The sequence below is a fragment of the Hirundo rustica genome, chromosome 13 (assembly GCF_015227805.2).
Source record: "Hirundo rustica isolate bHirRus1 chromosome 13, bHirRus1.pri.v3, whole genome shotgun sequence".
NCBI classification, from domain to species: Eukaryota; Metazoa; Chordata; class Aves; order Passeriformes; family Hirundinidae; genus Hirundo; species Hirundo rustica.
Genome location: NC_053462.1, coordinates 7,536,253 through 7,824,610, shown reverse-complemented (window position 1 = coordinate 7,824,610; position 288,358 = coordinate 7,536,253). Strand labels below are relative to the sequence as shown.

Sequence of the window (288,358 nt, the reverse complement as noted above, 5' to 3'; positions counted from 1 at the left end):
GATGCATTGCCTTGCCCCCATGGAGAAAACAGACTTCAATACATGCAAGTTTGTAAGCAGTATTTATAAAAGGACTGAAAATAAAAGGACTGACAATAAAAGGACTGAAAATACAGTCTTACACTCTAGATCTCCAAACTCAGATAGGTAGAGCCTATTCGAAAAAGTAATGTTTAGAAAGGAAACAAAAATTAATATTATCAGAGAACAACATTTGACAGCAAATGTGTTCTGAGAGATCCAAAGCACATTTAGTGCTTAGAAGGTTAAAGACTCAGCTGTAGCGCTAGTTGATGAAAAAGTAGGATTAAGGCTTTAGTATGAGTCTTGACATGATCATGTTGTCTGCCTGCTGTCTTAAGCTTTGAAAAACAGCTGGGATCATCTTCTTATAAGCTCCAACTCAAAGATGTTTAAGCAGTTCCAAATCCAATTAAACAGAGGTAAATATAAGGAAGGGCCCTACTGAGCCAAATCATCTTATTTTTTTAAATGAAAACCAGCATAATTGCAGGTTACACAACTCCTTAATCTCACTTTAAACCTAACAGACTGCTGCTTTACAGTGCACATGGCAAGTCCAGTTAACCCAAGCATTCTGTATTGGTGTGCTTAATTTTTGATCATTATCCTTTATTATGTTACTTGTAATCCTAAAAGCCTATGATTGTGTCCAGATATTTGGCAAGGATTGTACCTGGACATACAGGGATTCCTCTTCTAAGAGTAATGGATTAATTGGATAGCACTGTATGACTAGGAGATGGTTTGCAGTGAAACTGCTATGCAGTTTTTAATTTGTGAACTCCACTTCCTTCTCCTTCTGCACCCATTTTTTAAAAAAATTGCCTTTTTGGACATTAGCAGTGTTGCTGGAGCCTCTCTATTCTCACCCCTAACGACAACGCATTAGAAATAACACTGCCCTTTAGAGTGGGCTGCTAAAATCCTCTCCATAAAAATTAATGGAAGATATGGAAATTGTATTTTTCACAGGGAATTGCATATTCAGTTTAAAAGTGGCTATCTTATGAACATGACCCAATCAGACTACGATTACTTAAAGGATTAGAACATTCGACCCTTTATTTTCCATTGAGTCAGAAGATTTTTGAGGTGATCATATTGTACCAAGGTATGTATTTTTTTACATTAATACATCTAATACCCTAAAAGCAAAAAACACACATAGGTAATCCTTCTACTTTGTCCTATAAATATGTACAAGGACATTCTCCAAGGATGAAAAGGCAAAATCTCATCAGGGACTACTTCAAATACAAGCTCCTCGTGTTGGTAAGAGCAAGAAGGAAATTTAAATGATCAGGAGCAGACTGTTTGCAGTAGTTGTCTTACATTATGCATGATCCACGGCTGCACAGGATTTAATTAATGATTTCCAGTTACATGGCTAAGATTTGTAGTGAATTGGTGTTCACGGCAGCAAACTAACATCCCACACCACAGTTTTGTATTTTTTCCCAAATACCAGTTACTAGGGTTGCTGTCCCCTTTGTTATTTTGTAGCTAAAAATCAGTTTTGTATATATGGACAATAGTTCTGGGCTTTCCTACAGAAGCATAAGCTTTGACTAACTTCAAGGCAGTTATTCTCCTGATGCAACTTAGAAAAAAATTTGGACTTTGCTATTCTCTAAATTAATAAGCAATATCCATGGCTATGTGTACATATCAGAAAGGTTCTTGTTGAACTATCAGATGATACATAATTATATTGGTAATGAATGTTACCACAAAACAGACGTAGGTTTGGGAAATAGGCTGTATCTCCAGAAAACGAATATGGCACTCCTTCAAATAAATAGCTAAGCAAGAACCTCTGAAGTACTTAATGGGTAAAAGATGACTGCTGCCAAATACTGCACCTTCACCTACACTCAGCCCTATTCTTCAGACCATCAGCAAAACCTACCTGTAAGGGAACAAAAGAGCCTCGAGCCCCCCCTTTGAGACAGGTAATAAAGAGGCAAGACAGACACCACAGGCACTTCCAAGAAGCTGGACACAGACTGACAACTGTTTCTGTGCTCCAGAGACTGTGTGAGACCACATGCGTGAAAAACTAAAAAGCATGGGTCCAAAAAGTGCAGCTGATCTGTCTTGCCAGGTAAGACATTGTACAAGATCATGTTCTTACCGAAGTTAGGGACCATGGTGGGATAAAGAGCAAGGAGTAACACAAGTGTGAGCTTTTCCATGATTTCTTTGATGCATTCAAGTGTCATCAGAGTATGTTGCGAGGCAGACATTATCTAGATGGGGAAGTGGCAGGATATTTTAAAATGTCAAATTCACTGCACTTTGCTTAAATAAGATTGGTCAAATGTAACAGGAGGATGCTTCTCAATGCTGCCAAACTTTAAAGTCTGTAATCAGTTTTGGTATTGCTCACTTTCAGTGTAGGACTCAAGACTCCAGAGGCTTAAGGTTAAAAACCAAAAAACCACAAACCCCGCCCACCCCCCCCCCCAAAAAAAAAAAAAAAAGTTTTCTTCAGGTTCTTTTTTACTTTTTTTTTTTAAGTGTTAGACTTTTTGGATGTTGAGCCTTTATTCCTCAGGAAGATTAATTTGCATATAGCAATAATTGCATACTATCACTTTGCCATATGAACTGGGACTTTTGGGAAAGAAACACACAAGACACCGTAAGATTTACCATAAAATTACGAGGGTTGGTGAAACCTTACATTAGTATTCGTATTACCATAGTATCCAAATCACTGATCAGAATTTGATTTTTCAATAATGTCTGATCATTAATTTCTTGTTAGTTTTGAAAACAAACATTTCAATTGCTTTTTGCATTATGCCTCATCAAAAATATCTGGAATGTATTTATTTAGTTATTCTGAAACTTAAGTTTACTAGAGTGTTGTTTATTTGTGCACATCTATATTCCAATTCACACAGAGAAAAGGTAGGTATACACTGACTATTGGGAAATTACCCAGTCCTCCACAAAAAATTCCATATGGAAGTGGCCTACCAGTCTTCTGCGGATACTTCAAATTGTATTGCTGGAACTCTTCTCTTCTACTGGTTGATTTGTTTCTGTTCCTATTTCATTTCAACTGCCAACTTGTCTGCACATTCAGAGGTGAATCTAAGGACAGTCATATATATTCTTGCTCATGCAAAAGGATAAAAACAAATTTAGTGTTTCAGGATACAAAACTGCCAGTTCAGGAGATCACTGAAGGTTGCACTCCAGCTTGTAAGATGAGTGAAGTGGAAATGCCAAAAGGGCTCCTGCACAAAAAAAGGTACAGCAGGACCTTGACTGCAGATTTCAAAAGCACTGTGCACTGGCTGTAGCATAATTAACGGAAAACACAGCAATCTTGTAAGAGAAATCACAGAATGCTCACTCCCTTCTTCACCTCTGTGTTGACTAGGTGCACTTTTATAAAAAGCACTAGAGCTGCTCTTAATTTAGCACAGTGTAAGTTTGGCCAAGGTGACCAAGATGAAGCAAGCAGCGTAGAAATTCTAATGGATATGTGAAAAGGATAAGAACACATACTGTAAAAGTAGGATGACTTTCCAAAACTACATTCAGAAGAATAGAAGACAAGTTCACTTATAACTGGCACTCAGGCATCTGCTTAATCTTTTCCAAAATAACCCAAGTAAATTCCAAGCTTCAAAACAGAGCTTCAGACTTCTTATTCCAGTGATTTGAGACTGCATAGCTGTAGCACCACAGCGTAACAGCTTTCAACTGTTAATTAAATGCACAGAGCTCACTGAAGCTCACAGGCACCCCAGTCTTTGCACATCCTTCATAACTAATGACAAATGCAGGTGAATCCCCAGCCATAAACTGCTCCTATAACCCAAAGCTTTTTCCAGAGGAGAATAGTCTAGCTCTGGCATGAGAGCTCCACATTTTTACATTGCTACAGAATTGTGGCAGTATGCAAAAAATTACCTACAGTGCATGTGGCCTGTTGGACTACAAGAGCGTGCAAACAGACTACAGCTGTGTAAGGAATTGGTACACAGGGGTATTAACTTACTTAGAGACAATATTTTTCTAGAAAATATGAAAGGCTAAAGAACAGATTCAAATACTACTTACAATGGGAAATAATAAATTCAGTATTAAAAACTTGGGATCACAGCTGTATTTACCATTTATCATTATAAAAAAACCATTTCCCCTATCTACCCAACACTTTCATAGCTGCATACACAGCTGCTACTTCAGGTTCCATTCCCAGGGAATTACAGATTCAGAGCTAAAGTAAAGTGAAAATGTGGTTTAGAAGAACAAATTACTTGATTTATTTTAGCTCATGAAGGCAGCTACAGAGTGCAAATGAATAGGCAGGGCTCACTTTCCTTCTTGGCTTATTTTTTATTCTAACAATTTTACCTTCTAAAGAGATTTTTTAATTGGTTTCTTTGAGACTGCACCCGCTTTTGGATACATATTAATTTTCTTTATTTTGGCTTCTCGGGGAGCTTCACTTAACCCTCAATGAAAAATAGCAGAGGGGTTCTCCTTTATCTTTGTTCACCTGAACTTGTAAAGACAGGTCAATCTCTGCCCAGTTAAATGTTTGTTAAAAGAGGAAGATGAACTTTTTTTTTCATTAATCTGCTAAATACTATTTTCTCTGTGTTTTTCTGCTCACTATTATGTCTGCAAGTATTATTGTTGAGTTGCTTTTCACTTTTAACTAGCAGTGTTACTTTCTTTCATCCAGCAATTGGATGGAATTCTTCACATTTCTTGAACCTAAATTTTTGAACCTTTGAAGCATTTTTATGTCACTATGAAATCTAAATGTGGTCCCTTCTGTACACATATCTCCTGCAAATTATCTTTCATGGACATCCAGCATTCATAATAGGCATAAGGAAGAATGATAAATGCCTTTTTTTACTTTCTAAAGTACACTAAGATATGTGCTAGAGCAAATGTTAAGACAGTGTTCCTCAAACAAATTACTGTGAATATTTATTGCACCATGGGGTTTTTTTTGTTTTAGTTTTTTGTTTGTTTGTTTGCAAGATAAAGGCCAGAGTAGGACCTGGGGTTAACTCGCACATGGCAGCACACGGCCATGTCTTTCGAAGATTCAGAGGGAATACTGAGAACTCTCCACACAACTCATCTGTACTATAAATAGGTTACCTGTTTGGGAGCACAGTGTGTAGGTAGAAGCAAACAAGTATGATATATAAAATTACAGAATACCTGCAAGGTACAGACATTACTTGTGAACAACAGAAACTCTGCACTTCAAACACTCAGAGCTAAATCCTGCATCTCATTAATACAAAATGGCTTTAATTTTCAGTTTAAAACAACCCAACCACAAAAACCTCTTAATGTGCCATCAAGACTGTAATGAGTACAAGACTGCTCTTAGCTAAGGATTTTGTTAAATGGACTACTGCACCATGTTACAACTCTCCCCACAACAAGCAGACTTTCAGCTTACCATAGTTAGAAGAAAACGCTTCATTCCAACCAGATGTTATGCATACCTTGACATCTTACTAGTATACGTATTTTTTCTCTCCTGCTAGAAATACCAAAAGAGAAGAGCTGATAACCTTACTGAATGTTAATTAGTGACAGAGCTGCCTTTACAAAGGTGATTGACTACAGGTATTTGAAACACTAGAAATACAGTATTTACAATTTGAGTATCTACATGAATACAGATGTCAAGGGTTTTTTAATATAATTTTATTACTACTTGTTCATAGCAATTTTCTTCATGTATGTACACAGCATTGGTCATATTTAAGATAGGTACAAATTGTGTTACCTAAAGAATTTATTTTACAGCAGCATTTAAGAAACCATAAATTTATGACAGTATTACTAGAGGAAATCCATTTCCATGAAAGCTGTATATTTGCAATACATTGTTGAAGTGTATATTGCATTAATACTTCACTGTGCTTCTGAACGTTAATATAGGTTATTTGTTTATTACTACGTCAAGGTTATTCATCATATGCAGTGTCAGAAAGCACAAGCTGACATCTCATATTGTCTGCTTCAAGGGCAAGACCAATGTGACCTTTGGCTCCTTCTTTTAAAAAGGATGAAATCATTCCAGAGGGATAATGCTGAACTGCACAGCTCCCTTTAAGAATCAATCTGCCATTTATGGTTTCCAATTTTCCATACTGTAGTATGGCTTGTTAAGATCTCATGGCTAAATTTCTCTTCAAATTTAGTATTCTCAAATTCCCCAAACGTGTTTCTTACTGCAACGTCATTTATGCTTCCTATTTTAATCATCACAGAATTAAAATTTCAGATCATCAGTTCTTTTTAATTTTTCCAGGGTACTTCTAGATTCTGTTTGGACTAAAATTATGCTGGCCAATGACTTCCTAGATCTAGATCAAATTTTTAATCAAAAAAATATTTTGGATTCAATGTTTTTTCATCCCAGATTGTGTTATAATCTCCAAGAAAAAGGCCTTCATATTTATTGACTTTTCTTGCTTTACCATGCTTCTAAGTTCCCCCATATTCAACTGATACAGGTGTGCAACTGAAGGTAGAAGATACAGTTACCTGTGAAAACACATCCAAAACAGAAACAGTTAATAGGTAACTGTGCAAAAAGTATGGGAGTGATAAAAATGAGAGGTCATCTGTTAACTAAGGATCTCTGCCTTCAGCTGCCTCTGTATCACACAAGGGGAAAGCAGATGCACAATCAAATCGTGAGCTAGATGTGAAGCTACGTGTGTTATTTCACAAGGATAACAAGGCACCTCCATGATCTTGAAGCAGACATGTTTGTACAGGCAACTCTTCCAACTTTATCAACCTCAGAGTAAGTACATTTTTGGAGAGAGAGGGATGAGATTCACGTGTACTGGTAATTTTATTATCTGTGCGTGATACTGATTTCACTATAAAATTTGACCAAGGAGAAGGCAGTATTCTTTGACCTAGCTGATAAAAGGTCAGAAAGCAATTTTGAATAATAAATGAGACCTGCTGACCTCATGACCCAAGTCTGGCAGGGTCAGCAGCAGCCCTCTCACCAGATGCTGATGGCAGATATACAAACACAGACAGCTCAACTAATGAGCTTCCCGGATAAAGGTTTTAGATCCAGTGACATTTAAGTGCTATGCAGTATATAAAATAAACTTACAAATAATCTGTGCCATAAAAAATTAAAGTGATATTTACAGTGAGGTGCAATATGACATACTTTGTAATCTTCACTACAATGATTATTTTAGTGCTTCTCCTAGGTGGCCATTAACCAGAAAATATAACACCTGACTAACATTTCCTCTAAGGTCTTTTCACGCTTATATGGTTCCCATTCAGTGGATGTACTCTGAAAAGACAGACTTTGATAGTGCATTTTCTTGGCACCTCATTTAATAAAAGTCAACAAAAATTACTTTTAAGACAAGACTGAATTTATTTTATATAAATTCAAGCCAACATACTTTTTCCAAGTGAGTAAAAGACAAGCTTAGGCTATGCAAGACCAAGAACTATTTTCTTCTCATTGCTTCATGAACATATCCACCCAGAAATTACTTACACAGTACATGGCTCATGAAGAAGAGAAGGAATTGCGCTAGAATTCGTTTTTTCACCTACCTTTTATTTCACTCTGCAAATGTCTTACTCCAATGCAGACATCAGAAACCCTGAGTTTCAACTTCACCCCGGGTGCTGGGTCTGAGTTCCATCTATCATCTCATCCCTCAGGTATATTACTGCTGCTTGTTTTAATTTGTAGGAATATAACTATTTATTTTCTGCATGAATTAGCAGTGTAAGGCCAAATTTCTAAATATAATTTTTGAGATCTGATTTGTAAGGAAAGATAATTGATTCGGTTCTCTTCATCTGCAAATAATGCACCATGAATACCATTAACTACAGGAACCACAAAAACTAACTTCTGTCTTTGTAAAGTCACTATTATTAATTCTATGGAAGATGTCTCTAAGTCACTTACTGAAGTCTAGAGACTACATTAAAAATGCTACAGAAAAGTTATTGTGCTCTATTCAATTCTGTGCTCCTTTTCACAACTAGTTTTAACTTACCCAACAACTGGCATTTAAGAACTCAGGAAAATTCAAATATTTGCTGGAGACAGAAGAAAAAATACTGTCTCATTTCACTGACGGGGAATCTGAGACACTAGGTTACATAAAGAATATTTTCTTTTAAACTTTCTAAAGTTTCAGTCTTTCAATTTAATTGCATTCCTGCATGTTCTTGAATTGTGGAAAAGGATAAAGAATAATCAGTTGATTTAATTTTGTCAAACCATATGTATACTTCTACAATATTATTTCCCATTTATCTCCTCTTTAAGCTAACCAGCTTTTAAAATTACATTTATATTGTTAATTTTTCTTGCCTATCTCTAAGGTGTCCTCTATTTAGGCCATAGCTTTTCAGAGTCAGTAAAAAAGAACATGACCTCTCCAAAAAGCCTCCCAATCAATGTACATAATAAATTTGTAGTATTTGCAGTGTTATTTACATTCTTCTTATATCTCCACAGTACATCAGCTCTTCAGACTGCTACTGTACAACTTTTGACTGAAATGTTACCCCTGACATTTATAGATGGAATTTACCTACCCAGTGGTGACTGGCATACCACTAGGGAGAGAGCATCTGTATCCTTCTGATCCAGGGGCTGCCAGGAGCCATTTAGATCTTTTTAATCAGTGCTGATTAAGGCAAGTCAGATGACTACCCTCAAATTTATCACTGCCTCCAAAGACCTTGTAGCCGCCAGTAGCTTGGGTTGTCTTGGCCACTCGCCTTCCTTCTGCACTTGTAGGACTTTGCAAGGGGAATTACACACTGTCTCTACATAATCTATCCCCATTTTTCACTGAGTCAAGTGTGTGCCCAGAATACAATTTTGGGACTTCAGTACTGTGTGTAGATATCAATTAAACTCATTGTTAGTGAACTCAGCTTCTAAATCTTAGTGCATTCATTTAGGGAACCACTAACAGTAACCAGAACCAGCTCCTGCACTCCCAGCTTGCATGCCAATTGAAATAGAATTTGATTATAAATAGATTAAATTCTAAAAGTTGGTCAAAAATCTGCCTGTAGCTTTATCTCATGTATTTAAAAAAGCAATAGCTTCCACTATCAAGAAAGATTTTCTCACTGCATCCAGTGCATCAGTAAAACGGACTCTCTTGATGCTTTGATTCCTGTGTTGCCACTTAGACAATTACGTGTATTGTTGTAAGTCTGCTAGATTTCCTTAAAAACATTACATTCAATCTGCCTTAAAATGGCCTTGCCATTTTATAGCTGTGAGAGTACAAGAAATTTTGGCAATCATGAGTTGTTCACAGTAGCTTCATACCCATTTTCCCCCAACACGACCCCACAAAGCTGTGCACCAGCAGAAGCTTCTGCCTAGCAGATTAAATTTTCAACATAAATCAGCTGGACTTATGTTAATTATTTACTGGTGAGACAGCATGAAGCAGGACAGCGCAATCTGGAATCAGATTCAGGGTTTGGAGATACATCTCTTAATGAACACCTGAAAATGCTCTGATTGAAGAGAGACAGGACTCATGAGATCCACCCAGTAGGATCACCTATGAGCAGAAATTCCATTTAGCTTTGCTCAGCAGGAGAAAACAAATGCAAATGACAGAGCGGATCTCACCATACGCTTGCAAGGATATATCCATGGAAAGGAGAATCAGAAAAATTACTGTACCCAGCTGGTACTGTAACAAAAAGAAACAAATCTCCTACAGAAAATCCTCCTAGATAGGTACTACACACTAAAATTGTTAAACAAATCTAGCTGTGTTTTGATGTATCCTCTGCCCCTGCACCATTGTAGTGACAGCTAATGCATCGTGGGCGGCTCTTTTCCACTGTTTGTCCTGTTTTTTCACACAATACAACACCACCGTCCCATTTCATTTTTTATTCTGCACATTTATGCTGTGGCTAAATCCACTAAAGGATCCATTTTACCTCTGTACTCTAAATGAAGAATGTGTAAATTAGTACTGTTCACTAAAAATCAACATTCTTTTCGGAGTGTACAATATTTATTCTTCTTAACCTGGAATAGCGTATTCCCAAAAGCAATTAACACACCTTATGCTCTTTTCTTTCTTCCTCCTAAAATCACTACAATTAGAAATACAAGAAATTAGATCTTCATCTTGATATGTTTTGTCCAAATACAGACCAAAAATCAAAGCAACAGTTGCCAGCTTTCTAGTAAAATTATGCTTGATAAGAGCCACGTTCATATATTCCAGTTTCTGCTACCAATGGCTTTTATTTTCTTTTAAGTAAATACATGTGCCACTTTTCCTGGAAAAGACTGTGTTATTCTGATTCTGAATGTGTACTACAGTTTTGCAACTTGAATGAACTAATCAGCTGTGAGTTTTCTAAGTAGACCTTGCACATTATCACAGTAATAAACATACTGAAATATATATATATATATATTTTTTTAAATTTCAAAGAAATGGTTTCTCTGCCTATAAGCTCCAAGATGTCTAACAGCCCAAAACATAAAGCTTTTTACTTGCACTCTTGTTTAGGACCTTAATTACTATGACAGATTTTACAAGTGTTTTGTCATAAGTCATCGTATTTTCTCAATCCTTAAAAAACTGCACTTAATTTCAGTCTTCTCTTTTGAATTTCACTTAGGACTGGCTCCCAAATCAGAGGCAAGGAAACACTGGTCTTCATACACACCTCTCTAAGAGTATTTGAGATTCTTCTTGTTCGTAGAGATTCCCTTCACTTTTATTCTTTATACTAGGCAGCTTATTCACTTTGTAAAAATCTAGGTTTTTTGTACGTAGGGCAGCTTTCAAATGTTACCATTGCCATCAGATAATAGAAAAAAAAAAAAGATAATCAGAGCCTCTGGAATAATAATGGGTAAAAAAAAATGTTTTGGATGAAAACAATTAGTTACAAGCACTACGAGTTGAAATTCAGTTCAGCGTTAAAGAGACAGTTTAGAAGCACATGGTACATTTATCACAGCTCCACAGACAAGTTATTGAGCTGTCTGTGAAAAACAGAGCCAAACAGGAAAGCTTTCAGCAGAAAGCAGTGGTTGAGGTCCTTGATTGATAGAGTTAGATGATGCAAAGCTGTCTGATGGCCTTTCTGCAAAATAAAGTGAAGGAACTCAAGGTCTTTCATGACGATCTCTGACCACAGATGAACAGCTACTTTATTACAGTGCAGATTGAGGTTGCACCTTAGTCCATATTCTGCCACTTTTGGATGCACACGGTTAACTTTACCAACAATCCACTGTGTTTAACATAAGTGTCTGCCATCTTTATACGATTTTAAAAGGGCAGCAGATTGCAGTAGTTAAAAGCTTAACCTCTTTTCTGTTTAACTGCGGTGACTGAAAAAATATAATCAGTTTTATCACATGGTTCTTATTGCAGTGATAGGGCTGATTGTTCAGGGAGAAGTGCCTCATTTAAAAGATACAGCAAAATACCTGCTATGTGTAGGAGCCAAAATCTACTTGGGCTGCCTCCCTCATACACAAACTAATTTACTTTGTCCAAAAAGTAAATCCTATATTCCTAATGACTTGGGGGTGGTTCCATTCTTCACTGATGTGATGCTACAGAATACACCTGTAAAATACATCTTTGCAAAGCCTGAGGATGATTATAGCACATTTACTGTTAGCAGAAATTGAATATTTATCTCCTAGTTAAAGATATTTAACAAACATTATTTTTTTAATGGAAAGATACTGCACTACCTGACCAACATAAAGTACTTGTAGCCACCTAAGTAATCCTGACTTGGGAGGCACAATTGAGGCAAGAGCAGTGACTTCTCTTCACAGCACCAGTTGGGGATATTTTGTCTGGGGTTCTCACAGCTGCATGTGATTCACACTGGCTGAGGCTGTACTGCATCTTTCATTTGAAAGTCCAACTTGGAGCCAAATACTATGATCCAGTCCCCTCTACACTTCTACACATTGACACACTTCTGATTTTAGAAAAACAAAAAATTCCACAAAGAATTTTTCAGGGTACTTGACTTCGACTCGGCCATATTTTAGCAAAGTTCCTATTAGCATAACTGGCTAATGGAATTGCTAAAGCAACTCTCCAGAAGTTACTTTCATTCACTCTCTTGAACCATCCTTTGAAGAAAAATATATTTTCAGGTATTTAAAGCACTTTTTCCTTAATTATAGGTCTCTCCCTCATCTACAAGGGCAAAGAAAGTAGTGCCCTGGACTAAACCATGGCTGTAGGCTTCTTCCAAATGAACTATTCCAGTCTACTGCATTTTATATTTGAAATGCTTCAATTCATCTTCACATTCATTTGTAGGTTTCACTCTAGGTTACTCTCTCAGCTCTAGTGCTCCACTGTGAGTGTCTTTAGAGCAGAACAAGTAACAGTAAAGCAGTAAACATCTCTCCCCAGGAAGTGTCTCAGTAACCAACCAAAGTGTCATTGACTGCAAAAACCTCAGTTTTAAGAAGGACAGGTTCATGTATTCAGACACTGTCTACAGGAATTTTTCCATTTTCTAACATTTTCTGTTCTGCAGTGATGAGTCTTGCTAATACCAACACATCTACTCTCCACGTCTTTGACAGCCTTGGTTATAAGTCAGTGTTAATCACTATCCCCAAACTCTTTTCCTCAGAATAGCTTTTTTTCTTTCCATTACCTTAGTGTAATATTTACTTTAGAGGCTGCTGCCTAAATTGTCTGGTTATGGAATTCAGTGTGCCATCTATCAAAGGACTGACAAGAGGAAGCCTGCCCTGAAATTCTGACTTTTGAATTCACTGCCTAGCTCCTTTTTCATGGTTGAAACAGCACACAGATACTATGACCGATGTACCCAGCTTTCAACTCCGTTATTTTACCATTTTTACAATAACATACACCAGTAGTAGTTTTAAACTGTAGCATTTTAAACACCTGACTTGATATTATTTGGTTGGATCTATTCTGGCACAAATGCAGCAAGTCTTGCACAACTTCTATGCAAAGTAAGATTTAGAGTATTTTCTAGGCTTTTCCTTCTGTATCATATAAAAGACTCCTCAGCACATTACCACTTCATAAAAAGGAAGAGGCTCTCAATTTCCTGGGTTTGATACTGGTCGAACAGAGTTGAAGAAAATAAAAATAACACTGAGTGCTGTCAGTAGAGACAGGCACTGGGAAATAAAAAAAGATTTCAGCCTTAAACTTAGAACTGATATAATGTGTTTCTAAACACAAAACTGCAAACAGATTCTAAAGCATTTATTGTTATTTCAAAGCAGTCTTTCTCTCTGATTAACATTAGGAACACTATGTTTTGGCATACTAGAGGCTGAACTATGAAAAGGATTGCTTTATTATACCTTGGTTGCGTAAGTTCAATCTTGAAATAAAAAAAAAAAAAAACACTTTAAGAACAAAACACCATGTCTGGTTCATATAAATAAAGGTGTTTTAAAAACATGTATTGACTTTCCCACGTTATTAAGCTTTTTAGATGAATCCAGTTGTTAAATGGTTGTTCTAGTAACTGGCCTGTCATCTGGAAATGTTCTTAGATTGTTTTTTTGACACAATGTCCCTGCAGAAAGTTGGGCAGTGTGACACAGAGAGCACAGGTTTGCCTATCACACTGATTACTTGATGTAATAGTAAGCAAGCTTAAGTGAACTGTGTGTCTTCAATCTTTCCAATCACTTAGGGATGGGCACCAGAGGATACCATCCATCATCCATGGCCTGAAACATATGGTGCATCAGCAATCTTAGGCTGACCTAAATGATAGTAAAAGCTGCTATGCTGTTCACAATAAGGAATTGTTGTCCACTGAATTACAGGATTGTGATTAGATTGCTAACATGGCCAACTTGATGTATAAGTGAAGTGTCCAGGAAAGATATTCCCTAGGATCCTTTGAAGATTAATTTATACCCTTGAAATGTGCACCAATCACAGAATGAAAAAAATATGTCAAGGTATTTTTCTTGTGAACAAAAAAAGCATTGCAGTGGTAACAGCTATTAATTTATTTTTGGCAGTTTTAGCCAACAGAATTCAATAAACAAGGTTCCTAAAGGTTTTTGTTTTGTTGCAAGGTTTTTTCTGCTTCACTCCTAAAAGCACTGAGTTCTACAACAATATCTTTTAAAATGCAGACAGTTCCCCCTGACATTCTGTTTTAAAATCTCAAAGATTTGTAAGTATTAACAGAGGCAGCAAGACTAAAAATTCTTCATTTTGTATTATTGTATTACTATGTAATGGACATAAACATATCCTGCAATCTTATCTATTTTTAAGATAAAAAACATACACATCTGACCACTGATCCCAAAATTATCAATTTTGCCTCTCCATAAATTAGATTATGCTTGTCATGTTACCCATTCATCAATTTAGGAAAAATCAACCACATCACAGAGCTAAGGCTTCAACTGCAATATCAACTTTGGTGTGACTCAGGGCAGGGGGCAGCAAGGAAAGGGGGAGTTATTATTCCAGAGTAGCTCAATCCCTCCAATCCTCTTTAGGTAGTAAAACACAAATAGTGAAAAGCACATTTGAGGAAGCACAGGCAAAGCATGAAAAAGAAAAATATCTTAAAATAATCTGCATTAGGACATAACCAAAAACCAGCATACATTTGTGTTGACCACGCAAGACCATTCAAAAACCAGCTTACTCCAGGCTGAGGGAAATTACTCCCTCATAAGACATGGAACTTTAAGGAAAGTGTTTTGCAAATACGGCTTCTATATGCAATTATCATGAGAAGACTGGAAACAACGGTCTTCTATGCCCTATCTGCCACTCTATTTTTCTTTTGTGACTTGCTTAGATTTTCCTGGAACATGTGAGGCAGATGTGCCTACTGTGTGTGTTAGCTCAGACCTTCTGCTGGTGCTTTTAGCTGCTTCATTTCTAGTGCGCTTGTCACCAGCCTAAGTCCTTAACCACATACAAGCCCTATTTTAAAAACATTTCTAACCATGCAACTAAACCATTAAATTTCATTATATAAAACCATAGGTTTAAACTCATGGAATTTTGTTGTTTTTTTTCTTTAACTCTTCCCCAATATAATCTGCTGACAGAAAGGTAATTCATATAATAAACTATGTATCACATCTTGACCCAGATAACAATCTATCAAATTCACTAGTGAAAAGGGCTCCTATTGGACCTTTTGAGGGACATACTAATTAAATATTAAATTCTTTCCTGTGCATTCAGAATGGCCTTGATCTGCTAAAAATATCTGAGACACACCTAGTAGAATGATCTGCCTAAGCTATCAAAATGCTACTTTTCACTGAAAACACAAGCCAGGACCAGTGTCTGCTTAACTTATATTAAAAACAGATTGTCTTTTCAGTCAAGACAAAAACTTATGCTTATTTCCAGCATTAAACTTGACAGTTTGGTGAGATGCAAAACCCTGACAGCACTTCATGTCCAAAAGAAACAAAAAAATTAGCATTAGCACATTATTAGTACATTAAATTGAGCTTTTATGTTTTAGTTATGTCAGATAGGTTTTGCTTTTCTCTTTCTACACTTTTGAAGCAAAAAGGAAAGGAAAAAGGAAATGCAAAACCTATTCAGATAAAAGGGTGGTACAGAGAAAAGAATACACAGACAAGCTACTAATTATTCTACAGGAAATACTTCCTGGATTCAGGTTCCTACTTCACCCTCTTCACTAGGCTATCTGAGCATCTCCTAGTAGTGCAGTAGGTGATGTGACTAACATCCATCATATGAGAGCAACACAGGCACCTGGTCTTTAGGGAATTAGTGATACATATCTTAAGTGTGATATAAGTTGGATTTTTCCAAGAGTAGGGAGATAAAATTCTTCTGCTGAAACACTTGGAATTTGACAAAAAATTTCCTCAGATACACCAGAAAAGTTTCTGTATTCTTTAACATTTGAATAGTTACTAGCAATGCAATTGAAACACTAAAACACGATGCTGAAGCAAGATAGGATACTTGGTGGACATAACTTTGCTTCTTAAAATAAAGCATATAGTGTAACATTAAATATGAACCAGTCTTGAGGGAATCCTGAACAACTTAAATTTCAGAATCTGGGAGTCATTGTGTGCTGACTGGTTCTGTGCACCATGCAAATATGAAATACTATTTCTATTAACAATGCTCGTTTGCTTTGAAACAACACTGGGTTTACTTTTATATAACAGACATAGAATTCTGTACACAAGACATGAAATACAAATAGATACGTTAAGCCTTCTAAAAATGTGTACAGGGACAGAAGGGTGCCCAGAGATGAACACATTGTCCATCCTGAAATTTAAGAGTTCTGCTAAGATACATTCTAATGGTGACGGATATATATGTACCTTCAACCGGTTCAATATTTTCTTGATAAGTTTGGTAGGCAAGAAAAGCTTCTTTTGAGCTATTTCCATTTTTTGTTTGCTGAGACAGATGCCCCAATCTCATTATTAGAGACAAGCACTGCTCAGTTGTGCTAATCTGCTGTGTGTTGGCTAGGACTCTCTACTTCCATACTAATAATGACTTGCATAAATAAAGCAGTTTTACTTTTCAGCGTGTTTTTCACAAAACACATAATGAAAAATTTCCATCTTACTGAAACTATTAGGAGCAGCTTGAAGTAATTTCTCTCTTTCTGCAAGGTTCTTTTAAACAAGCAAAACTATTACAACATTTAACTCATCTTACTGCCAGATATTAGTAATACTGTTGGTTCAATATTTGCATGATCCTAATTTTACAATTTCCTTCCAAATAAGGTAGGCAAGTCTGTTATTCTGGAATTCAAGGACAGAAACATTTCAAATATATATAGTTATAGACAAGGTACAGGAACTCATTCTGTATTTACTAAAAGTTAAAAATAAAAAGATGTAAAATTCTAAGGTACCTCACTTCATATATCATTAAGAAGAATCCCTTCAGTATATCATATTCCAATTACATGACAGAAAACCAATCAAAGCATAGAAAAAGTTTTAACTGCACACTGCAGATTGTTCTGCCTTCCCTACAGCTCAGTATGAGCCATAGGTAACTGCAGTCAAAATGTCTCAGCAAGATTTTATTCCCCATGATAAGGAAAATTCAGGCAACAGAGCCTGAAGAAAATATTGCCAAATTCTTACAGGCATTTTTCAAGAACGGCAGTAATATAATCATATAACTTGGAGAAGAGTACTTCTGCCTGGGGATCATCCCTTTATCCATGCTGCTCTGAACCACTCCTTTCTCAGAAAGGCATCCAGCTTTACAGTCTTTCTAGGGGAGAACTTAAATAAGTCTTTCCTGCCCTTTGTGTACCCATAGTATTGTACATGAATGTCAAGCAGCAAAGAAATTAATAAAAATAGTATTAGGAGTTGGGAGATTACAAAACATCAATACAGCACATTAAAACTCTAGAAGGTGTCTTATAAATATGAACAAGGTAATTCTGATACTGTGTTACCTACGGGTGTTAGCACAGAGCTCAGTTTCAGTATTAATTATGGACCATACGCAGCAGTACTTTTTCCCCCATCTGAGCCTGCCTCTCATAACAGACCCCTCTAAAAAATCTCAAGCTTTGCAAGAACCATTTGCACAAAAAATTCTAGGGGAAGTGCTGGAATTTAAGTACTCTATTTTTGCTATTTTGTTCACAAGATTTTACAGAAGCTGGGTGAGCAAAAAAAGACAGAGACACAGGGAAACATCACTAAGGCCTATGTGTTCCTTAACAGTGTAGCCAACAAAGAGGACAGAAGTCTTAGCAGTTGTAGATTATTACCAAGTTAAAATAGTAGAAGGACAAACTTCAAAATATAATTTAACCAAGGTAAAAACCATAAGACTCTCTTCTGTCTTTGTGAATAAAATTAACACTATGTTATACAGACACAAATTTATTAAAAAGAAGAGAATGACACACAAGAAATTAAAACATTACTTTGTAAATTATACACTTATTTCTTATGGTATGTTCACATGTCTTCAGTTCTAAGGGTTTATTTGACCCATGGCTCTGTGTACTAAATCAGTCCTAAGAAATCCAGGGCTCCTGGAACTAAACTGTAAGGATTAAAGTTTATATACTATTAGCAAGTCTGAACATTTGTTCAACTAAGAGCAACAATATAGGCAAGGAGACATTCAGACTAAGGAAACAAGATGTGATAAGGAGTGGCTCCTTAACAAAAACCCCAAAACTACACAAACCCAAAATCCAACTAAAGAACAAAAACAAACCGAAAGCAACCAGTAGAAGATAGTCTTAGAGAAGACCAAGTAAGTAGCAGGGAATATTTTCAGTTTCTTCACTCATTATTTTGAAGCCCCAGTTCAGAACCAGTTGTGAAATCTTTCTAAGTTTAGTGTTGTACTTTGCCTCAGCAAATGAGATTCTAAATAAACAGAAGAGACTGAAAATGAACCAATGATAATTTTTTGCCTGTATTAACAGCTCCTCTCCTCCCAAAGTATTTACCTTTAAAGATTTAAATAGAGCATTAGAGAGTCTTTGCATTCAGTAAACACTGAAAGAAGCACACAGAAACCAAAACTGACTAAAGTTTATTATGCATTTGAATTTAGAATATATGTGAGCCTCATGCCTCCTTGACCAGTGAATCCTAGCTTTCCTAATGTTTTGTAGGAGTCTGAGATGGCGCCTTTAGAATTTGATTTTGTGTAAAAATACTCACCAAATCTGATTTCTGCTACATTAAGGAGCCCTCTGGTAAAATATGATGCATGGAATGAAATAAGCTGTAGTTCTAGAATGAGTCTTTAAGCTTACTTCCTTTAGTACTTGACCACTAATATTAAAGACTACTGGATCAAACTACAGTTTTAATTGGATATGTAGGACATGATACAGTAGTATAGTTAAACTGCAAGTTAGATGCTAAAATATAGCATTGATTTGTATTCTTTTACTGGAAATATTTGTAATATGAAACTAAGATACAATAAACTCATTTTTAATGCATATTCTGTACAGAGGAAAGCTACTGCTGTCACCAGGTTATGCTCAAAGTCCATTCATCAAATAAATGTTAGATTAATTGGTTTGCTGTTTCTCAGTCTAAAATGAGATTACAGATTAATCTGATTCTCATTAATAGTGATGAAATGTTGATTATACAATTCTTACACTCCTTATTGCTTGCTAAAGCACACACACAAAACTGGCCCACCTCATAATTTTTTTAAATAGCCTGATGTCTAATAATTTAATGAATTGTTCCATATAGGAACTTGCCCAAGAGCACAAAATATCAGTTCCACCTAAAAACTTTGTTTTATTGGATGAAATGTTCATTCTAACAAGATGACCAGACTGGATAGAGAAAAGAGATTTCATTTTGGAAATAATTTTTAACATTCTTATTTCTTGGTAGATAGAGAAAGTCAAAGAAAGGAATGTAAACAAATAAAACAGGCTGGAAGAAATCCATGAGCTTTCATTTTCTGGTTCTTTCATTTTCTGGTTTCTAGGATTCCAATGTATTTTGCCTGGAAATCTTTTTGCAGATTGTGTTTGATTACTGGATTCGTGCTGGATATGGAACCCAGCCCCAGCAGGCAAGCAGTTCAGATTGACCATGTTACATACATCACCAGCCCAAACCCAACCTTGAAACACAGTAAGGGTGATGTAAGGCCACTAGGACAGATGTACATTTATCCGAAAGCAAAGTGTCAGACCAGAAACGGATTCCTCGGATTCTGTTGGAGTTTTCTGGGCATTTAGTATCTCACCAGAACACAAATGATATATGAATATGTTTATAGCAAAAAAGTGTCAATGCATTTACACCCCTAAAAGTTACTTCCCCAGCAGTCAGACAACAGAAATTTTCATTAAAATCTTGTGTAACCTTTGTTGGTATCAGTGATCCAAATTGGCTAATGCTCCAAGTCAGGATCATCTTATATAATCTTTGATTAAATACAGTCAGAATGTATATCTGGACTAATAAAAAAAGGCAAAAGTTGTAACAAGATGACAATGTGAAAGTATGTATCAGAGACAGAACAACCCTTCTCTTCGGCTGCACTTCCTCGACAAAACCGTCAGACTTAGCAAGCAGGCAAAGAGTTTCATTTGCTATATAGAAAGACACACATGGAATTACTTCCTCAGAGCTGACATTAAAAAAGTCATCTGCAACTGGACAGATTTCTGAAACCCTGACAATGGAAGTGTTTATAGCCCTGTGCTGCAGGTCACTATTCCTCTCTAGAGAACAGGAGCAGTTAGATCCCGCCTTTCATTGATTTACCATTACTGAACGGATTCCTCATTTTAACAAAACATATTGTTATATTCTAGATAAGTCTTCGACAATTCTTTACGCTAACCTATGGAATTCAATTGCCACCATTAATTTCACTCTGGTATTTATCAGCAGAAGCTTTTTTCCTGCAAGAAGCAATTTATTTAATTGAATAGTTTAAAGGGCTCCAAAACCACATACAAAAGATGAGGTTATAGCTAATAGCTTTCAAATATACTTAAAAGCTTGAATCATTAGCAATTGCTTAAATTAGGAATTTTTAAGAGCAAGACAGAATTTATTACAAACTAGTCTTAGTGTTGTGATTATTCACATTTCATTTTTTCACAAATACAGGAGGCAGTTAAAATATTATGCTATATTTAGGAATAAAGCCTGCATTTTGCTGTCCTTCCACTTTTCCAGTTTCTGGCATTCCTGGAATATCACATGCATCATTTCCTCAATTTATTATCTGAGTATTAAGTTCTTACATACATTTATCCCCACAATTTTCTGAAAAGGTAAATAAATCCAGTTCCTCACATTTTAGAAAAACAGAGGCATGCAGTTCCAGAACTGGAATGCTGTAATGCTGTTCCAGATAAGAAATTTTTTGCTCCCTATGCATTAGAAGAAACAGGCATCAAAGGATGGTACATGGGAAACTGCTTCAGTGCAGTAGCTATTGGAAGATTGCAGTCCTACACACGAAATGCACCTGGAGGTGAGAAAATCTCATTTTTAGCTCTTAACCATGCAATTATTTAGATATTTCCATGAAAAAAGAAAAAATTTCTGTAGATGGCTCATTGCTGAATGCCCTAAGAATAAGCAATGAGTTACCACTGAGAAAGACTCAGGTTCAGATCTACTCCAGAAGGGAATATCCAATTTCTCTGTGTCCAACCAGTAGGCTAGGGAATGACAGTGGTATTATCCCCACACCTCCTCTGATCAAAGAAGTTCTGCACGTGACTGGGTATGGATTAGGAATGTATACCATAAGATCAAACACTACAAATGAAAAATGAATTTCAGCATAGTTCCTCTTAGCTTTATGCTAAGTGGATATAAAAGTGGATAAACAAATTTTGAAGACCTGAAAATCACTGCCGCTGACTCACATGAGAGTGGAAAACAAGACCATACTGACAACCTGTTAAATGGTACTATTAACCTGAGATTATTGGTGTGTAGAAAAAGGCAAGAAGTCCAATATACTTCTTCAGAATTATGATGAATGTCAAAAAAATTAGAGAAAACCTAATTTTTCTACTACTACTACAAAGCTACTTTGAAGAACTGAAGAAAATCCTACAGAAATCAATAGTAAGATTGCTATCAATATGCTTGGAACAGGTCCAAAATTATTATCTCTGACATTAACATAAAGAAATTGCAGCTGTTTGCATTTATATTTCCTTTTAGCAACAACGGAAGAATGTACTAGGACAGAACAGAGTTAACCCTTTCTCTGGCATACTTGACACGCACAGTTTGGGGTTTTTAAAAATTCCTTATCTTGGTTTCTAGAAAAATATGAGTTTGGTGACTTGGGTTTTTCTTTTGGTTTTGTTATGGTTTTCATTTATTTAGGGTTTTTTATTTAAATAAGAAATTCTGTCTGTATGGAACCACAGAAAAATATGGCATTTTAAGCTACCCATCAAATGAAGCTGTTGTCTACATCTGATCACCCTTAACCATGAAGTAAGGATTCAGGGGCTTCAAAGGAGTAAAGGACCTTTCTGACAAAAATACCCCAACAAAACAACATTATATAATATACTATAAACTTTAAAGATTAAAACTGAATGGCAAATTCTAAAAGTTTGTCCTTTAAAAAAACCCCCAAACTTCTATTCACTTCAGTGGAAATTTGTTGAGTAGATTAAACATCTCTAGATCTAATCTATTAATTCCAATTAAAGAAAAATGCAATACAATGCAATGATGATGGCAGCCAAGGTTCAGATTCTTTTACTTTAGATCAGAGGGCACAAAGCCAGTCATGAACTATAACTTAAAGACTTGAAACATTATTTGACCTTTACCTTGATATTGCACAAGATGCCAACTACCATACAACCCATAAATACAGAGTATTTAATAAAATATGACATATGTATCAGAAGAATTACTAAATCCAGATAATTACTTGTCTTAATAATTACTCTGATTGTGGATTTATTTCTGCATGGGGTTTTGATAATTTCTTCATATCATTATAAGACAAATAGTTACACTCTTTCATACACTAGAAATCACAAAAAGACTTGTCCAATTCCCTATGAACTCATCAAGTTTTACCACACATATGACAAAACCATACAAGTCAAAACAAGAATACTTCTGCTATTTACATACTGTGATAAATAATGCAACAAACATGACTGGAAATGAGAAGAAAAAGAAATCTAATATAATATTAAATAAAATGAAAAATCTGTTTTCCAATCATTCTGTATGTTTTCTGCCTCTTTCAGATGACATTAAATTCTGAATATGTAAAAAAATCCACTCTTCTTTACGGCATGTATTTATGTGGTTCAGATCACAGAGTATGAAATAGTCATAGCCAGTAGAAATGCTTACGCATGTTCTCCTAGCAAAGCAATTTTCTAGTTGTTTTTTTAACAACCATCAAATAATTAGGTTAAGAACAAAATGACAATAAAAACTATCTGTCTACATAAAAACAAATCTCCCTTTCAAAGAGTGGAAGTGGGTCCCCTGAATTCACAACTTGTTTAAGACTTAATCAGAATGAAACATCAATTGACTACTAGAATCATACCAGCACTTTTTATCCAACAGAAGTGGCTTTTTTCATCTAGCATAGAAAGTTTTGAAATAAACCCAAAGATCTAAACACATCTGGAGTTTGGAGACATCAGCATTTGCAACTTTCAGTTAGTTCCATTTTAGCTGTAAATATCTGTCAAAATACTTCATGGAAATACACGCTGAAAATTCAGGAAATTGGAAATTAAGTCCATACATGAACTTTACAGCTGGGGCTGCTTTAGTTACAAAGCACCTTGAGCCAAACCACAAACAAAATGACTCGAAAGTCTTCAATGTAAGCAAAGTATAAACCCATTTATGACAATCATTGAAAGTGCTTTGCATTTCAAAATTATAGAGACACCTCTTTGTATTGTGGCCCAAAGCAAGTATCACTGATCATTTTTAGTATGCTGGAATGAGGATATTGGTAACAAATTTTCATGTCAGACACACACACACTCAATGAGATAATAAATTAGTTTCCCAAGTGAAGGCTCACTAATAAGATTGGACCTAAAATTTAGGTCACTTAATTTTAAGACTCAGCTAATGGGCTAAAAAAAAAAAAAAAAAAAAAGAGCATAACTTCATAACATAAATTCACATTCCATCTTTTTTACCATAAACATTAGCACCATTGTAAAGTTGCAAAGAATAAGCTTCTAGTAAAATTAAATGATCTAATTGTAAAATGCAATTGATATCTCCTTGCAGGGAGGTTATTTCTAAAAGAAAAATAAAATATTCTGTATTACATTATGAAGTTATAAAATTTAAGCAATTAATTTTTAGTGCTGTGTAAGGTCTGATGTCACTGGAAAGATAAATCTGTAAAACTTCTTTCCAATATGATTTATTGATTCTATTTCAAATACAGTGCTTCTTTTATTTGCAAATACAAGACCTATTATATAATCAAAGAAACTTTACCTTTTCTTCTTTAGTATTCAGAGGTGATAAAAGAGATTGAAAGTCCTTTAGCTCCCTGAGAATCATATGAGAAAACTCCTAGCCTGCTAAGGCTAGAAATAGGCCATTTGGCCTGCCTCACACAGAAATAAAGTATTGCGAACTCATACTCCCAGCTTGTTCTGATCACAAGTGGAAGTTCTTTTAAAATAATACACCAACAAATTTTCCATTTACAAGGTAAAGAAAATTTTCTGAGAGGGACTTTTTACAAGGTCATCTAACAATAGAACAACAGGTAATGTATCTAAACTGAAAGAGGATAGATTTAACTTCCGTATAAGGAAGAAATTCTTTACTGTAAAGATGGTGAGGCAGTGGAGCAGGTTGCCTGAAGCTGTGGATGGCCCATCCCTGAGACCGTTCAAGGCCAGACTGGACAAAGCCTTAAGCAACCTGGTCAAGTGGAAGGTGTTCCTGTCCATGGCATGTGGTTGGAACTAGATGATTTTTAAGGTCCTTTCCAACCCAAACCACTCTATTATTTTTAAGGTATTGCAAATCCCTTTCCTCAGCCTTTGACAGTGTCCAAAACTTACCATTTCCATTCTCTACTATGGCCAATGGCTCTCTGCAACTTGTCGTCTTTCTCAAGGGATTAATAGTCCTTTGAACTTCTGCCAGCAGCACTGCTTGCATTGCCTCAATGATCTGTCATAAATGCAAATTATTATTGGATGATATCAGTACTTCAATTATTTATCTAAGTATTTGACAATTTTAACCAACTAGCACAAAATCTGGAAACTGCCCTGGTGAATGTCATTAGAAAGTCGACACTTATTAATAAGTCTTTCAGACAGTGATAATCATGTGTCCCTACATACACACTGAGAAAAAAACGGTTAACTAGATAGCAATAAAATACTGTAAGTTGTCTGTCAGGACTGCTTCCCAATAAACACTCATTTTCTCTAATGTCAAATCCAGAATCAGTCACCTATCCTTGATTTCAAGGATAAACAATTACTAACAAAATATGCTAGTAAAGCACAAACTGATAACAGCTAATAAGTATCTTCATTTTTTCCTGATGTGTGCAAAAGTTCTGGACAGACTGAATAACGATCTTCTTGTCTTGGGGTGACTTGCTTTTGACTTTTTTAGAGTTTCTGGCATAATCTCTCTGATAAAATTAAAGAACGCTTTGTTATTAATGCTCTGTTCCTCTAGCTCAAACATAACACCCACATATTTTTTTGTCTAGCACAGAGAGAAATACCATTCCTCAAACTCCTCTTATGCAAAAGGAGCATCTAGTGGAGTTGTGAGCAGCCTGTAAATGGCACTTGCAGCTGCTGCTACACCTCATGTGGGCATTAGAACAACGCAGTGTGGAGGCTGTATGACAGAGTTAATACTTTCCTTCTCTTTAGCAAAAAGGTGCCATAAGAACTATGGACATCTAAATATGTAAAGACACTTACAAAACACACGCAGACCTTAGACAAAAGACCCCAAACCTTTGTAACTCTTAGTCTTAGTCTAAATTTCAGCACGGTGTACCTTCTCTGCATTTGGTATTTCCTTCAGAAAAGGAATACAATGTTTCCCATTTGGGAAGGAATTCATTCTCAAGTACAAGAAATTTCCTGAAAAACAGGGTGAACCTAAGGTTTCAACTTCAATATGAATTTAAATTGAATACAAAAATTTCAGTTTCATATGAACTGAAGTTGATATGCAGGATCGTTCAAGCTGCCTGGAAGAGAGATAATTTCAACTCACTAATCAAGGACCTCTCCTCCAAAATATCTCAAACTGCTCTTGTAAATTCAAATCATTAAGTGGAACAAAGGCTGTGGGTGTCCTTTGTGTCAAAATCCTTTATTGTCAACAAATATACCATAGTCAGGCCCATAATGTAAAAGTTCACTACAAATGAACCTAGCCCTATGTGATTCAACATTGCACAAACCTTCATCTTGTTATAATAGAACTTTATTTTACAGGGGACACCAAAGGCAGTTTCCAGTTCCTCACATCTGTACCGCCCTGAGCTTTGGGGATTACAGATCCTGACTTTGCAGCAGTCTCTTACAATATATCTACAATAATTAAGAAAGAGAAGAAAACACGGGCATGTTTTCATTGTCCTGGGGAAATTTTTGACAAAACAATTCTTACAGAGGTACACAAAAGAAATCTTCTAAGAACCTGCCACTAATCTGGATCAGACGCTCTTTACTTGTATCACTGCTGTGCATGCCAGGCAGCATTTGTAATAACTTCCTCTAAAATCTTAAAGAAAAAAACTGTAATGAATGGCACAACACAGCATTATTGTAGAAGCACCCGTAGATGTTTCTGCATGTTACTTGACTGTGTCTGTGTTGTATCTACATTTCCACAGTGCTTGGTGTGGTTGCACATTGAGCTTTGTCTTCTCATGGAATCTTACTCCAAAATGTATATACCTCATCTCTCCTTATCACCAAGTTCAACAATCTGCAGTAGTTTTTTCCTGTTTCTAACACATAACAAATCTACATGAGCACTTTTCATTTTCCCTGATCATTTCTACTTAATCTTTAGTGTCCTTCTGGATATAAATTAGCTATTTTATTGGCTACATATTTTTTCTTGTTTTTCCTCTATAATTGTAATTGCTGTTGAAAATACAATGTGGTTTTCAGTTGGGATTATCAAATGTGACAAATTATGCTGCTTCTTTGACTAAGGAAGTATAAATAGCATATGTCAACCTATAAATACTGATATTAAAAGTGAAAGGTAATTGTTTGACTCTGAAGAAGCAATAATACAGAATAATTCAAAAAGACAAGTGAACAAAAGTTGAGGTAAGTTGTACTGTTAGATCTATAGGAAGTTATCCTGGCTTTCCTTTCTACACTTTATCAATTACTTCCAAGGATTACTATTCACTTTCTAATGAGTGGGTTTAAGGAGAGAAGTCAATAAATATCACCCCTGGCTATTGCTCAGGCCGTAAGCTCTACAGGTTTGAGCCTTGCAGAAGCTGCCTCCCAGGTGCCTCCATAAGAGTGTCACTTCACAGGGCAAAAAATACACATCAAAACATCAACTTGAATGATCCAGTCTGCTCTGCTCTAATTCTGCACAGTAATTGTCAGGACGATTGTCTAAATACTTCTACAGAACTATGTATTTTTCTACACATATCCATCTGGAAAGATGAACACACAAGTAATTTCTGTGTGAGATGGGAGTGTGTCAAAGAATGGCTATTAAAAATGGATATTTTATCTGAAAGAACAGCAAAACAGATGAAGACAACCTTTCAAATCATCTGGGGAAAAGAAAACACTAAAAAAATATTTTAAAAACACACACATTTTTATATTTTGATTCAGAAAATGACCTCCCTACAGCCTTCAACAAGTCAGCAAACCCTTGATAAAACGTCTGCAGCATGTTTTTTCAGCAGGCTTTTTCAGTTTCTTTGTTTGCACAGAATCTGTTGCAGTGCTATAAAGGAGATGAGAAACCAATAATTGGTAACTCCTTTGGGTCATGTCTAAGAGTCAGTATCCTTCATGGAAGATCACAATAGAAAAACTTTTTAAAAACAGCCTAAATAGTGATGTTTTTGGTAAATGTACATGAGTGCTTAATCAGGCTGCTCACGATTAATAAATTGGCCATTAAACTGTGATTGCATAAATAAAGTTTTTACAGAACCATCCTACTGTCAACAAAAACTATAATTTTGTTTAAACTATTGGCCACTAAATATCATACCTACTGCAAATGCCTTATTTTTTTTAAATCTTTAAAGTTTTATGGCACTTTGGTGGCAAGCAATCCAAACTCTGTTCTGCTAAATGGTTTAACAAAGCTTAGTGCAGCTACAATGCTGTAAATGAACAATGCTAACATTTGAGAAGCACTGAGAGAATGATATTTGCAGTATTTGATAATTTCAGTGTCTAAATTTAAAGGCTTTTCAGGTGAAAAAGTGTGAGGCAGCTTATTCCATACCTTACCTTCCAGCACTCTAGCCTCCTGTGCTAGATGATACCAGTATCATTGTATATAGTGATCAGTTGCTAAATACACTCAAAAATATAAATATATAGATCTCACATAATGAGTTATGCTAAAAACACAACTTCCATAAATATATGAACTACTCCCTAAAGAGTTTCAGTGGCTGACCAGGCCAGCAAGAGATTATACACATTGCACTTGACAATTGCAGTTATTGAGGTTTCAAAAGAAAAGGAAAAAACTCTTACTATAAGAGAAAGGGGAGAGAAAAAGAATTCATAAATAATATGTAAGATGTGCAGACAGCAGAAATATAATAAATAACTGGGAAGCTCAAGATGAAATGCTGGAATCAATTGAATGTGAATATTTGCAGAAACCATTTTTGTCTAAAAGAACAGGGGACTATCACTACAGCACCCTTGCAAATCTCAGCTCTGGAAAATATTCTTTGCATTTGAAGTAGCAAAGAGTTTGCATTCAATTTCAAAAGTAATATCAAAAACTAGATTTGTAACAGGTATTTCCCCTTTCTGGAATAAAATTCATTGTGGTCAGAGTGCAGCACCTTGAGTTTTGTATCCCTGAATATTAACTCACTCAAACACAACTTTATTTAAATGCATATTTCTGAAATGAAAAATGGCCTCTAGATTTCACTGCTGCCTGTCAACTCTCAAGAAGTTAGTTATCTCTAAAGACTTCATATTCTTCACTAATAATAGGGATGAGCATCACCTGAACAGAAGAATTCATAATTACCTGACTTGCAAGTTGTTTTTAAAGACTGTTGTAATAATTAAAGACTCAGGATTTTTTGCCCATCATTAAAGCATTTTAAGTTTCTTCTATAATAATACATTAATATAGGATACTGCCCTTGTTTTGGACTTTTGTTTTCCTGAAGCCAAAAATGGCATTTTTGATGTAAGTTACATGTGGTTGGTTGAGAAGAAATAACTCATTTCTTACATAAATGCTATCAACAAGAGCACTTAGATGAAAGATTAGTAGGGGAGTTATTTTGTCACATCAAACATTTACTTTAGGGCTAAATAGTTTCATGAGTGGCATACTTCATACTGTAATACTAAACTGCTTTCCACAGACCTGAAGGGCACGACTTATTTAATAGTTTCCCCATAAATTGTAACTATTAGGTCACATTACTGATTCCAAATACTAAATTACAGCAAATGGCACTCAAGGATTACATTGCTACAACTGACACAGGCCATTTCCTACCTTTACAGATTGGTCATTCCAACGACAAATGAGTTTCAGCAATGAAATGTTCCCAAAGTCTGGGGAATGATATCTACTCTTACCTGAAAAATGCATATACAGTTTATGAACTGACAGTATATAGAGAAGCACACAAACAGAAAAATATTTTAACATTTTAAATTTTGCATTTCAGCACCATACCTGAAAAGATCTGAAAACATGTAATTTCTGAGAACACGCTCTCAGCTGATACAACAGGCACAAAGCATCCAAACAATCTACTGTTTTTACATTTATTCTTATCCTAAATTAAATTAGTGTTGGGGTATTATTTCTTTTATTTATTTTTTTTTTCCTTGGTTTGGTTTTTTTAAAACAGAGAAGTGATATCCCATGGAGTACTCTTTCACCACAATTTTCTAATTGTATTAAGAATACTTTCTCTTTTGGACTGCTTAACTGTGCATCCCCTGTTCTGCTGCCCAGTGTGTCCTTGACACTAAAGAACAGGTTGTTCCCAGAATCTCAAGATCTGCAAGTCTCAGATTTTAATCTGTAATATGACAACTGTATGAACCAAGAGATACAACATGAGTTAGATTACCTTGGAATTTTTAGGTCACTCAGTAAATCTATTTCTATGTTCATGGATGTTTTAGTCACTATTTCCATGCCTTTCCCCTACTTACTTTCTATTGTCTATTGTCTATTGTCACTTGATTTTATGTCTATCGTCACTTGATTTCATGTTCCATTTCTTTTTTCCAATGGCCATTTCTGCTGTCATTTCAAATTCTACTGTTGTGGTGTATATTAGACTCAGAGAAGGTAACTAATTTTTGATGAGGATATTAAGGTTTATCTACACAGCACAGCATCAAGATTTGATGTAAAAGAATTTGTGTTTTCAGTCAGGACATGGCTTAGTCTGTAAGAGGGACACTATATTTGTCAGGTAATGTGTACTGACAAATGTCCACATTCTGTTTAGGTTTTTATTTAAATGTTCTTTGGTTAGTTACATACCACTACTAGCAAACAAACCAAGGCTGGCTTGCAAAGCCAAAATTGACGAGCGATGGCCTGTGGGACATTAACAGGAACAGATTACTTTATCCTGCCCTGAGCCAGAAGTCTAAAGGCATTATTGAACAGTCAAGATGGCTCTTGCATTACTAAGGCAACAGTTTGCTTGGAGGGCTGTATATATTATTGGGTGGGCACGTAATGGTGATGAGGGAGATGGGGGAAGGGGTCGAGGGCAGTGTTTGTCTTATTACATTTCTGGTTTTCTGATTGCTGGAAAGTGTCTTTAGAAACTCAGCTAAATGTCTTGTCATAACAGGAAAAATATCATTGATTCCAGTTAACACTTTGTTTACACATTTTACGTGATATTCACAGAAGAAACAGAGTAATTCAGTTTCTCTGTTTGCAGATTGGAGAGCAAAAAGGAATATCTTGTATCATTACTGAAATTAAATTCTATATTTTAGTAACAAAAAGCATGCAAAACCAGAACACTTAAAAGTTAATACTGACAATTCACATACTTACTGCTTGGTAAGTCTCCATAAAAACTGGGGCATGAAAGTGTTATCGCTTCTACATTTCGCCACTTGTCATGTACAGATTCTGGTTTCTGTGGGCTAAAAATATGAAACAAAATAATAAACAAAAGCTGAACACATATGAGAAATCTTATGTATTAAGGTAGAATTAGGGGTTTTTTTACAGTAGGTACTCTGATATCAACTACTATCAACCCCAATTATGTTTCTCTTCAGAAGTCACATGCATTCTTTTGCCTGCAATTGGATATTGAAACATTCACAAGTATAAAACACCATCCAAATGCAAAAACTTAAGACTAATAAACTTTGAGTCAAATATGAATCTTTATTTTGCAATAAGGATGTTTCCTTATTTATATGTAAAGAACTGAATTAAAACACCATTTCCACAAAAGAACCTGTGAATCTGTCTGGGTTTTTTTCTAATACACAGGACAAAAGTTCAAGGGAAATGAAAAGCCTTTATGTTTCCTTTTTTATTCCACAGTGGTAAATAATTTAGAGTATCATTACAATACTTGGGAATTCAGTGGATGGCTACAATTTAGGAGACTAGTGTGTACATATTCTTGCTCTTTCTGAGTCACTAACTCAGCAACCTAACCCTTGAAAACAAAGGGTATGGATGGCAGAGAAAGCAGAAAAAAACACTCCAAACCCTTGCACAATTTAAAACTATTTATTTTAAATAAATCACTATAGTGACCTGCAAAAACTACACTTATGTGTCATTTTAAAAATAATATATCTGCCTTTCAAACTCACTACAATGAACAGTGAGTCATAACATTTCAAAAAATTTTTCAATATCCAACAACTCTGAAAGCTTGCAGCTGGAGAGCTTTAAGTAAGAGACACAAATGTCAAAAAGCAGGCGAAAACAAATTCTTTTGAGATCTTTTCTTCCCAGTTTCTTTCTGTTTCTGTCCCACTTTTATGATCTGACACATTTTGCTGCAGGTTCCTTTATTTTCACAGGCTGCGTCAAGTTGCAAAAACCCAGCAGCTAGACAAACACCAGAATCCTTGCAAGCTGTGAGAGCTGTCCTACTAACTACTTCTGCAAATACTGTGGTGAATTAGTACTCAACATGCAGGTTTCTTTTCCCTTGAGCATGCTGCAGTTTTGGTTAAAGCAAGTGTACAAAGAGTTTTGGCTGCATACTGTACTTTTTGAAGAAAAACTCGCCAAAATAATATTTGTTAAGGATGGTAGGGTTTATGTCTTTGTGTATTCTAGAGAAAAAATATAGCATTGTTTTGAAAAAAAAAAAAAAAAAAACAAAAAACCAACCCCCCCCCCCCAAAAAACATACAAACAAACAACACCCTCCCCCCCATTTTTTTCCTTGCAGCAACTTTAATACTCATAATTTTACAGGACATATGTCCCAATGCCAGGATATGCATGTCTAGCAAAAAATGTTTGATTCTAGTATGCTAATTAATTTCAATTACACAATGTCTTTCCAAAAGAGTGCTGCACAAGGCAAGCATAGAGTACTTTTTTGCATGGAAAGGAATTCATGTTCAAGCTGGAATCCTGAAACTAGTATTCATATAAGAGCTTGTACTGAATGTGGACCAATAGGCAACATGATTAGCAGCATAAGTAACTGAGAAATGTGCATTTGTCCTGTGGAATGGTGCACATATCTTGAGAGATGCTGAGTGCCTGGAGCTTTGTGGGAGACAGATATTTCCTACAAAATCAATACTTTCTGTCCCCGCTTCTTGCCTTGGGGCCATAGCATCACCAACACTGAAGTTAATTGTCCCTAAAAAACTAAATACAGACCAACACAGTTTTCTGAACAACAAAAAATCTGTGGACAATATCCATTGCCTGATTAGCATGCTCTATTTGGCTTATTCAAATAATGTTGAGCATGTTATCTTTCCTTTAATGCTGAAAAAGCATTTAGTCAAAAAATTTGCTTTGAGTAAAATGCTATTTGGGATGATTCTCACAACATAAGGGCTGATGAGGCATTCATTCTCAGTAGCTGCCATCATTACTGGGGGCATTGTACCTCAGATAGTATAACTAGGGCAGACTATTCTTGTCTCTTATGTTTTATTCATCTGTGAAGTCAAGGGTTCCATGGCAAAGGAAGTATATTGCTTATAGGGAGTGGAAGTTTAAACAGCACAAATGTGCTTAATGCACATCTCACTATGTGCCTAAAGAGACTCATTATTCTACTTAGTCTGAACTGCAAGGAGAAGAGTGATCTCTAGACAAACTGTGTGTGAAGCTGGATAATTTAAGTTCTTGCTCTTATGAAAAAATTGTATAAATTCTCATCTGCTAAACAGAAAAATGTAAAGACAATTATATTTTGATCCCCTTTTCTTCAAAGAATGTCAAAAAGCTCTAGGGAAAGAACATAAGCCCCATTAAAGAAGTACGTATTTAAGAAGAGTTTGTTTCATTTTTCAATCACTAAAAAGGAAGAGAAGACTCAGGATATTCTTAGTTGGAAGGGACCCACAAGGACCATTAAGCCCAATTCTTAAGTGGATGGCCCATACAAGGATTGAACCCACAACCTCAGTGATACTAGCACAATGCTCTAACCAACTGAGCTAATCTCAGGGTCATACAGAAGGAATGCAGAAGCTAAAAGTATTGAGATATACTTGATGAATATTCTTTTCCCAAAAAGTATGTGACTGGCTGTGTGTAACCTAAGAAGCTCTTCAGAGGTAATGTTTGGAGCAGGAATAATAGTGATTTAATAATTTACACTTAGAGATTACACTGCTGTGACTTCTTCTTTGAAATCAAGGTACTGGCTTGGTGTTTTATTTTAAGGCATGCTTCATTTTTATGTGTTTTTGGGATAGAAAAGTATAACCAAGTGAATTAGTGTGACTAGAAGAAATTGAGTATGGACATAGAGACATTAGAAAATATAATCCACTCATAATGAATAAATTCTTACCTTTCAATTTCACTGGTAACTGCTGAAGGTGTGTTAATTATCCCGTTGATTAAAGCTATTCTGCTGAACAAGAAAAATACTGTTTCCAAGTGTCCATAATCATCATTCTCAGGTCCATCCTTCTTTCCAGATTGTCCATCAGTTGCAGCAAGGTATTTATTTGATAAATCAAGGACTCTTTTTGAAAACAAATTGAAAACTTCATGCTCTCCTAGCACTCCACAATCAGTACACTTCCATCCTGGCAACATCAGTGAGAGGTGGCTTTCATTTGAAACAAGTCCAAAAGAAACAGGACACTGAAGCCTCAAGATATCCAAGTTTCTTGCACAGAGACTGTCTATTTCTTTATCTACACCCCATGGTAGGAGGCATGACAAAAGCAGTTTAGCTGTATCAGTGGCAACGTTCACATCGATGTTTCCTGATGGCTGCATTCTGATCTTTCTTGAACTTTTCATTTTTTTCCGTCTTTTCGTGCCACCACTTTCTTCCACAGGCCTAGCTGCGTTATTATCTCTATAAACTTGGTCCGAACAAACAGTCTCTGCCTGCCCATCTACTTGAGGTACAAAGGCAGCCGTTTTATTTCTTTTTAATGTCAGTGCCCTTTTCTCAGTAGTACTTTTAGCTCTTTCTAGAGTGCATTGGTTGTGGAATGATTTTGATGACTTTAATCCATTGAGTTGAGATGAGAGAAGTTCCTCAAGTTTTTCCAGGTCAAATAAGAGAATATGAAAGTTTGCATTGTTCCATTTTGTCTTAGCTGGTAAAATAGTAAAGGGCTGTTGGATGCACCTGGTATCAGTCAACTGAAAGAAAAATATTAAATATCCAAACAAAAATCCAACAGTGCTTTGTAATTTTCAAGATATCAACATAGAATTACTTATGGAATAGACAAAATCTATTAACTCTGTTAAATTCCATTTAATTATATTTATTCCATTTTGATTAAGTAAAAAAGATTTTCTTCCAAATAGGTTAAGATACACAGAGACATCCCTGTATAAATACTATAAAACAGGCTCCTAAATGCCTTCAATTACACAGCCATAATGTAGATTACATGTATCTGCAAAAACCCTAGGCTAGTATTTCTTTGGCTGAGCCTCATTTCAAATTAAAAGGATTATTAGAAAATTTTAATGCATAAAAACTTTGGTTTTTTCAAAATAAAGCTAGAGAAGCAAATCCTACAATGCTGCAAAATTCTTGCAAATCCTGAGCATCTATATACCTTTTTGCAATTTGCTATATGGGATACATATAGGGGATTTGTATGGGATAAAGAGTATGCCTTTTGATATTTCAAAGCATGCAAAGCTATCTAAAAGTTACCTCCTTCTGAGCTAAGTCACATATCAAGGACAATAAGGAACCTAGGTAAACAAATCTCCACGCACACAATTATCTTGGCTAAAAATAATTAAGAGGAAAAGGCTACCACAATGTTTACGACCATCTGACTATCTTGTGCCACCTGCATCTTTCTAGAACTCTCCAGACTTTTCCCCCAACTTTACAGCCCACTCACAGTGACGGCAATTTGTAAAGCATAATTTCAATTCTACATACCAGAATGATAAATACACTTTGCTAATAAATGTTAATGAAATTTTAATAATTTAATAAATTAACAATTGTTAATAAATGACCAAAGAATATAGCTTTTGAAACCAGAAGATTTGAGAAGAACTATAGCTGCTTTCAACTTTAGATTCACATGTTAAACTGTAGAAGTAAGTTAATAATGAAGAACTGTCTGATGAACATAAGGAAATATTCAAATTATTCACACACACACAAAAATACTCTATTTTTGGTTGCAGTTTCATTATTTAAATGATAAATTGTCATTAAGAAGAAAATTTTACATCTTTTCTTTTACCATTGCCCTTGCATAGGGTGAACACTAAGCTGTGACAAACTCCGGTGGAAGGGATAGCTCCAGGCACTTTGAAAACAATCTGATCAGTTCACACAATGACACATCTTATATCATAATCCTGCTGCACCTACTAAAGAAATATCTTCCACCTTCAGGGAAACACCAGAAGTGAGGGAATATAAACTCCTTGTTGACACTTCTGCCCTTTTCTTTAAGCATTTATGACTGGTATGTTTTTATTGTATTGTACAAGGTTATGCTCTCAGCACCACGCTCAGCCTATTTCACCTTTACAAGTAGAAACATCAAGAAGCAACTTTTCATCTCACTAATAATTTTGCAAACCATCAATGTCAACTTCCATATCACAAGTGATACAGAATTTTCCAGATCACTCTTAGCTTTAATTTTCTTTTGATAACTTGAAACATTGCACAAATGCAAAGAACTTTCTCCTGAAAATAGTTAAATGTCAAACCATCAAGTGTTAGTAAACATTGGGTAGCAACCAGCTCTTGCTGGAATACAACATTGTTTACCTCATCTTTCTCATGACCACTTCACCTGACTCCTTTTACATTACAAACCATGATTTTATAGGACTAGCTGTTTTAAAATTGTTAATATTGTAGTACAAATAAAACAAGGAAAGAATTGACTGCATAAACTCTGTGTCATTTCACTATTTGGGTTTGGGCAGTAATATAATTTTTGTTATTTTGGGAATGATATTGCCAACCACATAATGATGGACTCTAAATACATAATCTCATTTAAAGATCTCCATAGGGAGTCATAAGTAAGAGATTATAACTGCTTGTTCAGGTTTTCTTTTTATCCCTTTCCTTTTCCTTTTTTTAAAAAAAATAATACATTGTAGTTAAGCACTAGGATTATTTCAATCTTTCATTACGCTGTTTCCGAATAGATAGGGAGAACCTCCGTGGAATGCAAACACTGGAATTCACAGGCTAGCTTTGACATTAATTGAATTTATTAATATTTAGCCTATTGTTTTCTCTTTCTATACACTTGTATTTGCTTGATTAACATTTAAAAACCTTTAGTGAAATCACCACCCAAACAAAGGAAAACAGAGTGACAATGTCAATCCGCTGAGATATCTGGTGATGCAACCATACATGATGCCAAAATAAACATTCATGGTTTATTGGCAATATGAAAGCTTATTGGCATTGATGCTAAAACTGTCTGCCAGGTTATCTTAGCTCTCTGCCACAGGCCTTTCAATCCAATGAAAGAAGGTGGGCATCCAAAGCTTCAGATATAAAATGCTATTTAGGACAGATGGGCAAGTTATTCTCTGTAATAGAGGATTACAAAGAATGAAAAGATTCCTATAAAATCAACTAGAAACTAGAGAGCTGGAAACTGCATTTGTTGAATATCGAAGAACAGATATTTACATTATATATTGTACCTTTCCTTTTCTAGTTTAATCAGTTCTATTTTTAAAGTTTATTTTTGACATGGACAATTTACTGTTAGCTTTAAAGAAGGAAAAAGTCTGACTACAGACAAAAATTATATCCTGAGACTTGTGAACCTCTTGTGCATCACTGACCCACAGCAGAACAAGCTTTCTAAATCCAGGAAAGAGCAGGATTCAGGGAGGCTTTGAAATGCCAAGCTATATTCCATGCATGGGCAGTATCCCCTAACATGTCTCCAGTTTGCCACTGAAGGTGTTTGAGCCAGGATCAGAGAATAGACTATTTCAGCTGGAAGGATCCTTTAGTCTGACTAGCCTCTCCAAATGCCCCTTAAAGACTCACCAGCTTGGGGCACTGTTCACCTGTCTCAGTTTTCCGGTATGCAACTCATCACTGCTCCACAAGTTACAACCCTGTTCCTCTTCATCTTTTCCCCTCTACTCATTCTTAGTACCCAAGGAAAAAATTTCCTGTGACTATGGGAAGGGGGCAGCATGGGGCTGTGCCTACTGTGGCCCCCAACTGCATCAATCCATGCCATTATCTTTAACAGATTTAAGACAGACATATCACATAAAATTTTCATGGGAAGTACAATTCAAGTGTTATTTTACCTAGATGCCTTCTCATCTCTAAAGGCCTTTTTCCACTGGGATCCAACTTGTTATGGGAATGGTATTTCCACTTAAAATACACACTTCCATTAGCTGGCAGGGATTCCCATACTTTTTTAGCTCCTCACATGTTATATACTTTCTCCACATATCTGCTTCCTTTATCAGAAGTATTCTGTTGAGGGTTTTGTACTAAAAACAGATTTGACAAGAATGATCTTGACATTCATTTTACATAAAGGAAATAAAGTGGCAAAAAAATCACAAAGTAGAAATTTTAGAAGGCAAACAAGACTCAAAATACACTTAGAGGTTGGTTTGATACCACTGAGTAGAAGTAGCTCAGTTCCCACAGCACAAGTAGTATCAGCTCCTATGCAAAACAAATCCTGAGGTAATACATGTCACTTTTCTTCCAGACTTTTGGCCTTCTTTATTCATTGCATTTTCACTTTATCCCAAACAAAACAAGATGGAAGTAGCAGAAAATTGGTCCCAAAGTTCCCAGTGTCTGCAAAACGAAGCATGATGTACAAAGCCTAAGTGAGAGCTATCCTGTAGATAGCTCATATGCTGAATCTAAGGAAGGTTTTTTTAAATTATGTAATATTCAAGGGTTTAATTATGTTCCTTTGAGCTTTCCCCTTTGAAAGAACATATTTTAATTCACTAATACTGAACAAGTTCAATCCCCTCCTTTATCTATTGCTTGCCACCTGCAAAGGCTCAAGAAAATATTAGAAATTGGAAAACTTACTTTAAGAGGAATTTTTAGGTAGATTAGGCAGGGGGCAACTGGGGAGGGGAATGTGTGGAGCTTAACTGAAATAGTGCCAAGGAAAAGGTTCTTTCATTCACAGAAGGTGCACTGCTATTTTACTTTTCTTGAGGTCAGGGATTTTCCATTTCTGATTTGATTGAGAGGTTTTTTTGAAGGTATATACTTTTCTTTTTGACAGCAATTAGGCCATTGGCATACAATCCAACAGCCCTCTGAAATACATCCTAAAAGCGTCTTACCTGATGGACTTTTAAAGAGTAATTGTTTCATTATTAAATATACATACTGTTAATAAATTAATGCAAATTTAATTATTAAAATACCAGCATCCTACTGTTTGTTCAATGAAGATATTCCATGAATATCCACTTGTACCATATATTTTCAAACAAGATTTTTTTTTAACAAAACCCAATATAGAATCATCAAAAGCACCATACTTTATAGGCTCTAGGAAGTTTTTTGACACAATTTTTGAAATATCACAATGATCTTTGATAGTACAATATCAATACACTTAATGAAATTAAAACTGTTTATGTCACCTGTCTTTACTGTAGTCTAACTTCTTATTACACTACAAAGAAAATAGAAACTTTAAAGACATACATATAGTCTTCATTAACTCTGTAACCATCATTAACAGTAAACGTCTTGTTCTTTAAAAAACTGAATTGTGGAGAACCCATTACAGAAATGAAAGAGGAGGGTAGTAGAATTTGTCAAACAAAATTTATTGATGGGTAAGAATTTTCTGTGTCTTGATCAGGCCAGTCACTGGATTGTCAAGAAACGTTCAGAGGTCATAACTTCTCAGAACCACACCTCATCACTAATCTGGCTCTGGGCTCACAAAAAATAAGTACATCTCACATCTGCTTGTAAAAGCTATTTAGGTACTCTTACCCTCCTGTTACATTTGCACTTGGTGGAGATTGAAGAACTGTTAACAGAAGCATGGCCACCACACCTAAAGGTCTTATACATTAAATTGTATTGCTAATGATAGCTCTATTTTATTCGACAAAATGTTTTATCACTGATGGTGGGAAGGAAGGAATATCTGTGTTAGCTTTTGTTGGATTTGGTTTTGCATTTTCCATGTTTTTAACTATCCAATAGGTTAAAAATCATCTTCTTGCAAAGGTATTTTTCTCTTCAACCTTTTTAATGAAAATAGTAGCATAAGAGAAAGCACCTGCAAAACATAAATCTATCTCATGCACAGTTTTGCAAAATAGGAAACTTAACTGTCTTTTGAATTGTCACAGAAAACAAATACATAAACAATATACAAAATGGCTGGCACAGTGTAAATTAAAGCATTAAATTTATTTCTGAATCCTCTGAGCCCCCAGTTGCTAGAGATGGTAGTCGATAGGAGTAAAAAAAAAATTGCCTCCTTGAAATGTGCCTGGTGAACAGCAGCTTGATGATTGGCAGCACAAATAGAAGACAAACGAGAAAGCCTTCAATCTGCAGCTGATGCACAGGAAGAACATGGGGAGCTGAGTTTACAATAGAGAAAACATTACCAAGCTAATGGCACAGGCAATCGTTTGACCACCATGCATCTCTGATAGCAGCAGGGCATCCATTTTCAGTTAAGTGTTAGAGTACCTTTTTGCTTTCTCTGACCACTGCAGGGGTAAAACAACCCCGTGCGTGAAACCCACTGACTGGTAATAAATTACTATATTGGATACTTTTTGTTTTCTTTCAGCAATGACTTTACTGTGTATTCTTGCTATCATTACCAATTAAAGTGGAGCTCACGTTAGCAAGCTGTATCTAACTGTACATCAGTCCCCACGCTCCAATTGCTTTGGCAAGAATCACGGGGTCAAGAGGCTCCTTTGACCTTTATCAGCTACGTTTCTCTGACCACTCACTATTTGAAGCAATCTCGACTGAACAGATGGACACTTTTGCAGACTCTATAAAGCTTAGAATATAAAGATAAATGAAATTGTGTTTGGGGCTTCAAACTGGTTTATGAGCATGAAATATAGTTAGCAAATTCCACAAAGACCTCAGATTTCAAATAGCACTTCTTAAACCTATGCCATGAACCTCTTTATCTACTAGGAAATTTTATTTTTTGGATGTCTTCTACATATAAAAATCAAAAACTTGATGAACATTACAAGTCTACTTAGCATTAAGCCACTTCCAAATTTAGGAAGCCTAATTTACTTGGATCATTAAAAGACAAGCAAGAAGAAAAGCTAGTATAACCTTTTCCTATGACAGCACAGCACACAGCACATGATCAAACATCATTCAGTGGAAGAGTACTGAGACACTTAGAGAGCACAGAATACTCAGGTTTTTATGGCTAGAGTTTTGATGCAATAGTTTAAAAAGCAAGTGTTTTAAGAAATGTAAGATAGAGAAATCTGAAATGAAGATCCAAGTCTTCCCTAAAAGAAACTTTAAATTCTCATGGTCTTGCTTGAAGAACTGTTAATAATTAGATAGAAATATGGTCTTTCCATCCTGTTTGGGTGTAATTTAAAAATAATCTAAGCATTCATGGTGTCATATTTCAGATAAATCCCATCAGCAAACCTGCTTTCTTCAGTTATAACCTTTTTGTAAATACACAGCTATCTTATTTTCTTGCTCCACTGAAAGGATGAACAATCTAGGATATGTGCAAAAATGCGTTTATTTAAAAATAGTAACAAGCACCAGGTATATAATCAAAATAGCACTTAAACATACACCATCTCTAAAAGAGTCTGCCAAGGAAGAAAGGATGCAAATTACTGGCTACACTTTCATCTCCACATAAAAACCATATGCATTTCCTAATCCAATATTAGCTCCTATCAGCAGTCCACATAGCACACCCCTGTCTAACCCTGCCCACCTCCCAGGCTTCAAATTTAGGGAGCATGTGAAGAGTTTCTGTCACTAGGAGTATCCATGGTTTCCACGCACAGAGAGGCCAGGCCTACCTGCCAGAAAGCAACACTGGCCTCGTGCATAAGGTGAGCATCACATATTTATGGTATCATTATCCCAAGGTCATTCATATTCCTTGCCTTCAGACACATCACCTAGTCATGGGACAGAAGATCCTTTGGTGGGGGCATTCAGAACTCTTGTCTTATGAACTTACCCCTTTTATAGCTCAGTACACACATATTAAAGACTATCTGTCCTTTATAAGGAAAAAGCCTGGGAGTCAGTAGTAGTGTCCCAGTTTGCTTTCACATGCAATTTATGCTTGACCTGAGGCTTCATCATTTGGACAATGCAGTCCCAAACAAATGTGCCAATTCATGATGAATTTTCCCATATGAACTAGTATAAATAAACTGTTTTGAACTTGCCTTGAATTACTTTTATTATGGTATTCATTACAACTCTGGTTGTATTACTAAGGATGCCCAAATCCTACTAAGAATCTACCTCCCATGAAGAAAAGATTACAGTATTTTTTGAGTTTGCACCAGTGTTTATCTATCAACTTAACTGCAACATAAGCAGAGTCACCCTCTTTCCTCCCAACATTGTAATCTTTTTTCTTTTGTTAAATCCCAGTGGAAGGCTTTACTATCCTCACAGCACTTTGAACAGTAACTGTAGCATCACTGCTGATGCATCTGTGGCACAATGTAAGTAATTAAGCCAAGGAGTCTTCAGGCTCAAGCTGTGTGATGAATAGTCCAGGCAACTGAATAAACCCTCTTTTTATCATGTATGGAAGGCCACTGTCAGGCAGATTGTAGTCCAGATGGATCTACTGGGCACAAAAATTTCAATTGTTCAGGAAGAATTGCTAACACATCTATTCTATTGCTCAATGTAGAGGTCTAGCATGAAAATTTAATGTTTTGCACATTTTGTTTTCAGGTTAACACTCAACTTACAGTGTTCTATTGGATTTAATTAAAGTGTACACATAAAAGTGATTCTGGAAAAAAATTTTTAAAAGATATCGAAGAATAACAGGCAAGTAAAACTAATATCTGTCACAACTTCTCAACACCAGGAACCAAGTCTATACTTCATTTTTAATAAAAAATATTTGAGGAAATGTATAGACTTTTTTTACAGACAACTTTTGCTTTGCTCTAGAATTCATATTCCTGCCTGTCTGGGCTCACTATCAGAAAGATAATTCTAAATACTTTTGACAAAATCTTGTCTAATAATTTCATCAGAAAGAACATAAAAGCAAACTAAATCCACTCATCTCTAACATCCATTTCTGACATGGACAGTCTTGGCTGTGAAAAGTTTAGATAGAAGGAATAAGATAGTGTTTAAAACTAAGTATTATTTATGCACTCAACATTCAAATACTCTGCCTACATATTATATATTAAGTTATTTTGAATGTAAAAATAAACTTCCTAACTACATCATTAGAAATATTTACATCTCAGTACTGAGTGGTAGTGAAAAATTTTTATTCTCACTCAGAACTTTAGAAAAAAAGATGGAACATCTCTAAAGTTTTCTTGATCATCAATTGGACAAGAAATACTACGGGAATCCAAAGCCACAGACTTCTGGCTCATGATTGAGGAATTATCATATTGAACAATTTACTGGATGAATGAACATCCAGGTATCTGTGAGCTATAATGCTGAACATCAAGAGACTGTCAACAGGACCTTTGCAGGAGCTTGAGAATATTGCTTTGTCCTAAGGAGTGATGTATATAAAAATTAAGTTAGGATTAGATGTCTGAGTGCTGACTCCAACTGAAACAATATATTTTCCCTGGGCTGTTCTAAGTCTATTTCCCATCTTGTATTATAAGAGTCCCATCCAGAAAATTTATCTACATAAAAGTTCTAGATCAATTAATCAGCAAGTGACTTTCTACTAAAGAAAAAGAACACACACACACAAAAAACCCACAAAAAACCAAAACCGCCCAAAACAAACAAACAAAAAAACCCACAAAACAAAACAAAAACCTATGCATTCTAGAAAGTGCCACTCTTGAGACTTTAAGAAAAGGCAATTTGGACTTTCTTCAGATCCTATAGCATTCCAGAGTGTACCAGGATGGCATCTAAGTTTCTGTAAGTTTCTGTGCACATAGATTTCATACTGTTCTTGCCTTGCAAGCTCTTTGATCCTACTGAAGAGGTTTCCAAAAGGACAGGACTTGGAAACAAACATTCTCAGCTGTCTGCTTGGATGATTCATCCTTTCCCGTAAGTATTGCAAGAACCAAACCCAACCACCAGAATAAATTAAGGTTTGAGGACTAATATACAAAAAAATATAGCAAGAGAATGGACATGTAACGACTGTTGTTGCTTTGTTTGGAATCAAACCATAGGTTAGCCAAGGATTTTATTTCTGCTATATAACCAAGTCAAGAATTTCAGTTAGCTATCAGAAGGAAGCAGATAGCAGATAAAAGGTCTTTCTTTTGCAGCACAAGTTTTGTTTGCTGCATTTCCTGTTTCTAAAGTTGTATGCAAGATGATGTGCTTCTGAAAAAGTCATTACTTTTTTTTTAAATAGATGTGTGAGGTAAAAACCTAGGAAAAGATATCACACTGAATTCACTCTGAATCCTTGTTAATATTTTTCTTCACTAAAATATTACTAATTAATCTATAAGAGGCCAGGGAATTAATGTTTAGAATAGAAAATATGATTATCAAAACTGTAAAGATTCCACCATATCACTATCAAATAAATTGCAAAGAATTTAAAGAACACCATTGAACAACATGAAAATATAAAGGCTATAACAAAAATCATTGGGTTTATTTTAGAATTAGGCAGAGCATTTAGAAGGAAAATCAGTTAGGCACATCTACAGAACAAGTCACACCTTATAGACTACAAAATCAGTAAAGATAAAATCCATTATAGAAAAGCTCAAATTGTTCCCAGACCTTAAAGAAACAGTCCTAAGTGGCAAATATGATATCATGAACACCACTTCCATAAGACAGAAACTGTATATTTTTAATTATAAGTGTATATCTCTAAAAAAAAAAAAACAAAATGAAAACTTTGCTAAAGATTCCAAGAGACAGAAGGGAATTGCAGCATGGCAGTAGAGGTATGGGAAAAGACTAGGACTAAGACAACAATAGTTAAGTTAGCTTCAATAAATCATCCTTTACCATGAAACACTTCACAAGGACTGTTGATATTGACCTTAGCTTTATTTTTAGGATACTATGGCAGCCTCTTTAGCTTTATCATCCAGTCCAATTAGTTGTCTAGGAACAGAAAGAAGTTTTAAGTCAGTCACCTTCAGTGTAGTCACAGAGTAGAAAAGAATCAGTGTCAGGAACATTGCAGTAAGTAGTTAAGACTTATTATCAGATTTCTGTCATCCTGTGTTAATTGCTATCCACGTGTGTAAGATCAAAATGTGCTACAATATCACAGTGGCCATTTTTGGGTTTCATTTTACTTTGAGGCAATAAATGCACATAACAAGCCAACAAATTCTTGACTTGGCAAATCAATTCAAAAACTACAGTAACTTCCATCAGAGATGGCATGGTATCAAAGCTATCAATATCCCTCAGGATCATGGTTCTTTTTAACTAGTCCCAATTTAATCTCATAACTCCCAAGTTACTATTTCACTGTAGTTGTGTTGATAACTTGGTCCCTTGATAAAATACTTAACTATAAAATCTCACAGGAAATGTAATACTGAAATGTTTTGCAAATGAATTACAGAGAAAAAAAAAAATCTGTACATATTGAGTCCTTTTTTTCTTCACTCATTTTCCTATTACACTTACTTAGTAATAAACTACTAAATATAGCTACTGAACACTAGTCCCAGAGAAAAAGAAAAGAAATACCCTTGCAGCAGCAATGTGATGTTACCAATTTTAAGGAGAAATATTCTACTATCTTCTATTTTGCTTTGTCCTTAATAATCCACTTCACATAAATCATTAAGATCTGTAATTCCCCATAATAATGCTCTAAATATTACAAAAGAAAAGAAATTAAAGGAATCCACATCTGTGATACCATTGCTTATGGTATCACTCCTGATTTCCTAGTTGCTAAGTATTATTTTGTATTTGTGCTTGTATCTTATTTCCATGTTTCTATCAATTTTTCCATCAGTAAGATTTAACTAGCAGTGATTTTCCAGGTTTCCAATAACAAATTTATTTTCAATTTGCTTTCCTTGCTATACTAAAACAAATGGCTGCTATTGTCCTACAGTCTTCATTTGCCTCTTACTTATTCTGTGCAGCAACAAAGTAGGTATTTCTTTTATTATATATAGCTTCTGGTAATTGTTGCCTTTACATTTTTTTGTTCAGAGCAAAATACGTATACTATTACGTAAGTGAATATCAAGTTCTCAAGGATGCCTATTACAACATATTTTAAGTAATTTCTAAGTTAATTTATCAAAAAATATATATACTTATAAAAGTCCACAGGTAAATGAATGTATTTCTCTCCCTTATCTTTGCTTGTCTTATATACACAGTAAAAAAAACCTTTTTCTGATCTAGATTTTCAGTAGCATAATTTAAGAGTTCAAGCTTCAGCAATCATTGCACAGATTTTATAAGCTGCTTTTCCCTCAAATGTTTTTCCCCAGACCATTCCAATTATTTTACGGCAATCACTACAAATATTAGTGCACAATGAACACAGGTTTATATCCAAAATATTGAAGCAGAAAAGGTAGGAAACTTTCCAACATGTAGGGTTTCTGGAATATCAGGAAAATGATTCCCAGACATATCCAGCTTTTTATGTGCATCAATGAAATTTTCATATGACTCACTGAAGCATTTCAATTTTTTTTAAATCAGTTTTTCACAGAGCTCCAATTCTCAAACAGAACTATGACTTGAAGGCATAATGAGAGCTAGTTCCATATAAATACCATGAGCACAGTCTAGTGTGTATTCTATTGTAATTAAGACCAGAGATTCAATACCTATTGCTACTGGCCAGGTATCATAGCAACCTTGTGTCACTGAATACTGCTGGAAAACTGTTCAGCACTAGCAAGACCATGCTTCAGGAAAATCTACAATGGCACTACAGATTGTCAACATCTGTGGGGGTTGTTACTGGGAGAACAACAAAGAAACCTGCTTTAAAAAAACCCTATACTTAGAAAATTGACAGGGATACTACAGTGGCACTACAAAAAGAAAAATAAAAACACCAAGACGAAGGAAAGAACATTTTTTGTCATTAGTTACACAACTTAATACACCCACATCCTAACATCCATCCCTATAAACAGAGTTGCAATAATGTTGCGTGATCACATTGTTTATGTACATCCACAAAGCACCGTCCTCTCTTTTTAGCTAAACACAAGCGTCATTCACCACCAACACCAATCTGAAAATAAAACAGCCTCACTTTCAAAATAATATTTAAACTTTCACAAATGAACTCTAGATAGTCTTGTATAAATCTGCAAAAAGAAAAAAAAAAAAAGAAAACAGGTTACTATGAACAAGAACCCAATATTGATTTTTCTGCGGTGCAGTAAAGCATCTCCATTCTATTTGGCTGCTGTCAAAGCCACTCTTTAACAGCTGGAGTCAAATTGCACTATTTACAGCAAGAGCCCTTGTCAAGTGGACCATAAGTATTCTAACAATACACTATTCAAATGGCACTTTGCCACACAAATTGCTGACTTGATGAATACTCTATGTCAATGACTAAGGCCAATATAAAAGTTTCATTTTTATGAGAGGTTTTACATTCACATATTAAGTAAAGCTTTCTTGAAGAACTATTAAGCTATATATTTTGGGTCTTTTGACATTAAAAATAATTAAAATCTGTTTAAATATATCAAGGGGAATTGACAACATTAATATGGATCTTGTGTTAACTGCATTTGTCACAGTCATCTGTTATTGGTACTCCCACTGGCACGTGCAGCACAATAAAAGAATTAAAATGGTCAAAACACCATGAAATCAAAACATTCTGCTTTTGTATCTCTGATTTACATGATGGCAAAAGTTTTGAAAGAAAGCCTTTGAAGCTGGCCTACTATGTGAGGATATTTATCTTTTTTAGGATGGAGGAAAGAGACCATTATTCTGAAAACCTTCTTTCATCTTAAATAAAATATGAATGGTAAAACAATGTAATAATGGCAAGAATAAGTACTGAATTCTACTTGCAGTCTTCATTTGGGTCACTTGTACAAAAGGATAACTCACAATTACAATACCAACAGGACAGAATAGCTACTCACTCATTTTTCCTGTCACATAAATCGTTTGAAATGGAGTTCTTTAATATATGCTAAAATTGATTATGGGGGTTTTCAATAGAAAAGTTATTAACAATTTAGTATGTTGTTAAATTTCTAATACACAATTTGCCAAAGCAGGAAACTGGTAATGAAACACTCACTTATATTAAAACCCCCTGATAATCTGAAAGTTTTGTGATAGTTTTACGTGTGTAGTAGTTATATATTTAATTAACAGGGCATGGAATGTGGAAGTCTGATAACCACAGTCCTCTCACTAGTTACATGGGATCTGAATTTCCAGAATATTTCAAGATGCTAAAATACAGTGATGCAAAAGAGTCAACAGAACACTTTTCGAAAAACTTAGCAAAAAAGCTTTCTACACAAAACTTAAGAAAAACAGCAGACTTCATAACAAGCCTTCAAATTCGGCAAAAATAGAACAGTGCTAGAAAAGCTGCAGAGTTCCACACTCCTTTCGTGCAGCCAGCACTGGGCTTCTGCAATAGCATTAAGGGGACGTCCATTATTATGTTTTTCCCAGGTACATTTAGGCTCCAGCATCTCCCACACCGACCTACAGAACCCTCCAATGCAGATGCAAGTGGGAAGAAGCTCTGGATGTACTGGATGACACAGGTTTGATGGACGAAAAGTGCTTTCCCAAGTACAGAACTTAATTTATTATGAATTTCAACAAACCTAACAGGTCTGTAGTGATGAAAAATAACGTGAAACTAAAAAAAAAAAACATTTTGACAGAAAAAGTCTAAGAGACATCAATAGTATTCTTAATAAGTTTGCATTTGGAAAAGATAATTAACAATATTTAAACATAAAAATAGGACATTATTTTGAGAAATCAGAGCAGACATGATGTATATCAGATCAAAGAAAGCACTAGAAATTATTGCATTCACATGGTTTCCTGTTGTGATATTTCTCCCAATTTACGATCATAATTCCCAAAGCATGCTAAACTCCACACTTTAAAGTTTACAAAATATCTTTTCCCATACTTTATAATCAACACATTTCCTTTCCTCCCACCCTGTTAAATCTATGCCATTTTCAATTTAATAGACGTACCTAAAACTACTTACCAAGCAACTACCAAAACTTTTTTTCTTTTGTTCCTATTTAAGAAGGCAAGAAGAAACTATTCCTTTTAACAAACTAACAGGGAGATCAGATTCTGTGTCAATGGCCAACTAGTGCACCATCTGCCCCACAACATGCTCAGCAGGATTACGCGCTAATAAGACTTTTCAGAAAATGGGATCAAAAAGAACTTTAGAAATCAGACTAAGGCTAGTAAAAGGTCAAAGAAAAATATTAAGAATTAAACTACAGTCATTAGAAACTCAACGTTATATGCAAATTTGAAGATACAATGAAGAAAAGACAGTAAAATTCAAGAGTGAGAACTTGAATCAAGCTGTACTTCACCAGTTTTGAAATGCCTGCTACTTCATTTGTTATAATTAATAAAACCAGAATAAAGTCCAGAGACTGTTCTGAAGACTGTTTCTATGTGTGATTGAAGGAAAGCATTTTCCCTTCTCAATACTTGTGGTAAAATACCTTCTATGTACACTGAGGGTTGGGGAATGGCAGAAATTGCTTCCCCTGTTTTTTGCAGAGAACAGAATTCCCAAAACTCATTAATTAAAAAGTCGTAAGCAAGAACAGCATGAAAGCCCTATTCTTAAGATACACTCTTTTCAAGAGGTCAGTGAATATATTACCTCCTGATGCATAAACAGCATTTAAGAAAATAGGTTTGTACCATCTTTTTTCCTACATGAAAAAGGCAATACCTATCTCATTGAATTAGTATTGAGATAGTATTAAATTAGAGACAGTTGTAATAGTTTTAAAAATTATTTTATTTAAAAATATTTACGATATTAATTTTTAAATATCTACAAATAACTTATAAAAGTATAGATATCCAGACCACAAGAAAACAGAGTGACTATCATATTTTCAAACTTGCTTCCCATGATTTCATGTCTGTACTCATTTTCTCAGTTGTAATGGCACATTAACATAAGCATATTACTTCCTTCTATTATTTAGTCAAAACAAAAAGAAAGAGCACCATCTTCTCCATCAGTCACAATTAGTTGGTTTAACAATTTTGGTAGAAAAGCATTTCTAGATGAAGCTGAATACAAATCTCTCCCTGTCCAAATCTTTCCTGAAGATAGTCATACCTATTTGCAGCCCAGTACTTTACAAGAACATTACCATCTTCTTTTTAACCAATAAGGTGCCAAATTTAATCACAATAATAAAAATATAAGGCACTTGCAATCTATTCTGTAACAAAATTATCCCTCAATGATAAGAGGGATCTGTGTTCTCACTAGAAAATCAGTAAGAAAGACCAATAGCATCAGATCATGATGTGCTTGTTCTCAAGACATTCACAACTGAACAAGTGTAAGGTGTATTCAATCGGTCTCAGGGTTCTACTGACAGGTGCAGTCACAAGCTAGAGGCATGAGGAAATAGGACCTAACTACAGGTAGTAAGATCTGAGAAAATCCTTTTGAGATTACCTACTAATGACCTCGTACAAGGCCCTCTGCCCATTTTCCTAATTTGTCAATGAAATGGGGTTGAAGGCATAAAAACTGAGCCAAGCCAGAAGAAGCCCTTATAAATTTAAAACCAAGCCACCATCCCACTTACGTATCAGTGGGTGAAAGGGTAAGGAATTAGAATCACAACTAATTGCTCTGGAGAAATGCTCTGCTGTTGACTCTTACCTTATCTGGAGATTTCTCTGTATGAGCAAGATAAAGGCCCATGCCATGCTTATATGAGCTGAAGTGTTTGTATCCAGAATTCTTGCTTCGTTTTGACTCCTGAGATACAGGAAGTAGAGCATCTGAAACTAAGCATTCTGAATCTTCAAGGGCACTAAGAATTGCTCTTGCTGTTTCACCAGTTTCATGCCGTTCCAGTGTGCCTAGAGAAACACAAGAGACATTGTAACTTTTTCAATGAGCTATACTATCACATATCTATGTAAGTATCATAGTATTAATATAGTACACTACATGTGAGCAAATAAATTCAAAAATATTTACAGATGAGGCAAATAACCCCTCTTTTTAAAATTAAAAAGTTATTCTACACAATTGCTATTAAAAATACTTTTTAATTTAAAAAGATTTAAAAAGCTTAATCTCTAAAGAAATCACTGCAGCAAAGAACTTTGTTTCAGATCACCAGCAGCTCAGTATTTCATACATGTGGAGTGAAATGTAGTTTTTCAAAGGGAGCCAAGAATATTCACAAAAATATCACTGGCCCTAACTGTTCAAAACAGAAATTTGTTTTCTCCTCACAAAGCCCTCCCAGAGCATCTATATCATTAAGTGTAAACAACAACACATTTATGTAATATTTTAGTGCTGTCCTCTAGTGTTCTGGGTTACAAATAGCAAGAAAAAGCTTTTTTTTTTTTCATTCCTTTCCTAAAAATTGTCAGACATAAAGGTTTACACATGAATATGCATGTAGCTTAGTCATCAGGGATATGAATGTGATGTTTCAGAGACTACTTCATTGCTTGTGTAGCACTCTGGAATCTAAATCCTCTAGATGTTATACCCAGTTATATTACTTTAGTAGAAGTTTCATCTAGTAATGATTTTGGTAATACTATTTTAATTATAACTAACATTAAAGATATCAAAACTGAGCTTAAATGTATTTGAAATGAGCTACTATTATATACCACACATCTCCTATAGGAATTAAAAGAAATTGATGAAATAGCATGTTTCCTATAAATATCAGAGATAAAATACATCTGAAGGGTTTTTCAAGTATTAAATATCAGCTGTAACATGAAATGTTTTTCCCTTAAGTTTGAATTCTTTCTACCCTCAAGTAATAAAACATGAATTTTCCCTTTCACTGTTACAAGAAAAAAATGCGTAACATTGAAGTTCTATCAGTAACACCTGCTAAAAATATTGGACTGGGATTGAGGGATCTCATACAATAAGTGTTTGTGTGTATAAAATCTCTTTATCTGAAATTATTTCTCTGAAACTCAGCCATTTCTGTTCACTGCAGTATCACCTCTACTACTCATATCACAAAGTCTTTGATGCCAGAGCAGAAGAAAATTGGGCACCTGATTCTTCGTCCCATATAAAAATCAGCTGAACACCACAGATTACTGTAACATTACACTGAAAGAAGTAAGAATCAGCCGCAATTGTTTTTAATGTGCCATTTTCTTAATTCCTCCCCAGGACTTGCAGCCAGTGCCAGGGACCAGAACAGGACAGCTAAGAAAAGGAAAGTAAGTTGCCCAAAAGGTCTTCATAGTTAGTCTGTCTACAAAGCTTCCAGCACTGAATACATTTCAGTATTTCAGGAACACGAAAATGATGTTTATAGACGCCTACTGTACAGTTCACGCTGGACATGAGCAAGCAATCTTAAAAGTACTACAGCATCTGCCAAGTGAAGAAGTTTGGAAATAATACAGTCACTCAGCTAATATTATTTTGGCTTCTTCATATATTGTAAAGTAGCCTTTCAAGATATAAACATGCCACAGAACCATGTGGCCTATTCAGAGCAAAATAAGAACAAAACTCAAAGAAATCATTTTTAAGTGGAGGGGTCAAAGCTTTCCCTATTACCTTCTGTGGCAAGTTCACTACAGAGTGAATATTTGTATGCATGTATATACATACCTATATCCAACCTTGTTTTCTGTAACACTTTTTCAGTGAAATTCACTGAGTCCTCAAGATTATTGTAATATTCCTGTAAAATTACCAGGTATTATGTTCCTTTTAAGAGAAATTACAGTAAGTTTTTAATAAATCCAAGACTTGGGGGGGAATGGTGCTAAATTTCAAAGACCAGATTATGCATAGTCTTTGGTATTAGAACTTCCAAACACGTCTTTGTAGCTCCAGATGCATACGGGTGTTTCAGCAACAATCATCCCTCGGAGTCATCCCCATTCTGTGGGATAACCCAGTGTATTCTACACAATAGAATATAATTTAGTTAAGGCTATCATACTACAGACTTATGTTATTTTCCATATATCAGAGCTTTTCTCTGGCATGAGCTTCAGAGCCAATTTTTCAACTTCTGATTGAAGATAAAAATCTTAGTTGACAGAAAAAGAAATATACCAGAAGTGGTAAAAGGTAGAGAAAATGTGACAGCAGAATTTAACCTTGGGAGGCAATGGCCTGAATAGAATGTACAGGTACTCTTGATGTACGTGAAAGAAAATTCATGTTCTATATATTTAATGCACATATCTTATTTTAAACATATGACAGATATGCTTCTATATCGTATAAACTTACCAGATGCAAAGTGAGACACCACTAACAGGTTGTTGGGTTGCTGAACACTTCTGTTAACAAACTCTTCTCTAAGTGCATCAGGACAATGCCATTGCAAGCATACAACTTTTTGAGTAATTTGGAGAAGAGAAAATTAGAATCTTATCAACTCAAAAAAAGCCCTTCTGGGTTCACACTAAACAAGCAGCAGGGCTTTGTTTCTCACATAGAGATGTTACAACTGGTTTTTTTTGGTTTTTTTTTTTTTTTTTTTTTAAATTTTATAGCACATTTATAGAGAAAAACATTGAGTAGCAAATGCCCTGGAAAACCAGCTTTTCTTACCAACAGAACATTATGACACCCTAAAATCAATTAGAAAAACTCGTGTTACATCTTTAAATCATTTATATATTGCTCATAACAGCTATCTCAAATTCCTTTCAAGTAGCACCTTCCAGAAGATGCCTATTTTCTTTAAAAAAACCCTTCATTTCTTGCATATATTACCTAATCCTGTTCCCTATTATGAACATCTATACGTACAGGTTTGTGTGTACAGCTGGAGCTGCAATAAAATGGCACAAAGTGCACAGGAAAATGTATGATCCTTAAAGTATTGTAAATTATTTATATTATATGCTTAACTTTACTCTTCTGAAGACCCCAAAACACTCATTTACTGAGCAAATAGTTGGCAGAGACAAAAAAAAGGAGGAGACCTATATTCTGTGATGCCTGAATACATCTGAGAAATAAACAGAGATGATGAGGGGAAAGGATTTAGAAATCTGTATATGTGACGAAGACTTTCTGACCACTGCAAACAGTCAAAATAATACGGGGGGGGTGGCGGGTGGGGGTGTCATTGTCCAGAAACTACTATTTGTTAGGAATTTGCTGTCTCTGATTTTAATGGAAAATAAAGTGTAAGAAAAGACAGAGCTTGTACATAAGAGTACAGGAAAGAGGCCAGAAATAAAATTCACTCTCAAACCTTAAGTAATTAAATACAAATAAGCCCAAAGGATTTTGACTGAGGAGCATAAAGTAACAATGGATGAACAGGAAGAGATAGGGGTGTCCACACAGCAGCCGCACCACTGCTATCACCTCCTACTATACATACAAAATACAGGAAGAGAAAGTCTTTATCTCTCTAAAGCTGTGACCATGGCAACCAAGTCTCAGAAACAGTCAAGAGTGGAGTATTTCACTCTCCTGGGCAGCTCTGGACCAACAGATGAGACTGGCTAGAGACTGCTACAACATCTTATTCTTCCTGTGGACCAAGTACTACAAATTGTGTCTCTTGGTGTTAGAGTGCTGTCCACACAGTTCTCTGGGTTCTGCAAACGGAAGGATGCATTTTTACTGGAGAGGTCATGCATATTTTCCTGCCTCAAGACGAGGCATTCACTGCCATCACATGACCTGTCAGATCATCAGGCTCCAGTGCTTTCTGTTTTCTGTCACAGCTAAAGTATTGAAAATCCTCAACATCGTAGTGCTGCTGTGACCTAGTAACTCAGATGACTCTTACAGCATAACACTGCTCTGTGAATGAAGTTATTTCACAATTGATTTTATTTAAAAACAGCATGTGGTCAAGAACAAATCCTTTTCCTTACTAGTAGTCAAAACAGAAAAATCACCTTTAAGAATCAGTATTATCTGTAGCATTAGCTGGTTTATTTTCTGTTAAGATCTGTTTTTCCATAAAAACCTATTTCACCCGAAAAAAACCCTCCCAACACACTTTATCTTATGATGGTAGAACAAGGCATACAGAAATTTTATGTTCCTTGCTACCAAAACACTTGAATTTTACAATTCTACAGTCTTGCTTCAAGACAATTGTCAAGCATGTTGCTTGAAAAATTTCTCCTTATTCCTAGTGCTACCACTCCAATGTCCATCAGCCCAAAACAGATGGAACAAACATTGCATTAAGAATATATATTTCAACTAACACCAAGATAAAAGAAAATGCCATCTAGCAAATAGAAATGGGATAGATTACACAAAATCCAGCCTACTAAAATAATCTAAAAACATTTTAAAAGGTACTTTACTTAAAGGAAGAGATTAAAAATGGAGATGCCCTGCAATGTGTCTTTGCCGACCCTCCTTACTCATTTCTGCATTTGGATGATTTCTGTCATGTCCAACTCAGTGTGTTATTGACATTCTTCAGAATACACACATTCAGAAGAGCATTAGCAAACTACTGTCAATATCCTTCAGCTGAAAAATACAATGAAGAACACCACAAAGGAAACTACTGAAATCTAAGTTATAATGGTGGTCTATACACATGGGTAAAAAGAGCAATTACCCAATTGCAGCCAGTCCTTACCTCAGGATTTCTGAGGCAGGCACAGGACCGCAAAAGAAAGGATACTGCTCTGTTCTCTCCCTGACACCATCTAAACTAGTCCAAAGAGTAAAGGACAATAATCCTTTGTATGAATTGTTAAGACACAATAAGTGTGCTAAGATGGGCTGAATAGAAGAAGTTACCAGCTCTGAACGTGGAAGATATGGAAGTAGTTTCCATCTACTCTTTTATCACAAACTGAAAGATGAAATGAGAACCTGTCCCCTAGTGTCTGGAATGAAATCACTCCCTGGCATGCACTCTTCTGACTACGCTGGATCACAGCAGTTTTCTGCTACATTTCCTATATATATATATATATATATATATATATATATATATGTGTGTGTGTGTGTGTGTGTGTGTATGTGTGTATATATGCAGGTATGAAATTTTATTTATTAATAATAAGAATGAAGATCACTTACCAACTGGAGAGAACAGATATGTACAGCTAAGTTCTATACATGTTCCACCAAGTATACGTAAACAGACATACGTGTGCGCACGCACATGAATATAAAGGTACGCTCTTGTGTACTGACAAGAGTCAGGTATCCTCAGCTTCTGCAAATTTGGAAAAGATGACACTGCTTTTTTTCTTACCTTGAGACAGACTTTCCCAAGCTCCACTACCTTTTATTATTCTACATCAATAAGTATTTACTGAACGATGACTCAAATTTAGAGAGCTATGAAATATTCCAGTACAAGCTACAGACTGACCCAAGGTTTACACATATAAAATATAAGATGCAATAAAATAGAGGCAAAACATTAGTTAAGTTCTACCGTAAGACTGACAAATTAAACAAAAAAAAAAAGCCCCAAACTGAAATGCTAAGTTCCATAAGGCATATATATTATTTTTTAAATCTTATTTTGAGATTTGCAGATCTTTAGGCTATGCAAAATTCATTAAAAAAAGAAACAAGACGTTAGTGACTGCTATGACTTTGACCCTACATCATGGCCTCCAGCAGATGAAACGCAACCACAGGATTTATCAGATAGGCCACATTCACCCTCTCAGATCTAATTCTGACCAATGACCTGAAGAGAAAGAGAACAATGAAGAGACAGGGAAAATGACAAAGATATTAAAAGAGACTCTAAATCACTAAATTTCACAAGGACAAAAAGGTCACAAAGGCATAATCATTCTTGCCTCTACAATTACCTAGGCAAAAATCTTAGTAAAGTATTAACCACATTTACTTTGATAGAGTTCCTAATGTCATTAAAACTACACAACTTATTTTCTTACAGCCACCTGGTGAAATCTAAGCCTTAACTTTCTAAACAGTTTAATCCCTAATTTCTGTACAGGCTGAATAAAACTATCAGACATACTAAATAAATGTCTACTTAGGGGAAAAAAAAAAGCCAAGCAAACAACCAGAACCCCTCCCCCCCACATTCTTCAACTCATGCGATATCTGCTATTTACTACAGGTTTAGAAGCCTTATTGTTGGCACCAGTTATAAAAATATAGGAGCATATGTAACTACATAAAATTATCTTTAAACAGTGTTTGAAAACCTTCCAGCCTGTTTGACCATCAATATGATCACAGCTTTGATCCATAAGATCACTATCTGCAGAGTAATTTCATTTCCTTCATGGCATGTTTGCTACTGAAACAGCAGAGGTTTTATGCAACATTTAAATTTATCGATGTAGCATTAACACAAGAATTATTTTCAGAGCTTTTCTGAACTCTTCTCTATTTTCATAAAGTTTTCTATGAGCATAGAGACAGATCTGAATAATGTTAGACACTGCACACTTTATTAGGACTGACAAACTCATTAAAAGGCTGGTTTATTTTATTGATACCTGTGTAGCTTTTGAATGCTTGAGGTAAAATTTTCTAAGCTTGACAGCTATCTTAAGGTGGTATGATTTTTTTTCTTTCTCAGCAGAAGTGTCTCAAGCTATATATCATTCTTGTTAAAGTCATGAAACAAGTGTTTCAGAAAAACGTCATGGCTTAAAGTAGACACTCAAAGCTGAACATTCACCTTCTGTGAACTGAACCTCCAAGCTGATGACTTTTTCCCACCATAGTGACAGCATTGCTTGAAACACTGTTACTTTTCCTGCTTGCTCAAGCAAGAGAGTTCCACAGAGACCATTCCACATGGTGACAGAGTCAGTCTCATTACAGTGAAAGGAAATAAGTTGTTCACTTACTTCTACTGAAAACGCCAAGATAAACACATCAGTATCACCTTGATGCTATTTCTACCTGTTTTGCAAATGTAGCAAAGAAAATCTCTGAACTGAAGTAGCAGGCACTTCTATGTACATCTCTGGTATATCAAAACATGGAGGTTTAAAATTACATATCACCCAGAGTGTTCTCAAAATAATTCTATATAAAACACTGTCATTCTTAGGATTTCTGGTTTGTTTAGATACAGACATTACCAAGACAACTGTAAAGCTTCTGCATGTAAAAAGAAAATGGCAGAACTATTGTCACTAAGAATTCAAATATTGTGAAAATAAACACATCAGAATACAAGGAGAAAGTATTTTATTCAAAAATGGATTCAGGTAGAAGACGAATAGGAAAAGCAATACACAAACAGTGCAAATAAAACAAAATATTGTATATTTATTTAGTTATTGTCTATTATTTAGTGATGATTTTCTAGAAAGGATTGTAGCCAGAATAAGTTTTCACTATTCAAGAGATATGACCTCAAAAATACTTTTTAGGCATATGGCTTGCAAGGCAAAAGAAAGTAACAGGAAATAAGTGAATGATTCATTCTACAATTATTATGAACTTCAAGGAATAAATTCACTTTAAACTTGTACTAATTGAAAAACAATTTATCACTGATAAATGAAAATAATTAACTCTGAGCAAGGAAGATTGCTATTTAAAGTCCACCCATTTATTTCTCACTCAATACACATTGGATCTAAAGGTGGCTCAGTAGACACATTGCCATTTGCTGTACATAGCAAGCAAAAATCCTTTGATCCTTTTATTACTATATCATATTATAATATTTACTTTTCTAAAAAAGCAAAGATACCAACCAGTTAGTAAAATGTAAAAGCAATACAGATAACAGTTAATTTCCTTATTGAAGGGGATTTCAAGGGGTGGCTCTTGGAAGAAATATTCTGCACTTTAATTAGAATAAAATTTGTTATTGATTTTCATATTTGTCTTCTAGCACACAAATTTGGAGCATATCCTGTACACATACTATATTAATATTCCAAATGTATGATTAGATCAATATTCATTGTCATGGAAAGATATTCTACTGTAATGGAAAGTTGCTGTATCCATATATTAAAATTTAGGTAAAACACATTACACTACACAGATACTATTTCATGGCCTCCATTGTTTTCTGTATCACTACCCACATGTAGGTGCAATATAAACATTTAAACTTAGAAAAATTTTACTTTGCTCTGTAAATCAAAGAAATAAATGGATATAATTAAATTTATCTTATTCTAGACCAGTAATAAAAGACAATTTTTTGCCTTTTTCCAACCCCCACCTTTTTTAGACTTGTCTTGTAGTCAGTGAGGAAGAGATACAGACTTAAATTACACTTGAAGTCAACTATACTACTGATATTTAACATTTCCGCATAAACTATGCTGAAATCCTATCTATTTAGAATATATGCAGACTATTGTACTCAGAAAACTTCCCAGTGATCATGTAAAATAAGGTCATCTTTGTAAATCCCATGAAAAGAGAGTACAACAAGTTGTACACTAAGCAGCACTGGTTCAGAGTTTAACCTAGGACACAGTTTCTTCTGCTCCATGAAGAGATGATTATGAAAGCCTGTTGAGACAAGAATTTTTAGGTCCTTTGAAATGCTTTCTCTACAACTGTGTCAACCTCTGTCACAAGAAACTGGACAATGAACTGTTATGCACAATGAAACCTTCCATCTGCTTCAGGGTTCACCCTATTAAATGCCAGATAGAAGAACCATTCTGGAGTCAAAGTGGTACTAGGCCTCTGACCTCTTCTAAAGTCACCTGTCAAATTCAACAGAATTATTGCTGACTCTGCAAGAGTGTAAATACTGAAATATTCATAGAAGTTTCTTAATCCACAGCCTGAAATTATTATCATACTGGCAGTTTTCCCAGCCATCCATTACCTTTTGCACAGGAATACAGCTCAGTTTTGGTTTTTTAACTGCAAACAGTGATATGAGTCTGACACAATACTGCACTGACTGTAACTTAGAGGCAAAGTCCAAGTCATGAAGCGAACTGCATAGACAGAAGAAATATAAACATTTCTTGGCTGTAGAAACAATAAAACCTATCTTATGTCCCTTTCCATAACAGAATTCAAGCACAAGGCTACCACTCCGATTTTATCCAATTTAACTGAGCTAGGGAACATGCTCAGAGACAACTGTGCAGGGCAGTATTATGCGTGGCTGCCCATTCACTTGCCAACAGATGATATCCTAGTGAAAGGTGCTGTGTTCCTGCAAAGGTGCCTCAATGATGCTGTGCACATCTGTCACACATCTGGACAATGCTTTGTCTGCCTGAGTGCCACTGAAGTATCTACATAGCTCTTGATCTAGGTCAGGCCAATTTCAAGGATCAACGCCACGACCTCTTGTGTTCTGCTGCAATACAGACGTAATTCAACATTAAAGCAACTACAGTAGATCCTACTAGGCTTTCACAGGTATTGACCTTAGATGGCACCTTTTAGTCAGCAATGCATAACACGAACAACAACAAAAGAGTGGTTAATTGCTACTGTATAACAAGTAAGAGCATCTTTCCCCGTGTATCAGCTACTCCTAAAGAGGTGGTGATTGTGGCACTCATCCTTCTGTAATACTCATAACACAAGACATACTTTTAGCAATCTGTACCCTGTCTGAACACATAATATGCATGAGCAGTGGTATCAATTTTACTTCCTCTTTAATCTTGAAGCAGGCAACGGTTTTATGAGTAAAGGAGGGACAGTTCAAATATACTGATTTTTCCTGTTTTGTCTAAAGCAGTGAAGATAAGTGCGTTGTAATACCCTGTAAAATAAATTGTGATCCCAGTGCTCAGTTAGAACCGTATCAAAACCCAGTTTTACTAACATGCTGTGCATCTCAGTAGCTCTGGACTCCTTGCACCTTCCTCCTCTGAGGACACACAGCTCTGAATTGCCTGGACATGCAAATTTGTAGTGCCTAATACCATTACAACTTCTAATAGTTCTGTTTGTTCAAGCTGAAATAACTACATTTATTACCCATATGAATCAGCATTACACTCTCAAATCACCTGGGAATCTACAGTTTAACCTGAAAACACTCACCTTTAGTTTTGCTGACTACACAGTTGTGAGCTTTGCAATTATCTTCCACTATTAACTGATCAACAATTAAATCAAAATATCCCAGATTATGAATTCTTGGAAGAAACCGTAACTTTGTGCTCCAACTTGGGACAGTTTAGACTGAAAACAGTCTTTTATAAAAGTTTGATTTTTATTTGTAGCTCCCAGGCGTATTCTACTCAATTCACTGCCATGTCAGCTAAACTTCTGCTTATCAGGATCAGACTTAAGCCGTTCTATTTTACTAGTGGCATACCTTGAGGCAGAAGGAAACTTTATTTCTTGTTTATATAAACACTGAAACTCATATAATTCATATAATCAATTTTTTAGTAGTTCTACTGTTTTAGCCTTCTATAAGTTATGCTCCTGTAACACCACAAGACAGACAAAGCTTCAGGAAAGTGAGCAAAACATCAAAACAAATAGGATGATTACTTTGTGTTATTACCTGTTTCAATTTCCCAAATATAAACGGAATTGTCTTCACATCCAACAACTAGCACATTCTCAAGAGGGTCAAATTTTATCTTCTTCACAGGAAACAGATGCTTTCTGGCATGTAAGAGACATTGTCTCTTCTGAAGGTGTAGAATTGCTACTGAATGGTCACTGCACACACAGCACACTATACTCTGGTCTTTTAACTGCAAAACAGAAGACTCCAGTTTCAACACTGACCACATTCATAACCACATCATTTTAATAGGCCTAATAAAAGTATTCCAGTGACTGCTTTCCCAGAACACACTAATTTTAGAAAATTATGTTTTATTTCAGCCAACATCTTCAACTTGTTTTCAGCAGGCTAGCTATACAACTCACTTCCTGATACGAAAACATACCTTCATCTTTGTTTTTTCCATATTTTAAATATAATAAGTTCAAGTCCATTTATTCACAATACTTAGCATATCAAAGCAGTGATTATATAACCAACTATACAGTAGCAGTTGTCCTAGAAGAGAGTAGTAAAAAAATTCCTTTAAACCAACCTGGTGTTCATGGGATACAAAATTAGGCCAGGTCTAGAAGCAAAAGCCAAGGGAAATGTATTTCTAACAAAAAAAACTGAGTTACAAATTAATTTCATACTATATGGATCTGATACTGCAAAACCTTTCCTCCCCGCAGGTAATTTTTGGTGACACACAGAGGAATTCCCCTACAGAAGAATTCAGCTCTTCAAACAAGGCTGAAGCACCAGCCATGGAGATATTAAATCCTGCTCAGTTTTCAGAATAAAGATGAAAAGAAGCCTTACAAATATTAAAAACTTTAAATAATAAAAAATGGTTTTCTATAACGATTTTGACATGTAAGTGAACTCTGAGTCATTCATAAGTACCAAATATGGAAAGGAAACATTTAGGAGGAAAAATGGAAATCCAGCCCCACAAAATACAATGTTCAAAAGTTACATAAAACATTCGGTACAGTAAATTTTCACCTAAATTTAACTTCAGAATTCGATTAATTAGAACACAACTTTAAATAGATACAATTTTTTTGAGACATCATTTATTATGCTTTTACTTACTCTGTAGTGTTCTGGGGATCGCAAGAGCTCTGTCACTGCACCAGACTGCAGATTAAACTGGTGTAGGATGCCTCCAGTAAATATATCCCAGCAGATCACGACAGAATCCTGGCCCCCTGATAACAGCCAGCTTGGGTCAAACCTTACTGATGTGTCATGTGGATAAAGTAAGCAAGTGACTCTGCTACTGTGACCATTCAGAACCTTATAAGGTAGATTATCTGAAACAAGATGGAACATAAATTATTTTTGCTCTTTAAGAATAAGAGTTCCATATTTTACAGCACATTTCCTGAAAGGGCAAATATAACCAACCTTTACATGGGATCAAAGAATTTTGGACCTGTTCCTGAAAGTGAGAACAAAGGTCTGCACTTTGAGCTTCACTACTAAGATGTACCCTGTATGTTCCCCTCAGTGGAACGATCTTTTAAAGAGTAAATAGAAAAGTAAACTGCCAATATAGTGACATGCCACAAATCTCACTTCTAGGGGATATCCAATCCCACAACCATTCCCAGATTCTATTGGAAAGCACCTTGGTAGTACTAAGCTGTGATCCAATGGATCAGCTATGGAAGGAGAAAGATCATCATAATCTTCCATTTTCCTCATTTGACTGCCAGCCCTACTTTTCAAGGAATTTTTACAAGGATCACTGGAAGGGATGCCAGAAATATGAAGTCTTCTGTGCTTCACTGAAATGAATCTGAAAAAATTGCTACAGCTTACCTTTAAAAAAAAGGTTTTCTAAAAGTCTTGCTCTTGCAGTTTTTAAACCTGATGTTACAAAAATCTTCCCATTTTCACATCCACACACAAGCTTATCAAGACCAGGTATGTACACAGAGGAACTGACAACTGCACTTCCAAATCCATCTTCAGATCCACAAAGTTGATCAATAATGCCTTCTGACATGGAACGATGTTTATCAAAATTATCCTGAAGTGTCCAAATGGTTGTAATTGGGATCTCTAGAGGATGGGGCAAGAGAGGATTTTTTTGTTTATGCAAAACAAAATATAAAAAGTCAAACAAAAAATAATACACCTTTTCGTCTCTTGATTACTTCCCTTAACTTATCCTTTCTGCACTGTAGGATTGGAAAGTCAGCAGCTGCTACTCCTCCTAACTACAGGAAATCACCACACAATGAATAAATGAGCAGCACTTTCTAGAGTAAGAAGTTCTCCATGAGAATTTTGGTTTTCATTAAAATTGACCCCAAGACATAATGAAAAAGATGGCAGCAAGGTGCCAAAAGTGCCAAACCTTTTGGAGAACCATCAAACATTGACACAGGAACATCAGGAATGTGCCACAAAGTGATCCGCCCTGAAGCTTCACCAGAAAAAAGAACCTTGTAGAAAGGCTCCTTTCTTTCATTCATGAAGCCCATGACAAAAGGAAGACTCTGTGAAAAAGAACAGTAAATCAATATTCTGAAAGAAAACTGATACAATAATGTAATAATCAATTGTAAACAAGAAGGGGGTTTTTTTCATCAAAAGCTGTAAAAATACAAAACAAACCACAGTTGATTTCTTATCTGCCACTAAATCCTGCTCACACTATGTCTACTCTGCCTGGTATAAACCTCTCAAGAATCACCTCTGCTTTTTAAGTATCCTTGGCTAAACCTACATCCTTAAATGAAAAAGCAGACTGGGAGTTCTCCCCAGGTTTACAGTTTCACCAGCATAAGAACCAAGGTCAGGCTGAAAAAACAATGCAGTGAAATATTGATAATCTTTGCATCAAAAAAAATTCAGTCACCACAGCTTGCATGACTACAAATAATGAAAGGTAAGAATTATGCCTTTACATGGGTAATAGTTTATAACAGCATCATTCAGTCATGAGGTGGTGCATCATTTCAAAAGAGCAATGAAGCTGCTGAAGGATGTGGAACACAATTCTGACAAGGAGCAGCTGGGGGAGCTGGTTGTTTAGAAAAAAAAGCTCAGGGAAAAAGGAGGTAGTTGTAGAGAGTGATAAGCTATGTTGGATATACTTATTTACAATACTGCAGTTTGAGAGTCAGCTCCAAAATAATTAACTGTCATGTAAAATGGTTTGGTTTACAGTCTCAGAGTGGAGATCAAAACAGATCATCACACAGGTGATTTGGTTGTTTCAATCCTGCTTTAAAAAACTATTCAGGCAGTAAGGGAAATATTAAAGCAGAAATATTAATATAGAGCTGGTCATTATTTTTTAAAAAGCATATATTTAGAGGAAAGTATATGTCAGCTTTGTGCCACCACTGTAACCCTATCATTTGCTAAGCCATGTGCTTTGGCTATTTCCTCTCCTTCACCTTTCCTGACCTTCTGGCATCCTTCAGCAGTTATCCTATCTGATTTTTAGATCACAGCATTTGGGGAAAACTGAATGGCTTACGCTCCTTCCCTTTAACTGAAAATCAAATCTGTCAGGCTTCACAATATTATGCAACAAAGATGTTTTTCTAAGGGCCTACAATTGTCAACAGAAAGAAAGAACGCTAGAAAACCTCACACAGGTATATATTTAACAGAATTTCTAATCAGCTACAAATAAAAATGTTTCTGTTGCATATCTTCAGAAACTGCTTAACCACCTGCTTGAGCTGTCACACAAACACTCAAACTAATGCAATTTCAGGCAGGAATTAAATCCACATCTTCCAACAATTACAACTCCATTAACTGCATTAGCAATCAGACTTAGCAAAAAAAGCCAGAACCAAAGCTACACAAAATAATCTATTTGTTCTGGTTCATTTTTTTCCCAAGTAAGAAGGCCTACCACATATCTTTTCTGCTCCCCACTTCCCAGCTTCTTAATCATAACAAATTTTCTACTTTTCAAATCAACTGGGTTTTCTGATTTATTTCTTTGTGCTCACAAAAAGCACTACATAAAAAGTGAGTGAAAATGTAGGTTTTCCAACACAGCTGAGTCCATTTGAGATACCTCTCTACACAGCAACTTCCAGTTTGAAATTGATGTGACATGCTCTGCTGAATATGAATTCTCAAACAAAAGTACAGAGATTACCTACTTTTTCAGCTTCCTCTTTTCTAAACATTAGAGGCTTATTCAAGCCAAGACCACGGTTCTGAAGAAAATCACATGTGTCTCATTTTATGCACTCTGGGTACATCAGTGTGCTCACAGAGCAAGAAAGTTCTGCATGTGATTATACCACTGAAGGCTCAAGCCAGCAGTATTCTGGATAAAATGCCACAGATTCAGAGCCTTCAATTTTGGGTGGATACACAACCTATTTTTATGTATTTACACTGAAGCACGCATACTTCCCTTAATAAAAAAGAACTAAGTAACTTGCTCACGTTTTGCTTATGGGTTGGCTTTTTTGATTTTGGTTTTCTGACACGGTTTTATTTGTTGAGAGATTTTATTATTTATTTTATTTTTATTAATTTGAAAGCAGAAGTTTCTAAAATTATTTTTAGACATCTTTGTTAGAAAAATATTTTTCTTTCTGTCGAAATTAGAGAAAAGATACAACAACCAGTCTATCTATAGTTGAAGACAAAGGCATTTTTCCACTGTGAAAAAAACCCTAAATACAGCCAAAATGAAAGACAAAATACATAAGCATCTTCAAGTTTGTAAGTAACAATCTTAAAGTGAGGTAATAAATATTACTCATTGTTTTTATAGAACAATTAAATCTGTTGATGAATTCATCAATTCTTTTAGATTATTCAGGTAATTGCAAACAGACAATAAATAAACTTTCAAACCCTTATGAATTTACCTTATTTTCCTTCATACCAGTAAAGCTGAGTAAATGAGGATAAACCGTTTCCTTCAGCGCCTTCCCATCAGCAGGGTACATGCTTTTAGAAAGGCCACTGCATAATTAAAAAAGAAATTTTAAACATACAAGATTTAGAAAGTCATTTTTTTAGAAAGCAGAACAGTAACATCCAAGATTCACAAGTTCAATTAAAGGTAACCAAATAAGTAATTACAGGAGACTTTTTGAAATCACAGCACCAGCTGCCCAAGTTCTACATGGCTAATCTTATTCCTATGCCCCCTGCTGTGTCAAACAAAGACTGAGGGCTGTCAAATTCAGGGTAAATCTTTGAGTGCCAAAGTGGTTTTGTTCTGGTTTTTGATCATTTGCAACATGCAGAGATTTTCCATAGTAACCCTCCCAAAGTTCATCTTATACCTGAACTTTTTGTGTGAATTTCCCATCTGAGCCCACCTGTTTAGCAGCTGGTAGATGTAACTGTGGCCATCTTCTGTCCAGATGATAAGTCTGTAAGCTGCCAGCACTTCCCCACCAGCAAAGCACTGACCACTCTTACAGAACTCAGTACAAAGCAAGGAGAAATCACAATAATCGTAGACCTAAGTACAGAAAAACAACAAAATATAAACAAATATTGTTGGCAAATTCATTTTAAGCTAAACTGGGCTTGGGCAGTGGATCAGTAAGTCAAACATAAGTTCAACTCTTTGTGGTCGAACAACTATTTTTCAAGCCTAAAATGTTTTAATAATAACAAACTACTGCAAAGTCAGAGTGAACCCATACAGTTCAAAGTTAAAGAAACTGACAGTTAAAAAAATAAACAACCAAAAAGTAGCAGTAGAGTCTTATAGTCTCATTATAGGAATTAATAGAAAACAATGCACGTTACAGATTTTTCCATGAAAAGCCTATCCATTCTACTCATGAACTTTCTCTAAAGATGCTTTTGTACAGAAATTAAGTATCCCAAGAGACACCTCAAAGATATTCTACAACTATATTATTCAAAGTTGACCCAGGTGTATATGAAATTTTTTCACCAATTCCTGGGAGATGTTGGAATCAGGTATACATGTTAAAATAAAGAATGATTAGTGTAAGAGAAATTTTGTAGCACTGTAAAAGAAAAAATACAGAATTTTTACAATAAGTTTCAGTTTAAATACGTTATGTTTTCTCTAAAACTGTTATTAATTTTTTTAAAAATTTTTAGTTACTTTATTACAGCTACAAGAAAAAGCAATATAGCCTGGGGTCTTTAGTTTTGCTGCTTCTATCAACAAACAAAGGTCCCTGGCTACTGAGGACTTGCCAACTGTGAGAACTTCTGTCATACTTAAACAGGGTTTTTCAATCTTTGTGTCCCTTTCAAATGCACTGTGGAGGGGACTATAATACTCAGTGCTCTAAAACTGTCTAATACTTAAATCCTCCTTCTATCCAGCCAATTTGGTGTTAAACTTTCAAAGCAGAAATACACTCATAAGAAATAAAAGCTTCATCTCTTTCACACAGTTTAAGATAAGCCAAGAAGTGTTGCAGGCATAACTATATCTGACAAATTGTGAACACTTTCTTTAACCTAAGGAGAAAAACAAGCACCTGCATGTAAAAATCACATTAGCTTTTCAAAATTAACAAGATTAAAAAGAAAGTGCAATGTTCAATAACGTACCTGCCAGCACACGGAGGACACAACAAGAAGGAGCCTTTCCGTGTAAGTACAAAATCTTACTGCTTGACAATTTAAACAGTCCAGAGATTTTGATTCCTTCTCATACACACTTTGTTTCTCCTTTACAGCACAGAGAGGGGAAAAAAGCTATAAAATTTGTTTCAGATATCTGAGCTTTTAGGATAGAAACAACCCACTGAAAATAACTTTCTGTTAAAAGACTTTCAAAATTCAAAGCAACATACAATTCTTAATTAACAATAGAAAGACAACAGTATTCACAACTAATATGTAAACAGAAGAATGTAAACATTCAGTGTGGCTCAGACGATCATCTCACTTAAAGAAATTATAATGATTGTGGAGAAGGACCAAAGGCAGGCCATAAATAAAAACTGCTATAATGAGCATCTGCTAAGTATTCTTCAGTCAAAAAATAGCTACAACAAGCTATAAACAGAGTATCAGATTCAGAAAAGCCGATCAGTATTATACTTTCCCACTCATTCTTGTTGCAATCAGGACAGTCTGAGATGCTTGTGTTGCCATAGGTCTTGTTTGATTTTAACACCTTTAAAGTTAGTGTAAAAGCAAATAATCTTCTTAGCTTTGCGCTGCTAAATGTACTGTTAAAAACAATGTAGTATTTTCACTCTTTTTGTGGGAATATCAGATACAATAAAGTCATCAGGCTCAAAATTATTCTATTGGAATTATATTTATTAAATATTGATTATATCACTTAAAACTGATGCTTTCTATATTTTAAGATACCAAGAGTCTTAAAACATCTCAGAGAAGGGGTATGTATGCTTGGAATCATGGCTATAAAACTGAAAGCCATTTTCTTGGAACATCTTGAGGCTTCAGTAAATTCCAAGTAAATCCAACAATATTTACTACAACACTGCTCTTTAGAATTTAGCTGGATTGTTATGAACTCTGCAGCAGTCCCTCCACCAAAAGTGGCCCCAGGCAGTAAAAAGACCACACCATATGTTCCTCTGACATCTGTAATCAGTTGTTAGAGTCCTCAGAATTTTTACAACATGGCAGCGGGGTTTGCGCTAGGAATGTTGTAAAGGTGCACCCATCCTAAAACACCACAGATAAATCAAAAACACCGGGATAGTACCAAACTTGACAGATTGTCCTCAGGGGCCTGATTCTACCCATGGAAAAGCAGGGTTGCCCACACCCTGCAGTTTGCTGAGCCAAGCAGTGAGGGGTTACCAACAGTCAAAGAAGTCTTGATATTTTGCCATTTTTGTCTCACTGTTGAAGTCCCTTTGTGATTCTAGCTTTTAGAATATAATTAAAACACAAAAATTGCATCCCAGTTCTAACACTTGTTCATGGAAGGCAACAGATGCTGATAATACTAACACAAAAAAGAGTAAGTGAGCTTGAAGATAGAAAAATAGGACACTTGACACAGCAAGAGTCTTTTCCAAGTGAAGACAGCATTGTGAAAAGCAGACTGAAGAAAACAAAATCTAAAGGACCATTTTGAAGAGAGTAACAAGGGTGAAGAGTAAGTACAAAGGCCAATATCGAAGAGCTTTAGTTTAAAGGACAGAGTGAAGGGGTTCAAAGGCATTATCAGGATAGCAGGAAAACATTGAAACTTAAGCATTCTGCAATATGAAAAGACAAGAAGCCAGGCCAAAAAGTAGTACAGCTGTCATGGCAAAAGCTGTCCAATGGCCCAATTTTAAATCATGCTATGTGTTTTAGAATTTTGTAACAGAAATAATAAAATCTATTTAATACACATCCAGAAGACTTAAATTTATTCATACTCTGCTTCAATGCAGCCTTGACTTGAGAACAATCATGTTAACACTGACCTGAATGCTATTCAGAGATGAAGATAGGTCCCACACTTTGAGAACTCCAGCTACAGACACTGCAACCAAAGAGTCCTCTGTGAAAAGTCAGTGAGATAGTCAACTTGAAGCCAAGTTCAAACAGCACCTACCTAGTCAGCACTAAAGAAAGGATTCTGCAAGATAGTGCCTAGATGAAATATCAGCTTTACACAAAAAAATAAATGATATACAGAAATACAAAATATGTGAGCAAAATGGGAATAAGTAAACGATTTACAGAAATACAAACCACATAAGCAAACAATGAAAAATGTATTAACAGAAGACACAGAACTGTGATATTGTGCCTTTAATTTCTCTGATATTACAAAACTTATTTATACTTAAATCCAAGAAATTAGCTGCTTACAGCCAGTATAGAAGTTGTTTCTTTTCCTCTAACAAATATATTAAATAAAACAGGGCCAATATTAGGAGCCTTAAAAACACCTCTTGCACTATCAATGAAACATTTCATCTTCTACATAACAGCTCTGTGAAACAATTTGATATTAAATCAAGCAGGATCATACCAACTATACAGAAATATTTTATCACAGTTTAATGTGCCTACATAAACACCTTTAAAACATATACCTTGAATTCTCGCAGAGTGCACAATACACATACAATTTATCCAATCAGAAGACTGAGATGATGATAAAGTGTGAAGAACGCACAAAGTTTTAGCATCAATAATAAGAACATCTTGATATTCTCCACAACAAAGAAGCCAGCCTTCACCTGTCATTCGGAATGAGCAATGGTAATACTGTCCAAATGGAAAGCAGAGAGTCAGCACAGAGAGATACACAAATGGCATGCAGATTTTTCACACTGAACATGTCATAATCAACACTTGTATCATCACTAACAAATCTAAGGCATATGTGAAACCATACACAATATTGCTAGTGATACTAGCAAGTCACACAGCTTAGTAAAAGGTGCTTCAGACTGTCTGTCACCTGTCCTTCCTAAATATTAAGATTTTTGTCATATTTGGGAGAAAGTCAGGTGTTAATTGTTTCTCTGAGAGGCCCCTCTCCAAACATTTAATAAAGCTCCTGTCATCAAGAGTTGTATAAAAAGGATATTCAGGTGAATATGCAGAATATTCATAATCAAATTTTTCATAAAGAATTTCTCATTACTTTCCAGGACGGATGTCTACTCCATAGGATATTCTTCATTCTGACATTAAATGCCCTAGTGTTCAGAAAATTCTCTGTCAGCAATCACAAAGGAAAAAAAAATCCAGACACAAAGCAAAGGAAAAGAGTGCAGAGTGACTGAGAGGATTTCTTTCTTGCTAGGTGTTATGTGCAAGAACACCTGCATTGCATCTCTAGCTGTAAGTGTAAATAATTTCTATAAATGCATAAGCAGCCACCTCAGAGTGGATCTACATTTAATACTAGCCTTAAAATAAAGGGAACAATCAGGCAGTCCAACAAAAATATCAAGCAACCCAAAAAAGCTGCGCCTCATTTATAAATTTTCTGTACAGTTTTGCTTATTTAATAATTGTCATTTTTTTCAATCAACTAACTGAAGTGTAAAAATAAAAGTAGTATAAATAACTGGAACTAGGATAAATAGTACTACAGCTATTATGAGTAAACAGAGGCAGAAATGCTTAGAATTTACAATTACTGTTACCATTAAATTAGGCTTTAAATAGAGGATTTTTATAGTCAGTAATTCCTCTGAGAAAATTCCACACTGGTCAAGATTCACAAATGTTTAAGTGTTGACCCTGGTGTTAAATTTAATTTCAAATGGCAAATATTCAGTTTGCACTACTTGACATCTGCCATTCATAGCTAAATCACCTACACTGAACAAAAGGAACCTACTAGAGCAGATAGGTTAGTAGTTCAATTAAAACCAAACATTAACTATAGCACAAGCTACCTTCCCCCATGGAACAACAAGAAAAAACATTTAACAAAACACACGCACAGAAAAACACAATTTATTATAACTATCTGAAGGCTGCATTTTAAGAATACTTTCCCCTCCTAACAACACCTACTTTTTCCTAAGAAAGTTTTCCTGCTAGATGTTCCTATTTTTCTTTAGCTAACTTGCCCAAGTTATTAAACAAAAATAATTATTAGCCAAAATTAGGTTTAGCTCACTTCTAATAGAGAGGAAGTACCTATTTTCTACAAGTATGTGCTACACCTATTTAAAGGGTAAGAATGAATATTCTGCCTCTGATCTTCACAAAAATACATACAGATTATCAGCTAAGCCAGCTTCACCTACTTCCCTGCAGAACTTGTCTGCAAATTCATCGAATAAAATCTAATTACGCCCTAGAACACAGCAGATCATACTGCACCTCAGATTATAATTTAAGTATTGTTTTGTTTGTGTATACACATCCATTTAAGGAATATATACACTTTAAGCATATGAACAAATAAAAGTGTAGCATAATCCTTAATTAATGTTTTTATACATATACGTAAAAAAAAATAATTATGAAGTTAATCTTCCATGATTTTTGTTGGCAATATATCCAAGCTTTCTCCTCTTCCCTTTACAATTAACAATTGTTTGAATTCCTCATATCAACCAAAGAAATGGCAGGAAAAACATTTTCTGGAAGCTTTAAAAATTTTAGATTCCAAATTGGCTGTGCTTTGGAATTACATGAAGGCCCAGATATCCATCCTTTGGAGCCTTAGTTCTACCCTAGACTCGCTCACTCAAGAAAGACAGCATTTTAGTTAATACAGGAGCCCTGAGCTTCTCATCTGCTAACATATCCAGAAATAAGCCATGTCCCAGAATCAAACCCATAGATGTTTGGCCCCTCAATCTTACTCACGAGTGTATTTCAAACTCTCCCACATTCCAAACTCTAGATACTTATTTGACCTGGATACAGTTGCAACCAGACACATGAAATTATGTGAAGCAATATTCAAAGTCTCTGAAAATGAGGGATTTGTCCTAAAGTTCTGCAATGAATGAAAATGCATTTTTGAAAACGGAGTGAAGTTTTTTGGAGGTCAGGATCTCAGCACTAAAACCATTCAAAAGTTTAAAAATAAGTCTTTCAGCAGACTGCCTCACAGATTACTTTGGCCAGATTACTTGTACTTTTAAAATGTCATGAAAAAGTCAACATCAAACTTGAAGTTTCCATGCAATTTTAACAAGACAAGAGCAAAGATTAAGACCATTTCACTTGGCTACCTGATGCCCAAACAGTAAGTTAATCAATACTGCATTTCAAATATTTGCAGCTTAAAAGTAATCAGTCTGATTTGATTAAGGAATTCAGAGGAACATAAAAGTCTCAATTCTTCTCTTAGAAGAAAAAAAAAAAAACTTAAAAAGAGATAAGAACTACTTAAGTTGTGACAGGGTCTTCTATGTTTAGAGCTATGTAATTAAAACTGTTTCTGAAAAATATCTCATTAATAAAGCAAAACTCTTGTAATGAAGAGAGACCTCATGAAAAGTTGCTATACTTACATGGATCGCTGTATGCCTATAAGGAAGCTTTGTGGTCTCAATGCACTGTCCACTAGCGACATTCCAAATACACATCTCCCTGCCAAAGATAACTTCATATTATTCTCTGTCATTTCCACTCAATCAGCTGGAATAATTTTGTGCCACCAAGTTTTTCTTTAGTGCTGTATTTAAGTGCAGTCTGGTCATTTGTAAAGCTTTTTGTTACAGATTGTTGGGTAAGAAAATGTAGTCATTAGTAGGGGATGACATACAGTATCTGTTTCTTTTTGTTTTAGTAATTACACCCTGCTGCCTTGCAACCGACCTGACTTTAAGACCAACTCTGGTCTACAACAAATTGTAGGTATACTGCCATTACAGCTCGTCAACATGTCACTGTAACTATCTGTCACTCGAACTACATCCTCCTGAAAATGATTCATTTCACTGAACTTAAACCACATGTTTCAAAAAGCATTATGCATCTTCTCCCACATCAGACTTCAGTTCTTGAGAGGAACAACTTTTGTAAAGAAGAAACAGTGCCATCATGAGGCTGTTCCCAAAATCTGCTCTCAATACACTCAACCATCAGTACCTCTGCAACACTACAGCTACACAAGCACATTTAAGGTTGTTTGAGAAAGACTTCAACACATCTTCCTTATCTACACATTATTCAACATGCAGTGGGACTGGATCACAAGAGACAAACTAAATGTTGTAAGTGAGGCTGTATGAGATACAGTATCATAGTTCAGCAACTGAATGTTAAACTTTTGATTAGATTTAGACTTTATTAAAAAAACAAACCTTACTTCCAGAACTGAAACGTTCATTTCATTATTTCTGACATTATATTGTAAGAAATTTTCTGTATCAAGGCTTAAAGAATACATTGGGGAGAGTATTTTATTATAGAAGAAATACTACTTAGTGATTTACATTTTAGCCTACCTACTTTCCCATTTTATGCTAAACTCAAAGTATTATTTCTTAGTATTTTTCAGCAGAGAAATAGCAGAATCTAAGTTGGTAGACCCAAAGTCAGAACTTAAGTGAAAGCTTTACACTGTTAAACATTTCAGAGCAATGATTTTCTGCTTGTTTATATCACAACTTCACTGCTTTAGCCACATCACTGTAATACATATCTACAAACATGCACAAATGAGACCAGTATATGTCAGAACGTAACTTCAGTTTCTGGATGATGTATTCAATTTACTGTGTGTACTAATAAGGGGTGAGCAATATCACACATGCCATACAGCATATACTGTAGGACAGGTTTGTCATCTATAGAACATCAGTGAGAAATTATGAATCATTAGACTCATTTATAGACTTCCATATTAGAAGTACAAGAAACAATGTTCAATACTCATTCTTTTGGGATTAGTCAGTTATAGAAACTCTGAAAATAATCTGAAGTGGAACATGGAAGATTATCATAGAATCATCTTCCATACCATTTCTTCCATCCACACTACAAGGAGATGGAAGCTTGAAAATGGCAGAAGTGAATTATTCACAAGTCAGAAAACACAGCTTAGCAAACCCTCCATCTCCTGAAGACAAGGTTTCCTATTTGTAATTATCTCAACTTCATGTTGCAACCTTACAGGGATCAGTGATGGATGCTTTGCCCTTATGTAACACAGATGAGAAGTCAGCAGTAATTTGGTAAAAGTGAACACTTAAATAGGCCAGAAGACAATTCAATCCTACCTACACACATTCCAAACAAGTCTAATGATCCCTGCAGAGATAAGATCTTTAGGATGTGAATATCTCTGTATGGTGTATCTATAGCAATATTCTCATTTGTGTCTTAACACTTTCCACCCCAGTTCTTTTGGAAATACAGTATCTTTTCTCCCAGTATGATCTGGAAGCAGTACTGCTCTAAGAGACCTTCTCCTAAGAGACCTACTCCTCTAAGAGAACCCTTGAGTAGAACTGTAGAAGGGCAATACAAAACTGGTTGTGTAGATCTCTCACCCTCTCTGCATATACATAACAAACAGTGCTGTTTATGACTACCTGTCCAGTGAGGCAGTCTAATCTTTCAAGAATAAAAAGCCTGGAATCATTTTTTTGCAAGTTATCCCTTTCTTGTATACCCTTGACTGAATGAGAGAGTCAGACAAGGATCCTAGCAGTGGGAAAGGATAAATAAGCTACTCAGTAAGAAACCAGTAGCCTTTAGGTGCTGGAAGGTACAGCTTGAAGGACAATTGACATGTACTCTTCATGGAAAGCCAGTTTAACAGAGCTGTCCTGCTACTGTTAATTAGAAAAGATGAACTCCCAGAAAAGAGGGGATTATAATTAAGCAGCCAGAAAAAAGTGCTTAAGAGAGCCCTTAAGAAAATAAGCAGCTAGCCCTAACTATTTTCAACAGATGACATCCTAAACAGGTCTTCAGACCCCAGCTCAAACAGTTACCAAATACTCTGAATTGTACCCTAGCAGAAATCAGGAAGCAGCTTGACTCAAGTCACAGGCTATGGCGTAACAAACACATAGCAGAAGAGCTGCAAGATCAGGGCCCTCTGAAAGGATGTTCTCCAAAACAGCACATAAGATTTAAAGACAGAAAAGGAGGAGGAGGATATATGCCTTTAATTCTGTGCTTCCATACATACTGACTGAGGAAACAAACCAGATCAGAGTACATTTGCCCCTTTCACTGGTTCAGTTCTCAAGACTGAGCTCAGGAAGAAACAGAAAAACACCATGATGCTCAAATGCTGTTGAACTTGCTGATGCCCTCCAATAGCCCATTAATTTCCCTTTGAATAGGGTCTAGCCAACTCCTCTGAATAATTCTTTTTTTCTGTCTACTAAGTGGATACGTGAACCTGCCAAACCTCTCTGATGTCCACAGGACAATGTATTATTAATATACAATAGTTGGACTATTGTATATTAACAATGTAGTCACTATCCTAAGTAGCTGCTATCATTTTAATACCATAGAAGTAGATGGAAACATTTCTGTAAATGCATAATCTGACCTACACTTGACACATATTTCATGATTTAAGAAATGAATAATTGAATATTCAGTTACATACCCATTTTCAGTAGCACTTACTACATATGGCTGTTTCTCAAACTCTCTTGCTTTTGCCAAACAAGTTACAGAAGCAGTATGGCCAAAGAGAATTTCTTTAGATGAAATCTAGGAGAATAATATAATGATTTATCTTAAGCAATTTCTGTATTAACTAAGGATGTCTAAAACCAAGAGACTATTACTTGTAGATATATATATAATTTTCATGCTTTATATTCTTGCATTCTTCAGTCACGTTTCTAGAATGCAGAAAAATGTGGATGAATTTTTATGCAGTTTTCATAAAGCTATGTTTTTCTATTAATTGCATTCATTTTCTGAAGAATGTATGGAGATCAAATGTTATAAAACAGGCAATGTGCAGAACATCTCTGGCCTTCACCCTACAGCATGCACAAAAAGTGGCACCAAGAAGTGGACACTGATAAACCAAAGCTCTTAAACATGTATTTCATACCAAATGTTTAAATAACCTCCCTGATTATCATCACTGCATGCAAAAGTTTTAATTAGAAAAGGTAGCCTTATAAAAGCATATGCTATCAGGCTGTTTGAATAAGAATGGGACAACAAAATTTAAAAAATAATAGAACCATAGTAATAAATATGAAATAATCAAAGCAACTTGATGCTTCCATCTTGGTAGACAGATTTGGTTTTATAAGTAGATACTTTTTCTTTAACTGACATGTCACACTCAGCAATTGATTTAAGAAAGAAAAAATCCTTCACAAGATAGGAATCATGATAATTGTATATATTTACTTGCTGCCATTACTCAGAGCACACAGTCACAATTTATAATCCACGGGTCATGCTAATCTATGAAAAGTTCTCCAAAGTCTGCAAATAACATGTTGCTCACACAGACATTTCACTTTCTGTTTCATGAGTTTCCTATAACAAATATCACACTATCTTTAAAAATTTATCTGAGTAAGTGCAAGTCTGGATAATCCTATTGCCAATAATAAAAGATAAAACTCCAGTCTGTCTATTTGGCAAACTGTAGCTCAGAGGACACAAACCTGTAAGTCTGATGAAAGATCCCAGAGACAAATCTGTCCTTCTTGGCTTCCTGTAACTATGGTCTGCTGGTCATCTGTGATCATCACAGCAGTAATGCTGTGAGAGGGAGCTGTTCTCCCCCACACAGCCACAGCTGGTACCAATGTCTTCATGGTCAATACCTGAAAACAAACAAGTCATCACGATTAAGTAAGATTAAACATAAGAAAAAAAATAACCTTAAAAAGGGGGGGAATGTAATCAACATCTGGAAAAGGAAGCTATAAAATGTTGCTGTAAGAAGCTGATGCTGCACTGAAACATTTTCTTGCTTTTGCCAACACCACACTAACATTTTCAGGGACCGGTACTATCAGGATACTGAAACCTCAGCAATAAGAGTTGTGTGCCGCCCCGCACAGCCTGGCTTAGCTCTGACAGGCTCACGTTGTTCTCCCTAAATGTGGCTGGTGCAATACACACCACCTCGCCTGTTCCCTCCTACCAGCAGCGCAGTTCATTGGCAGCAGCAGTTGCCAACTGCTGGAGCAGAGATTGCACAGGAATAGGATGTCAATAAAGACTCTGTGGTTTCTAGGAGGGTAAGGCAAAAGAAATATAATAGGGCCAAAGGTGGGAACTGGTGTGGGTCAGGGAGTAAGATGAAAATGAGGCCCAAGATGGCAAAGCATTATGTACCCAACTGTTCTGTGCCATCTCCTAGAGACAAGAACCAAAAAAAGTGGCAGCACAGTTGCAAGCTGAGAAACAGAGAATGAACAGACACCCTCTGTTGTTCAAGACATGAGTCCCTTGTCCAAAAAAAATTATCATCTAATAGATTTTTCCCTACTGCACAAAATTGATTTAACGGAGTTATCCATCTGGCTGAGGGCAGTTTTGACTCCCACCAGCCGGGCAATAGACAGACAGATTGACAACAGCTGAAAGACTGAACATCAAAAATGCTTGTATATGTCAACATGCTATTCTCAAGTGTCAGTGAAGAAGAAATGGATTTTAAGCTGTTTCAGATTCACCATCGTCTAATGTCACTTAAATAAACAAATATTTTAATTGTTCTTTTCAAAAGTATTGTACATCACCTTTCTTTTAATCCAGACAGCAATAACACAATTAAAGACATACTTCAGAACAACCACTTTGCAGCCACTGAGCAAAATTCACCTTTCAGAGGTGTGCCCAATTTGTCCTGGAGAAAGAGGGGACACCAGAACCCTCTGCGCATCCTTGGGAAAGATGTTCAAAATGAAACAAGATGCTACAGTAGTGGAGCTGGGAGAACTCAGTCAAAGAACATGACAATAAAGCTGAACTTCTGTGAGGAGAGACAGAAAGAGGGCAGAACAAAATGCATGACAGCCAACAACCAGCAAGTCAAAGGAAGTAACACAAGTGATGAGAAACGACATGAAGAGCAGTTCCTGTGATAATTTAGAAAAGACAACAGGACAGAAATGGAGCACAGAAGCAGCCTTTTAAGTTATGCTTAAAGAAACTGTAACCCAGCACAACAGCACCAGAAAGCAGGGACACAGACAAGAGGTATCTTCATGACTACTACTAAAAGCCTAAAGTGACACAGAACTAAAGGAATGGTCTTGCTTCCTGACAAGAAAAATGAGATAAAGGGCTCAGCTATGGAGAAAAAAAAAAAAAAAAAAAAAAAAGGCTGAAAAGACTGGTATGGCAGACTATTGAGGTCCTGCCATACAACCTTGACAGAATGCTGAGGGCAGAGGAAGAAGAACCTGAGAAAAAATTGAGGTCATGAGTTCATTAGGCTAAATCCCACTTAGTTTCATTTAAAAGCTCTTTGTGGATATATAAAAATACTGAGACATGTTGTTCCCAGCATTAGAATCTGACTTTTCTGATTTTTTTTTTTTTTTTTTTTTTAATCTCCAGTCATATGAAGTTACTGGTGAACACTGAAATCCTTTTCTCTTGCATTTTATGCCCTGACATAAAAGCTGTTCTGGACAATCTTTAATGACGTGGTTTTAGTTATCAGGTAAGCTAAAAAAGGTTGCCATTTTCTAAGACTTATAAAGGGATGGCTGCCAAAAGAGTTTGATAAGCCAAATCTTGCATCTTTAAAATGCATTTGCTTGCATATCATGTAGTCATTTATACTTGCACCATGGGAGTGTTCAATTAGTGTAAAACACCACAAGGAAGCACAATTCAGGTTTGTACTGCATTGAATATTGGATATTAAGTCATACATTTTATTTTCTTATAAGGTAAGCATAGAACCAAGCTCAATATTCTTAGCCAAAGACCTACTGCTGTGCAAGTGATGAGTAAGAGAGAACTCAAATTAACAGATGCTAAAAAAAAAAGCAATCCGATAGAATTTGGTTATGTGGAGATCTATCTGCAGACGGTTTAGTTACTCTTGAGTAACATGAATAAAAAGCTACTGCTACTGACAAAAGACTGGTTTAATTTAAACTGAAATGTTACAAGAATATTTTCTATGTTTTCCTTTACATTACAACTGAAACCCAAGAGAAGCAAAGCAGAAGGTATATGAATTTTTGTATTAATGCAGTCCTTAACTTTTCTCTCCAGTTGTTTCTTGGTTTTTTGGATTAAGGTATTTTGATGCACAAGCAGTTTGAATGAAACCTTTGCTCCTTAGTGTAGCATGACTTCACTAGAATACAGCATATCCGCATGCACACATTTTGTCTGACAATACTTAGCTTTACCAAATTTTTTAGTGATACTGATAGCACCTAAAGCAAACTTTGTTGAAATAAAAATCAACAGATAGACTGTTTCTTTTAAAAAGGGAAAAGCTGTTTTCACAAAGTCAAATATTACCCAAGGCATATCAGAGCTGCATGTAGCTTATCAGCACGTGTCAAATTCCTCCTGCTCTGCCCACTCAAGCATGTCTGATTTGCAGTATTAACCCATAATTCAACTTGAAATCACATTTCTCAGTACTACTGCCCATTTCTCCCTGCTTACAGCCTAATAAGCTTTTTTGTGCTGCCCTTATAACCATACTGCCAAAGAGTACTCTCTCATTACTAAAAAGCTCTGGTTTTCGTTAAAACCATACCAGCCCATCTCACCATTAACTTGTTCCATCTCTACCATTCTGTCTCTAGTTCCTTTTCACACTGAAACTACACCACAAACCTCTATTAACTTGGAAAATCATCCAAATTTTCACAGCTTCAAAGACTTTGGTTGTACTTCTTCAGTAACTTTGGATCATCTGTGTAGTATTAAAGCTTAATTTGGAAAGCTGAGCACACCACCTCTTATTCTACAGGAGCCATGAGATATTTAAAAGTCTAATCAAAAGCTTCAAGAGGCCAGAAAGCTGAGGTCTGACCTTGAGTGCCCTACTAAGCACATATTTATGCAAGGTCTTTTCCTCATCACTCAGCTTTTTTGACTAGGACTAGTCATGAAATGACAAGAATGAAAAAGGTCAGATTATACCACAAAGAATCAGTGCCACCATAATTTAACATATACTTTCCCCATATATATTAAGTGTATCATGACTTTGACTCCTCTACTGACCCTAAAACAAAATGAAACAACTGTTAGCTTCTCCATTGGGCTCATCTCAGACTTCCACTCACTGCTATATAAGCAATAATTATTGCTTAATCTCAGGCACACATCCCTTCCCACAGCTATGTTCTCTCAAAATAAAAATGTTAACCTTAAAGCCAGTGGCATGGGAACATAAAGGGTTAGAAGGGCAGGGTGGCTGAGGTCTCAGGAGCATGCACACCCATGCACTCACAGTGATCAGAAGTGAGAAAGATTTTTGGGTATTGTTTTGCCCCACTGAAGACTGAGGCACACATTCCCTATTGCTCCTTCTATTTCCAGTGCCACTTCAAAAGCCTAAAGGAAGCTTTACTGTATGACACATCCTCAAGACATTAAACTGTTAGCTACAGTTGTAAGAATGACATTTCTTGATAAAGAAAATACATACTGGGATCTTTCAATTAATTCAGAAATAATACTTCTGCTAAATATACTTATACCAAAGTCCTTAAAATGAGGAGCTAAACTCCCCACAGGGATCTACTCTCAAACAGTTCATCATATAAAATGCTGGTTATGATAAACTTCTTTCTTACCACTATAATTTGTAAAAAGCCTACCAAATGCAAATTTAGTTTATTTATAAAAGAAGAAAGACATCTCACAACAAAATATAACTTTACAAATATCAGTTAACCTGCCAAAACAACATTTTTGAATTTATAGCCATATTTATTTCATGTTTCCTACACATTCCAAGCTGTCAATAGAAAGTCACTTTCTTAAAAGTCCAGTTAAATGTCTGACAATCAATGTAGGCACAAAGCAAAACAAAACCATGCAGAAATTTGCTTGCAGTCCTGAAAATATTAAGATATTATCAAAATTTAGCTGTTGGCATTGGATTCAACAAGTTTTCCCCGTGTACACCCCATTATATTTATCCTTGTAGTAAAGGAAGCCTTAGGAAGTAAAATTTAGGCAGAGCCTAAGTTTTTATACAACCAGTTCCTATGATTTTTGTGTTTCTAATCTCTCTCATTCTCCTGTTTCTGTCTGTTCTTTGGTTTTGTCTGACACATTCTCTTCATTTCTACAGAAGAAATTAAAGTCCTATCAATATTGGTTTTTCTCTTAGTAAAAAGCTAATGTTTTTTCTTAAAAGTAGCTTTGCAGTCTACTGGTCCATTCTATGCTGCTTTCACAACTTACCCTATTTCATGATGTAAATGTTGCACTCTCCCTAAGGATGTTGCATACCATCTCCAGTAACCCACTTCAAGATGTGATGGGACTTTCCTCAAGACCTGTTGGGTGACACCCTACAGATCTGGAGTCACTGCTGAGTGACACCCACACCTCCCTGGGGATGGGGATGTCCTGCTCCTGCAGTCCAAGGGAGCAGGGCACTGGGACCGGCAATCGATACAATCCATTTTAACTAGCAAGAAGCACCTGGTAATACCTTGTTTGTATTTCTTGAACGAGTGACACGAGAAACACTTATTTCATTCCACACAATAATTCACCACAATCAGAAGGAGCACAGTAAGGGCAACACCATCTCCCAGCTGCTGATTACATCAAAGGTTTGCAGCACAAATTCAATTTTATGATGTTAATCTCAACCTGCCACTCAGAAATTTTCTCTGAGGGATATGATTTTTTTTTTCTCTGGATTTCATTTTAAGAATGATTTTCTTCTTCTACAATCAATAAAGATATGTTTTCATCAAAAGACTCTATCTTGGCAGAATTCAATTGGCCATCTCAAAACCTTTTGGTGACACAATATTAATTAAGATAGTTTATGTTGCACCTAAGCTGGAAAATGGGGCACTGAAAACATAGCAACTCAACATTTGTGCTTTTCACATGGTCATAAGGTACAGTAAAACAATCTTCACTTCCCTGAAGTTGCTTTTTTACCTCATCAACTGTTATGTTATATTAAGCTTCCCAGAAAAATATCACAATATGTTTTTTTACTAAGTAGATAAATCAAAAATGTGTCCAAAAATATAAACTTCTTAAACAGTCATTAAAGGCTTCAACAGCATAGTATCTGTTTAAACACATTAGACAACAATTAATGCACGTGAGCTAGCAAACTAGTTTTAAATATCCAGGTAATAAATTAAGTTTAATTAAAAAAAAATATTATGCAAGTGTGTGTGTGGAACATAAAAGACATCTCTTAAAGGAAAAAAAAAAAAAAAGGCACATTTACTATCTGAAATATGGTGTCTGAATGTCCCTTAAGTCATCTCTAGTGGGGTTACTCACATCCAAATGGTGAAATGTTTTGCACTAGCAGACTTTCCATCAAGTTTCAGGACAATCACACATCAATTCTTACAGGAAAGCATGTGTGACAGAAAGGGCCATCAGTCTCTGCAGAATGCAAGCTTTGATTCCTATGAAATTGCATCTTACTCAAAGATTTCACCCTCAGTTTCATACACCTTCAGTCATGCCTGGGCTTATTGAAAATAACAGTTTTCCATGCAAGAAAGTGCTCCAACCTTACACTAGCAAAGGAACAGCTCCTTACAGTTTCTTAATTATAAATTCTTCTTTGAGCAGAAAAACATTTATGCCCTTTAAAGAGTTAATGATGCCAATATACTTCCATATGAATCACAGGACCTACTAAGGTAACATCATCTCCAAGTTAATGGCCTCCAAAACTTGGAAAGTGTGGAGAGTAATAAACTTTGAGTCTGTGTCAAAATATCCCACAGATGTAAGCAAATTTACTTGTAAGTGACAAAAGCTTTAATTGATTTCGATTTTTATGAAGTATCACAAATTCTGTAATGAAGTAGTCATAATTACAAAATTTATCCTCATTTATACTGTTTTAACACAAAAAACAAACAATCTGGTAAAGTCAAGACACGTGAAAGCTAAAACTGAAATTTACAAGCATCTCAAACTGGCAGCCAGGGAATATGAATCAAAGTTTTAAGTCACTAATTTTGTCTTCCTTAAGTGACCTTGAATTCATTTAAGACAAAAAACCCTGTTGATCATAGAAAGGTGATGTTTTTGGTGCAGCTACACTGTACTCTGGGATGTTTAAATAACAAACAAAATTGGAGTCATATGGTGAAAATAAAACAACCAGAACGTTTCACCAGCCCTTGTTTTTTCAATTATCATGTAATAATCATTACTCAGTGGAGTAAGAAATTGCATCATAGGGAAGATTTCTAAATTCTGACAAGCTACTTCTTTTTCAATTTTACTCTTTGGATACTCCCAATTAAAAAAATTTCTCTGCAGTGATCTTTGCTACAGTGCATGCAGCTGTTTAGTGTAAACAGCTCTGAATGACTTGTTATACACACAGTCTAACCAGCTTTAGTAAAAAGTCTGTTTATTATGAAGCAGGATTGAAGTCCAGAACTCACTCAAAGCTTTGCAATCCATGGATTGCAGTGTTCTTTACAGTGAACTTCAAACTCTAGCACTGAAAAGTCTTTAAATGAGAAAGAACTGTTATTGCCACGTAATCAGTCCTACTGACACAAACCTTTTGAGCAGACCTACCTCACCACAACAGCCATTTTTGCAATGAGTAATCCCAAAAAAGATCATTGTTCTGTACCAGGGACATCACTAACATGTTAAAATTTCATTACATATTAAGACAACTCCCACTATTTCTAGCACCAACTAGAAAAGAAATCATGACAGAAATGCCCCAATACTCTAAGTGAGCCCTTTAGCTAGAATTATTTGGGAAAAAACCAAACCAACAAAAAAAAAAAAAAAAAAACCACAAACAACCAACAACAAAAACAAACAAACAAAAAAAACCACACACACAAAAAAAACCACCACCAAAAAAACCCCAAACAACTTGGATGCTAATGCTTTGCATCGACCAATAAGGAATAACGAATCACCAAAATAGCACAAAAGCATTTTCACAGTTCAAGGAGCTAGTATTTTGCACTCTGTATGTTCTCACATTACTAGTTTCCTCCCATAATCCAGTGAACGGATACGTGCCGATGCAATTAATGGAATTCATGTCATTCACTAAATTACCCTGAAAACAAAAGTAACTGACATCTAACATCACAAAACAGAGGTGAAAGTTACAAAGCTTACACTACACGTGCAACAGACCAAAAAAACCTCCCAGAAACGGCTGAAATTTACCAAAGTAAGAAAGAATAAACACTGCACAGGCTAAAAGGGCTTGTCACCCACCAAAACAGCTCCGGGGAACGCACTATTGACAAACCTAACCTGAGGAAGCAGAGCCTTAAGGCCACACAGGGCGTCTCCAGCGGGAAGAGGAGCTATGGGGCTGCAGTCCCGGCCGGGACGAGCGGGGATGAGGAGGGGGGACAGCTGCCCCGGCCGGGACGAGCGGGGATGAGGAGGGGGGACAGCTGCCCCGGCCGCGACGAGCGGGAATCAGGAGGGGGGACAGCTGCCCCGGCCGGGACGAGCGGGGATGAGGAGGCGGGGGGCAGCTGCCCCGGCCGGGACGAGCGGGGATCAGGAGGGGGGGGACAGCTGCCCCGGCCGGGACGAGCGGGAATCAGGAGGGGGGACAGCTGCCCCGGCCGGGACGAGCGGGGATGAGGAGGGGGGGACAGCTGCCCCGGCCGGGAGGAGTGGGGATGAGGAGGCGGGGGCCAGCTGCCGGGCACTGCCCTTACCTCCAGCGGCTCCCAGGCTCCGCGCGCGGGGCAGTGAGGGCGCTGAAGGGACGGGGAGACAGCCGGGACAGGTTTTATCCCGCTCGGCAGCGGCAGCACCCGTCCCGGGCGGCGCGGGCCGGATCCCGCCGGCGCTCCCCAGCGGCACCACCGCCCTCAGCCCGGCGAGCGAAGGAGCTACCGCGGCTGCTCCGGGGGAAGCATGGGCTGGTGGAAAAGTACGTAGGGAAAAGCCTGACTGCAGCGCTCCCCTCACGGGAGCGCACCGTGCCCGCCGCGGCACGGGTAGAGGCGCCCAGCCCGCCCCTCAAAGCTACCCCGTAGGATGATGAAGCACAGAAAACTTCTCATCTTCCCACCGTGCTTAAAGTAGGGTGAAAAGAACATTTCCCCTGGCAGGAGGCGGGTGGGGTGTGGTTTTCCGCAGGTGTGGGAGCAGCAGCAGCTGTGGGAGCTCGAGGCCCCTCACCCGGCGAGCTGCGTGCGCACCTGGTGGCATGAGGGCTGGGCATGCATCGGCGAGGATGCGTCTTGCAAGTTCAGGTGTTTCTGTTTGAAAGCAATTAATAAACTGCACTGAATTAATGCCGTAAAAACCTGAAGCGTCATGTGCGTTCAGTCTTCTTCTTTTTTATTCCAGGTCGGTCCCAGAGAAGCTAAGGTCTGCAGGAGACTCTCGTGAGGATCTGAATGGGCTGTGCAGTGCACAGGTGAGTTCCTCTTAACTACAGAAATACTTAGTCACAGTCACATCCAGGGCTGCAAACGACATCATGAGACTCATTATATTAAAAAAGAAAAATTCTGTTCTCCAAAACAATGTCTTCCTACACTTGTTTGCCTGAAACCCACAGTGAGTTGGAAGGATGTCAAGAGATTTAACTGTATTTTTATTGCCTATGGTTTTCCTGTTTTAATATAATAAATGTAGCAACTAAAGTTTTCAATGTTTTTATTTTAATATTATTGAATTCAGATTTACACCAAGACTATTTCCCCAAGATACTTGCCTTTACTTAAATAGTAATGTTCTCAAATATGCTAATGTGGTTACAGTCTGCATCAACAGGCTATGCTTTATAGGTAAGTGAATGCAATAAATAAAGACAAAAAGCATGTAAATTCTGTAATTTATTGAAACATATTTCTTGCAAACTTTTTTTCCTAGCACTTCTGGAGTTTAGATTTCAAAATATTTTTAATACAATAAAATAAAAAACTTTGAAGATGAGACTTCTTAAATCACTTCACCATTTGAATCATTTTATATAGACAAGCTATAAGTCCTGAAAATAGAGCTATAATGTAAAGGGTAATACTTGATTAAACTGCATCAGGCCAAATATTGAACACTGAAACATGATATATCAGGTGAAAACTCTACAAAGGCACCTCTTTTTCTGGGCTTTCTTATGGAAATTTTAGTAGGAATAATATTGAAAGCAAAATGAGATGATACAAGTCAGCTAACTTTTACTTTAATTTAACCTTAATACTATTTTTCTCAAACGAGGTAAACACTAGCCCTTTAAAGTCAATAGTGGCAACTGGAACCTCAGCTAAAGTTTTTGTAGTCAAAAAATGCTATCAAGAAAGTGAAATGATTGTATGAAACCAAGTAACCTAACAGATAAACTAGATACTGCTTGTGCTTTTTGACACTTCATATATGTCGTGAATTCTGCCTGTGAACCTAAATAAATTATTTTGACAGCTTCTCCTTAATCATTGATACATGGAGGTTTCTATAACAAAAACTGTCACATACGTTTTAGCGCAATTTGACACAAAAGGAAGGTCACACCAAAGACCAATCTTATGCTCAGACAGGGTCACAAAACTGTGTGATTTCTATTTTGTCTTTCAGCATCGTATTTGTTGCCTTGGGAAAAACAACTCACTCCATGAAAGTAGTACACATTTATACCATAGAAATATATTCTGTTCAATCCTAAAATGGTTTGGGTTAGAAGGGACTCCAAAGACCTTCGAGTTTGAAGCCCCTGTCATGGGCAAGGATATCTTCCACTAGACCAGAGCCCCTTTCAATTGGGCCTTGAATCTCTTCAGGAATGCGGCATCCACAGCTTCTCTGGGCAGCCTCTGCCAGTGTTTTGCCACCCTCACAGAAAAGAATTTCTAATGTCCAATCTAAACCTTCCCTTATTCCCCCTTGTCCTGTCACTGCATAAACTTGTCAGAAGTCCCCTGCAGCTTCCTTCCATCTTTAGGTGATCAGTAGAAGACTTTTGCTGAAAATTGTACTGTTCATGTTCCACTGTTCTTTTAAAAATAATTATTTGGTTCTGAAAAAAAATTGTGTGACTTATAGATACCGCAAGATCTTAATGTGACATTGTTGTGAGTTTGGGAACTCTGTTGTGATTTCTTTAAAGAAACTAGAAAGGGAGATTTTGAAGCATGTTTCAAGAACAGGATGAAGGATTTTAGTTATAATGCCAAAAAATGGACTTGTGTTTAGTATGAGGGTGAACCAATTATTGGAATCATTATTGCAACTTTTGCATGTTTTTTCTGAAAGTGTTGATATGATGATTAGGTTCATAGAACTCCAGTTTCTCACTCTTTTTTTCCTGTGAAATACTGCCTTGCTGTGTCCCTTTCTCAATATCCCTGGTTTAGCTGTCTCATTATTTCTTTGAGCAAAGGGAATCACTGAATGGTGCTGTTATGCCATTGAGAAATCCCCTATACACCATAGCAGTAGTAGGAAAAGTAATAAGGTGAGGTTAAAGATTTGTTCCTTTAATTATTTTATGGTGTTCAATATTTTTTCATGTAAACACTTTAATATTTTTTACATAATTAAAAATACGCATACACACTAAGTTAAATATGTCATGGGAAAGACAAGATTCATAGAGGAAGATAAAATTACAGATTAGATATTCTTCTGTATTTCCCTGTTTTGTGGTAGTGGTTCTTGGGAAGAGACTGCATTATGGGAAGACGTGAACAATCTCGTCAAACCTGCCATGGTATCTGCTGGGTTTGCATATGAAAACAAACTATAAGAATTACCTTGGCTCAGCTTTTATGAATAACTTGTGATGTTTACAGAATTTGAAATCCATAGTCAATCAGCGCTGGGGAGGGGCGGTTCAGAGATGAATATGTACACAAAGTGGAGACAGGGAACAGTGTGGGCATGGGAAAAATTTCTTCTGAAGGAAGTCAGACTTCTTTCCCAAAGTGAGTTTTCCGAATCACAGCTGCAGGCATCAGGTACTGGTTGTATTCCTTGGGCATTGCAATCATAGGCTGTAAAAGCAAGCTTGCATTCTAATTGCATTCTAGTTCTTTTCTTAATTTTTGGTCTGCACACCACTTAATCTCATTTTATCCAAACATAATTCTTTGCAACAGAATCCTAAAATGAAGTTTTGCTTTGGAAAGTATTTTTCAGATTCTTTTGTTGAAGAAGTTTTCTTTTGGCTTGATGAACTACTACTGCTTGATTCAGAAATGCAGTGTTTCCCTGCAGACTTGAATGTTCATGTACTCATGAAACACTGTGCAGCCAATTTGCCCATCAGCAGTTTACTTTTCCTATCTCTAATTTAATAAAAAATTACATTTACTTCCACTGTGGAAATCTTTGACAACTATTAATGAAAAACACTTCAAAACTTTGAAAAAATCCTATACAAATGTGAAAAACTGGGCCTGTTTCATATGATCTGAGGTTATATGCTTGTACATTCATACTTTTCACAAAAAATAATGTTTACTCACTATTTTATTGATAATTCAGATGACGTATTAATTTCAGTCTCTGTTTTTATTGTCATCATCACCCAATACTTAACTTCCCTAGTTCTCTTCTCTTAATCTTCTTTAAAAGATTTTTCCTCTTTATCTGAATGGGCAGCAAAGCAATTTAAATAAACTGAAATATTTATCTGGCCTCAATTAGCAATCAAGGCATGTTTCTGAGATGAATAAGAGCAATTAGTGGTTAACAACATTGTTGACAGATGTCACATACTGAAATATGAAACAGCATTAGCTTAGATTGCATTACGGGATAGTTGTCAAGTAGTGAGAATTTATTGTATTATCTTATGTATAATGTGATGAAATATTGATGAAAAAATGTCACATTTCATGTCAATGGAGGTATTGTTTTGCAAAGATAAGGTATGGGTATTTTCACATTGGCTCGACTTGTGGAGAATGTTGTTGATTAAATCAGCAAACCTTTATGAGAAAAAATTTAATTTCACAAATTGCTGTCAGATAAAAGCTCAGATAAGCTTGTACTTGTTACATTGTGTTAATAAAGCCAAGCAGTGTTTGGTAATACGGAATTCAACATCTTAATAGTTTTCTTATTATATTTACAAACTGAAGTTTTTGTTTGAGTTTTCGCCTGAAAATGATAAAACTGTAGGCACTAGATCTGACAAAGGGGTAGTTTTTAAAATATGAGTAGTGTGTACGGGTTTGCTTGTTTATTGCAATTACCAAGAACTATCATACTCAGTTTTAGCCACGAGAGGGAGCAAAGTGCAAACGGGGAGGAAGGTAAAACCCGGATTAGTTCTTTCTGCTCGGCCTGCAAAACGTGATTTATTGTTGAATTGCACTTTAACAGCATTTGGAGCTCGTGGGAGTAACCTCCCTGTTTTGTCCTCCTCGCAAATATTTTTGAGCGCTTTTTCCTTGCTGTAATTCCTCCCTTCACTCTTTTGCCTAGCAAGATTGGCTGTATAAAATGGATTTATTATTCATTCTTTGTGCTTTTCTGAGGAAAAGTGTGGAAAGGGGGGAAAATATAAGGGGATTTTTGTAACAACTATTTCCAATTTTAAAGTTTCTCATAAGGATAATGACCACGCCTTTTCCAGTATTCTTGTTGCTGTAAGATTATATATATTTGTTTCTAAGAGTTCCTTTCTTAATACTTTTGTGGGACATGAGAATCCAAGAGAAAAATATTATCTCTTCTTTTTCTACAGAAACAGGATGGGAAATATTTGTATTTCTTGTGTGTATTTAATGTGGCTCTAGGGTATTAAGTAATTTTTTTAAACAGAAAAGGCATTAAACAGGCTGAAAAAGCTGAGCTATTATAGATACTTTAAAAAATATTCATTTGAACACTTCCTATGTATTTATATAACAGATACAGGAAATAAAGAAACCTCAGATTTTTTTATTTTCACTATGGTTTCATTGCTTCTTTTTAATACAAATATTTCAAAATGAGCTGAAGAGAGGATTATGATCTTAAAAATATGGGTGCAGAGCTGATGTAGATTAAAGGCAGTCATTGAGTGTCCCAGGAATGGAGCAGTTTTAAAAGCATTAGGAAAAGGTCTGTTAAATTTGCAGTGTATGTAACTAGTAGTAGAATCATAAGATTATGTGGGTTAACTGGGTTAGAAAAAAACTGCTAAATATCCAAGTAGTCAAACTCAAACTGTTTGTTTACTTAGGGACCCCTTTTTTTTTTTTTTTTTTTTTTTTTTTTTATATATATATTGAAGAGGAAGGAATTACTGAGCCTTACCTAATTTTTTGGTAGGGGCTTTGTTCTGCCACCTTTTTTTCACATATAGAGCAAAATTTCAGACACTGAGAGAGCTGGTTTGGCACTCCATTAAATCAAAAGTTCAAAGGAATGTATGTGTACAAACATACATGGAACAATGAAAAATGGTATCTATTTGAGATGTATATTTAGAAGAAGATTCAGTGGCCAAAGTAATAAATCTTGTGCACAAAATGGATAAATTTAAAGTTTCTGGGAAAAAATAATTAAGGTACATTTTCTATGGTATTAAAAACAATTTACACGTTTACTCCCTTGATATGAATTTCAAAATGAATGAAAAAAGGGATAAATTATTTTGTTGTTGCCTCAAACTTTTCATGTGTACTATGAAATACAGTTCCATGGTTTTGTAAATTTTTTGTGACCTGAACTGTTTACTATGTTGTGGTTTAATTGATAAGTAAGATTTGGAAACCCACAAAGTTCATTTGGAAATGCAAAGTCATTTCTGCTTTCCAGAGCAAATCAGACATGAGCCACTAGGTGTCCCTAAATGTAAAATAAAAGTAGTCAAGAAGGTAGCTAAGGCTATATAAGGACACATGGAGCAGCAATTTAAGAGACTGAAAAACATTTCCTTTCATAGGGAACAGACAATCAGTTACTGAGCACAAATATTTGATTTGCCCTCTGATAAGCTACGATTCTTTTGAAATTTATTCCTTCTTTATTAATACAAGTACAGTTTAACCTTTGTGTGACAGCAAGCAATATTACATAAATCATACCAATGAGTAGCCATGCTAACAACAAAACAAAAACTTAGAAAATCCTGGCTAACTTAAAATAGATCACAAAAAAGAAAAAAACCCTGTTTTTACAGGATTTATATTTCCTTACATTATTTAAGGTCACTTTTTTCTGAGCTGTCTTGCTGCACAAAGGGGTCAATGCTTTCTGGGCCATGTGGGGTCAGTGGTCCAGATGACTGCATCTTTGAAGAGACAGAGGTCTCAGTGGGGGCAGAACTGTACCCAAATTTAAGGACCATAATCACATACTGTATGGGTGCCCCGGTTAGTGTAGTGGTGCAGTGACTGGTTTGTACATATGCAGTTTCTATTTATGCAAAACATTAAAATTTTTTATTTTTTCAATGCATTTTTGATAAGAAGATCCAAAACCACGGTACAGATGCTAATTTCAACACTACTTGCAAAAGACCTATGTGGTAGTTTTCTGAGTCTTTTTGAAACTGAAGTCAAGGAAGGAGAGATGTGAAGTGACACGTAAAATTTATACACAAAACCTCTAAGGTTAATAAATTAATAATCTATTTATTCCTGAAGTTTAGAACCAAAATAAAAATTATATGGTCTTCTCAATGCCTCTAAGTATTCAATTATGCAAAATTTTAAATTTGAGGCACTTGTTTTTAGTTTGAATGCCCCTTTTCTGTAATGTAGTAACAAACCTGTGAGATAAGGCTATTTTTAGTCTAACAGCCTACTAGCTCCTGTGACTATCACAAATATGGCAGGTGGAATATGAATTTACAAGGTCTTCTATTTTTGTTTGTAGTAAAACTTTAGGATTTCTTATTGCTGTGGCTTGACTTCACTACAGTTTTGGAGATTAATAACAGATACTTCAATAAAATTTATATTCTTGATGTTTAATAACACATAACAGTTTGAAGGTGGGCCCTTCATTTGTTTCCTCTTGGAAAAGGGTCAATGGAGTGCTTTGAACTCATTTATCAAGGTGATACTTGTGAAGCCCAGAATACATCACCAATTATCCCTAACCATAGTTGTACTTATCTTCTGGAGGCAAGGACAAAACTGATCTAATTTGTAGTTCCTATCTTCAATATTGCTCATGGTATTTCAGGGTCAGAAATCAAGTGATTGATTTTCTGCTTATCCTGTCACTTTGATGATGTATCTCTTGATAGCATATTTTGTTACAGAGTTCATTATTTCTATCTTTTATCACTTACGAAGTCTACTGAAAATTATAGTATACACCTGGGAATACAGAATCTATATTTCTGAAAGGTAGAAATGAACTGACTGGGACAAGTGATTTTTTTTTTTTTCTTCTTTTGCTGGTTGAATTCCTGTTCATGGGTTTCAGGTTTCTGTATCGTAAGGATCACTTAATGATAATATAGCTATTTATCGTTGAATTTGATCAGAAGAGTGCATCATTTTTTCCTCATACTAGACAAAAATCTTCTCCCACTAGTTCTCATTTCAAACCAATGACTGACTTCAACGGGAATGTAAGAAAGCACTTCATGACCTACTCTTCTGAGGTGACTGGCATATTTCTTCATGGGCAAGTGTTAAGGAGGTTTTGATGAATGTTGATCAACTGAAAAATTCACTCTCTGAATTAATTTGTAGAAGAGCAAAACTGCTTTCTCCTGAAGGGAAGAATTTCAGGAAAAAAGATAGTTATAATGTTGATGTTAGAACGCCATCGGTTCTTTAAAACCAAACATGGGTCCACATAAAATTAGCCACAAAAAGACAGCTTCATGATGGTCTCAGACAAAAGACCTACACCCTGTATTCATAATAATAATTGAAATTTGGATGTTTTTTCTCACCAGGGTTATTAAAAATATTCTCTTCTATAACTGACATATCTTTAAACAACAATAAGCTGTGTTTTCATTATCCTGTGAAAGCTGGGATGTTGTCTTACACATTTTTTTGCCATTGGTATTCAAATGTGTTCCTTTTCCTTTTACAAAATAGTATATTGGAATCTATGTGTTCATGACCTTAGCTCTTGCATTACAAATATCCTGTAGAGGAGAAACTTCCTGAAGAGAACAATATGTAGTTTTAATGCCAAATAGGTGAATCATCAGAGTGAAATCTCATTGCTTTTGATGAATTCACTGAAAGATGCTGGCAAGCTTTAATTTGCTAATATGTGCTGTATGGATTAATATAAAAGAAGTTTTAAAAAAGGCAGATTCTCAGTAGAAAAAAAGCCCACAAATTGAAAGAATCATATTTTCCTTATATCAGCTGAAAATTTGAATGAAAAACAACTACATAGCTCTCATGGAAGTAGATCACTCAACAGTGTCAAGTATCTGGTGACACATCCTTAATAACAGCCTTGTATCGAATTGTTTTTCTATAGAATAGAGTGAACTGAAACTATAAGTAGTTTTTAAATAGTTAATTAAAAATGCAATGTAAACAGTTAATTTTGCTGCTCCTTTTCTTTTCAAATTTCTTTCTACATTCCTGATTCTGCATATAGGTCTGTGATGCTGGGATCTTTTAACTGAAGTCAACATATAGGACTGAAGTATTATATCAGACATTAAATAATAACTGTAATATTGCAAGGGGAAAACCTTGGGGAAGGCATGGCTGAGTAATAGGGTAAGTACGTGAGGTACCGAAGCATGGATTTTGTCCTGCAGCTTCTACTGTAATGCCCTTCAGCCAAACACCATCTTGACAGCTTGTTCCAGCTCAGTGCTCTTCACTATTCTTTTGTTAAATATAATAAATGCTTTTTCCAAATGAAGGAGCATTTTCACATGCCCTGTTTCCAGTCCACAGTGACCTTCTGCCTATGTTCAGGTATTCTCTTCATATTTCTTACCATAAAATCATAACATCTTTCTGAATTGCTTATGTAAAAAACAATCATGGCATCACAATAAAGTAAATTAACAACAAAGGCCACAGTTGCAGCTGCAATCTAAGGATTCAAGGACAAAAATCAGCATTCCATATGATGGGCCCTGATATCTGAGAATGGAAGAAAGGAAGAAGAGCCAAGTTTGTGCAGCTCCAGATGGATACAGAGCTGCAGATGTGTAAGTTTGATGCATGCTAAGGCTTACTGTGAACTCTACTTACTAAACCTTACTAAGTAGTTATGAGGTTTTCATTCCAAGTAAATATTTTTTTTTCATGTGATCCAGATGCACACTTGGGATCAGTGTGTCTTCCTGTGTGTATCAGACTGGCTTTGTTAACTTCACCAAAACTCCATTGTTTGCATAAGGTGGAAATCTATCTCAAAGACTAGCAGTTGCTGTGGGAGACTTGTTCAGAACAGAACTCAGAAGATATGCAAATATGTTAATCTAAAACACAAGACCAAAGTGTAATAGGTTAAAAACTTCACATTATAGCATAGTAGCATGACCCTGAAACAACGTAAGTACTTCTTGTGACACTTCTGTGCAGGAAAAAAAAAAACCTGCACACATTAGGTATAGGGACTGTAGGCTTTCATGATCTACTGAATTAAATTTACTTCAGTGTCACACTTAACAGTTTGACCTTGTGGACTATCACAGAATAACAAGGAAGGAAACTCAATGTCATCTAGTCCAACATACCTGCTTAAAACAGGGTCAGCAAGAGCAGATTGCTCAGGATTGGGTCCAGCCATGTTTGGGGTATCTCCAAGGGTAAAAAAACCTCCGCATCCTTTCTGGAAAACTTATTCTAGTGTTAAACTGCTCTCACAGTAAAAAAGTTTTCTGTTTCTGTGAATTTCAGTTTGTGCCTCTGGCCTGTTCACCTGTTATTACAACAAAAGAGTCAGTCTTGTTTACACCTCTCATCAGATTTTTATAAACATTGATTAAATCTACCCCATCTCCCCAGGCTAACAGCCCAACTAAACAATCTCAGCTTTCACCTGTATTTTGAGGTGGGCCATCTTCCAGACCCAGTTTCTTCAAACTGCAGACAGGCACTCCTGAACTCCTCTCTGATCCAAGGACACTGCCCTACTTGAATTCAAGACCTCAGCCTTGAGTTATAGAGATGGCTTCACGTGTCAGTTCTGCACCACCACAGCTTCAATTATTGAAATGGAGACTCAAAGATTTACAATGCAAAATATTCTGTGCCTCTGGAAATATATATACTGTTAACCACAATTAGAAACAAACAAACAAAATCTCAATATAATCTGAACAAATAGTCATAAATACCACAGTTTTTGTAATAATTTCAGTGTTGTTGAGTATAATAACTGTAATAATTTTAATATTGTTGTAAAATGTTTTAACATTTAATGAGAATGTTTATTATCTTATGAAGTGCTGCAACAGAATTAGAAATTCATGAAGTATAATAAAATTAAACTTTTTGTGCTATATTTATTTATACTGTTTTATAAAATCACTTATGCTTAGCTATAGCATAAGAATTTTTTTCCGTGGTTCTAGAGTAAAAGAAAAAAGCCTTAAGCTTTCTGTATTCCAAATCAGGTGTATTGCAAGTATCAAAATCAAAGCTTAAGAGCTCCAAAAGTATGTTCTTAATAAGATAGTTGCACTGACTTTGTTACTTCTGGAAAAGATGGCGTTCAGAAATGTGTTTAGACTGGAGACAGCTGCACACAGCAGATAGAAGCTGAGGAAATGAGGGTAAGGAAACAGTTGTAATGTTTCTCCTGTCCTCTTCCATGTCTGTGTGCAAAGAGGGAGAAGCAATTTGTCATCTCTGCTCCATCAGTTGGTTGGCTTCCCTCCATGTGAGCCATGGGAGGAGCGTGCTGCAAAAGTGAAACGCATGCAGTGAGGGAGCAACAGCAGAAGAGTAATTTAATTCAAGCCAAACTATTTCTTTTCCTTTTGTATAAAAAAACACCCTGAATTTCAATGTGTGGTCTTTAAAATATTTTTCTGCTGGAATGGAACTTCTCTCTGTAAAAGGTAGGTTTTTCTTATCGAGCTCTGTCATCCATGTGAGAAGTATTTAGTACGTAGCCATAAGAAGTAACTTCAGAGAGTGGTTATTTCTTGAGGTACTTCCTTCAAGGGAAGTATGTAAATCGTGCCCTCTCATAGTTTAGTTGAATTGCTGCAGTGTTTAGCCTCTGTCTGTAGCTCAACAACATTTAGGCCCCTCAGCGTTTGTGTTGAAAGTGAAAGTTTCCTGGGCATGAGACGTGATGGAATTATTCAGGCTGACAGACATTCTGCAAATATGGTGCCGTTCCATGGAATTCTTAGGGATGTTTAGGGAGAGATGAAAACAAGAAAAAGTAATAGGAAGGTACAGGAGATTAATCAAATGGAAAAAAAAATTGGAAACCAATGTCAATGTCTTGGGAACTTTTACATTGTAAAGTTGTGTACTAATAATTTTGTTTTATTGGCAATTACTAGGTCCTAAGTATAGCAGTATGATGTATACATGAATATATTCATAGAGCAGGTTTAATTATCATAGGACTGTAGTGATATTCAAATTAAGCTGAACTGTGGTACATGTATTGACATGGCAGGGAAATTGAAATAATATTTGATACTGTTTAGAAGTCTAAATTTACTGAACTTTATTAGTCAGACACTTGATAGAAAATTATGACCAGGTTAAATTTTCATACCTATGACTACCTGAATCACAATCCTTTTTGCTTCAGAAAATTTTTCATTAATGGAAGAGATACCATAATGTGAAACTTTAGGTTGTTGAACAAAATCAGGATTTGAAATGTTCACTTTTTATTTGGTAAGGTGTTTATTCAAATATGTCTTTTCTAGCAGGCAGAATAAGTACACTGTAATAAAGGATTTGTTGTAAAATAATAGAAGCTATTTTAGATTATATACAGCCAGTCTTCTGAGACTATTATTGGGAAGAATTTAGAAGTGGCATTATGAGGTGATGAATAATAAGTATAATACTCTTCCTGGACACCTGACCTCTATTCTGCCCTCTGTATTTATTAAGTTCCTGTAAAGTACAAAGAGTTTTCACATTTTCTTTCCCAAAGAATTACAAGCAATCATATTATCTTCCCACAGTGATACTTTTTTAAGATTACTTGTTTTTATTTTGGGGGTTTTTTGTACCACATAAATCCCTTAGATTTTATTTTTCATAAAACATACTGGAAAACATTGTTAATGTATTATCTGAAACTAATAATATGGTTTTGGGTTTGTGTTTTTTGTTTTTTTTTTTTTAAATACAGTGAAGAAAGGAAGGTTGGATAAAACAACTGGTAAGTCTGGTTCCCCCTTCAATTTCTGCTTTACATATTTCTTTCTTAGGCATGGGGTTCTGTATCACACTGAATAATCACTTAAGCATGGCACTGCTTTGACAGGTTGGATCAACAGTACAGTATAAAATAAATGTGTAAAAAATTATGCATCAATTTTATCAAATTATCAACCAAAGTTGTGAGCTAATTTGTAATTTTAAGTTATGAAATGTTATTGTCTCACAAACTAGTGATTTTAAAAATATATTTCCATTAAAGCAAATTTTTACATAATTTGATTACCTAAATGTGTCATTAGTCAATAGGAACTTTTTTTAACTAAGGAGAGTGCAATACTTTAGCTTAGCCAGGGTGGGGAGGAGATTTTGTCTGAATTTTCCCAGTGAAGAAATACAGACAGGAGACACCGATGGACAGTTATAGTGACCAGGTGTATACCCTAAGCAATAAAGATGAGCAAAACCAAGCTGCCCAGGTCTCCACAAGCGTGTCTCCAAGAACAAGGTTTAGCCATGGTGGAAGAGAAGGTCCAAACACAGCCAGAGGCTTCTCATACACAAGTTGACTGTGGATAGACTACCTGTAGAGACAGGTAGTTTGTAATTACTAGTTCTCAGGAGAAGCTGATATATGACTTAATCAGTGCAGCAAAAATGGCCAGTAGATGTCTGGCTAATAGATGTAAACAAATTCAAATTGTTTACATTTACCTGGATTAAAGAAAGGTTGCCTGAATGGACACAGGTAGAACTGCTAGTTCTTCTAACAACAGGCTATGAGATACGTGTGCAAAGTATAGACTGAAAAGTCTTTTCTCCTTCACTGAAATCCTAATGCAATCAGAAAAATGTTATAATTTTGTATTTTGTTAGTACTCAGGAGGTGATAATTTACAGAATATGAGTATCAAAATAATTTGATGAAATATAACTGTAATTTTCCTTTACATGCCGTTGACGTCTTGTTTATGCCATAGGTAATGGCAATAAAGTTTCAGTTGTATTTTCTCTGATAATTGGTCATGTTTCCTTGGGCAGAACAATTCTGTAGGTGGTGAATGACAGCAGTCTTGAAATGCCCACATTTGTCAAAACTCTGTAATTCTCCTTTAGTTTATTTACTGTCTTGTCTAAACTGTTCTGCCCTGTTTTGGGTTGAAAGCTGAAAATACGAGCAGGTGGATATCCTGCCCTTTTTCTTTTCACAAAAATTGCATTATATGCCTCCAGTTTTTGACAGATAAAGTGTTGGAAGCTGCAATAATGGCTTTGTGGAAACAAAACTTCTTATCATTTAGCATATTTGACAGGTCCTTTTCATTGCCAGAGCATTGTAATAATATTCACCCTTGACAGTGTTATTCTTCAAGGAAGTTACATACTCAGTTATTTAAAAGGTAAAGTACATTTTCTTATTTGACAAAACTCATGACATTTAAAGAGGATGACTTAGTCAAAAAGCACTGAAGGGTAAGATCCATATCCAAAGAGCCAAAGAGGCTAAGAAACTACTGGAGAAATAGTTACTTTAAAAAGCAGATGACAGGGTTTCAGGCAACACTATAATGCAGGCAGTTCAAGATATCTTTTATTTTTCATGCTAGAAAAAGAGCTGCAGAAGGATACCAGGTGATTAGGTTTGATCATCTGGAGTTGCACATAGGGACATGAAACTTTCAAATGGGAAATAAATTAGCGTTGAATATGAACCAATACAACAGTGAAACAGACTACCACTAAAATTGTAGGTTTAAGTTTCTACCTTGTAATTTATGGCTTCATTTAAAGTAGATACTTTTTAGTTATGAGGAAGGTTGGTATTACAGTTTAAACTTACATGGGTGCTCTAAATGGCTGAATTAAACATTGTAGGTTGCTATTTTTCAGCCAAGCAATTTAGAATTTTTTTGAAAATTTCTCAAGCTTTGAGTTGCAAGTTCTCCCAACTATAAAAAAAGTTCTGCAACTCTATAAAATATTTTGCAAATTTTTTTGTTTTGTTTTCCTCAGTTAACACAGAATGGTGGTGTGTGAACCATGCCTTTTTGATGCTATTTCTCACAAATAAGTCACCAGAATTCTAAATTCATATTTACTTTGTCACGTTTGTTCAGTATAAAAACAAAGTCATGTTTGAGAGGACTGGTGCACTGAGTTATAGAAAATAAATAGATAACATTGGCCACTGTTGACTTTCTTTATTAAAAAAAACCTTTCCGTTACATGATATCTTTAGTCCTTTGGTTAAATATTATAATCGGTCCTAATCAATAAGATCTACATCCAGGATGTACACAGTAAAATCTTCTCCTTCACACCTTTTGTTAAGTGCAGTGTAATTTGATACAACCTATTCAGTGATCTGTTGTAGACAGTGACAGCTTCCCTCCAGCTCCGAGTGTTTGATTGACCTGTGTTAATACAAACAGTTCGCAAATTCTGTTCTTGGCTACGTCTTGTATCTATATATTTTGACAGTGGGTGTATTAAAAAAAAAGGAGTCTTTTTTTGAGTCGTGTCAATGTTGATCCTTGCCTAGGATGCTGGAGGGTAGTGAAGGATGTGTTACGTGCATACAAACTAAAAAGCCATGTTCGCTGAAATGATAGAATGTGCCTTTGCAGCCTTGGATTCCTGTCAGGCCCTACAGGATGGAGCTTTCCTTCTGTTCTTTTGTTTTCTGTCAGTTGTACTTTCAAGCACTTTGAAATTTTTAATTAGGTCTGATTTTATCGTGCCTTTACAGAGACATTTATAAAAATCTATGAGTTCATTTGGGACTGTATCCAAAACCCATTTTGCTGCTGCATCTATATACAGAACTTGATTCCTGCACAATGACTGAATTACATATTACAAGTCTATGGCCTTGCCTTAGTTGGACATAAAAGCTCATTAGCCAGTCCCCAATATTATCATATCAATTAAAAGAAAAAAAAAAAAAAACCCCACCCTAATTTGTAGAAAAGGAGTGTGTACTGGTTTCTTGTGAGAGCTGCCAGAGAGATTGATAAACGGTAAAAGCTGTGTCTGAAAGCTGATTTTTAAAATACTCACATTTAGGATTATGTTCTCTCCCACCTATCACCTGTCACAGGCAGAGATTTTCCTGTCATAATCCTACTAAAACTAGTAAGTATTTCCTTGTTTACATCTACAGATTTGACCCACACATCTGAGTGGAGGTGTGTATGAAGTATGAGTTAAACCCTTGCTGCCATATGGTTGTGTTTTCATCTTCTGAAAGCAGCTAAAGTGGGGTTTAATGTGCTGCTTGTTTTCCAGACACCTCCAACACATACGTTGTTTTAAAAGTCCAAAATTTAAAAAGCACTACAATATATAGAAGAGGAAGGGAACCCTCCTGGGAACAAGACTTTATGTTGTAAGTAAAAAGGAGTTCTTATCAATTGATTTTGTTGTGTCTTTGCTGTTATTTGTACCACGTAAAACAATTTAGTGCATGCGAGGTCATGTACAGAGTGCAAAAGCGTGTAAAAAGTATGCAGCTCAGAGAAAAGGGGAACACAGCTCAAGTTAATTTTGCAAGCCACGTGGCAGATCAAGGCCAGCAGTCAACAAGGGGAAGAATTTGTCTCGAATTTATTTTCATATTTAAATTTAAATTTATTTTCATATAATATTTTAGGAATACAAGGAATGAGACCATAAAGAACTCAAACTGATCCTCACGCAACTTGATTTTTTGTTCTGAAACTGACATTTTGATTGAAATAACTCTTTCCTTCCTAATTTTACTTTATTATGTATTAAAAATGGAATTTCTAAAGCCTTCTTCAATTTTCCTTCCTGGTTATTTCACATAATACACAATGTTTTTAATCTCCCTTTAGGGTCTTTTTTTCACTGCAGGTTTTTTCTGAAGATAGCGGTTATTAGTATTTATATTTATAATAATGAAGATAGTGGTAATTAATATTCTTCTGGTTTAATGCAGCTGATTTCTTGACAACTGTTGCACACTGCTGTCTTGCTTAGCTGGAGACTGAGTAGCTGAAGAACATTAGGTCACCATATGTACCTTCTTTACATGCCATTTTCTGCATAGATATAATGACATATCGTAGAAGTCATCAAAAATTTTGACTTCTGACCACATCAAACTAATCTTAATATGGGGCTAATTCCTCCCCAGCTTTTTGGTCACCAGGCTTCTCCAATAGACTGTCAGAGACACAGCCTCAATTACCCGAAAAGGAGGATCATATCTGGCTTTGAAAATGTTAAGGAAAGTTATTATCAATTGTTGACCTTTTTAAGCACCATTCTTGTACTGCAGCTTTCACTTGTATAAAAGATAGTCATGTTTCAGTGTAGTGGAATCCTTGCTCTATGATAATGCCCTGTTATGATGATTATTTCAGAACTTTAGTGGTTTAGACATAATAGTCCTATAAACCATTGGGCATGGATTGGATGACAGTGTAAAAATTTCTCAGGAAGCAGATCAATTAAACTTCAGCACTTGCCCTGTCTGTTACCTTTCGGGCAGGAGGCAATTAAAAAATATTTTGAAGTGAGTGTGTGTAACCTAACCTCTAAGTTTTCCTGAGGAATGTCATACTATTATTTAAAACTTTTGATTTGCTCTTGTTTAAATGCTTTTGATCATATTATATGTAAATGAGTGTTCCATGCCATCATTAAAAAAGACCAATTTATTAGGATTATTTTCTTCATTTGCAGTGTACTAATTACCGAAGAATATCAAACCACTTTTGTAGCAATTGCATTTCAAGGTTGCTGTAGCTCCATCTGCTGCCTACTCATCTATACAACCCAGCAAACTTTGAAAAGAGATTATAAACAAGCATTTACAAATGTATTTATCTAGATGTTCATAAGTACACTCTAGTTCATTATCTTAAGGACTCTCACTCCATGTCTGCCTGTAAAAACTGTGCTCCATTACATGCAGATGTTACCAGCTTGCATTTTAAAAGTTGCATATTGCATAACCTTTCAATCTGTAGTTTCACTGTTCAGTTGTCAGTTTAAAGGTTGTGGTCCAAAAATACTAGAAGATAAAACTTTGCCATTGGTCTTTTGTAACATATTTGTAAAGAGAAAAGCTGAATAAAACAAAAATTCAATATATCTATTCAATTGCGTGAAGCAAGTACAGCAGAAAATCAGGCATTGATGCAGGTTGTTTATTGAGAGCAATGTGATGATTTAAGTAGCTGTCTCAGAGGTGGCACCCTTTGCCATTCTCTGATTTCTTTTGTTCTTTTTCTGATTACTTTAAGTACCCCACACAAATAAGTTGAAGACAGGTTTTACTACTTAAAATTAACGGAGATTGCATACAATGAGTCATGGCAGAGACACCAATACCTACTTTATTGTATTGTTCATATTTACAAAACTGGTCTGTAATGGAGAACTTTCCCTTAGGAAATTACTTCTCTCTTAATAGTCATTCAGTGTCATAGGGGAGTGATATGGCCTGGTAAATTTGATTTTAAATTTTTGCAAAATAAGGTTGTGGCACAGGGGTTTTTTTGGTCAAAACCAGCTAGTAATAAAATGCATGTATCCTATGATTACAGCTAAAATAGAGTCCGGATCTGCAACTTTTGAAGTTGGTAGATATTTTCCTGTTGTTTCAGCTGAAATGTCCTCATCATTTTTTAAGGGCAATCCTGAACAATAAGACTTGAAATTTGGCTTGTTCAGTCTAAGATTTGTGCTCGTCTTACTAGTTTGTATTTTACAAGAATACTGAAAAACTCCCACCTCTGTGTCTGCTGTAAGAAGATAATAATAAATTATTATTATAGATTGCTGAGCAGTTAAGATTACATTTTCAGTTTAATGATTTCTGTATTCATTCTTTATAGTGAAATCTGTGCTGATGGAAAGGGCTTCATTATAGAGCTTTGGAAGAAAGGCTTGCTCTGGGATAGCATTTTAGGAGTTTTATGGATTCCCCTTGCCAGTGTGGAATATGCATCAGATGTAAGTTGACTTTCTGTGAAAATATAAAACACTGGGTAAAATCCAATAAATTTCCCATTCTTGGACTCCTCAAATACTGAAACAACATTTGTGATCAATGTATATTCCTAACTCCTTTGCTTCAGTTGTAATATTAAGACATAATGTACATGTCGCTCTCAAAGTGACAACTGATATGCATCAGCTGCATACCCTGGAGAAATGGCTCAGATCCTGGGCCAGGTATAACACAGACAGTGAGTTAGGGATCAGCAGCACTCGGGAGCAATTAGGGAGGCAGGGATGGTTTGGTTTATATGATTAGAATGAAAGAATTTTAGATCAAGTTCTATGGTCTGGCTCTTCATTTTGTGACCTTGGGTAAATCTCTATTAAAAGGGGCAAAATACTGTTGCTCTCTTTCTCATGGGAACTTACCATTGTCTCAAAGAGGGAAACAGAAATGTGTGCTGTGGTGCTAGAGAAGAAATGAACAGTGAGGACATAAGAAAGGATGAGTGGGGAAATGGGGTCAATACAGGAGTTATGGATCCACCATAGTCACTCCGCCACCAGAATGACCATACTTGCTTTCAGTAGGGAGTTCTTATAAAATAAAGAAAAAGGTTTCTGGGAGTGTGGAAATACTGAAGCAAACTAAAATTGCTGCAAAATTTTCTGAATTTGGAAAAGGTAAGAGGTTTCATATTCTAATAATCCACAATTCTCCCAATCATAAATATGCTTCCATATGCATAGTGCATGGAGACTATTTATAAAGAAGCAACTTTGAATTAGAGAAGATTAATTTAATCTTTGCAAATAAAAATTGTTTGTCTTCTTTAATATTTCTAAGACCTAAAAAAGGCAATTGAATATGGGGTAAAGGTAAGAAAATCAGGGAATAACTTCATGCAGTATCTCTCATCAGGCTCTATAACCATTTCTTTACAGGAACTAATAAATATTAACATATATATATATATATTGAATTGACATTTCAATTATTCTTCTGGGAAAATGGAAGCAGAAGAAGAAAGTAATTCCTGCTTAAATTAAAGTTGCTCTGTATCACAGCTGCCAAGTGCCATTTCAAGCCCCAGGGCAAGTTGTTCTGCTCTGCTGCCCAAGCTGTTGCTGAGTTACAACTTGCTGGCGCAGAGGTTGTGGCTTACTTTTAAATACTGAAACTTTAAACAAACAAAGATGCAAGATAAGAGATTGTTTTTTAATTTCTTCAGATCCTCTAAACCTTCATTTATAATTAGTCCACTGTGCAACCTTCCTAGTTATTTGTCTTCCTGGTCTTAACCCTGCAGTTATGTTCTGGGCTTTATAACTCAGAAATAACCTACGAGGAAGTGTTACTTTAGAAGCTCTTTTTGGCTTGGTTATTAACTTAGATGGATTGCTTCAGTCTTGCTAGAGTGTAATTGTTTGGCATGCAGATGTTGTTCAAAGGGGAATTGGAATATCTCAGTTGATAAGAATAATTTTCAATATTCATATTTGTTGTGTCTTAATCGTCTGACAACCTTAATGTCTGTTGATCTATATTGTTGTGCAAATGTTATATCTTGAATTTAATTATTGAGAAAACTTGAACTCCTAACTAGTACATCAACAAAAGCTGGAAAATACTAAAATGATGTTATAAAGGAGCTCCTATTGTCTTAGGGGAAACTTCATTCAGTAAAAAGTGGATAATGCTATAAATCCTGCCCAGGTAATTTCTGTAACTTGTTTTTCCTAGGAAGGCCCAGGTTCCTGGTGGAGATTGCATTCTGAAGTAATAAAAAATGGAAGTGAGATTCAAGGCACAAAAACACCAACTTCTCATGAGATCTTACTAGATATCTACTTTGTATTACCATTTGGTGAGTTACAGATTAAAGTCCAGCATTCCATCCATTCAATTTCTCTTAAATTCTTGTAATTTCACCTAGGTTCCTGAAGTACAACAGCAAATAGCAATTTTTCTATAGAATCCTAAATACCTATTCATCACTGGAGCTTTTTCACAATCAATACTGGTAATTGTTGCTGGTAAGTAAGAACCACTTCCCACAAGGAGCTGGATGAGCAGTTTCAGTAGCTTATTGTGATCCACATGTGGATTGCAGAGCTAAGGTACCTCCTTCAGGGTCAGTACTATAAGGCTGTGTGTTACAGCTCTGCAGCACATCAGCTTTGACCAATGCACAATGTAAGTTTTAATGAAATCCAGACCTTCACAGCATTTTTTACCTTCCTAGCAAATGTTGTCTGCCTTAATTTTTACTGCATATGAAGATGGAAACTATTTCTATTTTAGATATATGAATGTAGTGTATATGAAGGTAGAAATGGAAACTGAACTTCAAATAATATGTCACCACACATTATGTCCAGATATAATACAAAGAGTTTGACTTATCCATCTCTATGATGTGGTCTGTCTCCAAATAAGGTCACAAACATAATTTAGCTTAACAATTTAGCTTAGCATTTTACTCTTTACATAGTCTAATGAACCATGTCTGAAAAGATTATTCCTAAAATTTATGCAAGAATAAAGGGAAAAAAAGTGAAGTGTGAATAAGAAACTATATTAAAAAGAGGAATAGAAGTTAGACCAAGAATATGCTCTTTGTTTTAATTTTTTTATTAAAATGCATTATCTTTGATTAATCTTAGTAAATTTTTTTGGGGTGTATTCTGCATGACTATACTCCTGTTAATACATCAGGTGGAATACATATGTTTTCACAGAGTGCCTATGGACTATTTTAGTTTTTTATAAGCTTTAACATGGCCTACTTTTTTCTTTCTTTCTTTCTTTTTCTTTACTTTTTTTTAACAAAAATTACTTCTTCTTTACTACTTTGCCAAAAAAAAAAAAAATTCAAAATATAACCTCTGCCCTAGTTGCATTCTGGTTTTTGTTTGCTTTGGTTTTTTTATATTTTGAATTAGCAGAATGTTTTAACTATGTCCTTACATCATTCTCATATCTAGAAAATTAGTGTAAATCTGTTATAGGAACTCTAACTGGGTGTTTACAATATGCAAATTCACATTGTTGACGATTTCAGGCTGCTACTTTGAGAGAGTGCTGGTTTTATATGTTGAAGCTTGTATTCTGATTTCAAACAAATATATTTGAAAAAGTTCCCAAGGAAGGCCCTGGGACTGTAGTCGTGGAGCACTGTAAAAATCCTGTAGAGGTCACTCTTACGCCGCAGTTTTCTTCATAGAGGAAAGAATTCAAAAGCATTATGTCTTAGTTATTGAGAAAGCCAGGACTGTCATCTACCAGGGGCTCGACGAGGGCATTTTCATTGCTTATCCTGTTGAATGACTCTTCTCAGCTATGAGCACCTGAGAATCTGTCCTTGACTACTGGAATAGTACAGCCTCTTTATTATGACAAACTACACTGGAAGGGTAACTGCAGTTACTTTTGACAATTCCTGAAAAATGTTCATTTGAGAATGATAGATGATGGGCAGGAATATAAGAGCCCCCCATGCTGCCTTAATAGTATGACTTTGTTTGGACTTGAAATCCTGCATGTAGTAACATGGAAATGTGTTCTCATCAGTAGTTTAGTGCCTTTTCTAGAAGCATTGTCTAATGTCAGTTGTGGTAGCAATAAAGTTGACGTTTCACCATTGCCAGCTAGACTGAGCTCCATTAAAAGGCTGCTAAGTAAAATGAAGACATACTATATTTAAAATTCTGCAAGCAAAGTCACAGTCATAAAATATTGACTTTAGATAAACACTATGGTTGAATTACAAACATTTTTCATGTGTCTAAAAGTCAAGTTATTTAAAGGGTAATCAGAGATTTATGAAATGAGATCATTTTCCTTCAAATTTTTTAGGTCTTTCTTGTAAGGGACAACAGGAGAAAATTTAAAGGACATGTCTTATGCTTTTCCTTCAATTCAGCATTAGAGATAGGTAGCTTGCTCCTTAACATTATTATACCTTACATAAAAAGTATAAGCTAAAGAAATTAAAGATACTTTTACTTAAGTAATTGGTAATAGCTGTTATTTGGAAATTAATTTGTGTGTCTTGGGCGCTAAGATGTCATTTTGCCATGTAGCCTACTGAAAGTCAACAGAACTTATAATTTTTTAATTTGGAAAATAGCATGCAGAACTCAGGTCATAAGCTTGGTTTAAATTCAACTCATTATCACATTTTTCAGATACATTAATTAGCAAATAAAGTAACAAGAACAAAGTAGCAATGATGAGATTTAAACCCTGTTTCTGCATTAGTCACCATACTAATGTACTGATATGCCAAGGGATTTGCAAATGAGAAAATTAATTGTTCTGATGTAACTTTGATCAGCAAAAACCAAGGTCCTGAAAAATCATGACTGACTGATTGTGAAAATTCATGCATCAAGGAATAGAAGTCTAAGTACAGACCACTTTAGTTAGTGTAATAATTCACATATACTTACAATTTTAAAGTTTGCATTAACACATGGGGTAGGAAAACTAAAAGATCCTCTTTTCCAATGTGTTACCTTTATCTTTTGCACGTTTCACAACGGTGTTGCATTCACTTTGAGAAAAAGATATGACATAAATTTCTGACAGCTTATCTGGTGTTGGTAAACACTGTGATGGAAAATAAATCAATGCATCATTCCTAATCTGTAAGCAAAACTTTAAAAACAGAAGAAGGACATGGGGACACGAGTTTTTATGAACGTGGAAGAAAACTTCCTCACAATCAGGGTCAGGTCATGAACCCTTTCCTCTCCCTAAAGCTATTGGATGATTTATAGAGCAAAATGTTCTGCAGGAAATCAGTTTGTACCTCCAGTTGCAGATTTGTCACATTTCTCCTAGAACTTGGAAAAAAAACCCCTCAGTTCTAGGCCAATATCATGTGGAATTAAAGTAGAGCCTGATTCTCTACATAAAGCACACACACAAAAATCCCCACAGACGCAAAATCCACTCAAACAAACAAACAAAAAAACCCAACAAAAACAAAACAAACAAACAAAAAACCAGATCTCAGAATGCTATGCATGGACACAAAAGAAATACATGGCAAGTTGAAGTTGGGCTTCAACTTGGAAAATGGAAAAATTTTAAAAGATCAATTTTCTTCCTAATCCAGCAATAGGTCATATTTTAAACTGTAAAATTAACTTTGTATGACAAGAAGATAACTGATTTAGGCCTCTCAAAGTTTCTAGAGTACCAGTCAGAAGATCATCTTGGAACTCTTACTGCTGTTCTTGTAATAACATTATTTAATCATTACAATGTTTGCAAATGATTTGATAATTCACTATAGATTTAATTGAATTAAGAGAATTAATTATGTGTACTTCCTCTTTTAGAAGTAAAATGGGCTGAAAGATTTCTAGCAGCTTTTTCCTTCTCTACAGATACCCACACAGATTTAGATTGCAGAGGTTGGCCTAGAGAGACACCCCTCCAATGTACAGGACATTCACATCAAGATACAAATGACAGTCAGTCATCCATGGCAAGTGGGCTCAGCATACAAGAAAGCAAACTCAGGTATTTTACCTTGTCACCTCAGATGTGTGATACCATTTGTTGATATTATTATTTTTTTTTAGATGTCTGAATGTCGTCATGATACATACAAAATTACTTTAAGCAAGAATATGACTGAAAATTTCTTAAACTTGTCAAGAAAATGCAGGTATTTATTTGCTTTTCTATGTTCTTTTATGGAAAATACATGTGCACCCGTCCTGTTCTCACCCCTAGGCGTATTTCTACATAGGGTTCAGCTATTCCATAATAACTTCCTGAAAGATTAAGAAAGGAAGGGAAACAACTCCTGACATGATTTGGGTATTGTAACTATTTTACTTCATCTTTAAAGCAGGAAGGACATTTGATTCCATTTTTGAAGCTAATGTATTTGCCTAGAAAGGCTGCCTGTATTTCCAGAAGTTTTACAGAAGAGAATTAATATTTTCTATCTATTTCTTTTGAATGAACAACGATGCAGTGGAAAAAAAAAAAAAAAAAAAGTTGGGGGGACGAGGGGGGAAAGATAATTGCTGTCTTTCTGCTTCTCTGAATGTCGAAAATGGTGATGCATAATGGTGGAAGGGGCAAGGAATAAGGTGGCAACATCCGTATTATTTCTCTGCCATCACTTTTTGCTGAGTGGAGTTGAATGCTCAGGAGGGAGCTTCTAAGAACACCACTCAGCAGTGGTCTCTGAGCAGGCAGAGCTTTTTCTGTGTTAGAATAATCACTTCACTTCTTTTGAAAGGCAAACTGGTGAGAAAAAAGTTCCCTCTACTGTTCATTTTGGCTTTCATAGCAGCTGTCACAGACGGTATTACATTTCATTCACGGTGTCCTTTATCTATAGCAGCGCAGGAAAGACAATGTGAGCAGCTGACACTCCAAAAGGTGTTCTGTCTTGATGAGGGGCAGAACAGACTCTTGGGAAAGGCAGAAAGAATATTTGGTGTGTCAGGCACTTGGCTCCTATTTAAATTGTGTCTAACAGCAGTGGTACTAGAAAATCAGCTCAAACATAAGGGAAAATACAGTAAAAACTACTACATTATTAAGTTATGTATTCTCTGGGGCAATAACATCTTGATGCACTTAGATGACCTTTTCATGTACTCTAAAAAGGCAGGGTCCTGGTGCACCTAACTTCAACACAAAATTAGGAAATAAACATGTCTACAAAAAGCTCAAGGATGCAGTTAGAGATTGCACATGGACAAGGTGCCACAGCATCCCTCGCATGCCTGTCAGCCTTACCCTGTTTACATTTCCTAGTCAGTCCTTGCAGGGTATTTACAGAAAAGTACAAGTGCTTCCTCAGGGTGAGAGCTGTCAGTAATGGCAGCATTCAAGAGCTGTTTCTCTATATTTTTCTGAGCACATGTCCAGTCATTAGCATATCATCTGTGCTGACGTGTCATTTTCAACAGAGATCTGAGCCTCTGAGCAGGTTAAGCTAAACCGAAAGAAGTTAACCCAATCTGACTGTGGAATTCTTTCCTTTACCCCAAATAATTTTATTAAAATTAAAGGAGCTTTTATAGTACTAAATTGAGGGTCAGCACTAAATTATTATTTTTAGATGAAAAGTTATTTTATCTAATAATAGGTATTTTCAAAGATTCCGAGCAGAAATACGATGTTTCAAAACTTAGAGGTATGTATTTATTCCAAATAACTGCATTTGTACTAAAAATTTGAAAAATTAGGGAAGCGGATGAGACTGTTGCTTTTGAATAGCTGTATTGAACACCAAAATTAACTGTCCTGTAAATATTTAAGTATTAATATGTTCCAAATTTCTTCCTTAAGTGTTTTTTAGACTGGTATTTTTTCATCAGTTTTTTGGTTATGCACATAAGTGGTGTTTATGGCTGCTGACTTTTGGTATAGACTGATGACTGATTAAGTGCAACTGAGTAACATTTTCCCATAAAGCAAAAATTCACTAAATCAAAATTTGAAGGATGTAGTAAATTATTAAGTGACCTCTTATTGGAGCAACACAATTTTTTTCTTAGAGGCTTAAAGAAAAAAGAGAAGGGGAAAATACTAGTAAAAAAAAACCCCAAACCCACAAATCATCTGAGTTTTTCTCCAAATAATGTAATTAATGAAAGAATCACTGTGAATTTCTAAAAATCAGCAATCAAGTATTTGTTGTATACTTCGCTCCACTTCTCTGTAGTAGCCGCAAGATAAATCAATTGCATTTTTAATCTTTATGCAAGATTTTAAATCTTTATGCATTTTTAATATCCAGTGCTGAATGCTGCTACTTGCCACTTGCAGGAATAATAATTTCATGGTTAATCATGGTAACCACTGAGGTACCACAGAGTAGCCAGAAATGTGCAGATACCTGCCAATCATAAACTAAAGTGAACAGCATAAAATTGATTTAGGGGCATTTCCGAAACAAGCAAAGTGGAGCAACTATTTCTTTTAAAAAACAACCAACTAACCCCAAAACCTAATGAAGCACAGCAATAGGGACAAGGATCTTTGTTTTTAAAAGAATATTGATTTGTCTGGTGATACTTGTTTTTTTTTCTGTAGACCTGTAAATCAATCATTGAACATGGAGAAAAAAAGATTTTATTACATTAAAAAAACCAACTAAAAATCCATTATTTAAATGGATAATAAACCATGTATGTTTATTTCTTTCTACCTACATAGGCCACATGAGTAGGTGTCATGTATACCTACACAGGAAGAGAAGGAGGGATATGCTGCTCACAAAACTATGCTAGACCTACATAGATTGTAGCAACCAATTTGGGGTTGAGTATCTTGTTCTAAAGTGTTTGGCTTTAACAATGCTTCCTCTTTAATGGTTTGGGTGACTGTAACTTTTCTGCTAAAAGGAGATATGTTACTAAATATTCGACTTCATGACCTGCACCCACTACCAAAGCTGATTTTTATGAAATGTTCATTAAACTGATATTAACTAAAACAGTGATTTGTGACAGTAAAATGCATATTTCTTTTCAAATGGATGAAAATCGAAAAATAAGCTCCAATATCATAGTATTAGAAGTTTCTTGATGCTTGAAACATCATGAGCATTAAATGGCTTCTTAAAAACCTAATTAATCTTTCCTGGTTTTCCATACAGAGAACCAAGCAAACAGTTGCTGAGGTCTAAATTAATTTGAGGTGATCCGTTTACAGCCATTTTTTCCAGTAATCTGTTTCATTATTCATGCCTAGATAACAGAAAAAATAATAGACAAGCATAAAATTATTTCTAAATCATGTAAATTTCCACCTCCACCTCTTGACTACAGGTTATGAATTCCTTAAACTAAAGCCATATTTCCATGTATAGCCATTTGTTTAAACAGATAGTGTTTGAACATATGCGTTTTCTGTTGAGATTATTCAGTGAGAGATTCCTCAAATTAAAATTAAAAAATAAAGGTAAGCATAACTAATCTTCTATAATATGTTACTGCTTCATATTTACTGCCAAAAAGAAATAAGGTCCAAAAGAAGAAAAGAAAGAGGCATTCAACAAAATATGTCTGTCGCATGCAAGGCTTTGGGCTATGAATGTCCCCTGGATACCAGCTTTCAGAACTGGCAGATTATTTTCACAATATAAAAAGAAGTTGACATTATAATTAGTGATGGGTGGTTCTGCATTTAATTATTATTCGTAGGTGGTTCTCTAAACTGAAGGTAGTTTAACTCATGTAACACTTGTGTGTTCCAAAGGCAAGGTAAAAGGACTGTTTACATCAAAACCCATGAACCAAGAGACTTCCCTGAGTCTGAATTATTTTCACACATTAAAGAGCATTCCTCTAAGCTCTTTGGCTTCTTGGATAGCTTTGATCTGCTTGAGTCACTGAAAGCAGTCTGGGTAGGAAGGTATTCAACTTCAGATGATGTCTAGTCTTGTGTAATAAATCAGTCATTTAAAACTGTAAATAAATGTTGTCTTTAATTTATATAAATACAATAAGGCAGATCTTTTCAGTAAGAATCTTATGTAAAATTAAGCCCTTTGTGTACCAGCACAGTGCTGAAAGTTCATTCCACTGTACCCCAGGCTTAATTCTCATCTGTCACTCAAACTCACACGCTCACTGATGATCCTTCCTGCTCTGCTGCTCTTTCCTGTTTCAGTTCCACCCTCTTGCTTTTCTCAAATGTGTTTCCTTCAGATCTTCTGTGGCCTAAAACTATTGCTCTTGATTGCATTATATATAGTACTTTAAAAGAGCACTTTACAAAAAGTGTCTAAATAATTTTAAAAACTGTTACAGTAGTTCTGTAGAGCAGAGGAAGTACAAACAAAATTTAAAATTAGAGACAGAGAATGCTAAGTCTCATACATATAGTGAATTTGAAGTTTAACCAATTTTTATGGGTTTTTTATGTCTCTGCTTATAACAATGAGAACTTTACAATTGTTACCCATTTAACTTGTATATTTTAAATATTTTTGAGTTTAAAAAAATGGAAAATAAGATAAATGAGCAGTGACAATATGGAGAGAAAATATTGTACTTGAAAGAGATTGAGAAAAAGGACCAAGATAACTGAGAAACATTTAGGGAATTGAAGATTGTGTCAGAAAAAAATCCCCAATGGATTACATATGAAATTATTAGGAAGTGTAGTACAGAAGCAAACAGATTTATTTTGCGAGGCAATTTGCAGTTTAAGACAAGTGATGGTGAGCTGATGTGATGTGTTGATGTACATTTTCTTTCCTAAAGTTATCCCAAATAGATTTTGGTGAGTTATTTTTGTTTGACTGGTTTTGAAGTTAAATGCTTTAATTCACATCCTGAAGTTCTCAGTAGGATCTATTTTTATATTTTTAGTAACTATGAGGTATGCAGCTATGAATCCAATCTTTGTGGCTCATCTGGAAGTCAGATTCTTCATACCTAGCTAGGTTTGTACAAATGTGCAGGAATAAGGCTTTAGGTAAGAGAGGATGAGCTGCTGCTCCCCAAGGGGATTGGCGGTGAGGCAGGATAACACAGCAAGCAGGGCAGCCAGTACTCCAGGCAAGCCTGGGAATGGCAGCAAGGGTCAAACAACTGTGCAAAAGCCTGTGCTGATGGAAGAGGTCCAAACTGGCAGCTCCTGGAGCTCAGGGTCAGGGCCAGTGGTGCAGCCTGGGCAGGGCACAGCAGTGAGCACCAGGCAGGTCCAGAACAGCACAGCAGGGTCAGTCTCAGGCCTGGCAATGAGTCCAAGGCTGGGGGTCCTGCTCAGTGAGTACACGGGCAGAGCTGTGTGCTTGAGCCAGTATTCCAACCTAGGAATGAGACAATCTTGGAAAATCTTCCAGTAGAGAGGCATAGCATCTAGCTCTGGCACAAAAGATACAGCCAAGATTTATGTCCTGCTGTATATATGAAATAACCTACAAAACCCAATTAAAAAATAGATTACACATTAAAATAAAATGCAAATATCTTTGTCACATAGCAGAGATTACTCTTAGTTTCTTTCAGTATCTTATCCCCACCAGTCCATACCACATTGCTTCTCCCAGTACTCAGGTGTTACGAGTTTCTTTACCTTCAGTCTTTTCACAATTGTCTGTTTTCTTTGTGGTTATTGAGAGTGTTCTGATGATTGTTTTCCATCCTGATATGAACTGATACTGAGCTTTAATTGGCTCCCTTATTAATATTCATAGTTTTATATTGTTTGTTATGGTGACAACTTTTCGTAATAAATAAGAACTCATTATGACTCTCCCTGAGATTCTGTGTAATGTAACATCATTCATGATAAATTCTTTAGGCTTGAAAGGAACAGGAAAGGCTTTTGAAGTTTGCCTTTACCTAGATTAATTAAGTTCTATGCCTTCTTAGAGGTTTCTGATATCATGTAACTGTATTAAGCCTATTACTGTTATGCAGGTATCTTATCTTGGGTTCGTTCCCAAAAGGTTTACTTGCTATGAAGGTTAACAAATTTTACTTAGACCTTACATAATAGTAAATTTTTAAGGTAACCTTGTTGGCTTCTGGGAACTAGTTTATCTAATTAATACTTAAAGCTGTGTGTAAAAGATTGAAAAGATTCAATCTCTGCAAGTATTCCCTTGAAACTGCTAGAAAATTTGTTCATTTACAGAAAAGCCAAAATAGTTGTCGGGTGTCAGTTCGTCTGCAGAGAAATTCCCTTTTACTGTATCACCTGATATCTAAAAGCTGCAGCCATTTCTGGCAGGGGCATAAGAACTCTATGTAAAAGTGCTACACAACAGGACAAAAGAGAGTTGTCATGGGAAAAGCAGCAAATTTTTATGAAAAGTTTGATTGGGCTCCTACTGCTGTGTCATATTTCATCTGTAAGCTGATACCCTGAAAGATACCATTATATTCAGAAGCAGGGTAAACTTCACTGGAATTAGTTTACTATACTTGCATAGTAATTTATTTTGTTTGTTTATTGTGTGCATACTCAATCAAATACTTTTATAAGACTGATTTTGATGGCTTTTTAATAAAATTGGAAGATTGGGCATTGGTTATGAATAGAGAGATTCTGTAGGAGAAAACTGAGTATAGTTGATTGAAGAAATATGTCTTTCCAGTATGTATTTGGGGGGAAAAAAATACCCACATTTTTATTTTTTGAGTTGGGTATATTAGAAGAAGAAAAAAAATTGTTTTACCAATACAACATTGAAATAAGTGAGAAATTGGAAACTAACAAATAGCTAGTAGCAAGTAGTGGCAAATCCAGGCAAAATCTGGAGAAATTATAAAGTTTCCCTAAGTGTCAGATAGACATTGTTTGATTTCTGGGAACAATCCAAGATGACACTTTGACAGATCCAAGATTGATTAAAAGCTGCAATTTCACTGGACAGCAGAACAATGTCTTGATAATGTCCTGTTCACATCAACATTTGTTTCCTTGTGTCACCTGTCTCCTGCCATAGCCTTCGGTCTTGTCAATCAGCTTCTGTCCTAATTGCATGTTCCTTTTGTTCAGATAAACATCTTTCAGTTTGGAAATCATTAATGTAGCTACTGCAGCACTGAGGAGATAATTTATCTTGTGGGGGTTTCTCAGGTAGCAGCATTACCTTGTAATATCTTTACACACATCAGAAAAACCTGGCAGTTAGTTTGTAAAGTGTTGTTTTACTGTCTTGGCACGCCTTAAAAAATAGAATCTTTCTTCAAAGCTGCTGTTCTATGGTAATGTAGGGGGAAATATGAGCTATTCCCTACTGGCACTGTATTAAGTGTGCAAGGTCAGTATCACAAGCAATAGTTTTGATAGATCTGAATGACAGGTTACAATCCAGTACATATCTCTGAGTGGTAAGAATTGCAATTTTAAAAGTTTAGGTATGGATTACTGTACATCTCTGTTTGCACAGCTTTTAGCACCAGGCCTACAGTTCTGGTGGTTCTTTAGAATAAGGTTTAATGAAATTTAATAAATTCCTCCAGTATAATGAAAACAGGATGCCACCCATTCTTGAAAACCAAACTTTTCAAAAAAGGGTCATATTAATGTTTGAGAATAATAGTTCATCAGATAACAAGAAAATCCCATAATGTTGAATCCAAAATGCCTCTATTTTGAAATCTAAACATTTGAAATGGCCTAAAATACAGAAGTTTAAATGGTTATTGTTTCCTTTTCCCAGTACACATTCTCAGCTACACAGAAGAGTTTGCTATTTCTCTGTGTATGAAAAAAAAAATTTTGGGGGGTCATATTGTAAGTCAGAACACTAAAATAACATTTTAATTTATAACAATTATGAAGTAATTGTTAAAGCAAGCTGGGGCCTTCTGAATCAGTTTTAGTATATACAGCAACACCCCATGAATAAGTCTGATCATAGTATGACTTCAGACCCATCTGAGGAGTCAAAAGACACAAGGGAGAGGAAAGTACTTTCCTTGCAACAAATAGTTAATTGTGCCCAGGAAAAGGGGTGTTGGTCAGGCTGCAGTAATTGATGGCTTATGTTTAGCAGCTGTGCAGACTTGGCTCAGGGGTATTTCTAAAAGCAAGCAGGGACAGACCTCTTTCTTCAGTAAGACAGAAAATCAACATCAATATGAATTATGCCTATGAAAATCTTGGGGACAAAATGGAGGAAAATTTTGAAATGGGAAAAAAATGTGAGTTCTGTTATGAGGATAGATGTGTGGCTTCAGACTTTATTCATTTACTCTATAGGTAAGTCAAAAGATGTAGCTCTTATAAAAGACTTAAGTTCTTAATGATTAGTTAAGTAACCCGTAAAAGAGTGCTGGAGGAAAACCTGGAGTAATGTGGATATGTAAGTATATTTTTGTTTCTGTTCATGCATTGCTAAATTTTTGATTCTGAATGGCTAGAAAACAGATGTAATTGCTGTAGTATGTGTTTTAGGCACTTAAACAAGGTTGTCTCTAAGTAATCAGAAAATGGTATTTCATTACTGTAGTAATGTTGTTCTCAAAATACAAACTGATAAAACTTAGTACCTTCTCCCAAAGAAACTAGTAACTTGTAATTTTAGTTTTAAAAACCAAGTACTCAGAACTATAAACTATTTGAAGTAAAAGTGAGGACCTGTATAAAAGTATGATTGAAGATGATAATATAGCTACTCAAACTTACTGTTTTCGACAATATGAAGGGAAATGGAACAGAAAAATGTGTACTCAGATTTAAATCTAAAATTTTACTGTAGGGATGAGTAACTGGTTGCTGACCTATAGTAAGTTTTGTTCTCTGTTCTGTTAGTGTAAAAACTAAATTTTCAAGAGCAATGTGAACATCTGTAAAAGGGAACCTGTGCAGGGGCATAGAATTAATGCTACCAGAAAAGTATCTTGGAGGAAACTCTGCCTTTTTTTGCCACTAACACAAAAAATAGCTATATGAGGCAGTTGGGTAATGCTAAATTGTATTAATCTATGTAAGGCTTAAAAAAAGTGTCTTAATGTGGTATTGTTAACTGTGGAATGCCTAGATCACTTAATTTTCCTTTGCAATTTGACCACATCATTAATTTCCTTTAAATGCAATTATGGCTAAGGTGGACAAGTACTGCCTACAGTTCTTGGTGTTTTACTAAACTGCTGCTTATTGGACAGTTTTTAATGGTATAATTATGCTTTTATCTATACTGTATAATTGAGGCCTATGAAAAACTTAAAATTGAATTATAGTTTTATAGCCCAATAATCCTTGATGGGATACAAGTTCTGTAGTTCCATATCCCAGACATATTTTTCAATAAGAATAGTGTGTACTTTTACTAAGTGCATGAATTGGCATGAAAAGTAGTGATGTAAAGCACTTTGTTTTCAGCACCTTGTTTCACAAAACATTTCACCTGAAAACTATTTCAATGCAATCAGCTTCAGCTAATGATCAGTGCTGGAACAAGGACAGGCTTTTGTAGCCCAGGTGTATGTAATATTGCTAATGTGGCTTTGGCCTGGTGTGCAAGACCATGGTAGCAACTGCACCAACGGAGATACTCCCAAAGAACTTGTGCTGCAGCAGTCTAAATGAGTAACAAGTGTGTAAATCCTTACAAAAGAGTTTGGGGTACATTACAGACTTACTTCCATTGCATGTGAAATTGTGTGTGTTTAAAAGTTACAGCACTGGAAGTGATACCCTTGAAAGTACCATTCTTGGTATTCTGGAAAAGAGAGAAGCTGTTATTCATCTTCCTTTATTCTTTTCTATCCCCCTCCTGAATTATAAAAGAAAGCAGCCTTATCCCATATTTGTAGACGAATGAGCATTACTGGAATATTCTGTAAAGCACATTTAAAGGAGAAAAAAAACCCAACAAATATTTTTGTGGTAGTGTATATGGTCTTGATTGATATGTCCATCGGAGATTGATTTAAGCACATGTTGTTAGTTTCAGCTTGACTGTTGCCAGTGGGGAGTGGAAATTGCCAAATAAAAAATGTCATAATCAAAAATATTTTTTCCACTTATATTCAAAGCTGATGGAATTGACATTAGTGATGAATACTTAGAAACGAACGCAGATGTTCAGGATTGCCTATTACAAACCAATAAGCATTCAGAAGATGTCATTTTTTTTGTCTGTATGTGGCCACACTGCAACTGCTCTATAATTAACTGCCTTACAATGAAGTCTGTAGAGAGATTAATTTTACAAGAGGCGCCATGAAAATGCAAATCATCACTGCAATGCTAGAGTAATTTTAATGTGTTTGGCCAGCAAAATTAAGCAGGAAAACATCTACTGAATAGAAGTGTCAATGTTACTTTTGTTTTCTATTAAAAATCCTTAGCTTTGGATAAACCAGACTAAAGAACCCTTGTGTTCATCTAGCCTGTGCATTCCTTTGCACATACCTGTCATTGGTTGGTAAATCTCTGCAACAAGATTGGTTATTTTGATCCTTTTGGCTGAGAGATGTGAAAGCTTGCTGAGTTTGATGCATGATGCATCAAAACTTTGACCTGAGCTGCTTGCTGAGCTCACCAGATTTGAATATTGCTATACTTCTCCTCAGGTGTCTCTTGTAGTTCTCATCATCTTGCCCTTGTGGCATGCACAGCATCAGAGACCACAGCTGGCCGTTATGTTGTAAGGGTGGTGAATCAGTATGATTTTCAGACACTCCTAAGGCATTTGTTTTTAAACTTTTTGTTGTTCAATTGCTGGCAATATTACACTCTTCTAATTATTAGATACAATTCCCTTGTTTTCTGGCTTAATGCCTGTGTGAAGTTCCCTAATCTGTTGTTGTTTATGTCGTTTTAAAAAATCATAGTAGTGCATTTGCCTGGCACGTATGTTCATTGTGCACAGTTCAGTTAGCAGAACTGGTCATTCCCAGCAATATCTGGTGGGCTTTGTTACCCAGAATTCCTGTAAAGTTTGTGTCATCAGAAGCTTTGTTCAGTATTGATAAAGTGTTTTCTGCCAGGTTACTAATTAGTTTCACAAGATCTGAATAGAAAATTAACAACCATTTGTCCAAACTGAACCCATCACTGTGTCAGTGGGAAGTGGACAGGTAGACTGAATAGAAAATTAACAACCATTTGTCCAAACTGAACCCATCACTGTGTCAGTGGGAAGTGGACAGGTAGACTGAATAGAAAATTAACAACCATTTGTCCAAACTGAACCCATCACTGTGTCAGTGGGAAGTGGACAGGTAGACTGAATAGAAAATTAACGACCATTTGTCCAAACTGAACCCATCACTGTGTCAGTGGGAAGTGGACAGGTAGAAACTGCTCCTTTCTGTGGCTGTCTGTGCTGTTTCTAAGTGGCACAAGAAGTGTATTCAACTGTCTGATCGGACTGCTCTGCTCAGCAGCCTGAGCACAGATTGGTGACTTCCTAAAAGTATTGCAAACCAGTTAAACCAGGTTTTGTCTCCTTCCGTACATTATGCCTCAAAATAAGAATACTCTTTTCCCTGCTTACTTCTAGTTAAGGCAGAGAAAGCTTTTTCTCTCTATTCCGTCTGAAACAATGCTGACAACCCAATCTTCATCTGACCTTGCAGTTAATTATTACCCAGTATTTCCAGTCTGGTTAACAACTGCAGGATGGGGTGGACCAATTACTAATATCACTTTGTTGATTTACCTAAAAACAAAAAGCAGCTGTGAAGAGGAAAAAGACTGGACCTGCAAACATGCAGCCTGAGAGATGAGGGCAGGGGAAGACAAGCCTCTTCATACTTACTTTGCGTCTTGTGCACTCAGCTGTGCGTATCAGAGGGAACATTTTTCTCCTCAAATAAAAGAGCACTGTTCCAAAAGTCCAAGATAATTAAATACTAATGTGTAGACCAAGGAATGGCACTGAAGTATAATATAAATATGCTGCAAAAACTTTACTTAGTAAACAGGTTTCTACTGTCCTCTGTAAATTATATATGTATATATACATCTATATCTACATATTATATATGTAGAATTTTACAGTATACTTTTTTTTTATTTTGCAACTTAACTGGTATTGTACAAGGCAGTGGCTTTTTAATTATTTAGAATCTTGCAGTAGTAGTGGAGTCTACACTTATTATTTTAACCTGTGATTAACAGTAATGGAATTAGTACTTGTTAGTTTAAGCCAGCATTTTTCACAGGTGTGGTGAAATAGCTGAATAATGAGCCCTAATTATAATTGGCCTGTGAAAGTGTGTAATGTGTGTGTGGGCAATCAAATGTGCAACAGATTGTATTTCAGAGATTGGTTGGAGTACATGTTAGTTTTTGTTTGGTGGTAACGTTTTTTGGGGGGGAGGGAGTATTGTTTTTACGTTATGTGGCTTCTCAAAACTCCTTTAGTGCAGTTGGTAAAGACTTGGTGACTGTGTCTGTCTCACAAGGATATGACTTTACTGAGGAAATTCAAAGGTTTCTTTTTTTCACTGTCTGATGGTTTGGATTTTGTTTTTTTCTGCCTCTCCTCCTGCCATGTGATGTTAAAGACCTTGTAATCCTGATTTATGAGCCACGATGATTGGAAAGTGCATTCCTTTGCTAATTTCATTTATACCTTGATAATATGAGGAAAAGGGATTGTATGTTTTCAAGCCAGCAAACTCTTAGCTTTAACAGAAACTCCTGTAATCCAAAGGTGATATTGTGAGTTTGTGATGGATCTAACTTTGATCCACTCATCCATGCATTTATTGAATGTCTTTAAATTATTTCTTTTCATACTTTTCTGTTCTGAGTGCTTCTTTTTTTCCCCTCCTTTTCTCCAGGAGAAATACGGACCAAGGTAATGGAGGTAATTTTGCAAAAGCAAGATGGACCAGGGCTATTCAGAAGGTAAGAACTACTTTTAAAACTACTGATGTATCACTGTAATTTAAAAAATTTTCACAGTGTCAAGGAGAAATCGAGTCCATGTAAGCAGGACCTGAGGTTGTGACTGCCAAGTTTCTGGTAGTTGAGACAGGTCCTTCCACTGGTTCTTAAATCTGTGTGGTTCCCTCACCTTGGGATATTTTTTTATTCTGAAACAGAAAGAGGGTGAGATTTTGAGACATTTTTTTATCTCAGAGGAGTGATTGCAGTTTGGCTGTCTTACAGCTGTTGCATACTAATCCAGATACCATAACATTAGACATCTTTTTCTAAATCATTTTGATACTGAGGAAGATCAGATTCATTGATATATAATAAAAACTGTTTAAAGAACTTTTTTTCCTAGAAAATGATACCACTGCCTCAACATGGACATTTTTTTTTTTTATGTCATATTTTAGGGAAATTAATATGATCACTTGTAATTGACCATGTAAACAGACCAAGGTTCTGCTTTCTCACTGTTGCTGTTACACTGTGGGAACCACTCCCTCACATCAGTGGTTGGGAATTCAGATGTCATCAGTTTTTGCCCAGTCTTCCAGCATTGACTGTATTGCAAAAATATTGTTGATAACTTCTGAGAAACACAGCAATTATGTCTTTACTGTGTACAGTGACCTATGAGAAACTGAAGAGTCACTGACTTCCTTTTTCATTTGTGCATAGGCCTTTTGGAAATACTGTGTATTCTCAGATAGCATGCTGTTAAATATCACTTCTGTGCTTTTATGGCACAGGCAAACTTGTTTAGTGTAAATATGAGTCAATCCCCATCTAAAAATGCACCTTCATCTGTTCGAGCTGGTTTTTTTCCTGCCTTTTTGGGGACCAAGTTTATTTCTTTTTTACTGTCTTCTCTTGTCTTTGTGATCATTCATAGACTGTGCCTGTGTTAAAAGAGTGGTGGGGGGAATCTGTTTATACTGGGGTATTGTAGGAAGAGTATTTAACCGATTCACGTGATCTCAGTTTCTGCATCTAGTCCTGTCACTGGTTTGATCTTTTCCTTTTTTTCTGCTAAATGGTAGCTTGCTGAAGGAGACAGGTAGGAAGAATCCTGGTCTAATCAAACACAATGGTCAGAGAAGTCAAATAGTCCATTTTTTTTTTCTTGCAGACAGATTGCAATAGCCTTAAGATAAATTCTTCTGTGAAGAGTTTTCCTTCAGTGTGTGCTTAATTGCCTAGCAAGTGGGGTAAATTTTATTTTGGAGTTTGAACCCAGATAACTAATGCCATACAGTCAGCAGCTTAGACATGATGAATCAGCTGAATTTCATTCAGATGTTAAAAAGTATTTGAATAAAGCAATATTAAAATTGTGCTTCTTCCCACTGCTGTTCTTCAAAGTAATCTTGAGGTCAGGAATTAGAAGATGGTAAAATAAGCAAGTTCATATGCATGAACTGGAATCATGGGTTGTGACTGTGCCATGAAGTTGCTTTTTGTAGCAAAGTAGACAAAATATCTTGGTGCACTAAAATAAGAGCAGATTGCTCAGCAGCTAATCTAGCATCAGTATGGGACTGAAAGATGGTGGCAAAGTTATTGTGAGACTTAAAAATTTGAAGATCGGGTAGATGTGAGATGTAAAGATATACCTCATGTGAAATTCTTTTTGAAGAGAAAAATTTCTATAAATATTTTAAAGGGCAATTTAATTCCTATTTCATTACAAATTAATTTGGATAAGGTTTATCTTCTGATCAAGTCCCTGAAATACAGTTGTGTCTTTAGTTCTTTATGCTTCAACCTTGTGGGTTGCCTTGGACTTTTTGCTTTGTCTTTTCTTTCTGAAGATAAACTGGTTTTCAGAAACAGTACATTGGTATTATCTCATCACTGATTTAGCACAATTGATGTGACATTAGTTCCATTTTTTGCCCAGAAACTCTGAAATGCATGAAGGATGAATCTCTGCCAATGCTTAATCAAAATAAACTTTACACTTGCAAGTATTATTGGGGCTATAAAAGGCCATCAATTTAAAAAAAACCTATTCAGCACAGTAATATCAGAAGACTAAACAATCCTGACATATTTTTCAGATGATACAATACTCACAGAGCCTCATAATGGAGGCAAGCAAACAGATAAATTGAGTCGTTTTCCACAGAAAACCATCTCTATATGCTGTAAGATAATACTACCACATGGAGGGAATTGTCTCTATCCATAAGGAGCTGGAAAAAAATAAACCTTTGGTAACCATGAGGGAGATTTTTAGGCATCAAAGCAGGTATAGGTAAGGAATCAATCCCTGGAAGCCTTTAAGAACAGAGGAGTAACAATTTTGTTGGTTTGGGGTTTTTTTTCAACTATTCTTGGAGGTTTAGGGAAGTGGGTTTAGCTTAGAACAGGGGGAGGGGGAATGTAGTTTGCTCAGGGTGATGGCCTTAAAGGATTGCCTCACAGGTGAAACAAACATGAATTCTTACTGTAACAGAAAATATATTTGCTTAGGTTCCAGTAATAATATTTTGAATGTATGCTTTTAATGATAATCTATGGAAATATGAAATTGAATTAGTCTGTTCTGATCAAATATGAGATGACAGCCCAGTGATTCACCAGAGGCATTGTAGCTGATGAATATTTACTCAAACATTGACTAGATAGGAAAAGTGCCAAACTGTTTTGGAGAATGTTTCTTTCTAGATAATAAATTGCCTTGGTGCATATTTGAAATAGTAATAGTTAAACCTTCTTGCAATTATATAAGATCTAAGAGTGCTAAGATAAAAGCTTTAGGGAAACCCTACTCTTCTTTGAGAGGGAAGTGGAATTAAGAATTTGAGGTAAAACCTAGTATCAGCAAATAGTAGCTTTTAAAAAGATAATGCAAAACTAGATAGTCCTCCAATTGTGCTTCTGCTAATTGATTAAAACAAAAATCGAAACCACAATTCTTTTAAAATAATCCCGTCCCAGTGTCTGGTTTTCAGTTTCATGTTCACTGTATTCCAAGAGCAGTAGGGTTTGTATTTATTTGCCTTACTTTTCTAACAGCTTTGAAATGAGTGCTATGAAGTACTGACAATTATGAAAAGATGCACTTGGAGAGTTTTTTTCTTTTAACTCAATGTCAGCCATGAGTACAATCCCCTCTCTCCCTTACCCCTGTTGTGTATGTCACTTTGATTATATCTTTAGCTACTAATTCTTAGTGAAGTAGAGGCTGTTTTGCTGCTGAAATATATTCGAATAAATAAATGTCACCTCTCTGAGACAGATCTGCTTTTTATCAAATACAAGGCACAGTAATTCATTCCTAAGGCTAGCGTTAAGCAGAATGCTGCTCATGAAAATTATCCTTTGTATCATTCCACAACTGTATTTATTGACAATAATGAGTGTTGGAGATAAATAAAACTGTGACATAGTGGCACTGTATTGAATGGTTTTATAATCTGGAGATCAGCAGTGAGAGTGGCACGGATCTGCCTTGGTAAATCTTCCCGACATGCCTTATTCCTAACTTTGCATGATGAGCACAACACATCCACAGATCACTAATTATTCAATAAATTAACTATATTGGTGTGTTCCAAATTTTAAAAAATATTAGGTAGAATTAAATATTCAGTGTGTATTGATGCAATGCTGTTCTTTGTGATTTGTGGTGAATTACATGATGGATGCAGTGGTGATTCTCGGTATGAGAATGCTCACTAATAGAGAAGTTTTCAGCAGCTTAGTTTTGTCAGCTCTATTGATTTACTGTCCTATTCAGAAACAAAACTTGATAAACTAATACTAAAGCAGATATTACACAATGACAGCAGTGGGAATTTAAGGCTGGGAAAGCAGAAATCATTCTTTGTTTAGGATCTGTGGGGCTATGAGATTAATACCAATCTTCTCTTTAAAAGATTTCAATAAACCCAAAGAGCTGTGGGTTTTTTGGTGGTTTTTTTTTGTTTGTTTGTTTGTTGTGTGGTGGTTTTTTTTGTTTTTTTTTTTTTTTTTTTTTTAAAAGCTATCTTTCAGTTGAAAAAAATTAACCATATATTCCAAGTAATGCAAGCATGTCATGAAGTGGAAACAAACAAGTATTTCCTTTTCATAAAATATTAATAATAGATATTTTACACCCTGATTCAACTAGAAACTAATTATTATGTGCAAGTGGCAGTCAGCATTTTGATTGGGTGAAATGATTGTCAGCAAAGAAGCTGTTTTCTTTAGTTTTGTGAATTTATTTCAAAGATTAAATATTTAAACAAAAAGTGACAAATTGACAATTTGAAAACAAAAATGAATTGCACTCTCTTTTAAATTAAATGAGCTCAGCATTAGTGCCCATCTGCCAAGGTGCAGATATTTTTACAATGATTTGAATGTTAATTGGTGCATGAGGAAGCTCAAAATATACCTGAGAAGTTAAAGGAATTTCTGGAATGTCTTTGCTTTATAAATCACATTTTTTAATGTATAGTACCTGAAGAAAATTACTGGTTGGTTATATTGAGGAGTCCTACTTCTCAATACAAATGATTTTGACTATCTTGTGTCTGAACTCTGAGTTTAAATGACGAAGGTAGAAAGGTCAGTATGGGACAATTAGACTAAAAGTCTGAAGATCACTTCATAGCTGCCCTTAAGGCTTTCAAAAAGTGGTGTTTAGGAAGTTTATTTTGACAAAAGGAGGTATACTCATAAAGGCAGAAGTTCAAGATCATGTTACACATCAATTCTGAACAAATAGGTTTTGTTTCTTCCATTTCCTAAAACATCAGGTAAACTTTTTTCTCCTCTGGAATGATGTCCTCTGAAAGTCTCTCAGGGAGAAAATGTTCAAAATTGGATATGCTTGTGAAGAAAATAAAATGGAGATGTCTTTTTACCTGAAAAATGTTACAGTTAACGTACTCAAAGACTTATTTAACTTAGGTCCTCCTATGGTATTGTGAGTTTAGATATTCTATGATTGACTCCCTGCCCTGCCTTAAATCAATGTGAAAGTTGAAAATTGGTTTCTTTAATTAATTGAAGGTGTTAAGCACTATGGACCTTGGGAGAAATCTTTATGAGCTGCTGCATCATTATTTGAGGGTTCTGTTAAGCCAAGTCAGAAAAAGAATTATCACTGCTTTTCTCTTCAAAAAGTGAGATATGATGATTTACTATAGAGGGTAAAAAAATCTAAGCATTTGCTTTTGAGCATTTTTATAGAAAATCAACAAACAGGAATGTAATGTGTTCTCTTCCACGATTAAACATCAGTTCTCTTCTTTGCTTCAGAGTTCAAAAGGGCACCATCAAAACATTTTTTTCTCTTCCTGCTGTTTCAAGTAACCATGTTTTAGCATTTTGCAGGCTGTTTTTGGACTGATGTTAAATTATATATTATTGTTTTCATTGGTAACCTGTGGCTAATTCAATGTGTTATAGACTTATACAGCTCCTGGTGCATATTTGTAATTGAATTATAGAGTGTTTTGTGAACATTTGAGACAATGCTTAAAAAAAATGCTTCAGAAGACTGAAACTCAACAGGGTTCTCATCAGAGAAAGTTTACAAGTGGTAATGGATGTTTTTCATAAACCACGAAAAATAAGCCAGTTAGTATGAATCAGCTGGGCTGTTCCTTATGGGCACCATTCTGTGGAGACAAAAGCTGCCTTTTGGAATGTAGTAATGATAAAGAGGATTGTGAAGGCAAGAAACCATCACATTAGTGAGAGAATTGGGGTTGTTAGTTATAAGGATTGGCAGAAAACCTCTCACAGTGCAAGAAAGGGAAAGAAGCCCTAGGGTGAGGAGAGAGAAATACTCAAATAACCAGCAATCATTTCAGTGGGAAGTCTAGGACAGGAGAGAGCTGAGAGCAGCCAAGAATGGAGCACTGATGAACTCTGAATCCTGGCACAAAGAATGACAGGTCATACACTGAAAAGCTAATGAATTGTATTGATGGGATCTAAGCAGTAGCTAGAGGGAGAAGGCCTCCGGGGAAAAAAAGATCCAGGAGAGTAAATTACCTTGCTTCCAGATTTATTATAAAAGATGTAACTTCACAATTGTTGCAATCACTCATTTTCTCAAATCCTTGCAGCATCTTTAGAGTTCCTGCTTCATCACTATGGATCTTTCTTATGATCTACTCTCTTTGCCTCTTTTCTGATTGGCAGGGTTGAGTGTTTTAATTCACTACCAAATTATTTTTTTCAAGTTTAGTGGTGCGCTCTTTTTCTAAATCTTCCTATGCTGCCTCCACTTTTGACAAATCTTGAGATAGCTCTTAATTAGCACCTTTAATAGCACACTTAAATATATACTTGAGTTTAAGTATATGACTGAGGGTTGTCTTGAATGGAGATGCTGTAACTCTTCCATTCTGCCACTTCAGTTTCAATGAGCTTTACCCAGTTATTGTGGTTTAACCTGAACCAGCAACTAAACCCCACAGAGCTGTTCATGTATTCTCCCACAGTGGGATGAGGCAGAGGACCAGAGGGTACAAGTGAGCAAACTTGAGGCTTGAGATAAAGGCATCCTAAAACCAGTTCTCCACAAGAAGAGTGGCAGCCGAGTCAGATTCTTAATTTAAAAAATATTTCAGCAAGGATTCTACTTTTTTAGATTAAAAAAATCTAAAACAGTTTCTAGAATGAACACATTCCTACAGAATAACAATGAACAAAGTAGTTGTAAGGAAAGATCATGATGAGGAATTAAATTTCAGAAGTAACATATATTGTTCTTAAGTTACCACTTCAAATGCATTACATTTCTTTAGGTGCTTGATAAATCTGAATGGGATGAAAGCTCACTTTTCCATCCTGGGTTTAAAAAAAAATGTTTCTTGATTTGTTCTTTAGTTATTATTGGGCTTATGTCCCTGTATTTGCTTTTCAACTGTGATCCCATCTTATGATCCTGTCTGAAATCGGGGGCAGGTTTTGATTAAATTGCAGCTGGCAAGAAACAATTGTGTTTTTACATTGGTTGCTTGTTCCCTTAATTGCTGTTAAAAAAAAAAAAAAAAATCCTAAATGTGATTTTATTTCACTTAATAGAATTCAAGCTGCATAATTTTATAAAATTAGCAATTGATTTTTAAAAAGTCTGGAAAAGTTTTAATGTGGAATGAGAAGTAGCTTTTGCTGCCCTGACTTCAGAATCTGCAAAGCATTTTTCATACTTCATCTGAAGTAAAAATTAAACCAGCTCACAGCTGCATTATGAAATACAAGAGCAGTTATTTTCTCTTTCCTTCTCTTATCGCAAACTCTGCTTTGTAGAAGGAAACGTTGAGCTTCTAAGTGAAGAAGCACAGCGCAGGGAAAACAAGGCGCTTTGTTGAAGAGCCGCGCGAAGGCCGTGCGCGGGGCGCGGCTGCGCCGGGGGCCGGCAGGGGGCGCGCGGGGAGCGGCGCGCCAGCGGCTGCCGTGGCGCGGCGGCGGTGCCGGCGCTGTCCCGTGCCACTGCCGGCCCTCGGCTTGACTGACTGGACTTGGGAATTGTACTGCCTCTCCTAAGCGGGGACAGCCATCGCCTAAGCAAACTGACGTGATGTGCGGGAGGGGAAGGTAGCTTAGTCATGTGCCAGCTTTTCCAACTTGCAGGTTGAAATCTGTCGTGAGATACAAATTACTTCAAGGTTGTTCTATCAGTTTACTGATATCACTATTTCAATATAAGAATTACACAGTAGAAATAGGCAAGTAACTTCTAAAATAGTTATATGTTATTTAATGTTGGTTTTATTACAGAGAAGTAGTGATGGAAATTACTGAAATATTTTCAGTGGACAGACTTATTTATAAGAATTCAAAGAATAATCTCTGACAGTCATGATAATATAATCCTGGAAACAGGCACAAAGAATAGCTGTTTTCTACATGAAGGCTTATGGCTGCCCATTGGAGTTTGGTCTTTTTGTTTGGGGTGTGGTTTGGGGTTGGTGGTGATAGTGTTTTCTTTGGGTGGGTTTTCATTGTTTTTCTACACTAACCTGCAGGTTTTGGCTGGACTTTTGTAACAAAACTCTGCACAAAATATCTGTGCATATTGTATATGTAAATACATGTATTTTTTCTGTTCCTTCTACGTGTGACAGTTTGTTCTTTAATGCTGTTTGGGAAATAGAGTAAATCAGTGTGAATCCTTAGAGTTCTTCAACATGTCTTCATCAACATGTCTGCATCAACATGTCTGCCTACTGCCAAGTAACAGTTATAATGTGTAGGGCCTGCACATGCAAATTGCTCCTTTGTGTTAGTTTCTCAAAAACTCTTGTGCATGTTTTCTCAAGATGCATAGGAGTTTCATTCCAGTCACAACTTACAACTGTCGGGGCTTTCTGAACTGTGAGGACTTCAGCTACTCTACAGCTGAAGCAGAGAAGCATCTGCTTGTAGACTTACTCTAGAAAGTCACCAACATCTTATCTATGTGAGAAATGTGTGAACAGAGGTACAACATAACTTTGTTATGAATTTGGGTAACTTCACTTGTAAGTCACCATATCTTTGGCTTGGAGAATTTTAACTCCAGGGAAGATAAGCTATAATGGGTTCTGAAGGTCTTTGGATTGATGTTTGCATTTTTATTTCTTTCTGAAATATCAAGTGAATAACGCATCTGGTAGCGTAAAATGTCCTACTTATGATGGATTATCAAATAAGTTGAGTAAGTTCATCTTTCAGCTGCAATATTCAGCATGTGGTTACACAAGAGATGAGTATAAACAGGGTCAACATTTAGGAACTTCCTTGAAGATGGCAACATTAATCCAAGCATTCTGAGTTAATGTTATTGGCAAACACATTTTTTTTATTAAATGGCAAAACCTTATATTTTTCCAAAACAGTTCCAATATTTACTGGTTTTAGTTTCTGTAGTCTTGAGGCCATTTATTTAATCCTACTGAATCTGTTACTTATTTCTTAGTGTTTGACTCCTATGGGTGGGCATGCTTACTAGGTTGTCTGGTTTTTCCTTTTTTCATCCTTACATGAGTAGTCCTGTTGACTTTGGGAGGCTTTATTATTGCATCTTGTGTAGTTAGGACTGTAGCACTGAGTATTGATATCAGTGGAATATTTCCTATTGTGAACTTACTAGAGAGTTTTATTGTATATTTTGCTGGCATGCAATACAGTAGTTTTAAAGAGTAAGTTGGATTCAGTTTAGATAGAATATTAAGTAATGGCTGCAGGCAAATAACTACAATAAGATTTGAATAGTCAAACATTAATTCATCTGGTTCTTAACTATAAATCTAATTAACGGGCTGTTCATAGGTTGCACTTATGCCAGAAAGACATAATAAATATAATGGTCCATGGTTATTTTATAATGATATGCAAAAATCCAAAATATTAATTTACAGCGCTATGTAAGAGATCTGATTCTAGAACTTTTACATTTATAGATTGTACATAAAACAGTGTCCCAGGATGACTGTAATAACAGTAGGGCAAGGATTGCAGAAAGTGAAAGCTACAACCAGTAAGTTTTAAGTATTAGGAGAAATTGTTGAACACTCTTAAGCGTTGCCTCTTACTCAAGGTATCATTTGAAGAAAGTAACTTAATTAAAAGTTTCTCTGTTACAAATGTCAGTTTTTACAGACTATCCAAAGTTTGAGGGTTTAATTTTTATATGGAAAAGATACATACTTTAATATTCACTATGGCATTCCAGTCATGCTGTCTGCTACAATTAAAGAGGATAATTGCATACCCGTGGGTTTATGCCTGTGCGCATGTTTTGTGAAACCTTTACACCTTGGCTGTGTGTACATTTTGTAGAATGGTTTTATATAGGTTCATTCTAGATGGATTTCTGTACTTCTTCATTTGTCAGTTTTTAAATATATTTTCAATACATTCAAGGCTGCATGTGGCCTTACACTACTAAACCTGTTAACATTTGAGAAAACACCTGATGTATTCTGTGCAGGATAATTTACTGACTGCATGCACAATAGTAATCCATTCTGCTATTTGAATGGCAGTAAATAAATGACTGAGTCCTACTGCCTAGGTATTAATTGGGGACATATAAGTGCTTCCCATGGAAAGTGAGTGATACATTTCTTATGTGGAGCAACCTTAAATCATAATGGAATAATAGTTTTGAAGGGTATTTAGCAGATTCATTACAAAAAATTATATCAGCTGTTAATGAGAGTACTGCTGTAAGGAACAGCTACACAATCGTTTCTCTGGGTCATGCCAGGCTGATAAATAAAAGGTTAGGGTGGAACACGGCCCTGCCAAGCAGGAGCTCCTCTGTCCCGCTGTTCTCCTTGCGGGCACGGATGCGCACCTGGCAGCTCCACGACGCACTGCATGTGTTGTTCCTGTGAGCGAGGCTGCTCCGTGAGCCTGTGAGTGGCTCTGCGAGCAGAGGGGCTGCCTGCCACGCAGGAGGGCTGTGCCTATTGCAGCGGGTGCTGCATTCGGGAGCAGTGGCAGGAGAAAACAGCAGCGGGGGAAGTTCCCGGCACATAAAGCACCAGGATGGTTACTGTTCTCTCGTGTTGATGTTGTTTTTGAACCGGAGTAGGACACTGACTCCTGCTCTGCTATTACAGAGGAGAAACAACCCCGAGCTGCAGAATGAATTTGTAGCTAACATCACGATTACTCTTAGCTGTTAGCACAAGTTGTAGGAGGGGGGAAAAAAATGGGAGAGGGAGGAAAAAAAATCCCCATTTAATGCTGCCTAGGGAATACCGTGGAATTTAGAACAGATACCGTTGCAGACTAGCAGCATGCCTGACTGCACTTGACTTGAATCACTGGGAAGCAGCCTCATTTAAGGCTGAAGGAAGAACGGCAAAATAGTAATGGATTTGTGTACGGTGTTTCTGCATAAATGGACAATAATATAAAGATGGTGGTATGTAATTTATATTTTATTTTTAAGAAGAATTTAATCCAGGTATGTATGCTGTTTTTATTTCTGTCTAGTCTACATAGAGTTTTCTGATTCCTTTGTTTCCTTTGCTTATTTTCATTCTGAATATACCTCCCGCTGTTCTTGCTAATGCAATGCATTGACTTGTAACTGAATTGCTTTCTAATGCTATAATGTTGATGAAACTGTCTGGGCTTCTGGAATTAACACTTCATTAAAAACTGGGGGAGGTTATTTTGTAAGGTTGGTAACTTCACAGTGTAAGTTGAGTTAGACAGTATGGTGCTGGATTTTTCAATGAGTTGGTATGTTTAAATTGATATAAAAATATAAACAAAGTAATTACATGAATACACTGTGAAAATATAATATGTTTTGCTTGTTTATGTCAGTACATATCTCCCAATTTGTGATAGGATTAGTAATAAATTGAGCTCTGTGGATGTTTATGTATTTCTGGGTCTTGATTAATTTCCAAGATGAACACCCTGCAGCTTGCTTTTGGGAGAGGCAGCTTGCTTAGACTACATGCTTGATTCTGTTCCACATCTAAATCTATGTCTTAGAATACCCTCTATTATGTACCTCCTCTAAGCCACTACCTAAAAAACCACCGTAACTATTTCATACATTTTTGTCCATCCTTTTAGGTTCAAGAAGATAACATTAGTATTTTTCCTGCTGCAATTTCAGAGGCCAATAGTAGCTGAAACTAATTTCTTCCTATGAGATTGATGGTTCATTTTGCTTTAAGAGGAAGAATTATGTAGATTTTTAAAAAATGACTGTATTCTTTAGCTCTCAGCTTTCTTTAGTAGCTGGCTCCTTTTGCACTTTCTTACCAATATTTTCTTTCAGCTGACACGTAATAAGTGAAATAGAACACAAAGCTATGTGCCCCTAAACTAAGGACACTGATAATTGTCTTATAATGTCTAGTAAAAACATATTAAAACATTTAATGCTTTTTTTGATTGTTCATTAGTCTTGAAATATCTTAAAATGTTCTGTTGCATTTCTAATTTCAATGCAGCCTAGTTAGAAGTAAGATTTTTTTTTTAGTAACGTGTTGATCCAAAAAGGTTTAATATTAGTGTGCCAGCATCTTAATGCTCTTCTTAACCCCTGGCTGACAGGAACTCTTATGCCTAAAAATGTTAATTGGTGTAACATCAATTGCTCTCTAATGTGAAAATACACCGTCTGTAAAGTTTTAGCTATTTTTCACAGAGAGGGTGACACTATACTTGTTTCCTGTCGGTGATTATATAAAATACATGCCTTTCTTTAGTGTAATACACAACTGTGATTTGGCAGTTGAAAATGTACAGTTACTTGACACATACAAATATTCTAAAACTCAATTATAAATCTTATCATCTAAATCAATGTATGAGATAAGCAGCAAGAGAATGCTGTTAAGTCTAAAAACACTAAGAAGAATGAAAAGCAGAATTTAAGGTTTAAAGCATGTTTCATTCATCACAAAATCCTTTTGTAAAGGATAAAATTATAGAAATTATGATTATGAATTAAGATTAGCTGTCATGTCAAAAAAAATCTATGATGCAAGATAAAGGACAGTTCTTTCAGGGGAATATACACAACTTGGATAGTTGTATAAAGGGTTTCTGTCACTGTATCATTTGCTTGATCCTGCAGTGATGTCAGCATATTACCATAATGACTCTATATTGCTGTGAAAACACTTAGGAAATCTCAGGTAAAGTACTGGGATTCCAGAGTGTTGCACAGTAGGAGAATACTCATAGCTCAGAATATCTCCCATTCACTAAAACATTGATGAGGGCTGAAGATTCCAAATTTCCCTTCTAACTGTAGTGTTGCAAAAATCCAGGAAGAATGTAGTGTAATAGCTTCTGCCTTGTGTGACCGTTACAGCTCTGAAGCATAAAAATTCTTTGGCACCTAAGAAGGTTGTTACACTGATTTTATTTTTCTCATTTGTGTCATTCACTTAGGTTGGTTGCAGTGGTCTTTGCTTTCAGGTACAAATCTGAGTATCACAGTTGTCAGTATATTGAAGCAAAGAGAGCAGAGGGGTTTTAGTTTACGAAGTTTTTGCAGCAAATTTGGAAACGTTTAATATCTACCATTCTTAGCAATGAATGTCATTTCAGGTGTTGAGCATGGTTTCTATCTATGTGTGCCTTCTATGTGACTTAGTTCTATGTGCTTCTTGAAAGACTGTTTTTTGTCTTAGGAAGTTTTAACCTTACATTGATTTAAAATGTTAACTTAAACCAGTGTATGTTGTCGTCAACAGTACTTGTAGCCATTTGTGCTTGTGATATTCCTCAAATGCAAATATCACAGGTGATTGCTACCCTATATCAAATGGAAGACCACTTTATCAAAAACTTACATTTTTACAACTTTTTGTTCTAAAAGTTTAATGTAACTACTTGTTTACTAGATTTTAGAAAATATGTAAAATCTATGTGCAGGGGAATGGAATCCATACTTTGCCTGTATAAAGTTGTTCTCTTACTGTAAACTTTTCACTGGGACTTTTGTATGTAGTTAAAAAAAAGTCCCCCAAACCCTAAAGAAAGAAAAAAATCAAAACTGTAGAGTGATGTATCGCACATGTGGTCACAGAGTTCATGGTAAACTCTGTCCAAGAGAGATCTAATTCAGGGCAGTGCATTGCCCATTCTAAGGCTCAGGCCAGTATAGCTGGAGGATTAAAATTCTTACCTGAAAGAAAATAGAGAAGGTTTTTTGTTTGGCTTGTTTAATTATATTTTCTTGATGGAATTATTATCTTGAAAAGTTGCTGAAATTTTTGAAATGTTAGCATTAAAAGAAAGTTTGAATACACTCAGTATATCATAAATACAGTCTCTGCATATATGTTATGTTTCAATGTAGATTAAATCACTTGGGTTCCCAGAGTGTATTGTTTAAAAGACCCTCTATTCAAATGCAGGCAAAACTAGGGACAGAACTGAGATTAAGTCAAAATGTATGTTGTTACTTTCTGGTTTTTAATAGGCACTAAAAAGGTTCTGATTATTATATGGTAGCTCTTATTTACAGTAATCTGACATAATAGCAAGCAGGTAATAGTCTAACTAAGCTAATATGTCTGGTACTGACTTAGTAATACAGTAGTCTCCATATTGTAAGCAAGTAACTTTTCCCTCCCCTTTCCATTCCTCTTGTAGTCTGCATTTAAATAGAAATGAACTATTTGGTGAAATTGTCTCAATCTTAGCAGTTTTTGAACTGAATATTGACGAAAACCAAGTTTTTATATAGGACAGCATATATCATGTATACAGTTGTAAGAGGGGGAAAATGTCATTATTACCACCTTGTTTATACACTACAGTGGGGTTTTTTTCTCTTTTTTTTTTAGTTGAAAAAGTTAAGGAAATAACTAGAAACATTAAAGAGAAACAAGTCTTTAGTCAAATAATATGGAAGCTGTTTTCCAAATCATCTGCAGTCTCTTATTCTTGTATGCACATTCAACTGGCCTATGTTATCTACGGCTCTCCAAATGGGCCATATTTTAGCTTTAGAATCTGTTCTATAGCTTTTTACATCTCAGTATTAATCTACTGTATTTGGCACATATCTTCCTTTGGTTTTAGTTTAGTCAAGGCCATTGACCTTTAAGAACAGTTGTTTCAAATACACGTTATCATCTTTGTAATGTTAATATCACACTATAGATTAGTTTCTAAAGAAATTGTGTTCTAAATGCCTTCAACAAATTTATTAGTAGTTCATAAATACTTGAATTGCAGTAGCCTCAGTTGTCTTAACAACACTTCATAGAGAAAAATGAAAATATTACAAATATAAAGATGTAGAGAATATCATAACTAAAAAAAGTGATTCTGCAATTTCTAATTGTAAAGTAATGGGGGTTTCTTCAACTTGTCTGTCTTCAACAATAATTGCCAAAAAAAAAACAAACCACCAACCCAAAAAAATCTTTTACTGAACAACAACAAAACACCCCTCTCTTTTCCATAGTGGTCATAACAGTAGGAAAGCAGTGAAGATGACTTTTCTCTCTAGAAAATTGCTTATCCTAGCTTGCTAGGAATTTGTTTTCTTCTAAGCTAATCCAAAGGCAATGTGCTTCTTTCTATATATTACAAAATAGTTTAATTGCAATTGTTAACTACTGAGTTAATTCACTAATGCACCAAGTTCTATATATGATTTCTGGGTTAGATGTTCTCAATCAGTGAGCCAGTCAGATTTAAGCATGTGCTTCAATCTGTTTTCCTTAAGCTCTATTAAATTGTATGCTGACAGAAGAGATACTTAACAGCTGTGAATGACCAGTCTTGCAATATGACTTACATTTTTAGATTGGATTCTGTAGCGTGCCCCATGAATATATGTGCAACTTCCTTAGGGCATAGTAGGCCTTGTGAGTTAAAAAATAACCATATTGTAGGCTCCTAAGACTGGAGTTTGAATCAGCAGTTTGGTCGTTAGTTTTACTTCTTACATTCTCATAAATAGAGAAGGAAACACATTCTTAGGGTGGTTAGATATGCATAAATAGCAGAAACCATAAAGACATATCACCAGGTAAATAAGCAGATATAATAACCTTTCCAAATAATTTTGAAGAATAGAAGCAGCTTCCTAGCCAAAGGGTTGAGAGAGCTGATAGCACTCCATGCTCTTGTGTGCATGTTGGAGGGGATGAAGGGATAGGGCAAAAGTCTCCTGTTGTGAAAACCTGAGGAATTCTTGGAACAAAGAGTAATTACCCAAAAGAGAAAGCAGGTCTCTTCATTGCTCTGATCCCTGCCTTTGCCAGGGTATTCGCCAGGTCATCCATGTAGTGTATGCAGTGTTAAGTGTCATTGTACCTTAAGAGACTCGCAAATTACGCAGATTAAAAATGTCAGTAGTTAAGACTACAAGGAGAATTTAGGAAGAATATAAAGGAGCAGATAAGTGCTCTAAATTAAGTTCTTCTGAATTAGGTCATCTGAAATGATTGTCAGTATAATGCTCCTGTTATAGTAAATTAATGAAGCAATGTGGAGTGTACACGTAAGTCTTGTCAAAAGGAAGGGGGAATAGGTTTCACCCAGCAGACCTGAACTGAGGACACGTACACTTATGTCGAGATAACCTTATTCCCAGGCAAGCGTAAGACTAGTAAAAGACCATAATTAGTAAATCTGTATATCTGAATTGTTATTGATAGTAAGAGAACCTCTCTTAGCCTCAGTTTCTGCAGATGCATGACAGACTGTTTGCGCATTTTTTTGTTATGTTTGATTAATTAATTTCTGTGGAGTATTTTGCATATCACAAAAATATGTATCTGTCTATAGACTCTAGTGACTATTTTGGCAGTAATACAGAGTGGTATTGCTGCAGATAAAGTCTTCTTGGTTTTGTTTTGGTTCCCCCTGCCATTTTTGTGTTGTGAGCATGAACTGTCATAAGGTATTTTATAGACAGAAACTGCACTTCAGTCTCATCTTCTTGCCTGCCCCCTTTCAGTAGATGCAGACCCCTTGTAGTTGGTTAGTAGTGTGAAGGCTAAGCAAAGCTATGGTTCTGCTTGGTTCCTGCTTTATCAGAGGACAATCTGTATCCAAAAAGCTACCTCTTACTGGACAGAGTTGCTGCCCTGCAGCTTCATTTACTAGGGTCTGAACAGAAGCTGAGCAGTGATCTAGCTATTCTATTTCTAAGTACTGAAATTATATTTTTAAGATGATTCACTTTTTTTTAATAAAAATAAAGGGCTGGATTTGTTAAAATAATTTTTTTAACGGGTGTCTGGTGTTCAGATAACTAAAATACTGTTTGCATTATTTAAAAATCTATCATTTTCAACTCAGCCCACTCCTCCCTTCTTCTACCTGACACATTAGTTTTAGACTTAGAATAAGATCCTTTATAAATTATGCTTCCAACTTACATTTTTAACAGTGCTTTCTTATCAACAAAACCAGATGAGTAGGCCTGAAACTGGTCCACATTATCTGTTCACCATCAAGTTGACCAACAAAACTATTTTCAGACTTGCTACGAGTCAAAAGTTGATGGAAGTGTCAATTTTCCCTTTCTTTATAGAAGGACCCCATTAAGAATTTATTTTAGTTCTAATCTCACAATCCATAACACTTTCCATTTTCCTGCTCTATTACCATCTGGCATAAAGTCCATACCTCACTGCCGTAACATTTCAACATGACTCTTATGTTTAGGATGGGTTAAACCAGAGATGTTGAACTTCATCTTTTTTTTTTTTTTTTTCATTCAATAAACAAGCAAAGTGAGAATTTTAAAAAAAATGAGATCATAATGGTTTATTAGGATAAAACATGAAACTCTCTAAATGACAACTTGCAGCTCATTGAAATAATTGACTTAGTTCTATGTGCTTCTTGAAAGACTGTTTTTTGTCTTAGGAAGTTTTAACCTTACATTGATTTAAAATGTTAACAACTTATACAAATCTTTACAGAAAGAAATGGGTGACACCTGTAATGACTCAAACTTGATTCCATGTGTAGACATACTATTGTAGAAAAGGAGGTTTTGACAGAGCAATGGTAGGCTGTAAACTGATTAACAGATCATATGACTAACACAGCTGAGTTGGAATAGAACTCGCATGAGAGAACATAAATCTGCTCCATTTAGCAGATCTCCCTGTGTTTGTAACAGTACATCTTTTAATTCTCTATGGCGTTGTCAGAAACTGGGTTTAAATAAATTCAGTGCTGAATGTTCAGCGATTTGTAATACTTTGTTATCTCTGATAAAAGGCATTGATTAGACACTGGATAAAACAAACACACACACATATATATGTGTATATAAATTTATATGTGTGCATATATATATTTATATACACATATATATGAAGCATTAAACCTTATTTAAAGTGAATGGGAAGGTTCCAGATTCCAGTGAGAACTTGATTATTTCTTGATGCTTTTTAGATTGAGACAGGAAGCAAGCGTACTAGCTTGTTTATACAATCTTGATTTGAAGTCATTTGGAGAATATCCAAGTCATGTAAGTGAAGTTTATATGAGGGCATTTAAAAATCTGTGGCTATGTGGGCAGAGGAGGTAGGCAATCACACTTCAAATCTTGTTCAATAAATGGTTGCAAACATACAGTGTAAGAGCTGAATGGTTAATAAGTGTTTCTACATCCAGAAACATGCCTTGGACATTGAAAAGTGTCCCAAGATGGTTCCTTTCTCTACTTATAATATGTGAAAACAAGGCAGCCTCGGCTCTAATGAAAATTTCTCAGTATTCTGAGAGATGTCATTTGCATTCCTTGAAAATTGCATGTGGTCTCATTGAGCATTCTTTTGCTTCCAAATATTGCTTGCTCTTAATTCACTCTTGATAATTTAGGCATAAGCCTAAAAGAAGAAGTGGCAAGGACTAAGCTGATGTATATGCATTAAAAATGTGCTTCATGTCCCACAGATATTTCACCTTTTTATAAAATAATAAATGGCCACTTTGGGAAGAGTGAAGAATGTTTTCTATTTTTCTGCTCACTCTGCATCTGAATTTTGTTATAACTGGAAAAGAAATGAGTCTGTTTGCATCCTCTGTTCCAGGATTCCAGAAGCCTACCAGGCTTTTAGCAGCTTTGCCTGTGCTCTATGCAGCACAGTGCATTTTGCTGTTGCAGTATTTATCACGGGTTAGTGTTTATTATTTACCATTACATAGGTGTATTTATGTAATGAATGAGTATATAGAGTATACTAGTAAGGTCAATGAAGACAAATTGACGCAAAGGCCAGATCTTGAGGTCTGTCAGTGGATCATGATGTTTCATAAAGTGCCAGGATATTTCCAGACAATGACTGTTCATATTCTCTACTCCTCTTAAGACGCCACAGAGCAATTTTTAATCCTTCATATACCCTGTATCTAAACAGACTTCTTATTCTGCCAAAGAATTTTTAGTTGCTTGAGAAGCAAAATCAGCCATTTTAAGAACTTCTTTGATAGATTTTTCTGGGCTGGTTGCTCGGTTTTAGTTCGCAGCTATGAAACTGGGAGGTGAATTGTATGCTGTACAGAAGAATACATTGACATGTTTACGATGTATTGACTATGTTTCTATGGAATTCAAGCTTTTGTTTTATGGAACAGAAATTTCCAGATACCTGATGGAAGCTTTTTAGACTTCTTTTAGATCAAATAGCTTTCCTGTTGTAATGGCACCAGTTTATCTCCTGCAACTTGTAAACCCTGTTTTGTGTAGGGTTGGGGGAGGAGGTTTTCTGTTACCAGAAAAACATCAAATTTAATAACCTGGATGAAAATTTCCATCAGTTGTAATTTTTTTCTGTTATGTTCTATGAGTTATTTTCCTTTTACTTCTTAAAGAAGAGAAGCCCACTTTTGAGTCCTGGCTTATCATAGCATGTTAAAGTCTGGTATCAAAGCAACTATTTCACAAATCATAGTCAGGTACATAATTCAGTCTCAAGATAGAACAGCACTTCATGGATGCAATACTCACTTGTACATGAATCCTACCTTATTCCAGAAGATGAAGCAAGAGAGAACTTTCTACTTCTGCTTTACTAGCTAGTAACAATTTGTTACTCTGTCAGGTTTTTTGATTACTGCTGTATGTCATATGGATCTAAATTGAAATGTCACTACTCTGAAAGAAAGCAGAGAGCATTTAAACTTAATATCTCTGTTAAACTCAGGGAATTAAACTGGATAAAGAAGCTTGGAAATAAGTATAGGTTATTAGTTGTTGTTAACAATATTGCCTAGAACTGTTTTCAGCTTCAATTATTAATGAAAAAATCTATTCAGACAATTATGGGGAATTGTCTGTGTTTTCACTGTAACCTAGTTAAAGCATCATCAGTATTATTGAATGATAAGTTTGCTTGGCAGCCATTGTAATGTCATTCCCTCCTTTTTAGACACTGCAAGAAGCCATGTGCAACAGAGTGAGATTTTGCAAGACATACAAAACCTCTTCAGGATTTTGTTTCGAACAAGCAGATGTGTGATTTTTTTGTTGTTGTTTTCTGTCACATTTTTCCAAAGCATCAGTAGTTTTTATGGCTATAGTCTCCATTGAAACATTTGCCAATGATCCTTTTGGAGATACAAATAGTTCTCTGGATCAAAAACTGTGTTTTGTGGAAACAGCTTAAAATAAATTACACTCCATGGTTTCTGCCCTCTTCAAGAGCCTGATCTCATCTTATATATGTAAGCTTTGCAAAGGAATGTTTACAAAGAAATCGGGAAATAGTACCAAAAGGAAAGAGAGTTGTCAGAGCAAAAAGGAACAAGACTTAACTCAGATTGGACAAACAAAAAATCCCAAATTTTCAAATACTTTAAAAAGCACCGTTAAAAAGATTGCCAAGTGCCCATCTGCTCGCAACTTATCAACTGAAGAAGAGGAAAGCAATAGAGAATTTTCACTTTCTCCAACATTCAGTTACAGAGTTGCTATTGCCAATGGACTTCAAAGGCATATTTTTGTAGCAAACACTAATAATGAAGATATAGTTCAAGACCTGTCTTCAAATGATAGCTCATGTTCTGAGTCATTAAGTGAAATAAAAACTAATAGCAAGAAAAACGAATACTTATCCCACACAATGCCTGTGAGACGCAACAGGAAAAGCTTGAGCAGCCTGGCAGCCTCTGATGGAAGTTCAGATGGAGAACGCACTTTACACACACTGAAGCTGGGAGCCTTGCGAAAACTGAGGAAGTGGAAAAAGAGCCAAGAATGTGTCTCATCAGACTCGGAGCTAAGTTCATGGAGGAAAACATGGGGATTAAGAAGTAAATCTCTGGATAGAACTGGCCGTCACCAGAAATCAAATACTCTTGAACCAGGCTTTAGTTCGACAGGTTGTATTAGCCAAACCCATGATGTTATGGAAATGATCTTTAAAGAGCTTCAGGGAATAAGTCAAATTGAAACAGAACTCTCTGAATTAAGGGGGCATGTTAATGCTCTGAAACAATCAATTGATGAAATTTCTAGTAGTGTAGAAGTTGTGCAAAATGAAATTGAACAATTGCGAACTGGATTTGTACAGTCCAGAAGAGAAACTCGGGACATACATGACTACATTAAGCAGATCGGCCATCCAGGAAATAAAGCAAGTCTTAGGTTTCTAAATGTGCCTGAAGAGCGGTTTGAAAAAGCTGAAAGCATAGTTTACAAAATATTAATGGAAAAAATGGGATTCTCGGAGGCACAAAGCACTATTAAAATTGAGTTTGCCCAAAGGCTTGGGCAGCAAAGAGACTGTCCAAATGCAAAGCCAAGACCCATTCTTGTTTACTTTGAGTCATCACAACAGAGAGATTTGATTTTAAAAAAGTCTTATAAACTTAAGGGGACTGGCATTGGAATTTCTACAGATATATTTTCCCATGAAATAAAAGATAAAAAAGAAAGAGGACTGCCTTCTTCTCAGACATATGAAAGCATGGATATGAAGCTTTTAACTGTGGAGACAAAATCTAAAATGCACGACTGGGAGTCACCTGACAGTGATAAAGACTTGGAATCAGATATAAATAAGAACAGTTATGCAAAAATATCTAAAGCAGCACTTCACATAAAAGCAAGCACTACAAAGGGGACTACTGAGTCCTCAAACACTAAAGACCTTGACAGAACTGCTGACAATGGCACCTTTTCACACAGAAGAAGTTATGACAATCAGTCACCAGAATTTGACGCTATGGAAAAACAATCAAAGACCTATTATTCAGATGTGACTCCTTTATGGCATTTACAGAATGACTTTGCAACGCCAAAGCTTAGCCGTTCAGAATCAGATTTCTCAAAATTGTGTCAGTCTTACTCTGAGGATTTTTCAGAAAACCAGTATTTTAGCAGAACAAATGGCAGTTCATTGTTGTCTTCCTCTGATCGAGAACTTTGGCAGCGGAAGCAAGATGATTCTCTGAACTGGTATGGTAGTTCCCAGGAACAAACTTTTGCCCAAGACATGCAGCAGTATCCAGAGCAAAATGAAGCAGGGAACATAGAAACTGTTGATAGTGGAGTAAACAATGGAATAATCTGTGTATCTGGAGACATAAACCATTATGATGATAGTCAGCTTTCTTTACAGGATGATCTTTCCCCATGGAAAAACTGGAATCAGTTGGAACAAGGGGCAGATTTGGGCCTAGACTCATCCACACAGGAAGTTTTTGTGTATGATATGAGCAGCCCTTCAGACCAACAGACAGATTTTGGAAAGGGCCAAAGTTCTGACCTCCAGTATGATACTGAAAGCTATGATTTCACTCTAGATGGAACTTCTCCGTCATGTCCAGGCCTTGACAGTGAAACACAAAGTCAGTGGACTGGTCAGTATGATGATTATCAGGAAACAAATTCTATCTCCTCTTATCAGAATCAAAACAGATTGCCTATGATGTACCGAAGTCAAAGTGAACTACCAAGTGACGACTCAGAGGAAACTGCCCCTAAATCATGGCACAGCCGATTAAGCATAGATCTTTCTGATAAGACATTCAGCTTTCCTAAATTTGGATCTACGCTTCAGCGTGCTAAGTCAGCTTTAGAAGTAGTCTGGAATAAAAGTACACAAAGTTTAAGTGGGTATGAAGAGAGTGGATCATCTTTTATGGGAAGGTTTAGAACATTATCTCAGTCTACTGCAAATGAATCAAGCACAACTCTTGATTCTGATGTTTATGCTGAGCCTTATTGCTACAAAGCAGAGTATGAGGAAGAATTAATTGAACCATCTGGTGAGAATGAAACAGACTATGTAGAAGTAATGGAACAAGTCCTTGCTAAACTAGAAAATAGGACTAATAGTAGTGAAACCAGTGAGCAGGTCCAAGAGTATGAACTGGACCAGTCTTTGTATGAAGCTCCATATGCAATGCTACCAGAGGAACAATATGACACACAGTTTGACAGTGTGATCACTGAAGCGATATTGGAAGTTGAAAGTGACATGACTCCTGAAGTAGAAATAAAGGAGGATGAAAATCAGAATGTCCCAGAAATGATTACTGAAGTTACTGAAATTCCAAAGAAAAAAAGAATACGACCATCATTTAAAGAAGCTGCTTTAAAAGCATACAAGAAACAAATGAATGATTTGGAGGAGAAGATCCTTGCTGGAGGTAATAGTGTTTTAATACTGTCTTTTAAGTAAACATGGTTCTCGTTGGATTTGGACATTGATTTTTGTATAGAACCTTTTCTTGCTCCCATTGAAGAAAAATTCTTCATATGTCTGATTTTGTTTAGAGGGTGAAATATTTCCATAGAAATCAAAATACTAAATTTTACTAGTTTGTTTTTGAAACAGTTTTCTGAATATGTTTAGTCAGACATGCTTGTAACTGTATTTCTTTGAATTTCAGTAACATGAAAATTAAATTTCACGAGATTTAAGTCTTAAAGAATTAAATAGTACACTGTTCTTGGTTTTCTCATAATTTTATAAATGTATTTATAGGAGTAATATAGAGTGTTCAGATATTACACTCTTGCTTTCTTCAGCAGCTTGTAAGGCATAGTTGGTTCTGTAGTCATCCTGTTGGGCAGTGTTCTCTACCCCCTATGCAACCCATAACTTGTTATGTTAACCCTCTCTTCTTAAAGAGTGAAAGTCTAAATTGATTTTTTGTCTGTTCTTACTTTGATTCTGTCCTTATTTGTACACCAACCAAGCTCTCAGAGAGGTAGTCAGTCCCCAGAATGGGATGAGAAGGGTGTGGAAGAAAGACAAGAGTGTAAATGCTAACATTGATGTATGAAAAAGTTCCTTTAGTAAGGAACTAAATTCACAGGAGGGTTTGACATTGATTTTTTTCATGATTTTTGTCTTTCATATTATCAGACTTCAAAGCAGACAGTCATATACATAACTTTGATAATATACAAAGTAATTACTAGTAATATACAAAGCAATATACTACTAATATACAAATATGGTGATTTTCAGTGTAAACATTAACTCTATTCTAATAATGTTTGTTACAATATGGCATGTACATTTAATTGGGAGCATCATAATGGCTATAGGTAGCCAGATGGTAATTGTCACCTTGACTGAATCTTTCCTTTATCTGCCTTGGAAAAATAATTATCTGAGACATTCATTTTAAAGATGAAAAACTGTGCCTTTAGCCAAAGATTGTATTCAGTAGTAAAGAGCTTGAGCTACTATGGTGCTTCTTTTTGTAGGTGAACAGCGACTTTTGCAATAAATATATAGTCAACTTGAAAGTCAGTTACAAAAGCATTTAAATATTGATAGTAGTAGATTTTACTTCAAAGTATTTTATGTTAAAATAATGGTGCTTGATTGTATACTTGTATTTTGCAAGTGTTTTTTTTACAGTACTCTATTAGATACTAGGTGGTGTGTTTATGAACAAACGGCTATCAGTAACTAGGATTTTCATTACTTTTTCCTGATTTTATGAGGCATGGGAGAAGGGAACCACATTCATTTTACCTAGTCATTGTACAATAGAAATATAATGGTCTGAGGACTTAATTAAAGAAAGCACATAAGGAAGACCTCAAATTTTGAAACCCAAATTGATTCAACTATTTAAGTCTGTGCATTTGTGTACATTAGTAGATAACAGGTTGTTAGAAAATGAGAACTATCTTTGATACGTCCCATGCAGTCCTTTCTAGGAATTAAATATATGTTCTTCTTTTAACCCTGCAGGTGAAAGATTTCTTTCAGTTTCTTACTCTACTGACATTTTTTCTTCTGAATAGCTGAAACAAACATTTTTTATATTTACTGGGAATCCATTTGACCCGTTTATGAAAATGTGTGATTGGGTGTAATCCACGGGGCAAAGTGTCTGCATGATTGCCGGATGTCATACTAGGATCTCTGCTTATGTTCCCAAAAATAAATTAATATAGAATATTATAAAAGAGAAGGGAAATGAAGGAGAAAGGGAATATGTCAGGAGGTTAAGGGAACTTATAAGTTAACTGCTACAACACACTACTTCTCAGCTTATTCTGAGAAGAGTGTGCATCCACTCTTGAGTAGCAGTTCTGTTTCCCCTTCACACTGTGTTTTCCATGCCATCAAGGAGGAGGTTAAGCGTTTCAGTCAGGGATTCTACTTCAGCAGTCACCATCTGGCTTGTTACAAATGGATGTTTGGGTCCTAGAGCACACCTATAGGTAGCAATACCTATTAGCAATACCTGAGTCTTTCATGTTTTTATATCTAATGCATGAATATGATATTTTTACCTTTATGTTAAGAACACTTAACAGTTCTTCAGAATTTAAAACTCAAAATACATTTTGTAGCTGGAGTAGTCTACTCAAAGAATATATTACCTGAAAACTATTTCTGCTGGGCAATAGAGGTAGTATTATTGTAGCAAAATATATATTTGCCTTTCAGCTTACTCTCAGTGAGCTGGATGATGGATACTACAGTTTACTCACAGACAATGAATTCCACAGGTGGGACATCTGTCCTTGGAGATAGTCAAAATCCATCTGGACATGGTCCGGGGCAACCTGCTCTGGGTGGCCTGATTTGAGCAGGGTTCTTAGACAAGGCCTGCAGTGTTCCCTCCCAACCTCAGCTGTTTCGTGATATGGAAATGCATTTTTGAATACTTTGTATGCAGCCTTTGAAGAAGGATGTCTTCTTAATGTCAGTTTGGCTGCTAAGACAAAACACTTTCAATTTCTGTTTATTACTTGAATGGCACATAATCTAGGAAAAAACATTTTGTAAATCAGTTCTTAAAGAAGTTCTTCGAAACTCCCAAAACATATTTTGTAACTTCTTGTTCTTGACAACCTGCCTTCTCTTCTTTATGTGTGTAATTAGGCATGTCCAGAGAGTACTTAGTTTGTCATTTAAGCAAATAGTAGTTTAAGGTATTCAGTCTTCATTTTAATATTTGCAGGAGCGATAATAACTTTTTAAAAAAGTGACTAATAGCTGTTCTAGGGTTTACATGACTTTTATGGATGTTTTTGTTTTTTCACTCTCTTAGCCCTGTAACTGATTCACAGCCAACTTCAGGTTTCTTACTTTTAGGTGGAAATTTGCTAGAAAGAGAACAATTTCTTTGAATTAATCTTCATTATATAAAACCTATTCAAAACATAACCTATTCTTCAATTAATTGTTTCATCCCTCCATATATGCAGGAGTGGTTAGACTGTCCAAGCAGAGATATAAATGTATAATACAGTAGTGTTAGTTGTCCAACTTAATACAAAAGAAGGGTTTAGAATGATACATGATTTTCATTCTAGTAATGCATAATAGATCTTTGGTATACATAAATAATTTGTTAGTGCACAGGAACCCCATAAGATAGTCCTATTCTCTGTCACTAGCTGGAGGAAAAAATACACTCTGGGCTGATTGCTTATGTATTATTTATTAAAAAATGTTTTCGGAGGCGTATTGGAATGACTAGGTTATACGAATGAGAGGTACATGAGTAATCCTCAGATTTAAAGTTCTGTAAGGATATTGAGACATTGCGTGGATGTATGTATGTTAATGGAGGGATTGATGGCTTGAAAAAAATCAAAGAAATGCTACCCAGTTTTTTGTTTCTTTGTACACTAACTGAGAATGACTTTTTAATTGTTCTAGTCCTCAGTTGTTGTTTTCTAGCTTTCTTTTTCCCTAGTGGCTTCTTCCATTCCATCCCTATCTTATCTTTCACAGGTGCCTTAGCCATAAACATGATTTTCTCTCCTGATGAAACTATGCCTCTGGAAGATTCCAGAGTTGCATGCACTCTTCTCCGTTGCTTTCAATGATAGCATAGACTCTATGAGTTGTAGTTTGTGAGCAGTAGCTTCGCCATCCAGTTGTTGAAGATCTTGGTCATCATTTGATATGCCAGATTTTAAAAAATCATTGTGTTTTAGGAGTAGAAATAACGGTGCATCATTTTTGAATGCAGCATTAGGATAAAAGGAAACTTGTTAAAGCATCAGGCTCAAAAAATACTTAGACATGCTTTTAAAAAATGTAATTACTTGGAAAACATGAATTCATAAATAGGCTCAAGTTTTCCTCTGGTGTATTGGTGAGGGAGAATATTACTACAGAATGTGTAAGAGATTTGCTGTCAAAGGGAAATTTTGACTACTTCCATGGGACAGGTACCAGACTATTTCCTTGTGCAGATTTTCTGGGTGATCAGTGGAACATCTAGACAATTGTCTCTCAGGAACTCTAAATAGAAGGAAATACCTGAAACCTCTCTAGTTATTGCTGATGCAAAGTTATTGTTGATACTGACAGAACTTTGTTAACCGTGAGGATTGTTTCCTTGATGAGCTGAGAGTATTCTTAAGACAGCTTTCAGTAAATCTGAAAATCAAGACTTATGGTTGTGTTGCTGACAGAGCCATTTAAAAATGTCTTGGATGCTATGACAAAGAATATGGTGTGCAAAAGGTACAAGGATACAAATTAGGTAGAAAAAAATACCACAGAAAATAATGTAATCTGTTTTCACTAAATAAGTAGTGGCAAAGAGCAATCTACTGACTGACACTTGAGTAACTTCTCTGGAGTAGATTAGTGGAGCAGCAGCAAGTGATTTGTCAATGTTGTCACAAACCCATAAACTACATGTAGCTCTGGGTATCACCAGTGCAACTGCAGCCTCACCAAAGGAAATCTCGTCGTTCAGCTGCATATATACTAAGATGGAATATGGACGGACAGATCTGATGGATGTGCTATTATTGAATGTAAAAATAAACCAGGAAAGAGGAATATTTATAAAATGGATGAGTATAAACTAAAGGAGTTTTTAATCTTACCCTGTAGCTCTTCCTGTTTCATTTAGCATGAACAGGATAGAGCTGATGCTCCTCTGCATCCATAAGGCAACGAGGGTACTGCAAACATAAAGCAGTGGAATCTTCCTTAGGGACTTTTAAAGGCATGTTGAGTGAAATTTTCTTTTTCTAAAAAACCATGAAAGTAAAGGACAAGGAGACATGCCTTTTTCTATTAACTATAAAAAAGGATCGAGGAATTCAGAAGGATTTATGCATGTCCTATCAGGCAAACCAGTCCAATAATACCAAAAGTCGTCCTTTGAAATCCAGTACAAGTATATTGCTCTTAACATCTGTCTCTCTCTTTGGTGTTTAGGCATAATTGTTATTTCATGCAGAGCCAAAACAATCTGTAATTTGATTTTGAGTTTGCCTATGCCATAAAAGATAACAATAAATAACTATTTTTAATGTTTTAATGCTAATCATGTTATTTCAAATATTTTTCTTCTCTTGTATTTGTCAAGCTAGTTTCTTATCAATAGATAAAATCTGGTATCTTTGTCTTATCTCAGTAAGTGATATTAGCTTGGTGTCATATTTTTATTTTGTATTTAATTATACTTTGACTCACTTTTTCTTTCTCTACTGTAAGTCTTGAAATTAGTTTGGCTTTTCTAAATTTTTAGCCTTCTAGTTGGGGGTTCTGAAGATAATGTTTGAAGTATTAAAGACTATTTTAGGTAGTTCTTAAATCTCATCTCAGAAGTGGAAACTTCACAGGAGAAGAAACAACTTTCGTTGTGCCAACAGCAGCTGTTTTTATCGTACCCCGTGAAATATGTGACTGTTGCCCAGACGCTAGGTTCTGATCCTTTGTTCCTGCTCCTAGCTGTACATGTTATTCTTGCTCTTTAACAGTAGTATATTTATATGACTTATTTGTGTGCCACCATAAGCGTTTTATTTTACAACCAGAGTACACTTTTGAAGCAAATCTTTGTATTCCCAATTCACCACATTTGGTTTGGTCACTGGAATGGCTGAGTGGGATCTATGTGTTTTACTGATGGAACCAAGCTAGATGTTGCTCTTCAAGATCACATCTGATGTCCTCAGCAGCTAATAGGCTTTTATCAGTCAGTCTAGGACCAAAGTGATGAGGGCTAAAAATAGAAGTAGTATGAAGTAAATGTCCCTGAAACATTTTTGCTGTGAGCACTTGTGTCTGTCATCAACTGCCTTTACCTTCTGATCCGCTCTTACGGCACTCAGCTCTTTGTTATTGCACACGTGTTCTTTGTTGCCCAAGGTGGACAGCAGCTCACCCCTCTGTCCCAGGCTGCCACCAACATCCCTGCCCTGCTGTCACTTCTGTCCATGCTGTCAGGATAAACCAGCTTGTGTGTCTCAGTGCAATCCTCATGTTCAATGCACGAAGAACCAAGGAGCATGGTTTTTATTTGTTAGAGTCCAGAGAAACTACTCTCACATTTGTTGTCCAACCAAGGGGCTGTTTGCTTGGATTTCTTTGGAAGTAATCCAATTGTACTTCAGCTTGCAACTTCGGGCCATGATCTAGTGATCCAAGTCAAACACTTTGTGACATTGTTAGCTGTGTGATGCAAAAAGGTTTGCAACAATTAATTATCTGTTTGTTTTCACAGCAAATAATTAATTACTTGGTTGCATGTACTGTTATCACATGTATTGAGGGAGATAAAATATGCCTTTTTATCCTTTTTTTTTTTTTTTTTGGATAACGTATGCCTCTTATCATTTCAATGCTTTCTGGGGTCAGAAGAGAGTGCTAAAATTCATGCTGACTTTTACTTCCTGCCATCACCCTAACAAGCCAGAGATTGTCAAGAGAGCCCAGCCTTCAAGAGAATGGTAATTTTTTGAGCTCACCACATTCTGTAATCAAATAGTTCTCTTGACAGTCTATAACTTAATGTTTTAGAGATAAGTTCTAGGATTTGGTAGAAATGTCTAGTAGCTGTTGAAAAACAATAGAAAACAAAGCCAGTAAAAGTCTAATGGGACTCAGTTTCTAAACACCAGAGATGCTTTTAAAGCTTGTCCTTTTGTTTCAGATTTGCAGACCACTTTATTAATAGAGACACAAATGCAGTTTTCATCTTCAGCAAACTGACCTTCTGTTTTGACTCTCCATGTATCCGCTAGTAATTTTTCTACATCACTGCTAGTAAAGTGCTAGCAGCAATTCTTCTATTTCTCCTGTCAACCAGGCTTTATTCAAGTTTGACCTTCTCTTTGTCAGACAAGCATCACTCATCTCTTATGATGTGCTAGCTTTAATACTATCTTTCAAGCATTATGCGCTATCTCCCTAGAATAAGCTTCAGCAATACAACATTCTCTGGGCTTAAAAATGTGGCACATGTTTAAGATGTAATGTTCTGTTCTGTGGTGACAGTAATAACTTCTGGGTGCAGCATTTATTATTTTAGCATGGCTTAATTTGTGTCATTGTTCTGGCCAATCTATTTCTTTAATGTCTATTCAAACCTGGTTTTCATCTGTTATTTCCCTTTCTTGGCAGTACATGCTAATTAAAATTGTCCACCTCAGACTTCAAACTACTTCTGACTATGGTTACTTTACACATGTTATTTTTATGGAACAACCGTATTGTTATTGAATTCCAGCAAGTATTTTGTCTGAAGGTTTTGCTTCCAGGAACAAGGTAATTCTGCAGCCATTTTGCAGAATTAAATATTGAAATGGTGCTTTGAGAGAATAGTGAACTGTAATTCTTTTTCCTATTTGGTGTTGTGCAATAATGTACACTTACAAGAGTGGAAAATCAGTATTTTGATTAATTTTGATCCTTGGGTTTCCTAACAGTTTAGATCTTTAGAACCTTGTTACAGTTCTTGTGCTATGGCAGGGAGTGGAGAACTGAATTTTTGCAGTCATTAAAGAAAGACGAGTATATTGGGACCATGTTCTGAAAAGTGCAGAAATGAAATCATGACACAAGACTTTTGTGAAGGGGTGTTATGACTGGGGGGCAGGATCACCTGAACTTCTTTGATAGAAATACTTCTGCTGACTGATAGAGCCAGTTGTATTTCTGGTGGTGCCACAAGTTACAAAGGCAAAGGTCTGTCTTGACTTCCATATCTTCAGTGCTTATATACCTTTCATGCTGGAAGAGACTGCCTTTTCAGCATCCTTTACAGTTTTTTGGGTTTTTTTCCTCAGAAATTTGGGTGTAGAAACTGGTTGTCTTGTATGATTCGTTTCTGTTTTGTGTGAGAAGTTATAGTTGGCAACATGCCTAGCAGAATGAATAAATTGGACCATGACAATCTGAAAACAGTTGATTACAATGTAAAGTTAAACTTTTCTAAGTTCTGTTAATTTTCATACCAAGTTTGAATAGTAATTAAGCAGCATTAATAAATACTTGTTGGAAATTTTACTTAGCCTACATTTAAATTGATAGGTAGATAAAAAATAACCAGGGTACTTATTTGAGGGTACTGAGAAAATTACAAGCCCCTCTCACTTCATTTCCCAGCTGCCCCCATATGTAAACCACTTTCAACAGATTTAATGGCTATGCTGAGAATTATACAGCTTTTTAATATCTGGAACTTATTAAAGGAAACTTAAAGACTAATTTTATCTAATTTCCTGCTTATTTGTCTAATTAAATGTAATTGACTGCCTTAAAAAAAAAGGCTTGTGAGCCTTTCCCTTCAATATTTGACATTAGTAAAAAATAATTCTCAGTAGGATGCAGTTAGATGACCACCCTGCTCTTCATCATTCTGCTACACAGGTTTGTAGATATCAATGTGGACTGCGCTGAGCTGAAATAGCAGCAGTTAAGGAGCAAAAGGATTTTTCCTATAATCCTAGTAAAAAACACCCTCCTCCTATTTAAAATGGCCTGTGGTATAGAGGCATGATCTGAAGGCTATTACTGGTATTTCATAATGTAGTGAATTTTCAATTGGAATAAAAATTTAAGGAGAAACAACTAATTAGAGTAAGAAGTGTTAGCTATATGCTTCTAGGTGCACTCATTACTTTTTTAGGTTAGTGTTTTGAATGTGCGGGTGACAGAAGTGAGTTAGGTGAAGATAAGCTCTTTTAAGTAAATCATTGTCATTCAGCAGTATAATATGAGATGTCTAGCTTTGAATCCCTGATTTGAAAATACATTCAGTGGTCTCTTACGTAATCACAGTTCATGTCGTATCTACATCAAGGAATGTTGCTGTCTATTCTGGTAGCCTAACGACTACTAAAGTGAATTGCTTGGTGACTGTACACTTCCTGATTTGGTGCTCTCACACATGCAGAGAACACTTCCACAGTTCAAATTATTTCACTCATGGTAAGTTCAGAAGAAGCAGTAAACAATGAATTTTTCAAACTAATTTTGTCTCTGAAGATGCACTCATTTGTTACAAAGAAGAGATGTTCTTAAGATCTCTTTTTTGGGAAATTTGCGTCAGTTGTCTGCTTTATGCAATTTCTATTGAGAAAAGAGACCATTAGATGGGTGCATTTTTCTTTATATGTAGCGGCGGCAAAGAAAAGCAAGTTAAACAAAAAAAATACCTTTCCTCCTTCCCAATTTTAATTGCCACTCTCCTCACTAAATTTAGATAAAATTAGGTTCCAGTAAAGGAAATGCAGTGAAATTAGATGAAGTTGGCAGAAACAAAGAGAGGTAAAGAAAATTTTATATATCTATCTCTCATGCTCTGAAAAATTCCATTTTATGTAGAAGACAAGTCTCAACAATTTTTAATATAACTTTTTAAACAAATGAATTAAATTAAGAATTCATATGATTCTTTAGGCATCTGATAGCAAAGTATCTGCAAACTATTTCTTGCATTCCACATAAGTAAAACCGAGATTTATTCTGCACCTTTTTGTGTTAGTATTAACAATTTTGTTATAATGAGATATTCTAGAAAGAAGTTGCAGATTGCATTAACAGACTGTGGTGAAGCTTCTTAAATTACAAGTAGTGTCTTGCTTAAAACTTCCCTCAGTCCCCAGATTTTTTTTCACTTTTTGGACTCTTCCTTTTTCACAAGTTCAAGAATTGATGCCTCTGTTATCTTGCCCCTTTGGTACATGCTGTCATGCCTTCTCATTGATATCCAGATGCTGCTCCAGACCTCTGCTTTTAACTCATCTCTTCTTTAGGCTTCATAAAAGCACATCCCATCCTGTTTCCATGGCCAGCCCAGTTTACAGTCACCTATTTTCCTCCAGGCTCTGCTCTCATCCTGCTTGTGAAGTGCTGTAATAATTTTGGAGTTGTCCAAATATTCTTTGTATGCTTGAAAGAGTGGCCAATAAATACTATCTGGTGTTGTGAGACAAATACATATCACAAATAATTTTTTTTAAAAAAGAATATTTAAAGAGTGAGCTCATTTTCATAAATCTAGTCATTCAAATACTTTGATCACGTAAGCAGCCTCTAAAATCAGTGGCAGAATAGAGCCTTTTAGTTCCCTGATTGTCACTACTGTATGCTCTGCAGCTTTACACTTGACAGTATATTTTAGATTTATGTGTTTGAATGTTATTTTTCCTGTATATAAGTTGGTTTAAAAATTAAATGTGGCACATGTTTAAGATGTAAATTGTTACTTTGTAATGCGTGTAACCTGAGATATCTCCAAACATCTCGAGAATATCCAAATTATTTAAAGGGTCCTTGAACACTCCCTTTGGGGAAGTGGAAAGATCAGTAAGGTGACAATTAAAGCAATGCTCTTTCATGTATGCACTGTACTTTAAGTGCAAATGTGACAAGACAATAAAATAAGAGTAGCTTTTTCTGTCAGCAAATATTCTGTGTCTAATTGTAAATTTTCACCTTGTGCTCTTTCATTAAACAATTTAGAATTAGATGTATATATGAAATAACTCATACTTTCACAATTGTAGTTCTGTTGGCATTTTTGGAGTAATTTCTGTCATTTTATGAGTAGCTCTGATAGAACAGTTACAGTTCAGGAGTTGGGGTGGGGAGTGTGGTGTTTATATCCTTAGAAACACTTCCCTTTTCCTTGAAAACACAGCATTATTTGAGCACTGCAAATGTATTAAATATATATTCATTATTATTAAAAATATATTTTTAAGAAGCAATAAAGTTTAAAATCACATGGAGATGGGGTATAGTATGTGAATTATATGCTGTCCACACAATCCTTCATAAGTGGGAGGGGTTCTTATCTACCAAGAACATCTTTTTGTTTGTTTAAAATGTAATGACAGTGATCTTGCCACAGTTATACAGCTAAACACAGGTGTTACTTGGAATTTGGTCTACATTAACATATTAAAACACTGACAGGTTTTATAGCATATAATATAGAGACTGTTTTTTCTAACCTGTATTCCCCTTCTTCCCAATTCTCTTTCAGATAGCGGTTCTGTGGATGAAAAGGTTTAAAATCACCTGTTTGCTATAGGGATCATGTATTTTGTTGATGTCCGTTTGTGACTTATTTGACCTGTTTTGTTTCTTCATTTTAGTTGTGAAATCTGCATGTTTTTTTCCCAGCTTTCCACTCTTTTGTTCTCCTTTGATTTTATTGCAAATGTGTTGCATTTATATACAGGGTAACCTTCACTGTTGTGCTTACCATAATTGCCAACACAGGGGTCTGCTACTGTCAAACATGATATCTGATTTTTGCCTTTAATTATCACCTACCCTGCATTCACTATAGGATTTAAAGGGCAACAGTATTTGGGAAGCAATACCTTACCTTCCCAAGGGTTCTTCCTTGTGTGTCACTAAATGCTGAATGCTACCAAAACATTTCCCAAAGGAACAGTTAGTCTAGCTTTGGCCTGGAGCTGACCCTGCTAAACATTTTCATATGTCTTATATGTTTGATGCAGTTAAATTCTGTCCAAAACTTACTCAAAGCAACAAAGTAACAGTACTTTTTTTGATCTCTGTTAAAGGCTCAGCTAGTAAGTGCAAGTTCCTTGGATGCTTCCAAGCTTTATGCAGTCCAAGCATTTGCTGGGTAAGTAAAAATATAAATTTTTATATTTTTATAAAAATTTTTATATTTTTATAAAAAAAATAACAAAATAAGAGAATTTTGTTATTTGTATCTGCAAATTAGTCTTACAGCATTATAGTATTTTTTCTATGCTTTTTGTTTTAAGAAATTGCATTATTTTAGAGGGAATATTGTTTCATTGTGTATGTCTTCCCCTTTAAATGTTTTTTAGTTTATGTATTATTTTTTGAGAAAATGTATTATTTTTTGAGAAAATAATACAATTCAGCAAGTTAGATAAGACTTTTTTTTAACTTCTTTGCATATAAAATTACTGTCCTTTGAAGCTGTAGCACAATTTTATCTTTATTCTGGTAAATATATTGTAATGCAATTCTAGCGATAAAATAGCACTCTTGTACTTGAAATTAAAAAGTCAAAGGAAAAGATCTTCCAGTGGCTGAGAATGAATGTGGTAGAAACCTGTACATTTTGTTTTGTTGTCTCCAAATGAAGTTATCTTGCACCCAGTACTAGGAATTCTTTCCTATTTTCAATACTTTTTCGTTATTCAAGCTAGAAAGGTAATGATATAAAAGCCTTTGGTAAAATTTGTTATATTAGTTACCTAATTTAAAGGGGCGTTGTCCTCTTGCTGGTACTCTGTAAGTACTTTTTACTATAATTACAATTTATTACAAAGGCAAGGTGATGAGATTAAATTAATCACTTATCTTCTGCTTTTATGTCTGAAATGCTATACAATTGACACTAAGAAGTTTTTCCTGTTTAGACTCCTACTTTGAGGGGAAGTGGGTGTTGCTAAAAGGTAGTTATGGCAACAATTTTCTTAATATTATGCACATGCTTCTATGGAAGGTATACTTAGGGTAACATTTGTGCATATTGCTAAACTTAAAAATTGAGTGAGCTACAGCTTTTTAGTGATGTAGGTAGTATCCGTATAATTTGTCATGCCTCAAAGTGTTGTATTCCTGCCCTTTGCAGCTCCTAGAACTTTCAGAGTTGCTGTAAGAGTGTGAGGATACGTGACATTATGCAGGATTAGTCACCAAATGTAAACCAGAGGAGAAACAGTTGAACACCTGGTTAATGTGTAGTTTAGGACAGGATTTTGCAAGCAGACTCTGCATGTACTGATAGTCAAGTATTGTATCTGCACCTGTAGGAAGCTGCATGTGACCACACTGTTGCTGTATGTACTACTTTACCTAGCCAGTTGCTTAATTACAATTTCTTAATAGATGCAGACCTTTAAAAAGTAATGTAGAATTCCTGTTTTTTGTGGTTATGCACAAAAAAGCAATCTCATAGGTGCAAGGAGAACTTTTGCCACTGACGAGGACTATACAGACTGAAGCTGCTCTTTTTATGCCCTCTCTTCCATTCACAGGTGCATAAATTTAAATATTGAATCCTCTGAGAATAAGCCGTGCAGACATCCTGTAACCACTGCATAGGACAACTTCAGTTGGCTGACAGTAGTTCAATAACAGCTCATGGTTTTAGATTAAACCTTACTTCTTTTGCTGACAAAGTTTAGACCTGTCCTCGCCTCACTTTGCTGTCCACAGTATCTTTATTCAAGCTCCTGTTTCACTAGGCCTTCCTAAAAACTGTTATGCAATTTTCATTTAATTCTCATTCAGGCAAAGAATGCTGTCATTTCAAAGACATTTGTGGTTCTGTTTTAATCACACTTCCCACTCTACTCCTTCACCAAAAGCTAATGCTAAGTTCTGGAATCCCTCAGTCTTTTTACTCTTTTTACTGCCAGCGCAACTCACTGCAGTCAGCTATGACTCCTCCCTCTTACTCTTTCCAAACGCTGTTGCCATTTGAAGTGAGGGATGAGATTGCTTCCCTCACAACCATTGTTACCATGCTTCATCTATGCAAAAATACCCCAGCTGACTCTCTTCTGCCTTGCTCTTCCCTCTGTCACAGCACAATGCTGTGAACCCACCTCATGCACCAGCACCTCCCAAGTCCATGGCAGGGTCTGCAACTCTCCATTCTATGCAATGATCTTCACTTGGTTGCATGAATTGAGAGAACAGCCCAAGACAAGAAAGTAAAGGCAAAGACCGAAGACAGCTTTTCTGGGTCTTCTCATGCAACTTCTCTGTTAAAAGACAGAAGCACTATCTTTCCTGGTTTTTCCATACCAATATCATATAATATCATCTTCATTTTATTTTTCTTCACTTTCTTGAAGATGAGACACTTTAGAGCTCATTATTTCTGTCTTTTTAAAAAGTGAAAAGAGTTCAGCTGGAGTTCTCATCATGTATATGGATCCTGGGTAGTACTGTTTTACTTCTTCCAGAGACTTGCTCTTGTATTAATTTACTGCTTGCCTAATGAGGAGTCAGAGACTGCTAATTTTACCACATGGCCTAATCCATTCTGAAATTTGCTAGCAATACACAGATGGTGCTGCATGCAGATGATTACTGCTTTCCTTCAGTGGCATGTTCTCTATGGTAAAACAAATTTATTTTTCTATTTTCTCTGACAAATTCAAATAGATTACTGTTAGGCAGAATATTTCCAGAAACACCAAAATATAATCAATGTGACAGGTTTTTTTTCCTTGCCTTGAATGATAGCTTTCATTGAATTACTATGATTCCACTTCATCATCTTCTATGTCAAGTTATTGTTGGGACATAATTGGAAGTAGGGAAGAGAGTAGAGAATTCAATGTATGACCTACATTAATATGAAAAGTTTTTCCCTTGCTATGTTATTTCTAAATGATGAGCAAAAGGCGTTTAGTAATATTTTAGTCATATTTTTATGCTATAGAGCAGAATAATAGATGGAAATCCTTTTACAGATATGGCCTCTATGTGAGCATAAGAATGCCTTGTAGACAATAAGTTTTATTTACTGCTGATGTAACTTCTCCTGAGTAGCAAAAAGCCCTGAGTTTATTTCCTGGTCTCTGTACATTTACTTTTTACAACCTCAGAAATGTTATTTTATTTCTATCACACTTTTGCTTGATTTGTACGTATGTCTGGAAGCTGCAATTTGTGTCTACTTTGATCTTTATCTTATTGAAAAAAAAATTTCTAGTACCACAATCCAGATGGAAAGTGGTTGTATGAAAATATAAAGGAATTGCATAAACAGACTACGAATTCTTTTCCCTTTCCTAAAGAATGGTGTGGGTGCATCATAAGGAAGTGAAAAAATTCTTCACTAATTTTAGTCATATCTCTTTTCACACAATAATTGTAACATACATAAATAAATTTAGGGCTTTCAGATGATAAACTCTTTGTTGTGAATGTTTTATATACACAGAGATAGAAATATAAGAACTGAAAAGGGTATTTGAGGCAGTGCCGAACAAAGTACCATGGAAAGGAAGACATTTGGTCTTGAAAAATCTGACATCCCAGCTTCTCTGAGAATTTCCAAGTATCCCTGAATTAGAACTGACAAGGTATATAGAGATCTTCCCAAACCCTCAGTGGAAAAAGTTCAGGAGGATACTCCTGTCTTAATTGTTTGGAAGAGTCAGAAAGAATGAGGCCAATTTGATATCCAGATCAATATGTATTCTTCTAAATTCTGTTGTTGTGTCAGCCTTTTATTCTTTAAAGTGACTCTAAGTTGCTCTTTGTTGTTGTTTCCGAGTTACATGTGAGATCTAACTGGGGTTGATTGCGTGCTTAATGAAAAAGCTCAAACCAGGCAAGAGAAAATAATGATGGTCGTCATGGAATTGTTTTAAAATGCAACAAGTTCTGTTTTCCACAGTCACATGGAGTTATTTGAGATGTGATTACCTATTTAGCTAGACGTTTTAAACTTTGTATCAAATTTAATACAACAATATTCTTTCACATTAATGATGTTCATTATGTAGTGTTCGGCTGCATCTCAACTACCAGATATGCAAGAACTTATGATGGAAAGCCCTTCTTATCATTTCTAAATCAATGCTAAAAAGTTTTAGTACGTATTAAGTAATTCTGTTTTGGGTGAATGCCAGAAGAAAATGTACCAAGAACATTTGCACTGTTTTTTCCATTGGAGCACTTGGCTTTAGCTGATAAGTGTAATTTTGATTTTTAACTGTAAATAGAGATAATATAAGCTGTTCTTAAGGATGTAGTCTTGTAAGCTCCATGTTTTTATTCTCTCCTTTGCCTTCTTATCTTCTGCAGTCGTGGACTGTATGGAATTGACAGCATGCCAGACCTGAGAAGAAAGAAATCTTTTCCCATTGTTCGAGATGTGGTGAGTAACTTCTGAAACTCTTGATTCATTTGCCAGTTGTGTCAGTGTTTCTTGTAATTACTACTGTGCATCTGAATGACAGCTTGTAACAATTGTTTTATGGAAAGAAGGAGTTGGGAGAGAACGGATTGAGGGCAGTAAAAGTCAATGAGGCAGTTGTTATAATGTACTAGATAAGTCTGAATATCTCATTGGATATTTAGGTATTATTTGTGTAATCAAGTAATGTGCATTTCATGCAATAATTATCTCCTCATTTTCACAAAGATGCTATTGAGTGTTTGGGATACTGCTTCACTTGATTTATTTTGATACTGAAAGGGAGAGAAAGTTCATTTTAAAAAGCAGCCCTTTTTCACTATTAATATTTTAAAGATTTATGTATACTTTAGGTACAAGGTGAGGTTCTCAGTTTTTAACAGTCATTGAAAATAAGAATAACTAAGAAAATATTTCAAAGTGGAAAAGAATGGCAGTTCCTTTAAGATTTATTCTGACTTCTAGTCTAAATAATATTATTAAGATTAAGTAGAGTCTCTCTGCTCCAAAGAATTTCAAGTGCTATTCACATTTCTCTTTTTCTTTTCCTGTAATATAAAATTCATAATTCAATAAAATCCATATTTAGCCTCTGCTGACGGTGAGCCCCCAAACCAATTTCTCACTGTAAAGTGATTGGGTGTTAAGCTAAGTAAATGATTGCTGCTGTTGTCATTAAAAGATCAGCCTTTGCTAATTATTGCTCAATGTTTTCTCAGTTTCTGTGTTCAGTTATTTGTGGTGATCTGCCACAGTCTGAGCAGTCAAAAAGAGAAAGCACAGCAACCATTATAGAGTAGAATTCCTTCTGAAATTGATGAAAAGTTACACTGTACAACATAGTAGAGCCTGCATTCATTTAAACCATCTTTTTGACAGCAGCCACTCCACTATTAGTTGTATTAAATGAATATAGTCTCTTGTCCTGCTATGACACTTTAATGCATCTTATATGACACTCTGCTTTGTTCTTAATTGTTGGAAATGCTTACAGAAAGGTATAGCTCAGAATACATTAAGACATCAAAATAAATGTAAATGATCCTCTTTTATGCTTTTTATGCTAATATTGTTAGAAATGAGTGCTAGACTCTTTTGCTGCTGACTAAAATAAATATAATTTCTTTGTTGTGCAATAAATCTGACAAATTATTATTCTTTATAATTTCTTTCCTATCTTGTCTGGATTTTTAAGGCTATGGTAAGTATTTTTATATTTATAAATGTTCTGAAATTATCATAGTAACTGTTATGGATTCCATTAATGTTGTGCTTTATTATGACCTTTTATTGGAAATTAAAAAATTATTTTATGACCAGAATTTAATCATAAAGGAGGCGGTGATTGTGTTCTCCTCTGCATTACGTATACCAAAATTGTTAGAAAAAGTTTATGTTAAAAAGTTACCAGTATATTCCAAATATATTTTCTGATGATACAAACGCATGTTTAGATCTCAAGCATGAGGCTTCCCCTGTGGTACTGGAAAGTCTTAGACACCAAGAGAAAGAGAAGTTCAAAGTATTCCCTACTTCTAAATTCTCTTGTATCATGCAGATATATTTTTCCTTATTTTCCTAGTCCCTCTGCACTTCGAGTTTCACTCCATTATTTTCATGCTTTCAGCATTGTATCTCAATATAATGTTTATCAAAACTCTCCGTTTTCTTAAGGTGATATCTCTGACTCCCATTTGTTTCCATGAATTCACATTTTGAAAAATCCAATTTTCAACACAGAAGCACAGAATGTGTTGAGGTGAAAGAGACACACGAGGATCATCAGGTCCAGCTCCCAGCCCTACATACGACCATTCCCAAGAGTTACACTCTGTGCCCGGGGGTCCAAACACTGCTGGCACTCTGTCAGGCTGGCACTGTGACCACTGTCCTGGGGAGCTGTTCCAGTGCTCAGCCACCCTCTGGGGGAAGAACCTATCCCTGATACCCAACCTAAACCACCCCAACACAGCTTCAGGCCATTCCCTCGTGTCCTGTCACTGTCACCAGAGAGCAGAGATCAGTGCCTGCAGCTCCTCTTCCCCTCACGAGGAACCTGCAGTGAGGTCTCTCCTCAGTCTCCTCCAGGCTGAACAGACCAAGTGCCATCAGCTGCTCCTCACACGGCTTCACCTCCAGACCCTTCCCTATCTTCACTGCCCTTCTTTGGATTCTCTCCTCCTCCTGGAAAGTTTTTGTATGCTAATGCACTGCGAATGTCAGCTTATTTTAGATGCAGTCATTAGAGAGGATAAGACAGTCAAAATCCACCTGCAGGAACAGTTCTCTTTGCTGCAGTCATGGGTCATTATGAGACTTCTGGCAGAATTTATCTGGTACAGGAGAGAGAAACAGTGCAAGGAGAGGTGATGGTTCAAGTGCAGTAACAATACAGAGAGCATGAATAGATCTCTGCTTACTGTGGAGCCAGGAAAATAGAGTCCAGTGCACTTCCTGATGGAATTGCTGTAACTCCTGCTTTTAAAAAATACATATTCTCTTTTGGATTAATTAGAGGTTGATTTGAGGTGAGAACAACCAGGGAGAGAAATATCAATAATTACAGTGGAGGTTAGTAGTTTTTAACTCACAGTGGCCAAGTAATGTGGTGATCTGCCCAGCCATAGCCAAAGGTCACTTTATTTTACTGTCTTTGCTTCTGTTAATGCCAGTCATCATTTTGAATGTTATGAAGACTCTAGAAAATTCTTGTGCTTATTCAATTTAAAGGTGATTTTATACTGTGTAATCACTGTAATTAGGCAAATTTCTTCATTTGATCCATCAAGCCTGTATTATCCCTAGCTTTATTATTTGATTATAAGAACACAAGAATAATTTGTGAATCTTTGCTGCTGCTGTAAAGCAATCTGTTGAAGTGAACACACCAGATGAAACAACTGCTTGTTTCAGCTAAAATAGTAAGGCACTGAAACTTTTTTCTTTAAATGTCTCCACAACAAAAACATTTATAGAGGCTGGAATTTAAATATGGTAATTTAAAGATTCATATAAAGAAGAGATTAATTTAAATTGCAGATGTCATAATCTGTGCTTTTGTATGTTGTCAGCTAAATACCTGGACTATTTTACATTAACTCTATCAGCAGTCCATTTTCTTAACCCCTTTAATCATTGATAGGCAAATTCAGTTATATTCGTAATAAAAATATTCATGCATTAAGTAAATAAATCCTAAAATAGTAAGTATTTGTATACTTGTGGGGACTTTTTAAAGTTTACTAGACAGAAATCATAATAATATAATTATCTTTGAGTCTGGACAGACCATGATTCTGTGTCTCTGCTACAGATATGAAGAAAAAGCAAATTATATTACAGTTATGTCCAGTAATGATTGTGTAGTGGAGTTGAATTGCCATTTTTTTCCTAAATCTGTTTTCTGGGCTCAATACTGCAGTTCTGTTGACTATTTCAGGATTAGACATGAATCTTTCTGATAGAAAAATTATGGGACAGGACTAAGTAATTTTTCTCAGTACCTTACTTCATCTCAAGTTATTTTTTCCTCCTTCCTACCCCGCTCCACCACAGCACCTCATGAAATGGTACAAATCTGTCTTCCAAAATAATAAAGTTGAGATCCCTAGAGTGATATACCTGTAATAGCTCAAAAAGAAACAGTTCTGAAATTGTACAGGTTTTAAATGCTGTAAATAGTGAATTTTTTGTCACATTCACCTCTAGTGGGTCACTTTTACATCACATTAAAAGTAATAACAGCATTTGTAAAGTGATAAAATGTGGTTTGTCTTCAACTTTTTTTTCCTGCTGATAGCAGTCTGTAGATTTTTTTTTTAAGGAAAAATTAAAAGATGATCAAGAAAACTGAAAGATCTGTAAAACCAGAGAAATGAATATTGCATGGAACAGCCAGCAGTCATGAGTGGTTACATGAGCTTGTTTGTTCCTCTGTGCTATTTTAGCTGGGAAAGAGCTTGCCTATTTCATTGTGATGGAAGACTTCTCTCTTTTTTTTTTTTTTTTTTCCTCAGCACATTTCGTCATTTAACATGTAATTGTGGCTTGAGTCCAATTTGCTTTTACTTACAGTTACCATTTTTCAATGTCTTTGCTAGAACAACTTCTAATTATATTAATTTATTTATTTAAGCTGCTAAGGAAAATTTGGAGGTAATAAATTAGGCAGTGTAGATACAAGTTATTAGGTAAACTAGAAGGCCTTGAGCATAAAGGAGATTAATTTATTTTAAATCATGTATTAAGGAGTTGCAAAACAAATTAAAAATTAAATAGACAACGGTCTGCTTAATCATCTCTTGTTGTTTGGCATTTTTGCTGCGCTTTTTGTTTTTGATTTTTTTTTCATCTGTTCATAATTAAACAGTACTTAAGGTTTTTATGTTCTGCTGGTCAAATTTTTACCTAAGGAAAGACATGAGGTAGGATCTGGACATCAGTTTGAGAGGGTAAATAAATACAAACTGCTGACAAGTTCTGTGTCCTGTTAAAGGAGACGAGTGAAACATTGCAGGTTCCTTTTGCTCTCTGTATCCTTTTGATGCTCTGACCTTTTGAACTTCCTGGAAGTTCCAGCTGATGAGCTGCACTTAGCTTTCTTTCTTGCTGCTGCTTGAAAATAGAGAGGCAATAGGAAAAGATGTTTTCTCATTACATTCATAACCCATCACCTTGTTGCCCATGGATAAACCTGGCAGCTTTTTCCCCTTTTCAAAATGCTCACTCCTTCTTGTTTCACTCCATACTTAAGAAGTGATGCTGCTATGTGTTCAGTGCTTCACGCTGTTGAATTGTCACCAGCTTCAGTTTTAGAACAGAAGCATTTCATGGGCTTTCTCTTGTAGATGTACTTTGTTCTGATAGTAGTACATAAATGGAAATAATCCTTGTGGGTTGTTGGTTTGTTGTTTTTTTTTCCTACTAAAATTCCTGTGAATTTAATCCATATGACTATTAAATCTACTGGTTTACCACAAATCCCTCTAGATACTGCTTTCTTCCAACATAGCAAACACTTTATTAAGAACAGCCTAATTATCTGTTTCCTATTAATTTTTTTTATTTTATATAGGACACTGTACTATAATTTTAGACACATTTCTGATTAAGAAGCAAAATAGTAAAGGTCCATGATTCCAAGGACACCCCTTGGGAGGAGAACTGGGCTTGAAGGACACATGACAGGTTCACAATTGCTTCCCCATTTTTTTTCTCACAGGAAATGTGAGAAAAAATTATAGTTTATTGACTTACAGTGATAGCATGAAACTGCAGTTCTGCTGGCTCATTTTCTTTGGTATTGCTGGAGGACAGAACACAGCAGCAGTCACTGTCCTATATTTGAGGTTAATGTTCTTATGCCCTTTGTGCTCCTGTCCTGACAAGTTGTTCATGTTGCTCTATTGCTTGGAATGACTAGGATTATGCAATTGGGACCCAAAAGGTTCAAATCCATTCCTAAATGTAAGGGACATGAAAACTATAAAACTAGTACAGCGCAGGCAAGTAAATCTATGTGGTTACTTGGCAAGACTTTGAGAAAAAAACTGTGCTTCAAGAGGGATCAGAAGGTTGATGCTTTTAAAGTACATTGTTTTAAAACCCAAAACTCTACTGATTATGAAAATTGTTTCTTTTCCTCTTAGTGATCCAAAAGCGTTTTTACTTGCCATTTTTAACTTTGATAGGTGGGTCTTGTAGCATTGGGTTTTGACACAAAAAAAACCAAAACAAATCCTGAAGACTCTTTAATGTTTCCTGTGACTTTGTCAGTCTCACTGGTACACACCCATGGAATTTCCCACATTCACAGAAACAGAACGAAATTATGCTCACAGAGAAGTAAACAGAATTATTTACTTAATAATAACAGAATGGAGAACCTGATAGCAAATTAACTGCATAGAGTTGGTAAATTGCTGAGTTTAAAAGAGGGGGAAAAAAAAGGGAGGGTTCTTTGTAATAGGAGAGAGATGAATTGAATACTAAGCCAAGGATGATTTCTTACCCGATAATTGGTTTCACAAGATTAATAATTCTGTGTCAGTCTGCAAGTTTAATTATTATCAAGAGAAACTTACTGAAAATTGAATCAGGGAAAGTGAACATGTAAAATTAAAATTGAACAGTCTTATAAATAAATAAGTAGAAATCCATTTTAAATATACTAGTGTTTAAAATTATATAATTGGAAGAAATTGGAATTGTCTCTTCATCCAGAGATTAATGATGCAGTTTCTTTGCTGCTGTAAGCCTAAATTGCTCCTGGCCCAGTATGCATTTCACAAAAATAAGAATGTCACATACAAAGTATCATTTAAACTTTTGCTGTAATAGTTTTGTAATGATGGACTACAGAGACCAACTTCACTGTTAGGTGAAAATCTGTAACCTCACAACAAAGGCAACAACAGACTTACGGTTAGTGGGTGGTATAATTGATCCACACACTGCTAGACTATGAGGGCAGCAAAGCATGACAAAGCAGATAGTGGATGACAGAAGAACAGAGATAAGGCACAAATGTACAAACACACTTGGAATGATTTAGAATAAGAGAAAGGAGGAATGAAAACAACACTGCAGGTGCAGTCCAGTAATATAACAGTGTTATGGTTGATATTGTGCACTGTAGAATAAACGTCATCTATTTCTGTTAGGCTAAAAGGATTATTGATAGCAGAACTGATATTCAGATTTGAAATATTATTTGTAAAACCCACAGAGCTCATTCCCCCAGGGTCCTTTCTGATCATTATACTCGCTAGTTAATTCTCAAGGACCCGTTTAAATTTCTGGGGTGTTACAGTAAGGAATATAAAATGTCCTTGTTTATTGTATATTAAAATTACTTTATTTTCAGTCCCTTTGTATGTACCATACTAAAACAAAAGAGTTTGTCTCTACAACCAAGTGTATTGTCTTCAGAACCAGAAGTTGTCAATATACCAATAACATCATGTGGCCAAACGAGGACAGATTGACACAGAGTTCTGGTCTCTTCTCCTGTCTCAGATAACCAGACTATTTCTCCATATATCTATCCATAGTATTGAATTAATATTGTCTTTAAGGAAAATTATACCTAAAGATTTCTTGAGGTCTTTTTATTTAAGTAGCATTTTATATAAATATCCACCATTTAAAAATGCTCAGTGGGTTACAAAAAATTATCCAGACTGACAACTTGAACCATAAGACTACTGAAAAGTGATCTCCTATGTTGCTGCAGGCACAGTCGGCTTCCAAATTAGGGCAGGATGCCTATCCTTGTACCACATTAATTTGGTTGGCAAAGCGGAAAAGCAGTAACAGCCTGTGGTTTAAAAATACTGAGTCACAAACCTCTGAATAACAGGTTTTGTGTTAGAGATGGCAGTTCAGATGGCCACTGCTGAAAGAAACAGTAATGATGATGGAAAGTGTACTTCCATTATATACTGAAACCCTAAAAATTGTGAGCTGCAAACATTAACTAAAAGGTTTTGTATCTTCTAAAATTTTGTTTGCATCCAGTAGCATAATCAAGTACTGTTTGCCTTCTATTAGATTCGACAGCTGGTGTTATTTGTATAATTGGTAACTCTTTTGCATTTGCCTTAAACAGACACTTGCAGCTCGAAAATCTGGTATTTCCATGGCCATGCTCATCCGGACCTCCATAAACACTGATGAAATGGTAAGTGTTTTCAATGACAGGTTTCAGACTTTTAAGTAACAGAGAAATTTTTGTTCAAAGATCTCTAAAAATTATTTTGGCCTTACACAGTCCAAACTGGATAAAATGGAGTGTATTCCATTTATTGTGTAGAAACTTTGAGGAAACTAGAGCAGAACTTGTTGCCTGATCCATATTATCAAAACCAGGTTTGCTTCTGCTGACTCACATCTGTGATGGTCAGAGGGGACTAACCAAGAAACCTTTGATTTAAAAAAGAGTTATTTGGGGAAGCCTTTCGTTTTAAATTGTCCACCTGTACTGTGTTTATCTGCAGTCTTTCATCATCTTTCTGTCTTCATCACGCTGTGAATGCAATTAGAATGACAGGGCTCTGCAAGGTGGGTTTTTATGATAATTTTTCCTTAGTCCTTGGGATACTATTTAATTTTTTTTTTAACGTAACATATGTGATTCTAGAAGAAATATTTCATTCATACAAGAAGTAACCACGAGTGTCTTTTGAAAAAGCATACTGTCATAGCTACTAAAATTTGTGAGTTGTGATTTTCCACTACTGATTTCACTTAGATTTGGCAAAAGACATTTCTTTTTAACAAAAACATAAGTTCCATTTTCTTCAAGAATGCTTAAATTGCGAAGCAAGATTTATATGACTGAACTAAGCAAAAGCAATAATTTGAAGAAATACAGGCCCATTTTGTGTTCCTCAAATTGCTAGTGCATACATAGCCTTCTAAAATACATCTTATTCTGAAGAAAAATGGAGAGTTGATTTTTTTCTTACTTTGTTGTTAAGGTCCATAGCAGAAGAATGGGAGAAGAGAAAATAGTGGCAGGTGTTCTGGGAACTAGAACATGTAGCACAAATACTGACATCCATCAGTCTTACCTGGTTTATTGTGAACTTTCTCTGCTTAGATGGTAATTATAAGCTTGGGGTTTGGTGGTGCTCAGGGATGGGGATGGATTGCTGAGGTAGAAAGCAGCTGCTGTTTGAAATGTTCTTCTAGTAGGGACAGTAGTTATTTTATTCTGCTGTCTCAAACTAGCAACCAAGATTGATAGAATGGAGAACTATGGGATCTTAAGGAGTTCAAGGCTGAGGGAAAATTATAGAGGAAAAACTTATGGCATCTACGTGCTACAAAATAAAGATTTTTTTTCAACTTTTTTATAGTTTGTACCAAAATAGCTGAGTTCAGTAAAATACACTGAAATATTCTATGTAATTTACTAAAAGATGTTCACTAAGCAAACAACATTATGTATAAGAATGTACTACAAAAAATACAGATCCATCAATTTATTTACATGCATCATCTCACGTAAAAACTACCAGGCTCTGACTTTGAAGAGCTAGTTGAAAGTTTTGGAGATAATATTAAATCGCCAACAAATGCAGGACAAGAAAGAATAACTTGGACTGCACTTACAGATTCTAACATAAATGGTCCTGTCCAGGAGGAAAGGAAAAGGCAGAAAATCCCAGTGAACAGCTCAGTCCAAACATGTCTCCAGTGCTTGCCATCAACCAGAGAAACTACTGAACTCATTCAGGAGAAATGGAAAGGGAAAATTCATTTTAATGTATTTTTATACCTCTATATTCTTTGGACTCCATTTGAACCACGCCATATGAAAAACTGTGTGCCAGAAATAGTTATTTGTTAAGAAATCTTGAAATAAAAATGTAAGTCCAAAGGCAGACAGCAAGTGTAATTTAGACACATGAATGTTCATTTGATGAGAAAATGTAAAAAGCTAATTCAGAGTAGAGGTGAATAAAAGAAGCCAGTCCTAACCCAGCCTTTATTACACATACCAAGGGGCAGGGAATGACCTTTCACAGACAAATATAAGGGTACAGCCAGTAAAGCCTCTTGCAAGATACTTAAAACAAGGGAAAGGCACTACTTTTCTACTTCTCTAAGTAGCCAGCCAAACTTAATAACCTAGGGCACCATTACACTGGCTAGAGCAGGATTTGAAAACAAAAAGGACAGACATTTTCAGGCATAAAAGAATTCTCTGGATACCCTCCACAAAATGAAGATGTGAAATGCAGATGAGGAAATGGAGTCACCAATGAAAGTTAAAGAAAAAACATCCCCTTTGGGCAAGTAATTCTTCTGATTAAGGTTTTTCTAGTTTTTACCCTCCCTCAAGTTTTTCTGGAAGGAATATTAGTGACTCTGGAGGGTGTGGGTTATTTGGCTGATTAGATTCAGTATGAAAATTCTTTGAACTAATGCCTCTTATTAAAACTCAAGCACCACCTACTCAAAAAATTACACCCTGAGGTTAAGGCTTTGAGCTTTGCCACTTGTCACAGCTCTCCTTCTGGTACAACACACTCATGACACAGTGAGTTTGTGTGTTCTCAAGCACAGATCCAAAGACACTTTAAACAGTGTAATACTTAGACTTAGTCTTTCAGTTGAGCACCCATTTAATTGCTTTGTTGAACAAAGACAGCTGCATGTTTTTGAAAACTATACATCAATGACATCAACAAGTATTTCAAGTAGTATGTGATGGAAATAAATTTCCCTTCAGAGGAGAAGCAGATAACTAAATAATTCTCCTATATATTCGTACTGCTAAATGTTGCCAAACCAGTTATTAGTTATATAGTTATGTTGGAAGTTATTAGTGCCATGTTTTTATGCTCTGTAATTCACATAACAAAAATATTTAAAGAGAGAAGAGTAATAGAAATTAAAGCCTCTAGACATTAAGAGAAGTAAATTTGCAATTTGCTTTATTAACAACAGGGGAAAGAACATGTTCAGCAGCAAAACCAGTCTACAAATTGTGTCTTTCAGCTGAAAACTTCATTGCCCTCAAATGTTTATTTTAAGACCTGCTGAGGGTAAATTTCATTGCATACTGGCATTTCAGAAAATGTGAAAGTTACTGGAAAAATTCTAGATGTATTTATAATGTGAAAAATATTGAAGCTGTACATGGTGAAAGGGCAGGATTTGTACTGAGGCTACATGAGCTCAGGAGTAGGAGAGTGTCATCAGTGGTTTCTGAGAAACACAATTCCTCAGCAAGCTGTATAAATTCACTTTAGGTTGTTTTAAAGTTTCTTTTCTGGTCCCTGTAATGTGGAAGGCAAGAGTGGAGTAATGTACAAAAATGAGTTCTCCAGAGTTAGGTGGCTATTATCATTGTTCTTAGGGTCTGCCAAATCAAACTGGTGAACACACTCGCTTGCTTTCCGGGAAGTTATTAGGATAGGCTAAGAAGCACCCTGGAGAGCAATTCAATTTTTGTTTTAGTCTTTTCTGCTGTCCCAGGTTTTTTTCTTAGTTCAGTTCTACAGTGTTCTCAGATGTGCTCAGATAAATGTCCATGAGATGTCTCACCATGTATCTTTAGCCAGGATTTACAAGATGGGTTTGTTACAACAGCAACAACTAATTCCAATAAGAGCTGTTGCAGCCGAAGCTACCTAACATTTGGTTTTGTTATTTTTAGTGCTTGACCCTGTGAATCAGTGGCTACCCTATGGCTACATGGTACTGGTTTTACCATGGTAGCAAAAGTCCTTTGACTGATGACTCTGTGCAGCATTATGCAGATATGCACACAAAAAGAATATTTGACTTTTATCAGACAATCTGTTATTAGCAGAATATCTCACAAGTTTGAGTAGAGATGCAGGTACATAAAACCAAGAATATGTCAGCGTATGTTTAGAGAGGTTAATATCTTCCATTTGGAATGCAATTACCACAGCTGAATATTAAAGGTAAGGGAGTATTAACCAATGCGTTACTGAAAAAGTTTGCCTTGCTTCCCATACTGTCAGAACCGTGGCAGTGATGTTAAAACAAAAATAGACAAACCACACAAATTCCAAAGTCTTATTCCCTTGCTACAGCTGTATAGCCAGCATTAGAGCTACCTTGCATAATATCCACACCAGAGGAGGACAAGGTAGGACGGACAGACTTTCAGAAATATCCCACTGTGATTTGTTCTATAATATGGTTTCTTCTTTCTAAAAGAAACAATTACTCATTTATAAGGGAATGAATATAGACCCAGTGCATTCATGGTAGTCACGTGTGCATTTAGTGAACACCCACCCCTAAAAAAGACACAAGCAACCTAAGCTTGGTGCCAAGGGCTGCCTACAGGCTGCTGAGATCTTCTTATTCCCAATAAATTGCTTGGACCTAGAAGATTGTAGTGTCTGAAAAAAGGCTCAAATAAACAAACCAGAGCATTGTGCCTATATAAGCCAAGGTCTTGTGTGCAAAACTACAGGGACTGCTTTTTCATCTTATAAGCACTGAGGAGTTAAGACTGAGGTTGTTAATCAGTAACTACTGCTAATCAGTAAATAGCCAATAATTGTTCTTGTAGTAGAACTAGTCATGGATCTTAAGCCAAAACAATCTAAGAAATGGGTTTGGATTTTTGAGAGTATGGGTCATTCTTGTCTATAAAAAAAAGCAACTTGATGCTTAAAAATGAAATAGTAAGTATGCTATTATAGAAATACAGGTAAAATGGAACCCTACAACTGGCTTGCTTTTACTTGATGAGATTATATAATACTTGCTATTAGAGGACAGTGTTATATATAACCAAAAGGCATTTTGTGCAATGTGTCTAAATCCCCATAGGAATTAATTATTCAGAATTAATGTTTGATAGCTACTTAAGATGCCCCAATGAATGTAATTCTGCTTTTGTTTTTCATTTCTGCCTCGAAATATATATTTAAGACTTTTTTTGTTAATTGAATAACTTGATTCCAACTTAACTCTGCTGTTTGTGTAATCAGACAAAAGAATCATGCAGAGTTTTTTTCAAAGTGTAAAGAAAAATGAGAAAATCAGTATTTTGCTAATTATTTTATACTTCTTTGTATATTCTGATATTTTATAACATTTTAAATGTAAATGGCATATAGTTTAGAAACAGTTCACTTGTGTTAAACAATAAACCTGAAGTATTTTTTTCTTACCAAACAGAAAATACATGTCTTCAAGAAGACTCTGCAGGCTTTGATCTATCCAATATCTTCAACTACACCTCATAACTTCGAAATTTGGACAGCTACAACTCCCACGTACTGTTATGAATGTGAAGGCCTCCTTTGGGGTATAGCCAGACAAGGCATGAGATGCACCGAATGTGGTGTCAAATGCCACGAGAAGTGCCAAGATCTCCTAAATGCTGACTGTCTGCAGAGTGAGTATTTCATGACAGCTGAAATGTTGTATTAATTCACACCTTTTGATTTTGTGTGTATGCTCAGCAATATCTTGAAATGAGGGACCAGATCACTCAAAATCAGTGAAGGTGTGTTGTTGCTCCTCAACTGAGAAGCTAGCCAGAAGCTTTATGGAAAACCTGCCGTTAGCTTTGCTTTTGTCCTTGAAATCTGTCAAATGTTCCTGGGCATTTACAAAATAATGCTTGCTAACATCACTGAATTATTTACTTTCCACTGCCTATGGCAATATCTGAAGCAATTTATTATTTGACATAAACCCTCTTTGCTTTACTTAACTCAAAACACAAAAAATTGTCAAAGGAAATATTAAAAAACATTCCTGCTACTTAGTGCAGTCATATTGATGTGCTATGCATTAGACAAAAATATGGAACAGTAAGTAGCATCTTGTCCCTTCAAAATACTAAACCCTGTATGCACAAGGGAAAAAAAATTTAGGAAGCCATTTGGCACTAGAATTAAGGGTAAAAAACCTTTTCTTTGCTTTTTTCTTGCTTAGCTTGGTTCCAGCCACCATGCATTCTCCTGTGAAAATATATCAAGTGTATTTAAACAAATCTTAAATTACAACACAATTATTACATGAGATTCTAATCAATAGAAAATAAAGACTTGCAAGTTTTCTGATATTCTGATTTTGGAATAGATTTCCATGCTCTGGAGTTATTCAACACTGTTCACTGTTGATATGTTCCGGAGCTTCTATATGTAGGAAAACTGCATAGATATTTCACTCAGTTCTTGCTCCTTTTCACTGTGTTCTCTGTGTGAGGAGTTGTCACAAGGGATGGATGCTCAGGAATTAATTAAAATTTCACAGAGCAGCTGACCCCATGGAGAACAAATCAGTGGTGAATTTCTAAATCAAACTTCTTAACTGTGTTTAATTGTGTTTCTGCACTGTGGTGGAAACTGGGCTGTTGTCTCCTGGCCCTATCACCAGCCCCCCAAAAAAGCCTATTAAAAAAATGGTTCAGAGCACCATGATGCATTTGATGAATTTTTACAGATATATATGAATGATAAGTCTGAGAGCATGCAAAAAATAAATAAGATTGGCAGTTATCTGTGGTTTGAACAGTTTGGAAACATTGAACAACTGAGTCTTAAATGAGGAAAACCTCTAGAAGGCAAATTGCAGGTAAAATATTTAACATACCTAAGGGATCCCACTCTTCTCCTTAGAATGCAAATGTTTCTTAGCATCCTGTCATATTTTTTGCAACATATTAATTGCTCAGTATTCATAGTATACTACTTTGAAAATTTCTTGTTCTTTGTTTTTCATCAAAAAATTAATTGACCAATTCTGTTTTTGAGAAAGCTGATCCTAACAATATCATAAAGTGAAATGTAGTTGTTTTTATCATAGTCATCCTTTTGCCCATCTCATAATCAGTAGGATGTATTGGCCTTCAAACTTCTGTGATTTTTTTTTTAAATATATATAATGATTTCTAACATAGACTGTAGAAATGAATTCACATCTCAAGATCTTTAGGGTCAACATATAAACTTGCTCTAAATTAGATTTGTAAAAGAAACAGTAACACTCTGTTTCTCTCATCTTCAGCAAGATATCCCTTTCTCTAACTAGGTGCAATTTTAAATTAGCATTGCTTTCAATCATCTTGAGTTTGTATCAGTCCCTAGGGTGAAAGGAGCTTGTTAAGTTCCCATGCAATGTAAGTTACACTATTGTCTTAATTAGTTTGATCAATGCGGCATGAAAAAAGTTGTTGATAAAGAGCAGTAGAGGTTGTCAGCAATAGGGGATGCAAAAGTAGTTGCAATAAATGAGTATAAAGAGAAATATATTTACTTAAAGGAAGCTGTATTTTAATACACATTTCAGTTTTATCTGTGCTGTTTCAAAAATCAGCAAGGTTTCTAACAGGAATATGCTAGTGCCATTCAGATTGTTCCCAGGGTTTATCATTCAGTTATGTTGTTGCATTTCTACTTTTTAAGGAAGGGCAGAAAATAAAAGAAAATGAAAAAAAAATTCCCTCTGCATCTTCTAAGAATGACCTGATGTGTTTCCCAGGCAGCTCAGCAATCATCTCTTTTGTAATAAAATCACTAGAGTATTTTTTTAACTGGTATTTTGTTTCATAGAAGCACATAATTCTATTTCTACTAATTCCTAATTTTTCAGTCTGGATAATCTTTAATCACTAAATTTTGGTCTTCCATATTCAAAAATATTAGGTACCCTGAGCAAGAGATTTTCAAGATTTCTCATGATTTAGTAGCCATCTAAAACTCCTTGAAGAAGCCTTCTAATTCAGCCTTTTGGCAGTCTGGGATCACTGGTATCTGGTATTTCAACCCACACTTCGCCAATCTTATAACAATATGCATTCCCATTTTACATCTCTCTCGCTCTATGGGTATCAGTTGCCTTCCAATGTGCTAAGAAACCTTCAGACACATTGAAAACTGAAGAAAACAAAGTATATAATATTTGGTTTGTAAGACTTCACTGAAATCTTATGCTGAAAGATGACCCTTTCTAGCTCTACAGAGTTGATCAGTTCCTCTTTAGCCATTGCAAGCTGAGTGCCTCAACAAAAATTCCTTCAAAGGAACATATTGGTGTTTGATGGTATTGTAAAGAAGGAACTCTATGCTTCTTCAGTGTTGAAATATCTGAATTATAACTGCATAACAAAGTGTTCAAAGTTATTTTGTTTTAATTTTACTAACCCTCTAAAGGAAACAATAATACTTTAATCCTCCCAGGATTTGAGGATGGCTAGTTGGATGATGTTTTCGTGACTTTTTTGAAGAGTGGAGTGCTTACTGCTGCTAATGATAATGATGATTCTGACATTCTGTGCCACAAGCCATTGAGTAGTGTTTGACAACATGAGCCAAAATTCAGCAATGCCTATAGCAAGTGGCAATGTGTCATTGATTATAAATTTTTTAGTATTTTTCTATCTTGTTTTATATGTTAATCTCATCAAGAATTGAAATAGCCTGTTTAGCATTGCAGGAATCTAAATTTTTGCTTCCTACCATTCTAATCATACGAGTCTGATGTTTCTTTTCTCACACGCACCTGCAAGTCTGATTTTGGGGTTTTTTTCAAGAGTATATTGTAGAGACATTGATCAGAAAACTTCTTCTGGCAGAAAAAGGACATTTTATAAGGGGAATTTGAACTTGTTTTTGAAAGGGCATCTGAGAACAGTTTTAATTGTTAGAGAGAAAAATCTCTCCAGAGCATTTCTGAAAAGAACTGTGAATAAGATCTGCAACAACTTGGTCTCCTTAGTTTGTTTGGGGTTTTTTGTTTTTGTTTTTTTTTTTTTTTTTTTTTTTTTTTTTTTTTTTTTTTGTTTTGTTTTTTTTTTTTTTGGGGGGGGGGGGGGGGGGTTGTGTTTTTTTTTTTTTTTTTATTTTTAATTTAAACCAATAAACATTTTAGTGGTTTTGTTGTCCCCCAGAAATTACCTATTTTCTGCCTGACATGCCACTGCCAGCTAAGAGTCTAGAAGTGCTCTCACACACATAATATCCCTTGATCTCTTCTACCATCCTCATATACTGACTGAAATTGTTAGTAATGACCATTTTATTGGAGAGGGGAACCTCTCTGTACCATACCTGTGATATGTTATTTTCTTGGGCAGGCTTTCTTTTCCAAAAAATAAAGGTTTTTGGAAAGTGTCTAAGTTTAATACCACAGGTGTGGTGTCTAATGATCAAGTTTTGAGATCACAAATTTGTACTTACGGCTCAGTACACATTGAGATATTTCTACAGTACTGATCGGCAATGAATAATTGGTTTAATAAATTATGGGTTTATGTATAAATTATTCATTTTATATATAACAATAACACTGATGGGAGCTGAATATTAACCCCTCATGTTAAACTAAATCAACTGATAATTTCATATCTCACAAAGAATATATATGAGATATTATTCAGGTGAAACAAAGACCTCCTTCAGGTACTGAGTTGACTGGAGACCCTAGAGGGGACAAAGAAGAAAATAAATTTTCAATAACAATGGTGACCTTTTCTCTCATTTCAGGAGCAGCTGAGAAAAGTTCCAAACATGGTGCAGAGGACAAAACACAGAATATTATTAGCGCTATGAAGGAAAGAATGAAGATTAGAGAGAAAAATAGACCAGAAGTGTTTGAAGTGATCCAGGAAATGTTTAATATTTCTAAAGAAGATTTTGCACAATATACAAAAGCAGCAAAACAAAGTGTTTTGGATGGAACATCCAAATGGTCAGCAAAAATAACTATCACAGGTAATTTTCTTCTGTTCTAAGAGCTTGCTATTTCCTATTCCCCTGATTCAGGAGCAAGATTATTTTATAAGTAAAGCTGAACTGTGTGTTCAATTGCATACTTGGTGCATCTACAAGCAGTTGAATTTATAGGATGCCAACTGCAAGAGCTGAGTTTTAAGTTGTCCAAACCAATTTGCACAGGAAGGAGTACAAGTGGAAATAATTTATGTCCTCTACCTCTTACCGATATCTCCTGTGCTAATGATGAGCTTTTTGTCACTAACTGTATGAGTTGATGTTCACAAAAAAAAAAAAGGCTTTGAGTGATTAAAAAAAAAAACCCACTTGGGCTTGCAATTTGGTTTGAAACTTATTATCCATTCACGTTGCTTGACTAAGAGGGTGTTCCACTTTAGTGATACTAAGGTTGCATAATTCTGCTTGCTCCGAACATATCCCAGATGGCTTCCAATTGCACTAGCCTGGTTGCTCATGAAGATTTCCAGGTCCTCTGACTTTGATATTTCAGTTTTTGAGTTAAAACCTCAGCATAAATCAAGGCTATTCTGAAGGTTGAGAAGGGGGTGCATGAAACTCAAAAGAATAATTGTGGAATTTTGGGACTGTCACAAGCACTAGGGACATATTTAATGCATATGTTTATTTTTAGTTCTACCTCTAAAGGATAATGAAGGTTGTCTTGTGTTCAGGCCAATATAATACATACAATTTAATCCTTGAAGACTTTTGCTAGGCTGTCCCTTAATTCTGAATAAGAGAGGGTTACTTCCTTTCCTTCTAAAGTTTCCCTGTGATTTAGAGGGAATGGGGAAGACAAAACATGCCATTTCATTCCTTAGAGTGTTTTCAGAAATTGGATGTGTTAAAGACTAGCAGAATTTTACTTCTTTCACTAAAGTCAGCACATACAGCTGAACCCACACCAAGAGCTGATCTGCTGAGCAAGGTGCCATTTTTAGGTAATCATTTCTCTGAGCACGCCAAAGGAGCTTCATTATCCAAAATGATTGACATTAGAGAATGTTAACTAAATGTTACCACTGAGGTGATTTAAATAATGCATGCAAAATAACAAAGGCAACTACTGCTGAATGGTGAGAGCCAGAGCAAGCATTTTAGCTGTGGTTCTCTGGCTTTGGTAGCCTGCCCTTTGATAGTCTGCTTTCTCCTGAGATTTCCACTTTTATGAATTATGATGTAAAATCAAATTTTATGTATTTATACTTGCCACTAAATTCATATCCATTAACTATACACCCACATTAACTGTCAGAAAGGATAGAAAATACATAAACAGTTGATGGTAATCAATCTGAACTGTCACCCTCTCTGTGATAGCGTAGAAAGTATTCTGAAAATCATGGTTCATCTCTTGGGAGAGCAAATGACAATTGATAGCCATGCCCCTCACATTTAGTTCCATAAGCCACAGGGCATTTTTTTTTTATATTATTGGAGGTTTTACCTTGGAAATGTTAGTTTGGATCTTTGGAGAAATTTTGGAATTTTTTATTTATTTATTGGGGGGCAGGGAACTTGAGGGAACTATCAGACTCAAGAGAAGTTATTCAACATTATATTCCATGCTATTTTGATTAAACCAAAGTTTGAGGAAAGTATTTGAATTATGTGTGAAAAGTATTTGTTTGGTGCTCAGTGATGAATCTTTGTATTTATTACTCTATTAGACTATATTTTAAAATATGATAGAATCCAGAAGGGTAGTTAGACAAATCTTGTCAGTCCCCAGAGTTACAGATATTGGGAAAATAATCCAGAAACCTTTCCTTCACGATCCCTCACTTTGAGGCCTTTGTTTCCTGCTGCTGTTGTCACTCTCATTTCTTTCTTGACAATGCTGGCGATGAGGGCTAAAGCAAATTTCTCTCCTTTTGTCGCAGTTCTTTGTGCTCAGGGCTTACAGGCTAAGGACAAAACTGGCTCAAGTGACCCATATGTTACTGTGCAAGTTGGCAAAAACAAGCGAAGAACAAAAACTATTTTTGGAAACTTGAATCCAGTATGGGATGAAAAATTCTATTTGTAAGTATAGAAAATCCTCTTGATATTGTTTTTTTTTAAATCTACATTTAGGTAATGAAATTCTAACAAGTGAAATACTGGCTTAATTTGAAATTACGTTTTTTCTGTACTATGTGTATTCATAGCATTATGAAATTAGTGAGTTCTGAATGGAGAGAGCATCAAAATTTATAGTGGCTTTGTCTTACAGTGATCATACAGCTTATAATTCTCTTTTGGGATTTGTTGTTGGTGTCTAATTTTTCCAATCTTTAAGGGAACTTAAGTAACAGTTTTCATACTTCAACCTTACATACCAAGTATCATCAATAGAAATGCTTTCTTATGTGCCAGATACTGACCATGCCAGGTAAATGTGGTTTATTTGACACTGTGATTCTCCAAGGTGTTACTGGGGAATTTGTAGTAACTGGTGCTCTCCAGGCTTAGGGTTGGTGTGTTTGTAATGTACATACTTTCAGAAGACTGACTGTTGTCCAAAAGACAGATGTGGAGATGATGGCATTGTTTAGTTTATTCTTATATTTCTTTCCTCCTATAAAGAGGGAAGTAGTTGTCACTATTCCTAACTACATAAACTGTGCAAACAATTTCTGTGAGGGTTCAGGCATTTGAAATAGAGCCCTGTTTTCTTCAAGAAGGTGCAAAGTCATGACGTGACAAGTTACCTTCTTATTATCTACAACTTCTCTGGCTTTTGACCAAAATCTGCCACCTTATTGAGGGGGAGGTCAATGTTTCAGTAGAGTTTGAAAACATTTTAGTCCGAGATTCTGCTTCTATTTGTCTGCAAAAGGTACTAGAGAATCCAGCTGAATTAAACAATGTATGCCATTCTTTTCCCAGTTTCAAACACTTCTAGTAGAAATGAATAGGTAATTCAGAGAAAACAGACACCTAGAAACTTTTTACAAGCTTCCTCTGTCTGGAAAGGGTTTTCTTTTTGAGTTAACTGTGTTACTCTGGTAACAGTTGAAGTGTCATACCTCACTGAATGGCTTTGAGTGACCAAAAGTAGGAGGTTAATTAATTTCCTTGCATTTTAATTGTAGGAACTGTGTAAGGTCAAAAATAAGATGAGCAATTCAGGAAATTTTGTAGGAAGTTTGTTGAATGTAGTTTCTCAGAGACTTGAGCAGGGCTACAATAAAATCCCTGGAAACTTGGCATTTATATTTTTTCCCCAGCACTAAGTAGTACTATCATCTGCCTTAGGAATAACATTTATATCCCCCTCCCAAACCTTACTATAGCATGAACCTCCTGTGCAACTGCTTTGCACAGACTACATTTTCCAACATTTTTATAGCACATGTGATTTCTGAAATAATCTCCTTGATTTATTTAATGTTTGAATTTCAATTGAAAGTATATGAGAATTTCTGAATTGCATTAAATAAACTATGAATGTTTAACCAGAAGATTAAATCTAAAGTAAATCAATATAACTATTTAATTGACTAAGGAAGTATTTAAATTAGGCTCTATTAGTGGTAATTGATATTTAAATCCTGTTTAAAATCTAATATTATTTGTCATTATAACTTTTAAATTATAAAATGCATAAATAAGATGTCTCAAAAATCTTACTATTTGATACTTACTTATACCAAAACATACTTAGTGTACCAAAACATGTTTTTAAATCTTCCCATCTGTTCCAAAAAAGGTCTTGGAAAAAACTTTGGCTCCCCACTGTGCTTTTTGCTCTGTCATACCACATGAAGTGAGGGCAGCGTTTTAGTTCTTAGAACCACACGTAACCCAGATATGATTGCATGTAACAGTGAGAGAATGTTTCTAACAAAATGCAGTCTGACCCTCTGCTAAATGACCATGGGACACTGGCATAGATTTTAACAGGGGACCTCAAAAAGCATGACTAAAATTGAGCTTTTTGGTGCACAAGGTAGAGAAGTAAACAGACCAGTAGATATTCATTTAATGAATGTAATATAGGTGCTAAGGGCTTTGGTCCTTTCTCCAGGCATTATTAAAAATGAGGTAACAGAAAAGTTTTGGGGTTTTTTTCAGTGAAACATCAGTGATAGGAGAGTTTCTTTCAGTGCTAGAGCAAAGGAAGAGTCATGCAGCCATCACCTTCTCGTTCTGGTTGAGTGTGGCACTTGATACAGGAAAAGGGAGTGCATTTTCATTTTTTCTAATTACAGGAAGATATATTTTGTCTGTATAATTCTCAGCTTTGTAGAAACCTTCAGATTGATACGCTGTAATAAAAGTCTACTCTCATTCTTTTCTTGGCTATTTTCAACAGTGGGTTACTAAAATATAGAAATCTGTTTTGTCTGACGGTGTTGTCTAGTCACGCACGCATCTCCAAATTGCCCTGCTGACTTTGTAGGTACCACATTTCCTCTGACCATTCAAAAATACCTCAGATACAATTGTGTAATACAGAGGTCTTTCAAATAACTGGATGATTAATTTACGTTATTTATTTTTCCTATTTTAGCTGTCACTGAGACAGCATAAGGGCTCTAATAAATATCTTCATTGGGTGCTACCTTCAGTGCATGAAAATATTGGCTCAAACTGATTTCAGTCATCCAGCTGTGGATGTTCTTTCTTTAGAGTTACTTCAAAGAGTAGCACTCAACACATTATTTATTCTGAAACAAATGATTAGTGGATTCATTTAAAGCAGTATTTACTATCAGTGGCCAAGAGGACTTCACCAAAGTCCCTTTCAACTGCTTTTGTATACATTCTTGATCAGCTGAATTGACTTTTAAAAAATAGGGTCTTCACTGTACCTGAAGGTAACATGATTGGTTAACTGCTTAAATGGTGCTCCAGTTTCCAGTAATATCTTAACACAGTTTTGCCAGAATTGTTGAAATAGCTCAAGGATTGCCTCCTAAGCAAGAGTATATAACAGAGCATTAAATTACATAAAACCAAACAAATAATAAAACCTAAAAATTAGTTTACTAGATTCATCCATTCTAAAAAAATCGTCAATAATTCACCAAGTTTGAGAGACATTCTGCTAATTAAAATAACTGTATCTCACAGCCTCAGCCCAAATCAAGAGAGCAGAACCACCTCTTAGAAGCAATTCCAATGATAAATTGTTTGTTCAGTGATAATGTTTTTCAGTTTCAGAGTACAGTGTGCGTGGTCTGAGTCTTTTTTTTCAAACTGCTGTCAATCCAGATTAATTTTATACAACTCTCTTTTTGTTATGACAGAGTAAAATAATGCAAGAAAAAGCATAATTAGTCTCATTCTACTTTATCAGAAAGCATGGCCCGTGACAACACTGCTAAAGAATTGGGACTGTCCAGACTAGAGAAGAGACAAGTAGTGGAGGTAAGGATGTCTTTAAACACATCCTTTCTCCTGCAAAGAGGAAAGGAATAATCTATTTTCCATGCTTACTGTTATAGTAGAACAAGAAGTAATAGCCACAAATTATATTTAGAGAGGTTTAAATCAGACTTCAGGAAAAGTTTGCCAACAGTGAGGCTAATGAAGTTCTGGAAGAGATATCCTGAGGGACCATGGAACTGTCTGTGAGCAAAGAACCTAAGAACAAGGTGGACATAGCAATGGTATGGATGTGGTTCTGGCTTGCAGTCATGGCAATAGTAATAAACATGAGGGGTAATAAAAGCAATAAGTGGCTTCCTGAACTTCCTGAAGGTAGCACAGTATCACTTAGTTGTCATTTTAACACTGGTGCAGATCTCTTAGCAGAGATGTGCAATCAGGTCATGCCAGTGCCTCTGATATTAAATTTCCATTGGGGTACTGTTATAAAGATACTTTATTATTACAGTTTTATTACTCTAGCTGTTAAAATAAGCTGGAATTCTATGAGGATTATTTCATATCTGTTTGGCATTCTGGAAATGTAATGCAGAAGTAATTTAATACCACCAGATTGTTGGTAAATTATTAAAACTGTCTCTTCTGTCTTGCATCTCTGGATAGACTGCAACTTCTCCGGTTTTCAGAAGCATCAGTACCTTCATTCTCTGTGTGCTAGAGTACAATTCATTTCTCTTCTTCCTGTATCACACATCTGTGAATGCTTTTACAGAGCATATAAAGCAGAGTGGCTAGAAAGGAACACTGAAACTACCATATGTTGTCTAGCCTTTAATTCCCTGGGCTGAATTTTCTGGAGTAAACAGAAGTAGGAATTACACACAGACCTTTTGGACAGACATTAACAGTGACAAGTGCTAAAGCAGAATGTGCATGTCATTACATAGGGCTGTTTCTGACTCTGGGCAGGTAAGTAGGATCATTGAGAGACAGCTCTAACTTTAGCAGTAAATCTCTCTGCAGTCACACTGCCACAGGGCAGGCCAGGAGGAAATATTTGCTCATCCAGTCTTCAGTTTTTAAACACAAACCCATGCTATTTTTGTGATCTTGCTCAGGAACATTACAAATGTAGCAGAGCTGAATCTGTGCTGAAGTTTCAACACAAAGATGTACATGAGTTAACACATTGGTTGTGCCAGGTCTCGCCATTTTTCTCTAACCTAAGATTAAAGGAGAAAAGGATGCTGAGGACAACTGAGGATATCAGGGAATAGTATGGTCATCCTGACCATCTGAATAAATATTTCTTAATCAGCTAAGTGTACATCAGAGAGAAATTCATGTTGTCTCAGAAGAATAAAAATATAATATTTGTGCTGAAGTACACAATGACTTTTTGTATGCAGCTGCTGCCAGAGAATCAAATCAGGAATAAGATTTCTATTAAAAGCACAGGTATGGTGATGGGGGCCACATAAATACCTCCCCAAGGGGCAGAGCTCCCTATGTTACTATAGAAATTCCCTGTCAATTATTTCTGTTGGGTGCATAGCTAAATGCAATTCAGGACTTTAGCAATTTTAAGCAGTAACTTAAAGCTATGTTTCAGGAGAATTAAATGGTTTCTGTGTTTAGCCTTGTTTCTTAAGGCAGTGATGTGTATTTGATCCATCTCTGTCTTCCTATATTTTGTATGTCCCTCCCAATAGCTTTTGAATGTTGTGATCAGAGTCAGTCAGAGAAATTTCACAGATTGCCAAATAGTATGTCTGTCATGTTCTATGAAAATTTGTGGTCAGAGAGAGATGAGATCCTAACTGTCCTCTGTATGAGCTCAGTCCATAACAGATACCAGGAGTTCACATAATGGAGTCATTTATGAAAACCCCAGCTGTGGGAGGAGATTCAATAGGTGATTGTGGTTGGTTGGATGTCAGAGAAGCTGTCATAAGACAAAAGGAAACTGCACTTTATTGGTTTTGCTAATCACAGAACAATGTGCATTTTAATTTCCAGAATTATCTGCTAAGTTAAAATCTGGAATACAGACAGACACGAGGATTTCTACGATATTGAATGATGTCACAGTGTAAAAGCTGTGCATGCCATTTTTAGTGTCTGATTGGCCTTAAGAGTAATAATACCATTTACAGCACTTTATACTTCCAAAGCTCATTACCACCACTAATTAATTCTTAGAATACCCCTGAGGGGTGCTGCTTGGAAGATAAGTTGGAGTATTACTGTTTTAACACTGAAAACAGAGACAGATCACTGAGCAGTTATAGTGCTTAGAATAGAATTTGAGTAAAATCTCTTAATCAAGTGTCAAAGTAAGGCCCTGCTGAAGATGAAAGTTTCAGCAGATGATGCTGCTACGCTTCAAAGTCATATTTAAAGATAAAGATATGTAATACAGAACATATTTCTGTAGTATTAGTGAGTGGATATTAAAAACATACTTTGTAAGGATGCATGAGTATGGTATGGATTTAACCGATGCCAGCTCTGTGCTAGTCAAACATCAGCAGAAAGTTTTTCAGTAACCTAAATCTCTGCAGTCAGTGTTGGGATATTCAATCAAGTCATCAAAAGCCATCACCAATGAATAGCAAACAGTCCTCATTGTGCCTTACAGGAGTAAGCAGTAATAGTTTCTTTTCCGTTTCTGTGCAAATAAATGCAGGGTGCAGCTGGGAGTAAAAATTTTTATCCACTGTGTACTCTCCAGATTGCAAGTGAGGCCAGCTCATTACCTCATACATCCAGCAGTTTCTCAAATCCACTCAACCCAGGAGGGGTTAGTAAGCCACTTAAATTTACAAGAAATTTTTTAGAATATGGCATGGTCCCTACTCTTTCTCCTTACCAGGGAATGGAGGTCTTGAAGAACACTAATATATCTTTTTAAGAAAGCAGCTACTTATTTTCCTGTTTTTTTTTCTGATTGCCTTACTTTTCTTGCTGGAATGTTTGTGCATACCTCTTGGTTTTTAACAAAAGCTTCCTCACGCATATGGGAAATATTCTTTAATTATTTTCTTGCTTTTTGTATTATTTCAGACTACTAATTTGGTAGTTTGCTGTATGTACTACATGGCATTCCTAAAGAAATAAACCTGACCTAACTGTATCTTTCTTAAGATATTTGTTAAATACTAGCATCAAAAAGTATGAATTTCAAATTAAAAATAAAAAATGTGATGAGCAGTTATTGACATTCCTAAATACTATCTCTATGTATGTATGATTGAATCAAGGTATTCTCTTTATATGTAGTAATTTTCATACATATAGTAACTGTAGTTTTGTCCCTGGCAGTCCGGGTTGGCCTTTTATTCTTCTGGCTGTTACAAGCTGTTTGTGCTTTGACATTTGATGCAGTTAAGTAAGTGTGTGGAGATTGAGTTTAATGAATTAAACAGCCATGCAGAGTAATATAGTTTATATATCACTCACATTTTGTGTTTTATTTTTGTTTTTCCAGTGAATGTCATAACTCAACAGATAGAATAAAAGTAAGAGTATGGGATGAAGATGATGATATCAAATCTAGAGTAAAACAGCATTTCAAAAAGGAATCAGATGACTTCCTTGGGCAAACAATTATTGAAGTAAGAACACTGAGTGGAGAAATGGATGTATGGTATAACTTAGGTATGATTCTTACTGATTTTTTAAAACAAATTTAGGTAGAGTCTTACTGTCTTTAACTTTGTGACTTCAAAATATGTAGCTTTGGTACATATGTATGACTTTTTAAATATTAAACATTACAGGCTGATTTGAAAATGAAAGATAGAACCCCCACTGCCTGTCCCCCTGTGCCACTGACAGAGAAGGGCTAGAGAAAAATCAGGAGTGAAGTAAACCTGTGAAGAAGGGACGGGTGAGGGGAAGGTGTATTTTAAGATCTGGGTTTATTTTTCATTGTCCTACTCTGATTTCACTGGTAACAAATTGATTTTCCCCCAAGTCAAGTCTGGTTTTGGCCATGGAAGTAATTGGTGAGGGATCTGTTCCCCATCCTTCTCTCGACCCATGAGGCTTTCATTAGATTTTCTATCCCCTGCCCAGCAGAGGAAGGGAGGTGATAGAGCAGCTTTGGTGGGCACCTACCAGAATCAACCCATCACACGCAGATGGAGTAGTCCAGGCTGTTGGTAAAGTCTTCATAACTAAAGGAAACTAATAATAATTAGTACAGATATCAGGTAGAAAATTAATTTCAGTTGAAAAGAGGAAAGTAGCAAATAAATAGCTGTGCAGCCTTGTTGGAATATGAGAGATAAAATAAAAAAGTTTCTTTACTTCATAGTTAGATATTCTATTTTGTGCCTGAACCATGTGTGAGGTACTAAAAAACATTCTCATTTCCAACAGCAGGGCTCCCTGGCTTTAAAAAGATTAAACTAGAATGATTTGTGAAAGCTTTTCATATGACATACTTGTGTTCTTGGTAGTTACTAATGTATTATTTTTCCACTCTTCAGAAAAGCGAACAGATAAATCGGCTGTCTCTGGTGCCATTAGACTGAAAATCAATGTTGAAATTGAAGGAGAGGAGAAAGTTGCTCCCTATCATGTGCAGTACACCTGTCTACATGAGGTATGTTGGAGAAGTTATACAGTATAGAAATTACTGTTCAGTTGTTGCATGGATAAGGGAAAAAGGCTATAGGACATTAGAACACTGAAACAAATAACTGCTGCTGTACTTCAGGACAAGTTTATTTTAGATTTCCCATTCTGTATTGCTGAGGAAGTATCAGGTTCAGAGGCAAGGGTAGAATAATAACATAAGACCAATAAACAGATCATTCCTGCCAGGAGGTGTTAGAAAAACAGGTTGAGTCAAATAAACTCTCCCTGTACTGTTTTTTGATTTAGCACTTTAATACACAGTTACTAACATCAGGAATATACAAACATTTCTATATATTACACAAGTATACTATAAAGGATTTCTTTTGTTTTACAGTAATTCACATTTTGGAGAGTGAGAAAAAGGGGAAATACAGATATTGTAAAATCTAATTTGTCTTTCATCCTTTCATCTAGTTTGCTTTTGTCAACATTGAAAAAATCATCACTGATAAATAGGCATGACTTCTGAAAGGTTTTCTTTGTAGTTGCTTACTCTTCCTTCAAATAGTGATCCATGTAGAAATTGTATTCTGGAAATAAAGGTAGTTTCTGGAAGCTGATAGCTAATACATGGCTGAAAGTTCACCACTAGCACGTAGCGAAAAAATCCCATTGTTCACTGTTTGTAAAACCAGATGTTTAGGGCATTTGTGCTGATAGATTTTGACCTGAAATTGCAAATGTTGGACCTTATGAAGTAAATTACAATATTCGAATGCTTTAAGATAATCCAAGAGACAGTTATGGGCTAGCGAGAAAAACTGAAAACACTTTGAAGTTTTAGGAGATTTTTTTCAATCACTGAAAACAGGATATAAAATCTGTTGGATTTTGTGGCTACATAAGGAGTTGTGGAATTTGTGGATACATATGGGGCTAGGCAATCTGAGCAGCATTCTGTGCCTTGAATATCAACTCCTAGCTTTACTCCCAAGAGTACTAAACCTAACCTCTCTTGCACACCTTGCACGACTTGAGAGGCACCTGCAGTATTTCTGTTAGGTCCCTGAGGCTTAAGGACTTAAATAATGAATGTGAAATTTATTGGTCATAGATACAAGTAAAATTGAAACACTCTGTAATAAGTATTATAGCATCACAATTTCATTCATTAACAAGGGCATATAAAAGAGAAGTTTCTGCACTATTTTATGCACAGTCTTTTTGTGCCAGTTAATGGACAGGACTTTGTATCAAGGAGATACAATGTGCTGAATCACAAGCCAGCTGACTAGTTTGAGCTAGTCTTTAGAAAAATAAACAATTAAAAATGGACAATTAACACATCGATGACTATATGTAGGATATATTTTCAGAATGTTCTTAAAAGCCAAAATTTCACGTTTGAAACATTTCTTACCTTTAGAATCTGTTCCATTACCTGACGGAAGTGAAGTCTAATGGCGTGGTGAAAATCCCCGAAGTGAAGGGTGACGAGGCCTGGAAGGTGTATTTTGATGACGCTGCACAAGAAATTGTGGATGAATTTGCAATGCGCTATGGAATTGAATATATTTATCAAGCTATGACGTAAGTATTATCATGGCTGGCTTTCTGCTTTGCTGTAAACAATGTGTTTGAGAGAAGTAATGAATTCCAAGCTCTGTGATTTCGTTCACCATTTCTCTTCCATTCCTGACTTAAAATTCTTATCATTTCTGTCCATCTGATTCTCATTGAGGTGCAATGAGAGGGTCATCTGCAGTGACTTTAAGATATAAACATTTTATAAGCTGTTATTGGTATTACTGCTAAAGCTTTCCTTAATCCTTATGATACTGATATACAGCACAGTTCAGAAAGACTTCCAGTGCTCCAGATGCAACTGGAACAAGGTTTCACAAGCTCTGTACTCTTTTCCAGGACTAGTGAACAACACCAATGGCTATAGTGAGTTTCCATACTACATCTAAATAATTAGTGCAAACCATTTTTAACAGTACTAAGACCTATTGCTACATCATCCATTCTGAAGTAGCTGTCTGAACACCTTAGAACACAGCACCACAGAGCTCAAAGGCCTGCAGACATGACAGATCTATTGTGTTCTCAATTTATCCACCAAAAATTTTGTGGTGAACAGGGCTATATTCTGCTGGTGCTGTAGAAAAGCAGGGGACTCCAAATGAGTCCTCTAAATAAAAAAAATACAATTTTTTTTTCCTTATAGAAACCTGATATTGTGGAATTTTTAATCAGAACATGTCTCATTTTTACGCATCTCTTTACCTCCTAAACAGAAGAGTCTTACAATGTATGAAAATACATAAAAATCTCAAGTTTTCTTTTTATTGCAGAATATAATGACACCACCTGCTATGGCAGTGAGCTTATCTTTCACTTTTTGTAGCTGTCTGAATTATTGTATTGTTCATCTAATGGAAGGGTAGGGAACGTATTTTGTACTTTTCACATTTTTAATGATCTTCCTTCAAGGAACTTATACAACATTGCACAGAATAATTAATGAAACTTGACAGTTCCTCTGTTTTATATTTAATCTACATATGGAGGAATTCATGTGTTGACTTTCATGAGTATTTGTGTTTCTGTGTTTAGTTTCTCTGTAGCTCTGTGTGATTATTGTGTCATTTATTAACCTATCCTGGTATTGTCATTTTATGACTTGATTTAAAATGGTATTGCATTTTTACCAAAACGTTAGTGATAGCGTTGTTCCTGCTGTGTATATCAAAATGAATTCAAGGTTTGACAGAAATGAATTGTTAAGAGCTATTAATGCTATTAGCAATTTGCATAAGAAATAAAGGGCTGATTTAGCATCTACTATCACCCCAGTAGTCGATTATCTCAATGTAACATGGCTGTATTTTTGACAGACAACCTTAACTCTAAAATTATTTTGAATTTTGGTTTTTCTCATCTCTTGATGCCTTAAAGTACTGCAAAATTTCCCAGAAAAAGTTTGAAACTGGTTTTAGAAATTCAGATGTTGCAAAAGTCAGCATTGCAAAAATAGCAATATAACTGATGTGAGTATATAAAATCTTTTTACTTAAAAGTGGTAGAAATTGACAGGTTATATTTTTATATAAAGAAGATGTTTTCTTTTTATTTCAGTAAATAACATGAAGTACAGATATTCATGAAAAGTGAGTAAATTTAGTCTGCACATCTAACATGGAGCTCGGCAAGTGCTCCAACTCATTTTTCAGGAGTCCTTACTCAAAAATTCTAATAAAGCCATTTTAAGTTAATTGATATATTTTGCCTTGTTCTCATTTTGTTCTTGCTTTCTTCTATACCTTTTCCTCCAAATTTTCTTGATGCTGTTGATTGCAAACTAGGTATATGAAGGCAGATGTACTGAGAAAGTGAATTCAATATTGATAATCACAAGAAATAAAGGCTAAGGTTTCATTGCCCTCATACCCACATCCTTGTATGTTTTAAAATGTTGTATGTCAATAATCAGCACTGCCTTTTTGAGGAGACAGCCTGTTTAAGTTAGGAATAAAATCAGTGATTAATGTAATTTCAAGAAATACTTGGACAAGAATATGTAGTTATATACATTGTTTTGCTGATTCATCGGCAGACAACGTCTCAGAGCATTCAGAGACTTTGGGGAGAAGAGTAGTGAAGACACCAAGACTATTTGTCATGAGGAATTTTCTTTTTGATTATTATCTGCTGGGTTTATTTCTTTTTATGAGATTACCTTTTTCTTCTGGAACAATTTTAGTGGCTGGAAGAAAATGTACAGCTTCTTGATTTGGAAAATAGAATTATCAGATTGCATTTGGTAACAAAGATCTCCTGCTAAAACAAAAGCAATTTTCTACTATACAGCAGAGAGAGAATTTGAATGTAATCGCTTTGCCCAGAGGAGTATTGTGTAAGCATTTTTTGCTTGAGAATCTAGTTGCAGAGTACTTCTACTGCAAGTCTCATGATAACATTGGAAATTAAAATGTTTGTGTTTGTAAATGCAAAACTGACTAAGCTTTAATACCCGGGGATCCAGACCTCAGAAAACATCTGCACTTCATCTGGCTACGTGAGTTTTTAGGATGCTGCTAATGAGGGGCTGTTTTTGCCTGAATGTAGTTTTTAGTATTCGTTTTAAAGTTAGATATTATATAAAGTTTCAGTACCACTTAATGATAGTCAGTCTTGCCCCTTTTAAGTATGGATAGGTGGCATATGCTGGAGTGGGAGCATATGCCTTTCTGCATTTCTACACAGCATAAATCTGATTAAGCTTCTCTGAAGTACCCTTATCAAAAGTGATTTGGCATCCTGTTCCACTACAGCAATGAACAATCCCACTTTTCTATCATTTCTGGTTCATGATGTTGGCTTTGTCATCTATGATCCCTTAATAAGCCCTGAAGATTTATATTTTTTCCTTTAGAGCACAGAAATAATATATCAAAATTTTAGTTTTGATTTTCTAAATACGTTGAATATATTCGTACTGGCATGTGGAAATCAGCCTACAAGATATCACACTGGTGGTTACCTGTCTTCCCTAGTCATTTTCCCCAGTGAGACCTTTCTCACCAAGCTTAGAAGGAGAATGATTTCAGGGGTGGTGGCACCTCTTGTTGGAGATCAGAACATCTCTGCATCTTGATGAGATAAGTGTAGACAATTTTTCCCTAAGGATGCTGACTTAGAAGGGATGTTTTACTCTCAAGGTACAGATTACAACTGCACAGTTCCTGAACAAGGAAATCTACTTTAAGTTACCAAATGTGGAATTCGTGTGCATAGAAAAACAGCCATTGACCTAAACCAAAATACAGCAGAAAGACTGAATCTGTTGCAGTAATTGCAGTTATTTGAAGTCTTGACTGTATGGGTTACATAATCCACTCTTCTTTCTTATTATTATTTTGTTCTTCCACTCCTCATGGAGTCTGTATTAGGAAAATGAAAGTGAGACAATTACAGCCATTATTACATGGTTCAGATGAGAATTTTTTGGGTTTTGTGGTGGATAGCAGCCAGGCAGACAGTTAGCCACACAAATGGTATGTGTAACTCCCAGAAGTACAAGCATGGATGTGTGAGATGACAGGGAGGAAAATAAGTATCACAGAAAACAGGAAGAAAAAGTAGGAAAACAGCACAATGATCCAGCTGGCCTTTATTTTGATGACTGTGGTGATTGATGGCAGTTTATGCTGTAAATTCAGTGTCTAGAAGGAATCATACTGGAACTTTATTCACCTGTGCATATTAAGCCACACTCTGCAGTGAAGAAAAAGTAACATTTTCCTGTCATTCATCTTTCAACGTAATTTATTACTCTTTAGAGGGCAAAAATCCGAGCACGTATTGAAACAGTGTTTGACTAGACACCAAAATTACACATAATATCAGCAACCTGAATTTACTGTGTGATAGAGTCAAGTGCAATAAAAGCTCCATTAAGATCTTTATTTCTTACTGGCAAGAGTCACCACAGGTAGAACCTAATGATTCTCAATCAGCAACATAACTCTCATTCCAGCAGGTTAATAGGCACTAACTATGTCATCTTGTTCTCCTGCTAGTTTTCAATTAATGTGGCAGCATTACAAAAAGCACACAAATCGCCCATTAAACTAATTTTTTATTGATAGCATTTGCTGGCTGATGAGTACAACACATCAATTAGACTCCTTTCTTCACTAATTCATGCTAGCAGAAATATTGGAAGAATCCCAGGCACTGTCTGTTGGTCAAGAAATTGCATAGTAAGAAAACTGGAGCAAGCAGACCTGGTTTCAGACACCACTGTAGCTTAAGCAAGCACAGTCTTGCTCTAAAATGTGTGAAACTTAGCTGTGGTTGCTGTGACATCATGTGGCCACTAGAAATTGTTAATAACTCATGCTGTTGGCTGCTGTTTTCAAGGACCTGCAAAAACAATGGTAGGCGTTTACTTTGAATTATTCATTTTAGCAAGCGGAAGGAATCCAGGTATCTTGCGCGTAGCTGATAACCTGAGTTATCAGCACTCGGAGTCATGACCCATATTGTGTACTTAATAGGTTCTGTGAACATTAGTGATTTTAATTAAATGGTGGAGAGAAACAAAGATCTGTCACAGATGCTTTATCATAATTTTCACTGAGCACATTAGAGGTCAAACAGTGCAGTGATACAATAAGGACATAAATTATACCAATTGTTTTAAATTTTCCTTGTGAAAAATTGGTACAGTTTGTATGTACAATTTGTATGTACCAATATGTACCAATTCTTCAGGATAAGAATTCAGTACAGGGCATGAGTAGCTCATTGTGAAATGCTTAGAGGAAACTACAGAAGTAACCTTAAAAAGTTGACCCAAACAATATTTCCATGTTTGTCTGTCATGTTCCCTGAAGGCAATTGAGACAATCTCAATGATTTCTCTGCTGCTGACTGCTCCTTTTGCCTGCCTCCTACCCCAGCAGAGCATGTCACAGGTATGACTCTAAGGCCAGTGGGGTTATTAGGGCCTTTTTTCTCCAGACTGATGTTACATGCACTAAGGACCTTTAAGTCCACTAAAAGACTTTTGGAAATTAAAGGTCATCAGTAAAAGTATTAATTATTTTCTCAGTTTTTTGAAAACTGGTTCTGACCATCCCTTCATATATTTCCCAAGCTTACTCATAGATAAGGAGATATTTCTATTAGCATTAAAGGTAGCCTGTATTGGTGAGAACCACCTGACATCACTATTGTATTTTATTACAAAGGAAAGTATTATTCTTCTACTTGACAGAAAACATGTGACATAAAATGAAATATTTTTCTGAGAGGTAGAGAACTGTGTTGTTCTTTCACTGAATTCTCATTTCAGTCTTCCAAAGCACTTCTGGAAAATATTGACCCTGAAATAAAGGTTTGATAATGCTATTCCATGTGCACATAGCTGGGATTGCTGGCTGCTGATCCTGGCCCATGTGATTGGTTTCTGTGTAGTTTTGAGCAGTTTCTCTCAGTTATGTAAAATGCAGGTAATAGCACTTAATGATTGCCCCTACAGGAAAATAATCCTGAATGATGCCTTGAAAGATGATTTGGACAGTGACAACAGTTAAGGGTATTTGGTTTAAGTTCAGCAGGAGAGTTCAACTGTACCTTGTGTTCATTTCTTTCTTGGAAGGGCATTAGTGCCCAGGTGGTTCAGGCCCAGCACACTGCTCAGCCTTATGCTCCTGAGGAGGAACAGGAGAGAGGAGCCAGAGACTCCAGCTAAGAGGAGCATGTGGCCAAATCAGGACCTTCAGTCACACAGAGACTGATCGGAGTTTTTTTAATCCTGTTCTGTTTGACTGCACACCCATTTTTACAAACAACTTTTCCTAATCCTCCTCATTGTCTTTTCTATTTTGTACATTTAGTCTTTATCCCTCCCAGTCCTGCCTAATTATAAATCCTGAAATTAGGAATTTATGTTTGCAGTGATGATGTTCACTCTCCTCCTGTGTCAGATCTTTCATACATTTGTACCTCTCATGTTTTGCTGTGTTATAAGCTCTTTGTATGCTACCAGCAGGCATCTCCTGTTTCATTAAGCAAGTAAACAGTGCTGCTACATTGCACCTCTGGTTTTGGTTGCTTTGGGTTTAACAGACTGATCACCTAAATTGTACTGGCCTGCATCAAGTGGAACAGTTTCAGTTATGACCTAATTCAAATCAAGGTGAACCCAGAAGCTGCTTGAAGCACCTTTCTTTGATTATGTAGCATAAAATAAAAGTCATGCTAAAATGCTGGTTTGATTCTTTTTGTTGGCAATGATTAAATCTTCTACTATAAATCTCTGTGACTTTCTGTGATGGTGGGTTAGAGTTTGCTTTTTAGGTTTTCTTTAATAATTAATATTTTGCTTAATAGCAATTTAAAAAGTTAAGTAATGGTTTTGTGTTTAGGATTAACAGAGTAAGAACTGGATATTAATCTAATGTGGCTGGTTTGAAAATACCAGTGTGCAACAAGTGGCAATTATATCAAACATGTCTGGTTTTTCCTCATGTGCATCTGTACAATTTTTCAGGAGGTAGCCTGAAAGTTACATCGTTGGAGTTAGAAAGAAATTATAATGGGAGGAGAAGTAGATTCCCTGCCATCTTTACTAATTGTTGGTTTGTTTGAATTGCAGGCACTTTTCCTGTCTCTCTTCTAAATACATGTGCCCTGGTGTTCCAGCAGTTATGAGTATATTGTTGGCCAATATAAATGCTTTCTATGCTCATACAACAGCAGCAACTAATGTATCTGCCTCAGATCGCTTTGCTGCTACTAACTTTGGGGTAAGTAGATTTTCTTTTTTAATAGAGTTCTAGTCCTATTTTTCCCAGTATATTCCATATTAACTTCTACATTGATTTTTTTTTTTTAATTGTTCATTTTAAAGAGTAAGGGTGGTTGTTAGCTTTTGAGAACTCTACCCTGAGTCTTTAAAATCAATTGTTATAAAAGCCAGACAAGATGCTGCTCAGCTCCTTGTGAGGTGTAAGGGGTTGGAAGTATTGGTCCACATTCATAGTGCTAAAATCTCCAACCAACAGGTTTTTGTTTTATTGCAGTGGGCCTTGCAAACTGCTAACTGCTTTAGACTAAGTATTGGATGCAATTCCATTCTTGGGCTGTGTCATCAGTGAACTCATGTTAACCTAATGGATGTAGCCATAAATGCTGCTCTTCTCACAAGGATCCATAATAAAGGACTCTCTCTTATTTTTGATGAAATTTTTGCTGGTGCATTGTCCAAGTCCTGGGTTTAGGTGTCAGGAATTTTAGCAGGAATAATAGCATTTCAGGATGTGGTAATACTTCTTTTGTTACTGGTAAATTTTCTTCTGTGGATAAGTATCTCACAGCATAGACTTCCTAGTCTTTGAACATGATAATAAATAAAGACACATTTGCTCTTTATTCTGATTTCTTCACCTACGCTCACAGGAAACTGAGAGCAGGAAGGCAGAAAAATAATTCAGAGAAGTTGCCTTCATAGCTCTGGTATTACACTATAGAGAGTTTTTTATATGGAAAAACTAATTTATTCTTTCCTCTTTTTTCTTTTTTTAGCAGGGTTTTTATTTGTAGGGCTGGTATCAAAGCCAGGTATTTGATGTAACAGTTTTCATAGAATACAGTTTACTGACATGAAATAAAATATTATTCATAATTAAAAATTATTAAATACAAAATGAAATTCTAAATTTCAAGTTTTATTTGAAGCCGTGTTAGAGGCACTAGTACTCTTCTCCAGCATTAGAATAATAGAGGAATTATGAATTTTAGATTTTCAAGACAAAATTATGAAATTACACATTTGGATGAGTAAAGAAGAATGACAATATTTTTGTTGAAACATTTCTTCTCTTTCAATGTTCAAACTTTATTAGACTTTTGACTTTGATGCAACTTTGAAATTTAGAATGGTTTTGCTGGGTTTTTTATCCTTTTTTTCCATTTTTCCAATGATCAGAACTACTTCTGTCCTCAGGCTGGGCAGAGGTTAATTCCTTTCTCTGATGTTAATGCCAGTTTGCCTTTGACGCAATTCCAATCCAATTCATAGTTCAACAGATGGATGGGAAAAGAGTAGTAGGCATCACTAATAGAGATTTGGAGCTCTTTTCTCAAACAATTGACTTATAGGCAAAATATTAGATTATTCTTCTCTTCTGGGTCAAAAGGCATTTGTTAGTGAATAGCTGCACATCATTCATCAGAAACAGCATCTCAAATTCAAGTCCTCAGGCTACAGCTGGGAATGATTTGGCTGACTGACTATTTCAGTACAGATTTATAACATGACAAAAAAAGTTCTCCTTTGATTGATCCCTTAAGGGAACTGTGCCAAATTAGTGGGGTTTGGTGCAGGTTAGAACTCCACTGATGAGAGACAGTGCAGAAAGACACTATTTTCAAATTACTGATCATCACATTTGAGGAATGGTGCAGATACAATCAGTGGAGCCTGAGAGCTATCCGCTCCTGCTTCTTCCAGTAGTCTGCTGCTTTTACACAGGCTGAGATTTCAGAGTTTTGTGCAGTAGACTGTGGAATACGTTCTAACATGGTAATTAGAAACTCTCATTAGTATTACTAGAGAATGGCACGACTCAGCTGGAAATCACACAGCAAAATGCTTTCACTGCTCCTTCATATTTCAAAGGAAAAAATATAATTGCATTGTATTAGTACTACTTAACTTATTCCTACAAAAGCCACTGTTTCAGAAGTATAATTTTCAGTCATACTTTTGCACCAAATTCTGTTGTAAATGAGCATCATTTCTTATTTATTAAAGGAAGGGGGAGATGCTTTCTTCAAGAGTTTAATCAATTGCAAGACAAATATAAGACAGGAAAATGTTGCATTGCAAAATCTTTGTGACTTCACTAACGAATTGCCCAGCTGCAGGGTGTTTAATACATTCTAGTTATACAATATAAATAGAAAGTTAAAATAAAGTGAAAGAAGATGCATCGCCTGGCCTCGAAACACAGGTATTTCAAACCATCCCTTGTATATGAAATATTTGAAAATCAATTTGTTTTCCATTAAGTTGAGTGGAAAGAAGGGCTCTAAAACCTCAGCAATTACAGGAACCTGCAAATTTTAGTGCAACATATTCTTGTTTTCTTTTTACAGAGAGAAAAGTTCATAAAGCTGCTGGATCAGTTGCACAATTCTCTGAGGATTGATTTATCTAAATACAGGGTATGTACAATGTATTCAGTCTAGGGCCAACATGAGACCCCAAACCATTTGGAACAAAAATTTAGAGAATTTAAGCTGTTTAACACCAATGTTTTTCCAAGTCGACAAAGAAAAGGCTTGGTAATTTCTTTCCTAGAGCTAAGAATGGGTCAAGAGATAAGCACATATTCAAGAAAGAGTAATATGCAACAACTTTGGTTAAATTGGTCTATAACTAGTCTTCAGCTGATTAAATTAATTCATCTGGGAATTACCTCCCCTGGCTCAGGTAGTGCAAAGTGAAGTCACATTGTTTCTGAGACACTGACATCACTGCTACAGCTTGCATGCTGATATTCTAGTAATGTTGAAAGAATCTTGTCTCCCTGGTTTTCTATGTGGTGGAAGGTTTCACTTCTGCCTCGTGGAATCTCCTTGCCCTGAGGTATGCTGCAAAGGCAGCCTTTCAGGAAGGCCTGCCCTGGGTACCGGCCAGTTACCACGTGCTTCTGAGCTCCCTCTCCCCCAGTACACTGGATCATGAAACTTTTGGACAATATCTATGATAGCACTTCATCACCTGTGGTTCTCCTTTCAGCTTCTAGGAATGGCAGCCTCTCCATCAAGGATTTCTGTGCTCGTCTGGCTTGCTCTCTAAAACTGGAGAACAAATGGAACGTTTAAAAAACCCCAAGGCATTAAAGGGAGTTGCACATACTTTAGTTTTTAGGATCATATACTTAATGAACGAGATACGTTCATCCTAGCATAAGGCTGATGTTCCACTAGTAGGAATTTATTTAAATAAATAAATGCTTTACATCAGTCTGGTAACCCAGAGATTGTAGCAAAATTTTAATATATTATTTCTACATTAAGCTACGACTGCATTTATGCCTACAAGTGATGTATGTGCTCTGTAAAACCCATAAATTATTTTCATTAGCAACAGTTTCCAGACTTTGCTCCCTTCATGTTTTGGGAATATCACAATATTTTCAGTTATTTATATTACAAGTGCAAGAGCATTATCAAATGTGTACCTACACATGTCCAAGGGATATTCATTTTTAACTACCTCACAGGCAGAATTTGGGTGACATGAACATCCCTAATCCTTCCAAGCAGCACCTAATGTTTTCTTAGAGGGTTTTTGACTGGTTCAAGGATTTTACCTATAACTCAAATTTTGCACGATTCCTTCTGTCCCTGCTTCCAGGATAATTTTCCTGCCAGCAACTCTGAAAGACTGCAAGATCTGAAATCAACTGTGGACCTGCTAACCAGCATTACTTTTTTTCGGATGAAGGTATTGTCCTTTACTTGCACAAACAAATTTCCTGAAGAAAAAAAAAAAAAAAAGTACTTTTTTAATTAGTTTAAAGTCAAGTCACATAAAGCATGCTTAGCTGAACTTCTTATGAGTCGTACAGAATAATGGTTTTCTACTGCTATAATAAAATCACAAGTCAAACAGCGAAATAAATCTGATAACTATTTGCCTTTGTTATAACCTTATTCTCTCCAAAGGTTGAGATCTAAGTGGTCAAGCATGGAAATACTTTTGGAATGGAATGGTTAACATTGATATTACTGAATGAAAAAAGAGAAACACAAAGCAGCCTTTGTCATAAGAGCACATGATTCCATTGCATTAGGCAACTACATAAAGAGAATTAAAATAATCCATTAAGTTAAAGTTTGAGTTAATGTATCCTGAAATGGAGTAAAAAGATGAACCCTTTGCTTTAAATAAATAACTGATTTGGCTGATATTCAAAGGAAAGCACATAACTATATGGTTTGATTTTTTCCTAAATAATTTTAAAAAAACTTATAAAATATAAACCCTAAGATGTAAAGATATAAACTCTTGGGAAAACATGCCTCTTTCATCATATAAATATTTTAATTCCAATAAAAATCAGTGATAAAATCTACTCGCATGAGCTTTAGTATGTCTTTGAATTAAATCCACCTTAATTCAAAACAATTTTAATTATTTTTATCATTGGTTTATTTGAACACTTTTCGTCCTGTATAGCAGAACTACATTCAACACTTGGATTTTTTGTGTTCAATCTCATTTTTACATTCTCCTATTTATAAAATATTCAATTAGGTCCTGGAATTGCAGAGCCCCCCTCGAGCCAGTACTGTGGTGAAAGACTGTGTAAGAGCCTGCTTGGATTCAACTTATAAGTATATTTTTGACAACTGCTATGATCTCTACTCCCAATTAGTGGATCAGGTAAGGTCAAAATGAACTTTTTTTGTGCTATTGCTCATTCGTTACTTGTTTGCCTTTAGTAAACAGAAAGCCTTCCAGTGCTCCTTCATACCATAGCACTCAGATTTTCATTTTATTTATGCATGGAGGAGCAACATACCGTAAACACACTCATAGACAGCTATCAACCCTAAAACGTTTAACATGAGCTTCAAAATGGACACATAAACTCATAAATGTAGTCATCAAGTTGATGTGACTGAAATTGTCCAGAGGTTTTGGGGAAGATGACATTTGATTGATTACTGTGCTTTTAAGGTCTGAAACAGGAAAATAGTTATTTAAAATCTAACATTTCACTTCTGTAGCTTTAGGAAAAAACACTTCATTTGCTGAAAATTATATAGTCTTTCCAGCCTTATATTTTAGCACCTATGAGGCATACTTGGATCCAAGCTTTAGTAACTGCTTTAAGAAAGCAGAGGATAATTCTGAAACATTTCTTGATATAAGTCTGTCAGGTTGAACTGTCAATGCAAATAATTATAGCATTTGTTGTGTTCCAAATGACATGCAAAATCGTTGAGAATACTGTTTATTTTTTGTATAATACAGTCATTCTATAAGTAATGTTAGAATTAATTATTGTCCTAAAGGAGCATCACTTCTTTATCATATTACCTCCTATACTTTGTATTTTCTTTCTGGATGGTACACTGAAAAAATGGTAATTCTGTGACTGTTCCAGCCTTGAACAGGATTAACTAAGTTCTTTGGCAAATGCACTTTTTTTGTGTGTAGGTGTATATTTGATAAGAACACTCATACTAATGATATAAGACCTGGAATTTATTTGAAAACATATTTCACTTAAATCCAGAATATGACTTCCTGTATTTTAAGAAAGGTGATGTTTGGTATCTATTCAACATTTCTGAAATGAGAATTTATTTTCTCATGTTGGATTCCTGTTATGTGAGAAAACTTAACTGTAGCTTTGAATGTAAGAATTTCTCACCAGCACCAGTAAGCACTCCACACTTAGTGCTGATGGGTGTTTATCCTACAACAGATTATATTGTAAGCAGAGTAGGAGTATAAATTAGTGGAAGGAGCAGCTTCAGGCATCCCATCTATTTACGTCACAAACTGTTCTGTTTTCTTGCTAACATTTACTCTGCAGCAATTTGATCTTGTCTGGTAAATATAATATGAAGTGCTGCTAGACTGGGTATTACATAAGTCTGCAGTGTATCAGTAGATTCTAGCCCTCAGTAAACAGCTAGAAGTGATGAAGTCTTACCTCTGCAAAGCATTGTGACAACTGCAAAAGCTTACCTGTGTTCAAAAATTGGCAACTTTTTAATGTGACTCCATACAGTCATTTAGTCTATTTCAAAATATGGTTTTAAGGTGCAGGAATATTACAGCTTTTCTGCTTGGTAGACAATGTAAAACTTGCTTAAGTAAGGGTTCTCTCCACATTATATTTGAGGCAGAATAGGCAATGTTGTTATTATATTTTTCTCTCACACAACTCTACTTAATGGTGGAGAAATAAGAAGTCCTGAAATTAAGAAAAAAAATTTAAAAATCTGCAAGTATTCACTCAGTTGGAAAACTGAGTTAACTGCATTTCACTGTATTTCTGCACCTCTTGAGTTCTCTTTCACAAGATTTCCAGCAGAGGCAGTTTTATGTGGAAACTTTAAGTAGACAACTGTCCGTACAGTTACAATCACCAAGCAGTGCAAGAAACTTCAGTGAAGGTGTGTTAAAAGCAAAATTTAAAATAAATGGATTGCATTCAAAATAATTAATTTCTAACAGCAAATCACATTAAAAATCAAACAAAAAATTCAAGCAACAATCACGTATAATCTTAATGCCAGACAGTCAAACTGTTTCACAGAAGGTGTGAGACAATTCTGAGAAATAGAACTGGTCTAGCATTAATAGATGGATGAGTAAAATTAATTCAAAAGACTACCTAAGTTCTACATCAGCTCTTGAGTTGTACAAGGAGACTTTGTTCAGCATGATCCTCTTATGGTTTCCTATCAATAAATCCGAAAGTGCATTTGGTTTTAGGCACACTTAAGTTTGCAGCTTGTTTGAACCTAGAGTTCTGGAGGCTTTCCAGTGAATCCAGGTGACTGCTTTGTGGTACCACTGTTATAATGTAGCAGTAACCAATATTGTAATTAACATTTCATTAGCTTTGTGTCCAAGCCCCTTAGATTAGACCAGACACCACCCTCAAGCCTTCCCTTATTTCTGCTCTCCTCCCCATCAGGTTAGGTCTCCTTCCCTCAGCAGGATGAAGGGAGCTCATCCTAGTGTGGTGTTCTGCAGCACAGGAGGTTCATGTTTTAGCTGCACAGCTGAGCTTTGAGCTGTGAGTACTGAGAACTGAAATCGATGAGCCCCAAAGCAACAAGAAATGGTTCCTATGTAGGTCAGCACCTGCTCTCACTCAGGGGAAGGACTGGCAGCTGCTGTTCTGCTGAGGCCCCTGCACGCTCAGGGTGTGTATCTGTGCGCAGCTCAGGGTAACCACCTTCTGTAGCTGCTTTTGGCTGCAACCTAAAATTCTCGGAGATGCCTGCCATAGTATTTCTAGAAAATATGCTTCAGGTCTGATTGTGTGGGATTTTTTAAGTTTGGGGTGAAAATAGAGCAATGACTGTTAAAATTGAGGGCACTCGAACTGGAGTGTTTGGATGTTTGCCACTATAAATGCAACAAGTAAATCACAAAATATGCCCAGCAGTCTCTCATTCCTCTTTTTATTACTCTCTACCTTTGTGTCAGGCAGACAATCACCGTTGAAAAGCTAATATCTTGCAGCAAAATATCACCCCTGAGGATACTTCCTGGGGTGAAGCATTACGAATGCTAACAGTATGCAAAAATGTCATACTACAGTTCCACACCAGAGTACAAAGAACAGCTGATAGCAAAAAGCAATGACTACCACAGACAGTAAAACATGATAGCTTGACAGTCTTACTGACATGTATATTACAATCCTGATTATTGGAGACAAAGCCCTCTGGTGAAGAGCTATCTAGTTCCTTATGCAGCACATGCAGTATTTTCTCTTTTTAATTAACAGTTATCTGAGTGAAGTGCTTAGCTGCCCTATGTTAAAAAAAATATCCTGAAGAAGTAGTTTAGGAAGCACTTTGATAGCTTTCTGGTTCAATTTACAGATATGTCACTCCTTCTGCTTTCTTGAAAAAACAAATTTTGAAATCCTGGCTGGTGCTCACAGTGACTGAAGTCCCTTCAATAATTCTTTTTGCAGTCTTCTCCATTGAGTGACACCAATGAAATGCAGACCATACCCTTCACGTTATCTGAAGAGCTCTTGATCAGTACCAATAATTTCGTGACTGATAGCACCAATATACTGGAGTAAAACACTGGAGTACTTTATATTTGACACCAGCTCAGCAGAACAGGCCTGATATTCTACCTGATGTTAGGGACTTTTGCTTGAGTCGGCACAGCTCTGCATGTTGTCACAGCACAGCTTGGTGCAGACAGGAGGTAGCAAAAAATGATTGACTTGTTCAGGAGCCAGGTGTGGTGCAGCTGCAGCAGCACAGCACACTGCCCTTGCCATTTCTCTCTTGCAGGGGCACAGCACCTTGGGTTGGGTGGATAATGCACTAAAAACATCCCGGCTCTGGGAACTGGAGGTGTAGGTGAGCACATGGATGTGCCTATGCTTTGAGAGCTGGCTCAGTTTTGCTTTACTCAGCTGTGAGTCCCTGCCCACTTCTCCATTTGGGATTTGGGCATCTAAGTCTAAGAGCTATTTTTGAAAGTGTACTTTTTTCTCTTTAACATCAATGACCAAAAGGAGTTGTTAGATTATTAATTTCTTATAGAAATACCGCAAGAATTGAAGCATGACTGTGATCTGTGGTTTTCAAACACAGCAGAAGTATGAAGTGGCAAATAAAGTTCAGTCGCAAAAGCTGTTTACTGCAGAGAGTCCTATTTTTCAGTCTTGCAAATTTCAGTGTAAAGTAATACTTCTTTGTGAGGCACTTTGTTATATTTACATATTGCTTTAGATGCACTGAAAAGGTTCTGACTTCTTCAAAACTGGTGTGTAGAGGGTGCTTAGAGATCGCTTCTTTGTTGTAGCATTGTCTTTGATGGGCAGTGTGTTAACCACAGTAATAGAAAAACATTTGGTAAATAACCTCAGAACAGAAGGATTTTGTGCTATGGTATTTCCAACGCCATTCTGAGAATTCTCTGTCAGAGGAAGACCAAATCTTACAATTTCTTCTTAGCAGTTTGTCTGAGATCACTGATTACAAAGTCAAAGAGCTTGAAATAAGTGAGGGACTCACTTTGGTCTTCCTCCACATATTCCCTGCAGAAGCAGAACACTTCTGGGTGGGTAAGTTAGATCAAAACCACAGTATCACTTGGCCGGCCTCTGCAGAGGAGCTATGCAGATAGACCACAGATAGACCATTTAAACCAGCTCCATTCACATGCCAGCCCTTGAAGAAAAAGGCTAACAGTTCTTAATGAGAGTTAATCCAAAAGTATTCTGTTCCACTTCAGTTGGTACTGGAGAATACATAAAGTTGCCTGGAGAAGGTGTGGGTGCCCCATCCCTAGAAGTGTTTGAGGCCAGTTTGAATGGGACTCTGAGCAATCTGGTCTAGTGGAAGGTGTCCCTGCCCACAGCAGGAGGATGGAAAAAAATTATCTTTGACATCATTTCCAATGCAAACCATTCTGTGATTCTATGATGATTCTTCCAGTAGGATTTCAGTTTCAAATAAGTTAATGGTTTAGCAGTTAGTTACCATGCAGCAGCACTGCACAGGGAAATCCCTCACAGGTTTTCAATGCATATCTGCATGTGGTTTCTGGCTTTAGGACCTGTTGAGTAAATTCTGTAAAGCCAAATTTTCATTCTTTTAGATGTTAAAAATATAATTAGAAATCATACAAAATTCTAAAACTAGGCAGGTATGATATGTGAATGTCTACATGTGTGTATATTTTATATATAGTGCATATTGTATATATGCTGTTGATTCTACATTAAGTAATATTATATGTAATATAACAAATATACAGTTTAAAATATGGAAGAATTGTTAAAATTATTATTTCATTGTCTAAGATTGGTCTGTAAAATTGCCCTCTGTTGCCTTGTGCTGATCAAGGCTACTGTGTTGGTTTCCATTGAGTTTCCACTGTATCATTATTTATATAGAAAAAACTGTATTCTGAAACCTAGCTTGGGGCTTGCAGCAGACAGCTATATATAACTTTCTGATATCATAGGATTCAGTTTATCAAAGTTACACAGATACTAATGGGTATTGATTGCACAGAGCATAACAAAATAAACACAAAGAAAATTAAACCAGACATTCATCCTACGATCTGGTAAAAACAGTGATGAGAGAAGTTGAAAGCCCTCTGTTTCTCAGACTAGGCTTTACAGATTTGTCTCAGGGTAATATAGATGTAGATTTTAATCTCGCTTCACACTATGTCAGAGATTGCTTTCTCCACTCTCAGCTACTTTTCTAGAGTACAAAATGTTTGCTTGTCAACAGTTTAGCATTTTTTTTTCCATTAAACTCAGAAAACTCCCTCTACAATTTATTTTTTTCTTCTTTATGAGAATATCAAAACACCGGTAAAGATTTCAGAGGCTCTGTGCTGCATGATCCATTGCTTGCATATGAATTCAGGTGACTAGGAAATTGACTGTAAAAGGGAAATGGGACAAACATGATTTGGTGCAAATAATTTATTTCGATTCATATCCTATGAAAAATTGCTCTTATGCACTTTCTATTTCTGGTTTTGATGTCTTATGTGGCAAAAGACAAAGAGCTATCACCTACTTTGGATGTTGCATTAAAAAAAGCCATAGAGAATCTCCAGTACTTACTGTATTTGTGAATCTTAAGTGAATAATATGACTTCTCTTTAAAGACATTTTTCTTAAAAGGTGTTTACTACAGCTCTAGGGTGATACTAAAGACAAGCAGTATCCAAGTCAAATAGTATCAGAGTATAAAAACCTGTCTTGTTGGTGAGATATCATCTGCTCTTTTTGCTTGTTTGATCTGCCAACAGAAGCCCCCTAGGAATATGATTGTTGTGCCTTTGGCCAGTCACTTACTGAACTTTTAAGTATAGGACATTTTAGGGCATTTCATGGTTCTGTGCATGCAGGCAACATTACCATCCACAGTGATGTTACAGGAGGTCAAGATATTTTAAAATACCCTTTTCTATGTGAACCAGCTCATGGAGAATAAAGTGCTAATTGGTAAGTTTTCATTCATAGCAGTATTTGGAAAGGTCTCTTGCTTACAGGAAGAGCAGCCTGTGATTTGAGCTTGGGCAGTGCTGTATCAAACAAAAACAGAAGACAGGAAACTTCAGAAAATAATTTATTTTAAAATTAAGAACCACTAATAGCATCAGTTTAATTAATAATTTTTTCATCTTGCTGTATCAAGAATTTTTGGTCCTCTTGACCTTTTCAGTTGTATTTTAAAAAGTTCTCATTGTTATCATCCTCTACAATAATAAGCAGTATTTAGGGTCTCCTATGTCTTCTCGCTGTATTTGTGCCAGTGTGCTCTAATTAGGTATATCAGCCATTTAGTTCATGCTTTTACACTGACAATTTCTTTGGAATGGGTATAATGAGAGTGAAAAAAAATCTAGATTGAAATCAAATTTCCACCACTGTTTTACCTCATTATAACAGCACTGCACCAAGCCTGCCAGAGCTGGGGAAGCATTTGGGCAGTACTGTCAAAAACAGTGTGGTTTTGGGCATTGTCCTGTGCAGGAATCCAAGAGTTGGACTCTGGTCCTTGTGGGCCCCTTCCAAGTCAGAGTATTCCATAATTCTATAATTCTTCTACAAAGGCTTCTGTTGTACATAAAGCAAATAATAGTGCTGGCAGTAATAAGGTAAAAAGAGCTTGAATTATTCTGAGCATTTCTAACACACTAGTTAGATTTTTAAGATAAAGAATGGAAATAACAAGCAGGGATGAGCAGAGTATGCCCTTTCTTCAGGGCATAAAACTACCTCTGTAATGTGAGATTTTTTTAAAAATACTTTCTCTAGGACTTTTGAAAAGGTCATACAGATTTTAAAGAGATTTCTTTTCCAGAAAATTTTTGTAGAAAGGACCTCCTTGTGCAACTATTACTTTGAAAATAAGTTACTTTTTTGCTATCTGTGTTAACAGAATTTGCATTCTGTGATTCACATTCACAGCCATGAAAAGCTGTCTCAGCTACATGTGAATGAAATGCAGTTCTTGGGTAAGATGCTGAGCTACATATGAAGTGGCTTTGTCTTCTACAGCTGCCTTTCAGTTGGTTTGGTTTAACAAACTTCTGAGAAAAAAAAAGGTCTATTAGACGTATATCTTTGATATAAAAACAAGACCTTTTTAGGAAAAATATAATGTATTCCAGGGAAAGCCCTTGTGAGTGACATTAATGCTCTGATGTTTATTTCTGTTTTGAAAAGCTCTCTCATTTGCATGCACAGTTGTTAATTGTTGGTGACACCAGACCCACTGTCCTTTGACCTGCTCCTGAGCTTTATTTCTGTTGCTTTAGACACTGAGGTGGTACCGTTGTAGTTCAACTGCATATGTAGCAGTGTGATTAATGATACTTGTCTAAAATATTCCACAGTGGCCACAAAAACAGTTTCAAATAGGTGTTGTTGAAATTCCCTTTCTGCCATTCTAAATGCTATTCACAGATAAAAATTAATTGAGGTTATAATAACTTTTAATTAATTCATTGTGACACTAATACAGTGTTAGGCATATTCAAAAAGATACCAGGTCCATTGGAGTGGTCATAGTTGGACTAGGATTGAGAAGTACAGAATATATGTTTAAACTTGTAGGGTTGCAGGCATGTTTATTTTTTTATTTACTAGCTGAGAGCTCTTTCAATCTCACACAGCAGTGTAGAAGGTAAAAGAGTGTGTGTACATCTAGCATGTGCAGCTCTGTGTGGCAGAAATTATTCATGTATGTGTCCATACAAAATTATTTTTTTTTTTCATATTTGGGTCTCTAGAATAAAGTTATTTATTGGACATTGATGACAAATCTGATCCTTCTGCCAGGAAAAGAAATGTAAAATACTTTTGCCTAGGAAACTGTAGGCTAAGAGTTCATGGTAGAACTTGTAGAGACGAAGTCTCTCTGTAAATGCGCATTTTAGTGAAAATAAAGAATGTAAAATTCTCAGTAAAATAAAGGGAAATTCAACTGCTTCTTCATTTAGACCAAACATCATAAGCAGCTGTTAGGACAAGTACCTTCAGCGTATAATTCAAAACAAAACTTTAAACTATCCTCAGCATTGATTTTTTTCAGTCTTTATTGTGTTGGATATAAAAGTTCTGCCTCAACAGACGATTCTACCTGTTCTGAGTCTCAGCACAGCAAATTTAACAATGTATCTAATTACAGTGTGAGCGTGCACTAAAAACCAAGTCTCTATTGATCTCCTTTTCTGACATGACAATCTTTGCACTATGGTTCTTTATATTTGTGTACAGCCAAGTACAGTTTTTCATACATTCTCCTCTGTTGGTTAGCCAGTCTTGGTCCAGAATTTCTAAAGATTCTTAGTATGTCATTGTTCCCAATCAAGGAATAATCTATAGGTGGAACTCCCATAGTATTTTCTCTAATAAAAATATATTTAATCATGTTTTAACAGAGTAAGAAACAAGAAGTTCCTAAAGAAGAACAGGGACCAACAACAAAGAATTTGGATTTCTGGGCACAGCTGATTACTTTGATGGTCACCATTATAGATGAAGATAAAACAGCATATACACCAGTCTTGAACCAGTAAGTAATTATTTTCCCCAAAAAAAATAAGAATCATGGATTTATTAAAATAAGGACAAGAAATATGCCTGAATCAGAAATTGTATTTTAAATAGAATCTAGGTAGAGATTTTAATACAGAATGTAGCATTGACATAGTTTGATAAAAACTTGGTGCTCTTATAATGGCAGTCTTTTGGTTTAGGAGCATTAAAGACAGGTGGTATATGAGTGAGTCATCTCAAAACTTTAAGTAGCAAAATATTCAGAGATAAATGGGTAAAAGGGAAATGTCAGTGACATTCCAGTGAAGGAAATTTTCAGTGTGGTGGTGCTGATGGTATGAGAGTATCATGGCACACGTGTTCAAATCATGCTGAAACCCTTTTAGGTACAATTTTTAGGCTTGTAATTGTTAAAAAAAAAATGAACTTCACAAAAAGACCCTCTCTGAATTTATAATTGGCTGGGCAGACTGATTTGAAAATGTATAAAGAGAGCAGTATCCTGGAGATGGAAGTTGACTTCTCAGAATTGATGATTTAGCAGATGAGGGAGGTACAATCAATAATCAAGACAAGTCAAATAACTTAAGGTGTTGATACATGCGTAGAAAGGAGAGAAACAATCGATAAACACAGAAAAAGAAGGCAGTGCTGGAGTTTGAACATGAAATATGTAGAAACTGTGCAAAGGAACATGTTTCACATATTACAGTTGGAGAAACAGGCTTCACACTAATTGAAATGTGATGTGATGAGGCCCTGGGGAAATGTTTTCGCTCTTTGGAGCCATTTTACAGAGAGATGGCAGAAAATCTGGGCATAGTCTGGCTGTGATGACTTATGCAAAAGTTAACATTGAAACCTACATCAGTATTATGACTAAACAATTAATAGAGGTTTCTGCAATTGCATTTAATTGAATGCTCTGAAAGGGAGCAGGAACAATCTGTTTTTTTCAGCCAAAATAGGGTAGATACTAGAAGGCACTCTGTGCATTGAGATGTGCTTGTCTGTGCATAAAAGGTACCGTTCTTCTTATGGCCCCACAGTAAAAGTGACAAAGAAACCTCCTGGTGATAGCCAGAAACTGAAATATATTTCATAGACTTCTGACTCCTTACTGTATTTGAAATAAATAAAGTATTGCTTCAGTCCTGGATAATAAGCATTTCTCTGTTAAGTCATCTGTTGCCCTGACATTGTTAAGGAATAAGTTCTTACCCTATAGAGGAAAGAAAACACTTTTCCTGTTTACTCCATTTTTATGACGTAGTGCAATGAGAGCTCAACCTTTTGTCTGACAAGCTGTATAAATAGTACAGTCACTGTAAAATATCTAATTGAGACAAATATATATGATTCATTTCAATCTCTTCATTGAAATTAAACAAGTGTAATTGCATGCTAATTATCCTAAAAATTGTTCTAGCTAAATTTTTATACAAATGTGAGGGAGAAAGTAAAGGCATAAAGAACAGGATTCTTCTAAGGGGATTAGTAGGTTCCCTAAAGTACAGATGAATGATTGTGTAAGATGTGTAAAGAATCAGGAGTGGACGGAATTGGGACAGATTAAGGCAGAGAGCTTGTGTCTCTGACTTCTCTCTGGTTTTTGTTGTTTTTTGTAAGTGAAAGAGTGAACACAGGGAATAACATGTCTTTTAGAAGTAGGAGACATCAGAAGTAAAAGATTAAGAGGCTGTGGGTGGAAAAAACTTGAAAAACTGTTCAGAGATGCTTTGGATACATTTTTTTAAAAGAAAAACTTCTCCTAACACAAAAGCACTATGTAAAAACTGTTGAGAAAAAATGAGGCAGCCTCTTCCCCCCTGCTTACCCCAGAAAAGATAATGGGTTAAAATGGATGAATGGGAAATATAAGTTGAATACACACCAAATACTGCAAAAATATGACTCCTTATTAGAAATATATGGCCATGCAGTGTCTCAGTGGACTATTCAGGCCTGCATCCATTTGAATCCTATTTTAGAAATGAGGGAACCAAAGATCCCCAGGAGACCATTCTGATTAAAATTTTCACAATTGTATAATATTGCTCAGAATTCTACTTCTCAACCAGTTTTGGAAACGCTCTTTTTATATCTGCCTTAGAGGCAAAAATGGCGCTGTGATGGAGTAGTTTGAACTGGATCAGGTTATGAATCCAGATGAAACATGACATGATGGCCTCAGCAAGCATTGCAGCCACTGACACACCGTACCACACCGCCCCGTGGGAGTGAGGGGCAACCTGCAGTTCTTACATGGCATCTGAAACTTGACAGGTTTGAGGGGATAACATGGATATTTAAGGGTATTATTGTAAAATCCTCATTCTAGTAGTTAAACAATGTAAAATGTGTTTGAAACCTGATTCAGAGGCAAATCCAGGGCTTTCTGGCACTTTCAGTATGCATTGTACATGCTGTGAGACAGGAGAAACTGCTATCAAAATAAAATATCTATTCTAATAAAAGGAAAATCAAGTCAAGAACAAAATCTTCAACTCAAATGTGCTTCTGTATTTTGAAAGCAAGATCTAAACTTCGGGCCTCTGCACTTTTTTTTTTTTCTTTTTTTTTCTTTTGCACATATACTCAGAACAGTCAAGTTGTCATTGTAGTATAGATTTAAGAAACAAGACAGTTCTGGAGGGACTTTTAAATTTGTTCTTTACTGATCATTGCAATGTTAGGATCTGTTTTCTCTGTGGCCATTGTGTTCCACACAATATGGAAAGGACTAGTACATGAAATCTGCAGGAGGAGATTTCCTCATGCTTCAGGAGTTAAGATGTTTAATAACTGTAAATTTGAAGACAGTAACTTAGATTGTAGAAACAGCATAATTGTAACCTACATGTCAGTGAGTTATGAAACATAGGGTAGTGAAAAAAAAAACTATGAAAGTGAAAAAAAATCTGAGTACACTGTATCATGAACTGGACTGTGTCAGCCTATAGAATGTTTCTTTCCTGATGGAAAGTCTGTCAGCTAGATTTTGTGTCTTGATCAGTGATATTCCCCATTATCAACTACACTTTATTCTGCAGAAGCATATGAACATCACTTCCACTGAACTTGTGGACATTACCTGTGGGAAATGGATTCATAGATCTGTTCTCATTCTTTCACCCTACCCCCTGTAGCTTCTCATATAACACTGACAGACCAGATCAGTTTTATAGAATAGATACAGTATCTGTCTTGCCTATTATTTTTCCTTCAGGGGAAGGAGTGTTAAAAATAAAGTTTGGGATAGATGAAGATAGGGCACAAAATGTAAGAATAAATGAGCTCTTTGCTCACAGTTTAAACAGAATACATATTTTCCAAAATCAGATAGACCTTTTGTCTGAAGGATTAGTGAAGCAGTGGCCATGGCCAGCACTGCACAGATGCTGTGATCCATCCTCTTCCTGCATGCACAGCACAAAACTGAATGTGTTCACCCCCTAGGACTGGTGAGATTTAGCACCTGGTTGAGACTGAAGCCACCAAGTGTGGAAAATGAGCTATTCTGAGAAAGTGCATCTGAGGTTCAGAGACTTTGATATTCTCAAGATGTAGCAGACTGGACATTTGGCAGCACAAATTAAGAAAAAGCCTTTTTAATTGTCATGCTAGAATTTCCTGACTTTGGGGTTGAACTAGAGACATGCAGTACTGTCTGGGATGCTTTGGGGGGTTATATGTGTTTTGCTTATACACTGATCCTTTTCATTTTGTTTTAAGCTGAGTTCCATTTCCTTCCATTGATCTGTGGTTTTATATATAGCCCTTCATTTGAATTAGCCAATAAGAACTGTTTTCACTGAATTTCTGCCTAATTAAAATCAATAGAGAGAAGATGTAAGTGGCTGTCTTGTCTATGTAATTTAGTACTTTTGGAAATACCTGGATATGGTCATGTATGGGCAACATAACTATTCTGGATAAACTTATATTTTATATAATTCCAAGAATTATATAAATAGAATGGAATTCCAAGAATTATATAAATTTCCCCACATAGAAATTGGGAAAATTATGGTCTATGGGTCAGAAATAACTGTAGCAAATGCAAGCTAAATGACAGAGCACTCTGCTGGTTGTCCTTTTGCTTCTCTGAGAAATGTGAAAATACATGGCTTTTGCAAAGATTAGAAAATGTAATGTGTAGAGATTTGCATGGGAAATGTCTCTGATATTTTGTACCTGAGGGATCAAAATCTGAAGTAGTTTGAAGAAGTCTTCTTACCTAAAAATAAGGTGATAAAATACAAATAATGCAAAATACCGATGCTTTGGTATTTCACCTTTGATTTTCCCTTCCCTTTAATAAGACAGCTGCTTCTGTTACCATTTATCTTTAACATGAGGAATGTGTTGTGTGGTTCTGTTGGGCATTAGTTATGTCAGCTTCTCACGTGTAGTTAGCTGCAAGGATACCTCTGGTAGTTCCCTCGTGCCTGTGACTGACAGCTGTGCAATGCCCACCAGTCTGTTAGAAGCATAAAAATTGTCAGCAATTTTAGACTTCACCTAACTGAACCCAGGTGAGATGTGTCGAACTAATTTAAACAACATTGATAATTGCAGTTTGTGTGTATGTGCTTTCATGAGGTAAAATGCATAGACAAATCTGTTCATCACTAATCAAACAAGTGCACTTTTATCAGACCCAGCCTTGCTTTACGGCCAGCCTTGCAATATGCTCAAAAGCCAGTGTCAATATTAAATCAGCTGTTAAATACTCCCTCAGAGCACCACTGGCAAAGTTCAAGTCTGGTGCTAAGGGAGCATTCGGAGTGGACTGGAGGTAAAGAAATTAAGACAGCTGAAATACATTTCAGGTTTTGAACAGAAATTAATTTTGTATTAACAGAATTAATACGAAGTTCTTTAATTGAGCTGTCATAACCATAAAGAGGGCTCAGTGAACTGAGCCAGCAACTGCTTCCTATTAAAGTGGCAGAGCTAATGATCTGTTTAAGTACTTTTTCTTTGCAGATATGATCAGGGTCAAATAGGTCTCTAAAATGAATACATTACTTAGATCATACTGCTACCACTTTAAAGTTGCACATAATTCTCATTCTTTCTATATCAACAAGACCTTTATAAATTCTTACAGTTTTACAGAAATTATTATAGAATATTCTCTGAATTTGATAAGTGCTCTACTAAAAGGTCAAAATACTTTGGATCCAGTTATTTTCTGGTATGAAGAGTAATAACCTCAACACAAAAGCCGCCCAGCTCTGTGTGTCTCCTCATTAATATATTCCCCTATTTTATGTATTCCTGGTGAACTGTGGGTGTATTTATGTGGCTCTCACTGCACCCCTGTGCTATAAAGTGCTTTACCCCACTGGGGGATTCTGTGTTCTACTTTCTGCTCTTCATCTGCCTGACCTGCCTGGCTCTGCTTCTGTGTGCTGATAATGGCTCTATTAATGGCAGTTCCACACCTGCATTAAAGATAGACCTTTATCTAAGACAAAAAATGTGACATAAAACACAGTGGTGGTCACTAAAATGCCAGCTTTTGCTAGTTGCTAGCAGTAAAAATGGCAACTCAAAAATTAAGGCCTTTCTTAAGAAGCAGCTGTGATCTAAGAAAAATTCATGTAAAAATACTTATTTGATAACAGCAGAAAGTATCTGAAAAGGACTGTTTCTCAAAAATTACATGAAGCATGAGACCAAAACTAAAATTTTGAATCAAAATCTGCATTTCACTACTTGTTATACTCTTTATTATTTTATCCATACATCAAGGTGGAAGTCTTCGGTGAATTGAATTCTACAAGTACATAAACCAGTACAGCTTCACAGACAGCTTCACTCTTTTCCAGTGTCACAAGGGAATTAAGGAAAACCTGTGTCTCTTAAACATCTGAGCCAACTCTTTCATGGTCTGCATAAGCCATCTGATTTATCTAAAGTTGATGTAGCCTCTGCAAGATAGATGAATGTTTCTTGATTTAAAAAGTCATGTAAGGGATGTTTTTATTTGAAGGTTGGATGGTTTATATAATTGCAAAACATAAAATATAATAAGTGCATACTAGGGGAATTATTTTGTGGAAATATTTGCTTTTTTGTTGTGCAGCTGTAAGCATCCTTCCTAGCAGCAGGTGAACTGATGTAATGTGATTGATTGCAGGTTCCCTCAAGAGCTGAACATGGGAAAAATCAGTGCTGAAATCATGTGGACTCTGTTTGCCCAGGACATGAAATATGCTCTGGAAGGTAATTAGAAAAAACTATTAATTTATTAATAAACTCACTCTAGTGAGTTCACTGAGATCGATTTCCATTGCAAGTGATACCTGACATCAGATTTCTGTGTGTGGTTAAAGCTTTCTGGTGTACTTGTTTAGGATGCTTCATAAGTTAGTGAAAAAGAAGGGTTATAAGGAATCAAATCATTGCTCTGTGAATACAAGAAGTTACCTGTGAAAGAAGAGCACAAAAGAATTGTGACTTGAAATGTTGCTTCTAAGATCTGATAAAAATCTTCAGTGTCCAAAGGGATGTGCTTGCTAGGGAGCATTGTAGACACTCCAGTTTTTCTCACTAGCTGAAAATTGTTAACTTCCCTATAAGGAACATTTGCAGAACGAAATCATGAAGAAAGCACACACTTATAATTAAATCTTTTTGTGTTCAAAAGGCAGGTTGTATTCATTCTAGTTCCAGCAGAATCAAATGCAGTTTCATTTTATCTCTTAAGATATTGCGATTAACCATTGTTAAAATACATGGGGTTTTTTATATAGCAGATTGTCTTCAGCTGATGGCTTCAAACACACAATAAAATATGGTTACTGCAGCAATTCAAGGGAAAATACCTGGCAAAACTGGCAGTGTCTTTAGTCAAGTCTGCTTGACTAATTACAGAGCAAGTCTGCAAAGGGTGAGAAAAAAAAAAGAGGTTGGATTTAAAAAACAATGCAGTTCAACAGGTATAAAGGATTAAAAAGCCCAAATATTTGAAGATACACGTCTGTATTTTTCTCTCCAGAATGTTTAATGAGATAATATCAGTGTGGTGGTGCTTTGATAACATGGCAGATTTTTATGATGATAAAGAAAGAGAAAAGTTGAGTGCCTAGAATAGCTGTTGATGGAAGAACTGTTTCGTTCATCTGTTGTTGTATTATTTGAATGTGGAATTTCTGTCCTAAGCACAGCAGAGGAAAAAGAGAAAGGAAGGAAGGTAATTAAAATATGTACAACCACATCAGAAGACATGAGACATCCTAGATGTGGGTAGGAGGAGAGATGTTCAAAGTATTGTTCCAAAGTGCTGTTCTGGAGTAATGTCCGAGTGAATCAGAAGTACAAGTCTGAGAAGGGATGTCAGACAGGAGATCATCCCTTAAGAGTGACCAATGAAGGCAAAAGCTTCCAAGACCTCAGAAACATGAAGACCAAGTGAAAAGCACTGTTTTAGATTAAAGCATTTTCCTGGTTCTACCAGTGAAACAGCCTTCTATCTGGAGAGGCTGTTAGTCAGGAACAGCTATCAGAAAATTGCTGTTCTGTAACTCAGCATTGTGATTCCCTTACAGACGGTGCAGATCACTGAGGATTTCTAATAGCTCCCAATTGCCGTGACTTCATCACCTTGGGTGTGGAGTTATACTCTGCACACAGACAGCCCTGAGCACCCAGAGCTTGTAGTGCTTTAGCCATCAAACTATAAGCATTCTGCACTCCAACAAAATAATTCACAAAAATCACTCACTCTATTAGTTCATTAGAGCACACTGATCACTCAAAAGGTCAAGCCGTGGTTTGTTTCTTGGTTGTAAAGAATAGAATGAGAAGCTCTTAAGAAACAGTTAATTGTACAATATATAAAGTGTGGATGTTTGGACTGAATCAGGACTTTAAAATAAATATTAATGTTAATATTAATCCTTATTCTGCAGAGAGACATGTAGAAGACTTTTTATGTTCCAGACCAGTCCCTGCACGTGGTCTCATTTCTGTGTTGCTGTGGATACTGACTTTCTGAGGAGAGGAAACGCCATCGTTGGCATTAGGAATTCTAAACTGCTCCCAGAATCATTAGTGAAACAGTACCTGCATATAAATAATAATTAAAAGGAATTGAAATTAGTAGGTTATTATTTTGAAATTAGTATAAATTATTATAAATATACACAATTTCACCTTCTATATTTCATTCCTAAACAGGAACCTGAATAAATCTAGTCAAAAAATATAGATCAGATACTGATCCTCTACCCAGCTTTGCTGGGATTTGAATTAATTCTTTCTATAGATATTCTGCAAACTGGGTTTAACTCAGTTGTTGATGGCAATAATATTTTTTTCTTTAAATCCTATAAGATTAGAAACAAGCTCTTAAGTATGTTCACTGTTGGTCTTCACGGTTTTAATGGAGTTCATTAAAATGCATTGCATTCTGCTATGCCAGTCTCCCCTTCCAAGTTATTAACATAGGCTACCATCTGTTCATACCTAGTGTCCAGGGCTGTGATTGCAATCTTTCCCTACTCCAATTTCGTATTAATCTCCTGAAGCAGCATCTTTTGTGTTACAAAGTTGATTCCTTTCTGCGTCCAATCAAGAAGCAATAAACTGGTCCAGCATTGTTTGCAAAAGGATTGCTCATGTGATAAAAAAGATTAGATTAGCTCATCTGAGATCCTGTTTCTGGTTTTACCCACTTTATGTATTCACAAAAGCATCCAGCCACACCTATCAGCTTAAATTCAGGAAATAAGAAGACAGCAAACACTGGAGCATCCACTTCCCATTCTATTTTCCTTTTTCCTGAGCGCAGTTCAGAGTGGCTGTTCAGACTCTCTCCTCTCCCTGTACAGCTGAGCCCCCCTGGATCTGCTCAGGGCTGTGTGCACTGCAGATCTGCTCTCCAGCAGTGCCCCCTACCCTCCTCCTCCTCCTGTAGAACAACCCAGCAGCCCTGTGAGGGGCACGAGCACACACCCTCTGCCCTCTCTTCTCCCTTGGTCCTTGCCAGGACACTCCAGCAAGGAGGCTGCTGCTGTGACATGGAGAAGTCAGAGGGGACAGCAGCTGCCATGGCAGTGGCCTTTGGCTAGAGAAGAGCAAAACCATGTCTCTGTGAGTACCAGGGCAGTAAAATGGCATTGGGGGAACAGCTTGGTTTTTTGGTGAGGGGGAAAAGGACATCCCAAAGCATAGTTCAGGTCTGCACAGCTGCCAAGATCAGGGCTAAACTATGCCAAGCTGACATGCCTTGGAAATAAAACTGTACTAAAATCTGGTGTCGAGTTCATAATTTCATTCTAGATTTTCTTCCAATTTAAGTGAATTAAAATGTTTAGCCTTTGTGTAGTGTTAAAAGTTTCAGGCATACTTGTAACAAATTGAGTTCACACCAGTTATATTTCTTTTTTCTGGTCTAATGGATTCTTTTCCTGCACATGCTTTGCATGAAGAAGGTATCACATGATTCTCTTTGAGAATTGTCTTCATTAGATTTGGTCTCTTTGGGCTGTTTTTCTTTGCAGGTTATTCATGAAGCATCAGTGGTTTGCGTGATACGTTATAGATTGTTGTTTGGCATTTAGTTTACACAAACATCTGATCTTATAGGATGGTAATACTTTTATACTGTCTGATCTCACCATTATTCCATATTTATGATGCAAGCAAATGAGAACAGAGAGAATTTCACCAACATTGCATATGATTTGTTACTGACTTCATATGGTAGGAAATATTTTCCTTTACAAGTATGAAGATGCAAAGGTTAAAAGATGATGAGAGAGTAATATGCTGAAATTAGACTTGCATTTGTGAAGTATCTTTTTAAAATTTTTTGTCCTCGGAAATGTCTTTTTTCAGATCTTTCAAATCTCTAACTTTTGAATAGGTCAGATCAAATGTCTGAAACTATCCAGTCTGTTGGAAAGAGAACATCCTAATTGCTGTTATTATGATAATCTAATTCTGGTAGTGGCCAGAAGTCAAGACCAGAATCAGGCCAGAAATTAGTTGGCTGCTGTGTAAATACAGCAATAGACAGTCTCCATCCTGCAGAGCTAAAATTCTAAAGGCCTTATAAAAATAGGAAAAGGAGGTTGTCATTCCACCATTTTATGCATTTAATGTAGGTTTGCCTTTCAAGTTTGCTGTTGTTTTCTGTGCTTGAGAAGATACTATTTTCCTGTTTCTCTGGCAGATACTTTTTCCATGACAGAAACTGATAAAGCAATGTGAAAGAGAAGAGGCAGGTGTGGGACTTGATGCTGAGCACAGAGGCAGCATAGAAAAAAAGCCAAAAAGGCTAATTCTGCCCAGAGAAAGGTCATACCATTTCGTGGCAGATTTCAAGTCTATTTTTCACTCCAAATTTACAATGTACAAGGTTCCCCTTAAGACGGAATATCATCTTGGTTTGGAGGGAGGCTACAGAGATGAGGGAAGGTGAGACTGAGGTTTTTTAAAGGGCAGGAAGGCCACATCCACAAGAATGCAGGATGTCATCACTATCGAAGTATAAAACCTTTTTATTTTAGTTGGTCTCATTTCTATATTGGTTGTTTTCAACAAATGTATTCCATGTTTATCTTTTCAGACACCTGAGGAATTAAGAGTCCTCTATGGCAACTGAGAGACTCTGTAAAGGCAAAGTCAAAGAGATTACAGTTGGGAGTTAAACCTTCCTTTGGCAGATAAGATAGAATGTTGCTGTGATTAGAGGAAAAGGGGAGTTAGAAAAAGTTCTTTATTCACCGTAATAGACAAGGATGGTAGTAACAGCGGGTATACTCTGTATGTCCTGGGGAGCTGAGGTTCCTGAGTATGAGAATCCACTTGTGGAGGCCAAAACTGAGCTCTCCAGCCTTGCCTAAAAAGCACCATCGCTGTGCCAAGTGGCACTATTTTGTTGGAGTTAATTAGACCCAGTTATTAAGACAGATGAAGTGTCCCAGTGGCTGAGTAAATGCTTCTTCATTACTTCATGTTGTGCTGTAGCAATGTGTCATCTAGCTTGGAACTGCCTCAGAGATCTCTGGTATGGCACAACCTTGCAGTTGGGACCGTTATGTCTATAATTTGCTTGTTCTCTAACCCATTTCTTGGATTTTACTCATTGAACCATCATCAGTACAATGAGTAGTACCACAGTACAACTCTACAGTAATCTTACTAAAGTTCAAGCTTCTCTATGTCTGACTGTGGGTGTACTCATGGTGCCAAATTTACTAGAAAAAATGCAGTGCATCAGTGAATGCGTAACTTCATCGTTCAGTCTTAAATTTGTTACTCAATATTAGCATTGTATATTATCCTAGATATTTAACAACAATAGCTCTGTGCTTATTCTTTTTCTAACCAATGATTATTACTCTTAAACACTATTATTAGCTCTTACTCAGACAATCACTTATTGTAAAAAAATTGTATATAAACTTCTCCTGAACGTTGCTAGTTGTGACAAAGGCAATTTTTTGATAATCTGTTTACATTGGTACCACCATGCTGGATAGGTTATGAGTGTAAATGGTGCTTTAAGTGAACCCTGCATTGATCAATAATTACAGCTTATTTATAGCTAAATAACTATAAGGTATTTATAATAGTGATTAATTGATTAGGCTTATAGGAGTAATAATAACTACAAATAAGCAGTAAAAAACCAACTGAGTAATGTTGATAAGATATTGAAGTTAATTTGCCTAAATAATCTGAAACATTTAGGCAACATAACACAGTGGGTTAAAAAAAAGCAAATTCAATGTTTAGAGTAGAAGGCAGGGTAGTTTGCAGCAGTTTCATACATCCCTCATGATCATCTTACACGTTGCATCTCTTAAGTAGTTGAAGTTCCCATGAGACATTTACCTCTCCCAGGGAACCATGTACAGCTCTGCCTTTTCCAACACCAAGCAGGTGACCCTAAACTCTCCTGCACCTGCTGCGAAATGTCAGGCAAAGCAGAGCACTGAGCATATGACCTCTTGCTTTGAGAGCTTCTCATTGAATGTAAAGGGCAATGCCACATCAGCTTTTACAGTGCACTGCGTTGTCAGGGATTGATTAGCCACTTCCTCTGCAGGCGAGAAGACAGAAAAAGAACAGCAAATCCATTTTTCTGTCTTCCTTCCCTGATCTCTGTCACAGAATCACACAGTTGCTAGGGTTGGCAAGAGTCTGGCACCATCCTCTTGGCACCCCCCTTGGAGATATTTATATGCATTAATGAGATCCCCCCTGAGTCTCTTCTTCTCCAGACTAAACAGGCCCAGGTCCCCTCCTAAGGCTCTCCTCATGAGAGAGGTTCTCCAGACCCCTCATCATCTCTGTAGCCTCCACTGGACCCTCTCCAGTAGCTCCTCTGTCCTGGGACAAAACATGACTCCAGAGTAAGGAAATCTTTGAAGAAGATCTACACTGCCTTTCTTAATTTATGCATGTTGCCTTAATAAGTGTAGTTGATCTCTTTTTTCTTCAATTTCCCATTTGCACAGCTTTGCCACCCCATAGAGATGTTCCAGGTGCAGTCCATTATGTTTGTGAACTGTCCAAAGATATTTTGATGAAAATTTCCAAGTAAATGCATAGAAAAGATTGACTGTGTATAAGTCTGTTGTGAAATATACAATATTTTTTTCTAAAAGAAGGTGGGGGGGGTCAATATAAATGTAATCCAAAAAGTAGGCACTGACAGAAGTTTTTGAGGTTTTGGTTTATTATATTCGTCTTGACACAAAGAGCCCTTTCAGAAAGGTCAGTAGTATTTCACATTATAAAAATCAATGTAAATTATACATGATTATTAATTATTGTGTTCTACTATCTATTTCAGTTAATAACCAGTGACTTCTGTTGCCTTTAGCGAAGTACAAGAATCCTGGGATGAGATTCTAGTGGAATGTAATGTTTCCTTCTAAATCAGTGATGAACTTTGAGTTGATTCATACAATCAGAGGCTTTGGGTTTCTTTCATCAGTATAGGGATTAAATCTAAATTAAGCATAATACCCACATTAAAAGAGGCTGTAGCATAGCAACGCTCCTGTATTGTGGGGAAATTGCACTGGGATCAGGTGCATTGAACAGTAACTTCTGCTTTTATCCAAAACATAGGTGCATCATCTGGTGTAACACTTCCACAGTGATTCAGAGAGAGAAATACCAATCCATACATCATCCATATCATCCCTTACTGCAGCTTTCCTTCCTCTAGCTGTACTCAGTTTTGTGTTCCCAATTACCCTTCCCAAATATATCACTGCAAGTTTGGAAATAGCAGGTTTTCTGAAACAGTAGTTCTGGAAGAAATAGATAGCAGCTGGTAGTCTCTGGAAAGATTGGTAGGTAATTATTGCAAATAATATAGAATTATGTCACAATGGTTGAAAATAACAGCTGAGTTTTGATGGGAAAATTTGCAGCTATTCCAAACACAAATCCCATATGCTTAGTCTCAACCATTTCTGTTTAATAAACTGTAGAGCAATAGAATGTATGTCAGTCAGACCAGCTGGTTGTGATGTAATTAATTTGCTATACATAAATATTCTTTATAGTAGTTATTAATTCCTGAAACCTTATTTATAAAGTCTGAAAACTGGAAAAGTTTGGGTCTTTTAGAAAAATATATTTGTGTGTATGTAGTCAATTTGTTAATTTTCTACAGACTAATTTCCTTAAAGTTCTTGTTCATAAAGATTTGAAATATGCTTTAAAGCCATCTTATTAGAATCCTTCAAGCCACTTAACTATATGTTTTTACAAAAAATATTGGCTTGGCAACTGCTGTAGAAAAATATTACCCTGAGTTTTTGTACCCAAATAAGGAAAATCAGAGTTGAACAAAATATCATTTTGATTATCTGAATATTTAACGTGTTCCTCCTTTATGAAGGTTGTTAGATTAGCCTTTTTTTCCTTTTTTAGCAACTAATACATATCAAAAATTACATGGAGACTCAGAGTAATGTTATTACCTCAAGGTTAAAAAGAAAAGAGGATTCTGTAGTGAACAAGATTCTATTCCAGTTTGTTAAATGACATTGGTTTTAGTATCATATAGACATTTCTGCTTAGTAAGTCATCATTATGATTTTTATTTGTTCCTTTAAGAAAACCTTCTTAGCTTTCTTCAGCGATTGCTGGGAAAATGAGCAGAAAATCAAACATGATTCCAAAGTACTGTTGTTTGGTCAAGGCCTGTGAGGAAAGTACCTTGGATTATAGTCCTTCCTATTGTGTTTCTTTTTAATTTTTTCTCTAAAAGAATTGTTGCCTGCAATTAAATTATGTGCCAGATACAGCATCACCAGGTCTGTGCTGATTTCCTCACTCACCAAGTTCTTTTGCATATATTAATGCATTCCCTGTAGTAGCTTTTAAAAAGAATCCCTCTTCATTCTTGGTTATACAAATACAAATTTGAGTGGATTTTTTTTTTTTTTCAGTGCTGCTGCTTACTGGAGGTCTTTTTAAGGGGTTTCCCATCTGTGATTTGTACTACTGAGATGGAACAGTTCCATACAGTTGTTGTGGTTGCAGTTACAGTGTCTGTTGCTGCAAGCCTGTGGAAGCACATGTGCATTACAGCATCGTCCCTAAGGAGATACTCTCCCCTCGCCCCCAAATGGCATCACAAATGTAAAAAAGATACACTAACTGGAACTGCAATTCCTAAAAGCAGCTAAAGTGCCCCCCACACACAGCTAAAGTCTACAGATGTTACAGTTTGCAAGAATCTCATCAGTATTTTTTCACCGATCTGTGACACAGTGATATACAATATGCCAGCATGGGAACTGAACACTTCCTCTTTATGAAACTTATTAGATTAGTAGATGCTTATAAAAATATGCTGCACTACAAGGAATGTGTCAGAAAAGGAGCAGCACAATACAAAAAACATTATCAACATTAGGTTTGCTGTACTGGAGATTTCCTTACCTAGAATCAGTTATGAGGATGTTCAGATATTTCCATCATCATCTCTCCAGAGAGCACATTTGCACACAACTGGCAGATTTAGTTCTACACTGACTCAGTAGTATAATAATTTTGCAAAGCAAGAGTGGAATTTTTTAAGGAGAGTTATATTGTGCAGCTACTACATCTGTCTTCCAGAAAGCCCAAAATGGATATGTCTGTATAGGGAAACATTGCAGTAGCTTTCCCTCTGGGAAAATAGGCTCAAATCTCCAAAATGCATCCAGGTATCCTGAGCTGGCTCACATATACATTAGCTTGTGCAAGTTTCTCAGAATTAAGGAGGCAATCTATTAGTCCTAATCTAAATTCAGAACACCTACAGTGATGTTGCTGCACTTTGTAACCAAAATCCATCGTTACCATGGATAAACCCATTTATTATCCAGTAAAAATTGTCACTGCTGACTCATATGGGCACCTGTTTGTTCCATTCTTTGGTTTATATGATCTGAAGAGGTATAATGCTTGGATACTAAATCTCCCCATATGTCTTGTGAAGTGTTTGCTGATGTTCTTATACATTAATGTCAGGAATTCTGAATGCATTTTTCTCTTATATGTAACTAGAAATAATATCCTGGGAGACTCTTTAAATATTCTCTACAAGGCATAACAGCCTGCAGAAAAAAGTTTAGTTATTCATGAATTACTTTTGTGCTCATTTTTAATGCGTTGTAAATCTTAACCTTAAAAAGAAAATATCAGTGAATGGTATGCGTAACTTGTACCCTCCTGGACAAGTTTGCTGATTAGTGGCAGTAGCTCATTTCTAAAATTGAAATAAGTGTTTCCTTAGTCTGTGATACTATATCAAACATTCTCAAGTTACATTGCATAATCTGACTAGCTATTTATGCAAATAGCTTGAATGAGAAAAAAAAATAAATAAAGTGCTATTCATTTCAGAAATTCCACTCTTTTGGAATGCAATCTAGGATAGATTTTTAGCAATTACTTAAGCAGCAGTTGTGCAGAGAATTTCATAGCAATAACAAGGACTGGTCTACCTTGTAAGAATACCTTTTATAGAGCAAATGTTTTGTCATCTAGCTTTCTATAATAGTTCGTTGTTTTTAAAAAATAAAATTCCTCAGAACCATGAGAGAAGGTAACATCTTTCTCTCTGTGGTCCTGTTTAATGCTACTAACAAAGATACTGTGCTGGGGAGAGTTTGAAGTACTCTCAAGTAGCATGAGGATGAGTAAATGCAATATTTAGACAGAAACTGATCTAGTGATTTTTCTTGAGTGTGATGGAAAGGCAGTGGAGGTGAAAATGGTACTGCAATGCTAAAAAGGCAATAAAAGCCCACAGGGGCACTTCATAAGCTGATTTGCACAAAACTTAGTAACTCACTGCATAATAAAATGCAAGTGAAGCACTTGTCCGATGGCATGGTGTAGTACTGGAGTGCTGATCTGGCATAATAAGAAAACTAAACATTTCCTTCTAAAGTACCTGGCTAGATCTGAAAACACAGAATGTGTCCTTCACAGTGCAGTTTCACTGACAGAATCCAATGCTACATTCAAGTGTATGGCAGAGGATGGGATGCTCCTGCTGTTACAGAATATTAGGTTCCCATTCAAATATTTGAGATTTGTACAAAGCTGTGTTGCAAAGCACGTAGAAGTAGGGAGCAAAAAGGAGGTTTGAAATTGGTAAGTTTTTAATACTTAATATTTGCACAAGAACATCCTTCCTGCTGAGCACCTCTATTAGGTCATTTTTTAAGGGAGCTAGAAAAAGAAATTACTCTTTTGCTTAGGGAAGAATGTGCAAGTGACATGACACCTCAAACAGATGAGATCTGTGGAGGTTTTAGGAAGGTGTGAGCAGCAAACAAAGGTATGATTATTTTATCCAAGACTTGTGGGTTCCTGGTTTCATACTGAGGGAGAAGGAAATGAAAGATTTGAGCAGGGATAAAGTGCCTGGTAGCTAAAAGAGAGAAGGGGTGGAATTGTCCAGGTCTGCAGTGGCTGGGTGAACAATGCAGAGCATGGTGTACAAGCTAAAACAAGGATCAACATCCTGGAGGAAAGATCGTCATTTATTTCAAATAAATTAAATCAGACTTCAAAAATGCAGAAAGTGGTTACAGGTGGCTCCATGACTTCTGTCACGCACTTCCATCTGCATATTTAGTATGTGGAAAACAGAAGGACACTGAGAAGGTGAAGTCCATTTGAAAAATTTCAAAAACACTTTATTAAAACGTCTTTTTTACTTGTGCCGTAAATCAGGTGGCTGTAGAGCTGTGGGGTTTTCTCCTCTGTCTTTTTCTTAGCTCTGATGAATGCAGGTTCCACAGATTCATGTAGGACTGGCATTAATAGCTGTGACTTCCTCTGGCTACTACACAGCTATGGGTGTCTTTTCTAGCTCAATGCTCAAAAGCTTCTTAACCATTTTCTATCTGAAGAAGGATATAAAGAATGTGAAGTCAGCAAATTTGTGTGGTTTTCTCACTGCAGTAAAGAGGGGGGAGAAGCCTAATTTGTGGTTTGGTGCTTGGTTTGTTTTGCTTTTCCTAAGGGTACTCAGATCCTGAAAATTGAAACTCTGGGTATTACTACCTCTAGAAAAATCAAACCAATTATGCTTTAAGATGCAAGTCCTGTATTATTATGTCACTGGTGCACTGAGGCACAATGTTATTTACTGTTAGAACAATATTAAGTGCTTTTATTTCCACTCCTTCTATTACAGAACATGAAAAGCAGCGATTATGCAAAAGCACAGATTATATGAATTTGCACTTCAAAGTGAAATGGTTTTATAATGAATATGTGCGAGAACTCTCTGCTTTCAAGGATGCAGTGCCTGAATACTCTCTGTAAGTGTTGTTTCAGGAAGGCTTCCGTGAGTGTGGGCTTCGTGCAAGGTTTACTTTGGTCAAATATTTATTCTCAGCTTTGTGCAAGATCTCAAGGTGTGTAGCACCAACTACTTTTTGCTCTTCCTTCTCTTTAGTTCTTCATTCTAATGAGTGAAATAGTCCAGGTGTTAAATGTGCAAATAGCTATTTCATGGGTTTTTTGTAACTCCAGAGGTCTTCAGAGATGACAAAATGCTTTAGTCAGAAAATGTCTGAGAAAGGTATGAGATGTGGGAACAGCAGCACTATTAGCTGTAGGCCCCTGCATTTGTTTTATAACTAAGTTTGGATAAAGCTGTAATGCTAATGGGATATACTACTGAAATCATTCTTACTGGATCAGGTTAACACTCAGCTGCTGGTTTTGTTTTCACCTGTCTCCCTGCAATAAATACATTCAATCCTGTCCTTGTATATGAGCTATCCTTAATCTTCTGTGAGTCTGCTGGTTTGCTGAGATAGTTTGAGACCTGTCGTTACTTAATTTTATTTTTTTAAATAAAGGAAAGAAAAATAAAACACAGAGATTTTTACTAAAACAAAGTTATACGCAAGTTCTTCTATATAAAAATAAAAAAATAAATGTTACCAAAGGGCCAATATTGATAGAAGGTGCATACCTGCCATGCTTTGCTGTAGAGAATTGGCTACTGCTAGTTTTACATCACCAGGGTACACCAGTGAGAGTACTGTGAGACCTCAACAGCCTTTTGGTAGCTGCAGCATTTTGGTGACAAGAATTTTTCCAGGGTTGTTGGAATCTTTAGTAATTAGAACAGATAGGAGAACAGAAAGTGCCAAACTGCTGGGTAGTATGACATCTCTCCTCTTGCGATCTTTATGAAATCTACTTATTTTACTTTACATTGCTTTTAATTTTCAGGTGGTTTGAACCATTTGTCATTCAGTGGCTGGATGAAAATGAGGATGTTTCAATGGAATTTCTTCATGGAGCACTAGAAAGAGATAAAAAAGATGGGGTGAGCTTTTTACTTTTTAAAGATGAGAACAAAAAAAGTATTAAGACATATTATTATAAAACCAGAAGTATATTTGGTCCCACAACATCCTTCTTAGACTTCAGGAGATAACAGCTTTTGGAAGATACCTTATAGAGAAATTCCTGTTCAAATTCCCTTTAGTTCCCTCTGCCTAAATCCCCACAGAATTTATTCTGTGGTATCATTTCAGTAACCTATGATGTGATAATGATGTCATGAATGAAAAGTCTGAGTTGATTTTTAAGAGGTTCAAAAGTATCAAAAAAGTGAAAAAACATATTTCTTATTATAACCAGGGAGACTTTTTCTTTATTACTTCTTATTACTCTAGGAGGAATTTCAAGTATAAGAATCAATTAATACGGTTTTGATCTCTGAACAAATATTAACATTTGAATGTTTCTCTCTAGTTTCAGCAAACATCAGATCATGCCCTCTTCTCTTGTTCTGTGGTTGATGTCTTCACACAGCTCAATCAAAGCTTTGAGATTATTAAGAAATTGGAGTGTCCTAATCCAGAAGCACTATCTCATTTAATGAGAAGATTTGCAAAGGTAAATTGAAGTCATCTTTATTTTGAGGCATCTCAATTATATTGAGGCATCGCAACTAAGCCTCAGAGAGAATGACACTGTGCTGCCATGTACTTAAAGTGATTCCAGTGCTTTTTAGAATCAGTGTTTTCCATCTGGAATTGGGATCCTCAGGACATGCTGTCTGTGGCTTAAGGCTGAGGTTTGTCTACTTTGTCAGAATGGTTTACCAGTTTGAGAAATTCTGTCCTCTCTGAGATTTCACATTTATGTATAATATACGTATGTGTATGCATCAGTTGTTATCTTGCTAAGAAGTGATTGCAGTTCCATTAATGTAGCCATTCACTGAAATGCAATTAGCTAATTAGGCAGTGCAAATGAAGAAGTTCAAGGTGTGGCAATAAAGTATTTTTGTTTGAAGTCCTGAGGTGGTAGTTATTCACCTGCTGCTTGATAAACTCAGCTCTGACAGCTTTCTGTTTGGATAGTTTCATTTCCTTACAAGGTCTGAATTTCTATGATAGTCCTGCTGGCTTTAGAAAAGTTCACATTTACATTTAATTCTGTTCTTTCATTGCAACAATTCTCCATTTGCAGAGTTCTTATTTACATGATTATTGTAAGGTAACTCATATTACCAGGCTTTGAACGGTGCTCCTTTTGTCTTTTATTTCCATTATATTTCTCATCTATGTATTGTCACCCTGGAGGATTTTCTGAACTTGCTACTGTTCCATTAATTATGTAGTGCATTGCAAGGAGTGGAGTTCTCTGTGCTTCTCAAAAACAGTACTGCTAAAATTAAATTATCTCTGCTATTGAAGATTGCTTTACATTAAGGACTACCCACCATCTGCTGTGCAGGGATTTGAAAATGTGCTCGCAGGATTGTTTATATTATATCTAAAAAATATACTATGTGTGTAAGCACCTGTAAAACCTATCATTTATACAGACCTCTTTTCTTATTTTTGGTTTACATTATGAAATTCACCATTTAAAAGAGTCTTCTCCTCTTCTAGACTATCAACAAAGTACTTGTTCAGTATGCTGCAATTCTTTCAAGTTACTTCAGCTCCTATTGTGATAAAGAAAATGTGGTGAGTAAGAAGCTGTGGCTTTTTTTCTGCCTCAGAAATTACCTTTGAGTGACTTACTGTAATTTTTGAAAATACAATCACTTCTTTATATGAAAAAACTTGAATGGAGGGAGGTCAGCATGTTTCATAGCTGCTTACAGTGATGTGTAAAAGCTGCAATAAGTGAAACTAGTTAAGAATCCTAGTTAATCATTTCGGTATTAAAGTTATAAAATAATTACAAGATGACTGCAAACATGCAGTGGATAACAATGTAATACTATGGTGAGCATGGGGAACGTATCTTCATCTTGTTTCTCATACAGAAGAAAACACCTTTGTTTAGGGTTTTCACTTTGCATTGCCTTTCCTCTATCAGTCTGTGCACTGGAGAGTTTCTCAGATCGCAGTTCCTGTGCAGGGAATGGGTGCAGAGGTTTCTGCTGCTGCCACTCGCTCTGCTTCACCCCTGCAGAGGGGAGGAGAAATCTGTGCTCTTTTGTTGTCTCACTGCTTACAAGGGAGTCCCTAATGAAGCACCAGATTGCCACGGCCTCAGAAATAAATGAGATAGGGACACTAAAGATGTGGTTGAGCAAATGGAAACATTTTCAGTACTTTAACAAGGCCAAGGAAAAGTGTTCTTGGGAACTGGCTTTTCAATATCATTGATATTTAATCAAAGCTAGTTCTCCCATGGCAGGCAGCTTTTAGCACCACGTCTGCTGTATTTAGTGGTGTTTTGTTCAGCTGTACCAGTCTGCAGTCAGGTCAATAACTGCAGCCCCATCCTCAGGCTGTTCACCTTCAATGGTACAGCCCTTAGCCCATCCCAGATCTCAGCTGTCCTCTGTCACATCCCTGTGCATGACATCTGCAGTGCTCTGTATAGTCAGGGGCAGTGTGATGGTCCAACACACACACTGTAAGAGAATTTAGAAAGACATCTGTTGCAGCTAAATGGCAAATATTGGGAGTTCCTATGAATTTAATGTTAGTATTAAATAAAGCTCACTGCTTTCCAGAAGAAATTAGTTCTAATAAGGCATTGAGTCATCAAGCCTAACTGTTTGTGTAGTCTTTTGGCATATCCAATGGGATTTTTTAAATTGTTGGAGTGAATAATTTCTGAAGTCATCCTCGTATACCTATCTTTATTAAGGCTTTAGGTGAAATTAATCTTATTTTGAATGAAAGAATGCCTTGTGTTGGAAGGGACCTTAAAGATCACCTCCTTCCACCCCTCTGCTGTGAGCAGAGACACCTTCCACTACACCAGGTATAAGGTATTGTATCAAATGCCTTTGAGGGACATAAATTTTTTAAGAGAATTTGCCTGACTTTTTTTAATCTTAATAAAAGATTTGGTAATTTCAGCTACCATAAATGTTCATCTGCGTTAAAGTCGATAGAAGAGATTCAAATGAATACTTTTTATGTTTTAATTAGAATTTTGGCATTCTTTCTCAAGTCAATACTTTTAGTAATCTTATTCAACATTACAAAATGTGCACATAAACTGTTCAAATAAAAGCATATCAAAGATGCTTTTCATAAAGGTATTTATCTAATGTAAAAACAGCCTCTTATCTTCCACCTCCTGTCAGCATTTACAAACCATGTGGGTTTTGGTATTGTACTTGCCACTCACTTTTATGGCTTGTTGCACCTGTCTGATTCCTTTAAACAGCTGCACAGACCATTCTGAAGAGTAGGTGATAATGAAATACAGTGAGAATGTTTTTAAATAGTGTTCTTTACTGACAACAATAGCAGTTTTCATTGAGCCAAGGTAGGCTTAGCCTCTGAAAGAGCCACCTGAGCTAGCTTCAAAGGAACCTGAAACTGGTTCACTGTGAGGTATTTCTCTCATAGCTTCAGTATATTGCCAAAGGTGTTTGCACTTGTTTGGAACAAAAGGAACAGGATGTTATATTCAGCTACTTATACTCCCATCACAGATCAAAATTCTCATAATTATTGATTTGTGATATTGCAGATCATTTCCAAAAGAATTCATTTATTACAAGTTAGGAGATAGTACAGGAAATGAGGGATACAGTCTTAGTGATTGTGAATTAATAGAAGGTAGATAGACAAATAGAAGTGGGTTTGTGGATTTTTCAAGAGATGAGCAGAGAGGTAGCATTTCAGCTATATAAAGCCAGCTGCATTCCGTAGGATGAGCACCAAGCTTCACTGGGCAGGAATAATCTAAGTGGTAAGAAATTAGACCGAATTTCTTTTTTTTTTTTTCCTTCAGTGGAGAAGGACTCTGACACCAAATTCCTATGAGAGTAATGAATTAATAATTAAAGCTAAATCATGTTATTGATCCCATCATATTTTAGGTCATCATTGGAACATGCTATTAACTAGGAAGGTACAAATGAGTATCAATCACTGTAATCATTCCATCACCACCTTGTCGGAAAAAAAGTATATGTGTTTTATTGAAATGCATTTCTTCAGTGTCTAAATTAATCCAGTCATGCACTAGATTACATTGGCCTTGGCCAGCCACAGTTCTTTTAGTAAGTGTTGTCTGATTGGTTCATCTGCACCATAACAATCCAGCATATAATGTCATATAAATATGCAAGATTCTAGTAATAGATTCTTTCTTGCATGGCTTTTGTAACTAGCTTCTTAATTTTATTAATTATTTATTTTTAACCCTATATAAATGCAGAAATTGCTGTCTTTGCACAGTATTCTGCCATTAAAAAATGAGCTTTTTTGCACAGTATTCTGCCATTTAAAAATGAGCTTAAACAGCCACGTTTCTAGACTGAAATAATATGATTATAGAATTCTACTGTGTAATTTATTCACCAGCTTTTCAAGTAATGCAAAAATGCATTTCTAAAATATTATTCTGTTATTAACAGAACTGCCACTTGATTTGTTCAAATACTTAAGCATCAGCCATTATCTGCATTACAGTGTTGTCACAGTTTTCTGCAAAGACTGGGTCCAGCAAGCAATGAGGGAACCCCTTTCCTGCATCCTATTGTCGCTCCCAAAGCACTTTGATCATTGTTGCCTCTGCTCTTCACAGGATGATGATGTGCTACTTGCATTAATCCACCAGATGTAGCTGTATTAAGTATGACTAGAAACTGTCTGGGAGAGATCAGGATGTGAAATTCTGGGATCTGGAACCCGTCCAGGTGATTGGGAGATGGCATCCAGCTCCCTGTGGGGCACTGTGCCCGTAGTGGGCAGTGATGGGCTGAGCAGGCAAAGAGAAGGGGCAGTTGAGGAGGAAGGACCGGCAGTAGTGGGCAAGAAGTTCCTCTAAAAACACAGCTGTGAGCATGAGGATGGTTTTCGAAATCTTCCCCAACATTAATGATTCTAGAATTCTATGAAGGTAGGGCTGCTGAAGGATTGGTCGTGCACAATCTCACATTTGACGCTCTCTCTGTAGGCCTGTATCTTGATGAACAACATTCAGCAACTGAGAGTCCAGCTCGAGAAAATGTTCGAGTCCATGGGAGGGAAGGAGGTGAGTCGTATCCTTTTCCTGTTTCATTCAAAGTTCCTTAGAGATCATTAGCACCATGTTTGCAGCCTAGTCAAAGCTTTCACTTCTACTTGCAAAGAAAATCAAATTGTTTAAAAAGAAAAAAAGTCTACAGACTCATTTACTCTCCTGACAATACTGGAGTGACATAACGCTATTTCACAGACACATGCTAATGATCTGTAATGTTCTATCAGCACTGGGTGTTTGTGTTGCAATCTGTAGTGCCAGCTTTCTTTTAATGTTTGTATTGGATTGTACTTTGCTTTTTATGTATTGGTACGTTTTGTCTGTAATGTGTCATTGTCTTTGTCTAATGCCTTTGACTTGCAATCCACTGAGCAGAAGAAAGAAGGAGAGAGATTCTCTTATGAGGTTTGTGATAGTAAGCATCTTTTATTATTCCTGACCATATTTTCTAAGGCTAAGAACAGTCACATTTTCTACTTATTTCCATTGATGCATTTGTGTAATTCCCTATGATCTAAAATCAAAAAGAGCTATGCTTGGGCATTCAGTTGACACTAAACTGAAAAGTTTTACTAGGTAGATAGAGCAAAGCCATTCAGAGGTTTTAAAAAAATCTGTAAAACCTTTTAAGTGCACTTTTCAGTATCTGATGCCCTGCTTGTATTCAAGATACCATTGCACCAAAGCTGTTACTCAACAGTTCAAAACATCCTCAGCTTTACCCCCTTTTTCATTTCAGAAGATTTAAAAGTGCCTGAAGTCCTGTCCACCAGTAAATGGCCATAGACAGTGCTTCAATACCTTCCTGAGTGTAGTCTTTTACTGTTCTGAAACATGATGAAGAAATTAACTTATCTTCAAGCCGTAGAAAAAAATTGTGTCTACTTGTTGAGAAGTGATGTGTAGAACATGAATGTCTTATCCATATTATCAGTACCTGGCTTTAAAAAGTAAGTTATGCGTATATGCATACATCGTCCTTTTTCTTCTTGAGGCTGTAGCTTGATAGATTCACAAAACTTGGATCTAATGTGGCCACACTGCAGAGAAAACTGGAAAACACAGCATTTCATATTTCCACATCCACAGTGGGACCTTGCAGAGGTGAGATGGGTCCCCTATGCCATGCAAGGAACTGCAGGCTCCAGATGCCCCTCCAGAGTCACTCCAGGGAGTGGAGGGTCTGCTAAGCCAGGAGAAGATGCCACGGCAAAAATATGTCCTGCTCCAGATAACAGGAAATAAAATTCTGCAGCCTTGTCGCTGTAAATTTCTTACCAAACTTTGAAAACAGGTATTTGTCATCCACAAGTGGCTGTTTTTGTGGTTCCTATTATACCCTTTTCCTTCACTGAATATTACAAGTAATCTTGTCCTCCACACTTTTATGTTCTGTGCAAAGTACTTTTTATTAGGTCTTGGATCCAATCTTAATTTTGAATGTCATGATTCATGAAAACAGGTAAATGTCCATAAATCGAGATAATGATGAGAGCAGAGGAAAGCTGAGTCACATTTTATGCCTATTTCCATCAAATAATTTTTGACTAGAATATTTGCTTGAATCTCTAAAAAGTCCCTTTTTCCACAAGAAAATATTAGGTTTTCATTTGTTTCTAATGCCTTATATATATATATATATATATTTTTTTTTTTTTTTTTTTTAATTAGGAATTTTTCATAGCAATTTTCTTTCAAAAGTTCTTATGACTTCTCATCCTTTTTGGTTTCCTTTGGATGTTACTGAGGATGAATTATTAAGGTTGTTACAATATCAAAGCAAAATTTCCTACAAATATGGTGCAACACGCAACCCACGGAAATAATTTGGATATATTTTTCTATAATCCCTTCATTACGAGCCTTAAGCGTGTCTTTGATTCACGGTCTAAGAGAAAAGATCTTAAAAACACACTCAGACTTTTAGGGCAACTTCTTGAAGAAAAGTACATTCATGTTCAATTTTTTTTCACCTATATCAAAATGTCACTAAAATGTTTGTCCTCCAGTTGGAATATTTATTCCCCTCACTCTTCCAAAAGCACAACTGCTAATGGCCAATTTGGCTTATTGAACTGGTACTTATTAGAAACAAAGCCAGCAGTAAAATCTGTAAGCAGTTTCCTTGAAGGGAAAAAACAGTTTAATATTTCACTTGTGGAGGGCATAAAAGTCAGATGATTTTCAGCAAAATAATGAGACCTATTTCAGTTGAAGCAAAACTAATTCTAAAAAAAATTAAATGCTGTTAATCTCCTCAGTGTCACACTGTGAGCAGTATGTCTTTCAAACTGTGCAGTCAACATAACCACAATCAAGCAGCAGTCCCTCTGTTCAGAGCAGGCTTATTGCACATTGCAGGCAGGGAGCTCTATAAATAGAGAAAAAACTAGTTTCTCAGATCCCCCACCATTAAAATAAAATAGTCTGAACGAGATGAGCTTCTTTATTAACTGTCCTCCTCTGCAGCAAAGCAGGGAGGGTACTTACAAATCATATCAATGAGAAGAGTCTGCCATAAGAAAGAGTAGTAAAGTGCATCCAACCCACTGTTAGGGGTTTTTCTAAATCAAGTCCAAAAACATGGGAACAGATCATCATCATAGAATTTTGGTTTAGCTCCTGTTTGTTTCATCCAAAAAGAAAGCATACATTTACACTAATTTTCTTTTTCATGCCTGATGAGCTGGAAGCTGATAAAAGAGAAAGAAGAGAAGCCAATGCTTGTGTTCTTTATACCAGATGACAGAACATGGCAGAAATGAGTTACAATAATTGGGATTTAAAAAAAAAAAAAAAAAGTTGTAAAGCAAAAGGAGATTGTTTATGTATGACAATATTATCTTAACTGTAAATAAATCATATTCTCGCTTTCATAAATTCAGTTCCAACTTTACATATAAAGCCTAGAAATTCCTGTAGGAATCTATATGTGGCCTTAAAGCCTTTGATGGGATGACAGAGGACCAGACTTGAGCAGAATAGTTCTGAGGTGTCCATCTTTACCTCTTGTTCAGAGGCCCAAGTGCTTCTCAGTGTGCTCAGAGCAGTGGCAGCCAAACATCTCACACCTCACCGTCCCAGGGGTGTGCGTGGAGGAAGGGGGATGTCTGTCAGAGACAGAAGAACCACTGAAGTGATGGAGCTGATAAATACCTGCATCTTTGCTAGATATACAGAAAATATGTAAAACTATTTTCTGAACAGAAGTAACCAGGTGGTCCCATTAGGAAACTATAAGTAATTAGACCTGTGAAATTGCAGCTAAGTGGAATTCAGATTAGAGAGGTTCCATTTAACTCGTGCAAAAGTAATTTGCATCTCTGTAGTTTCCTGCAGAAACACCACCAAATTTGTAGTTAACAAGATTATGTCCATACTAGCACACATTAAATTACAGCAGGGAACACCCCAATCTAACACATTGAAGCAGCCAAATTCATCAGATTTTTAACTCTTTTCCAAGGCTTGTCTTGGAAAAAAGACAGAAAAAAATCACCACAGTTTTAGACAGGCAGAATTTGGAAATTATGAGATTCAAATATTTTTCATTTTTTCAGCTGTTCAGAAAACGTGTTGTCAGCTTTTGTGTAGCATTCAGAAAAAAAGTCGAACTTCTAATTATCTCTGATAATACATAATCAACAGATCTTACATAGTGTGCCAACAAATTTATGAGTATATTCCCTTGTGGTTAAAAAATTCTGCTATTTAAGAACATGGTAAAATAACAGAAATATAAGCCTAGGAAAGCCAAGAATATTACAAATTGATAGAAAAGTATGATTTACACATTATTAATTAAATAAGCTTGCTCCTTTAAAAAAATCCAATTTTGAAACCTGAGCAACCTACCCTGACGTATTTTAAGGCTGGTTCACAATGCTGGGAGCTGTAGATGGAATCCAGATAATATTTGTCCAAGGGGTAAATGAGTTACCTTTTCTCTTTTGGTGCTTAAATGAGATATGGTACACTAATGACTTACAGCTGGGTTTTGTTGTTGGCTTGTTGGAGGTTTTTTTTCCCCCAAAATAATCTGCTCCAGCAGAGCCTTTTCCTTTTATTTTCCTGAAATATGTTCAGGGAAGTTTGTTAGTTTCTGTTCCTTCTTCATCAAACTCTATGAAGCAAATGAGCTTGAAGAGAAAAAGAAAAGTCCCCACTACCATAAATACTTCATTTTCATCTCTTTACATCCCTCTATGACATCATCTTAGATGCTGATCAGCATCTTTGGTCTCACTTCCATGCTTCCATCGTAGCTCTGCCATATCAGGAAAAAAGCAGGTCATGCTGTGGCATATTTCAGTGATGCCTGAGGACAATCATTAGCACACGGAAGGCACATGATAAAATAAATGAAAAGTGCACATTTTAGTTCTGGTGAGACATTCAAATCACCATATTTTCCAGTACTTAAAGAGAAGTAGCATTTAAAAATCTTGCTGACATCTTCTTGGTGATGCCACCATGGGCAGGTGTGGAGCACCTGGCCGGAGCCCGCATACCTCTTTGTGTCGCACTCCTCCCCGTGCCACCCCACTGATGAGCATGAGCATGTGTACACACAGAGCTGGAGGTCCTGCCAGATGCCTCCAGCTGTGCACACACAAACTTGTTCATGGAATTTGTGAGCACAAAGCCTCTAAAACGTTTAACAGTTGCATGCACCCTTCTATAATGCGTGTAATGCCCACAATCTGGCGTTCGCATTTAATCCAGTTTTGGCTGGACTAAGTTCAATTCCAGGTGAATTTAGCAGATACAGTGTGTTTTCTGGTTATCATAACAACCTCTGATAGAAAGTAACTGCGTTGACCTCTGTAGACCCAGTAACAAGGTGATTATCTAGTTTGTGCATGATCTGCTAAGAAATTTTGAGTCTTCTGCTTGCCTGGTATTTTGTGTTTTCCTTGACGTGTACCATGTTCAGCGTGAATGCTTGTGTGTTCAGCATTTGTTAAATGTTCATATTCTAGTGGTCCTTAATTTGGGGTTTGTATGTATCCCTCCAAAGGAGACAGTATAATTCCAGAGTGAAATGCATTTCCTGGAAAAATCTTTGCCTTTGATAGTAAAGTCTTATTTTGTTTAGACATTGCAGTAAAATTAGCTTTTTAATTCCTGCTCTTCATATGAAGGAAAGCAGTCACTTTAAATGTATGAACTGTCAAAGTCTATCTGCCAGGGACACTACTAAGATATGCAGAAGCAACAGAAGTTCTCTCAATGCAAAGTAATTCAAAACTAAATCTGTAAGTAGTCACAGTAAGTATGTACAGTAATAAGTAAAATATGAGCTTCTCAGATTAGAAGAGTGCTACACAACACTGAGTATCTTCTAAAGGATGTGTGGTAATTCCCCCTTGTCACCTATTTCAGGTTCTTGTCAAAACCTGTAGTGAAAATCTTGGATTTTCTATGATTTTAATCTACACATAACCTCTAAGGAGACAAAGGATTGTCTAAGATTAAAACACAATAGATCATTGGATCTATTTCAGTTTGCTTTGCTGTAGAATTCCTGTGTAGTCTCATGTAAATTATCCAGTGTGCTGCAACAACTTCCCCTTGTCTCAGAAAAGAACTGATCTGCTGCACCACAGTGCTCTGAAGCACCAGAGGAAAAATAAGCACCAAACACTACTTATGCAGTTGAAAGACAGAAAAACACAAATAGAAACAGCCCTGATTATGTATTCTAAATGTGCAGTATCCTTTGAAATTGTCAGAAGATCTGTACCTGACCTTGCTGCAGAACAGAGACCTCAAATTAAGGGCTATCATCGAAAATCATTCCTTAACATTGTGATGCAGGCAGCTGAAAGACCTGCTATTAATTCACATTCAGCTGTTGATCCTGATGATCATCTATCATATCCCAGAATGGGCTGTAACTAGTTTTCCTGAGTACTAAAGATCAGGGAGATTAAAAAAAAAAATAGTAATTCTTTTTTATTTGAAAAAGAATCCATAGCAAGTAAACAAGTTTGCTGATCAATATCAATACCTTTTTGATTAAATATCTGTGCATGGATCCTCATCCCTGTAAATGTAAAAACGTATTTCTCCCCTGCATTAACTTTCTTCCTATGTTTAGAAAACCTGTATCGGAGCATCAGAATTTGTTGCTCTGTGCTTGAATTGTGTTTGCTCTAATGGCTTTTCGAAAGAGCAGTACTGAAATTTGGTGGAGTCCCTTCCCACACACTCTCAGTAGAAATGGCATGGGTAGTGTTCAAGCCATCCTTTTCAGTGCTGGCTGTGCTAATTTTACACTGCATTATGGAAACATATGAAATATGGAAACAACTTCAATGCAAATCACAAAACAAAATCCCAGCTGTAGTGAAATGTACAAAAATAATAAAAATATGAAGGTATCTGCATTACTTTTAACACGAGCACTGACTTTTCCTGCATCCTTCTCTTGTGCCTTATTGAATAGCACTGGCCTGATAATGGCAGTTCTCTCCTTGTGACTGCCAGCACTGTTTCCACAATCCCACAGAAAGTCATTTTTCAGTGGCACAGTTTTGATTTCTAACAATATGAATAGTCCCTATATAATCAAAGATTTTTCCTCTTTTTTTTTTTTTTTTTTTTTTTTTTTTTTTTTTTTTTTTTTTTTTTTAATAGTAATTGTATTTCAAAGCCTACTAAAGCAATTCTATGTCACAGCAGGTGTTTCCACATTTGGTTTTCCATAGTGCAGTATATCTTTGCATATAATTCCTAACTCATAGATTGTAATGAAACCTAGCGTACAAATAAAAAGTAATCTTATCTATCTCTTTGCAGTTGGATCCTGAAGCTAGTGTTGTTCTAAAAGAACTGCAGGTGAAACTTAGCAATGTATTGGATGAACTCAGTGTAACGTATGCTGCAAGGTAACAAACCCATTTCACTGCAAACCTTAGAGAAATATTCCTGCTCAAAAAATCTCCCTCCTTGATGAAGTCTGGGTGGTTATTTAGATGTCCTGAGGCATGGCTTGCTTCTACCCTGACGGAGAGGTGTGCATTTGTGTGTGTATGTGTTTAGACTCTGAAACAAATAACAGTAACCTCGCTGTAAAGACAACTGAACATCTTCTGTGGGCACGAATGTGTTACAGAGGTGAGGCTGATGGATTTTGTTCTGCTTTTTGGAATGCAAAGTCACTGTTTTTCTTGCCTGATGTGTGCTATGTTAAACTTTCCTCTCTGACCTTGTTAATGTTACTTCCTGAGACTGACAGCTTTTTCCAAGTGGCCTGCTTCAACCAGGGATATGTGCCTATGTTTAGCCTGCTTCAAGTGGTCATTTTGAATGGCCTTCTTGGGTCATTTGCTTGCCTGTGGCTCTTCAAAAATTGCCTACTGAGCCTTACTCTCAAAGCCTTTCATTAATCAGAGTGCACATTGCAGTCCTGAATGAGTACGGTGCTGTGCCAGAAGTGCTTGTGGTATAAGAAGTAGCAAGTTAGTTTTGCTTCAAATTAGAAAGAAATCTAAGAAAGAGGGATTAGTGCTCAAGTGGTGCTCGTTAAGCAAAGTCTGTAATTGCTTATTTAATCCATCGATGGGCAGTCTGGGTGGACAGTCTGCTTTTTTCTGTGTGCTTAGTTTGCTGTATTGTCTTGTTGTACTTCTGCTCGCAGGCTCTGCTTCTCGGATCATTGACAGTGCATGAATATTATTTCTTTCCAGGCCTTCTTTCTGAATGAGCCAACTAGGTTTCTGCAAAAGCAAACCCAGAATAGCTCAGTGTAGGATATGCTCCGGATAGCTAGAACATTCCTCATGGGTCAGTTTACTGCATGGGTCTGTGAGGTTAACAATGTTGGAAAGATGTCTAATGTCAAGAAAGGCAATACATTATTTTGGGTTTTGTTGGAGAGACTGGTCCCAAGATTTTCCATGAGCAATTTCACTACCTCGTGTTGATTTTACCTAGGGCTTTAAAGTGTGTAGGTAAGTGTACTCCCAAGTGCATTTGGAAAAGTTTCTGATTTTTTCAGTGATTTCACATAGAGGTTTGCATTCTCTTTTTACAATTAGCCATGTCACTGGAACAACTGATTGTTTCTTTTCTCTCACAGTAAATTCTCTTTCACTTTCCTTAAGTTAATCTTTGCCATTTATCTTTTCACCTTAGCAAGCCCTGTATATTTTTTGCCTCTGTTTTGCATTTCTCTTCATAAACCAATCCTAAACCATTTCAATCCATCACAAATCAACCCAAAAACCAAGTTATTGTTGTGCAGAGACTCTTCCTGCCTCTGAACTGGTGACTGATTAACTGCTCTTCTGCTTTGTGTCAATATGTTATCCAAAGATTATCACATCAACAGCGCTTTAAGACTGTCAGACACTCAGCCAGATCAGTTAGGAAACAGAACAGTTTTCAGAAAAGCTGAGCAGATACAAACTGGAGGAGGAAGGATGTGTTCACAGTCACCTTGAAGTGAAAAAGATTCCTCCCAGGAGGAAGAGTCTGAGTGCTTCTAAGCAAGGGGGCTTTTTGCAAAAGGTTATTTTAAATAGTCCAAGTGTTTTAACTCTGTGTTGTTGCAGAGAAGTAACAAACCTTCTGGTGGCACTGACACTGTGAAATCTGGAAAAAGTCAAATTGAGCCAAACAGGGCAGAATCAGTAGAAGCTTTTGATTTTACTTCAAGAAGAATATCAAAGCTTGATTCCTATTGACCATCAAGTGAAAAATTATTTATCATCACCTGGTTGTATCATCCTGTCACACCAAAAACAAAATCTTGAGAGGTTGTTCCTAGCTGGTAGTCAATCACATCTAACCTATAGATTCTGATATATCTGTTAGTTTCAGAAAATAAATATTTGGCACACCTACAAGGGTACGAAAATTGTGGCAGAATGGAAGCAAGGCAACAAAAAGATGAGAACACAGCATGAATTATATTACTTACTATGATTCTCAGCAGAACTTTTTTCCAGACTGTAACACCACAGTATCTTCAATTTTGGACATTACATCATTGGAGAAAATATTTAAGGCTTGTTGAAGAACCTGATGCAAAATCATCATTATTGTTTTCTCTCACAGAATTCTTTTATTCTCCTATTTTTCCTATCCTATAGTTTCCAATTGGTTATTGAAGATTGTGTAAGACAAATGAGCAATGAACTGAATCAAATGAGGGGAAATGGGAATGCAGCAGCCAATAAGAACAGTGCAGCCATTGATGCTGAGATCGTGCTTCGGCCTCTCATGGATTCCCTGGATAAAACGTAAGCGTGGCTGACTGGTTTGAGTGGCAGACTGGGAACTGGATGCTGCAGTCAGGCACGCTGGCTTTTACTCTGAAGCACTGTTGATACCTGGAAGCACTTTATAGTATTTTTAGTATTTCTAGTATTCACTGTGTGCAGAATCCCATGCCTAACCTGTTTACTTACACTGAGCAATTTTTACATAAGCTACAGGCTTGTCTTTCCCTGTCTTGTCATGTTTTGAGTCACTGAAAATGAGTCGGTACAGGGTCTCTCCTCCACGGGCTGTGTTATGAAGATTGTGCTGAACAAAAGAAAAAAATTATTTCCCTGAGATACTGAAATTGTCTGGCATTTGTTCTAGGCATGTACCCAGTGTTCCACTGCTTATTGATATGCACTTCTGTGTCACCAAAATCCAGCAGCAGCTTGTTTCCCCCCCCCCCACTTTGGTAAAATGCTAAGTTTTGAGAGGATCTTGCAAACTCATTCTGGCCTCTGTAAGTAAGCATAAGTTATGCTATCATCATTCAGCAGTGACAAGCTCTGAAAGGCCATGTGCAGCACAGGCACATCTCGAAGCACATTGGTGTCCTTGGTGCTTGTCAAACACCAGCGGCCTTTTGGTGGAAGGGGCAGTGAGGACAAGCAGCCTGGCACTGACCCTGTACTCGAGGTCTCCAGTCACAAGTTACACACCCCTTTGGTTCCTCATGCAGGTTTTCCCCAGCCAGAAATTTTCAAAGTGAAGATGGAAAAGGTGCTCCAAAAATTTAATTTTACTGTAAGTAATAGATAGAAAGATTACTCAGACATGTCAGGATATAGAAATAAATTCTTCCAAACAGAAGCTGTGAATTTGCATTAGCTGACAGCAACCAGTTCTACATCCCAGTAGAAATACAAAACAAGAGAGACAGTTGCTCTTTATTTTTAAGACATAAACAAATTATATACTACAACTTCAATTTGGGGGCATGGCAGTGCTAAATTGTATCATCCATCAAGCTTTATAACTCATTATGATTTTGCATTTTCAATAAATGTGCATCAGTGATATACTAAGCATTAAATTAGATAGTGGAGATTTATATGAGTTTGTCATCTGCAAGTCTTTTTACCAAAAATATTTACTGATAATATTGCAAAAATAATTCAGCTACTGAGAAATTTTTATTAGTTGAGAAAAAGATAAACCTTAATGGCTATTAATTTGAGCATGATAGAGCACCTCTGAAGCCCTAATGCTAGTTTTGGTGACTGGTTTGTGGTTTTGTTTTATTCCAGTTTAAGTGTCTCTGCAAAAATCTGTGAGAAGACAGTTCTGAAACGGGTTTTGAAAGAGCTCTGGAAGTTAGTCTTAAACAAAATAGAAAAACAAATTGTGCTTCCACCACTGACAGACCAAACCGTAAGTGTTCCAGAGTAATTCTCAGTTGATATAAAGGATTGTAATAATGTGCCTGATCAGGTGTTGCCAAGGAATCTGACACTGTCCTGTTCTGTACCTTTAGCACGAGGAGTAACACCTGGAGTGCAGGCAGTGTGTTACTCTCTGGTGTCTGAGTCGTACAGCCAGTTTGCTCTTAGCTGGTGAGGGAGACTTGGCTCCTTCATTTACTGCCTGTCCCAACTCAGAGCAGTTTTTATGAATGCAGTCATGTGAAAGAATGCAGTCATGTGCTCTCATACAGGTTTTAAGTCCAGTTTCTCTCTCAGCTTCACTGTGCCCAGTATCATGAGGAATGTTGCTTGCCCTTCCTAGTCAGATCAGAAATTCAATCACTTCCATCTCTGAGAAAGCCAGGGATGCCCCATCCCAACCTCCAGCCCTGCCTGCTGTGCCATTCCTCATTTTGAGGCAGCACTTAATTAACATCAGGAGGCTAAAGCCAAATATAGCACTAAAGATTTGGGATATTTTAATAGCAGACTTGACAGGAGGTCCTCTTTGGGCAGAATGGCACTTCCAGCCTGCCGAGAAGAGGGAATGGAGCTGTACTTACAAGAAGTGGCGCTGCACAGGAGACTCCTGTGAGCATGGCCTGGTGTGAGCTCTGGTGGCTGAGCCAAGGGCAACAGGGAAATCTGATCCAGTCCAAGGATCAACAAAGAGGCCTTGTCATAATTGCTTTTTTTTTTTTTTTTTTTTTTTTGAGAGAGAGAGAGATTGGGTTAACATAACTGTTAATTCTTCTTGTTAATTCTTCTTGTTTTCAATCTTGTTTAAAATGCTAATCATGATGTTACCACAGTGTGCCTTTGGCAACTTGGCTGTTACATATCCTATGGTACCACTTCAGCTAAAAAGCTATTGGTCAGGGTTCATAAGTTAAAGGCAAATCATTAAATTATGTTATAATATATTGAAGATGCATGAAAGAATATTGCTGGACAGGAAGGAGAAACTCTAATAGAAAATGTAGAAATGGTGCAGAGATAGTAATTAAATTACCTGAACTATTAAAAATTCTAGATTAGAGCTGATCACTGAATTTGTTCATATTTACTGACCTGACCATGTCAACTATGCATAATTAGAAACAACCTCTCTTTCAATAAGTTTCTGATTTACATTTCTGAGATCTTTAATTTGCTTTTCAAACTTTTTGGTGTAAATTGTATCTGCAAATACATAGGTAGCGTTTATATTGGGTAACTGCATTTTCCATCATGTGTTAGGAGCAGTTATTAGCTTTATGCAAGATCAATTATTCATAAGACAATCTCTGCAGAGGTGAGTTTCCTTAGTGGTAGACTTTATATAGCGTGTTTCTGGCAGGCATTGTGAACTATTTCCATTTATTTTGATACTTCTGTTTACTATTGAACACATAATTAAAGAAAATTACTGAAAAGCAGCATCCAATGAAAGATTTTCTAGCCCTGAATATTTTTTTCCAACTGATGGTGAGAGGTACAGGCATTCAGAAATGGGGTTTATTTTTTCAATTTTCAATATAGATATAGGGGTATATATACATGTTTATCTTACCATTCTCACCACTAAAAAGTAATGAAGATTTAGGCTGTAGTTGCATATTACATTTTCTTCAACTGAAGCATTGAGGAAGCAAAATTATTTCTGGAAAATAAAACACTTTGGAACAGAAAGTCTAATAAAAAATTACTCCAGTGTAAGTTGGATGAACCTTTTTTTCTGAAATCTACATAATCAGAACTATATCTTGCTGAACTGCCATGTAACTGCGCTGGTAATTATATTGCTTGGAGTAACTGTGATAAAAGATGTGAGCATGGAATTACAGCAGGATTCTGTTTGTCTGAGACAAATGTGAAGGCATTGGCCTTTGGTGTCATGGTAAGATTTGGCTATTGTAAAATACTGCTTTACCTTCATAATTTCTATGTATTTTCTTTTTAAAAAGGGCTCTGGCTCACAGTACCACTGTGCTGTGTTTTACTCAGCTGAGGTTTCCTTCTGCACAGGCTTTTGCAGGTTCCTCAGGGCTGCTCACTTCCCACTATGATTGTTCATTTGAACACAGCACCTGAGAGCTGCAGTTATGGACAAACATCTCACTGGCACACACTGAGAACAATCACAGTCTGAGCTTTCAGTATTAAACACAAAATGAGATAGCAGAAAGGAGAACACAAAACCACTCTCAGCAGAAAGTGCAATATTTGTATCAGCTATAGGATACTGGAGGGAATCTTGCTGCAGGCACTCAACCACTTGGCCTTATCAACTGAATGAAAATGTGTCTCCTGTGAAACTGAAACTTTTATTTAGCTTTGCAAGACGGTGACTTTGGCCAATGTCCTAGCAGAAAATAAGATTGTGTTGACATAAAAAGCAAACATGCTGTCGTGAGTCTGTTTCCTTAATTTTCAATGTGATTACAGGGGCCCCAGATGATATTCAGTGCAGCCAAAGATCTTGGACAACTGTCAAAACTCAAGGTAATGGAGCCAGATGAAGCTGTGAATGGCTTGTGGTAACAAAAAAAAAAAATTAAAAAAATAAAAACAAAAAAGAGAAAATATTGGTGACCATGAGGCCAAACCTCATGTCTCGTTCTTACATAGTCTAATACGACTGAATATGGCCATAACTGCTCAGAATTGAATAATTATTGTACAGATTCATCAAAACCAAGTTATGAATAAAAGATTATGCTGATAAGTGATTACTACACGGGTCAAGGAGCCATCACTCCCCTATTGTACAACTCAGCCTTATGAGCATTATATATCACCCCCCAAAAAAGTATATTTGCTTCTGTAACCAGTTCTGAAAAAGCCCTTAAGGTGAGAAGACCAGTAACTTTCTTTCTGTGGACTATTTATGTGCATTGAAACCTAGTATGTACCTCTGCAGTAAAGTCTTCAGCATTTCAGTGCTGGACTCCACTTAATGGGCAGCAGAGATGTTTGATACTGATGTTTGTTTGTCAGTCAGTTCTGCCATTAGGATTTCAAATTTGTACAGAAATGTGGTATTTGGGGCCTCTATGAAAGATTGTTCCATTTGCTAGAGGAGTTAAAATATTACCTAAGTAAATCACTGCTTATTTAGACAAAGATTTAACAGGGGTGTAGTGATTGTATGTCTAACATCTTCTAATAGGAGCCCCCCTTTTTTCTAAACAGTGGGCATTAATAAACATCTGTTAAACTGTCAGGTTTATTAATAAAATTAATTATTTCTCTATTATCTAATAAAATTTTAAGTTAAATTTTAACCTTTTCCCCATTCCCCAAAGCAGAGAAATTATGCATCGTACGAAAAGAAGTAAGGCTCAGTATTGAAATATTTTCAAATTCAAATTTTTTGTGTAAGGATTCTGAATTAATCCCTGTTAATCATAGTCCTTGGGGGGCATTTGTTGCATGCTTTTTTGTTTTGCAGAGAACAGATATTCACAATATTGTCTCTCTTTCAAAACCAACTGCAGTCCTCTCTCTTTGCAGGACCACGTGATCCGAGAGGAAGCCAAAAGCCTGACCCTGAGGCAGTGTGCAATAATGGATGTGGCACTAGTTACTATAAAGGTACAGCTTTTTGTGGTTTTCTGCTCTGTGCTGGAAGGCCTGAGAATGACTGATTGGTTTTTAGATAAAAGATTGGAGACTTTCATATAGCCCTCATGAATTTGGTTTCTGAAGTCAAAAGAAGTCATTAGGAATATTTATTATATTAATTAACATATTATTTAATTTGCTTATCAGTCATTTTCACATTGGTCTGGATCATTACTTGGTGTAAATAACTTAAAAGCAATCAGTTTCTAGAATAACAGCATATTTTCCTGTCTTCTGGGAAGGTAAGGAGGCAGCTACTCAAGTATAAAATTGAAGATATAAGTAAAAGGAAATACTTATAATTAAGTGTTTTGCAATAAAAAAGTCTCCAAGGCAAGCAAAAAGTAGCAGAGAGGGCTTCCAATTGCCATTTTTTGTATTTGGACTGCAATTGGACTTTCTTTCAGGGAAAACAAAAAAAAAAAAATTGGGAATTAGTAATGTTGGGAAAACAAATTTAACAAATTGAAAAATGGAACAAATTGAATTATACTCCCCAAAGTAAGCCATGTGAATTAAAGTATGTGAATCTAATAATTCTCCTTTCAAAACATTTTTTCTAAATACATAAAACCTGGCAAAAATGTAAACTCTAACTTTGCCTAAATTTCCAGTGCTTAAATTCTTACAGATGGATAGATAAATGTTGACCATTTTACTAAAAAGATCTAGATTTGGAAGAAAAAGATGAAATAGAGAAAATCCCTTTGTTAATTCAGCATCCTTATATCAGTGTGCTAAATTAGAATAGCTAATTGATGACATTCATTAACTGAGCTAAAGAATGCTTCCTGAGAAAGTTCTTTTCAAATTGTAAGGCAATGACTGTGTGCATTATAACTGCCTGCTGTACTTAGAAGCTGATATGGCAAAATCATTTCCAAAATACTTAACAACCTTGATCATGCAGAAAGTGGGCTTACATGGGTAGAAAGTGAAAAAAGGCAAACTTTATGAGTTAATAAAAAAAGACCACTATGTTTATTTAGGAATGTAGTTCATAAGTTTAATGATCAAAATATTGAAATTTTTTGGTAATGCTTAATAAAAATACCATATGTTTAAAAGCAAAAAAATCATTGCTGCCCAGATAAGAATAGGAAAATGGTAAAAATGGCAATGTGCTGTGCGTTCAGAAATTGATTAGCTGATTATGGTAAGGAAGGGTTTTGTAGGGAGGAGTATCTCTGCTAAGAGTCTTTTTTATTTTTTCCTTCATTTAATTCACTGAGAAACAATTATAATTTAATAGTGGATAGTGTTACTAATCCTTTGACAAATATAAAGTAAAGGAATATTTTTTAATTCTAAATATAGCTAGTATGTCATCATTCTTTGTATTATATAAGAACCACCATAGCCATTTATATAATTATTTAATATTTTTCAGCTTAATTTGCCATTGACAGTTAGAAGTGGCTTTCTGGCCTCAGTTATCTCAGACTGAGTTCTCTGCTACCTCCTTTTGTCAGCCCTGAGACAATGTTCATTGGCAATACTGTCCCAGTTCCCACTGCACACCCAGCACCCAAGGGGCTTGTGTGACATTTGGCTCCAGCGTTGATTTCCATACATTTCACATCTGCCCCTTTCATTTGTCAGTGTGACTTTCAAACCTCTTGTGTTACCTTGAAACTGCTCAGAGAGGAGCAAGAGTAGCAGGGGAATTATTTTAAGGTTTCCATCTCTAAGGAACATGGTAATAACTGGTCCAGCTGAATCTGTAAAACCCTTTTTTATTACTCATTATTTTTCTATATTTGGTTCCATAAGTAATGATAGGTTCACATTGCTGGTTTTGCTTGCAAAATTTACCGTTTACAGGAAAAACAACAAAAAAAATAGTTAAACACTCAGGAAAACATAGATCCGGTGTCTTTGTTTCTCTATATGGCTATTGGCTTTCCTGGAGCTTTCAGCCATGTGTAGCTGCTGCAGATAACATTTTACTGGGAGAAACAACTTCAAAAAAATCACAGTAATTGTCACAATAGCAGGAAATATTAACAGATTTTAACACTTGCTTATAAATTATGATTCTTAGCGAAGTCATGACTAAACTCTTCAGCAATTAAGATGAGAGATTTGTTTGGAACATGTTGTATGAAATAATTTGTTTGGAAAGTTACATGTTTTATATAAGTATGTAATGATGAGAAGATAGATTTATTCAGAACCTTTTAAACTGACACTAACTGTCCCCATAGTATTAAAACAATATAAAATGTTACAGCCTTATAACTTCAATCCCGTTTTGCTCCTACAGATATTTTTCCCCTTTAACAGTCAGTAGACAGCAATAGAGAAATGTAAATAATAACTGTTATGAAACATTTATGTTTCACCTCCTGCAGAATTTCGACAAGTGGAAGGTGATATGAGTGCACTAAATGCAAAAGGCAAATGTGGACTGTAGGTCTGAGCTGTCCAGATAAGCCTGGGGTACAGCATTTAGTGATGTGTGTATGTGAACTGGAATGGGGATCTTGCATCGATTCCTTTGGCAACACTGCAAAAGGCTGGGAGAGTAGGTTCTGCTCACAGTCCCCAGTACTCCCTGTACAGAATGGACCAATATTGTGGTCCTGAAAAACACTTTATTTTTACTAATTAGCCGTTAATGGGAGCTTTATTGATCTTGAGACCTAGAACTGTAATGGAGGTTGCAAAATGCGTTGCAAGGTGTTTGAACAAAATGAAGGTATGTAGCACATTTATCTTTTGATTGTAGCTAATGTGTATTAATTCATCAAACACTATTCTGTATAAAACTTTAGGAAAAATTCTTCATAGTGGGAGGAAAAAGGGAAGAATCTGTCCCCTGATTTTTCTGAACTCAGCTTTGGGATTGAAAATGTAATATAATACATTAATATATATCATTTACATAGTCAGCATGGCAGCAAAGTTGTAAGCATATTTGTTTTTCCAAATTTAGCTATGCCAGTAGAGCAGTAGTCCTCTTCTCATACTGCTACTCACTTCACACTCTGGAGTATTCTCTCTGAAAATTCTTACAACATTTTGCCTAAAACGGAATACATCCTTATCTGTGCTTGTAAACCACGCCTTCATTTGAGAGGGGTTTATGATGTTTTAGGGTTTTTTAGACAAAGAATTAAAACTGATTCTACTCTCTGCAACCTAAAAGCATGCTTCAAATATTTGTCTAGTTTTGGCAAATGAATACTTCAGATCATGAAGACCAAAATCAAAATTTTGTACATTGTTTTCTTCTCCTTATGCTTAACTTTTTTACCCTTGGAAAGAAACTTTGTACTAGAGATTATGACAGTTCTCTCAAATCCTAGAATAATTCTATTGCATTCTATTGCCTGTTGCTGATTCTAAACATTCATTTAAGATTTTACTTAAAGTTGTATGTAACTGAGGCCTTTTTTTTTTTCCTCTGTGAACAACCATATTTGTTTTTCATTTTAGCAATACTTCCATGCTGGAGGAAGTGGGCTGAAAAAGAATTTCCTGGAAAAGAGCCCAGACCTTCAGTCCCTCAAATATGCCCTCAGCCTTTACACACAAACTACTGACACCTTGATAAAGAAGTTTATAGCTACACAAACTTCTCAGAGTAAGTGATCTGTAAGGGACATAGAAATACATCCTATTATATTTTAACTGTTCTAAATTATTGATTGCAGATTACGTTCTCCACCCCCTGAGGTATTTTAGGGTTTATTGACACAAATTTTCCCGTCTGATGTAGCTGATGTTATCCCTTCTCTAATGCTGGTGTTGGAGTTATCTGAGGGCAGTTCCTTTTGGGGCTTGTGACTGCTCAGGAAGAAGAGTCCCCGAGCTCTGGATGCCCACTGAACACCAGGGTTATTTGTGGGAGCACTGCACACATTATATTCCAAGCTGAATGTTTTCTTCATTCTAGAAACTGCAAATTTTTGCATAATAGTAATCTTTACTAGATTTCTTTTGAATGTAAATAAGCATTTGTAAAAATGACCTGCCTGCAACTTCATGTCTTTGGGAAAGAATACACTTTGTTGATATAATGAATTATCTTGCTCTAGCTCTGAAGAATCAGAAAGTTTTAATTGGACAGTAAAGCTGGAAATCAATTGCTTTTACTTCTGAAGTACAATATGTTACACAGTATAAAAGGCATGAAACATGAATTTTGCAGCTTGCCCCAGGATTATTTCCAAGGAATGACTTCCTAAGTTGTTTCCATATTAAAACTGAGATCTCTATTAATAACTCATATACAAATGAGACAGTAACTATAAAACTCTAATATATAGGTAATAGAGTCTTTTTTCCCCCCTCTCAAAAACAACAACAAGAATGCAATATGGATTCAGGCAGAAAATTGTTACTTACTTTTGTGTGTATTTGGCTTTTCTTTAACACATACCTTTCTTGTAGCTTCGGGGGGGGGGGGGGGGGGGGGGGTGTGGAAGTTACATTGTAGCCATAAGTAGTGATCTTTTATAAATCCTGCCCCACAAAATTGAATGTTCTGATTTTCATCATTATTTCAGCCTGAGGTCTGTGTTAATTTCTGTGCACACATTACCATGCCTATATTTGCACACTAGTATTGTTAGAAATGTGGCCACTGGGAATGAAACGTAAGGAAAAGTGACTCATAATTCTTCATTATCCTTTAATGCCTCACTTAAAAGAATTAAATCCTCATCTATTATGATCTCCAGCCTCACAGCTATAACTGTATCATTAGCTTCTACTTAAAGTGACCCTGTTTGCAAATCAGAATTTCAGGAATATGATTAGATTGATATTTGGCCGTTTTTTTCACATTGCCAATCCATAATCAATAGACAGTTGGATATAATTAAGCTCAAGGCAATGGAAAAAAGAATATTGTAAATGTAAAGAAAGCATATATTGTACAGTAACTAAAGATAGACTGCAGATAGAATTGGATGCTTGGTTTTCCTGTAAGGACTACAAGAATCAGACAATAGGGCTTACATTTACCCACAGGTTAAAATAGTTTCTCAATTATCATGACTAAGCTGCAGTTTTTCTAAGAAACTGAAGAGCAAAAATTTGTCTGATTGGCATGAGAAGGGGGAGTTAACTTTGCACACAAACAGAAAGCCTAAGGTTGGACTTTGTGATCTTGGAGGTCTCTTCCAACTTCAATTATTCTCTGATTCTGTGATAATGGCTCTGTATTATGGTCCAACATGATGATCTGCACTGTTTCTAAAGAGGGATGATTGCTTGAACCAGAGTTTTGTTTCCCAGCCTTTGTGCCCACACCTTCCTAAAGAGCTTGGCAACAAAGAAATTTGCATAAGATAATAATAAGAAAACTATTCCTAACTTCTAAAATGGTGACTCAGGGATTCATAGTTTTTCTAGAGGTGGTTTCACCACACTAAATAGTTGAAAGCACAATTCCTACTGCCTTTTTCAAATGCACCATGAGACTACATTATTATGGACATATGCTTTAAAAGCAAATTATCACACAACAGGAATAATGAAATTAACTGCTATAATCTTACTCTGATGATTTTTCTTTTCAAAGCACCACTGTTGACTCAAGACTTTTCAAAACAGACAAGTGTTGGAATAAGTAAATTGCAATGAGCAGCATAATCTGGCAGTAACATTTTCAGTATCTGCTTTTTTAAAATTTATTTTTGTCTATATAGTGATTTGTCATGGCTGAAGGTCTTTTCCAGCTGTAGTGATTCTATGCTGATGAAAGTTGTAAATTTAATGCTCACGCAGTGTTGTGAACACAAATCTGTAACTGCACTATGAAAAGGATAAAATGATAAAAGTTGTCCAATAAATAAATATACAGAAAACACAGGTACCAGATTAGCTTTCTCAGTGACAGCTTATTAAATGCCTCCTTTCTGCCTGGCACAGGAGGAGAGAGAAGTTTCTCTTCAGCTGTTATTCCAGATCTGCTACACACTTTCAATGTGTTTGTTTGGGGATTAAATCCTGTGGAAACTCTGACCTTTACAGATTTTAACATTGGTATCACTGGGAATGTAAGGGGGATACAATCTATGACTGTCCCTTTGTGTAAACATTTCCAGAAATTAGGCAAAGCCTGCTAAGCACTTGTCCTGTTTTAATCCCAGCCCATAACTGTAAAACACGCAGAGCAGCATTTTCTTTTGCAAATTAATTATCAGTATTGTTTGATGGGAAAACTTTGTGTAATAATACATAGAATGATTTATAAACTAGTGATGAAATTCAGTTCCACCGATCTGAAGTTCACAGTTAATATTACCCAGATTCAGCTGATTCTGCAGAGCCTGTTGTAAGCACATTCATCTGGATCAGTTTTCTTATTCAATCATACACAAGCACTGTCACTGCCAAGACCCATTCCATGGAGCAGGTCACTTCTGGAGTCTCTAAAAAGGATCTTGATACAGACCTAAAGGATTTTGCAAAATCTGAAGGCAGGTTGTTGAGGAGAACTGCATTCCAAAGCCTGAGTGACCAGTATTTAAACACTAGGTGGTCACTGCTACCCCTGCAAAGAGCACATAAAACACAGCCAGGTGAGAATCCTGTACCATCAGTGCACCATTACCAAGCAGATCACCTGGGGTCCAGATCTCAGCTTGGTTTTATTTCCTCTGGACTTCTGCTAGCTGGAAATTGTCACTTTATTTGTGCACTAATAATAATAATAGTAAACATTAGCACATGCTGTAAAAGTGGGTGGGTTTTTTCCTCTAAATTCAGCTACAGGATAACAGTCCTGCATACATTCAGATTATTATACGGATTACTTTCAAAATCCTTTGTAACCAAACCATTCTTTGTGCACAGTCTGCTTGAGCCAAGCATGAATCAATTGTAAAACAGCAGCACAGTGCCAAGCCTGACCTGTAAAACCCAGCTCAGTTAAAGGAACTTGGGGGTTCAGAGCTGTAGGGCTGGAAGCCCCATGGCTGCTTCACAGCTGGAAGGCAGCCAGCAGCCAGCCCAGAATTTCAGGGAAAGCTCCAAGGCTTCTGCAAAAGGCCTTATATTTTGTACACTGACAAGAGCTCTAGACAAACTGGACAAATTTCAGGTCAGGCAGGACAAGATCATTTCAGCCAAACTTGAGCTAAATTCAACCACATTTTCACAATCAAGACAGAACTCTAAAGGCCAAAGGACAAACTCACTATACTTCCATTGGCCTATTGCATGAACTTCCCTACTCCATAGTACACTTGACTTACCCTAACTCTGTGCCAAGACTAATACTGGTGAAGCTTCTCTTAAGTAATTCCTGAAAAAAAAAAAAAAAAAAAAAAAAAGAGAGAAGCAGTCACCTTATAAGTTGTATCTTCACCTTTTAAACTACTTAAAATATATCAAAATCAAATGGCTATGGCTTAGTTTAGCAAATGCCCAGAATCTTCAGTAATTTCATAAACTATAGCCAGTGCTGTGAATATTTACATATGTTTAGCATCAGCACTAATAACATTTGAACAAATACTATTTTAATTTTAGCAAATTACCAAAAAAAAGTCTCAAAGAGAGTTTCCTGAATTAGCTCTCATTTATTACTACTGATTTCTCCAAAGTAAACACCACTCTTGCATCTAAAATGGTTAGTTATTGGACATAGAAGAATATTTTTTCTCTACAAATTTACTGCAGCGCCAGTTCACAAATGTTGTTAGAGAATAATACATAATGGCAGGATTCTGCATTATATTTTTTAGCTTGACTTAAAATAGTTTGTATCACTTAAGCAGAAAAATCAATACTCATCTCACAACACAGAGCTCATACTGCAAACCCTACCTGTGTTTACAAGGCTGCAGAAAAGGCTCTGCTTCAGCTGGTCTGATTCAGATTTCTTTATCCTTATGCCAGACAATTGAAAGCTAAAAAGGGAAGATGTATGTGAAAACAAGAAAATACAATGCTCATTCTCATCAGGTAAATGTGCTTATCTCTAACAGTAACTCCATCCTTGTCTTGTGAAGTCACCAACACAGCAGAGGAAGTTACACAATCAAAAATGAAGACAAATTCTTTTCAACTGCCAAGCCAAAATTCAGTTCTGTCTTCCTTTGCAACCTGTAATTGTACAAAGCAAAGCAGAACCTCAATATTTCATAAATCTATGGAATGACATTAAAACAATAATCCAGTATTAACTATCATTAAAGCAAGCAGATAGATGACATCATACTACAGAAAATAAAAATGGCTTAAATTGTGTAGCAGCTCTTATAGGTGAAAAAGAAATACCTTTTCTTCTTTTGCTTGTCAAAGCCATTGTATTATTAACTGTCATATTTTGAAAGCTATACCTGTATTCTATCAGGAAATTTAAGTCCTACAGCACATTTCCAGTTCTCTCGTAACCTATACTTCAGACAGAATTTAACTCAAGAAATAATCCCTGCTTCATCCACTGTAGTTTTAAATTGAGGTCAGAACCATGTGTTACACAACCTTATTTCACAGGGGGAAAAAAAAAAAAAAAAAAAGCCACAGGCCTGCATTATAAGCTGCAGAAATCAGCACACTATTGCAAGCAACAAAGAGAAAATATAAGAATAAAAAAAAAAACTTACTGAATTACAACTAATAGAAGTATTCCAGCATATGCTGATAGCAAAGGAAATGAACACAGAATAGTGGCAGAAAAATAATTATTTTTAAAGGTCACATAGATAAAAAACAGACTGCTGGTAAAGCAGACGATCTTAAGTAAATATTTTGTGAAGAGGCTGTCACATTAGAAAATTTCTGTTTGTTCCTTTAATGGAACAGTAAAGCACTAAATTAGAAAGAAGTTTTATATTAGTTTCCTCTAAGTCTTCAAGAAAATAAACACAAACTACAGATAACCATCAGTTATATGATATCAATTGTAAAAAATAACTTCCTACTAGAAGCAGAACATTCAATACATACAGAAACCCCTTGATGGGCCTGTGTGCTGTCTGGGTAAAACACTGGACAGATACACGCATATCTATAAATACATATCTTAATTCCATCACGAGTGATCCTTTAGACAAAATTATTTACATTCGCTAATCAAATACAAACCTAAATCTTTTCAATCTTTTTATGGCAGTGCAGTGCATGAATAGGTGCTGAAGTCATCCTTCAAGTACTGAACTTGGTGTTCAGAATCCCCCCAAACAAATAATTATAAACCATTTTTATGGCAACTTCCTGAAGCAAAGCACATGTTGCAGTTAGTGTGGTTATCATGATAAAATCACTTTTTTCCGCTGCCGTGCTTTTCTCTAACACACATACAGAAGAGATCATCTGCCTTGTACATCCATCTCCCAACAATTCACCCTTAACTTACAATTTGCAGACTAAATGAAAATGTTTAAAAATGCACTCAAGGTTTTTTTCCAAATCAGTCTTAGGATCCTGTGAAAAATAACTAAATGACTCACCCTGATATTTTCTCTCCTAATAAATTAGCAGCTCAACACCAGACAAATGTATATATTTTATTGGCATCATCAATCAAAAGATGACAGATGCTTGTCTGGATTAAAGTGCTGATTTCATAACTTTTCTAATTCCTAGAGCATTGGAAACAATGAAACCTTGAATATTTGTTCAACTTCTTCATTCCTATGTCCCATTTAGAAAAAAAGTTCAAAGCAGAGGTCCACTATTTAAATGAGCAACTTTATGCTGAAAAAGCCAGTGAGGCAAATGGGAGAGGTTAGGCTTCCCACAGGCAACAGTGCTCATCCAGCTTTCTAAGTCTTGGGTAATAAAATCTTGTCATACATGATTATTAGTTTGCAGGTAGTTGTTTTTTCTTCTAAACTGGATTTCTAATCCTTAGAGAACTAGAGATTTGAAATCCTGAACCCATTGAGGCAGTTTAAAAAAAAAAAAAAAGAGAGAGACATATGCAAACCTCCACAAATTTTGATAGAGTCATAGTTTCAGCCTTCCTTATTATCTTTGGCTACTTTGGGGAAAAATACTGCAAGTCACCACCTTCTTAAATTTTATGTTAACTCATTTTCTGTGAATCCCATTTATTTCTGCTTGGGTCTTTTTTTCATGCCAACCTAGAAGATAGTTTCCAAAGTCCTCATCATTTCAGAACTTTTCTGCTGCTAAAAGATCAAGCAAGACAAAGGAATTCTTCCACAGAAAGGTATTTTTATGCACGATCACGGACTGATTCAAAAGTAGTCTCTTGTATTTAGCAGGAATAATATCCTAGAAAATATAGGGAGCTACTGTTTTGTTTTTATAAAACATACTTGACTCATTTTTCCATTTGCATATTCTGCTATTTTCTCAGAGTGCACAGGTTCACCTTTTCCAAAGTTATTAACTAAGGAATAGAAGGCAGTGGAATTTCTCTGCGCACATGTTGTGATTATGACTATCATGGCTACGAAATAGTTGACTTGGTCCTTGGTCCAAAATGTCTGTCCTCAGTCAAAATCATTAGTGTTGTAACAGCTCTCACATTGGTGCCATTCCAGGTGCTAAATAAGGAGGAATAAAGCCTGACTTCTAGGCCTTTCTAGTCCCTGAGGAGCAAGCATCTCTTGCCAGAGGAGATATTTTTTCTTCTTGAATGCAAAAGAATCACTGCACTTTAAAAGCATGTGATCACTTTAAGACCCACCAGTAAGAGGATGCTGTAATTTGAATGACATAAATATACTAACAAATTAAATGTAAAGCAGATATTAGAGAGCAAGCAGTAATAATTAAACATCCGTAAGGTTTTGAAACATGAGGCAGAATAATTTATAAGTTTGTTAGCTTTCAAATGAGTTATATTACAGTACTAAAGGGAGAAAAGTGCAATCATCTTCTGCAGTGCATGGAAAGATTTATTGTCAGCTAAATTGGCTTATTAAATGTAGTAGGATAAATGGCCCTTTCTATGGTGCAGTCAGAATCACTAATTCCTTCTGTGACTGTACAAGAAGTGGTAGCAAAAAAGAAAACAAAACTGCAGAAATGGACAGGTCAGAAACTTTAAAATGAGGTACCGTAGTTCTTGAATGTCAATAAGAGATGCTATAAGTGAATGCTAAATGTCCTGGAATTTTATCTCTAGTTTGTTCAGCAGGTTAGAAAGAGAAAGATGGATGTGAATGATAAATGTCCTGGAATTGTATCTCTAGTTTGTTCAGCAGGTTAGAAAGAGAAAGATGGATGGGGTGATTACTAAAAGAAGCCAAGTTTATATTCTAGACTCCAGTAGAAATTGTCTCTGCTGGCTGAGATATTCTGCAAAGGAGGTTTTCTCAGCAATACTGAATGTAAGGTCATTTTAACATCAACGGCTTTTAGTATAAAACTGGGTGATGTTTTGCACAGATTTCTTTATAACCATATCAAGCTGTAGTGTACATACAAGACTATTCACGCCACATATTTGCAGTACTGCTTGGAGCACTGTTATAAATTATGGACTACCAGGAAAAGGAAAGAGGTACCTATCAGGAGACCTTTGCAAGAATATATTTTGCATAAGTTAATAAAAAAGTTGAAGAAACGAACAAGTCCAATCTTACAGATGCATGGAGTTTTGTCTTGATGAAATCCTACCTGACATTATTAGAGGTTGATAATGCACACTTCACTGTTACCACCATCCACAGGCTGCTCTCAAGTCTATCAAATAAAAATGAAAATTGTATTATTTAAAAACTTTCCTCGGGTTTTGGGTAGAGTTACTTTTTTAAGCTAGAAGCTAAAACAAGTAATTGACACCAGCTGATAATTTTAGTGATATTCAGGATCAACTTAACTCATCTTCAGCTGCAGTCAGGGGTAAATTATTGTTGATTGGAAGAGGGTTCAAGAACTTCTCATTCTCCCTCTCAGTACATTCAGTTTATCCTACCCATGCAGTGTCCCTAAGTTTTATGTGGTGCAAATTCCTGGTTCCATCCTCCTGTCTGGCTTGGCATTGAAAGCTTTTTAATCGGAACAGAGTTACAGTATGTTCAACTCAAACTTCAGAGCTGAAGGAAGGCTACAGATGGAATCAAAAGTATCATTCATAAAGAGGTTCATCACCACAAAAAGTTCCTGTGCTGAGGCTGAATTCCATGCCTTCTGGAACATGTAAAGGTGGAATTTCACAATATGAGAGAATGAGACAGATTAATGCTCCAGGACCTCCAGTCCCTGCTCTCTGTGATTTATTTTACAGTATCACAAAGCCAATGAGAATACCCTATATATAAAAATATATTATATATAGTATTGGATTTCTATCCTGGGCAAGCTGCTTTCTGAATTACAGGCATTCTCTGCATTTAATCCAGGTCATCCACATAACTATAAGGGAAGGCTTTTTCACACAAGTCAGCAGCCAGGGTTAAATGTAACTCCATTAAAAACCTGCTACTCACTGATGTATGGCCTAATGACACTGTGTTTGCAAGAGAAAAAAAAACCAGCTTTATGACCTTCACCAAATATCAATTTCCTTTCCCTTCCCAAGTAAAAGCAAATTTTACTATAGTCAGGTAATACTTTGCTCTGTGCTTCTAAATAAAGCCATTCTATTATTCTTACTATTTAGCTTTTCTGGCCCATTTGGTTCCTATCTTTTTACATAAATTCTTTTAAAAATTATGTATCATTTATTGTGAGCAAGCCATAGAATGATTCACCAACTCAGAGCTTCCATACAGTACAGCTTTACGTCATTATCCAAACACAAGAAACTTAATTCCTGCCACTGAAGCCAAACCTCTTGTCATTAAAAAGCTGATGTCTAATAAGTTGCTTATTTATACGTCAGTAGTTGTCCAAACCATCTGACTGATAATGAAATACATCTAACAGCAAAATTTGTACAGGTTCCCTGCAATTCAGAAGTGGCAGCTATAAATACAGTAAGACATTGTCACTGTGTGCTTTTAAAACACTGCTTTGTTTCTAAAGTAGGTTCACAGCAATTCCAAGCCAAACTCACCTGAAAGCTTGGAAATGCACAATAACCTTCAAGGGTTCTGAGCCTATTAAATCATCACTGAATCTCCACATTTGGATATATCAGGTTAAAAAAGGCTTGTTCTCTGAAGCGGTAACACTTGAGCTAAGAGTATTTAATTGACCTTGCAATGCTCATGCCATTTAGAGAGCATAATTACAGATCAGGCCGAAACACTGAATAAACATCACTGTAGAGCTCATTTCTAGAAAGCCACTGGTGAGGAAATCCAGGAAAGGAAAGGGACTATGCTTGATAACAAAAAAACTGCTCTAGTCATGAACCAATGTAAATAGGTAATCACTTTCCCCATTATCATTACACAAGACACTCCTCCCCTCTTCTCTGTACCCCTTCCTTAATTCCTGTATGAACCACTGGAAAAATTCTAAAGGAATGTTTGCTTCTCCTCACATGTAAAAGGATGGGGAACCAGCAGGTAGATAAGAGGAATATAGAATCTTTTCTCTGCTACCCACAGAAACAGTCGCCAGTTGAAAAGGGCTAGCAATTTACTTTAGTATGTGCTTCACAGATTACGTTGGGGAGGAAGTTCACAGAATCCAACATTCACAGTCTTCCAATCAAAGAACAAGTAAATGTACTCAGTTTTATTTATGTTGTACTATTATAATCTGATATATTGAGAAACCTTTCAAGACAATACTTAAAATCCTTTTAAAGATTCATTCTGTACAAATTGACTTACAACCTCCCCTGGTGCTCAAAAGCAAAAACTTTAAAAAATAAGTTCCTGGTTCCTCTGCCATCCCTTCAACCTTTTTCCTTCATTTTTAAGCCCCTCTGTCTGTGCTGGTGCAGAACTTCAATAATTTGTTGAGAGAAAACCTTCGGCAAAGGATTCATCAATAGTGATATACAAGTAACTTTCCAATTACACACTTAGCAGTAAGATTTTTGGGAGGTACATGAAAAGCTTGACAAACCCACCAACTTCTGCATTTCGAGACACAAACACACCTAATGACAACCAGAATGGAAAGTTCCAGATGAACAGGATTTTTTTTATTTCACTGAGGCACTTTCCATAGGTATTTGCAATTGCCCGGGACTTCTGTGGCAAAAATCATTCACAAATCAGTAACTGATTCCCACTTAAATGTGAATCATGTCAAAATTTTAAGCATTTCTAGAGGAAAATACCACTCACCTTTGGCTGTCTATTTCTCCTGATGCATCAAGAAGCCAGGTGTGCTAACCAATAATTCTTGTTTCAGGTCAAACTGCTAATAATTCAGTGGGTGAGATATCTGTACAGGTGGATGTTTCTACCCATCCTGGAACTGGTGAGCATAAAGTCACTGTGAAAGGTAAGTTTCAAAGAGCCAGCTTTAAAAAGAAAGCAACAACAGAGACCACACCTCCAAGCACTACATCCTAAGCCAAACATACCGACACTAAAATAAAAAATGAAGTGTCATAGTATTTGAGAAGCTGTGAGTACACTTCAGGTGATCAGGAGTGCACTTTTTCCTTGTTCAACATCAGCAGAAGTTCAGGTTATGCAGGCAAGTACTGTCTGTCCTTCTCTATGTAGATCATTTAAAGTTATAGTAAGTTATAGAGTTATAAATTAAAATGTGTCAAATTATACTTCTCAACTACTTGTGTATAATTCAACTTCTAAAAAACTGCGGCAAAGCTGAGTGGTGAAGTACTGCACCAAGCCTTAAAAAGCTGCATTTTTAACAAAATGCCTTTGTTCCATGCAACCTGAATCTCAGAAACACAGGATCACTCAGATTAGTACAAGCTGATTTTTTTTAAAATTGCAATGAAGGTAGCAGGGAAAAAGAAGCTTTGAATGTAAAGTATTTGTAAAATATATATTTATATTCAATACTTCTGAACCTCAAAGTAGTTAGACATCTTTACTTGGCAGGGAAGGGGCAAAGCTCCTCCCAGGCTTACCGGGAAAGCTCCCTATACCCTATAGGAAAGCTCCCAAGCTCACTGGCTATACAAAGTCATACAGGGTAATTAATTGGAACCCTTCCAATGGAATTTTAACTTAATTTCTTTTATCTCTTTATAGTTGTAGCAATTAATAACCTAAACTGGCAAACAACAGCTATGTTCCGGCCCTTCGTGGAAGTTTGCATATTGGGTCCTAAATTAAGTGACAAGAAAAGAAAACATGGAACCAAGACAAAGAGCAACACTTGGTCACCAAAGTACAATGAAACTTTCCAATTGTAAGTCTTTTATATCTGGGAATTGCATATTTTTTGAAAATTTTCCTAAAATATTTTTGCCTTTAAACCATTAATAATAAAAAAGCCATAATAACATAGATAGACACAATTTCAAAATTATTTATAATTTGTATCTTGTCGTATATGCAGATGAATGGCAGTCACCAAGCTTTTACTCCTACAAAACCTAGTTAAAATGTACAATTACTTTTCCTAGAGAGGAATAACAATTTCTGTCTCTAGGAATCTATTGCCCTAGGTATTTATTTGGACAGAAGTATTAATTATTATTTCTAGATGGCTGTCCTTCATGCCTGTAGAGGTATCTAAATGTGTATTGGGTTGTGCATTGTGTTAATAGTATTGTTTATCTAATGCTATAACCAGCTAATCCTTAAATCAGTAAGGAATTTCCACCTAACCTGGAGTTTTAAATTTAGTACTTCACTCTTTTCAGAGACTATTTTCCTCCCCTTACCCTCCAACCCTGACTGGAAATGAGTTCACTGTGTGTCTCAGCACAAAGCTCCTTTTGATGCCTGCTGCCAGGGATTTTCTGAATATTTTGAAGCTGATTTCAAGTCATGGTGCTGACAGTTGGGGAATCAGTTGAACATTTTATGTACTTTCCAGGGAAAGGTAACTGCCTGTTCCAGCTCTTGAGGGAATTCTGTTTCTGTTCAGGCTGCTGAGAACAGAGGCCTCATCACCAATATATCTGGAGGGTTACCTGTGTAGAAAGTTTAAAACTAGATATTCTGTTGCAACAAAACGGAACTGCAAAACTTAAACTACCACTCTCACTTTAATTCGCCCAAGATTTCTAGAGTGAATTAATTCCTTGGGGAAATTCAACCAAACTCCTTGTTCTAAATTCATATTGTTAATCCACACAGCCTGCTGAGTAACGAGGATAAGCCAGGAGCCTACGAGCTCCACGTGTCCGTGAAGGATTACTGTTTTGCGCGGGAGGATCGCATTATCGGCATGACCGTCATCCAGCTGCAGGGCATCGCAGACAGGGGCAGCTGCGCATCCTGGTACCCCCTGCTCAGGAGCATCTCCGTGGATGAGACTGGCTTAACAATCCTTAGAATACTTTCTCAGAGGAACAATGATGAAGTCGCTAAAGAGTTCGTAAGACTTAAAACAGAAACAAGATCCGCTGAAGAAACGGCCTAAAATACCCAAGTAATGCAAGATTGTCACCGCCAAGAGCATAAATACAGCGCTGTTGTCTGACTAGTGCATGCATGTGCAAATCTGTGGGAATGTTTAACTAACTATGTTTTCAGTGTTTGCCAGTACTTATGTACTATATTTGCAAGGTATGTCAAGGAGCTGTAATATCTTTTATACATATTTTGGTCTTTGGTAAAGTAATTGTTCCAATGAAGTGCCAAAACTAAGATTAAGAGTAAATGTTTCATCATCTCTTTTTAGATGTTGATTTCACCTCATCATAATTTCATTATTTTTTAACATTTATTAATAAATAAGTAGCTTTTTCAATTGATAATAGGTTCTCTCTCTTAAACTGTATTGCTTATTCTAAATTAATTTCCATCCCTTACTCTTACTTTAAAAATGAGGTATACCTAGTTTTCTTCAAATTCTCATGTTATGCAAGCCTCATTTTAGGTGTCTTACTGATGACTTTTTCTATCATTACTACAGATGCAGTTACTTATAGGAAGTGTTTGTAATTTTATAATTACCAATATAAATTAATGATTTTTTGCATAAAAACTGAAAAAGGATGGAAATATTTTATGCTAATCTCTTTTTCCAACCTTTCATAAATATCACTGTGAAGAAATGCTGTTAAAGCAGGTTCTCAAGAAGCTGTGCTTATCAGAGTTTGTTACTGATGTTTGATATCTTGAGATAACTTTGTTCTTCAAAACTGCCACGGTAATATCATATTTGTATTAAGAGTAAGTCAGTATCTGTAGAAACAGGTTGCTGTACAGTACAGTATATGTGCTTTTAAAAAGTGATTTTTTTAATGACATGGTACTGTACAAGGGGTAGTAGTTTGGAATATGTAATGCCAGTTTGTGGTTTGTTTCTAGAAATTGTTTATGAGAAGAAAAGATGCTGTGAGCATTTTCACTCAGAGTTATTAATGTTGCTTTACATACTTAGCTGTAACATCAGTTAAGTGCTTTATTTCTTTTTTTTTTTTTTTTTAGAAAAGTTCAACAGTTTGTACTTATGCAACATTACTATGTATTGCACTAAAGCAAACTCTGTGTCTTGTAAATATATTTAGTGAGGAATTGTAAAATAAAGTATGCAGAAACTGCTTTCTAGTTTTGTCATTTGATATTATTTATGTAACTATTGGTTTTATGTGCATGTGAAGCCCATGGAGTGGGCTTACTATATAGCTTTATAATATATTAAAGTATTATTTGCACTGTCTGGAATCTGGCTGTTTTATGTCAGTGTCCTAAAAAATGCAATTAATTAGGTAGGTGTATATAAACACAAAAAGAAAACGTTGTGTAATGCTACACATTTGTCATTGGTTTTGGTCACAAGTGTTTTGCATTACACAGCTTGGAGCTCTCAGCTCTGCTTAGGGAAAAAGTAACTAAGGGAAGGGAGGACACACTGTTGGGTGTGTTGATGTCAGCCTTCTAAAAATATAACATACGACTCCACACAGATTCTTTCCAGGAAATATTTGTTAGATGTTCAGATAAGATTTTAAGGTCTTTCAACATCCTCAAACTTCCTTGACTACTAAAAATTAGATTTGTCATAATTATATTTAGACATTTAGAGAAGTTATGCACAGTCTTTAGAGAGTTAAGAACACTCCCCGAAGATCATAGATCTCAAATTGTATTTCTGCAAGGTATAGCCCAAAGTGTCAACAGCAGGCTCAGAGTCTGTTTACAGTTAACAAGATTTGATGTAGGAAAACATCAGCAGACTCAGTTTCAAATAACAAAGGAGCATAATTAAGAGATGAGGTGGATCCTGGTACAGAACAGTGTTGTGGATAAAATGCAAAAAGAATTCCACAGTATATAATTTGTGACTCTGTGACTTAAACCAGAAGGGCTGGAGTAAACAGCTTCTGGTTTTTTTACCCGGAGCACTCTCATCATATTTTTCTGTGGCTGCTTATTCTACTGTAAAATGGCTCACATTTTAGTGCATAGTGTAATCACCACCCAGTTAACTGTTTATCCCCGAGATTTGGGATAAAGGAATAACAACAGAATCAGTCAAGGCAGTAGATTACTGCTTGTAGTGGTCTCCTCAGCTGCATGCAGCAGAAGCAATCAGAAAATCTGGTAAAACCATCCCTTATAATCCACAGCTTTATACAGTACACAGCAGTGTTTCACTGCTTTAACAGAGAAATATTTACGTTGATATATCAAAATTTGTCATGTTGACAATAAGAAGAAAATGCATTAACTCTACAGCACAGGACTATTTTAAACTGTTTTGTTATGAATTAGAATACAATTAAATTCAATGCGTAGCAAAAGCAGTTGGACCTCACACATTTCACGTAGTCAAAATGATTGACATGGAAGAGTTTTCAGTGCTGTTTTAAGAGCTGTTATAATCTCTGTTAAGGAAGTAAATATCCCAATTTAAAAAAAATCAACTTGTGAGAATTTTCTTAATTCAGCTGACCTAACCTAAGCAGACTGACAGCTCTTCCTGCAGTTTCACTTCTCAGTGACAACTGATGCAATCAAAACTCTAAATGGAATTCCATTTGTATTGTTTGGGTAAGATAGCAGATATACACATATGCACTTAGGGAAATAAAGGAGGAAAAAAAGAAGGCAGAGAACAGCAAGATTAATTTGAGAACAAATTTTCCATTCCCCAAAGAACAGTTACTACATGGAAACCATTTGATGTGCACCTGAAAAGAGCAAATACATTCAGAGAAATCTGTCATATGACAGCTCTTCAAGTCAGTCTGTATACTCAGAACTGACAGTTCTACATAAAACTGCTCAATAAAGACTGAGAAAGAATTTTTGCATTTTTATTTTGTTTTCTGTGGTGAAAATATAAGAGCCAAATATAGAAACTGAATTAAATTTTCCTCAAAGCATTTTTTTTAGCTAATATCTGACAAAGGAAGGAAGTAGTAATATGTGAATTAAAGACATAAAATAAAACTAGCAGCCATCCTGAATCTCAAACACTTTACCTAAAATATTTTTTTTTTCCCTAATGCCACATTGAGATGACACCTGAAGTACGAACACAGTGCTGGAACTGGCCTTTCCTTTGCATATGGACACTGAAACCTCAAAACAGCTAAAATACCAAAGGAAACATCTGAGATGGAATGGGATGTGCATAGCTCTTCATACCTTTTATGTCTCCCAGAGATTTAAATTTACATCAAAATAATCAATTAAGGGGTGTTGGGCCATCGCCAGGAGGCTCAACCAGTCCCAGCAGCAAAATATGAAACATCTTTCAAGTTATTTTGTCTGTACCCTGGAAGGATCAAGAGACTTTCCATAAAGAATTCCTGGCATGTGCAAATGCCACCATTTGGCTTTAGGTAGACTTAATGACTCCAGTGATTTACTTAAGAAGCTTACAGAAAAGAATAATAATAATAATAGGCAAATAATTTCCATTGTTTTTCCTCAATTTGTTTTACTAGTTTTCATTGATAGTCTCATGCTAGTGACTGTAGAAATCAAATTTGTAGACAAATACTAAAACAGAATAATAATTTACCATTACCGTATTAGTCTGAATTAAATAACACATTTCTCACAAATCCCCTGAAATTTAAAGGCCTGAACAAATATGGGGAGAATATTAAGTTATCGTATTAAATTAAATTCAGCTAGCAGACATAAAATTAACATAAATAGATTCAATGTTATTTGTAAAATACAGCTGGGCAACTGTTGGAAAGCATTCAGTTGTTTACACATGCTTATTTTGATGGTATTTTCATATCACTTTGCATTTTGGCACCAGATTTATGTGATTGACTTGTACTATGAAAGTTCATAAAAATGAATCTTCAAGAGAGAAATTCTAAATTTTTTTCAGAAATTATCATCAAGACATGATACAAACACTAGCCTGAGACTAATAAGCAAAACTGGGATATTCTAAAAATGTGTCACAATAAATTTTGGCTGAGAGAAAGAAAAATTACAGTTTGTATCTGGAAAATATCTGTTTCTCATGGGTGTTCTACCCTGAATGAATGCACACACACACTATAGAGTATAAATGCATTTCTAAATGATGAAATCTATAAAATCTAATTTGAAGATAAACCCAACAGGAAAGCAAGTGAATGAAAGCATCTTTTCAAACAGATTCTGTAGCTGACAGCTTACCTAAACAAACTTTCTAAATGACTCAGCCTATGACCATTTCAAAACCTTCATTATCAATTTAGCAAACTGAATTATTCACTGCAGAATATGAAATAACCAGTGGGCATACTGTAAACTTTATAGTGAAAGCCATTAAAACATCACAGATTAATCTTCAATTAAATAAGTACAAGATAATCAGAAAAGTTTATCCAAGGAAGTAAATTCTACTCATTGTTTTTCTGTTATTTCTCCACACTATTCTACAGCCTGCATTTCGTTGGGGTCTCACAGAAGTTCAATTCTCTAGGGGTTTTTTGAGAAGTAGGAGTTCCAGGCAAAGAGGACAAATCAGAGAGCAGCTCAGGCCACACAACATCTTCCTGAGCTGCTCCCAGCTCTGGTCTGTAAACTGGACATACACTCTTGTTTGACCAAACACACAAAGGGAAAACAAACCTACACTGGCGTAAGCAAAAGTGGAGTTGTAACAGACCAGTCTAAGGCAAAAACCATCGATCTCCATCTTCACTTGCCCAGGGTACACAGGAGCTGCTGACAATTACTGAGGCAGCTCTAGCTTGCATTCCATTCAGGTCTAAGAGGGCCTACACATTTTGTTCAATCGTGTTTACCCATTTAAGTAAGAGGTTTTTTGTTGCCAGTGATGGCACTGATTGCAATGTGAGTTAAGCCTCCGGGCCTGAGGACATGACAGCGAGAAAACAAATGTCAATTACTGACTAGCAGAAACAAAAACTGAAAAGGAGCTGCAAAAACATGCAGCGTGCGGTAGAACACTAATGGAAAACTACAGCAGAGTGAATCCATTCTCCTCCTCTAGATAACAGGATAACATCATCCCTGTATGCCGCCTGCCAGATGGACTTTGACTTACAACACGTGGCCGGGCTTTGTCCACAGAAACCAGCCCGTGTTTCTAGGCATTACACAGCAGTTGGACATAAAAAGCACTTCACACGCAAACTGGATACCCAGAATAGCTGAACTGCATGAGAATATACTCAGAGGAAAAGACGGAGAGTAATAAAAGAAAGAGGAATGGATGTGGAAGAGGGCTGACAGTCAGTGTGGATTCCTTAACTTATGGCAGAACCAGAAAAGGCTGTGTAATACCAACATGATGCAGAAAGGTCGGTTTGTCTGTAATTTTGTCATGTTCTAGTCTAGCTCAAGAGTTACTTTAGTCCATTTTGATTTCAGTAGAGGTACAAGACAGAATTTGATCCCTGTGGGTCTCCCCACTCTTGTTGTACTAAGTGGAGCCAATAAATGGTGCTCTGCATGTCACTACCCTCTGTCACAAAAAAGTAAACATATTCCCAGCCTGGAAGCCACCATCAACAAGTTCAAGCTACAGAGCCTGCAGATATTATTTCCCTAAATAGTATATATCCAAGACCCAACATCAACGAGGTGGAATATTCTCTTGAGGAGCTTGAGAAACAACAACAATTTGGATCTAATGATGCATCAACGTATCAGCATGCGAATTTGTGCCCAGGAGACAATAGTAAATCAATATGCCATTAAAACACTATCTGCTTTTCCTACATGATTTGCAGAGAACTCCTGTGCCAGGCTGAGCTTCCTCAGCACGGTGACCACTCTGAAATTCGGTCAAGCCCTTCATTCTCCCCTACTCAGCAGCAGAGACAAAGCATTGCATTAACTACAGAAGTGAGCTGGAGTCAGCAGCAGCAGTGAACTTAACTCTCACCAAATATGCTCTGTGATGTTCAACAGTCCATAAAATGACAACACATCTTCCCTTAACTGCAGAGAGTTTCATTTCTGATCAGGGAGAAACCTCACAACAGAAAAGAATAGAAACAAAGAACGCTGTTTACACTTGGCAATAACTTACTACACTTATTAGAGGAAACAATGAAGAGTGTAACTCTGAGTATATATATATCCTTCTCTGTCAAAAGGAAATAAACAAAACTCATACACAATTTATTGCATGAATTGAATCTCTTTAAAAACAATAGAAATAATAAATAAATAGAAAAATGCTCATAAACAGCTTGCAATTTTGGCATGTGCTGTTATTTAGACTGGCTGGCTACACAACCTGTGAGAAGGGGTTAAATCTTTGTTGAATGCTCCAAGTGAGCTATTGAGGCTAATGCCAGCTAGGAGAGTCCTGTCTAGGCTGAATGCAATGCCCAGAATCAGCTCATTGAAACACAGACCAGGTTTAAAACCCAGCATGTCAGACCTTGCTAATAGAAACAAACACAGTTAACTGGAATATTTAGAGAATTTTTGTGCAGAGAGCAAAGTGAACAGAGAGGAGAGAACAATTTGCCAAACATAGGAAGAAAGTCTGGAACAGTATCATTATTTACAGTAGCAGCTTGTGTCTGGATGACTGTTAAATGAAATATCGCTGAAAAAGAGATACCTAAAAGCCAAAACAAGAGACATTGCAATAGAACAGTGAAGGAAGGACAGAGCTGAAAGAAAAGGGCCCATGTAACAAAGACTGTGCTATTTTAAATCAGACCTGCCACCTAGAGAATCCTTTGAGACCTTTACACTGTAAATTATTTAAACAGACTGATAGAGGATAATTAGCACATATCTATATACCAAGGTGACTGTGACTAACAAGGAAGGGGAAAAAAAAACCCTCTTCAAACCATCCTGGAAAGGAGCTATAGCAGGAGGAATAAAGTTCTAGATTCATTTTGAAATTCCATTATGAGAATACTTTCATTTATTTAGCCAATAAATAGTAAATTTTAGTATTTCTTTAGCCAATAAGTAATAGGCAAACAGTGCAGGAGAATTTTCCCATTCTTTCTGCCCACACCCCAAGCTCATAAAAAGTTTGCTGTCAGAACACTTTTGTAGAAATTGAAAATGGCTTCTGAACTCATCAATAACAAACACAGCACATAAAACTACAGTCAGAAAATACCACAATACCAGAAAAAAAAGCTAAATTACAGGGACATACACACCCCACCAAACCATTCATCTGCCCAGTCAGAGGTAAAGGCAAACAGCGAGTGAAGAGACCTATATATCTCCAAACAAATCAAAAACCCACGACATTTTCGAGATCTCAAGTTCTTCAACTGCCTACAGCTATATCATGCAACTAACAGACACCTTAAATCAAACTCCTGCTAGCCCTTTCTGGGGGATATAAGCAACAGGTAAATGTAATAAATATAACTTCTGGACTTCTCATTACAAGGAGAACAAAAGCACGAGGCACTTGGGAGCACTCTTGGCACAGATTTCTGAAGTGGACCTTAAATGTACAGCTCAACCTGGCAGCTGGTAGACAGCTTCTAATGGGGAAAAGAAGGCAAAAACCCAGAGAAACCTCACAACTGAACAAGCAAATTAATTAGGAAAGCAAAATCTGAAGCTCTTTTACTCAGTCCAGAACCTTCTACAATTACCACTTTTACCCAGCACCACTTTGCTAAACTGTGATGCCATATACCCACAGACAATGATCATCAATAAAATTTGGTTTTCTACCAACTGGCAAAGCTGCCAGGATTGATAAGCAATAGCAGGAATCAGGCCTTAGCATTGTTTAGGCATCCTTTATGTTTTCTGAAACACTATTTTTTTATTCCACGTGAAAATATATCACATCATGTTTGAGTATTTGAATTTTTCTCACACAGCGTGAAGAGAAATAACCTTCCTTCGAAAGATGTAATTCAATATTTTTAAACCCATTCTCAGCTAAAAATGCAAGAGCTACCACTGGAACTAAAAGATGTTTCAGCATCACCATCAATAATTCCTGCAAGACAATTAACAATGTTTTATCCTAAACTGTGAAGTAACAAGATCACAAGTACTTAGTGCACACCTTCACTAAGACATTACAAAATAACTTACATTTAATACATTTTAATGTATTTTTTAAAGTCATTCTATCCAGATGCCATAGTGTTTTTTAGGCTTTTTATGTACACTTCAGAAATTCTAGAGCTGCACAGCTCCACAATGAGTCTCTGGCTGTTTTAAGGACAATCTAGCTGCAAGGGCATGCTGCAAAAATGAAATCTCATGACATTCCCTAGATACAAATAGTTCACAAATAAATTATAGAATAACTCAAAAATACCTATGAGGTCTTAGGTAATTTTCAGCTATTGCTTAATTTGATCAAATTCTAGTAGTTCTCTATTTGCCATAACTAGGTATCAAAAAGTAAAGCTTCAATTACCCAAAAACACTCAGTACTTTCCAAAATTCATGGAACTATTTAAATTCATTAAGCTACTAGTGCAAATTGGCATCCAAATTCAAAATTAAAAGCTGCCAAGATTTTAATTCAGATTTAACATGCCGTCTGATCTATGATTATACGGAATTTTTAATTAAGTTGCAGACAACAGTGTAAAATATTTTCCTTAAAAAAAAAAAAAAAAAAAAAAAAGAAAGAAAAAGGAAAGGCAAGGGAGAAAGGATTATGTGCTTATGTTCATGGTTTAGTGTGGCTTTTGATTTGGGGCTTTTAGCGGGGGGGGGTTGTTTATATTTTTTAGCCTTTAACATATGGAACAACAAATAGCATAACTGCCACAGATATATTTTGCATAGGTCAGCAATTATTTGTAAAAATGCAATCAGAAGCAGATATTTTTATTGAAAAGGGATTCCCAAAGTAGATAAGGCACAGTAGAACGAGGGGAAACCGGAGCAGATCCTGGAGCCTCAGCTCGCACAGTAAACCCAAGGCAGGAGCAGAGGCAGGCGGGTGAACGCCAGCCCATCACCGCTCTGCGGGCTCCGAGTGTCACAATCCGCTCTGCAGAGTGACCCTGATCAACCCACAGACTCAGGGGCTCCTCCTCACTGCCCCGTGATCAGTGCAAACCACAACTATGATGCTGCTAAAAATTATTTGAGGACATAAAAAGCAGAGACCTCGGGGCCACTTGGAAATATCACTGAGCATTTTCACAAGCCCACACACACAATCACAGGGATTTGATAAATCTGTGATGGTGTTCAAACTGGAAAAATACAGCCTGCAAGTCTTACTAGCCTGAACTCTTCCAAACCAATTTTGTGCTTCTTAATGTGAGAGAACCAGCTGGAAACCAGTCTCCCCCACAACTCTAAAAACCCCTAAGACCAACCGAGACAATTTTTATTGTTAATCTTGAATTTGTCCAGAAATTAAATTGCAATGAAATATTAAACACTATATGATAAAGATGATCTGTGAGTTTTGGAGAGTGGGAGGCAAGTCCACTGGACACTGAGGACTCAAGGCAATTCTTTTCATTAAAAATATATCATCATTTTTAGTTATTACCCAGGAGGTGCTCTTACGGTATGAATTAAACCTCACAGAAAATTACTTAGATTAAAAATAAGTTTTCTTCAATCATTGCTGAAGCAATGAATTCCCATTGGATGATCCTAGGGTAGCAGAATAAATATGTATGAAAGAGAAGCAAAGGCTGCACTGTGCCAAGGTTATTCTGTCAGCTGGCAAAAGTTACACAGCACAAAGAAATCTTTTCAAGAAAGAGGTGCATTTGAGCTCTAGTTTTAAATACCAAAGTAGTAAACTTCTGCACTTGAAAACTGACATAAATACTATTTAAGTAGTTTGACTTTTTTCACAAAATATATCTGAAACATAACTTGTCTTTACACAAAGTGGATTAAGTCCATTTTAAGCAGGGTGCATGTAAAATGGTGTCTGGGTACAGTTATTTCAGATTAACAACTTGGAGAAGAAATAAAAAAATCTCAAGTAGTGGTCAATCCAAGGACTTGAGGGAAAAAAAAAAAGACCAAGAAAGGAAGAAAGTTCCGTTTGGAGCTTGTCAGCAAAGTTAAATACAAAACACATTCATTAAAGATATCCTGTTTCCAGCTGTATTTAATTATTTAGGATATAGTTGGCTTTAAAGTCCGGACTACCCTTCAGTTTCTTCCCTAAATAATAACTTAGGATAATTACTCAGGGATACTGTTCCAAAATATGCTCAAGAATAACCCTGAAGGAACTCTGCATCTGCCTAAAAGGAGTATTTCTGACCAAAAAACCCCACAAAAGCTCTGTTTTGAATGTGTTTGTATCACTATCTCTCCTTCAAAACTCACTAATTATCAAGAGTCAGAAACACACTGAGCTGGCTCCTAGCAGACACACAAATGATAAAGCTGACAAATCTCATCTGACTGTAATGAAGGTGACAAGTTCCATTCCACTGCTGGATGAAGCCTCTCGTGCCGTTTGGCCAACACAGGGAGCCCCAACGGCTGAGCCGGCAGCACTGCTGCAGAACACCCCAGAGCCATTAAATGGGGGAACTGGATACATTCCTGAACACCTCTTGGGCTCGAAACATCAAAATCACCATCACCTGAACACAGAAAAATACATACTAAAAACCAAGCTCAGATAAAGAGAAATTCCTACAAACATTCTAGGAAACAGAAGAGAAAAAGCAACAAAATTATCAGAAACACGTGAAAAAAGGAAAAAACCCAAGCACTCTCATTGCCTTTGTTGACATTTAATAATTCTTATTTTAATATATTTTAACATAAATTACTTGTTAATGTATTTTAACATAAATATAGATATTTGCTAAGTTTGCTACTAGATTCTAACAATACTAACTCAAAAAAAAAAAATTTATAGGCCTATAATTTTCAAGTGGAAAATTTGACATGAAACAACAAAGGCTTTAAATACAGAGTGATTTTTTTCTTCAGTAAGTATTATGCTTAATTAATATTACCAAAGAAAACCATGTGGTAATTTCCCTGACCCTCTCTAAATATGCAGCAGCACAACCAGTTATTTCCCAATTGTTTAGAGAATACCTGATCCACGCACCAACCACTATAGCCTCCAGCCACGAGGGGCTCCTTTTATTGGGTTTTAGCTTTGTAAAAAACACGGTTCATCATTTCTTCTCCCCAGCTAAGCTGCCATTAGGTCACGCATCACTTTCCTCTAATCACAACAACACAGCATCCCCATGTTTTCACAAGGGTTTTAAAATCTGGCTCAGCTGTGCTAAAGCACTTTACATACCCTTAAAAACTATAAACGAGGCAATACCGACTGTCAGTCTCCCAAGTAATTGCACATGCCATCCTGCTAACAGCTGGAATGGAGTTCAGCAGCGCTAACCAAGCCCTGTCTACACCAGGAAACACTTCCATAATCATCTCACTACTGCTGACACCATTTCCCCTCCAATGAGCTCGAGATCAGTGGGTAGATTCTGCATTTCCAAGTATGAAGCAGGCATATATGAAGTGTTATTTCGCAGGCATGCTCTGAATTCCTGCTTCCCAGAACAGATTTCACTGAGAAACACTCATACAAAACACAAACATACCAGAATCAAGACACTAATCTTGGAATTTTTGCACCTCTAACAGGCAAATGTGAAAAGGAAGAGATGTTTATAGGTGAAGTTTACAGACTACAATCAGACTGAAAAAACACCACCTGAGGAACTTTTTTTTTTTTTTTACCACTGAGAGGTTGTTCTGAAACTGTACTCTGAGGAGCACAGAGGAGCTCCTGTGCTCAGATAGTCGATGCTCATAGCAATTTCTTACTGAAGGTTGACAGGATGTCATTATCTCCATCTGGTAAGGGAAAACATCAGACAGATCAAATTTTTTATATCTATACAAGGTCTGACCTATTGCTAGTGATGGTTAATTGAGTCTTCTTCAAGATGACTTTTTTCACTCGTATTTCATTTGCCTGACTTTAAACTATTCACTCCAAGAAAAACCTTTGCCTAAATAAACACTTTCAGCTGAAAGAAATTAAACATTTATGAAATTCAGGTAATTTTTTAAAATCAAAGACACTGATGCATTCATTCATCAAGTGGAAGACAGGTGATACTGGAAAGAAAAGACTGTCACCTTTCTTTTCTTCTCTTTACTGAATGAGGGTACAATGAATGGTGTTGTATTAAAACCACAAGATGAAGAATGCCTGTCTGGAAGTGCTAAAAGCATTGAGGAGAAGTTCTGCAAAGTAAAATCTTCCACAGTGGAATCTTTAGAGAGAGGAACAGCTATTTATAGACAAAAATTGATCCAAAAAGGTGGATCAGCATTTGACACCGAGTTTGGGCTCATATAAGAAACCAACTCTTTCATTCAGGCTCCCTAAAACAAAACTACAACCCTGCCATCACAAACTTCTTTCCTGGTTGCTGGACACACTGTCAGACTATTCCTAGACATCCAACACTTAGCAAGACCTGATCCTTCCCTATTTTGAACTCTAAGAGCAGCATGAAAAAGGCGTAAGAGAATCACTTAAATTTCTACACCTCTTTGGTACTCTTCTGTGCTGGTAGGGGTAAATGTTTTGGTCCAAAGCACCAGGGAATTATAATCCTCTTCATACTGATGTTAAAAGACAAAAGTGACTTTCCAGCCTGGACTTCAGCAGCCGCCTGTCAGGCACATCCTGTTTACTGCATTTTGAGCAAGTACTCTCACCCTGCATTGTGCAAATGGATCTTTATCTTTCCACACACTCAAGGGAGGTTGTTCCTTATTGAATATGCTGCTGACAGAGTTTCACTCCCATGACCCACGGAGGCAAATCCCTTCAGCAGAGAACAGCTCCTCGGGCTGAGCAGAACCAGTGTTCACAGTCGTGGTTATCATCAGGCAAACGGGGTGCGCCCTTCAGATGAAAACATGCAGCACTCCAACCACTGCCAGAGGCCAAGGTCACATTCTGCCTACAACAATAGTGCTTGAAAGACAAGAGAAACCTGAGTTCAAGTAATTGAAGCACCTGAAGATGAAAGGATCTCCAATAAGTTTTAAAGCAGTGATCTTTGTCTGACTGAACCAATTCCAAAACATTTTTCTGCTGCCTGTCCTTGATTATCTCCCTATGTGCGGCTGAAGTTTCCCATCAGAAAACAGAATCAATTTCAGTCCTGAGATTACAACACATCCTGAGACTGCAATTCCATGCTATAAATGCTTCACTCTGAATGCTGTTGTGGAGTTCCCAGCTGGGAAAAGGAGGGACTGTGTGATTGAGAAGAGAAAGTGTGGGCATCTTGCTTTCACTGAGCCACTCAGATCCATTTTGAGTTCATACAATCCAATCTTATCTTTTCATAACCAGTCCCATCTCACTTCAGAACAGCCCTGAAATGTGGCACAAAGCTTCTAGATTTAATCAATCACCAGAAACTGAATGTGCAGTCACTGCCTCAGCTTCCTATCCTCAAGCAGCCACTATTTCAGGAAAATTAGGACACCCTTCCCTGCAGCACAGTAGAAACACAGTGCAGTTATAAACAAGGTAAAAATGCAGAGATGATGGAGTTGGACACCATTGAGGAGATTAGCTCGACTGCTGGTGACAAAAATAATATGCAAAAACTATTGCTGTGCTGTAACACAAAATCCCTGCAAAAAGCAAGCTATATCCTGGCACATCAATGGAAAAGCACTCACAGTCAGTGCTTAGCTTTGGGTTTTTATAACGCTCAACAATAACAATTTGCTCTCATTACCATTCATTGCAGTGTAATTGCCCTTATTTTAACAGAAAATCTGGGGATGAACAGAAGACATACTCATTATCTGACTCAGTTCCCCTTGCTTTCTGATACTTTTCTCTCTTGTAAGCCCTAAAAAACAGTTCCAGTCATTTACTGTGCAGACAATTTGTCACTTACTGCTGTGACAATAAAGAATTCTTATCCTCCACAGACCCAGTTTGCTGTGGTAACGTTCATTTGCAGGAGGATTTCTGAACTGCATCAATCTGAAGATCTCCCAAGAAAAGACACCTGCAAATCTTCCAAGGTTTATGATTCTCCTTGGTGAAACTGTGGCTCAGGAACAGAGCAGGATGAGCCATCCTACGCCTTTTGAGATTTCTCATTACAATGTTTTAGAACTCAAGGACAATGGAAATTTATGCAAGAAGTTTTATTGTACATCTTCCAACTCTAAATAAGACAGCACGCACCTGGGTGGGGGGGGGGGAAGTTTTTTAAAAAAATCAAACCAAAGAAACCAAGAACTGAATTTTGGTAGATGTAGTTCCAAGACCTGGACCTCTGAGTCAAGGCAAACAAAAACTGGATTCAGCTGGATGCAGGAATCTATTATTGAAGATACCATCAACAAATTTGCTTTACAATTAGATCCCACAGGGAAGTCAAAGATTATGAGTTTAGGACTATCTTTCTGTTGGTGCTTTATATCATTCAATTTATGATGTAACCAATCCTGGCAAATATTTGCCATTAGAGATTATATTAGTTGTTCCAGAAGTCACATTAATAGAACCAGTTCTTAATTAGGCCCACTACAACTTATGACTTTCACTATCATTTGCTATTCTTAAGGTTTGCCCACAAAGAACAAGATATTAAGCATCAGGTAATGCCAACTGCTTGGAAAAGACCCATAATACACAGCACCACTTTTTTTTTCCTCTTCTCCTTTCTTTCAATCTAATATTCCATGATTAATCAGATGCATACTGCCCAGCTTCCTACAAACTGCAAAGCAAAGGCATTGCTATCATAAAAAACTACTTTTGCATAATCAGATAAGATTTAGCATTCCATTCATCTTCATTATACAGCTGATAAGCAATTCCCAAGCTGCACAATTTACTTCTCCTGCATACTGATTGGCTGTTATAAAAATAAACACGTTTTGGAGCATCCAATATGTTAATATAAATAAACAAGGGTTGAAAAATAAAAAGGGTGGTATATAACTATTTAAGTACAGTACATACCCTGGAAGAATATATGTGTCAGAAGCAGCAGAAGTTTTCCCTTTTTTTCCAAAATATACCTTTATCTGAACTACCCCTCACCTATAAACAGAGCAGCAGTTCATCTGACTAATGGGCATTCCAAAAGATGAGACATGTGCAGACTAACGTCACATACCTCCCGGAAAGGTGTGGGGAAAAAATGGCAAAATTCACCATAAATATAGAAAGAGGAGACCTCAATATCCTGAAACCTCTTGACCTCGAGTCCTCTCCCAAGTCTGTCTCAGGGGTGCAGAGGGAAGAATAACACTGAATATTTCTGATAAACAGAACATGACATATTAATGATTATGGAATCTACTCAGTTCAATGTTACAATATCTGCTCTATATACAGTCAACATAAAGCTGGATGTCAAAAACTCAAGAAAAACCACAGCAATATTCAGTGTAGTAGAACAACAGAGGCAGAGTTAATCATTGCTGTACATGTAACTTTGTGCAAACTATCACAAAATTGTTTCATTTGTTCATACATCTAAACTGCATAACAAGATAATTTATACTCAAATAAACAATATATAAATAGCACTTCCAAGACTATAATTAAAAAAAAAAAAAAAAAGACAATCCAAAGTATTGCTAAGAATCAATTGTCTCTACCAGCTTCAGTAAATACTCCTTTATCAGATTTTGCAATATTTACTACTACTGGCTATCTGTTCTGGGGCTCCCTAGGATCATCACCAAAAAGATTGCTTAGGTGAAAAGAATAGTGCTGTGTTTAAAAAAAAACACACACTTTTGTTTTCCATTTATTAATATTGATGAAATAATATTTTTCTCTGAATTTACACGATACTGAATTACAGGATGCTCCTGGTCAAAACTCTTCTCTCACAGCACCTGTGAACATTTATTTCATCTCTCCAGAGACCTGTTACCACCTTCCCAAGCTTTCCTTCCTGAGCTTTATATTCTTCTGCAAACTTTGGAATTTAGCCTGAGGAGCTAGAAAATTTGGATGCTCTCACTCTATTCTCAGTGGCTTTGTGCCTGTATGTGCTCCAGATAGAGGTTATTTTTAACCTCAATTAGTTTGCTGTATTAGCACAAACAAGGATGTGACATGAGGTTGAATAAGCAGACAAGTGTGGGGAAAATTTGTAAACTAGCATTGCTCAAAATAAATGAAGAAAAAAAGAAAAGCGGGGGTGTGTATATAAACAAACACACTTCATCCACTTATCCTGTCATTCTCTTGCAATATCTTTCTTTCTTCCCAGGGTAATTTTCTGATCCAGTCTCTGGCTCAGGGAATAACAAAAGGATCATTAGGCTGCACAAGTACAGGTGAACTCAGAGCAGGATTTCCATGCACTTTAAACATCAGAACAGGTTTTCATCCTTCACTGATACCTCTACCTCTTAACCAAGGGCTGTATTTATCTGTGCTGTCAAGCCATAGTGTATCTATGGCCAATGAGGAAATTAAATTTGCTTGCTAGAACACACATATATTCACTTGTTTATTTTTTCTTTGTTTCCTTCCTTAATAGAAGTAGAGCCCATCAAATTTGCCAGACAGATCATTAGACTGAAATAACATACACAAGATTATTGCAAAATATTTTTTCCTTTCCCTTTCTTCCCACAGCAGCATTTATTCTGACACTGCCCTTCAGAATGATGGCAGATGTCTGGGGCCATGCAAGTCAGCTTCCTAATGGAAGGGAAACCAGTGACTCAAGTCCGGGTATAATTTACATGTAACTTGTTCTATTTATGCTGGGTCTCAGTTCCAGATTTGACAAATAAATTACCAAATTGTCTCTGGGTGATCTCTTCCTTCAAAAACAAGCCCAAGAGCAGTGGGCAGTGCTCAAAGAACAGCTCTGCCTCAGGAACTGTATTTAATCAGAACCCTGTGTAGGGAGCAAGCTCTCCTGCTGCTCTGGCAGTCCCTCTCCAAAAGCCCCGTCACTACAGCGAGACTTGCATAAGCAACGCTTACAGCAGCACAGCACGTCTTCCCTGGACTGAACATATGCTCGTGGGCTAAGGAAAAATCCTCCTTGCATCTCCCTGTAACTACCATCTGTTGACACCTACACACCCCTCCGCTCCTCACCACCAACACAGTCAGCTCCTACAGGTCAAGTCAGAGGCTTTGTTGAGCTAGACTTGCTGCAAACACAGCCCACGCACGGCAGTCAGCCTCTCTAAACACTCACCCACAGCACAGAAGCACCAGCAGTTACTCACCAACAACTTGCAGAACAAGGGCACTTTTACAAGGTTTGCCTGGAGCAGCTCTTCAGATGTGGTTTTTTTCGAAGTGGGATTTTATGTTTCTAGATACCTTACACAAAACATCCATGCTAAAATTTTAGGTTTGTGTGAAGTCATAATTTTTCCTCATTTATTAGGAGCTTGTCTGAAAGGGGGAGGGGGGTGGTATATTTTTAGCCAAGATTACCAGCCAGTAGTTGAGCTGAAACCTTGGCAGGCATCCACTGAAGATGACAGTGACCCACTGAGCTGTTAACAGGGCACAGGGGAAAGAAGTGACCACAGAGGCAGAAACACAGTTGAGGAACAAAACTACAGGACTTCGCTACTCTGATTGCATTAAACAGCTCATCATAATGGTCCCTATTAAAACCTTTATAAAGCATAAAACTATTTCTTCACAATATGCCAAATCTAGTCAAACAACTCTGGATCAAACCCAGAAGGGAAAATCCAAGACATTTCTATCTCTACATTAAACTATGAATTTGATTTCAGAATTAAAAGAAATTCTGTTTAGTACCCTAAAAAAATCTGTAGACTAAATTGGTCCCTGAAATGTGATCAGTGAATATATTAATATTTTTAACTTTCTACATGTTTACAATGTTTAACATCATGCAGTATTATGGAACTCACAGAGAAAGAGGACAGCACTGGAAGGTCTAACAGCCTGCTAAGTTATATAGTTTTAAAAACATGAGAGGCAGGGAAAATTATCTTCCCAGACATTCCACTGACAATCAGAACCATGCACTAAAACAGTATTGCTACACAGAGTCAAGAAAACACAACATCTGATTTTCTGAATTCATTCGTTTTCATGTTCACGTCCATAAACCTTTGTTATTGACTCAAGTGTTATAAGAGTCTCCAGTTACCAGAGGTCCCGTATTTCAGAGGCAATACACAAATTACAAGGTCAGATAAGGAGATGGACAAGAATCACGAGCAGATTTCCTCCTGAATAAGCGACACCAAGGTCTGCAGTTTTTCTAGACGCTTCAGTATTAGAGTTCCTCTCATTGATAAAAACCCCATATCTACAGAAATATCAGGTAAAAGTAAAATGATTACATCTTAAACAGTTATTTGTCATACTTTGCTATAGAACACATGATTGCTACTATTGTTAAACTTATTAACTGGTATTCCCCAGCTGGTTTAGATTCAAAGCATTCAAGCATGTGAAGCATGATCCATTGCCTTTTTACAGATTATTAAACAAAAAATGTTTTAAGAGCCCTGGAAAAAAATCTAAATTCAATTTATATTCAGGACTTGACTTAGAACAACTAAAATTTAAATCAGTAGTGCTAAAATTTGGAACATTAAAATACCAGCAATATGCTTAAACATTTCAGCCAGTTGTGTTCGCTCAGTTTCTGTTTGAGACTCTTCCAAAGAAAACAACTATAGGTTTCACTGAACCAACCATATGATAGAGTCAGGGACAGATGGAGAACAAGACTGTGGCAGTGCCCTCACAGATGGAAGAGTTTGTAGACAATATAATAAAGATATTTTACACCTCTCTGTATTTTCAGTAAACAGTGAAATAAGATACCAAAAGGCTGTCACTGTTGGTGGTAGAAGTGACAGTTCCTATTTGCAAAACCATGCTACTGTAAGCAGTCCAAAGTTTGAGGAAGGGAAGTTGGAAGATGACAGAAACAAAACCAAGCATAGTTATGTTTAAAGCCATCATTCATTCTCCTATAATTTTGTTGACAGACCAAGCTTATATACAAAAATAAAAAACACACTGAACTGGCATAATATATAACTAATCTAAAGCCAGCCTTACACCTTACGAGCCAGAAGTGCCAAATACTTGAGCAACTGTCAGAGAAGCCTCAGAAGAAAAGCTGGCTGGCCAAGTGGAAAATATCAGCCAAAAGCAAAACACTTCCAGGAAAACGTATTCTGGTAGAAAAACTATTTATTAGGGTACCACTCCCTCCTAGTGTGAAGTGATTAACTACAGATCAAATTTATTAACTGTGCATCAGGAGTTAGCTGCAATATTCATCTTATAATGTCATTCTGTTGATAGAACCACTTTTCCCATTATACTAAAAATTCCAATACTGCAATTAATGAACCTAGGTAATGTTTAATGTAAATAAGCCCTTTTACTATAATAGGAGGGTAGTATTTACACGTGGATAAGGTACAATAAAGCAACCTGTTCGTAGGCTTTTTTGCAATTCCTCCATGCAATTACTTCAGCCTGAGAACTGCAGTGTGAAACCTCCAAATTAAATACAATTAGTTCCATGGATTAACTTCATACCAAAGACACTTTAATACTCCCAGAAGACTACAGTCCCCCCTCTTACTAGTGTTCACATATTTTTATAAATCCTTTGAACTAGATCATTCTGTCCTCCTCTCCCATGCTACAGACATTTAATCCTGGCACTAGAATCTCTCTATTTCTCTTTGAATTCTGGGATTCATCTGAGTCAAGTTTTGGCTGTAAACCAGTTACTGTTGGGTGCAAGTAGGGAAGGACAATGAGTAAATCAGTTCAGGGCCAGCCACTCTGTGGAAGTAAGGAGCTCAGCTCCTACTAGGATACCCATATCCCACAGACAGATGAGAACCCCAAGGGTTAACCCTAAGTAGTCAAGCCCACACCTCATCTGGTGCATAATCTCCTCACCAGTACGGGCACACAAAGAGAGGGATATTATAAAACCACTACCATATGCTTCTGATTCAGGATGTAAAGCACTCCAGGGCATGTCTGAAAGCAGATGGACCTCTGCAGAGATCATCTAAATCTATGGCACCCCAGGGACACTCCAAGGATGGCACTGTACCACAAGACTCCAACTCCCTGAAAACGTATGGAGCAAAAGGAGAGATCGAACAAAGTACTCACCATGGCAGATCAGCCTACAACCAAATAACATTCCATCATACAAACAGGAAATATGTGATAAACACTCAGATGGATTTCAGATGTGGGGCTACAATAGTTAATTTCATGAAGCTATCAGATTACTATGCAATGGCAGTCAAAAAAGAGTAAAATTAATCTTAGGCAGTGTTAAGAAAGAAACTAAGACCAAAATACCCTTATGAACTTCATAGCAAAACATCTTAACCCCCTTCCACTTTGGGTCTCCCTGCCCCCAAAAATAATAACAAAGAACAATAGAAAGTACTTAAGAGGCTGACAAAAATGAGCAAAGGCATTAAATAGTTCTGTATTAGACTCAAAGGCTCCTCAGTCAAGGTTAAGGAAGAATTTTGAAGTCTATAAAAACCAAGGGTGTCATGGAAAATAAAGCATATCCAACTACAGGCAGATGGCAGGTTACAAACAAAAAATGTCATCCTTCACAGTACTCAGGAATTTAATTTAGTATTTTAAAAAATGGATGCTTTCTTAATTTATAGGAATTCCTTTTTGTTCAACATCTTGAGTAAATCTCAGAGAAAACCAAATCATGTAAAGCATGAGTGAGTTCAGCAGGGAATCATAAATCAGTAAAATGAGGATTCCTTTAAAAATAGGTCAGGATACATTGCAATATTAATCCTTCCCTAAGCACAGGTTGCTTCATGTACATCCCATTTTCTTATATTGCAAATGCTTTCAAGCATCATATCAGTGTCGAAGCAGTTCAAACAGCACAGAACTCTTGTTCAGTACTGGAAGGTTTTCTCATATTTTCCTAAACAATGGGAAAGGAGATGTATACACACAATGCATCAGGAGTTACCAACGAAGCAGAATAAATGGGTCACACAGTGTTTTTAAAAGTCTGTTGCTGTGAAAATACATGCCCACTAATGGGATGTAAAACCAGGTTCTCAGTAAGTAGGTCATGCAGCATTTTTACAGACTATTAGAACATACACATGCATACTAATGGAATACAAAACTGAATTCTGTAAAAGTAAGAAGATTAGAGAGACAAAAAAAATCCTGTGACATGGATGGGTCTGAGGAGGTTGCTCTATTAGACAGCTGTATATATTTGTCAGGGATAATCTGTTTCCTGAAATATTTCTGTCTCTTTTCTTACAAAGTTGTTTGGAACAGCCTCTAGGGGAATTGCGCTTCTCTGTTAGCTTAGAGCAATAAAAATATAGCTCACTTCTAAAACTGAATGTTAAAAAGTAATTCTGCCTCTAGAGAGCACTACTGTAAGCAGCCCAAAGTTTGAGGAAGGGAAGTTAGAAGACGACAGAAACAAAACCAAGCATAGTTATGTTTAAAGCCATCATTCATTCTCCTATAATTTTGTTGACAGACCAAGCTTACATACAAAAATAAAAAACACACTGAACTGGCATAATATATAACTATAATAAAACTAGAGCAACATAATAAAAAGGATGCAAAGCAATGTGACTTACATATAAACACCCATATTCTTTTATTTAGGAATACAAAATATTTATACTTAATGCTCATTTATTTGAGACCTATCAGATAAGATCATTATTTCTACTCCTGAGATTGATTTGTCACAACAAAATCAAGACAGTTGAAGCAAAAGACTTCTGACAAGCAAAAATAAGCAATTTAAGCAGCACATTATATATCTCAAAAGTGAAAGAGCATTGATCTGATTTGTTACAAATTTTTGTACCAGATAAAGTCTTCCATGAGCTTTAACTACTCCAGAACCCAAACACATTCACAGCTTAAGTGCTGATTCAACAGTTGAGCATCCTGGCCTTGCAGAAGGAAAGAATTTTTTATGAAAGTAGCCTGCCCTTAATGAAAGCAAGAATTCCTACAGCACATTCCTCATCCTTCAGCTTGGGGGGCTGAGGCTCAGATTAAATGCAACTGGCATTGCCAGAATTTACTGACCTGCACCCGGGTGTAAGTTAATTTTCAGCTCTTCTCACCACCCATAGGGAAGAATTGTAATACACCACCTTGTTAAAAGTAAGAAAAATGCATTCTCTTCTGCATCTGGATGTTCAGAAGTTGGTTTCACTTACTTCTTGTCAGCTTATGAACCTTAGGTTTTCCCTGCAGCTTTGATTTCAATCGAATTCCCAAAGTAAGCCACTTGACAAAGGTTCTTGATTTTCAAGAGCTATAAAAGAATAACTCCTAGTGTTTGCAGAAACAGAACACTTTCATTTAAAATGACCTTCTCATTCCTGATGCTTTCACCCTGAGCAGATTGCCTTAGGAATCAAAGGATACAAATGCCCACAAATATCTCTTTTTATTATATCCTTTGGGCTCGGTTTGACACAAAGTTTTTGACATGCCAAGAAACACAAATTTTCATATTATTTCCAGCTTTAAAAAAATCCAGAAATAACAAGAAAAGAAAAAAGACTCAAAATTCACTGTGAGCCATCTGCATGGAATACTTCCGCACCACAACTAAGGCAAGAGTGCACAGCATTCCAAATAATGTTAACATTTTAGCAGCTGATACAAAAAGAATTAAGGTGCTCTGAGATGACCACCAAATGTTTTGCAGAGTATTCTGCAGTAACCCACGGGTTCCCATTCACTCTGCAGAATTATCTCCCAGAGTGAGTGGTGCTGTGAAAGAACAGGAAGTGCTCCTCATCCCAGGTGTACAAATTCCTTTTCATGCTGAAGGATTGGAGAAAATTATTCTAAGAAATATTTTTTATAGAAATCCCACTAGGTGATGGAGTCATTTCAGGCATAATCTAGGATTGTTCCTATAACATCTGGACAATTTAAAGCAGATCATTATAACAGGCTTTGTTTTTCTTTCTGAATTGTAGGGTTTCTCTCCAGCCTTACACATGCACTGCCTGAAGGTGACCCTGAGGCTCATTGGCGACAGATGAACGGCCCTTAATTCTCAGGAGTGTATTTCCAAGACACATTATGTGTGGAAAACCTCTGTAACTACTTAATGACCCTGACAATGATTTCTCAGGGGAATACAGCAACCGCTGTTGTAGTAGCACCCTTAAAAAACAACTACTATTCTTACAGGTGCACTGCCCTGTCACGGAGACACACAAAGCAGTCACACGCAGACAAGAGATTTTCACAAGGCAGAGGTCTTTCCGAACCAGCTCCCAGCTGAGTGAGTGGAGAGAAGAACTCCTTTGT

The 288,358-nt window shown here is 36.1% G+C and overlaps 3 protein-coding genes and 1 long non-coding RNA gene across 9 annotated transcripts in view; 3 read left to right on the top strand and 1 right to left on the bottom strand.

Annotated features, from left to right (window-relative positions):
- The window catches only part of WDR72 (WD repeat domain 72), a 100,425-nt gene extending 14,564 nt beyond the window's left edge, over nt 1-85,861 (bottom strand). The window contains exons 1-19 of one of the 3 annotated variants that reach the window (XM_040077268.2): nt 85,543-85,861; nt 77,332-77,493; nt 76,302-76,408; nt 73,237-73,315; nt 70,339-70,513; nt 69,721-69,797; nt 67,871-67,990; nt 66,646-66,791; nt 66,187-66,283; nt 63,690-63,831; nt 63,149-63,391; nt 62,417-62,637; nt 61,328-61,523; nt 50,569-50,771; nt 33,834-34,645; nt 30,869-30,960; nt 29,330-29,412; nt 24,652-24,763; nt 5,495-5,560 (exon numbers count right to left, since the gene is read on the bottom strand). In XM_040077268.2, coding sequence (XP_039933202.1) covers nt 5,535-5,560; nt 24,652-24,763; nt 29,330-29,412; nt 30,869-30,960; nt 33,834-34,645; nt 50,569-50,771; nt 61,328-61,523; nt 62,417-62,637; nt 63,149-63,391; nt 63,690-63,831; nt 66,187-66,283; nt 66,646-66,791; nt 67,871-67,990; nt 69,721-69,797; nt 70,339-70,513; nt 73,237-73,315; nt 76,302-76,408; nt 77,332-77,484 — 3,084 coding nt within the window. In that variant the 5' untranslated portion in view covers nt 77,485-77,493; nt 85,543-85,861 and the 3' untranslated portion in view covers nt 5,495-5,534. Of the gene's footprint in view, nt 1-5,494; nt 5,561-5,959; nt 6,574-24,651; nt 24,764-29,329; nt 29,413-30,868; nt 30,961-33,833; nt 34,646-50,568; nt 50,772-61,327; nt 61,524-62,416; nt 62,638-63,148; nt 63,392-63,689; nt 63,832-66,186; nt 66,284-66,645; nt 66,792-67,870; nt 67,991-69,720; nt 69,798-70,338; nt 70,514-73,236; nt 73,316-76,301; nt 76,409-77,331; nt 77,494-85,542 lie in introns of those variants that run through there. The other 2 variants (XM_040077267.2, XM_040077266.2) reach the window with 2 other exon arrangements.
- A 299-nt stretch (nt 85,862-86,160) lies between these two features.
- On the top strand, nt 86,161-94,878 carry LOC131378642 (uncharacterized). Its single transcript, XR_009208295.1, has 3 exons — nt 86,161-86,252; nt 94,352-94,476; nt 94,789-94,878. It is a non-coding gene; the product is annotated as an uncharacterized LOC131378642 (long non-coding RNA).
- Nucleotides 94,879-96,653: 1,775 nt separating this feature from the next.
- On the top strand, nt 96,654-112,388 carry LOC120758879 (protein unc-13 homolog A-like). Of its 3 annotated transcripts, XM_058422389.1 has the most exons (9): nt 96,654-96,779; nt 98,048-98,077; nt 101,365-101,464; nt 103,944-104,061; nt 105,794-105,917; nt 109,450-109,550; nt 109,648-109,733; nt 111,177-111,224; nt 112,250-112,388. In XM_058422389.1, exons 1-8 carry the CDS (start codon nt 96,758-96,760, stop codon nt 111,220-111,222), a joined length of 627 nt encoding a protein of 208 aa, XP_058278372.1. In that variant the 5' UTR covers nt 96,654-96,757; the 3' UTR covers nt 111,223-111,224; nt 112,250-112,388. The 3 variants fall into 3 exon arrangements, with proteins under 3 accessions (XP_058278372.1, XP_058278373.1, XP_039933519.1); XM_058422390.1 differs by lacking the exon at nt 111,177-111,224 and having other exon boundaries at nt 112,250-112,351; XM_040077585.2 differs by lacking the exons at nt 109,648-109,733; nt 111,177-111,224 and having other exon boundaries at nt 109,450-109,585; nt 112,250-112,352.
- A 29,941-nt stretch (nt 112,389-142,329) lies between these two features.
- UNC13C (unc-13 homolog C) lies at nt 142,330-266,175 on the top strand. Of its 2 annotated transcripts, XM_040077582.2 has the most exons (32): nt 142,330-145,456; nt 156,533-156,555; nt 157,083-157,147; nt 161,332-161,404; nt 169,053-169,124; nt 174,122-174,341; nt 178,438-178,665; nt 180,570-180,711; nt 187,496-187,665; nt 188,502-188,617; nt 190,022-190,185; nt 196,766-196,916; nt 199,270-199,338; nt 200,537-200,626; nt 201,440-201,568; nt 210,323-210,456; nt 216,592-216,677; nt 228,130-228,256; nt 229,182-229,278; nt 229,710-229,853; nt 230,858-230,935; nt 234,348-234,425; nt 234,789-234,818; nt 241,218-241,306; nt 243,515-243,664; nt 244,934-245,057; nt 247,517-247,573; nt 248,585-248,665; nt 252,137-252,284; nt 262,889-262,981; nt 263,707-263,866; nt 264,763-266,175. In XM_040077582.2, the coding sequence occupies exons 1-32, from the start codon at nt 142,483-142,485 to the stop codon at nt 265,046-265,048; spliced, it is 6,648 nt and encodes a 2,215-aa protein (XP_039933516.1). In that variant the 5' UTR covers nt 142,330-142,482; the 3' UTR covers nt 265,049-266,175. The 2 variants fall into 2 exon arrangements, with proteins under 2 accessions (XP_039933516.1, XP_039933518.1); XM_040077584.2 differs by lacking the exon at nt 234,789-234,818.
- The last annotated feature ends 22,183 nt before the right edge of the window (nt 266,176-288,358 follow it).

What these genes read in the sequence shown, in the direction of transcription:
- LOC120758879 (XM_058422389.1), top strand. Translation starts at nt 96,758, where the DNA reads ATGGAACTTCTCTCTGTAAAAG. An exon ending in GGAACTTCTCTCTGTAAAAG is followed by an intron (nt 96,780 to 98,047) that starts GTAGGTTTTTCT and finishes TTTTAAATACAG; the next exon opens with TGAAGAAAGGAAGGTTGGAT. An exon ending in AACTTGTCAAGAAAATGCAG is followed by an intron (nt 109,734 to 111,176) that starts GTATTTATTTGC and finishes ATCTAATAATAG; the next exon opens with GTATTTTCAAAGATTCCGAG.
- UNC13C (XM_040077582.2), top strand. Translation starts at nt 142,483, where the DNA reads ATGGTTTCTGCCCTCTTCAAGAGCCTGATCTCATCTTATATATGTAAG. An exon ending in ATTGTGATAAAGAAAATGTG is followed by an intron (nt 230,936 to 234,347) that starts GTGAGTAAGAAG and finishes CTCTCTCTGTAG; the next exon opens with GCCTGTATCTTGATGAACAA. An exon ending in CACCACTGACAGACCAAACC is followed by an intron (nt 245,058 to 247,516) that starts GTAAGTGTTCCA and finishes ATGTGATTACAG; the next exon opens with GGGCCCCAGATGATATTCAG.